The 205288-nt window shown below is 35.5% G+C and overlaps 1 protein-coding gene across 1 annotated transcript; it reads right to left on the bottom strand.

Annotated features, from left to right (window-relative positions):
- Positions 1–27597: 27597 nt before the first annotated feature.
- Positions 27598–178212, bottom strand: ADAM10 (ADAM metallopeptidase domain 10). The gene is made up of 16 exons (XM_081289709.1): positions 177895–178212; positions 141855–142005; positions 117323–117441; positions 110386–110544; positions 91787–91887; positions 79386–79535; positions 76310–76402; positions 73228–73411; positions 58969–59132; positions 55726–55909; positions 42966–43116; positions 42013–42196; positions 41104–41212; positions 40213–40433; positions 30568–30694; positions 27598–28044 (listed from the first exon to the last, which is right to left on the bottom strand). Exons 1-16 carry the CDS (start codon positions 177947–177949, stop codon positions 27950–27952), a joined length of 2247 nt encoding a protein of 748 aa, XP_081145835.1. The 5' UTR covers positions 177950–178212; the 3' UTR covers positions 27598–27949.
- Positions 178213–205288: the final 27076 nt, after the last annotated feature.

Raw genomic sequence — 205288 nt, 5'->3', positions numbered from 1 at the left:
TTAGCTAGTATTAATTGAGCTGCTACAAACATTGATGTGGCTGCATTACTGTAGTATGCTGATTTTAAGTCCTCTGGATATAAACCAAGGACTGGGATAGCTGGGTCAAATGTTGGTTTCATTCCAAGTTTTCTGAGGAATCTCCATATTGCTCTCCATAGTGGTTGCACCAATTTGCAGTCCCACCAGCAATGTATCAGTATATCTTTTCCCCCACATCCTCGCCAACATTTATTGTTGCCTATATTCTTTTTTTTAATAGTTGTTGATGGATCTTTATTTTATTCATTTTTTATATGCTGTGCTGAGAATTGAACCCAGTGCCTCACACATGATAGGCAAGCACTCTAGCCACAACCCTAGTCCTATTGCCTATATTCTTAATGATTGCCATTCTGACAGGAGTGAGATGAAATGTTGGTATAGTTTTGATTTGCATTTCTCTAATTGCTAGAGATACTGAACACTTTTTCATGTATTTGACTGATTGTATATCTTCTAAGAAGTGTTTGTTCAGTTCCTTAGACCATTTATTAATTGGGCTATTGGGGTTTTGGGGGGGTTAAGTTTTTGAGTTCTTTATATATCCTAGAGATTAATGCTTTATCGGAAGTGCATGTAGTAAAGATTCTCCCAATCCGTAGGCTCTCTCCTCACATTAATGATTGTTTCCTTTGCTGAGAAGAAGCTTTTTAATTTGAATCCATACAATTTATTGATTCTTGATTTTACTTCTTGTGCTTTAGAAGTCTTGTTAAGGAAGTCAGATCCTAGGTCAACACAGTAAAGATTTTGGGTCTACTTTTTTCTTCTATTAGGCACAGGGTCTCTGTTCTAGTGCCTAAGTCTTTGATCCACTTTGAGTTGATTTTTGTGCAGGGTGAAAGATAGAAGTTTAATTTTATTTTACTACATATGGATTTCCAGTTTTGCCAGTGCCATTTGTTGAAATGGCTATCTTTTCTCCAGTGAATGTTTTTTGACACCTACTGATCTTCCTTCTATTATTTTTTCAAAATTAGTGCACTATCATTAAATATATGAGTGGAATTTATGGTATGATATTTGTATGTCGACATAGCGTAATTTGGTAGATTCCATCCCCCCATACTTCCCCATTCCCTCTCCTCTTCCCTTTCCCTTGATCCCCTTCTTCTACTCTGTTGGTCTCCCTTCTCTTCTCATGAGATCCCCCTTTTTAAACCCCACCCCTGTTTCCCTAGTTTCTGCATATGAGAGAACACATTTGATCTTGGACTTTCCGAGTCTGACTTACTTCACGCAGCATGATGTTTTCCAGTTTCATCCATTTATCAGCAAATGAAATAACTTCAATGTTTTTTTATGGCTGAGTAAAATTCCATTGTGCATATATACTACATTTTCTTAATCCATTTGTCTGCTGATGGGCACCTGGGCTGGTTCTAAAACTTGGCCATTGTGAACAATTCTCCTTTTTTACTATTGCTTACAACAAAATCTAATGGAAAATTGGAAAGACCTCAATGGCTATGATTTGAATGCTTGTATCTCCCAAGACTCATCCATTGAAGCCTAAGTCCTTAATATGGCAGTTTTTGAAGATAGGGCCTTCAGGGTATGATTAGTCACCAGAGTGGAGCCTTCATGAATGGGATTAATGATTTGAAAAGGGACAAAGAGAAGGTGCCCATCCTCAAGCAAGTATGAGGCCTTCACCAGATATCAGATCTGCCTGCACCTTGGTCCTAGACCTCTAGTATCAAGAATTGTGAGAAGGAAATATTTAAGCTACTCTGCCTGTGATCATTTGCCACAGCAGTCTGAACTAAGCAGAGTTAAGTATCAAATCTCAAACTGTCCAACAAATGAAATGTTTTAAAAAGCAGATTCCATCACAAAGTACATGACAGAAACAGATACTAGATGTGGTTACCTGTTGGATATGTGCTTCAAGTAATTCCGAGAGGAGAGCACACTATACACATTGAACAACCTAACCTGATCTGCACAAAGGCTCAGCTCTATATGGCTCATAATTCACACTATCTTCAGAGCAAGGTAATCCAGGGCTTGTAAAAACAAAAATCCTAAAGATTTGTTTGTCTCTGACTAATCAATTTTAAATTATCCTGCATTATTTACTTTTATTTCCCTTTGAAAGACCCACAAAAGTAAAGGATATGGGGTGGGGAGGTAGGGAAGAAGAATAGTTGAGTCAATGTTTAAAATGAACCATTCTGTCTTTGAATGTCAATCTTGCCTGCAGAAGCAGTTGACCCCACTTTTGGGTAAAATGTGCATATGTGAGTGTGTGTGTTGTCTAGAATTAATAGATATTACAAATAAATAATTTTTCCATTATATCTAAAAAACTAAGATTTATAGTAAAACCAACTTGCATTGGATTGACATATTTTATCATTAACTATTTAGAAGGTATTTAAAATAACACTTTTAAAAAAACATGAAAACATTCTTCGCTATATCCTACAAAGTCAAGGCATAGGGGGACATGTATGAGAATATTTATATGATTCTCAAGACCATCACAACCAAAAAGAGATCAAAGGTTTACCAGTGTGATGCATAAATGAACTATAGTATGTTTTTATTGATAGAATGCTATGCAGCTGTGAAAGACGAGTCAAAGCTATACACACAAGCAGAAAGGGCTGGGACTCACACAAGGTGGAAAGGCAGCTAGAGTGCAGCATCGAAGGAGACATGTCTGAGTTTTGCATTTGCATAGACACAATAAATACATATAGTATGATACAAATGAAACTTTACTATTAGGGGTAGACACACAGTGGTAAAACTCTAAGCAAAAGCAATAATATCATCACCATGCAAGTGAGGCTACAACTCAAGGAAGGAGGTAGGGCACACCAGAGCTCCAGGAACCAGTGACACTCTATTTCTTACTCTGGATGGTGGTGTGTGGGTGGCCGTCATGTCATGTGACCAGGGTTTTCCTCCTGATCGGTTGAGGCACTGTCGGTCACTGGCTGCTTTTAAGTAGCTGAAGACAGTAGCCCTGATCTTGAGAGTAGTAAAAATGCAGCCAAATGTATCTTCGTGCATGGATGTGCCTTCCTGCAGCCCCATGGGTGGAGCTATGCACACCTGTTCCTTTGTGATATTACTCCTTGCCCTGTTTGGGATAGAATGTTCCATGGAAACGCCCTTTGTATGTCCCCTTCTCTTATTGTGCCCTTCCTAGATGTCAGTCAACCTGCTGACAGTGGACATCATGAAGCTAGACTCAGCCCCTTGAAACCTGACTCCTTGCCTCATTTGAATGACTCCTCCACAATAAAAGGGTCAACCCACTTGCGCTCTCTCTCTCTCTGTGGACCCTTAAGGTCAGAGGAGCCATCATAGCACCCCCAAAGAAAAAGGTATCTCTGTCTCTTGTGTGGTTATTTTGCGCAGCCTAGTCAGCCCAGTTCCCCTGGAGTGACCCCTGAGTGTTTTAGTTGTTTTAGTCGTGAGCAACGAGACAGTGGTGGTGCAGCTGTTCCTTTTTATAACCAGTCTATAAACCATACATACACACTTTATGCACTTTGGGTATAAATGTCACATTCTGTGGGAGGCCAACCTTATGGGTGACTGAGTTACACTCCCCAGCTGGGTGCTGAGGCGCTCAGTCACAGAAATGGGTGTGTCTTGCTACAGCCCCATGTGTGAAGCTATGCTCACCTGTTCCTTTGTAATATAACCCCTTGCCCTGTTTAGGATAGAATCTTCTATGGAAGTGCCTTGTGTGTGTCCCCTTCTCTTACTGTGCCCTTGGGTGTGGCCTACCCAGGTGTCAGTCAACCTGCTGACAGTGGACATCATGAAGATAGACTCAGCCCCCTGAAACCTGACCCCTTGCCTCATTTGAATGGCTTCTCCTCAATAAAAGGGGTCAGCACGTGCTCTCTCTCTCTCTCTCTTTCTGCAGACCCTTAAGGTCAGAGGAGCCGTCACAGCGACCCCAAAGAAAAAGGTATTTGTGTCTCTTGTGTGGTTATTTCGTGCAGCCCAGTTAGCCCAGTTTAACTAGAGTGACCCCTGAGCCTTTTAGTCGCGAGAACAGAAACCCGGCAACATTCCACACTATGAAAAAAAAGAAGCAAATAAAGAGCGTGGTTAAACAAACACTTTTTTTTAAATATTTATTTATTTATTTTAGTTATTGGTGGACACAACATCTTTGTTGGTATGTGGTGCTGAGAATCGAACCCGGGCCGCACGCATGCCAGGCAAGCGTGCTACCGCTTGAGCCACATCCCCAGCCCCTAAACAAACACATTTCTACAGTGTGATGTGTTGCAATATTAATACAATTTCACGGGAAATATAATTAGAAATTATTTCATGTTTAGTAAGAAATTTTTGAAGTGACACCATACATCATAACATTTGGGGCAGAGAATTCCATGAGCGACCAACATGACAAGTGGTTTTAGTGGCACATTTGAAACTCCTCTCGGCGTGTCCAAATCCAGTTGCCGGGGCTGTTGTCAGTGGATGGTTTTCACTTGGAGAAATGTGCTCATCCGCACCACATTTTCTGAAGTACATTTGAGTAGGAAAGTCAAATAGGGAAACTGAATAATGCAGTCACATCTGTTCGTTGCACAGGCAAAGCGCTGGCTCACGCACTGATTATACACACCTCTCTCCAAAGAATCTGCATTTATGAGCCCACTCGGGGAAGAGAATGCTGGCATGTTGCCTTTCAGGCAAGAGCTTGTTTGTACTTCTCCATGTCAGAGGCACAAGGAAGGAAACGGAGCGTCAGCGACACTGCAGCTGGTCTTTGAGGTGAGTAAGCAATAGAGAAGGGAACAGCCTTCCACTCCACATTTAAAGGACTGCACTTCCCTACCCCACGAAGCTGTCTTCAGGGCTCACCTGGAGTAATGCTGGCTGCAAATACTGCAAGAGCTTTGATGGCATTACTCATCTGTGGAGTGGCAAAGCAAGAAGCAAAGCCACCCCGAGCCTTGCTTGCTCTCACACAGAAGTGGATTAAAGGCAAGTCAAATAGATGAGAAATAAACAGGCAAATCAGAGGAAGACTAAGGCAATCAATTCCAAAAGCCACCATCCAGCCACCTGCTAAGCTTTTCTAATAACGCGTACTTCTACTAGAATCCCAGTGACCTGTATGTGATTAACCACCCCCAGCACCTCTTCCTTCCTATCACTGACTCTGCTCATTCTTCCTTCCTTCCCCCTCTCCTGCAGAATTCCGTCCTCACTGCCTAAGTGGATGCCATCCATCTACCCAGGCCTGGTTATTTTCACCAGTTAGTTCCTCTCCCAGTCTCAGCCCATGGGATGTTTCTCTCCTCTGAATCCCTGCTGCAACATAAATGATGGTGCCCAGGTCCTTGGGTATCAGTGACCTCTTTGCTGCTCCTGGCCCTTCTCTTGGACTTTCAATGCCAATCTCCTTCACTGCAGAGCCCAGACCTCCTTCCCTGCCCTCTCAACAGTTCCCCCGTGCTGTCCCACAAATTTAGAATGTCCAAACCTGAGCCCACAATCTCCCCTGCACCTTGTCCTCAATCTTGGTCATCCTCATTGCCATCCATCCATTTGCTGATGCTGGACACTGGGAAGCATCCATAATGTTTCCTCCCTTTTGATCCCTGATGATCAGTCACAATCTAGTGAGTTTTCTTCTATTTTTCTACCTCTGCTCCCATTATTCCAGCCTAGACCCCTCTAGTTCTTACCTGGACATTTGTAATTACTTTCCAATTCATCCTGGGAAACTGTCTTCCTTCCAATCCATTCTCATCACAATAGACAGAATGAGCTTTAAAAAAAAAATTAATTTAGGCAATTTTGCTTCAAGTTCTCCCAATGACTTCCCAATGCTCTCTGGGAAAGCCAAGGCCCCCAGTCAAGCCCTTTCCCCTCTAGTTCTATCCCAACCCACTCTCTGGTTCACTATCGACATCCATGGGTCTCCATCTAGCTTAGACTGGGGCAGAACCCAGGCACTGAGCCTTTAAAAGCTTGCAGTTGATTCTAAGAGGCACCAAGTTTGAGAACTGTAGGTTTAGAGACGTTGGCCAGATTCAGTTCCTTTCACAGTGCGTAGCCTCTCCTGCTCCGGCTTTTGCCCCCTGAGCTCCTTACCCCACCCTCTTCCCCCTGCTGCCCTGCAGGCTACCTGTCCAAATCGAGGTGTTCCTGCATGAGGGGTCATCTAACAATCATCCCCTCTTATCCAGGCTGACATCGCACCCCCCTCCCCACAGTCTACTGGTAAAATGATCTGTGACCGCACCATGCAGAGCTGTATTAGACCCTGAGGCAAAAAGAAAAACCAGTAATACTGATCCCATCTTTATACAAAATGTTGGTATTTTATTCATCATGTATTTTTGCATTCCTTTGCTTTTTAAAATACTAAATTGAAATATTATTTATCTTGAAAACTGAGTTTTTAGAGCCCCCTTCCCAAATTATGTGCCCAAGGCAAGTGCTTCACTACCTGTACCCTTTTCCAAGGCCTGATTTCGGGGACTTGTTCATCAAATGCCAACTCCTTCACTAGGCTTGAGGCTTGGTGAAGTTGCAAGGGTCTCTGGTTGTTCAGTATTCTGTCTTGAGCTCTCAACTGGCACACAGTTGGCCTCCTATAAATGCATGTTGAGTTAATAAGTCACAGTTACTTCTTTATAGATATGTTTTGCCTCTCAATTAAGTTGCTGAGGTTGGTCTCAAACTTGCAATCCTCCTGCCTCAGCCTCCAAGTCCCTGGGATGATTACAGTGTGAGCTACCACTACCTGCTTCTCTTGTGGTTCTCAATTAAACCACAAGTTCCAACTACCGTACCTGTGCAAGATGGAGTCCCCTGAATCCTTATGTAGTTCAGACTGGAAGCCTGGTGTAGGGTTGGTGTAGGGGTTGTCATCCTCCTAACTCAAGGACATCCTCATTCTTCCTCCCTGCTAGCCTCCTCCTATCCTGCATCTCTCTTGGCCAGTTCATCAAAACTCCTTCATGTTCCTTGATTACATATTTAGTTTGCAAATACATCTATTACAAAAGAATTTTCTAGAGGCTCCCAGCTTTCTTCCTGCCAAATAAGTCAGTATCAGAATAACCACAGGGCCTCTCAAATAGTGCCTCTCCAACTGTGTGGGGACCTTGTTCAATGACATTTCTGACTTTTTAGGTCTGGGGTGGGGCCCAAGGTCCTGCATTTCTAACAAGCCCCCAGGCAAGGACATTGCTTTTGGTCACCATGGCACACTGCATAGCAGGAATGTAGACCAGTGTTTCCAAGCCTTCCCTGAAAATGTGCACCAATTGGGCACTGATGAAAATACAGCTTTCCAGACCCCTCCCTTGGAGATTCTAATTCACTGGGTCCAGGAAAGATTTCAGGAATTATTATTTCTAACAAATATCCAGTGTAATTATCATCAAAAAAATTGCGGGTAAGGTCAAGGGAATACAACACCTGTGCCTAAGCACCTCCTTGAAGGGAGGGCTCCCTTTTCCATACCTCCCCTGCTGGCTTTCTTCCCTGGAAGTCACAGGGGGCAAATCAAATGCTTCGAACATCTAAAGATGGTCTGCATCCGAAATCAAGCTCCTTAAGGGAAGAAGCGGTAACGCATTCTTGGGTTTCCTTTATGTGATTGTTTGAATTTCTCATTTTGAAGATGTTTTACAAAAGCATAAAAGCAACCTGCAGAACAAGGCAGAGATATCTATGGAGGAAGGTGGTCATCTCCCTGCATCTACCCGGTCCTCACACCAGGTCTCAAGTAGGGAGCAATAACGGCCTGCTGATGTTACCCCTTTAAACACCTGCACACACTTAGAAGTACTTGAGGCTTTCGTCACCAAAGTTGAAGACTAGAATATAGATTATTCTGCAACTTGTGCTTTTCTTAAGTTAGCAATAAATTATCAGTATTCCCTCGAGTCAGGAGCTATGGATCCTTTTTCTAATTTCCTTTTGCTCGTAAATAGATTATTTCTATATAAATAGAATTGTACACTCCACAGGCATTAGTGTAATCTTCTTTCTACTCTTATTTGCTTGGGTCAGTGTCCTCTGCCCTCCCATGCTGACAACATGCAACTCTGAAATGTTTCTATGTTCACATATATGAACATAATACATATTTGCATAGAGAAGAGAGTTGTCATTGTTTTGCAAACAGAGAATTTCATTATATGGTCATGCATCGCTCTACAACAGAGACATGTTCTAAGAAATGCATTATTAGCCTGCCTCACCATCATGTGAACATCCTAGACTGTACCACAAATAGTGAGATCACTCCACTAACATAGCAAACTGTTTTACAGTAATTTTTTTAATAAGTAGTAGTAAATTCTAAAATAATGATAAAAGCAGTGTATTAAATACATAAACCAGCAACTAGTCATTTATTATCATTGTCAAGTATTTTAAACTGCCCACAATTGTATATGCTATACTTTTACATGACTGGCAGTACAGTAGGTTTGTTTACACCAACATTGCTGAAAACACAGGAGTAAAGTGTTGCACTACAAAGCTACAACATCTCTAGGTTACAGAGGTTTTTCAGTTCCATTATAACCTTATGGAACCAATGTTATATATCATTGATGAACTGTTATATGGCACGTGACTATATGTTCTTTTCAGCAAACTGACTTTCTAACTCAACAATACTTCCTGAAATCTATCCCCTGAGCAGACTTTGTAGGTTAACTGGTGTAGCTCTCATTGTTCTTCGTGACTGCATAATATTCCACATTATGGAGGTTATCTTAATGCTTGCCATTACTCTCAGACTGTTGTGCCTTCACTTGGCTCCAGATTTTCACCCCTCTGAAAAATGCTAAATTTAACAACTTTATACATATATCCTTTGATATACCAATTTGTGAGAAAATTTCAGTAGAATTACTAGGTCAAATTATATGTATGTTTATATTAAATGGATGTTGCCACATTGCTTTCCTAAAACACTGAAACAATTTGCAGTTCCACCAGCAATACGTGAGCACCTATTCCACACTCCCTTCCTTCCTTCCAAGGAAGAAATAATTATTGCTTATTTTAGTTTTTGCCAGACCAATGGGTGTGAGTAAGGACCTCATTGTTAAGTTTCATTTCCCTACCTGCTGAGTTTGAATCTTCCCAGATGTTTATTGGCTTTGCTTTTATTGTAAGTTACTTATTCACACCCCATTTTCTTTTTAATACTTGTCTTTTCTTTGTTGATTTGTAACAAGTACATGTTTTCTGAAATACATAAATCTTTTATCTTCCAGCTTCTTTGTAAATATCTTTCCAAATTGATTCCTCTATTGATTTTAATTATAGTATTCTTTGCTGTCCAGTAGTTGGAATGTTTTGAGGTCAAAAAAGTCTAACATCTCTACTATGTGGATTTCCTGATTTGGTTGAAGTCTCTCTCAGACTGAATCAAAAATTCAGATCTTCCTGTGAGATTATTTTTGCTTTGTCTCTTCCAGGCTTTTGCCATCTGAAAATTGTTTTTGTGTATGTTATGAGATAGAATGCCAACTTCATATATGGATAAAAATGGAACTAAGATCACTTGGGAATTAATTTTTCCATGTTAAACTGAGATACTTTGATCATGAATTTAATGTACACATGGGGAATTAGTTCTTAATTCATCATTTTGCTCCACTGATCTCTTTATTCTAGTCACACAATTGATTTAAAAATCTTTACTTTCTTAAAGAGGCCTTATTTAAAGTACAGTCAGTGTGTCTAGTCTTTCATATGGACGTTAAGGTCATTTAACACAATGCCCCTGTAATCTCTATTAATATTCTAATCGGGAGTCACATGAAATACAGAGATAAGTTCCAAGAGAACTGGCCTTTTAATTACATGAGGTCTTCTCATCTGAGAGCATTATGTTTTCCATTTGTACAGAACCTGTTTCATGTCCTTCAATAAAATTTTATACTTTTAAACATATTTTTCACTTATTCTTAAGTATTTTAATCTTTTGTCATTATTGTGAGTGAAATCATTCACTCCATTTATATTTCATGGGGCTTATTATTAGTATATAGAACAGTTTTTTTTTTTTACAAGACAGTCTGTTTTTTATTGGTTGTTCACAACATTACAAAGCTCTTGACATATCATATTTCATACATTAGATTGAAGTGGGTTATGAACTCCCAATTTTACCCCAAATGCAGATTGCAGAATCACGTCGGTTACACATCCACAATTCAGTTTTGTTTTTTCTATATTTACCCACCTTATCAAATTATGTTATCAATTCTATTTGCTTTATTAAACACTAGAATCTCATGGAATATAATCACTTCATCACCCAAATCCACAATATATTCTGATTATTTCGTTATTCTGAACCTTACTGAGTTTGCCAGACACTCCAAGACAATGCTAACTAGTAATGCCAATAGTGGACATTACTGTTTCATTTTTTATAACAACTAAAAGCTTTAACGATTGGCCTTTTATTATACTTCATTTTTGTTTTGGGCTTTGGGGCTTGGGGGTTCTTTGCTGCTTTTATTTTGTTTCAGCAAGTAAACTATTGTATTTAAGTGGTTTTCTATTTTTATTAGAAATGCCTGCTGAAACTTAGGAAAGGCCTTCCTAATATGTTATTTTCCTTCTTTATGTTATTCATAATATAAGTTATATTTATAGATTTCCTGATAATGATCCACTTGCATTCTTGGAATAAAACCTTCTTGGGTTACAATGCATTTATCAGATCACTAGACTTTACTGAGAGTTTACTTATTTTGCCTTTACTTACCTAAGTGAACTTGGTGCACATTTTTCTTGGGGATTATCATTTTCATACTTTGACTCTATAGGTTTTATTTATAGCCTTGAATAAACTAGATAATATTGTGACAATCCTATATTTAATTACAAAAATATTCAGCTCTAGAACCACCTAATTTTTGTGTTTTTGCATGTACTAGTCTCAGAATTTCAGCTTTTACTTGTTTATTACACATACTACTTATTAAAATTTTTTTGTGAAATATCTTCAAGCAAGATAGGTGCAAAGTTATATACGATCTTAATGATCAGCAAAATGAAGGCATAACATTAAAGCACTGGAAAATCCAAAACTAACTCTGAAATTTTAATTCTTTCTGAAGTAGTTGAAGCAAATGCACACATTTATCATGGAAAATAAGATTAAGCTACAGAAATGCTAATCGGTGCTCTGTCCAACGTTGAATTTAGATGCAATCCACAAATGGGAAAAATGAAAATAAAGTTAAATAGTTCAGTTAACTGTAACAGCAACCAAGTTGGAGATTGATAATATTCCTTTCAATTCCTAAAGATACTCTTCCTAGGAATATATTTAAATGCTATCCTTTTAGAAAATCCATTTGGAGCAATTCTAAACCACTCTCATTCCCAGTTGGGTGGTGATGGTTCATTCCTTGTATAGTTGATGATCACTGACCAGCCCTTGAGTTTGTTTTCGGTCTCAAACCCTAAAATTCTAAATGGAATCTGAAGCACAAATAATCTTAGCACTGTTTGTTTAACAATGATGTACAGTGACATGTGAAGACCCATAAAATAGGTCCATGAATTTAGGAATATAAAGCAAAGTAATGGGGTCCAATGCACTAAACAACAACAAAAAAAAATTTCTAAAAACAAACATTTAACAGAATGTAATAAGTTATTTTGGTAAGATCTCTTTTGACTCTACTCCCTTTTAGGCTGGAATGCAACCATAAAATTAAAAGGATCATAATAATAAGTATAAATTATATTGAGGTTATTCTGAGTTTAAGTAAATTTTTTTAAAGTACAAGGCAATGTTTTTTCTAAGCAGAAGCCTTAACTTTTCTAGTCAGGGCCATAACTAGGGTGAGGCAAGCAAAATACATAGGTCATAAGTTCTAAGGAGGTGCTGAGGTGCTTGCTTACCATGCATAAGGCCCTCGCTTTGATTTCCAGAAATGATTTTTTTAAAAAAAGGAGGTGACGTTGTGCAAGCATCTGCCCATTTAGGCAGTGGGGAGAGTAAGTGCCTCCCCGAAGAGCTGCCAGGCTGGCACTTGCACAACACTGTCCTCTTGAATTTTGTGCCCTACACACCTTGCTTGCCTCTCTCTGTAGTCCCAGTTTACATTCATTCCTTCATCCTGTTTTCTTTTGCTTTATTTTGTTCTTCCCATAATACTAGATCCATAGAACCAGATATAGTGCTGCATGCCTGTAATCTCAGCAGCTCAGGAGGCTGAGGCAGAAGGATTGAGAGTTTAAAGCCAGCCTCAGCAATTTAACGAGTCCTTAAGCAACTCAGTGAGACTCTGTCTCTAGATAAAATATAAAAAAGGGGTAGGGATATGGCTCAGTGGTTATGCACCCCTGGGTTTAATTCCCAGTACAAAAAAAAAATGTTCCACAGAAAAGCAGTTTTATCTTCAGTCATTTTTTGATGCATTCTTTAATGATAATGGTATCCAACTCTATGAATTAAAGTTTCCTCTGAGAATAGATTTTGATATAAAGCATTCTCCTTTTCAGTACTTTCTAGCTTGCAGCTTCAGGTTTATGTTCTTCTGTGCTCCAAAGGTTACTCAGAAAGAATTCCTCAACTTATGAATAGGATATTCTGGTCACTTTTAAATTATTTGTTTATATTTTTCTTGAATGTGGCTACAAAAATATATCATTTCTAAATTTCCTAAAGCTATATTTGTAATTAAGCAAATAGTCAATTTTAATAATATTCTGTCAGATAAATAAAAAAATTATGTTCTTTACATAAGGGACTTAAGATTATCTACTAATCAATGAAAGTGAATTTGTTGATTGTGTTATTCTTCTACATTCTTATTTTTTCTATTTGGATCTGATTCTGAAAAAAGCTTGAAAACCTATTTTTATCAAGTTGTAATTGCATTACATTGTTTGATACTCATAATTTTATTAAATATTAATTCCAATCCATAAATGGAGCATGTGGTATTATATAATATTCTTTTATCATAATTTTAATTTTAAATGCCTCTTTGACATCCAGTTTGCTTTTCTTAATTTTTCATTGTACTTTCTTAGTATCTATGTTCATCATTTTATGGTCAAAATTTCTTCATATTTAAGTTTCTTTAAAACTTTGCTTTAAATATTTTTCTTCTAGATAGAGTATATCTGGCTTATTTAAATTTTTAACTCAATCTCATTTTTTTTTTAACTTTTAGTAGGAAAATCTAGCCCATTCACATTTAGTGCAATGATTAGACTTGGACTTTCTTAATTGACTTTTCCCCTATTTCTTCCTTTTACTGGTGTTTATTTTTGCAACAATCAATATTATTTCCCCCTTTGCAATTTTGTTAATAATTTCTCAGAGATTTTCATCATATTTCTAGCTACTTTCCCTTTCTCGTTGCTCCTAAGCAATGGTTTTATTTATCATCAAATGAAACCAGACACTATTTTCTGGTATTCTCTGCTTCTTTATTCCTTATAACAAATCTTAGAATACTTTTTTCCCACCCCTAGATGCACAGCCACTCCCAAGATGGGAACTTTGGACTACTACTCTCCTTCCCACCTGCCCTGATGCCCAGCTTTGCTGAGTTACTTATTATTTTTAGTAATAGTTCTTAGAAAAGATGGTGATATGATCTACTCAAGAAACAGAATAGACTATTGCATAGTTGGAGGCCCAGCACAATTCATAGACTGACCAATGAGCTTCTCCAGCCTTCAAGTATCCAGGTGCTAGAATGCATTTTGATTTGGATGTAATCTTCTTTCCTATTTATTTCTTCACTATTCTTCTAAGCTCTCATATCCTCTGACCCTTCCCAACTCTTTTGGAGACTGAATTTCTGTAGTCACCAAGTAAAAGGAACTGGGAGCATATCCTTCTGTGCTTTTCTAGGTCATAGTAAACCAAAGAAATTTCCACACCATCCTTTTCTCTGAGCTAGCAGTTTTTCATCATGAAGCTTCCAGTGTGAACAATCCAATACCAGTATAATACTTTCTCCTTTGGGAGTAACTTTATCTTCTCTGGAGAAACTTGATGATTTCTGTTCTTTTAGCTGAAGCATTCTATGCCTAGGAGAGTGTCTTTCTGTCATTCATCCTTCCTGGAACTCCTTGAGATGCAAGTCCCTCTTCATTTCAGAAAATTTCTTATGAGACCCTCCTTAGGGCTCTCTTCTAACATCCTTCATGGCCACCCTCCCCACCTTGGCCCCCACCTCTGGATTTCTAATATCGCCTGATTTTTTCTTTGTGATGTTTCTCCAAGACTAATTCAGGCATCGACCACTTTCTCCTTCAATTTATCTCCTGTAATTTTAGTTCGAAATCGTACTTTTTTGGTCTTAGAAAATCAATTTGTTTGCATTGCATTTAAATATTTTCTTATTTTTTGGCTCAAAGTTATCTGTGGCAGCAACTATTTCTATACTGAGAGTTCTGTTTGTAATTCTCCCTGGCTGCTGGGCCTCAATAGGAATCCTCTTTTCCTTTGTTTGCTTCTTGGGACACTGGGGTATCTTTGGTGGCAGCACTCCCAAAATGGTAGACGGAAGAGTCATCTCAGCCTCCCTGGGCCCAAATCTAGCAGCAGATGGGTAGCTTATTCTCTGGGAAGGAACTGGGAGGAGGCCTCTCTCTTCCTTCCTGGTCTTCTCTCTGCTTTTCTCTTCAGGTGGAGGCAACTGGACCCATCTGGTCAGTTCTTCAGGAGCCAGAGGTCAATATTCTCAAAAGGAACCTCCCTCTGGCCTCCTTAGGACTCTCTGACATGTTTCCCAGGCAGGGAGGCAGGCTTGCCCCAGTCCTCTGTCAGGATTCTGCCATGGCATGAAGCATTGCCCACATCCCTGCCTCTTGGAGGGTTTGTCTGCCTCCTGGAGAACCTGCAGCTGCTTTCCTTAGGAGAGGCAGATGGGTTCAATTGTAGTGGTAAAGAGGCAGGATGTGTTCATCTTTCCAGAAGCCCCTTTACCTCAGGACTTCTTGACTTCTTTATTTTTTAATTTAAAAGTGCTCAATGAATATGACTGAATAAGTACCACACACCCGTACCTCAAATTTTCTCTGTACAGATTTGATCAATTATGATACTATTAGAAGCTAATTCAATTTTGCTTAAATAATGTTTTTTTTTAATCTCACAAAAGAAGTTCAAAGGTAGGGTGGGCTTCAGGAATGGTCAATTCAGCAGTTCAGTGATGTTGTCAGGATGCAGTATTTTCCCTTTGCTCTGCTGTCCTTCATATTGCCCTCATATTCATGTTAGGCCAGGTTTGCTGCTGTAATTCCAAATAGCACACTTAAGACATGACAACACCCAGAGAAAGAAAAGCAGAATTCAATAGACAACCCCTTATAGCTTGCTGACCAGAATTAGGTTATATGATGCTACAGTTTGGATCTGCAGTGTCTCCCAAAGGCCCATCTGTTAAAGGCTTGGAACGTTTATGAGATGGAGCTTGGTGGAAAGTCTGAGGTCACTAAGAACATGCCCTCTGAGGGGATAATGGGACCTCTGCCCTTCCCTTTTCTTCTTTGTTATTTGTTTGTTTGTTACATATGGACACAAGACCTTTATTTTATTTATTTATTTATTTTTATGTGGTGCTGAGGATCAAACCCAGTGCCTCACACATGCTAAGCAAGTGCTCTACCACTAAGCCACAACCTCAGGCCCCACTTCTTCTTATTCTGTGTGTGTGTGTGTGTGTGTGTGTGTGTGTGTGTTTTCTGACCATGAGGTGAGCAGGCTTTGCTATACCACGTATTCCTGCCATGAGGCCTAAAAGAAATGGGTCCTCCTGATCATGGACTAAAACCTCCAAAACTATGAGCCAAAATAAACCTTTCCTCTTGTTATGGTTTGGATCTGAAATGTCCCCTGAAAAGCTCCTGTGTGGAAAGCATGATCCCCAATGCAGCAAGGTACAGAGATGGGAGTTTTAAGCTATGACTGAAGCTCTGACCTCATAGGTGAATTAATCCATTTGCTGGATTAATTAATTGATAGTTGAATGGACTACTAGGTGATAATTGTAGGCAGGTGGGGCATGGCTGGACGAAATAGGTCACTGAGGGTATGGCCTTGGGCTATAATCTGTCCCTGGACCCTTTCTCTGTCTCTGCTTCCCAGATAGCATGAAATGAGCAGCTTTTCTCCATCATGCTTTTCCATCATAAAATTCTGCCTCACTCAGGCCCAGAGCAATGGAATCAGCCAACCATGGACTGTATCTCTGAAACCATGTTTCCCAACTATACTTTTCATTTTCTAAGTTGTTCTTGTCAGATATTTTGGTCACAGCAATAGAAAACTAATACATCTCTTTATAAGTTGATTATCTCAGGTGTTTTGTTACAGTAACGGAAGGCTAACACATAAGATCAATCCTAAACTTGGCAAAAGCAAAAGTATTAGCCAATAATTCATGAACATGGCTGTCTGAGGAGAATATACTGAAAATCAGGGAACAGCAGATCACAAGCTAAATGTCCTCAGCTTTATAAGCAGTTTTTCACATAAAAACAAACTGGCATTTGAGTGTTCACAATATGGAAGGTGCCTTTCATACATTCTCATTTAATCCACATCACAGTCCCCCTCAGTTGGCTATGAATATTATCTTTGTTTCACAGATGAAGTACTCAGAACTTAACTTCTACTAGATAACACAGTCAATGAGCCATCATTTAATTCCTCATAGAGTCTGTATGTTTATGATACAGCCTAGCATTGCCCTTCCCAACAGAAAATATCCTTTGCATAGTAACTCCCTTGGACCCCATGTGAGAGCCAGCAATACTTATGTACATTAAATGCCATCCTTTCACAGAATGAAGCCTGGTAACCAACTAAGAGTGACAGTCATGAGTGGCAGGCACTAGGTGTGCCCACCCTGCTGCTGATGAAATGTGTGGAGGCACTTGGCTATGCCTCACAGTTTTACCTTTGTTTTATTATAAAACAACCTCAAGAATCCTTACATTAAAAACAAGTCTCAAGATCTTAATATGGAACAGCTGAGCCCTATGCATTCAGTACTTGGCTTGAATATTCGTTCTGTACAGTCCCTCAGGAACTAACAAGTATCTGGAAAGTCAAACAAGCACTTCCTACTCCCATCTACACGTGAAACTCTTTGCACTTGGGGCTCTGCAACATGTGTGTGCTTGTGTGTTTCCGTGGTCTTTCATTGTAAAAGCCAGGCATACTCATGTTGGGGAAAAGGTGTCTGAAGTTCTCCTTCCCTCTTCCCACTCCTGAGATAATCACTGTTTGTGTGGGAAACTTCTACAGACTTTTTGCAATGCACTTATTTTAACTTTTTATTTTGGAAATACTGAAATACACATTAGAGAACAGAATAATGAAACCCAACACACCCATGCCCAACTTCAACAATTAACATTGGTAATGCATTGGAGCATAGTTGACATCGTAATGTTTAGTGATCTTAAAAATATTATAAAAATCCAGTTTGTAAAAAATTCAAGCTGTGTAGAAAGGCATAAAATAAAAAAGAAAACATCATGTTTCCTTCTCAAGACCTTTAATCCCTGTACTTAGAAATAACATAACAGCTTTTATGTGTCAATGTAGACACTATGAATATGTATTTTCACAAATGAAAAATAAAGAAAAGCCATGCCATACCTATGTATTAATACTTGTTTTGTTTTGTTTTTTTCTACTTACTGAATGTTGGACTTCTTCAAAAGTAAATACTGGGAGGAGGCTTGCATTCTTCTCCAGCAACAGGGTATTCTACCGAAAACCATCCTTAATCCAGGAAAGTGGAGACAGCTAGTTGACTTGGAAGTTAAGATTTCTGTCTCTAAAGCCTAAAAGGTTTACAAAGTGGATTGTGTGCAAAATGATCTATTGGAATGTGGAAAGAGACACTGTAATATCCATTAAATTTTATCTCATCTCTTAATTTTTTTTGCATATTTTAAGACATACATGGTCCTAGTGCAATAATTATTTATAAATAAACATTTTGAAATTAGACGAGTGTACTGAAGATTTTTAAGTATGGGATGTAAGAAGAGAACATTGGAGACCACTGCCGCAAACAGTTTTAATGAGCACACAGAAAGTAGAGATCTTTTAGGATGAAGGAGTAGGCTAAAGGCCTGTCTTGGAATCTCTGTGAACCATCTGAGGCCGACAAATGTTGTAACAGACGTGAAACTCTAAGCCCACTGAGAATTCCTTAGGTAAAGAGAACCCATCCATAACTGGGAACACTACAAAGTACCAGCCATCAAAGTGGTACTACCTAACGTGTTCTGTAAAACTCAGTCTCTTCAGGGGGAAAAGCAGATGAAGAGTTGGGGACACTGCATACTATCTATAATCAGTGTGAGGCTCACAGAAATCAGTCAGTGGAAGTTGATAAAAATTTCAAGTAGTGTGGAAGGGTGTAAAATAAAAATTTAAAGTCCTTTCCTCTCCCCAAATCCTTAATCCCAGGACTCAGAAGTAACTGCTTTCAATATATCAATCTAGACATTTTTTTTAATGATGTGTGAAGTAAGTAGTAAAGGCTCTCAGAAGTACCTAATTAAAAAATAAATAAATAAAATACCTGGGCACAGTGATGAATGTCTGTAGTCTCAGTTACTCCAGAGTCTGAGCCAGGGGCATCACTTGAGCCTGGGAGTTCAAGACTGGGTAACATTTCCAGACCCTGTCTCAAAACAAAACAACCAACCAATAAAAATACACAAAAACTAGTTCATGTTTAACTCAGCATTTCCATTTGACCCTAGCATCTACAACCTAACTTTTCTTTTCTGAATATTTGTTCAAAAAGCCTAAGTGGAGAGTGGGAATTCCATACATGATTTAGCTAAAGAAAACATTGATCCACAAATAAAAAGAAGCCAGGGCTTCTCCATAAAATTTCTAATCTACATACTCTGTCTTCTTCTCAAAGAAGACAAACTCAACTGTGCTTTTTCCACTCATGCAAACCATGGTGGGTATGTTTTATATTCTATAAACATGGTGCACATTAAATTTCAAAGAATATTTCTCTTCAGGGGGTTGGGAAGGAGGGAGACATAGAATCAGAGATATCAGAAATATGGTCATCTGTTCCATTCTGTGAGATTAGTTTCATTGCCTATTTACAAAGCTCACATTCTTTATTGAAACACAAATGTTTATTGAACATCTACTATAGTCAGTTTAAGGAAATGGAAATTAATAAAGTAGTCCTATATTAGAACTAAGTGGAAAGGGACAAGCCAGGCAGAGGGAACATCATACTGAGACCAAGTATGACCAAGCATGAAACAGTTAAGGCCTACAAATACAAAATTTCTAAAAGCTTGTTGACAGCGTGGCTGGACTAGAGTAAACTTTTACTGAAACTCCAAAACCCAGTTCTAGCATATCTTCTCTAGGTCAAGGTCTTGGCTCTTCCCACTATCCAGCATGCTCAGAATGCTCAGCACCCTGAGTTTGAATGGTTTCTAACACAGATTTCTCTATTTTCCAACTGTTATTTTCTTACCTTCCATTGGTCTGTGAGCTTCCTGAGAGCATGAACCGCAGTTCCCAGAGGGCTGTGAGAACACATTATAGTAGGTTGTTAAGTGACTGAGAGTTGAAGTAGATACTAAGTATAGAAGATTCTCTTAAAAGTTTGACCTAAAACAAGGCAGGACTACATAGCAATGTGGCATGTGTTAGGACAGAAGAATGGATAGAATTTCAAGTAGCAGATCAGCAGGACACCACCTCAGTCAGCCTGGTAGGCTACATGTCCTGATCCCAAGTTAACAGCAGTCATGATACAGAAGTCAGGTCTAAGAAGCTAAGAGCCTTTCACAACCTCCACTGCTGGGCCAAAACCGTCAGAAGAAATACCAACTCTGGCATCTGCCAACATACATGCTAGTTTCTTCAGCAAATGAATATGATGCTGGGGGAAAATCATTTAAAAAAATAAACAAAGGAATTTGAATGGCTAGGCTTATATATAATACAACCAAGAGCAGAACAGAGTTCCTTCATCCAAAGAAAAATTAGCCATTGGTGCCCAATATATAACCAATCTGGTACCATTAAAAACCCCACATATTCTATTTAGGCCTCTCTTCATCCTTCAGATTTGGGAGTAAGTATCACTTTCACAAGGATGCATTCATTCCCTCACCCTTCTTACCATTCTTACCAGGTCCTACCTTCTCCCTGGGTCCTACCTCTGTTATATCAGCTCTTGGATCACTGAAGACCTTCCCCTCAGCACTTATGATGGTTGGAATTGCACATTTATTCAAACGATTATTTGATTAATGCATATTTCACCTCCAGACCTTAAGCTTCACTGGGGCAGGGCAGTGTTAAGTTCACTACTTTATTTTTGTCTTCTAGCAAAGGCTTTGGCACAACCAAATGCTTAAGAAAAACCTGTCCAATGAATGACAGGTAACTGGCCATGCACACTGGCATCTGCATTAAATCTCAAACATGTTCTTATATTATTTCATATGAGAAGGGAAAAATTGTTAATAGGCCAGTTCACTCTATCAAAGATGCTGCCCATAGGTATTTATGAAAAATGAAAATTAACCACAATCACAAAACTAAATAATGACACGTTAATCACAACTTATTGAAACTTTAATTTACGAAGACTGGAACTGTGTTTAGAAATAAAAAGGTTAACTATCACACCCAAAAGGCTGTGGGATAAAAGAGGATTGTAAAACATACACTTTAAAAGATGAAATTATTAGAGAGGGAGAGAGAGAATTTTAATATTTTATTATTATTATTATTTTAATTATCGGCGGATATAACATCTTTGTTTGTATGTGGTGCTGAGGATCGACCCGGGCCGCACGCATGCCAGGCGAGCGTGCTACCGCTTGAGCCACATCCCCACCCTAAAAGATGAAATTATTTCCAACCAGCCTTCATTCTTCCCAAATGACTTCTAAAATGCATGTGATGGCCCAACTGCTCGGGAGGCAGAGGTGGGAAGCTCGTGAGTTCAAAGCCAGCCTCAGCAAAGGTGAGGTGCTGAGCAATTCAGTGAGACTGTCTCTAAATAAAATGCAAAATAGGGATGGGGATGTGGCTCAGAGGTCAAGTATCCCCGGTACCCCTCTCCCTCAAAACCAAAACAACAACAAAAACCTCATGTGATTAAGAGCACTTTTATATAAGACAACCTACACTATTTTATTCTAAATTTCTTTACACTGACTCAAAGAAATAATTCCAAAGTATCTTTTTTTAAAGACACAGTTCCACCTCCATAGATCATTATTATTTAAACAAGAAAGGGTAGAAGAATCAAGTTTACTGAACTGAATTATTTCACATATATTCCAATGTACTCCCTGACATGGTAAGCAGAAAATATTTTCCTTAAATAGTTAGCAAATCTCACAAAAAAATTAAGGGAGCAAGGAGGAACCTAATGGTCCTCTTACTAAGATTGCTGAATGACTGATAGCTTCAAAAGTTCGCCCTAGCAGTCAAAGTCAATTAATCATTTATTGTAACTGGAGCAGAATATAATTATGTTAGCTTGACTAGTTCAATTTCACTAAATAAAATCCTTATAAAATCATTATGAATATGTAATTATCATGAATTATGGCTACAATAAACAATAATGAATAAAGGCTATGAATTCAATTAACATTTAAAAGATTTTTATGGAAAATTTCAAATATAAATACAGATAGAGAAAATCCTTTAATAAGTTCCCAAGTACCTATTGTCCAGTTTCACAAGCTATCAACTCACAACCAATCTTGTTTCAATCGTATCTTGACACATTAGCCAACTGCAACACTTTAATTATTTTAAAACAAATCTTAGATATCATTTCACTTTTAAATATTTCAATTTGCATCTCTAAGATATGGGCTTTTTCTAAAAATATAACCACAATACCATTAAATTAGTTATAAAACTCCTATCAATTTTCATATTTCTAATGATCTCTTATTTTTTAAGTTTGTTGAAATGAGGATCCAAATGAGTCTGTAAATTTTCTAGGTATGGTTATCTCTTAAGTCTCTTAATTCATGTTTTCTTTTTTACTTGCATTTTGTGCTAAAGAAACAGGGTTATTTGTTCTTTGGTTTTCCAGTGCCTAGGTTTTGCTGACTGAGCGCCCTCTGTCCCTGTATTCCTATTAAAGTGGTCTAGAAGCTTGATTATGATCAAGATTTGACTTTTGGCAAGACTGCTTCGTAAATGTTATGTGCCATGTAACTTCTATTACACAAAAGTCCAATTACTCTCTGTGAGGTTAGCAGTCACTGGGTGATCACTGTCTAGATTATCCATCATTGGGGATAAAATGATAATAACCTATCATTTTTCATCAATTTGTTAGCTAGAATATGTCTTTAAAAGAATATTCCAAAGGCTACATTTTGTAAAACATATTCAATGTGTTTTACTCTCCTGCAGATGTTATCCTTACTGATGCTAAAATTAACTTCAACATCCTTCCTGAATCTTTTTGACAGACCTCTGGTATGGCAAGTTTTCTAGGCTCTTGTATCAACCTTTAACTACACCAAGAATTAGTCACTTATCCCAGAGAGTTTGATTCCTTTGAAAAAAATGTTATTTTAAGACCACAACTAGGATACTAAATTTGACCTTCATATGAATTATATACAGAACTAGTACAGTCAATTAAATAGAAATCTTCCACTATTGTTTCTAATAAATTTGAGTTGCTGCATACACACAGATTTTTAAGCATGGGGCTCTAAATTTTTTTACTTTTTAAAAAAATTATATGCTAACAGTGAAAGACAATATCATATTTTTTATTACCAATGACTTTTTAAAAAACCTGTAACCCCAAAATTCCATTTTTAGGAATTTATTTTATTAGGCTTAGGATTTTCACATAGGATTGTTTAAAATAATGAACACTTTGGAATGTAAATATCCAAACAATGGGGACATGGTTAATGTTAAAATGTACAGTACATCCATAGAATGACGTGTTTACAGTCATTAAGATAATGTAGATACAATATCAATGTATCCTTAAATAAGAAAGATGGGTTACAAAAGTGTATATTATGCTTTTAGTAATGAATATTAAAAGTGTCTCAATGGCTATGTCCCCAAATGGTAGTACAAACAAGATCATTCTCTATGTTTCCAGCTGGTTTAGGATTTGGCTTCCCTGGGTCAGTTGGCCAAGCCAGACAGGACTAGTCCACCTGTTTCTCAGCTTCCAGAATTTTGTTCTTGTTATCTTCTCTTCAATTCACCTTGTCCTTGCAGGATTATTCCTGTCACTGTAGCAGGGACTTCAGGAAAGAGCAGAAGCTTACAGATATTGTGCTCAACCCTCTATTTTTACCTAGCTTTCTTCTGCTTTTTGTAGAACAGATATTCTGAAAACCTTATCAATTACAGAGTACATGAATTTCTAAAGAAAATAATACACATATCTACAAGCAATATAGCAATGTACAACAAAAGGACTCAATTTGCATCCTAATAATAGAAAGAGTTGGATCCGGAAATAGTAATTGAAAAATTTAACTATTAATGGGTAAAGTCAATCAAATCTATGTTTTTGATTTGATACCAGGAATTGAACCCAAGGGGCACTTAGCCACTGAGCTACATTCCTCGTCCTTTATTTTTGAGATAGGGTCTTGCTTACTTGCTTAGGGCCATGCTAAGCTGTTAAGGCTGGCTTTGTACTTGAGATCCTGCTGTCTTGGCCTCCTGAGTTGCTGGTAGTCACTGGGATTAGAGGCGTGTGCTACCATGCCTGGCTTTATTTTGACCTTCATATGTTGTGTTGCCTAGGCTGGTCTTGAACTCCTGGGCTCAAGTGATCCCCCTGCTTCACTTTCTGGAGCAGCTAGGAGGGTCTACACATATATACCATCATGCTGGGCTTGAAAATGCTGAAACCAAAGCTGTGCTCTGTGGGACAAACTGATGATCCTTAGTTTGTTTTTTTTTTTGTTTTTTTCTTTTTTTGTACCAGGGATTGAACTGAGGGGATCTCAACCACTGAGCCACATTCCCAAGTCCCTTTTTTTTTTTTTTAAGGGCCTCACTATGTTGCTGAGGCTGGCTTTGAACTCACTATCTTCCTGCCTCAGCCTCCCAAGCCACTGGGGTTACAAGTGTGCGCCACTGTGCCTGGCATCCTTTTAGTTTCTTAGAAGTCAAAAATAGTTTTGGAAACTAAAACTCTTCAAACTTTAGTGATTTCTCTAACAATGAACCATCCCTGGCAGCTGCTTTAAAACTACAGCCAGCTTGCTCCTTGTTTGTGGGAAAACTTGAGCCTTTAAATAAATGTGGATAGTGGTATCTTCCTTGTGCCCATGAAGATGGGCAATCCAGGTTTATAAGCTGATATCTCTCATTAGAAATATTTAATGAGAAATTAAAGGTTTTTCAAGCACAAGCACCCACAATTTCACAGCTGTGCCAATCCCATCTTTTGAGAAATAATATTAGGCTACAGGGAAAGAGATTAGACTTTAGTTTGTTTAGTTTGGATAAATCCTCATTTTTCACTAGTCTGTAAATATGACAAAAATGAAGTATCCAGAATAATATGCTAAAGAATAATTCCTTTCATTTAGTCAGGAAAAGTTGCCTGTGAGAAGCTTTTTTGATAGTTCTCAAAAAAACACAAAACCAAAAGAAAAAGGAAAAAAAAGGAAGGAGGAAAGGGAATTATAAGACTAGAATAGGGCCCTGCAAGAAGTAGTCTGCCAATATATTTTTTTTAAATTGAAGCTAGCTACAAATGAGTAATGTTAAATAGGTAAATAGGCACTACTTATATAGTAGTTACTTTGTTAGTTTGGGACAATCAAAATTAGTATTAGTTATTTATGAAACTATCAACATTAATTATTTCAGATAACTGCAAATTTGCTATTTTTACTTATTTATATTCTGCTTCAAGTTTTATGTATATATTTATTTTGGAGCAGTTTCCTAAATTCCAATACCAATTTACAAATAGAATCAACAATAAAATTAGTACAGTTTTTGGGCATAGTATTCTTTGTGTGTCAGGAGAAGGACTTATTAAAGGAAAAGACAGCTTTATATGGTCAGTATTGCTTTTTGAGGTGTCTTCAACATTTATGTTCTAGACACCTCATTTTTGTCAAATTCACAGACTTACTTTTGCGGGGGTGTACTGGGAATTGAAACCAGGGGTACTCTACTACTGAGCTACATCCCCAGTCCTTTTTATTTTGAGACAGAGTCTTGCTAAGTTGTGAGGTTGGCCTCTAACTTGTGATACTCCTGTCTCAGTCCTTCTTCGCTCGGATCACAGATGGGCACCACCACATCCAGTCAAAATTTCTTTTCTAGAAAACATGAAAATGTCAATTCTTTATTTGTGATGAACCTGACAACAGGAAAATGTTGGCTAAAGTTTCAGATATATTTATCATTAAACTAGACTTTTAAAATAAGTGAATTACTTAGCATTCAGAACTTTGAAAAACACAAATAAATAAGACCACAACACTCAGCTCTTCCTCCAAGATAAGCACTGAATATTGATTAGAAACAGTGAAAAGTAGTTGAGATTAGGTGTCTTTAAAATGTTCATTATGTGTAAATAGAAAGATATCTAATTGGATATTTTCTACATGGACTCCAAACTAGGAATAAAGATAACTTCTGCTTATATGGAAAGAAATTAACTTCTTTCTGCTTAACAATTCCTTTCATTTAGTAAGGAAAAACTGCCTGTGAAAAGCTTTTTTGATAGTTCTCAGTATTCAAAGAGTATAGAACCTTCAAGCTGATTTCATCAAGTCTATTTATTAATGCATTTCAAGTTTCAAAAAACCTTACATCTTTGCACAATACTTTATTTTTTGCAATTTTTAGTAAAAATTTCCAAAGTGAACAAAAAAGATACTGTATAAAACACAGTGGACATTAAACTGACAGTAGTATTAGATCTCATTTTCTTGATCTTTTCATTTTTACCACATCTTGATTTGCAGTGGAAAGAGTTCAGTGCACGTATCTTTTCAGAAAACATTTTAACTTAAGACTCAAAATACGGCAGTGTGAACCTGCCAAAACCCTACCACAGGATAACATTACAAGCAAAAAATTTACATGTTCCAAAGTCTACCACACTCAAGAAGTTACTAAGAACTCTTGCAGAAAAAAAGTCACCATTTTAGAAATGCAAACCCACTTCCAACCTTTGCACAGTTCAAAAAACAAAGGCATTTAAATGATTTAAAAGCAATTTCTTACATATCTACCTACTTGTTTGCTTAGAATTATTTATAGTCTATCTGGGGTTTCATGTACAAAATTTGTCTCTAAATCATGTACAAAAAGCTGTATTTTGAAAAAAGTCACCACATACTGTACAAGTTTACAAGGAAGAGATCCCATTATTTTCTCTAGCATTTTTGGCCTTGCTGGCTTGCGTCACATTATGAGAATGATTGTGTAAACCTTATACTCTTAAGAAAAAAGGAAAAAAAAAAAGCCAAACCACAGAAATCTGTTCAACCTTCCCTAAAGTTGCCTCTATGTGAAGCCAGGAAAATCATAGATATTTACTTCTAATTGAAGTGATGTAGTTGGGAAACAGAAGCAATAAATATGTCACAAGCTTAAACTTTTTTGTAATGCCCCTTTCCATTTTCTGCATAGCAATAAGCCTGTTAATACATTAAATGTTTTTGTTTTCTCTTTCTTTAAAAACGCCAATTATTTACATCTGCTTAAAAAATAAATTTGGAACGGGACATTGTGCTGTTTCACCTTCACTGTTAAAATATTTTAGGGAAAAAAAATGTCAGAAGGCCTATCTACAATTTTAACTACTAGCTGAGCAAATTACTCATCTTTAGTGGTTATCTATGATCAGTGATGATATGCTGAAAAAAACTTCAAATATTTCAATAAAGACAGCTTTTCTTTTTCATATCAGACAAAAACATAATTAGCATACTTAAAATATATGAAAAACACAAAAGTAGGCTACAAATAAAAAGAATCATTTCACTGACATAATTCCTACCAAAGTATGAATCAAATTTTACCTATCAATTAAAAATTGGAATTGAATTAGAAAATTTAAAATATGTAAGCAGAAACTAGACACACAAAGAACTCTAAAGTAGTATGCTGCTTATGTCCAGTTTGCACAACACTTAAACTGTGTTCCTCAGCATAGTCACTCATGCTCATAGCAGCCATTTGATAAAGAAAAAATGAATCTAAGAACCAACTCTATCATAATAAAAGAGTAAATGGATTCTTGTTTCAAAACTGCCTATGTAAAGCATTACAGAATCCTGGACCACTGAATACCACCATTCTCTGTTATCCTGAGTATGTCAATTAAACAGTAATTTTTCATTAAGAGCGGAAAAATTTTATAATACAAAGAAACATCCATATTGCAATTTCTGTTTACAATTGCACACAGAAGTACAGTGTACGTAAGAAATACATGTCTGCATATAACAAGGTATATACATTGGCAAGTGATGTCTCCAATGTTGAGGTGGTCGAGCCTCTAAGCCTTGATTGGCAGTTGAAAAAAATATCTATGTCAATTTGTGAAGTTTATTGAGAGCCAAGTTTGACTGCAAGTGAAGAAAATGCAGCAACGAAGAACAGGGAACACGGGGCACATAATAATTTTCTAAGACTTTGTGCCATTAGGTTAAAAATATCTGTCCATAAGAAAATTGGGTTTCTTTTCCACCCCACCCCCCCAAATTGGTATTTTCAGGCTTTAAATTTTAAGTAGTTCCACCTGGTCTGAGGACATGATCTCTTGCCATTTTTCTTCTACTATTATTTGAGGGTTTAGTCTGGAGATGATGACTTAATAGGTTTCTCTTTGGAGTGAAGTTTTCCCATTGTAGGCACTAGGAAGAACCAAGGCAAAAGCTGCAATTAACGTCTCATGTGTCCCATTTGATAACTCTCCCGGGGCCTCTGACGCTGGGGTTGCTGAATGGGCTGTGGAGGTCTCCTCCTCTTTAAAGTGCCTGTGAATTATAAACAAAAGCAAAATAGTTCTCTGTGAGCTTTCAAATCTTTAAAAACAACGTTGCTATTTCAGTAAGAAAGGTTAGAGAGAAGCACTATTCAACAGAAATATGAGCCACATAAATAATTTTACATTCTGGTAGCCACAGGAAAGAAACAAGATTTAAAAACAAATTGAAGATGTACTCAATATGAAAAATTATTAATAAAACATTTCATTTTTATACTATCTTCAAAGTCTAGTATTTTATACTTAATAGCACATATCAGTTAAAACTAGTCACTTTTCAAGTGTTCAATAGCCACAAGTATTAGTCAGATTAATCTAGATTAATGTCACAGATTCTGAAAAAAAAAAAAAACATGCATGATAAAATGACCATATGTATGAGCAAATAACTAAACCTCTCTGACACTTGGAAACCCAGTCTGTACAAAAGGAATAACAACTAAACCATACAGTATGTTTGAAGATTTTATAATTCCTGCAAAAGTGCTTGGCATTTTTTATGAAAGTTCAATAAATGACAGCCAGTTTCTTTTTTAATCTTTATTTTAGTTGTCAATGGACTTTTAGGTATTTTTTTGTTTATTTATATGTGGTGCTGAGAATTGAACCCAATGCCTCACACATGCTAGGCAAGCATTCTTCAACTGAGCCACAACCCCAGCCCCAACAGCCAGTTTTTAAAGGTGCTATTTCTTTAAAATGAAATCAATATACAAGTAAAATATTTGTTTTACTTGAACAGGACCACAATTTATGATAACTAAATTGCTAACATGTGGCCTTTAGAAATTCTTTAAAGCTAACATTGTGAATTTAAGAAAAGCAATAATATCAAAATCAAATTTCCAAGTCAGGAGCAGTGGTGCATACCCCAAATCCCAGTGACTTGGGAGGCTGAGGTAGGAAGATCTCAAGTTCACCAGCCTCAGCAACTTAGTGAGACTCTATCTCAAAATACAAAATAAAAAGGGCTGGGGATGTGGTTTAATAGTTAATTGACCCTGGGTTCAACTGCCAGTACCAAATACACACACACACACTCACACGTATGTATGTGTATGTGTGTATTTTTTTTTTTTTTTTTTTGTAATTGGAAAGAAAAAAATTCCTAGTTTTGAACTACTTTGTGTAGGGTAATGCATAGTAAAAGAGGGAATATTATCCCTCAGCTCAGACTCTCCCCCTGCAATTGCTTTGGGCAATGTCTGCCCCCATACCTGTAATGAACAAATGTCCTAAAAGTGGCATAAAAGCCACAACTACATCGGAGAAGGGGAAGGATAAATAAGGTGAGGACTAAATCTGGAGCAGTGGCTTCTTCCCTTTTTTGCTCCAATGCTCAGAACAAATCTAAAGAGAATCTCTCCCAAAAGCTGTGTCTTCCTGAGAGGCAAATAGTAGAAAACAGAATCAAGGAGTTGTTTTCAGGGATACTTGACAGTGGTTCTTTAATGACTGAAGCCACTGCCCTAGGACTCTGGCTCAGACTGGCATCTATATATACTCCCCAAAAACTTCACCCCTGGGAAAAAGGAGTATCATGCTAGAAAATATTTCTATTATTAAAACAATATTTTAATAGCACAACTATTTTAAAATATAAACACTAATAATTTAAACTTAGCTTAACTACTGTAACCAAAAGACCTGACAAGAACAATTCTAGAGGTGGAAAAAGGTATTTGGTGCTTATAGTTTGAAAGGTCTCGGTGCACAGACAGCCAACTCCATCGCTCTGGGCCCAAAGTGAGGCAGAATATCATGGCAGAAGGGCATGGAGGAGGAAAGCAGTGACCCACCCGGGCCTGCAACTTTCTACCTGCCCACGGTTACTGCCTAGTTAATTCATATTAGCGGATTAATGCATTCATTAGGGTAAGGCTCTCATAACCAAATCATTTCACTTTCTTGCACTGTATTACACTTGAGCTTTTGGGGGACATCTCACATCTAAACCATAACAACTACCACAATAGAAACAAAGAAAAATATCAGTATATGAAAGAAAAACAATGTCAAGCCAGAATAAGAATTTTTAGTTTTAAACATTTTTAGATACTCAAGATATATTAGCAATAAACTGGCAGTCATTAGCTAGACTAGGTTGATAAAAAGCACACTTAAGCAACCCGGCGCATTGATACACGCCTGTAATCCCAGTAGCTCAGGAGGCTGATAGAGCAGGATTGAGAGTTCAAAGCCAGCCTCCACAAAAGCAAGGTAATAAGCAACTCAGTGAGACCTTGACTCTAAATAAAAACAAAATAGGACTGGGCATGTGGCTCAGTGGTCGAGTGCCCCCAAGTTCAACCCCCAGTACCAAAAAAAAAAAAAAAAACCCAAAACAAACAAACAAAAAAACCTCACAATTAAACATCAACTAAATCATTCATCCAGTAATTTCACTGTCAAAGGAAAGTTCTGTAATGTTATTTACTAACGACTCATTAATTCAATTCACCTGCTATGGCTCTGAGTTATATAAACACACACTTTGTTCAACTGTACTTACCTGGTAGTGGTTTAGGAGGAGGCAACTTTGGATTACTACTTGGAGTATGAACACTGCATATCTTGATAAATCCAGCCATTAACATAATCAAGGCAATTCCCATGAGTAATACTGCCCACCAATGAGCCTAAAAATAAACAGATTTTCCACTGAAAGAACTCTCAAATGTTTTAGAATATAAAATGTAGAACAATTTAATTTTTAAAGAACACTTATTGGAATATGCACATCTATCATATCTATGCACATTTATTAAGTATTTAAAAAGTTTAAAGGAAAAAAATAGATATTACCCAGACTTTCACCTCCTAGAGGAAGCCACTCATCCTATTTTCCTTTCATTCTTCTATATACAACTATGTCATACATAACAAACACACATGCAAAATTAAGGTCATCTTGTGCATGGTTTATACCACATTTTCCCATATTACTAAGTATATTCTGATTTAAATATTTCCTTTGTGTTTTGACTTTTTAATCTTATAAACTGCATTTTGTTTGCTTTTATATTTTCACAGCTCAGAAGGTATATAACTTGCATTAAACTAGTAAGCAGATTTTTAAAATACTATTTAGCTTATATTGTTTTCTAATTATCAAAGACTAGAAATTCTCTTTTTAAGTTCCTTTTCCTTTATTTTAATTTTACTTATTTGTTTGTTTTGCAGTACTGAGGATTGAACCTAGGGCCTCATCCATGCTAGCTAGGCAAGCATTCTACCACTGACCTATACCTCCAGCCCCCCTTTCTTTCCCTATGACACTTGGAATTTGAGACCCAGACTATTCTCATGATATGTATCTTAGTTTTGTATATATTTTCTTCTTCCTTATAATTCATTCATTCATTCATTGATTTAGGGGTTAACTATCTTTCTATTTTTAAAATATTTATTTTTAGTTGTAATTGGACATAATATATTTTATTTATTTATTTTTATATGGTGCTGAGGATCGAACTCAGGGCCTCACACGTGCTAGGCAAGTGCTCTACTGCTGAGCCACAATCCTAACCCCAATATCTTTCAGTATGAAAAATGGAAGGACATATACATAATACAGCAAACAAGTGAAATTTACCTAATCTGAGAAGGAGTCAAAAACTTCACATAAGTCACATTAAAAAAATAAATTAGCTAAAAATAAATAAAACCTTTAAAAATTATTATTAGTATAATCTTATTTATAGAAAAATTACATATAGTCAAACAATAAAAAACCCAAAAATATAGAAAAATTACTACTTCCATTCTTAAGAAATTCTATTTTATAATTAAGTATCAAACTATTTTAAGAAAGCATATATTAATAAATATCATATAAAATATTTACAATTTTAAAATTAAATCTTTACATTGGTTTATTATAGACTAGTATAATATATATAGTTACTGTTAGATATTTCCAGCAAAACTCATATTTAAAAAGATTTTCTACAATCTGGGGTCTTGTAATAAACAGCCTACTGCTACTCTGCACCATTTATTTTAACCAGCAATAATGAAGTAATTAAAGTAATAGATGCTTAAATTAAAATGCATGTTGTGGCAAAATATACCCAGGCACTTTTTCTGTGTGCATAAATACTTATATAAATTTTTCAATAATTTGTTTCATTTTGAAAAAAAATATTAAATTTACAAAAAAGTTCCAAGAAAAGTATAACAAGCCTTATAAAATCTGGAAACACCTGGGATTAAGTTGCATATACCCTGCTGTTACTCCTGAACATATTAACATATAATTCCTACATCACAAGGGTGTTTCCAAGGTAACTAGAATACAATCAACAAAATCAGAAAATTAGTGTTAATTCACCATTAACATTTAATCCTCAGACCCCATTCATTTGTCATCTGGTTCAGAATCATGGGCGATATATTTTGCTATCATGTTTCTTTAGTATCCTTCAGTCTGGAGATTTCAGTCTTCCTTTGACTTTTAAGACCTTGACACTTTTGAATATCACAGGGCAGTTATTTTATATGCAAATATCCCTCAATTTGGGTTTCTCTGATATTTATGATTAGATTCAGGCCATGCATCTTTGGTAAGAACATCACAGAAGTTATGCTGTTCTTCCACAGCATCTTATCAAGTAACACAATTCTGATTTTATTACTAGTGATGTTAACTTGGTCACTTCATTAAGTTGCTATCTGCCAAACTTTGTCATAGATTTTTTTTAATCTTTTATAACCAATAATTACCTTGTAGGGATGTAATTTGGAACTATGTAAATGTTCTGTTCTTCACCAAACTTTCAATTTATTATTTCCTCATGGTTTCCTATTTTATATGAGTTATAATATGTTATGATCATTAATGTGTTTTTGGATATGTCCCCATCATTCCTAGAACATTTTCTTGCTTTATGGCATAAGTCCCAGATTTATCTTTTTTTTTTTGGGGGGGGGGGTACTAGGGATTGAACACAGGAGCACTCAACCACTGTGCCACATCCCCAGCCTTATTTTGTATTGTATTTAGAGATAGGGTCTCACTGAGTTGCTTAGTACCTCACTTTTACTGAGGCTGGCTTTGAACTCACAATCCTCCTGTCTGTCTCAGCCTCTCAGGTTATCTTGTTTTTAACTACCACAATCCTCGGATCAATCATTTCTTTAAAGAACCCTGATTCCTTTTAGTCCTACTCCTCACATGTAGACATTCTCCTCAACCCACTTCCAAATTGACATCCCATTACAGCTGTCCCTCTGTTGGGGAGGCCTCTTGCCTGACTTCCCATTCAGATGGTCTTCCCCATCTCACACCCTACCAACCTTCAAGCTCCAACATCCTGTTCTGTAGCACTGAAGCTCTTCCCTCCTGGCATGGATGCCTATCTTGTGTATGTGTGTGTGCTTGTGTGTGTAATCTTAAAAGTAACCTTGGAATGATTTATACTTAAATGTGGTTTCTCCAAAGTCAGATATAATTCTCAGATTACATCTCTGCACAGGAGAGCTCCATAGCCATCTTCCTTCTTTTCATTTTTATTTTGATTCTGCAAGCTGTCAAAAGTGTCTCAGGTTTGTCCCTATTATCACACATTATTGAAGGGACTACAAACCCAAACATCTAAAAGGGAGAAAAGGTGTAATGCAATTCAACCTTTCTGCTAAAAGATCTGATTTTTCAAGAGAAGCTACAGATCTGAATTTTTACATGATATTTATTTTTAAATGGTGGCAAATCATCCAAATTTTCTAAAAACAATATGTAGACTACACAAAACATGTTGTTGACAGGGCTGGATCTGGCCTGAAAACTACTTTTTGTATTCTGAGACTGACAAACTTTTCTAAAATTTTCTTTTGTTTCCTATAGAAAATAATTTTCAGAGCTCTGTTCTCCTTATTAATCTTTAGGATGATATTCCCTTTTTATATTTCCTGTGGACTCCTATTGTTTTTTTCTGTTTTCAATCACTCTCAAGTAGTAAACCCTCAAAAGGCAGGATATAGGACTACCTTTCAGTGTCAAAACAGTACAGGACAATTTTGAGCAATGAAGGACATTTAGCATCCTTGGCCCCATCGATCAAATGCCAGTAGAGCCCCTCAGATACTCTAATAACTACTGTACATTTCCAAATATTGTCTGGGGAGGTAGACCTGCAACGTGATCTAATACTGGAGAGCAAAGGGACAAGGATCTTGCTACTACTTTCAGGTTGATGGCAACTTGTGTCATAAAGAGATGCTTCTATCCTTAATGTTCATCATTCTAACACAGGTCCTCCTAGTCTTCACTGATCACAACCATTCTCCACATGGCCATCAGTGCTAAGACTACAGAAAATATGGAATTGACTATGTAACTCCTTTATGTAACATTCTTCTCCAAAAGCTTCCTACCAAAGATTTTCAAGATACACCACTGAGAAAGAAAAAAAAAGTAAAAACTTGACTACACAATAAAGTATAGCAAAGTATGATATGATTCTACTTACTTTTTCTTGAGTATATATGCTTATGGCAATACAGACTAATTATGAAGAACATACAAGAAATTCATCCTGGGAAGACGGGGGTGGGGGGTTTCAGAATAAAAAGAATACCTACTTTTGCTTGTTTTTTTTTTTTTTTTTTTGGGGGGGTGGTACTAGGAATTGAACTCAGGAGCACTCAAAACACTGAGCCACATTCCCAGCCCTATTTTGTATTTTATTTAGAGACAGGGTCTCACTGAGTTGCTTAGTGCTTTGCTTTTGCAGAGGCTGGCTTTGAATTTGCAATCTTCCTGCCTCAGCCTCTTGAGCCACTGGGATTACAGGTGTATGACATCACACCTGGAAAAAAATGCCTACTTATAAACATATTACTTTGTCAATTAAAAAAGAATAATTAAACTTTTTGAAATTACAAAAAAAAACTTTTAAACTGGAAAATTCACATTTCTATGATTCTGCCATGTTCTTTCTCTCCATAAAATATCTCTATACCCTCTGCTGCTATGGTCCTTAAGAACTTAGCTCTGGCCTCACCTTCTTAAAAAGAGGGCTTCCTCAGGGAAGGGGCTGGAATTCAGTAGAAGAGCATTTGCCTAGTATGCTTGAGGCCCTGTGTTCTATCCCTAGCACCTCCTACCCCCACAGTGCAAGACTTCCCTAGTAGGGCTTCCTATTTTCCGTGAAAACAGCATACAGAAACTGAAAATGTGTTTCTAAGGACTTATCTTCTCTATCCCAAACTGAATTATGTGTTTCTTAAATTTTTATTCTTCCACCTCAGTACCTAGCCCACAACAAACAAACAAAAAACACCACCTGTTGTACTAGTTATTATAGGCAAATCATTATTCCAAATACTGACCTCAAAATACACCTAAGAGCCCATTTATTATTTCTAGTTTGCCCAAAACAGACAAATAATATGATAATAAGATCTTATACAGAGACCACACATAATTTTTTTTTTTTAACTTCAAACGATAGTTTTTCAGTACTTACACAGTCTGAAATAGCAAAGCAAGAAGTGTAGTAGTGAGAGAAGCAGACTGGAGGAAAAAAGGGCTGGATTTAATGGTGGTTAAAACTTTGTAGAAAACAAAGGTCAAAGGACCTAGTTCCAGTTCAGATTAACAGATATTTACTAAAACATGGCACTTGAGAACTTCTAGTTCCCTCAAGCAAATGTTCCTGGCCTTCCTCCAAATTTTTCTAGGTAGCTACATATTTCAGAAGTCCAAAGTTTGAGATTATTTCAGTGGCAATAACAGCAGCTTTTTAAAATTTATAGTTTCTAGGGAAATGAAACATGGCAATGCATAGAAAGTAGCAAGAAAAATTAAATAAACAATGATGCATTTGAGAGCATAGTAACCATGGCCACCTTTGATAAAGTTTTTTTGTTTGTTTAAGGCTCCTTTTAAAAGAGAAGTGTCAGAGTGAGTAAAATTACATGTTTTTATCTTTTACACACTACAAAGTGGTATGGGGGGATAGTACATCAACTAGACTACTAAATGCAAATATGTATATTATTTCAAAAGAAAGCATCACAATTTGTCTACTTATTAGTCTGAATAAAAGCAGAATTATCATTTTCTCAGTAAATATTTGATAAACACTAATTGTGTGCCAGGCTCTCATCTGTCACAGATACAGGGGTGTTAAGGAAAACTTAAAAGAAAAAGAGAAGGCATTCAAAAGTTTTAAAAATGACCTGGAAGTTAACAAGTATGAGAAAATAAGAACCAGCAGACAGACGGTATTCAATATAGTTATTTCTATAAAGCTAATGATAAGTAAAAGATCAAAATTTACTGGTCTAATTTATCATGCACTAATTAGAATAGTATTTAATTTAATAATCTAAATAAATAAAGAACCTATAAAGTAATAAATAACTAAACTGGTCATCAGCTCAAAAAAATGTGTGGGGAGAGTGATGGAGAGCTTCTTTTCTATCTTTCAGGAGATACTATAATCTGAACTTTCACCAAAGGTTCTTCTGCTGTCCTTCAAACCCTCCATTCCCAACCACCAGCAATACACCAAGCAGAATGTAAGTGGTTACTAAACTTTTGGTTACTTTGGCTTAGCCAGGGAAAGCAGGATAAAAATATCACAAAGGGAAACATGAAAACATTGCAGATTCAAAGCTAAGACCACATGTACACCTTTTTTTCCACATAAATTATGACATTTGAGAAAGCTAATTCATTCATCTACCAAATGTACAATGCATCCTTACCATTTGCTAAGCCCAATGATCACATTACATCTTTACTGTTAAAGCTTCAGAAGTATGTGTCCTCTTTCACCAGGACATGAAGGACTCTAGAGGACTATGATCACCTCCCATTTTCTTAAATTAAGGGTTCTCCAAATGACTTCTAAGGATACTAAGGGTTCTGAAAGCCTTAAGGGTTTCTAGAATTTGTAAGTTTGGATGAAGTTAAAAAGATGAATATATGATACAACTTCTCCCAATTCTCCTAGATGACGAGAGGATGCAATATTTTCTAGACACATTTGAAAATCCACACAGGATCTTGTGCTCTGTGAAGAATTTGGGAAACAGTGTTCACTCATAAAGAATATTAGATGTATGGGTTGGGGTTGTAGCTTAGTTGTAGAGTGCTTGCCTCACATGTGTGAAGCACTGGGTTCAATCCTCAGCACCATGTAAAAATAAATAAATAAAAAGAAGGTATTGTGTCCATCTACAACTAAAATATATATATTAAAGAGAATATCAGGGCTGAGGCTATAGCTCAGTGGTAGAGCACTTGCCTTGCATGTGTGAGGCATGGGGCTTTTGATCCTCAGAACCACATAAAAATAAGTAAATAAATAAATAAAGATACTGTGTTTTAAAAAAAGAATATCAGATACTTCATCATAAAATTAGAGTACAGTATGAGAAGTTAATTCAAAAATGAAAAAACGCTGATTCTTGACCAAATAATGACTTTAAAAAATGAGTTCCTGATAAATCTGAATCCATAAAAGAAAAAACACACATAAGTAGCAGGTGATAAAAGAAGGGACACACAATGATAAATTTGGAAGGGAAAACAAGTAAAAGATGGTTTTCTAGAATGTCATACCTAACACAAAAGATAGAGAAAATGAGAACACACATCGACTGTGGAAGAAATTGAAAAAGAATTATTAATGCCCTCAAATCCCACTTAAAGATAAGGAGATAATGATTCTGAATCTCAATAGATTTACTGCAGAATACTCTCAAATTTTAAGACCTAGATGACTGACTTCTTGATAATCTACAGGATGTTTATCATTATCTCCTAGTCAGTCTCACAGTAGACACTCAACAAATACACGGAATGCAGTTTTGAAAAATTTAAATGTAGTTATAAACAACTCCTCCTCAGGAAAGAAAGTATCAGTTACATGGCATGCCAAGAAGTACTGAACTATTAAGGTTCTTCCCACTCTATGCTTCATGGAGAAAAAAGTTGTCATAGAGTACCACAGAAAGGAGATAAAAGGCCACCAGGCATCCTAACAGCCTACACTATTCACTACAAACACCCTGCCCTGATATGATGAAAGGTCAAAACATGAGCTTAACCAGGTCAAGCAAAAAAATAATAAAATTCCAGTTCTTTTTGATTATGTGCACTTGACCTAGTAATATCCACAAATGCATCAGCAGCCTAAGGTTACTCCTCATGCATTATGGGCCATGCTATTTGAAAGAGTGGCACTTAACAATATAAAATTAAATCATGTGCTATTCCAAACTCATTTAAGACAAACCTGTATAAACCTAGAAGTGTTTATTAATCAGTTCCAGAACATGAGAAAAGGTTTCATTAAATCCACCAATTTAAAATAAGAAAAAAGGTTTTTAAATGGTTAAAAGATCCTATCTATTACATTTTTAAAAAGTGGGAACAAATGAGTTTTTAAATTCTAAATAATTCAATGAATCAAAATTAGAGATAATGGAGAGAAGTAAAAAACTATTGGCTTAAGCCAGGTGCAATGGTGTATGCTTGTAGTCCCAGTAGCTCAGGAGATTGAAGCAGGAGAATCTCTTGAGCCCAAGACTGTGAGACATCCCTGGGTAACATAGTAAGAGATCCCCATCTCAAAGAGAGGAGGGGGGAAATACAGATGATATGAATTTAAATTGTACCTAGATAATTTAAAATATCTAGCATAACATATACTCAGTAGAATGTAATTTTGAGATTCCAATTAATAAATTTCTTTTTCTGTGTACATTGTCCTCTAAAGAAGACAAATATACTAAATTTCAAGTTACTAGAGATAATCAGAAAGGAGAAAAATATCACTGGATCTGAGCTGAAAAAAATAATGGAAGAAAAAGCTAATAAAATTAAGTTGCTTGAAGGCATAGCATTGATAAATGCCAGAAAGATGATCTGAATCCTTATGTGATTCCCAAAGCCTGTGTTCCACTGATCTATGGTACCAGGAGGAACCTCTGGCTTAACAGATATTTATGGAACATCTATTATGCAACAAGCACAAGAATACAAAAATAAGTAATATTATGTTTTAAGGAGACTTAAAGTAACTGTCCAATTATTTGATTTGAAACTTGGCCCCCTAAATTCAGTTTAAATGACACTCCCATTACACAGCCATTACATATCTAAAAGTCACATATTCTAACATACAAGGTATTATTTTCTTATGGGTAATAAGTACCCTTTTAATGTTGAAAGTAATTATAATTTTTTTATTGTAGAACATTATTATAAGAGTAACAAAAGGGACTAACATCCCACACAGACTTTTATGCTTTTAAGGTATCCTTAGTCTTATGCATTCTCAAAAGTGTGTGCATGCGTGTGTGTGCGCGCGCGCACACACACACACACACACACACAATTTAAAAAGTAATCTGAGAAAGGGAGACATAAGTTCTAAGTCCAAGTTCATTCAGGCACAGTACATTCTCAAATACAGAGAAAGTTTCCTACAGAAATTTAAATCACTTAGAATGTATGAACATTTAAGTGAGTTGATCTAGTCATTCTCAGCAATCTTTTAAGAAAATTCTAAGTAATTCAATATTGCACAATTTGGAGATGTGTGGACTTAAAAATTAAATGTAGTTCAGTGGAGTAATGCTGGATGAACATCCATAATCATTAATAGATCTGCAAAAGGCTGTGTATCTGATCTTATACTGTTCAATATTTCCTATCATGGATCACATAAAGACACAGAAACTATACTGAAACTTCAGAAAATCACCAATTTCTTTCTCATCTCTCCTGTTCAGCAAATCGGAACCCACAGCTGGCTATCTATCATACTGAGACAAGGGAGAAGTATAAAAAGCAAGCAGGGCTTTCCAAAACAACTTGAAGGAAAGTCCCATGAAAATGCTCTAATCACATGGACCACAAGAGGAAGTAACACATTCCAGAGATAAGGAACACAGTAAAACTGAATAATTCTCATCATTTACTAACCAATCTATGAATGAAACACAGGTGGAGATTTTGATCACTTTGAAAGAAATAATAACCAAGAATATTCAAACTTCAAAACCCTTCAGATAAAGCAAATCCAGTATAAATAGGAAAGAAGTGATTTTCCCATAACACCGCCGACCTCTGACCAAGTAAAATTAAGATCAAACCATTTTAAGTTAAGATTTCTCTATAGATAAAAACTCTACTTACCACAATCCACTCAGCAATGTTTTCATAAAGCTCTGGACTAAAAATTGCTTTTTTAAGCCTAGCTAGAGGACCATCAGCATCTACTAATCTGCACCGCATGAAAACATCACAGTAGCCTCTAAAATCATTGCAAGGGGATCCAGGTTGCAGAGTGATGGTTCGACCATTGAACTGCTTGCTCCACTGTATAGAACCTGTGCTGGCACAAGTTGATGGATCCACTGGAAAAAAGTTAAAGAATAATTTCTTAACGGACCAGTTAAGGAAAAGGGAAAGAAGAAACAGCCTAAAATCATTACTATGACACGATAAATAGACCTTTCTAGTTCAGCTGAGTAATGTCATTAATAATTCACCTTAATGTTTCAATATAAACAACCAACCAGCAAGTCTTATGTCTATAATGAATTTAAAACTTTCTAACCATATTTGTATAAATTACTGCCATAATGCTAGCCGTGTTTTGTCTAGTGTATTATTAAAATAGTACATTTTAGGCAAGATGGGTGCAGTGGTGCACACCTGTGATCCTAGCAACTTGGGAGTCTGAGGCAGGAGAATCACAAGTTCAAGACCATCCTCAGCAATTTAGTCAGATCTTCAGAACTTAGCAAGACCATCTCAAAAACCAAAAAGTGCTGGGGATGGAGCTCAAGGTGTAAAGGTGCCCCTGGGTTCAGTTCCTAGTACCAAATAAATGAATAAGAAAATAAGTATAAAAACACTGTAGGGATTCTAATGCTAGAGACACAATGCTATGTTATATTTAAAATCTTCTCAAAAGAATAGAGTTAGCTAGGAACTATTATGTCAAAGTTTAGAACTTAATATTTAGGACAAAATAATGGTTTTTAAAGCAGATTTTATACTCTTAGATCTTAAAAGCCTTACTTTTCTTCATACAGCAGACATGACATAATTCCTTATCATCTTTGCCATCAGAACTGGCACAAGTACATTCCTCCAAGCCATATTTCTCACAGATAGAACCTGCACATTGCTGGAACAAAAGACAAATTATTTAAAACCTTTATATAGTCAAATGTGCCTATAGTAACAGGCAGGTATAAGCTTCTATGTCAAAATAATTAAGTGCAAATATAACTGAAAAACAAACATAGAGCTAGGAATGTGGCTCAGTAGTACAGCAATTACCTAGAACGTACAAAACCCTAGGTTCAATCCCCAGCATCCCTGAACCCCAGCCATGGGGACTCACATAGATGGGTATCAGAACTGAATAATACAAACACATTTGAAAAAGAGTAAATCCAAGTAAGATAATAACTCTTCTAAAGTGATGTCAACAACAACAAAACCCCAACTAAACAAATGCAGAGAAAGATTAGATGAGCATTAATTTTATGTTGGTTATTATGACTCCTCTATATGCAGAGAAAAATGAAATTTTCTATGTGTAGAGGAATAAGATATTTAGCAATGAAAGCTTTAAAGACTCACATTTAAGGACAATGACCAGAAAAGTTCTTTTATTTAGGCTGTTAAAATATTAATTTATAAAACTTAAAAGCAGCATAGACAGTCATATGCCTAGCTGTACTATACATTTCTCCAGGGAATACCAAACACATGTCATTGGAAAGATAAAAGACAAATCAGTAGTTAATTGGATGCCAGTAGGCACTCATCCCACATAATACATTCATAACTTCATCTGGGAAGAAATGCGGATGTTACTGAGAGTCCAAGATTAATTACTTTACATAGCTTTAAGTGTCAACAAATACTCTGAAAAAGTAGTCTCTATAAATATAAAAACATATAAAATCAAATGCTTACCCCATTAATACACACTTGTGTATGCCTATTACAGTCTGTGAAGTTTGGTTTAGGATCAGATGCTGGGCAGAGAGCTGTGCCACCATTACATATCCCTTCTTTCGCACAGTCTGAATCATCACGACACTTCTCAGACTTTGACTTAAATGTACACTGTGCTGTACAACAAGGACCTTGACTTGGACTAGATTAAAAAGTGAATTAAAACAGTGAATCACTAGGTATTTTCTGTATACTCAGAAATGCTTCTGATTTTTAAATCATTAATTTCATCATTTAAATGGTAAAAGTGTTACTGCTACTAGTATTTAAATATTAATAAAACTTGGAAGCTACTGTATTTGAACATTTTAGTAAGTGAGGAAAATTAAGCATCTGCTTTTTAGCCCAAATATGCTATATTCAGTATTCTTACTCTATTTTCCTTTTGTAAAATATTATAATAGAAAATGGATTTAATATTAAGGAAGTTACCAGTGTTTTAATAGTTATATTATACATTAATCAATTTATCAACTTTTCCATTTTTATGCTAAAATCAAACTAAAATACATATACCAGTCATTTAAAAAATATTATACAAACTATATTCCATTGCATATAATCTGTCACTACTGAAGTAATCTGATAAGGCACTAAAGTACTCCATACTAACTAATATCTGAAGTTAAAATTCTAAAAATATGGAAGATAGTCACATTTTTAATGTTAGCAATTAAATAATATGTATTTTATTAAGCAATTATAATTATTTGTTCTTTTTTAACAACCACCACAAAAATTATAAGTAATTCAAACTGCCAACTGGATATTAAATGCCATTCCAGAAAAAGTAAAATGCAACAACAAAGACAAAGTTTCAAAACTATAAGCATCTCTTAATCTCAGTTTTAAATCTATCAAAACTGCTTTTAGGTAACTTTACAGGAACATTACTAGAATTAGTAAGGTACCTGCAGTGTTTTCCGGGTTTTAGTTTGCATTTTTTCCCCTCTGGCTGGTTTGCATCAAAGCAACACTCATCTTTACACTGATCACTATAGCCACAATCGCATTCTTCACCTTGCTCTACCATTCCATTTCCACATATAGGTTGGCCAGATTCTGAGGAAAATAAAAGAAAAGGTAAGCAGTGTTTGCAAACATTAAATTTACTTAAAAGTCACAAACTTACTAGAGCTTTGTAACAAAGGGAGAAAGGAAAACTTTGGTGAATTAGTAAAGAAAAATAAACGAGGAATCCGGAAATCAGGAAACCTAGTTTTAACAATTTAAGAAGCAATGTAACCTCAAGCAAGCAAGTCCCTTCCCTTTTGGCAGCCTCTGTTTCTTAATCTGCATAGTGAAAGGGTTTGAGTTAATGGCCCTTCTAAGGCCCCTTAACCTGTTATTTAGTTTAGGCCACATTGTGTTTTATTGAATAATGACTACTATTTTTAATGTTAGCAACTAAATACCATACCAATGCAAATTAAGATAGTGCTTCATCAACCAGGAAACAAAAAAAAGAAAAAAATCATTTTCTTACAGAAAATTTCAAACACATATAAAAGTAGTAAAATAAAAAGCACAATGAACGCTCATGAATGCTGTACTTGTCTCAGTTATTTCCAACATTTTTTTTTTCTGTAGTATTTTAAAACAACCCCACCTAACATAGCATGGTTCCTATAAATACTTCAGGAGGCACTTTTAAAAGATAAGGATAAAGGATAAGAAGATTTTTCTTTTTTAAACCTAATCATAATAACATTACCACATCTAAGAAAATTAACAGGATGTTTAATAGCACCTAATAGCCAATACACATTCAATTTCCCTCAACTCTCTCTTTACAACTGATTTTAAATCACATTTCCAAACAAGGTTTTCCCAACCCCAATTCCCCACCTCATGGTTTTGCTTTTGGTTGACACATCTCTTAAGATATTTAATATAACAACTTACTCTTTTCATTTTTACATCATTTATTTGTTAAAGAAGTTGGGTAACTTTGCCCTATTAAATGTCTCACATTTTATTGGGCTGACTATAATATAAGCCTCACACATTTAAGGCAAGTGCTCTGCCACAGAGCCACAATCCAAGCCTGCAAATAACTAATTTGAAGTAATAATTCTATGTGAGATGAATATTAATGCATAATAAATATTGTGTCCATTTTCTGACTATCATTTTCCCTTTTCTCCCAAATTATAAAATTTATAGGAACCATAAAACTACTATTGGACTTAAAAAACATTATTACTAAGTAATTTCTAAAAGATGTACATTAGTTTTGCTTCTCAGCTAAACCAGGCATCTAGGGAAGAAACATATTATTTATATTTTTTGTATTCCTATACAGCCTAACAATAGTGATCTAGAACTTGGTTAGTTAAGGATAGACAGTATGATCTAAGTACAGTGAATAATTTTAGAAAATTTCTTCAACTCTATTTTAAAGTACAAATTTTTGTTGATGGAGTTTAAAATTGTAATAATGGGTTTGATTCCCACTAGTTGCTAGTATGCTAGAGCAAAAAGAATAAACCCAGCATATCCTAGGTATAAATATGAACAAAAAGAATAAACCCAGCATATCCTAGGTATAAAATCTTGTACTCTTTTCTTTCAACTAGACCAAAATCAAAGTGGAAAATAATCAGAGTACAGACTTTAAATGAAAATTAAATGAAGAGAAGGGAACACATCTCAAATACAAGAACCCTACATATAGTACATCTGAATAAAAACATTCTAGAGAGATTGGCTTTACATTTAGAAAGTTCATTCTTATCCACAACCACACCAACCATTAAAGGAAATTGTAGAGGTTATTGAAATTCCATCCCTCTGTATAATTTTGTATCATCTCTTTTGTTCTCTAAAATTAGAAGAATGCATGTGTACCCATACGCAAAGCAATAATGGTTTTTTCAAGTCCAGTAATAGTTTTATAATTCCTATGAATTTTATAATTTGTGAGAAAAGGAAAAAGTGATAGTCAGAAAATGAACACAATATTTATTATCCATTAATATTCATCTCGCATAGAATTATTACTTCAAATTAGTTAGTTGCAGGCTTGGATTGGGGCTTGGTGGCAGAGCACTTGCCTCACATGTGTGAGGCACTGGGTTTGATCCTCAGCACCACATACATACATACGTACATAAATGTATTGTGTCCATTTACAAGTAAAAAATATTTTAAAAAATTAGCTATTTGCTAACAGCTTAAATACACAGATACTATATAAAATGCAAAAATTAGCTGAGTATGATGGTATACTCCTGTAATTCCAGCAACTTTCGAGGCTGAGACAAGAGGATCCCAAGTTCAAGGACAGCCTCAGCAACTTAGTGAGACCCTGCCTCAAAACCTACAAAAAAATAAGAGAGATGTAGCTCGGTGCTACAGCACCCTTGGGTTCAAGGGTTTAAAATAAAATTATAGTAGGTACACATTTTATTGTAATTTAAAGAACTAATTTCCTATAATACCTAAAAAGCAACATGCTTACTTGTTAAAATCAACTTCAATCAAAAAGTTTACTATGAAGACTCAATTTATAAAGTAAAGACCCTAACATCTATAAGTACTTCTATATTAAAAATCAACATAAAAACATCCCTGATTACAGTAACAAAAATGGTAACATTAATGTGATTTCAACCTACCATTTTATTATTTATTTATTTATTTATTGGGGGTGGGGGTACTGGGGATTGAACTCAGGGGCACAACTGAACCACATCCCCAGCCCTATTTTTTGTATTTTATTTAGAGACAGGGTCTCACTGAGTTGTTTAGTGCCTCGCTTTTTGCTAAGGCTGGCTTTGAATTTGTGATCCTCCTGCCTCAGCCTCCCAAGCTGCTGGGATTACAGGTGTGCACCACCACACCCAGCTCAATCTACCCTCTAAAAAGAAGCCTTTAAAGGAAAAGGCCAAAGATTCTGAAATAAAGGATGAAAAGACAAACTACAGGGGCTGGGGAAGTGGCTCAAGCAGTAGCGCGCTCGCCTGGCATGCGTGTGGCCTGGGTTCGATCCTCAGCACCACATACAAACAAAGATGTTGTGTCCACCGAAAACTGAAAAATAAATATTAAAAAATTCTCTATCTCTCTTCTCTCTTTAAAAAAAAAAAGAAAAAGAAAAGTCAAACTACACTTTTGGAGAAAATATTTATAAACAATTATCTGATAAATAATTAGTACCTAAATTATATAAAGAAATCTCAAAGTTCAGACTGGGGATGTAGCTTAGTGATAGAGTGTTTGCTTCGAATGTGCAAGGTCCTGTGTTCAATCCTTAATATCAAAGAGAAAGAAAGAGACAGAGAAAGAGAGAAAGAGAGAGAGAGAGAGAGAGAGAGAGAGAAGGAAATCTCAAAATTTAACAGGAAAAATATCCCATTAGAAATGACAAAAGAAAAAAATCAATAGGTATTTCACCAAAGAAGACGTATAGATGGCAGATAAGCTCATGAAAAGATGTTCAACATCTTTAGTCATCAGAGAATTACAAGTTAAAAGCATGAATATCACTACACTCCTATCAGAAGGGTTCAAATAAAAAAAGTGAAAACATTACACTAGTGAAATGAAGAGAAACTGAATTCAGCCACGCGACCAGCACTATTCATACTAGAGGTTCGAAACATAGAAATTAACTAGTGAGTTCAAATTAAAGACACATAACTCTTAATTTACCTTTTTCTTGCCCAGCTCAGAGACAGCTTCTCCCAGCTCTTGCCTCTAGCCACCTGATGCAGTAGCAAGGTTTACACAAGAGGCCAGAAAGAGAGAGAGAAACACGCCAGGGAGTGAGCTTTTATTGGGGAACAAAAAATTCAGGGGAAAATTCCATCCAATGAGGGTCGAGGGGGGAAGCATTCCAAGGTCAGGGTCAGTGATTGGTTTTCAGGTCAGTGGTCAGTCACAACCCCACACGGACAAGCCCTCACACCTGGGGAAGGGTGGGGAAGGCTCTGACACAGCTTGTCTAAGCACCTCACACCCAGCCAGGGAGGTAGCTCAAATCACGTGCAAGAACGGCTTCCCACACTGAATCATTCATACATTGCTGATGAGAATGTAAAATACTGCAGTCACCCTAGAAAATATGTAGTTATATACAAAACAAAACAAGCAATTAACTATATGGACTTAAAGCATTTACCCCAAAGGAAAATAAAAACTTATGTTCACACTAAAAACTTACACATGAACGTTTATAGCTAATTTATTCATAACAGCCAAACTCTGGAAATAGCCTGGATATCTTAACAGGTGAATGGTTAAACAAACTTAAATAGTATCATGGAATACTACTTAAAATAGAAAAGAATAAACAATTGCTACAAAGTACTTAGTTATTTATTTTACTGGGGATTGAATCTAGGTGTGCTTTACCACTAAGCTAACTCCCCAGCATTTTTTTTTTAATTTATTTTGAGACAGGGTCTCTCTAAATTGTTAATGAATTTGCAATCCTTTTGAATTGCTGGGATCACAGCACTTGGTTACAAACAAGTTACACAAATCTCCAGGGAATTGTGCTCAGTGGAAAAAAAAAATAGACAATCCCAAAAAGTTATATGCTGTATGATTCCATTTATATAATAATTTGAAGAGACAAAATTACAGAAATGGAGGTTAGTGGAATAGGAGAGTGAATAAAAGAGTGAACAGTAGGCCATGTGCTTATTAATGGGCAACATCCTTTTGCTGATGAAATTGTTATGAATCTTGACTACGATATTGGGATACTTAAATCTATAAATGTGATAGAATTGTGACAGAATTGTATGGAACTAAATAAAGACAGAAATGAGAGCAAAAGAAATTGGGAAAATCAGAATAAGATCTATGGACTGCATATATCAATAAAAGTCTTGTGGTTCTGATATTGTACTACAGTTTTACAAGATATTACCAGTAGGCAAACTAGGTGGAGAATACAGAAAATCTAACTTCTCATAACCTTATGTGATTTTATAATCATCTCAAGGACATTTTCCATTACAAACAAAAGGCTAGGCTTATCTGAGAATCTGCCTCAGTTCTTATTTAACACCTCTTTGAGTGCTCTTTATGTACACTCAGTGTTTGCTCTGAAGTAACTTATAATCTTGTGAAAAACAACAAGGACACACAAATAAACTTTAGGACAAAGTAGAATATTTAGAATTCATTAAATGCCTCAAGAGAGGCATAATAGATTAATGAAAAAAAATTGATATGTACACACAATGAAATATTCACTAACAAATAGGAATGGACTTCTGATATATACTATAAAATGAGCAAACCCTGCAAATATTGTGTCAGAGGAAATAAGAGATATAAAAGAATAAATATTGTATGATTCCACTTGTATAAGGTACCCAGAATAGGCTAATTCATAAAGACAGAAAGTAGATTAGAGGTTACCAGGAGCTGAATGGAAAAGGAAGCAGGAGCTACTGCTTAATGGATAAGGAATTCTGTTGATAAAAACAATTCAGAGGCTGGATGTGGTAGCACATGCCTGCAATCCCAGCAACTCAAGAAGCTGAGACAGGAGGACTGAAACTTCTAAGCCAGACTGAGCAACTTAGTGAGGCGTTAACCAACTCAGAAAGAGCCTGTCTCAAAATAAAAATAAAAAGAACTGAGGATGTAAAAAAGCACTTTGTCATTGTCAATCACCTGAACCAAAAAAAAGAAACAACTTGGAAAGATAATGGTGATGACTGCACAACATTGTGAATATAATGTCCCTAAACTGTACTAAACTGGTTAAAATATAGCAAATTTTATTTAATATATATTTTACTATAATAACAGAATTTCATAGCAGTTTAATTCATATTAGCCCAAACTCATCCAGCACATGTGTTCATCAATAGAAAATGGCTGAACAAACTCGGATACATTCATGTAAGGCAACACTACAAAGGAACAAAAGAAAAATACTAGTGATGAATCTCAAAATATTATACTAAGTTGGACCAATGAACTATGGCAGGAGCCAAAATCCAGCCCAGACCACCCACACCAGCCCACGCAGGTTTTAGGCTGTCAGCAGGCCTGGTTCACTCCTTCCCCAGCGGGGCAGACATGGCCAGAGCATAGCTTTTGGAGCAGGACTGTCCCTTCCAACCAGCAGACTACCACAGGAGGTCAAGCCCACTGGCTGAGTCCACCTACTTCAACTTACACAGGGCCCAGATCCAGGATGCAGTAGCATCCATTGAGGGACACCAGTAGGGTCTGGAAGCCCAACATCAAGGTGAGGTACAGACAATCTGTACGGGTACTACAAGAATATAGGGTAGAAATTGTAATACTTCAGATCCATACTGCAAGAAAGGAAGATATAGACAACATGAGAAAACAAGGGAGGAAAGTGCCCCAAACAAACCAGGACACTATTATAACAGAACCCATGGACAGTGAAGTTGATGAAATGTCAGAGAAGGAGTTCAGAAAGTTCATAATTAAAATGATCTGTGAATTAAAGAATGATGTAAATGAGCAAACACAGGCAAAAATTGATCACTTCAGTAATGAGATAAGAGAATAAATACAGATAGCAAAAGATTACTGAGAGAGACAGAGAGAGAGAGAGAGAGAGAGAGAGAGAGAGAGAGAGACAGACAGACTCTGAAAAAAAAAAAACAGCCAGAAATCCTTGAAATGAAGGATGCAATAAATCAAATAAAAAACTCAATAGAAAGCATAACCAACAGACTAGATCACTTGGAAGAAAGAAAGTATAATCTGGAAAATAAATTTGATCAAACTGTGAAGAAAGTTAGAAACCATAAACAAAACATCCAAGAATTATGGGACAGCATCAAAAGGCCAAATCTAAGAGTTATTGGGATAGAGGAAAGCACAGAGCTTCAAACCAAAAGAATGTACAATCTCTTCAATGAAATAATATCAGAAAATTTCCTAAGCATCAAGAATGAACCGGAAAATTAAATACAAGAGACTTATAGGACACCAAATGAACAAATCTACACCAAGGCATATTATAATGAAAATGCCTAGCATACAGAATAAGGACAGACTCTTTTTTTTTTTTTTAAGAGAGAGAGAGAGAATTTTTAACATTTATTTTTTAGTTCTCGGCAGACACAACATCTTTGTTGGTATGTGGTGCTGAGGATCGAACCCGGGCCGCACGCATGCCAGGCGAGCGTGCTACCACTTGAGCCACATCCCCAGCCCAAGGATAGACTCTTAAAAGCTGCAAGAGAGAGGAATCAGATCACATATGGGGGGACCAATTTGTATCTCAGCAGATTTTTTTCAACCCAGACCCTCAAAGCCAGGAGATCATGGAACAATATATACCAACCTCTGAAAGAAAATGGATGCCAACCAAGAATCTTTTTTTTTTTTTTAAGAGAGAGAGAGAAGAAGAATTTTTTAATATTTATTTTTCAGTTTTCGGTGGACAACATCTTTATTTTATTTTTATGTGGTGCTGAAGATTGAACCCAGCACCCCGAGCATGCCAGGCGAGCACGTTACTGCTTGAGCCACATTCCCAGCCCCCAATCAAGAATCTTATACCAAGCAAAACTAAGTTGTAGATTTGATGATGAAATAAAAACCTTCCATGATAATCAAAAGTTAAAAGAATTTACAACTAGAAAGCCTGCACTACAGAACATCTTCAACAACATATTCCAAGAAGAGGAAATGAAAAATAATGATGAAAATCAGCAGAGGGAGGGATTACACTAAAGGAAAATTTAATCAGAGGAGAAACCAAGTCATATTTAAATACCAAAAATAAACAAAAATGGCTGGGAATACAAATCATGTCTCAATAATAAGCCTGAATGTTAATGGCCTAAACTCACCTATCAAAAGACACAGACTAGCAGATTGGATTAAAAAAAAAAAAAGACCCAACAAAATGCTGCCTCCAAGAGACTCATCTCATAGAAAAAGACATTAACAAACTGAACGTAAAGGGTTGGGAAAAATCATACCACTCACGTGGACCTTGGAAACAAGCAGGGATTTCCATCCTTATATCATAAAGTAGAAATTTATTTAAATTAAAGTTAATCAAAAAGGATAAAGAAGGACACTTATAAATATATATGCCCCAAACAACGGAGCAGCTATGTTCATCAAACAAACTCAAGTTCAAGAGTCAAACAGACCACAATACAATAATTTTGGGTGACTTTAACACACCTCTTTCATCATTAGGTAGATCTTCCAAACAAAAGCTTTTAACAAAGAAACTATAGAACTCAATAATACAATGAATAACTGTGACTTAACTGACCATATATAGAATATTCCATTCTTCAATGAGAGAATATACTTTCTCCTCAGCAGCACATGGATCCTTCTCTAAGAGACCATATACTATGCCACAAAGCAACTCTTAGCAAATACAAAAAAGTAGAGATACTACCCTGCATTCTATCAGATCATAATGGAATGAAATTAGAAATCAATGATAAAATAAGAAATAAAATCCACTCCAACACCTGAAGACTAAATAATATGCTACTGAATGAACAATGGGTTACAGAAGACATCAAGGAGGAGATTAAAAAGTTTTTAAACGTGAATGAGATCATAGATACAAGATATCAAAATCTCTGGGCACTATGAAAGCAGTTCTAAGAGCAAAGTTCATTGCATGGAGTTCATTCCTTAAAAGAAGAAAAAGTCAACAAATAAATGACTTAACACAATATCTCAAAGCCCTAGAAAAAGAAGAACAAATCAACACCAAAAGCAGAAGACAGGAAATAATTAAAATCAGAGCTGAAATTAATGAAACTGAAACAAAAGAAACAACTGAAAAATTTGACAGAACAAAAAGTTGGTTATTTGAAACAATAAATAAAATTGACAGACCCTTAGCCATGCTAACAAAGAGAAGGAGAGAGAAAACTCAAATCACTAACATACATGATGAAAAAGGAAATATCACAACAAATACTACAGAAATACAGAAGATAATTAGAAATTATTTTGCAAACCTGTACTCCAATAAAATAGAAAATATCGACGGCATCGACAAATTTCTAGAGTCATATAATTTGCCCAAATTGAATCAGGATGATATACACAATTTAAACAGATCAATTTCAAGTGACGAAATAACAGATGCCATCAAAAGTCTACCAACCAAGAAAAGCCCAGGACCAGATGAAAACACAGCCCAGTTCTACAAGGCCTTTAAAAAAGAACTAATACTAAAACCTATACTCTCCAAAATATTTCAGGAAGTAGAAAAAGAGGTAGCACTTCCAAACTCATTCTATGAGGCCAATATCACTCTTGATTCCAAAACCAGGCAAAGACATATCAAAAAAAGAGAACTTCAGACCATCTCTCTAATGAACATAGATGCAAAAATTCTCAATAAAATTCTGGCAAATCGAATACAAAAACATATCAAAAAGATCATGTATCATGATCAAGTGGGATTCATCCAAGGGATGCAAGATTGGTTCAACATACGGAAATCAATAAATATAATTCATCACATCAATAGACTCAAAGATAAGAATTATATGATCATCTCAATAGATGCACAAAAAGCATTTGACAAAATATTGCACCTTTACACGTTCAAAACACTAGAAAAACTAGGGATAACAGGAACATATCTCAACATCGTAAATGCTATCTACAATAAGCCCCAGGACAACATCATTCTAAATGGAGAAAAACTAAAAGCATTCCCTCTAAAAACTGGAACAAGACAGGGATGCCCTCTTTCACCACTTCTATTTAACATAGTTCTTGAAACACTGGCCAGAGCAATTAGACAGATGAAAGAAATTAAAGGGATACACATAGGAAAAGAAAAACTCAAATTGGCATTATTTGCTGATAATATGATTCTATACCTGGAAGAACCTAAAAGTTCCACCAGAAAACTTCTAGAATAAATGAATTCAGCAAAGTAGCAGGATATAAAATCAACACCCATAAATCAAAGGCATTTCTGTATATCAGTGACAAATCCTCAGAAAGGGAAATGAGAAAAACTACCCCATTCTCAATAGCCTCAAAAAAAAAAAAAAAACTTGGCTATCAACTTAATGGAAGAGGTGAAAGATCTATATAATGAAAATTACAGAACCCTAAAGAAAAAAATCAAGGAAGACCTTAGAAGATGGAAAGATATACCTTGCTCTTGGATAGGCAGAATTAATATTATCAAAATGACCGTAAAAAGCACTATGTAGATTTAATGAAATTCCTCAAAGAAATAGAAAAAGTAATCATGAAATTCATCTGCAAAAATAAGAGACCCAGAATAGCTAAAGCAATCCTTAGCAGGAAGAGTGAAGCAGGTGGCATCACTATACCAGACCTTAAACTATACTGCAGAGCAACAGTAATAAAAACAGCATGATACTGGCACCAAAACGGACTGGTACACCAATGGTACAGAATAGAGAACACAGAGGCTAACCCACAAAACTACAATTACCTCATATTAGACAAAGGTACAAGAATATGCACTGGAGAAAAGATAGCCTCTTCAACAAATGGTACTGGGAAAACTGGAAATCCATATGCAACAAAATGAAATTAAACCCCTATCTCTCACCGTGCACAAAACTCAACTCAAAATGGATCAAGGACTTAGGAATATAACCAGAGACCTTGCGTCTAATAGAAGAAAAAGTAGGCCCTAATCTCCATCATGTGGGATTAGGCCCCAACTTCCTTAATAAGACTTCTGTGGCACAAGAATTAAAATCAAGAATTAATAAATGGGATGGACTAAACTAAAAAGTTTCTTCTCTGCAAAAGATACAATCTGTGAGGTGAATAGAGAGCCTATATCTTGGGAGCAAATCTTTACCCCTCACACATCAGATAGAGCACTAATCACTGAGGTATATAAAAAACTCAAAGAGCTAAACACTCCCCCCAAAAAATCCAATCAATAAATGGGCCAAGAAACTGAACAGACACTTCTCAGAAGATGATGTACAATCAACAAATACATGGAAAAATGTTCATCATCACTAGCAATTAGAGAAATGCAAATCAAAACCACTCTTAGATTTCATCTCACTCCAGTCAGAATGGCAGCTATTATGCATACAAACAACAATAAGTGTTGGCGAAGATGTGGGGGAAAAAGCTACACTCATACACTGCTGGTGGAACTGTAAATCGGTACAGCCAATATGGAAAGCAGTATGGAGATTTCTTGGAAAATTGGGAATGGAACCACCATTTGACCCAGCTATCCCTCTCCTTGGTCTATACCCAAAGGACTTAAAAACAGCATATTACAGGGACATAGCCACATCAATGTTTATAGCAGTACAATTTGCAATAGCTAAACTGTGGAACCAACCTAGATGCCCTTCAATAGATGAATGGATAAAAAAAATGTGGCATATATACACAATGGAATATTACACAGCAATAAGAGAGAATAAAATCGTGGCGTTTGCAGGTAAATGGATGGAGTTAGAGAAGATAATGCTAAATGAAGTTAGCCAATTCCTAAAAACCAAATACCAAATATTTTCTTTGATATAAGGAGGCTGATTCGGGCTGGGATGTGGCTCAAGTGGTAGCGCACTGGCATGAGTGCAGCCCAGGTTCGATCCTCAGCACCACATACAAACAAAGATGTTGTGTCCGCCAAAAACTAAAAAAAATAAATATTAAAAAAAATTCTCTCTCTCTTTGAAAAACAAAAAAAGGAGGTTGATTCATAGTGGGATAGGGAGAAGGAGCACGGGAGGAATAGAAGAACTCTTGATAGAACAGAGGGATTAAAAGGTAAGGGAGGGGGTATGGGGTTATTAATGATGGAGGAATGTGATGGTCATTATTATCCAAAGTATAGGTATGAAGACACGAATTGATATGAATATACTATGTATACAACCAGAGATATGAAAAATTGTGCTCTATACATGTAATAAGAATTGTAATGCATTCCACTGTCATATAAATTTAAATAAAGAAAAAAAATATCATACTAAGTTAAAATTAGTCTTCCACAAAGGGGTACAAACTATTATGATTCCTCTTATATGAAATATTAAGAGGCAAAACCAATCTATGGTGAAATAAGTCTTCTAGTATTTGCCTTTGGGAATGTGCTGAGGACAGGGATTGATTAGGACAGGGAATAAAAGAGCTTTCTTAGGTGACAGAAATGTTTTATATCTTTTTTTTTTTTTTTTTTGAGCGAGTGAGCGAGAGAGAGAGAGAGAGAGAGAGAGAGAGAGAGAGAGTTAGTTTTTAATATTCATTTTTTTAGTTTCGGTGGACACATCTTTACCCTATTTGTATGTGGTGCTGAGGATCGAACTCAGCCCCCCGCCATGCCAGGAGAGCGCGCCACTGCTTGAGTCACATCCCCAGCCCCATGTTTTATATCTTGATGGTTGCTTAGTTATATAGATAAATGCATTTGCCAATTTTATCAAATGCTGCACTTAAGATTTGTGTGTTTCACTTGTATTAAAAAAAAAAAAAACTACAAACAATATTGAACTAATGATAGACAGGCTTAAGTGTTTGCAGTCAAGTACTCTGAAGTCTTCAAACTATTTTAAATTGCCAAAAAAGTATGAGATGCAGGATAACTAATAAGGAATGAATAATAGCTACATGATAACACAAATATAACCAAGTGCTCACTGTAATTTTTTCATTTTCTGAATGTTTGAAAATGTTCATAATAAAATGTTAGGAAAATATACATACCAACAAAACAGTTGTTTCTCTTCTTCTCAAGAACTTGGCTTATATTTCTAATGCTACAGAGTGAGAATTTATTGTTGTTAAGTTTGTCCCCAGATGTTGCTCTTGCATACATGATGTAATTGCCATTTTCTTTTTGTCCTAAATTCTTAGATTCTCCTGGTGTGCACTCTGTTCCAGAATCATGCTGTCAAACAGAATATAGAGTTATATAAACAGGAAGTAAAATAAGGTTTTCAGGTCATCTGATTAAATGTAATTTTCTGATCAGAGAAAAAAATGGAAGCCGAGGACTCTCCTTTAGGAAGGATCTTACAATTGTTCGAAACTAAGCAGAAAAATAATTTGCTCTGTTAGGGGTCATTGTCTTTTTTCAAAGAGAAGGAATCTCAGAAGGCTAGCCACAATAACTGATAGGAACTAGAATTGAGGACAAACTGTCATAAAATCCTATAAAAAATAAACTCATCTACTTTTAAAACTAGTAACAGTACTAATAAACTACTATAAAATTGCTATATATTAAAATATATGGTAAAATAATATGCTATGACTAGTTCAGAGAGAAGTGGGGGAAGAGAGAGAAGGGGAAAGGAAACAAAAGAGACTAGCATGGAACTAAGTATATAGAGAATAGGAATCAAAGACAGCTAACTCATTAAACAGTACCTAAGAAAGATGAGTAAAAATGCTAAAGATAAAAACACAATAATCCATTTTACAATGAAATTAGGAAAACTCAAGACATAAAGTCAAAATACTGCTTTGCAGAATAAACAGGAAACAGAAATATGTGTATGTGTGTGTGTTTCCTAGGATTGGTAAATTCTGTCAAAGTATCAGTTATACACAAAAGCACCAAAGCACAACTCCCTGAATTTTCTCAAAGTAAACACAGTTATGTGACCAGAACTGAGACTAAGCAAAAAAACACTACCAGATCCCAGCAGCCCCTACCCTCCTGGGGATATGCATTAAAACAAGAAAACCTCACAATGCTCCTTAAATAATTTAGAACATATGAGAAAAGGCAAAAAAATATTAGTACTAGAATCACAGTTCGATTTAATTAAAACCTTCTTTTGAATACCAACAACTCCATTCTCTAAAAAGAAACAGACCACTCAAGGGAGCCCATTTAAGTTACTTTCATTTTTAGCTCCCAGTCTGAGGTCAGAATAAAAAATATGACCTCTACTTTCATCTTTATCTTTCCTGATATCTCCTGCTTTTCTCCTAAACCAATATTCAGCATTTAACAACTCTTTACTATTCTCCAATATTATCTTGCTTAAAGTTTTCATTCTGTAGAATTCAATTTGGTTTCTGTAAGGTATCGCACTAGCACTATTCTCACCATTAGAATTTTAGAAAGAGAAAAATTCCAATACTGTATAATTCTTAATGTCACTGCAATCTATAGTAAAATCAACAATATACACAAAAGACTAGGGTGTGATTAATCATGGTAAAATCATTAACAGTCTGGTATAAGAGGAAAAGACACCAAGGGAGGCAAAGAATGAGAACCAATTTATCCATTAAACAATAAACAATACATAATATAATGTTAATGTACTAAAAACAACTCACTGGCAGCTAGGCAAGGGAAAGATTAGATGAGAAGTGAAAAGGGAATGGTCTAGATTCCCTATTCCAGGTGTGGTCCTCAAACTAGCAGCAGCAGCATTACCTGGCAATGTGTTAGAAATACAGAAACTCAGGTCCCACCAAAGACATACTGAAATAAATCTGTATTTTGAGATCCTCAGATGATTTATATACACATCAAAATCTGAGCGTTCCTGAACTAGAGGACAAAAAAGGAGTTGAAAAGGTACTGCAATTCCTTCATAAGGCCTGGAACCAAGGAGGCTAGTGGAGAAGAAAGGACATTCATGTATCTGTACTTGAAAATGCAAATTAACCATAAATTTCTTTGTTCATCAAGTACTCTTTTTATAATAATCTCTCAATTTCCGACTGGGATTAAAAAAAGAAAAACAAGTTAGTAAAATAGCACTTACATATTACAATCTTAAAGAAATTAGAGAATTGCATTTTGGTCTACAAATATAATATTTACTTATTTATTCATTTATTTTGATATTGGAGATTCAACCCAGGGCCTCATGCACACTAAGCATGTGCTTTACCACTGAGCTACCCACTGCCAGTCTCAACAAATTATTTTTTAAATAATAAAAATTTCCATTTTTACAAGTGATAAGGCATAAGGAAAACGAATTTACATATAATTTTCAAGTGAAATTTTCCCAAACATTTAATAAACTCTACCAAAATCACAAAATATAATACTTTCAGTATTTCTATTCCTTTGTTGTAATGATCTTTAGATCACTTAAAATTCAGTATAATGAAAAAGTAAGTATTAGATGATACCAAAGATTGCTGTTAATTTTGCTAAAAGGACAATCAATTATGGTTGTATAAGGAAATCTCTTTTTTTCAGAAACTTACAATAAAATACATGAGGATAGATAAATTTGCTTTAAACATTCTTAATAAAGAATATAGAAAGTAGATATGGTGAAATCTTGACAATTGCTAACTCTTAACTCAGGGGTTGGAAAACTATAGCTCATAGACTGTTCCTGTATGGCTTATACTAACAAAGAATATGTAGCAGAGGCCAAATGTTACCCTCACTGCCTAAAAATATTTACTAGCAGGGCCTTTACAGAAAAGGTTTACAGATCTGTATTCTGGATCATGGTCATATAAGTTTGTGCTTTTTCTTGGGGTGGGGGTTCTATGTGGGTTAGAAATTTATCATAATAAAAAGATCTTAAGATAACAATCTTTTTCCACAGCAAAGATAGGCAAATCCAAGTAAATCCCAATAATGCTTTAATAAAAACAAAGCAGAAAGCCACTACACAATTTGTTAAAGATTCTGAACATACTTTAAACAATAAAAAGGGATTTCTCATTCAAAAAGATATTTAGAGTGAATTATGTTCTAAACTCTGTTCTAGGGCTAAGAGATATGAACAGATATTATTCTGTCTGAATAAATAAGACAAAATTCTAGTACTGCTATGCTTACATTTCTTGTTTTAATCACAAATATTCTATCTTCCTCCCTTTCAGTATGATCAAGTATCTTACTGCATATAAAAACTAAACATTCAGATGTATATTTGTTTTTACCTCAAATAAGCAAACAAAAATACTCAAAAGGCTAATCGCTTTTTAAAAATCTAATAATGAAGCAATACTTACTGGGGATCCAAAGTTATGTCCAACTTCATGAGCAAAAGTAATATGAGAGACTTTGGGAGGTACATGGGACCCATAGTTTTGAACAGTAATAATTCCAGTGTTTAAGGATTTCTTCTTACCATCTGAATACAGCTTACTTTTTTCACATATTCCTCCAGAGCTTCCTAATTCAGAACATCACCACCAAAAACAAAAACCAAATTAAATCAGTTATCTATTCCATTTCTTCCCCAAAAGAGCTAATATTAAACAGCTATATAAACCTAAAATACAGTTGGTATCCAAATGTATCAAACACTCGAAAGTTCTTTTAGTCTAAGATTAAAAACTATTTCAAATAAGGTTTTAATAGCACCCATAAACAAATTCCCAGGATTGTGTACATAACTCTTTTTTTCATCTAAATAAAAACTGCTTTACTTCTTTTAACAACATTAACATTTTTAAATAAAAATGTATTGTTTATTGATTAATCCGTGTATTTTTTAAAAACACTGAAAGGCTAACTGGAAACTGTTGTGTAAGCCTTCACATACTATATACTATATAGTCGTTAGCTGTTATATTTTGACAGATTGTAAAATTTTGAAAACTGGGGTCCAAGTCATGTTCACCTATATATTTCCAACATCTACTACAGTGCCTGTTACTTAAATGATGTTCAAATGTGTGTTGAATTTAATTTTTAAAAGAAGTGTTCCTACTTGGTCCCACAAAGCCACAGGCACCTGCTCCACTACAAAACCCAGTTCTCAGTATTCTCCAGAGTACCAGATATATGCACAGATGCACAAGGTGATTAGGGACCGTCCCATTACATTGCACTGACTTGCTATGATGTCCAAACCAATGGTATACATAACCCTTATACAATGTTTTTTAGCATCAGAAATCCTCAAATTTTTGTTCTCATTAATTTAGCAAAAACAATATTTATATTTCCTTTAAATCTGAATATGTAAGTATTTACACTGAGTCAAAACCTAATACCTTTTCATCTTTATAAAGAAAATTTATAGGGCTGGGGTTATGGTTTAGTGGTGGAGCACTCGCTTAGGTTCAATCCTCAGCACCACATAAAAATAAATAAATAAAATAAAGGTATTGTGTTCGACTAAAAAAATAAACACTTAAAAAGAAGAAGAAGAAGAAAAATTTATAGCCTGGCATGATGCCAAATGCCTATAATCCCAGCGATTCTGCAGGCTGAGGCGGGGCAAGTTCAAGGCCAGCCCCAGCAAATTAGACCCTGTCTCAAAAAATAAAAAAGGGTGGGGAAGCAGTTCTGTTGTAAAGTATCCCAAAGTTCAATACCCAGTTTTTAAAAAATTAATTTAAGGTAAATGAAAGTTGAACAAAACATTCTCCAGTAGATTCTGAGAAAATCACTTTACCAATAATAGCAATGGCTGGGCACAAGGGGACATGCCTGTAATTCCAGCTACTCAGAAGGATTCCAAATTCAAGGCCAACCTGGGCAATTTAGTGAGACCCTATCTCAAAATAAAAAGGACTAGGGTATGAAGAGCTCAGTGATAGAGTGTTCCTGGGCTCAATCCCTAGTACCTCCCAAAAAATTAATATTGTACCTTAGTATGTGACTCACTGTCCTGAGATGGAACATATATTCTATTTGTGAAAAAGAAAGAAAAGAGGAGAGAGGAGAGAAGAAAGGAGAGAGAGAGAGAGAGAGAGAGAGAGAGAGAGAGAGAGAGAGAGAGAGATGAAGAAAGAAGGAGAGAAAGCCTAGTGTGGGAAGAAATAGAAATAAAAACATTAATAACTGATTAATCAGGAATTCACTGAACTCTGAATTTTCAGTTTTTAAAATTTTTTAAAAATGAATTATGATTTTTCAATTCTTCCTGATAACACTTTCAAATTTTAAGAGAAAAATCATACTTCTACTGTATTAATTCAATTTGTAATTCATCTGTTCACTAATAATACCTTAGAATTTAATATCAAATTGTTTTCACATCTAAACACAGTTAAAAAATATGAAATTAGGAAAATCAGAAACTGGTTGATCAATCCATGACTTCATACTCAATACACTGAGAAGACTAACTTTCTTTTAATTAACTTTATTTAGTAAAGAGTTTTAGAAAGAGGTTCTTTAGTTTACATTCACATTTTTTTCAGGCTAAGGATACTCCTCAATAGTAGAGTACTTGCATAGCATGCTCAGGGTCCTGGATTTGATCTCTAGCACCATATCAATCCATCAAACAATCAATAAATGGTTTCCTTATTTGATTTTTTTAAAAAACTCCAATGGACTAGATACTCAGATAACTCATCAACTTACTTAAAATTAACTTTCCACATACAAAGTCATTACCATTTTGCTAAACCACTTTAAAAGTCTAATATAAATTTGGATTACTGATACTATGATTTAGAAAGATAAAATGATAACTGTGCTTCACAGAAAAGTAAACTAAAAAAGACTGAGCCATATAAAGGTTGAGAAGGCTTTATGATGTTCCAAATTTACTATGTTATGTTTTTTTATACAGAAAACTTAATAGAGAGAAATTCCAAATGACTTATGAATATTTAGCTTATTTTCTTAAGTTATTCCTTTTCTATTTCTGGAGATAAGTCCTAAGAACTAAATCATTCAAGGAACTCATAATTATTCAATAGTACTCCATATGTAAAACTTATAATCCATGTGTTATAGTTTAAAAATAAATAGTAAATTACTATCCTGCCTTAGTGAAGAATTGTCATTATGCAAATTTGTCCAATATAGTACTGTCAAACTTGAACGAAGCACAGAAGACTCCATGCTGCAAATCTTCATGGTTTAAAAAAGAAAATAAATAGGCACATTTTAAAAATTCTGATAATAAATACTTTCCTGAATTTTTAAGGTCTAGATAATTTAAGGGAAGATAATATATAAATTTGAGTGTATTCTTCTGAAATATAGTCTTTGTAATTTATATCTTGTTTAGTTCTTAAATGAGTGCTTTTTATCTTAATGATTATTCCTTAAATCAAAGTCTAATATTTACTAAAACTAATAACATGTTGGATTAAATCAAATTATACAGGCAAAAATAAAATGTGTATCTAATTTTCTAAGTAATAGTTTAGATTTTTAAAAGTACTGCAACTAGTTTTGGTATGCCAGAACCTTAGTGATGAGATACCATATACATCCACAGCTAAACCATGACTCAAACTCAATAACTGCTTTATATTATAAAAAAATTTATTCCAGAAACATCATAAAAATAAAAATTGTAAATTAAAATGAGAAGAGGAAAATATTTTAAATTTAATCCAAAGTATTCAATACTAACTTGCTCATTCAGTTACCTGAAAACATTAAAATGAATAATACAGGAGCAGAATATACCTTAAGAAGCCAAAGAAATGGTCCCTTAAGAGCTGTGTTAGAAAGGGTCAGCAAATGAAATAGAAAAAAGGGGCTATCTATTTAAATAACTTTTTTTTTTAAAAGGAACCATTAGTCTCTAAATGAAATAAGAGGTTACCTACTAAACACATTATTGTTCTTGTTAAGACATTATAATCATTCTAGTTTCATATGTAGGCACTGCATAATTTTAAGTGGGAACCTACTAGTCAGCCCAGTCCACTGACTATTTTCATTTTTTATGGAGTTGAATAGGAAATACTGTTTTCTTGATTAGAGAAACCTACAGGAAATTCAAGATGGCAGATCCGAGGAAGGCTGCAGTTACTCCATGACTCTAGATTCAAGCAGTGGGAATACTGCTTCTCATTTAGGTGGGTGAAAGAGGGAATACACTAAAATTCAATATCAGACAGAGTGTCTTAGAGATTCATAAATTTGGGTGCATTGAATAAAGAACAAGAAAGAGTACACTGGAGCCAAGCTGGTTGCTGAAGCATCAGTAGCAATCGTTCACCACAGAGAGGAGGGATAACACAGAGAAGCACAAAAGTCTGATTTGGGATGGAAAAACTTATGGATCAGAAAAGCAACCTGAACTTAACTTATTCACATGCTGCAGAATGACCGGTGTTTATAAGTGCTATATATTTCTCAACTGGCAAGCAGAGATCAAATGGAAGCCATCTTAAGAAGGCCATGCTGTAGCTTGCTGCTACAGGAGCTGGGAGATCAGAGCAAACATTGCCATACTGTCTGGACAAGCATCTAACATGTAGCCTAGGGTGTACCTAGCAGAATGCCAGTGAAACAGATAGAGAGAAGACTGTACCCAGGGGATTCAAGTCAAAAAACAAAGGGGAGTGCAACTCACTTTCCATTGAGTCTGGCAGCTCATGTGACCAGCTGAAGAGGGTGGAGAAATCGAAGAGGCAAGTGTGAATACCCTCAGGGACTAAGCCTGGGAAGACTGTTACTGGGCACCAGAGAGTGTGGAGGACTGGTTCCCCTGCCCAGTGAATAATGAGATCCAGACTCCTAGAAGATTAGATCTGCCTGGCCCTAGAGGTGTGTTGATCTATTCTTTCCAAAGCAAATACCACTGAACAAGGTTCCTAGGCCTGATTAGACCTAAGTCCCAGAAGCCAGAACTCCCTTCATAGGACTCTGCAGCAACTCTACCCTGGGAGTACATAGATCTCATCTGTGCAGACAACACTCCAATCAATAGTACTTCCCATTCCATCCTACTTTATATGGTGAAGAGGGAAGCTGAGAACTATTTCCACCAAATTTAGTTTTAGATCACTATAGCAGGCATCATGGTGAGCAACACAAAGAGAGGAAGGGGTTAACAACCGCAGCCCTTGCTCTCTCTCTCTGGGTTTCAATATATAGTCTAAGAAGAAACAGAAAGGAGAACAGTTGGGCATAGCACTTACCATCCATTTGTATCAACTATTTTAACCACCTCAGAAGAGATAATTCTTTCATCTTTCATTAAAAATCTTGTGTGTGTGTGTGTGTGTTCTTGCTATGCTGATTGGTTTGTGCATTATGTACACATTTCTTTCTTTTTTTTTTTTTAGCATTTTTAAACAATTGTTATTTCTCCTTACTTTTTCTTTTGAGGGTTAGGGTTTTTGACTTGTTTATTTTGGTTTTGCTTTCTCTTTATTTCTCTTGTTTCTTACCTTTCTTATCCTACTAACAGCTAAGTTCAATTATTCTCTTTCCCATTATTTTTTTTCTATTTTTCTCTCCTTCTTTTTTAATACATTTTTTAGTTTTAGATAGAAACAATACCTTTATTTTTTTACTTTTATGTGTGCTGAGGATCGAACCCAGTGCCTTCTACATACAAGGTGAGCACTCTACCACTGAGCTACAATCCCAGCCCTCTCCTGCTTCTTTATAAACATCATTTGCTACATCTCTCCTGCATTATCTCCACTTGAAAATTCAAAACTTTCATCTACCTTTCTATCACATTCTCTTTTCTCTTGATGGTATTTTTAATAATCTTTTAGAAATGTTTGGTTTATATAACTCCTGCCACCGCCATTCATGTTGTTGCAGTTATTAATACTATGAATGACGTAGTTGACACCCGTCTTTAATGCTAGAACTAGTTCACTGTTATTTATTGTTTTTGCTGGTGGTAACTGCTGACTCCACTATTCCTGTTTTCATTGTAATCAGTGTTCTAGATGTCATATTAGCCACCAGGTATTTACTTCAATGCTGCATACCATTTCATTTGGTTGGTTCTATTTGTTTCCCCTTTTTCTGTGAATTGCTGACAATATAGAGAGATACTACTAGTTCAAAGTGTAGAGATGTTACTGCTGAACTAAATTGATTCAAAAGAAAGCACACCCTGCTCCACAGGCAAATTAACAACACTCACAGTTCAGCCATATTTTAATATAAAGAATAGAGGAGACCAAAAAAAAACTAATGACATGGCCCCAAGTAGAAACAGCTAGGTGTGGCCCTCGGGTCCCACTCATGGACATCCATACCTACAGCAAAAACAAAATTAACACAAAGGCAGAGGGTACCACACCTACAAGGGGTCTCAATCTAGATCACTCAAAGGACACTCTTGGAAGAGAAGGTCGTGCCCTAAAAAGGCCACACAAAAGATTAGAAGAGAAAGTCATCCTAACAAATATAGAAAACACAGAAATACAAGAAATAAGAAAAAATAAGGTAACATGGTGCCTCTAACTTTCAAAATTCCCCAGCAACTAACCCCTAAAATACTGAAGTGGACAAAATATCAGATAAATAATTCAAAAGAATGATTATAAAAATGATCAATGAATTCCAAGAGAATACAGAAAACTACCGAATGCACTGAAGAAGTCAGTACAGGATATTAATGAAAAATTTAATATGGAGATGGCATAATTTTAAAAGAACAAAATAGAAATCTTGGAAATAAATGATACAATAAATCAAATAAAATGTTCAGCTGAGAGTCTCACTAATATAGTAGACCATGCTAAAGACAGAATCTCAGAGCTGGAAGACAAAGTAACTGGCCTTGAACACTCACACAGTATTAAAGAAAAGAAAACAAGTAATCATGAACAGAATATGCAAGAACTCTGGGACAACATTAAGAGACCAATTTGAAAATCACTGGAATTGAAGAGGGTTGTGAAATGTAGGATAATGGAATGAGTGGATAACCTCTTCAGGGAAATAAGAACAGAAAGTTTTCCAAACCTTGAGAATGAGATGGATATCCAGATATAGGCTGCATAAAGAACTTCAAATAGGGGCTGGGGATGTGGCTCAAGCGGTAGCGCGCTCGCCTGGCTTGCGTGCAACCCGGGTTCGATCCTCAGCACCACATACCAACAAAGATGTTGTGTCCACCGAGAACTAAAAAATAAATATCAAAAATTCTCTCTCTCTCTCTCTCTCTCTCTCTCTCTCCCCCCCCACTCTCTCTTTAAAAAAAAAAAAAAAGAACTTCAAATAGACCAGATCAAAAAAGAACCTCTCCATGACACATTAAAATTAAAATGCCTAACATATAGAACAAGTATAGATTTTTTAAAGTGTCAAGAGAAAAATATCATCACATGTGGAAGCAAGTCGATCAAAATTATTTCCAATTTCTTAGCACAAACTCTAAAAGCCAGGAGGGTTTAGAATGTGTTCTAAGTCCTGAAAGAAAATAACTATTAACCAAGACTGCTTTATGCAGCAAGCTATCCTTAAGAATCAAAGAAGAAATAAAAACCTCTCAAGAAAAGCAAAAACTAAAAAAAAAATCATGATTATTAAGCCAGCACTACAAAAAACTCTGAAAGAAATACTCCACACAGAAGAAATCAAAAACAAAATAAACGCCTAAGCTCACACAAAAAAAGTAAGATCTCATTTGAAGAGCAGCTAAGTAAATGAGAAAAAGAACCAAGTTAAATATTATAAATAAATCAAAATGGCAAGAATTAATAACACAAAATAGAAATGTTCTCAACACTCTAATTAAAAGACAGGCTGGCAGAAGTGATTAAAAAACAAGACCCAACTAGATGTTATTTTCAAGAGACTCACTTTATACGCAAAGGCTGTAAGTGAAAAGATGGAAATTGATATACCATACAAATAGAACCCCAAAACAAGCAGGAGTACTACTCTGAATATCTGATACAGTAGATTTCAAACCAAAATTAATCTGAAGAGACAAAAATGATCAGTTCACACTGGTAAAGGGAACAATCCAAGAAGATATAACAATAGTAAACATTTATGCCACAACTGTGGGTGCATTCAATCACAGAAATCAGACACTACTCAAAGACTCATATAGACCCCAGCACAATAATACTAGATAATTTCAACACAACTCCCTCACCAATGATAAGTTATCCAAATCAAATTGACTCAACAGACATGTATAGAATATTTCATCCAACAAAAAGTGAATACACTTTCTTCTCAGAAGCTCATGGAACCTTCTCCAAAATAGAACATATTTTAGGCCACAAAGCAACTCTTAACAAATACAAAAAGGGGGTGGGGGAGATAAAAATTCCTTATCTTTTCAAATCATAATAGAATAAAATTAGAAATCAATGCCAAAAACCATAGAGATTATATAAAACCATGGAGATTAAACAATGCACTACTGAATGATCAATGGGTGATAGAAGAAATCATATGAGAAGTTTTTGAATTCTTTGAATCAAATGAGAATAGTGATACAACCTACCAGAATCTCTAGGACACTGTGAAGGTGGGTCTAAGAAGAAAGTTTATAAATATGAATGTCTACACAAGAAAATCGAAAGATCCCAAATAAAAAACCTAATGATGCATCTCAAAGCCCTTGAAAAACAAGAACAAATCAATCCTAAAAGCAGTAGAAGGAAATAAATAAAATCAGAGACAAAATCAACAAAATTGAGAATAAGTAAAGAATATAAAACAGGCTAGGGTTGTAGCTCAATAGTAGAGTACTTGCCTAGAATGTATGAGGCATTGGGTTCAATTCTTAGCACCACATAAAAATAAATACATAAATTAAAGGTATTGTGTCTATATTTGTATTAAAAAAATACAAAACAGAGAATGAAACAGTTCTTCTTTGCCAAGATAAACAAAATTGATAAACCCTTAGCCAAATTAATTAAAAGAAAAAGAGAGAAAATCCCAATTAATAAAATTAGAGATGAAAAGGAAAAATCACCACAGACATCACAGAAATCCAGTGGATCATTAGGGACAATTTGGAAAACTTATACTAAAAAAAAAAAAAAAAAAAAATTGAAATCTCAGAAGAAATGGTTACATTTCTTCAAAATTAAATCAAGAGGACATAGAAAACTCAGATGAACTAGCAATGAGATAAAAGCAGTAATAAAAAGCTTTCCAATAAAGAAAAGCCCAGGAACAGATGGATTTTCAGCTGAATTCTTTAAAGAAGAAGTAACAAGTTACCTCAAATTAGTCCATGCCATCGAAAGGTGTTCCACCAAATTCATTCTATGAAGTCAGTATCACCCCGATACCAGAGCCAAATAAAAACACATCAACAAAAGAAATCTACAGACCAATATCCCTGATGAACTTAGATGCAAAAATCCTTAGTAAAATATTAGCAAACTGTACTCAATAACATATTAAGAAGATTGTACATCATGACCAAGCGGGTTTTATTCCAAGGTTGCAAGTATCGTTTAACTTATGGATAAATCAACAAATATAATTTAACATAGAAACAGAATTAAGCACAAAAATTACTTACTCATTGCAACAGAAAAAGTCTAAAAAAATTCAACAACCATTGATGATTAAATAACACTAAAAAAATAAGGGATAGAAGGACTTAATTTCAACATCTTAAAGACAATATATGACAAACCCTAAGCCAACATCACAGCAAATGGGAAAAAAAAATAAAAGCATTTCCTTTAAAATCTGGAACAAGACAAGGATGTCCATTCTCACCACTCCTATTCAAGATAATACTAGAAATTCTAGCCAGAGCAATTAAGCAACAGAAGGAAATAAATGGGATAAAAAAGGAAGAAGTCAAATTATCACTGTTTACAGACAATATGATCTCATATTAAAACTCCACCAGAAGATAATAATAAACCAATTCAGCAAAGTAGCAGGTTACAAAATCAACATTCAAAAATCAATAACTTTCCTATACATAAATAATTAATTTGCTGAGAAATAAATCAGGAAAACAATCCCATTCACAATGGGCTTAAAAAAAAACTGAGGAATCAATCTAACCAAGGAAATAAAAATCTCTACAATAAAAACTATGTAGTACTAAAGAGATAAACTGAAAGACACAAGAAGATGGAAAGACTTCCCAGGTACCCAGGTAGGCAGAATTAATATTGTTAAAATGGCCATACTGCAAAGAGCAATATACAGATTAAGTGCAATCCCCATCAAAACACCAATGACATTCTTCATAGAACTATTAAAAAAAAAAAAAAAGTCTTACAATTCATTTGGAAGAAAAGAAGACCCAGAACAAAGTAATTCAAAAAAGCAATACCTGGTTTCAAATTATACTACGAAACTATGATTTAAAACAAACACCACACTCACACTTAGTACTGTCATAAAAACATACACATAGATAGAACAATGAATAGAATAAAAGACACAGAGAAAACTCCACACCAATACAGTCATCTGATCCTTAACAAAGATGCCAAAAACATACACTGGAGAAAAGAGCCTTTTTAACAAATAGGGCAGGGAAAACGTAGAAGAATGAGACTAGACCCTATCTCTTCTCCTGCACTAAAGTCAACTCAAAATGGATCAAAGACCTAGGAATTAGATCAGGAACTATGCAACTCCTTGAAGAAACTGTAAGGTCACTCTCCAACAGATAGGTACAAGCAATGACTTTTTTAATAGGACCCTTATAGGCTCAGGAAATAATGCCAACAGTTAATAAATGAGATGGTATCAAATTTAAAAGCTTCTATACAGCGAATGAAACAATTCAAAATTGAAGAGAGAACCTACAGAAGAGGAGAAAATCTTTCTAGCTACTCTTCTGACATAATATTAAAGCTGGGTGCAGTGGCACACACCTGTAATTCCAGTGATTCAGGAGACTAAGCAGTAGGATCACAAGTTCAAAGCCATCCTCAGCAACTTATTAAGGCCCTAAGCAACTTAGTGAAACCCTGTCTCAAAATAAACAATGGAAAGGGCTGGGGATGTGGTTCAATGGTTAAGAACCTCTGCGTTCAATATTCAGTAAAAAAACAACAAAAACAAAAAGATTAATATCCAGAATATATACAGACAAAAAACTTAACAACAAAAAAATTAATAAATTGGCAAATGAACTAAAATGACATTTCTCAAAAGAAGAAATACAAATGGTCAACAAATATATGAAAAAATATTCAGTAGCAATCAGGGAAATACAAATCAAAACCACAAGGAGATTTAAATCTCACTCCAGTCAGAATGTTATTAAAAATGCAAACAATAATAAAGGCTGGAAAAGATAATGAAAAAAAAAAAAAAGAACACTTTTACACTGTTGATGGGATTGTACATTAGTATAACCACCATGGAAATCAGTATGGCAGTTCCTCAAAAGGCTAGGCATGGAACCACAATATAAACCAGCTATACCAATCCTCAGTATTTATCCTAAAGAATCAATAAGTCATCATACTATAAGGTTCGTGCGTACCCATGTTTATAGCAGCACAATTCACAATAGCCCAACTATGGAATCCAGTGTAGGTGCCCATCAATGGATGAATGGATAAAGAAATGTAATATATATACGTATATATGTATATATGTGCATATACATATATATATAGATAGATAGATAGATAGATAGATACACACACACACACACACAGAGAATGGAGTTTTATTCAGCTATAAAAAAGAATGAAATTATGTCACTGTAAGAAAATGGATGGAACTTGAGACCACTGTGTTTAAGAAAAATAAGGCAAACTTAGAATGTCAAGGGTCACATGTTTTCTTTCATAGGTAGAAGCCAGAAAGGAGAAAAGAAAGGAAAAGAAACTAGGGGAGGATCTCTCATGAAAATCTCAGAGAGATCAGCACAGTAGAGGAAAGGGACTAAGGAGGCGAGAAAAAGGGAGAAATACTGGGAAATGATAATGACCAAATTATACTGTTATATTGTGTGCATGTACAAATACGTAACAATAAAGCCTACCATTATACACAATTATAATGCACCAAAAAGAAAAGGAAAAAAATTTAAAAATATATAGCAGCATGCCCAGCATGCACAAGACCCTGGGGTTTGATTCTTAGTACCACAAAAGAAAACTACAAATACAGAAAATGAGAAAAACTATAAAAAAACAGATTCAAACACAAAAAACTTACTATTCAAATGTTTTAACACTCAATGTTTTTCCTAGCTCAAATAAATCAGTTAAGAGAACTGAAGTTCATAATCTCTGAGTAACTACTCTGTAAGAACTAACATGCCAATAAAACAATAAAATCCATTCTACCACCATATTTTTGAATAACGAACTATCTGTAGAACTAAATGAAATTAAGCCAAATTATACAATAGAATAAGGATGTTAAAAAAAATTAGGCCAACTAATAGAAAAATAAGAGACCCAGAATAGCCAAAGCAATCCTCAGCAAAAATAGTGAAAGAGGAGGCATCACAATACCAAACCTTAAACTATACTACAAAGCAATAGTAACAAAAAAATGGCATGGTATGGGTACCAAAATAAACATGTAGAAAAATAGAAGACACACAGACAAACCCACATAAATACACACTAAACAAAAGCACCAAAAACATACATCAGAGAAAAGATAGCCTCTTCATCAAATGGTGCTGGGAAAAATGGAAATCCACATGTAGCAAAATGAAATTAAACCTCTGTCTCTCGCCCTGCACAAAAATCAACTCAAAGTAGATTAAAGACTTAGACAATAGAACAGAGACCCTGTGCCTAATAGAAGAAATGTTTGTTCATCATGTTGGCTTAGGACCTGACTTCCTTAGCAAGACTCCTAAAGAACAAGAAGTAAAATAAAGAATCAATAAATAGGATGGATTCAAACTAAAAGGCTTCTTTTCAGCAAAGGAAACAATCAATAACGTGACGAGAGCACCCATAGAATAGGAAAAAAACCTTTACCACACGCAACTCAGATAGAGCACTAATCTCCAGAATATGTAAAGAACTTAAAAAACTTAACACTAAAAAAAAAATAATAACTCAATCAATAAATGGGCTAAGGAACTGAACAGTCACTTCACAGAAGAAAAAATACAGTCAATCAACAAACATACGAAAACATGTTCATCAGTACTCTTAAGATTTCATCTCACTTTAATCAGAATGGCAATTATCATGAATACAAGCAGGGCTGGGGTAGCGCGCTCGCCTGGCATGCGTGCGGCCTGGGTTCGATCCTCAGCACCACATACCAACAAAGATGTTGTGTCCGCCGAGAACTAAAAAATAAATATTAAAAATTCTCTCTCTCTCTCTCCTCTCTCTCCTCTCTCATTCTCTCTTTAAAAAAAAAAAGAATACAAGCAATAATAAGTGTTGGAGAGGATGTGAGGGAAAAGGTATACTCATACATTGTTGGTGAGACTGCAAACTGGTGCAATCACTCTAGAAAGCACTAAGGAGATTCCTCAGAAAACTTGGAATGGAACCACCATTTGACCCAGCTATCCCACTCCTCGGTTTATACCTAAAGGACTTAAAAATCGCATACTACATAGAGTGACACAGCCACGTCAATGTTTACAGAAGCTCAATTCACAATAGCTAAACTATGGACCCAACCTAGAAGCCCTTCAACAGATGAATGGATAAACGCAATGGAATATTACTCATCCTTAAAGAAGAATGAAATTATGGCATTTGCAGGTAAATGGATGAAGCTAGAAAATATCATGCTAAGTGAAATAAGCCAATATCAAAAAACCAAAAGCCAAATGCTTTCTCTGTAAGTGGATGCTGATCCATAGTGGGGTGGAGGGATAGAAAGAATGAAGGAACTTGGGTTTGTGTAGAGAGGAGTGAGAGGAGGGGTGGGGCTGTGGGGATGGGAAGGAAGGTAGAATGAGACATAGACATTACTACCCTATATACATGTACAATTACACTACTGGAGTGATTCTGCACATTGTACTCCCAGAGGAATGAGAAGTTATGCTCTATTTGTGTACAATGTTTCTAAATGCATTCTACTGTCATATATTTTTTTTAAATTAGGCCAAATAAAAATGAAAGACTAGGTCAATAATTTATTACAAACTGAATAATCAGCTATGAAGCGTTATCTAGAAAGAATAAGATAACAGCAAGCATGCTAAAACTAACAGGGAGAAAAATGAGGTCTAAAAGAAGAGTAAAGAGAAGAAATTATATGTAAATTAAACAAGTTGAAGCCAAGTGTTTTACTTAAATTTTTGAAGAGAGCAGATAAAACCTCAGACTCCTAGCCCCTAGTCCATTGCTAATCCTATTGTCATAACAATTACCCAAAGTGATACTGAAATATTATAGCTTATCTCTTTAAAGGAAAAAGGAAATTTAACTTCTGTGGAAAAAAAATTTCCCCTAAAATTATTTCATCCACTGAATATACCAAATGTCAGGACATTTCCTTACGATCACTTAAAAATGATAAAGCACTTCATCTATTTTGCTGTTTACATCATATTCATCAATCTTGCCTAACCTTGAGCAGCATAAATTAAGATATTGTATAGACATCACTTTCTCTGACATTTTGTAAAATTCAGTCTTCTCTGAAAATCACTCTGTGTTTCAAGTATTAAGTTATGAAATAATTAGATAACCTACCTGAAGGTGCTCCAACCCAAGCTAGACCAAGAACACCATCATCAAAATCTCGGTCTGTGAAGACATAGGCTAAACAGTAGTCATCATGATTCTGCTCAGAATTCAATTCCAGAAACTTCTCTACACCAATATTTGGAAAACGGAAAGGATTTGTAGAGTCCTTTTCATCAGCGGTTGTATTGATCTAAAATCCAAAATAATAACTTAAATAACACAATAAATGTTGATTGTTTCTCTCCTTCCATACTCACATGGACAATATACTCAGAGTCTAAGGGTAATCAGTACTTAATTAAGGCTACTAGGAATGTTTCCCCAACCCAGATCCCTTATCTGATCATAGAAGTCAAATAAAAAAATAAATGAGAAAAAAATAAAAATGAAAGAGAGAACCAAATAAAGCAAAGTAGGAGAATTAAATTGAAGATGTTAAATTTCTGAGCAAGTAGTCACCAGATTCCTGAACACTGAGCATTTGAATAGAACACATTTGCTTCCAAAATTGGAATAAAAGTAGGATTTCTCAAATTCAATAATCTAAACAAGTCTCATTTAGTGTTACTCTCCTACATAGTGACAAGTATAATAAAACCCTATATGTTTGCTAATTAAACACAAAAGTGATATTAAACCCAAGACTGCCAGTACAGCAGGTGAATCATTTTTTTTGGTTCTCCTTAACTAGAGTCACAGGAGTTAAGCCCACCTAACCAAAAGTTCATTTTTGTTTCCCTGAATATGAGAGAATTTTGTTTTCTTTCTGCTTTTAAATTTGTTTCTCTTACTATTTCAAGCTAAGTTCCTACAAATTTTTCTTTTCAAACTTAGCTACTATATTCCTGGTGCACGTACCTCTTTCACAATCTGAAGAATAATCTGTTCTAATACTAAACTTCTACAAAATAAAAGCTTTAATTTATTAACCCCTGCCTCCTTTAAAAGACCCCTGACTCTTCTCTGGTGAGAACAGTCACCAGGTGACTTTCTCCAGGTGAGCCAGAAATTACATACAAAATAGAACTGGGTGGGAATGGTAGTATATATACTCAGAATTCCAAGTACTTGTGAGGCTGAGGAAGGAGGATCACAAAGCTGCCTGGGCAACCTGGTGAGACCCTGTCTCAAAAGAAAAAAATAAAAAGGGCTGGGGATGTAGCTCAGTAGTAGAGAGACCCTGGGTTCAACTCAATACCCAGTGAGGGGAAGGTTTAAAGAATTGATTTTAAAAGGGTACATGTTTAAAATGGAATAAAATTAATTTAAAATAAGTATATATGAAAGTAAATGTTTTTCTAGAAGGGAAACCTCAGTCTGTTTTAAAAAATTGGTAGTGAGGGGATGGTATGATGGATACAACAAGAACTATAGGTCTTTTCATGATGCATATGCTCCAGTAAAAACAAGAGGTTCAGAAGCAGGATGATAAAAACACTACTGAGGGCAATAGCCTAAGGATGGATTTCATTCAAAACATTCGATTTATCCATTAACAATTAACCAAAACTATTCAGTTATAAGTCATTTACTACAAAACAATTCAAATAAAGCAACAATATATTATAAATAACCATGCTTAAAGCCATGATATATGTGGCCTTCTCCTACTAAATATAGAAATAACTATGAAATTCCCTGACACTTCTATAACACTGGCTACAAGTAAAATTTGCATTTGAATTTTAGTTACCTATATTAAAGACAGATAATCAAAATTTAAATATTTACTGACAGAATATAAATTTTAAATTATTTAATGAGTTATATACAGTCTTCATCAGATGAGATTTAAACTCAAGTTTTCATCTCAATTAAGGTTAGAAAACAACCAACTGCCACATAATTTATCTCTAAACATCTATTTCTTCATAAAATCACTTTACTCAAAAAATAGATATATATACTTTACCAAATATATATACTTCACCAAAAAACGGATATATATATATACTTCACAAGTGTTCTTGCCGCTGCTTTACATTTTACTGCTGTCTATTAAACAGCAATACTAAACCACTTATCACTTTTACTTTCTCATTTAAAGATTTTATTTCCCTCAGAATATATGAAAGCAATGATTATGAATATTTTTATAATGTAAATCTACAAACTGTATTTCCACCTTAATATAATGCAATTTAACGATTATATACTACCCTTAAAAGTAAGAGCCATCTACAACTATTATTAAATATATCATGTATATGTGCTAAAATTTTTATAATATATACATTTTTTTAATCTAGTCAACCATGTTTTAAGAGAAATAGGAAAGCAAAAATATAAAGAAACCCTGGGGCAAATACTTTTGTAAGAGGCTGACTTAAAAAAAAAGAAAACAGTCAGAATGTAGATCTAGTTTATAAATTCAGATCCTTACAAGCTATGTACATATATTTATAAAATTTTTGAAACAGCCCGATTTTGTCAGTAATTTAATATTTGTTTATAATTTATAACAGCAGAAGTAATAATCTATGGCCCTATGGCTTTGGATGACCATTTCTTAACATGTGTTTTCTAGTGTTTTTTTTGGAGATCCAGGTGATATTAATTTAAAGTTTCCATGCTCAAATTAATTTAGATAAATATGGTTTTCCTTCCCTAAAGACTGCTCAAAACTTGACACAAGTTCATGTAAACTGTGAATTTTCAAGATTATAACATTAAGTGTTTTTCCAAGTTCCAATTTTATTTAAACATTCTATTTTCCCTTTCTCCTGGAACACCAAATGGGACACACTATGAAAAACACTGCACAAGGCAAATCTTAAGAAACTAGGAAATGACATAACAGGATTAAAGTCAAGTACTGTACCTGTAAGTTACTGAGAGGTTAGGGCTTTCTTAACTGTAAATTAATCCAATAAAAAACTGTACAGCTTTATTTCTACGGATTTAACTCTTAAATGATAAACCCAAGTATCCCACTGTGTATAAAGGACAAGAGTACAGATAAACGGCATCAGTAGATATAAATTATTTAATGCATAAAGATGAAGAAAAAAGCAAGCATTTTTCATTTTATAAACAAAGTCCTTTTTGTTCCACTTTTTTAATGTCTTCAATTATTGAAGTTCCTTACTCTTATGCGTTTCACCATGAAACTGATGTTACGGATCCCAGAGAAGTCTGTGGTCTGGTAAATTGTATCAATCGCTTTAACATGACTGGATATCTATCAGTTAAAAAAGAAAAAAAAAAAAAAACATTTTAGAAGCAATGATGAAATATTAAGAAAATTATTAATTTCCATTTCAAAAATCAAGCATTACTTATATTCAAAAGCATTTAAATTTTAATGTTTATATTATATATTGAACAGTAGAAAAATAAAGATTAGTGAGCCAGGGCTGAGAGAAGAAAGAAAAAGGTTAGTGAGCTAGGGCTGAGAGGAAAGAGACTGTGTCTTTCTAGACTCTTTTGTAGCCAAAAGAAAGGCATTATTCTTGCTTTAAGTCATATAAAAACTGTTTCATATGCCCATCATTCAATGTCATATGCCTATTTTTTTCATGCCTAGAATATCTTTATTTATCCTTAAGACTCAGCTCAAATATTTTCTGTAATAACTTCCCTGAAAATAATCAGAACACTCAGTATTCCCAGCCTTTAGTCCTTCTATTGCTGGACTAATGCATGTTCTTTAAGCTTTGTTAACCACTTTCCATATACTAAAACTGTTTTAGGCCCTGCAGACATACTGGTGAGCAAAACAGGAAAGGTTTTTCTTGGGAGTGGAAGAAGAAGATAATATGAAAATAAAAAAGACACAGTCACAGGGCTGGGGTTATGGCTCAGAGGTAAAGCGCTCGCCTAGCATGCATGAGGCACTGGGTTCGATCCTCAGCATCACAAAAAAAAAAAATTATATGTATGTATGTGTGTGTGTGTATGTGCGTGTGTGTGTGTATATATGCATATAGTATCCATCTACAACTAAAAAATAAATTTAAAAAAAAGACAGTCAGATTTTACTAAATTCTAAAAGAGATAAACACAGCAACAGGACACAAAAGGCTTCTGTTTATCTAGTTGACTCCCAACTCAACTCTATCTTCTATATACATATACACATATATACATACACACACACACACACACCACTCTGTATACAATCTTCCCAACTTCATTTACAAAAAGCAATCTTGCTACCATTTTATGTGGCAACACATATATACTGTGTGTGTGTGTCTGTGTGTCTGTGTGTGTGTGTGTTTGTGTGTGTGTGTCTGTGTGGGTGTGTGTCTGTGTGTGTGTATGGTGCCAGGGATGGAATCCAGGGCCCCATGCCCGGCAGATGCTCTACCTCTAAGCCACATCCCAAGCTGTCAAAATTATTTTTGAAGAAACATAATACAAGATGATCAAGGAAAAGCACTCATAATAAAAATTTCAAAAGTGGCCCCAACTGCCCAACATTGCTAATAAAAGGTATAACAGTGCTGATAGGACCCATTATAAATTCATGCTAATTGCAGCTGCCTACCAATCAATGCTATAGTCAATTTTCATTATTTCTACTCCATTCCCAACAATGGTGGTTCAAATATTTCTCAAGAGAAATGCTCGTGGTTCACTTGACTTCCCCTTGTCTTTACCTTTAAACTTCCCTATTTTTATCCACCTCTACATTCTTCAGAGTAACTCTTTCTTAAAGGGTAATTTTTCTTTATTCTTGATCTCAATTCTTACTGGACATTCAAGAACACTATTTTTCTTCAAAGGCATTGTACATATTTAAGAACATCAATGCCTTTCTTTTATATTATTTCCACACTGAATAATTTTCCTCTTACTACCAACTAACTTGTGTGTTACATATTCCCCTTAACCCCCCAAATTCCATCTCATTTCTAAGCCACCATATTTTTCTTTAATTTTTTACATTTCTTGAAACTCAGTGTCTCTGCCAACTCACAATTCATCAGTAATCTTCTAGCAACTAAAAACCAACTTTTGAAATCATTCTCTTTTTGATTTCTTGACAATGATACAATTAGCTATACATCTTGCTTTGAAGGTGTTGTTTGTTGCTTGTCTAATTCTACTTAATCTCCTAACTCCTTTTTGTGTTTTTCCTTACTAATTTTTCTTTCTCATCCTATTCACTATATCCCCTACTTCTTCAATTTCACTTTCCTCACATTTCAACTGTATCTTTTGTACTCTTCAATTCCATGCAGAAAGCTCAAGGTTAACATTCTCCAAGCTCCAGTACCACATTTTCAATATTCTAAGGGAATATTACCTGGCTTTAACACATGTCTAAAATTAAGCTCAATTCTATCACCATAATGAATTCATCATTTACATTAGTGGTAGCTCCATACTGTCAGTCTCAAACTCTTTGAGTCAAAAACATGTTCAGACTCTCACTGGATACCTTCAACATGAAGAACATTTTGATAGATACCCTCAAAAAATTTATACTTTCACACTGAGAAGGTCTGAGAAGACACAAGTGCAAATAATAATTTGATTTAAATAATGCTAAGTACAATGAGAATATAGAGAGAAATTATATATATATACTTTTTGATGGGTGGGGGGTTTACCAGGAATTGAACTCAGGGGTACTCAACCACAAGCCACATCCCCAGCCCTATTTTGTATTTTATGTAGAGACAGGGTCTTATTGAGTAGCTTAGCACCTCACTTTTGCTGAAGCCGGCTTTGAACTCATGATTCTCCTGTCTCATCCTACCGAGCCACTGGGATTACAGGCATGCACCATTAAACTGGGCAAGAAATTTCTCTCCTTTTTCTCCTTTAAGACCACAAATGAAAACTGAACTCTGTTTTTAAAGGTAAGCTTTATGTTTATCTAACATAAAGGAGGCTGGCTTTAGATTTAATCCTTAATAGTACCCCACCTCCAACTGGAGGGGGAAAGAAAAAAACACCAAAGCTTCAGGGTCATTATCTCCTTTAGGAAATCTTATATCTCTCCCTCCCAAATGACTGTAAAATATCCTCACTGGGCTTTCAATTATCTCTGCTTTTATCTTACATATTTCATCACATCACAATGAAAATACATACTCTTTTTTTTTCCCCAAAAAAAGATATATACTCATTAACTTTAGTTTCTAAAAGGAAATACAGCTATAATTTTTAAAAAAAAGAGAAATCCTAAGATAGTACATAATAATAAATACCTGGGCAATCACAGCTTCTCGTGTTCCATAATATTTAAAGAAAAGATGATCAGTTTGAATATAAAGCTGACAAGTATTTCTTTCAGCTGAAGTTGTACGTTTTTTCCTCAGGAGTTCTGGACCATTAGCAGCATGTTCTTCTTGAGGCGTCTATATGTCAAAAACAGTCATTTCTGATCATCAGCATGCTTCCCTACTATAACATTATAGTTAAGAATACATATACTAAACAATTTCTTCATAGTATGTGTCATATATAACACCAAAGGTATTTCCAATGCCATTACAAACAGAGGCCACTAGAGGCTAGGAAGGGAAGAGGAGTGTGAGAGGGTAGCTAATTGGGTACCAAAACACAGAGGAGAGGGAAGTAGTTCAAGTGTTATATGGCATGGTAGAGCAATGAAAGTCTACAACAAATATTATACATTTCAAAATAACTACAGAGATGAGCCTGAGGGTCCCCAAAACCCAGAAATGATAATATCTGAAGAGATGGAAAAGCTAATAAGTACTTTAATTTGATCATTACATATATCAAATTATAAACCTGTACCTCAAACATAACTTCAAATATTATGTCAGTATCTTTAAAAATTGATCGTTAGAATCACTTTTGATTGTACAATATTTTCTACATACATGATCTATTATTTATTCAAGAAATTTCTTCACCTTTTTTGAAAGAGTACCGGGGATTGAACTATCGGGGACTGAACTCAGGGGTACTACCGAGCTACATCCCCAGCCCTGGCCCAAAATAGTAGACAGTATTTTTTTAAACAATTATCTCTACTATTGAATTCAAACACTCAAATATGTGTCATCTAAAAACATAATTTCAAGTGAATTTTTATAATAAAGTCAGATAGGACCTGAATTAAATTCTAAGCCAAAATTCCAAATTTACATTCACATTTTATACCTTTCTTCTCCCTTGACAATTCCCTGTTTAACAAAGTTAAAATTTTGTATTATACAAAAAGGGGAATAACTATGTAAGATGATGAACATATTAATTTGCTTTACGATAATAACTATTATGTTTATCCCATAACATTGTGCTATGTCTATACAATACACACAATAAATATACACAATAATTGTTTTAAATTCACATTATACATGAGTACCAAAACTCAGAAAAAGCTAGTTATACAGGTCTAAATAATAATGCATTTGTGGAAAATGCCTCTAAGCATATTTTTCATACTATTTTGCTCAAGATTTTCATTTAGGTATGTCAACATTCCAGTCTGTACAGTTTGGTCACTTATTAAATTATTAAGAAAAATTTCAAGTACATATATATGTGTATGCAGTTCATATTTACAATCATGTTAGTCTATAAAAAAGGAGTTATATGTTAAACTTAGCTACTGCTGAAGTGGCAAATTTTTTTACTCCATAAAAATAATCCTGATTGCTTTAATATGAAAATATTTTTTAAAGAAAAGATTTAAATTAAGAAGTCAGTTTTAAATGTAAAATAGACTTCTAAGCAGAGAAATTAATAGAAAGGTGGTCAAGTTGCTTAATCAAGTGGTTCAGATCTCTCACACCTTTACTGGGTTTTATTTGTCTGACTTCTCTCTTCATTAACGAGAGGATATATTAAAGTTTCCCATCATGTAGTTTTTCTAATGTTTTTCAGTTTTGTCATTTTTGCTTTCTATACTTTGAAATTATGGTATAATGTACAAATTTAAGAGTGTTATAACATCATGGGGAACTGAACCTTTTATCATTACAACATACCTATGTTAGTAATTAATATATTTTTGCCCAAAATCTACTTTGACACAATTTTCATTAGAGTCACCAAATTTTATATCTTGTATAGTTTTACTTTCAACCTTTCTGGATTCTTACATTTTAGGGAAAGGATCTGTAAAAATCATTTATATAGTTTGTGTTTGTGTTTTGTGTTTGCTTTTTTTATACAGGGAATTAAATCCAAGGGCACTTTACCAGTGAGCTACGTACCTAGCTCTTTTTTTCTTATTTTTTATTTTGAGGCAGGATCCTTCCTGCTAAATTGCTTAGGGCCTCATGAAGTTGCCTAGAGCTTCACTAAATTACTGAGGCTGGCCTCAAATCTGTAATCTCCTGCCTCAGCCTCCCAATTTATTGGGATTACAGGCATGCACTCCCATTCCCTGCTGTTGTTTTTTGTGTTACATGAAGTTGACAATCATTATATTTTGGGGGTGGGCACATTACCAGGGATTAAACTCAGGGGTACTCAACCAATGAACCGCATCGCCAGCCCTATTTTATATTTTATTTAGAGACAGAGTCTTACTGAGTTGCTTAACACTTCACTTTTGCTGAGGCTGGCTTTGAACTCGTGATTCTCCTGCCTCAGCCTCCCAAGCCACTGGGATTATAGGCGTGCACCACTGTGCTCATTTGATCATTATCTTTTAATTTGTACATTTAATTCAATTATCTTTTAATATAATTACTGATATCACTGGGTATAAAACAATTTTATTATTTATTTCGTATTTGTCTTGTCTATCTCATGTATTCTTCTTTCTTTCCCATGTCCTCTTCTGGATTTTTGGTTTTTATTATTATAGCCATTTCCCTTTATTAGTTTTTCATTTTGAAACAGACTTGCTCTGTTGACCAGGTTGATCTTGAACTTATGGGTTCAAATGCTCCTCCTGACTGAGCCTCCAGAACAATTGGGACTACAGGTGCACTGTTGGGGTTCAAGTGTGCAGAGTTTAGCTCCTACAGGCCTGATAGGTTGCAAGAGCTGTGGCTGTGATTTAGGTCAGCTGAGGCAAACCTCAGTTAGGAGGAGAAAAAGTTCTCTTCCCCTTATCGCAAGTCACAAGTTCTGCATGGTTTGGCCAAGAGGAAGAAGCTTCCTGCATACTTGTCCTGGGAATAGTACATTCTAAAGAAACAAATGCATCTTCAGGGGATTAGATAATGTCTACAAAGAACTTTGGGAGGGTACTTATCAAATGAACAGGAACAATCTGAATTTAGCTCTGTGTACCTGCTGAGGCATGATTTTTGGGCAATGCAGGTAAAGTGTTACTAAAGAATTGCTTGCTTTGTTAGAAGAAGAATATAAAAGGAACTTGCAAATAAACCTCAGCATGCAGTTGCAATTGCTGCCTTTGCTCTGCATCCCATGTGTCCCGGTTATTTCGCGACCCTTACCCAGGGACCCGAACGCTCTAGACGTTCACAGTGCACATTACAAAATCCAGCTTTTTTTTAAAATAGATTTTTTGTTTTTGTTTGTTTTTAGTTGTATATAAACACAGTGCCTTACAAGTGCTAGGCAAGCACTCTGCCACTGAGCTACAACCCCAGCCTCAAATTCAGCCTTTTTATTTATTAGCCTTTTAGTTATATATTTTACTAACATCTTTAGAAGTTATCAAAAAGATAACAATATAGTCCTTGACTTATCAAAATCAAATGAATTAGAACATTTGCCTATTCACAGAAAATGCAACAATTTCAGAATATGTTAATTACATTTTCCTATTTGTCTTCCTCTATACACCCATATACAAAATGTATGGGCATATACAGTCCTATAAACCTTTTTATTAATTCTTCGAAATATACAATAAATATTCACTTAGAATTATCCACCGTGTTGTTCTTTATTCACTCCTACATCTTTAAGTTATCATCTGAGCCTATAATCTTTTCACTGGAAAAGAACAATTCAGTGTGTTCTGGTGTTTATGCTCTCAATTTAGAATGTCTTTATTTTATTTACCCATTTTCAGTGTTTATAGCATTCTAGGATGGCAGCTACTCTACTTCTGCACATTTCATTGTCTTCAGATTCCAAGTGTTTCCAACAGAAATGAACTGCCATTTTTACTGTTGTGTCTTTGAAGATGAACAGACGTTTTTCCACTGGTTATTTTTAAGAGTATATCTTTGGACTTCAGACTTTTCTAATAATGTGCTACAGTGGTGTTTAGTAATGTAAAGTAGTTATCCTGCCATAACTACAGGGCTTACTAAATTTATTTCTTGATGTCCCTCTGTCACATTTTGGATATTCTCAGCCATTAGCTGTCCTTATTTGACTCTCCTTTCTAGGTATACACTTTTTCAAAATCTAGGTTTCACAATTCTTCACAACCCTTTTATCTTTCCAATGCCTTCAAATAGATACATCCACATACACATACATGCAGAAACACATATAAATATAAAAATCATACAAAAACATACTTTTTGAATATTTGTATTTGTACTTTGAAGCCAAATTGATCTTTATTAGCTGTTCTAAGCAGAAGGAGTACTACTTTAAAAAAAAAACAAGTCTTTATTAACTTTATGCTTTATGAATATTTCTCAAAGTTCAAAACTTCTTTTCATTTTAAGATGTTTTTAGATTTTTACATAATGAAATATATCTTTTTATAGTCAAAGATTTTGTCTTATTCAAAGTGTTTCTTTACCTCAAAATTCAAAATAATTTTTTAAAATATTTATTTTTTTTGTTTTAGGTGGATACAATGTCTTTATTTTATTTTTATGTGGTGCTGAGGATTGAACCCAGTGCTTCATACATGCTAAGCAAGCACTCTACCACTGAGCCACCACCCTAGCCATGTCTAACTTTGTGAGGTTATCTTTCCAAATGCTTTATCTACTTTTTAACTGTGTATTTTTGACAATTATAAGGGTTTGTTACACATTCTGATGAGAAGCCATATATCAGGTACATGTATTGTGAACATTTTATCACAGTCTGTGGTTTGTTTTTACATTTTCTTAACAGTGTCTTTTGAAATGCAAGTTTTTAATCTTGATTAGGTCCACTTCACACATTTTTGGTAGGGCACTGTGCCATAAGAAATTATCTATCCCAAAGTCACAAAAATGTCTCCTGTGCTTTTCCCTATATGTTTTAGTTTTAACATGTAGGTCTATTAATCATTTTGAGTTCATTTTTTATATAAGGTGTACAGTGTAGGTGAGGCTCAAATTTTGTTTTATATGGATATCCAATTTTCCAGTACCATTTGTTTTAAAGACCATTCTTTCTTCCAATCACCTTGGGACCTTTGCAAAAATCAACTGACCAGACACATGACCAGACACGCAGCAAGGTGCTTTCTTAAAAAGAGCTGGGGGTGTAGTTCAGAGGTTGGGTACCCCTGTGTTCAATCAACAGCACCACCACTAACACCACCCCCACCACCACCCCCAAAAAGCAGCTAACCATATGAAGACTCTATTCTGTTCCACTGATCTACATATTTACTCTTAGATCAATGACACTATTTTGATTACTGTCACTTTGTATTAAGTCTTATAATCAGGTAGTATCAGTAAGTGTAAGAATTTGTTTTGTTTTTTCCTTAATTATTATGGCTATTCTAGGTTCTGTACATTACAAAATAATTTTTAAAATCAGTTTGTCAATTATTAGAGAAATCATTGCTGGAATTTTTTTATAGGGAGTACACCAAATCTACATAACAATTTGGGGAAAAGTGGCATATAAATATTGAGCCTTCCAGCTATGAATACATGTATTTATCATATTTCTCCATTTATTTAGATCTTTACTTTTTCTTGGTATGATGCCTGTAGTTCTTTCTCATGTACACTTATTGTACATATTTTGTTAATTTTATTCTAAGTATTTTATATTTTAGATGTCATTTTAGATTTTTAATTTTTTATTTTCTAGAGACTAGGGTTGTAGCTCAGTGGTAGAGTGCTTGCATGGCATTTATAAGGCACTGGGTTTGATCCTCAGTACCACATAAAAATAAATATATAAAATAAGGGATTGTGTCCATCTACAACTAAAAAACTATTTAAAATTTTTTTTCATTTTCTAAATGTTCACTGTAAGTATATATAATGCACTTGATTTTTGCATATTGACTTTATAGCCTATGTACTTGGTAAATTTCATATTCATTCCAGTATCTTTTCCAAGATTCCTTTGGATTTTCTAGGTATACCTGTCACCTGTGAATAAAGGCAGTTTTACTTCTGAATGTCCCTTCCCATCCCCTTTATTACACTGACTCAGACTTGGCATACAATGTTGGAAAACGTGAAAATGGCATCCTTTCTTTGTTCCTGATCCCAGAAAAAATAATTTGGTCAATTCACTATTAAATATTGTATCATCTATAAGGTTTTTATAGAAGTTCTTAACAGTCTGAGGAAATTTCCTTCCATTCTAAATTTGTCAAGTGGTGGTTGATTGTTGAAACTTTAAAAATACTTTGTTATTAGTCTATTTAGATAATTATAGGAGTTTCTTCCTCTATTATGTTCATACAATAGGCTTGCATTGATTGCTTTTCTAATATTCATCAATCTTGCATTTCTGGTTTAAACCTCATTTAACCATAATGCGTTACACCACTGGATCTCACTTGCTAATATTTTTTAAAGATATTTTACATCCATATTAATGAGGGATATTAGACTATAGTTTTCTTGTAATATCTTTGTCTATTATTAGAATTAAACTAATGTTGTTGGCCTCATAAAATATGTTGTTTCCCCTTCTTTATTTTCTTAAGGACTTACGTAAGACAGCAATTATTTCTTTTTAAATATTTGAAATTCAACAGTAATACATGGGTTTTAAGTTTTTCTTTATGGAAAATTATTAAGTATCAACTTAATTTTAGTCATACATACAAATATTCTACTATTGTTTGTGCTGTTTTCTGAAATTGTAACTTTAAGCTTTGTAATGTTTTGAACAACCAATAATAAAAAAAAAGTAAAAAGCTGGAATGTCAGAGACAAGCTCATAAAGAGCTTCTTTTCCTTTGATATTTGCCCATGTAACTAGGTAAGAAGTTCACAAAGCAATAGCAACCACTTTCCCCATACATGGGAAGTACAAATTAATTATCATGTAACTTTATTTTGTATGTTTTTTTAAGTTGAATTTATTTTAAAATTAAATTTAATTTTTTGCAGTGAAAAAAAAAGATACTACTGAATTTATTGGCTCAAGATATTCAAAATATACACTAAAACTATTAATTTCTACTGTATTATACAATCTTTCAGCCCAGATAATTTCTGTGTTCTCTTTATTTTTTTTAACCACATCCACAGTCCTATCTTCTCTTCATTTCTTGATTAAATTAGAAGTTTACCAATTATATTAATCTTTTCCATTGGCTTTTCTCTGCTTGTCTTGTATCTCATTGATAAATTTTTTTCTGTTGTTTTCTTCCTTCTACTTAATTAGGGTTTAATTTGTACTTCCATATCTAACTCTTAAAGATGAATGTTTATATAACTGATTTCTAAATCTTCTAACATGATCATTTAAAGCTTGTATTTCTTTTAAGCACTATGTTGGTTAAATCTCACAAATATTATTATTTTGTGATTTATATTATTTAGAAGTGTGTGATCTAATTTCCAAACATTTGGGGACTTTCCAGACTTTTTGTTGCAGATTTCTAATTTAATTCCCTTGAGACCTAAGGTACTATTTTACATTATTTCAATCCTTTCAAATTTATCAATATTTACTTTATGACCTAGTATAATTCAGCAAATACATTTTTCCATGTACATTTTAAAAGAATGTGTATTCTGTGCTACTGTACAAGAATTCTATAAGTGATAGTTAAACTGGTTTGACAGGGATGTTCAAGTGTTCTTATATTCTTATAAGTTTTCTGTTTACTTGTTCTATAAATCTGTTTATTCAGAAATGAGTGTGATCTTAACAATTTGTGGGATTTTCCATTTCTCCTTTCAGTTTTGTCAGCTTTTCCTTCATATGTTTTATAGCTCTATCATTAACTGCTGTATTAACTAACATTTAGAACTGTTATTTCTTCCTGGTAAACTGACACTCTTATCATTAGGAATTTCTTTTCTCTGTCTCTAATGATAGTGAATTCAAATAACATTTATGATTAGTGCTTATGTGGTGTGTTTTGCCATCCTTTTACTTTCCAACTCTGTGCCTTTATATTTTTATTAGATTTGAGCTTACTTTTTTAAGTCCTCTAACCATCTTACCTTTTAATTAATATACTTAGTCCATTTATATTTAATGATATCATTGATATGGTGATATTTAAACTCACCAAGTTGGTATTCATGTTCTATTTGTCTTATCTGTTCTTTGTTCCTCTGTGTCTCTTTTCCTACCTTCTTTTGGATTAACTGAGCATTTTTAATTACATTTGATTTTGTTGTTGTGCTATACACCCCTGCTCTTTTTTTTTCCAGTGGCTGCTGGAGGGCAGGCAATATTTCTGCAAATATTTTATTAAATATTTGACAGCAAATACTTAGATGATCACATCATATGGTCTCTGTCACAACTATTGAATTCTGCCACTGCAGTCCAAAAGCAGCCACAGATAATGCATTGAAGAAATGGATATAGTTGTGTTCCAATAAAATTTTATTTACAAAAGCAAATTCCAAGCCCACAGGCTAGAGTTTGCTGAGCCCTACTTACTTATATTCTAAGAAAGATACAACAATTTACTTCCATTTTTCTTTCTCTTGTCTTCTGTGCTATTACAATAAAGTCTAATTCTTAAGATTTTAGTCGTTATTTTAAGTTATAATAACTTGAAGAAATTTTCAAATGAGGAAAAAAGGCTTTTATATTTACCTACATATTTATTATTTTATGCTCTTTGCTCTTTTGTTTAGGACTGAATTTCCATCTGGTATCCTTTTTCTACCTGAAAAATATCCTTTAAGATTTCTTAAGGTACAGATTTCTTTAAAAAAAAAAAAAACCCTGGGAGGATTCTTTTTTTTTTTTTTAACTTTTTTTGTAGTTGTAGATGGAGAGAATGCCTTTATTTTATTTATTTTTATGTGGTGCTAAGGATCAAACTCAGTACCTCACCCATGCTAGGCAAGCGTTCTGCCACTGAGCTATAGCCCCAGCCCCTCTCCCAGGTTTTGTTTGTCTAAAAAGTGTTTTGGGCTGGGGATATAGCTCAGTTGGTAGAGTGCTTGCCTTGCATGCAGAAGGCCCTGGGTTCAACCCCCAGCACCACAAAAACAATAAATAAATAAATAAATAAATAAATAAATAAATAAATAAATAAATAAATTTTAAAAATGAAAAGTTTGATATTATTGTTACATAGGCCTTGGACTGCTGAACTCAAAGGAGCCTCCTTTCTCAGCCTCCTGAGTAGACAGGACTAAAGACTGGCAACACTGTTCCCAGCCTAAAAAGATCTTTAATTTGCCCTCACTTCTGAAATTTATTTTCATAGACTATACAATAAGGGATTTTCTTTCAACACTCTATGTCTTCTGACTTGCACTGTGTGGAGAAGTCCATAATTATACTTATTTATTTCCCACACGTAAATGCATTTTCTTTTCTCTAGCTACTTTACTGAATTTTCTCATTTTCAGATGTTTCCAATAATTTAATTGTTATATAACCTAGCATGTCTTTGTGTTTATCTTGCTTGAGTTTCATTGAGCTTCTTGGACCATGGGTTGAAATTTTTCTTCATATATGAAAAGTTTGAAGACTATTAATTTTTATATATTCTTTCTGCATCTTGGATTCCAATTATTTACTCTCTATGCTTAGATCAGAATAATTTCTATTGTTCTATTGTCCTCCCATCAAGTGTACTCTTATTGACTTCTATGCTAATTAATTTGCTCTTAACCTATCCATTAAAATTTTCACTTCAGATAATGTACTTTTAGTTTTAAAAGTTCCTTTTGGTTCTTTATATAACTTATAAAGGCTAGGGATGTAGCTCAGTGGTAAGGTGCTTGACTAGTATGTATAAAGCTCTGGGTTCAGTCCCCCAGCACTACGAAAAGGAGAAAAAAAAAATCATAATTTCTGTTCTCTCCTTTTTGTGCTCACAGCTTTAATTCTTTGAACATATTAACAGTAGTTGTTGCAAAGTCCTTCTCTGCTAATTCCTATAATTTTTGGTTCTGTTTCTATCTGAGTGGTTTTTCTCCTTTTTATGGATCACATTTTTTTAGTTTCTTGTCAACTGACAATGTTCTTTGAATGCTGGGATGTTGTGAATGATGCATCATTGAGTATCTGGATTTACTGTGTTCCTATAACAAGTTTACTGAGCTTTTTCTTCCCCTTGACAGACAGCTAATTAATTTGAAAATAACCTTGACTTTTTTTTTAGGCTTATTTTTCTGTTCAGTTAAGGCAAGTTTGAAATAGCCTTTACTTTAGGATTAGATTAGCCCTATTCCTTTCATGGCTTAGTTTCTCTTCCAAGTGTAATTTTTGATAATGGTTCGATTAGATTCCCCCCCAGTCCTTTTTTTTTTTAGTAGTTTCCTCACAGAATCTCACCCTGTGCAGGAACAGTTTAGTATTCAGTTAGATTCTCAAAGATCTCAATCCTGCATTGCCTATTCTCCAGTGTTTGAAAACAACCATTTCACATACTGTATTTTGTTCAGTTTTCTAGTAGTAATATCACAGGAGGCCCAGTTGGACACCAGATATTCTATCACAGCTGGAAAGGGAAATCTGTACTCTTAAAGAGTTTCAAAGTTTTCATGTTAGATATGCAATGCTTTGATCCCTCTGGACTTTTGTTTTTAAATATAACATGAGATAGAGATCCAACTTCACCTTTTTCCAAAAGAATATACATATTTTCTGGCTTCACTCAAATTGCTTACTACATTTCTTAATTTGATACAGATCAACAACATAACAAAGTTTAATAAATGTATGGGTTTGTTTCTAAGCCCTCAATTCTGTTCTAGCCACTTTGTTAATCTCTTCTAATATCACACACTTTAATTACCATAATAAGCCTTAATACCTGCCAGAGTAAATTCCTCTTTCCTGCTCACCACCTTTACATAGGTTCCTACTTCTTCTCAGTACTTACTTTTCCATGTAATGTTTTAGATTCACAAATTGTAATGTATATCACACTTGCATTTTCCATTAACATGGTACATTCCTCCATTTATTTAAAACTAATCTTCTTTTAATATTTCTTTATAAAGTTTTATGATTTTTATTATATACACCTTATAATTTTTTACATTTATTCAGCAATACATGATATTACTATTAACATGTCCCTTCTTTCATTGTATTCCTGGTAGTCTACTGCTAATATAAATAAATGTGACCTACTTTTGTATATGAATGTTATATCAAGCCATTCTGCTAAATTCTTCTGAGTCTTATCTTCTCTTTCCATATTGCTGATACCTTAGCACAAGTCACTATCAACTGAATAACTTAAACAATTTCTAATTAATTTCTTAAACTCTAGACTTGGATTCTCCCCTTAAATTAAAGATTCTTTACTGATCTTCCTGCCTTTCTGGCCTTTTTAATGTACTGTTCCTTCTGCCTGAAATATTCTTTCTATCTCCCCATGACTAAACCAACCCCTGCTTATTCTATTAGTTTCTGATTAATGCCCTCAAATATACCCCAAAATAAGTTACCTATTCTCTTGTGTGTGGAGCATTATCTTGTACTTAATCCTCTTCTGTCTCTTACACCCCTCAAGTGTTTCTCTGTATCTCTAAACTTTAAGCTTTCTGGAGAACAGGCCTTTATCTTACTTTCCTCATATTCCTAGAATTTACTACACTCTATGATATATAGTATATCTGTTCAGTGAATACAGAATAAAATCTCATGTAATATTCTTTCACCTGAAACAGAAATGCATATGCCATTGCAGATCAAGTAATAGATCTGAATATAAATCCACATAGCTCAAGAAACATTATTATATGCTACCACTTTTAGAAAATATGTCCAAATCATGTTTTATCACAAAATAAAACGTTTTTTACATTTTTCAACTTGTTTTGACAACTATAAATTTGTCACTATTACTAAAGAAAAAGGCCAAAAATAAAAATAAAAAAACAACACCCAAATGGCAAAAAATAAATAAATAAACAAAAACCTTACAATTAAAATATCAAAAGCATTGAGATTTTTATAAGGGTGAACAAGCATCATGTTTTGTCTAGGAACACAGGACTTTCAATGATAAAACTGGGGGACACGTAGGCAAATCAGGGCAAATAAAGGGAAAATCTGTACTCTTAAAGTACATATTTTAACCCAAATACAAATGCTTACATTTATATAAAATACAAGTTCAGATTCAACTTTAAAAAAAATATGATGAAACATGTAAAACAATATATTTTGGACACAGACTATAATGTTTTTTGAGTCATAGAGAATTGTTCTCAAATCTTAGCACTACCTCTTTAAGTTACCTGACCTCTTCAAACAAAAAATATCAATGTTTTGCCAATTATATGGTGAAGACCGGGATCTTTCAGAAATTCTAAAAAATACATTCTTAAATGAAGAAACAAGGGTCCAAGTTCACTTTTATTTCTTAAATGCAAACTAATGTTAAAATCCTTACCTGTGTTACTTCCTCTACGCCAGTCATCTGATACTTCTTCATCCTTTCAAATACTGAATGATCTGCACAGCCCCCCTGTGGACCATACTTATGGGGATAATCTAAAATGCAAAAAAGAAATATTGTTACTATTAAATGTTTAAATATATCCAATTATCTAGAAGTGAAAAACTATCATAATAAAAGTCATAAGTGCTAACTGAGCACCTATGAGAAAGACATTCTACTGGAAAACCTGGAAGATTCCTCCCTTAATAAAAACCACTGGTCTCCAGCTTTTTGTCATATGGGTAATTTATTAATTCTAAAACAGGATGACAACTACTTTTTATTCTAGATTTAACTTTCCTAACCTTTCCCATTTTAAATATATAGAGAGAGCATCTAAAAAATGGAATTTACTACTGGTGCATTCCAGTAATCCCAGCAGCTCAGGAGGCTGACGCTGAAGGATCCTGAGTTCAAAGCCAGCCTCAGCCAAAGCAAGGAACTACGCAACTTACTGAGACCCTATCTCTAAATAAAAAAGAGTTGGGGATGTGGCTCAGTGGTCGAGTGCCACTGAGTTCAATCCTCAGTACCAAAAAAAAATAAAGAAAGAATAAAATTTACCCATTTTGTGTAACATTCTTTTCAGATACATTAAATTCCCTATACTACAAATGCACAAAACTTCTCCAGGCTAATATATCATTTTGCTAGGCTAATATATTATTTTTGGCTTGAACTTCTGTGAACAACAAAGAGCCTCAAGGTAACATTACCTAAAAACATGTTCTGTGGGATGGTAAAAGTAGATTGAGTTGAAAAAAAAAAAAAAAAGATTTAAGTTTGAATTTACACAATGTATAATCCAAGTGAATGCTTTACAAACTAACGACTACTCTATCACTTGTCTTCCCTTCATAATTAGATTGATAAATTTATCCTTTAACTGAATGGTTACTGTTTTCAACTAACTATTCAACTTAAGTCACTTAAATGTTTATTCCACTCTCTCAAAATTCTATATACTTTTTTCTTGTTAAGGTTATCCTAGGGTTGGGGTTGTGGCTCAGCGGTAGAGCGCTAGCCTCACACGTGCAAGACCCTGGGTTCGATCCTCAGCACCACATAAAGGTAAATAAGTGAAATAAAGGTATTATGTCCAACTACAACTAAAAAATAAATATTAAAAAAAAGATCATCCTAGGTTCATGAACATAATTTATAATCCAATCTGGTAACAAAAACTAAGAGAGCTAACAAAAAAAAAAAAAAAAAAAAAAAAAAACACCAAAATGTGTATGAGAGAATGCATTGAAAAGTCCCTAAGTAATAATAGACTGGGCAATGCAATACACTGAAATATATAAAAACACTATGGGTAGTTTCTTAAGAAAATCCAAAACTTAAATTAGGCAATAGTTTTAACTATTTCATTGGAAATACTAGTTAAATAGTAAAACAGAAATATAAACTGGGAGGTAGGACAGGTAAGGACAACCTACCTAGACTGACATAATAGTTCTGATTTCAACTTTAATTAGTTTTTACCTTAAGTCAGGAATTTTAACAGCTATAAAAAAATCAGTCAATAAATGTGAAAGGTTGACATAATTAAAATTTTCATTTTACAACCCCCATATATACAAACTAATTTAAGCAAAGATCATCAATGAGTGCTGAAACCATCAGGTAAAAGTCATGAGGGAACACGATATTCATAGTACCATCCTACAGATTACTTACTAATTATAAAGGAAAAGATACTGTCAGACCAAAGAGATATAGTGATTGTCACTTCATTGACCAAGTGATCAAATTCTGCACTTGTTTTAAGGCAGCCTGATTTATATGCCTCCTGGTGTAGTACAGAAAGAAATGTCCAGTTTCACCTATGTAATATTCTTGCCAAATATAATAACTGAATTTAACCATGAGTAAACACTCAGACATACTGAGAATGAGGAACATTCTATAGATAACTGACCTAAACACAAGAAAGAAAAAAAAAAAAAAAAGCATGTCATTAAAAAATAGAAAAAGTCAGTAGTGGGCATGCAGGAGCCTGTTATAAATTAAGACACTAAAAGACATACAACAAACAAATAAAAAAAATAAGCTTTTACAAATGGAGAAAATTTATAGATTTCACTAAATTTTTATAGACTACATTAAATTATATTATGAATTAATGATAATTTCTACAACTAAAACATTATTACAGATATTTAGAAAAATGTACTTTGGAGAGACAAATTCATATATTCTTAAAATTTAGCAGTGAAGGGCTGGGGATGTGGCTCAAGCGGTAACGCGCTAGCCTGGCATGCGCGGGGCGCTGGGTTCGATCCTCAGCACCACATAAAAATAAAGATGTTGTGTCCGTCGAAAACTGAAAAATAAATATTAATAAAATTCTCTCTCTCTCTCTTTAAAAAAAAATTAGCAGTTAAGTTTATGATGTCTGCAACCTACTTTCAAAGATGTTTCCCCAAAAAATTATATGGGGGGAATGCAATGTGCTAAAAATTGGCAAATAGAGGAAAATAAACATGTTCATTGTATAATAACTCTAATTTTTTTGTAGGTTCAAAATTTGCAAAATGGACTTACATTTAAAAGATTGTAATATCTGAAACAAGTGAAAAACTAATCCTAATAAAGTCCTGGGCAAAAAAAACCCTGATATATTTATTGCTTTTTTTCAAGGGCTGGCCTTGGGAAGCTGAAAATACATACCATCCAGTATATGTTTAACAAGATTTTACCTCAAAGGCTAGCAAAGTCTTATAGTGTACTATACCAAGATTTTCAACTGGGGGTAGATTTAAGGTGTTGTTACCACAATGCCTTCTTCTGCTACTAGTCCCAGTTAGGCTTGCCCAGATTCTAACAGGATCCTGTTCGCCTGAACCACCAGCTAAAGTTCTTCCATATCAAGGATACTCAATTCAATCAACAAAACATGTATAGGCATACTCTTAGACACACACACACAAGTTCCACATTCCGTTGACAGACTTGATCCCTTAGAATTTTGCTAGTTGTTTGAACTATTATATAATGCCAAATTTATAGAAGGATATTAGTAATTTTGTGCTACTTTGCCCCAGTACTGGGATAGTCCAGTCTCTAGTAACTAAAAATACAGCATGATGCTTTCACTAGTTTTTCCTTAAGGCAAGGATAAGAAATCGTACTGTCTATTTTTTACACACACACCAAAAAAAAAATATGTATGATGATGAAAAAGCTGCTGACTGAGGCAGTGGCTAAGTTAAAAAAAAAAAAAATGCTCTCAGAATACTGACAAAAATTTTTTATCACAGAAAATGGATGACACTAATGCATATATTTTCAAAAATTTATTTTCATTTGTTTCAGTTTGATAAACAAGTAAATTATGATTCATTAGTACTTTATATTTGTTCTTAAAAAGTCAGTGTGCAGTGTGTTAATTTAGATTTGTTAAAATAAAGCTAATACTTAATAAAAACACATTTTAACATATACTTTAGGCTAATCTAACTTTAATGAAAAAAATATTTAACAACATTTGATAAAACTCTTACAGAATTAAATTAGACACCCTTCTCCAAGAGCTACATTTAACTACAGTTCTAAGATATCATGTCTCATACATAAATAAAAGTACAAAAAAATGCATGTAGATGATCCTACTCTCAAATGATTGAACAACTATTTAACTTAGACTTTCAAATAAAAAGCCCTGTGACTAAATTATTTATAGGCAGTTTTCAGATGAGCTTTTCCTAAATATCCACCGTACCTAGTTTCCTTACAATTCAACCACCACCAAACATTGGGGAGAAGGAGTGAATACTAGGGTGGGGTGGGTAGGAATTAGCAAGATACATACCATTTCAATCACTTAACCAATTCTTTTTTAAAGTTTTTAAATGTTCAAAGATTTGTTTGAAAAAAAATAATTTTAACCTTGGCACAGTTTGGTAGTCCCTGTCCAATCAGGTTCCTCATTATAATGGGCAAAATTCTAGACTAAATTTCCTAGCCTCGCTTCCAAGTTATATATAACACATAACCAAGTTCTAGCTGAAGGAATGTGAGCAAAAGAGAAGTAATTAATCAGGATCCAACAAGGTTTTTCCTTTGGAATGGCCAAGAGAAGATAACCTGGGGAAAGCAAAATAGTATAGGCACAAAATAAAGGAGCTTGGATTTCTGAATCATTTCTTGAAGAAGAGATGACTCAAAAGGAATACCTGCATTAGATTGTTCTACTGAGAAATTAGCTTTAAATGTGCTTTGCCAATGAATTTCAGGCCTATTTGATATTACAGTTCATAAACAATACAAAAGTATTTAGTAGCCTAGCATATCAGAAATACTTTTGCAATATTGATATGTATTTATTATTTTATTTTAAAATGTTTTTATTTATGGTTTTCACCATCCAAAGATACATTTGTCTAAAAGCTCATTGATCATATAGTTAAGATGAGGAATGAAACTCACAATATAGTAATTTTGTTCTCTTTTTGGGGGAAAGGGTTTTACTAAAGTGCTTTACCACTGAGCTACATCCCCAGCTCTTTTTCTTTTCTTTTTTTTATTTGTTTTATTTTATTTTTCCCCCAATGGACCTTTATTTTATTTATATGTGGTGCTGAAAATCGAACCCAGTGACTCACACATGCTAGGCAAGCACTCTACCACTGAGCCATGGCCCCAGACCCATTTGTTTTAATTAGTTACATGACAGTAGAATGAACTTTGATACATCATGTATAATGGAGTATAATTTCTCATTCTTCTGGTTGTACATGATGTTTACTTTTCATTTTTGAGGCAGAATCTCACTAAGTTGCTGAGGCTGGCCGGAAACTTTCAATTCTCCTACCTCAGCCTGCCAAGAAGCTGGATTTATAGGCCGGTACCACCATGCCCAGCAAGAGTATAGTAATAATTTCTAAAGACAGATACTTAAGACACTCTACAACACCCAGATTCAGTATTGTGTATACTTCAAGAAATACTTCAAATACTTTTTGGTCTCTGATTGCCTTGTGGCTGCATTGCTCTGGGAACTTCCCGAGCAAAGGTGCAGATCTAGATGGCCCAGTTGCTTTGGTTCTTACCAGCCCAAGGAGGTTCGGTGCAAAGGCACATACTTGTATGGGTCTAGACCTTGAGCTCAGGCACGAACTCTCGAGGATAGAAAATTCTGGGCATAACAAGATAATCTCGATGTCTCACAAGTTCCACTGTGATCTTCAAAGACTTGTCTGCTTTGCTGAAACTTTCTTACAAATAATATTTTAATGACAAAAAAACTATATAATAAACGTGCTGAGCTAGCTCTGGGTCATTCATCCCCCATCAAGGGATGATGAACCACTTTGCCTCAGCTTTTTCTCTATGTGTGTCTATCTCTCTTTTCTTCATCCTCATCATCCCTTGCCGGTTTTCTAAATTAATAGCCATGTTGGTCAGTTTTTTATTTTTTGAGACAGGGTTTCTGAGGGTCTTACTAAATTGTTGAAGCTGCCCAGCAATTTTCAATCCTCCTACCTCAGCCTCCCAATTCATTGCACCTAGCAAAAAAATCTTTAAAAGATATATGTTTACATTTTTAAAGGGTGATTTATTTGAAAAACATGAAAATACAACAGAATATTTAACAGGCCACTTTACACAATAAAATAGGCAATAAAATTTTTATTTCTGCAAGTATAAATATTCTTTATGCTTATGCTTTATTTAGCTCATCCTTCTGCAGAATTTCTCAAACATAGTTATCTATCACTTTCTGTACTGGGACTATTAGAACTATTTGTATAGTGGCAGGGCATGCAACTATACCACTGATCAACCCAACTTACTATAGGCATTTACTGCCCTTCAATCACTACTTCCCTATTTCTTATTTTTAGATCTTGACTGTCACTCTGGCATCACCCATAATTCTTAATGATTCCAACATCCATGCTGATAATCCTTCCAATATACTCAAGATTTTTTTTTAACCTCAGCTTCTCATTTCTATGGTTATATTTTGAACTTAATTTACTGATAATTCCATTATAATCTCAACTTCCAGTAAATGCCAGCATCCTACCTTCTATCTACTCTATCTTTTCAGCACATTCCCTCTAGACCCCAATAATCTTTCAACATCAGTAAGACCCTTCAATTTAACAACACTACCACCTTGTTCACTATCACTGGTTATTCTTTCTCCTCCTAAATCACTTCAAAATTTCATGGTCAATTATTATAATAATTGACCCACTGCATTCACCTTCAACTCCCTTATCCCTACACAACTCCCCTGGCTCTCAACCAAATATTGCTTAAATTCAAATCTCTACCTATACCCTTGGCAGGTGAATGGGGCTAAAGAAAAACTAGTAAGTATGACTATTCTCACTCAAAAGTCATGATCTATAATGTAAGGAGTTCTTAACGCTGCCTGGCAATTCCAGACCCATTAAAAAATCTTCTTCACCTATTTTAGCTTTGCCAAAATAGTACAGGCCATAAAACTGGCAAACTGAAACTATACCAAGTGATCTCAATAATCAGTAGGAAAAATTACAATTGTTCTGTGACTTTTAAAATATATTTTTGTTAAAATATTAAACTCTGTTATGGTTAAATAATGTACAAGGAAATGAAAAATAATGAAATTAATGTTTATTTATTACACTAATTTTAAATATTACCAACATCAATATTAGTGTTTAAAAAGATTGTGTTTTCTGCGGGGCTGGGGATGTGGCTCAAGTGACAGCGCGCTCGCTTGGCATGTGTGAGACACTGGGTTTGATTCTCAGCACCACATAAAAATAAAATAAAGATACTGTGTCCACCTAAAACTAAAAAATAAATATTAAAAAAAAGATTTAGTGTTTTCTTGGTAAACTATATTTTATATCAGAAATGAAAGCTACAAATTCCTTGTAAAGCCTGATATTTAAAGTTAAAAAAAATTCCAAAGCAACAAAACACTATTTATAATGTGCTTCAAATTCTGTCCATATAAAATTCTCTTAATTTAAAACGGGGGGGGGGGGGATCAAGTATAAAATTTTCCCATATACTTCAAAAACTTCTAAAAGAGCCCATTTTTCCTGGTCACCACATTAACTATAAAAATGGACAATGACATTTTCTCTCTAAAATTACTGACAATATAATCCCCATTTCTAGAAAAAGCTTTTGTTCACTAATGAATAAGCCCTCATTGAGATGCACAATCATAGGATACACTGTGGTTCCCCTGAAAAGGCCAAACAGCATATTCTTTCACAAAGAATGAGTCATGGGTGCAGAATATTCAGCCTCTTTAAAACAAAGATCAACTTTAGATCCATTGCCTTTCTTCCAGTTCCTTTGCATGCAAACCTCTTCCTTTTGTTACAGGAAACACAAATATAAATAATACATATATTGTGATACCTATCATCTCAAAGAGGAAATAACTCATTAACTCTTAATCATCCATTCCATGGGGGGCAGGTATTTACAATAGATTCTGTTCCTGGAACCATGTATAAAACACCCACTTCTTGCATCCTCACTACTCCAAGCAAGGTACCCCTCCCTCCATGTGACAGGCAGGTTAACAACTTGACTACAAGGTCCAAGGCCTTGACTATGAGATGACTCTGTAATAGTGAAAAGTAGGAGTGGGGATATAGCTCAGTTGGTAGAGTGCTTGTCTCACATTCACAAGGCCCTGGGTTCAATCCCCAACACTACAAAAACAAGAAAGAAAAAAAGTCAAAAATGGTTGTAATCTCTCCAATAACATGTTATAAAACAACAAATCCAATCAAACATCCAACTTTTATTATATTATCTGAGTTTAAAGTAGAATGATTCCATAGATAGATAATGCATAAAACTGTTAAGATCATATCTGAAGAATATCATGGGTTACAGTCTGCCTAAAACTGCTATTCATTTCCAAAGTTGCCAAAAATAACAAGAATGAAAATTTTTTATTTTTTTAAGCAGAGACGAAGTGTCTAGGGGAGAGAAGAACTTGAAGTGTTTATCTCTCTTCAAATCCAGTGGACAGGAGTCCTTTTCTTCCCATACTGTCAAACCCCCAGTTTCAGATTCTGCTTTGGGAGGGCAGGAGAGCATGAAAAATAGGAACACAGTGTGTCTAGAAGAAATTGAAGATAAATAGTTTCCTTTTCCACAAATACTCATACACTGATCTTCCAGGAAATAATGATGGGGAAGAGGGCCATACACTCCCCATCCAGTTTTTAGAAAGGGTTAGTCTGGCATTCAAGAGGATTGTGGGAGTCAGATCAAAAAGAATAATATTGTTTTATTATTCTGATCAATTACAAATAGAATTACTAGAATCTGAAGTACTAAAGGACAGAATCTTTGCCCTATTCACAGTAGCAAAAGAGTCTTGTCCTGATTACTCATTTAAATAATTAATTAAGAAATATATCAGCCAACGCCAGGTGCAGCAGTGCACATCTACAACCCCAGTGACTCGGGAAGCTGAGGCAGGAAGATTGCAGGTTCAAGACCATCCTGGGCAACCTAGTGAAAAACCATATAAAAGGGCTGGGAATGTAGTTTAGTGTATAATGCTCTGGGTTCAATCAAAGGGAGGGAGAGATGGAGGCAGAATGCTTGCCTAGTATGCATAAGGCCCTGGGTTCAACCCTCAGCACTGCAAGAAGAAAAGAAAGGAAAAAAAAAATCAGTCATTAAACCTGTTATATTTATATGGTAAAAAGATCTGTGATGCTAACAGAAGTGGTGGAACCTTTAGAAGCTAGAATCTAGTGGAAGGAGATCAGGTCACTAGGGTCATGCCATTGAAGGAGTTCCTGGGATTCCAGCCCCTTCCTGTCACTCTCAATTTGCTTCACAGCCACCATGAGGTAAACAGGTCTTTTTTTTTTTTTGAGAGAGAGAAAACTTCCCAATATTCATTTTTTAGTTTCCAGCAGACACAACATCCTTATCTATATGTGGTGCTGAGGATCGAACCCTGCCACGCATGCCAGGCGAGCGTGCTACCGCTTGAGCCACATCCCCAGCCCCAAACAGGTCTTCTTTACCATGTGCTCCGGCCACAATGTACTGTGCTTCCACAGGCCTAAAGCAACAGAACCAACAAGCCATGGACTCAAACCACGAGCCAAAATAAACTTTTCCTTTTTATAAGTTGATTATCTCAGGCATTTTGTCACAGCAGTAGAAAGTTAACACAAAATCTGTAAAACTTATAACTGAAATATGTAATATACTGATTATTTCTATTTGTTCAATTTGGGAATAAATGTACACCTATCCATTGCAGTAAATTGGTGGCACCATAACAAAGAAGATGCCAGTTTCTTTTCTTTTTTGAAATTCCCGAGTAGTGGCAGATAAAAGGAAATGTTGTTGCAGCCAGAGTAGTAGTTCCTGTCATTGCAGATTTTTTTCTCAGGCAGTCAAAAGCCTACCCACTTATCTTCCAGATTCAAATCAAATGCCAACAGCTCAGAAAGCCTAAATCTCCTTGAGGCTTCCAGGGTGTATATGACCCTAGTGCTTTAATGACATTTTTTGTTATGGCATTTATCACATTCTGACTCTCTATTACTGACTATTTGCACTCAAGGTATTTTTTAAAAACTCTTTTAATTTTTCCTGCACATTCATAAACCAATGAATTCTTATTGAATTTAATTTTTAGCCAACAACTGGCTTCATGCTTATTTTCAAAGGTCATCCATTAGCCAAATATTTGTAAAATGCTGGCTTACATAACCTCCTTTTACCCTTCATTGTATCATGAAAAACTAAAAATTGTCTACGAGTTTAAGTCGTTTGTGTAAGGAAGTGTGTTCTTAATCCTTACAGATTGACTATTACAGGGGTCATATTCAAAACTAAGGCCTGAATGCACGTAGATATCCTAATGGTACATCAATGTTATAATTGCATTTATTTACCAAACAATAAAAGGAAAAACTATCATTTAACAAATCCCAGGGATATAAAAATATATGACACAGAACATGCACCCTTGAAGAGCTTACAGTCTGAGGTATAAGACTTGTAAACAAGTATTAGATACAAGTATTAACTTGCTAAGTGATAAGATCTCTCTGCAATCATCCACAAGTTATTAAATGCTGGTTGAATTAATGCTTCCAACCAACAGCTGGTTTTTCTCCATGCACGTTCTATAAGGTCAATCACGACCAAAGACACATAAAGTACTAACTAGATTCAAAAATAAGGAGGACACACCAATATATATCATCAGTAAAGAAGGGATACCCGGAACTGTGAAGTGAGAAAAGGCTTTGAACAGATTATACCTGAGCTACACTTTAAATGATAAGTATATGAGTTTGGAGGAGAAAGAATCCATATGCAACTAAAATAAAATGAGCATTCTTTGGCTCGTTTGCTTCTACAAGCTTGTCTTAATTTTCCAAAAAAATCTCGTTAGAGCTTGGGCACCAAAGCTAGACCTTCTGTTATAGTTATGAGGTATCCCCCAGAAACTCATTTGTAAGACAATGAAAGAAGATTTGGAGATGAAGTAGTAAGATTATGAGGGCTGTAACCTAGTCAGTTACACTGATATGGATTAACCGGTGGTAACTACAGACAGGTGGGTTGTGGCTGGAAGAAGTGGGTCACTGGGGACATGCCTTCAGTTTTATATTTTGTTACTGGTGAGTAGGGCTCTCTCTGCTTCCTAGTTTCCATGTCGTAAGCAGCTTTCCTCTGCCATGCCCTCCCACCAGGATGTTCTTTGTGCCTCACCTTGGGCCCAGAGTCATAACCATACACTAAACCTCTGAAACTGTGAGCCACGATTAGTTTACCTCCTCTAAATTGTTCTTGCCAGATATTTTAGTGACAGCAAAAGAAAAGCTAATTAAAATCTTATTAATTCTTAGATTAACTCTTTGATTTATCTATTAATTCTTAGGTTTACCCATCCTTTTGCCTGTTTTCAAAGGTCATCTTCTCACACCTGTAATCCTATCAGCTCAGGAGGCTGAGACAGGAGGATCACAAGTTCAAGGCAGCCTCAGCAAAAGAAAGGTGCTAAACAACTCAGTGAGACCCTGTCTCTAAATAAAAGTACAAAATAGGGATGGTGATGTGGTTGAGTGCTCCTAGTTCAATAACCAGTACAAAAAAAAAAAAAAAAAAAAAAACACCTCAAAGGTCATCTTCTCTTGAACAAAACAATATTTGATGGGTTAATATCAAAAACATTACAATCTCGGGCTGGGGTTGTGGCTGAGCAGTAGAGTGCTTGCCTAGTACATGCGAGGCCCTGAGATCCTCAGCATCACATAAAAATAAATAAATAAATAGATAAAAGTATTGTGTCCAACTACAACTAAAAAATAAATATTAAATTTATTTTTTTAATTTAAAAAAATAAATTTAATATTTATAAAAACCAGACTATATTAAAAAAATACAGTCTGGTTTTTATTAACCAAGACCTAGAAACAACCTACATGTCCAACAGGTAAATATATAAACAGATTATGGTATCTATACAACAGAATAATACTCACCAATGAAAACAAATGAACTACTAATATACATGACATTAATATGAATCTCAAAATAATTATGCTAAGAAGCCAGATTTTTTATGATTACACAATGTAAAACTACATTTACATACAATTAAAAAAATACAAACTATCATTGCCTGATTAAAAACAGAAGGTAAAAGAGGGTAGGCAGGAAAAAAAGGATTACACTAAGAAGGAAGGTCTTGGGGATAATGAATATGTTCACCACATTGATTAAGGTAATAGTTTCACAGATTTATACATATGCCAACAGTTACTAAATGTTTACTTTATATATGAGCAGTTTGTTTGATGTTAATTTTTCCTCTGTAAAACTGTTTAAAAGTGGTACAATTAGGGGCTGGAGTTGTAATTCAGGGGTACAGTGCTTGCCTTGCACGTGTGAGGCCTGGGTTTGATCCTCAGCACCACATAAAAAAAAAAAACAAATAAACAAATAAAAATAAAGATATTGTGCCTATCTACAACTAAAAAAAAAATTTTTTAAGTAGCAGACTTAGAAATGTTGACAATCAAATGCGGTGTGTGAACCTAGTTTAAGTTTTGAATTTTTAAAAATTATGAAATATTTTTGTGGAGCAATTGAAGAAACACTCCTACAAACAATATATTAAGATACTATTGCCAAGTGCAGTGGGGCATGCCTGTAATCTCAGCAACTCAGGAGGCTGAGGCAGGAGGATCACAAGTTCAAACCAGCATCAGCAACATAGTGAGGCCCTAAGCAACTTAGTGAGACCCTGTCTCAAAATAAAAAATTGTTCAAAAGGGCTGGGGAATGTGACTCAGTGGTTAAGTACCCCTGGGTTTAATCCCCAGTACCAAAAAAAAAAAAAAAAAAAAAAAAAGATCATTGCTGGGCCAGTGGCACACACCTGTAATTCCAGCAACTTCAAGTTTCAGGCCAGCCTGGGCAACTCTGCAAGACCCTATCTCAAAATAAGGAATGTAGCTAAGTGGTAGAACACTGAACACTGAATTTTATATTTCTTTCAAATACTATCACTGTGCTTAAATAAGTTTAGTATTTAAGATAAATGCTAGGTTAAGCATGTAAATTAAATAATATAGTAGCAAGAATAACTACACTTATATACACTGTGAGAGTTCTGAAGTCATAGGTTCTTATAATCATCTCATTAAACACATTCAGTTTCGAACTAATTGTCAAACAGAGCACTCCATGCCTCAACCTTCCCAATTCTCCCATAGTTTGTCATAACTCAAAAGGTATAAGCAGATTTCCAAGCTCCAGAATGCACCTAGATATGACAAGGAGACTATTTTTTAAAGAATTTCATGTTATAAATTACATGCTTAATCTGATAATATTAGATATGAACTATGCTAGCTATTATCAATACTTTCTAATTCAATCCTTTCTTCAATCTATTCCTACTTCCCTTTGTCCCTCCTCCCCACAAAAAGAGTTGGAAGCCTCAGTATGTATGAAAAAACTCATTATGTCAACAACTCAAAAGCACAATACAGAGGTGGGCATGTTATTGCACACCTAGAAGCCAGCTATTTGGGAGACTGAGGCAAGAGGCCAGCCTGGGGAACTCAGTTAAAAAAAATAAAAGTACTTCTCTCAAAGTAAAAAACAAGAGAGAGCTGGCGATAAACCTCAGTTGGAGAGTGCCACTGGGTTTGCCACAGTACAGGGGGAGGAAAAGTGGCACAATATGAAATTAATTGATTTTTTTTAAAGATTTTAGAAGCAGCCGGGCATGATGGCACACACCTGTAATCCCAGTGACTCAGGAGGCTGAGCCAGAAGGATCAAAAGTTTGAGACCAGCCTCAGTAACTTAGCAAGGTCCTAAGCAACTTAGCAAGACCCTGTCTCAAAATTAAAAATAAATGTGGGTGAGGAATATAGTTTAGTGATTAAGAACCCATGGGTTCAATCCCAGGTACAAAAAAAGAAAAAATTAAAGCAATATCCTGAAATTTCCACTAATGAGTACATTTCTACAAGATTAAGGTCTCCATGTTGAAATGGTAAAATAACAAAATTAAATTAAGTACAGAAATTAGGGGTCTTTCCACTGAAGCACAAGATAAAGGAGAAACAAGTATAGCTATAAATAATACACATGTTAAAAAGTAAAAGTGTCCTACTATCGTGGGGCAAATTCAAGCTCCCTGGGCTTTCCTATACCAAATACAAAAAAATAAATAATAAATGTGAAACAAATCAGAATAAACCCAAATATTCAGCAGCTTTATGTATTTACCTTTGCCTCTTAGGTAGTAAACAAAAGGATGCAAGGGTGCATGCACTAACTACACAACTAATGACTTCAAGCTATCACAGTTCTATGACCTTAAAAGTGGTCCAACTTAAGATTATTATTATTATAGTTTACTGAACAGTGTTTTTCTGTTTCTTCAAAATAACCATGCTCAGAGACAGAGGATTAAGTGGTATTCTTACCTTGTCATAACTGTTCGCACTTCTATGTCCTAGAGAGTTCTTTTTATTACCTCAATACAGAATAGAACAAGTGTGAATTTTAAGCTGGTAACTATACATAGTTATCACCATCACATCTAACTCGGTATCATAGCATCTGGAACATGTTATTAAATATTTTTGCTAAAAACTGTCTCTGTGTTCTGGTACAGCTTCAGAAGCATTCCCTAAGGCTCTCCAGAATAGCAATATCATTTTCACTGAGGTTTTATACATTTATATGTACAGCTGCAAAAACAGTATTAAGAGGAGAGCAGTCAAATCCTCATCAGAATCCCTACCCAAGGTTGGTATATTTCCCCTACCACGTGTTTCTGAGAGTAACACATACAGAGATACCAAATCCATTTAGGCATATACAATGATATAAACAATCAAATAGTACTTCCATCATGAAAATAAATTACTGTCACTTATGTAAATTATATGAAAATAATAATATGTTAAAGGACAGCCTCTTTCTTTTAATTAGGTATAAAACAAAAACACCCATTACAAAACATATTTAGGAGAGAATTTGGCCTATAGCAGCACAAGATACAAATGTATGATTTGAGGGAGACTTACAAATTTCAGTAAAGCCCCAGAAATCCCTGGAATAAAGGACAATGAGACTTCACATTTTTTTCCCATGGGTGAAACAAAAGAGCATGAAAGAGCATGAAGTCCACAATCAAGTGACCTAAGTCTTCGAAGTATTCTTTTCCTCACCTATCAAGAAGGAATAATATGCATGTCTATATTTTGTAAAGATATGGTGAGGATGAAGTTAAATAATGCAAGTAAAGAACTTTATATCATACTAGGTACATATTAAGCAAACAACTCTCTTACTGCTAGTTTTAAAACCTTTAATATTCTAACACAGAGAGGCTAAAAGGGTCAATTAAAAGTAAATTGAGCTCTTCACCCCTAGAACAGTGGTACATAAAAACAATGTGCAAATAAGTGCTACTACCTGTTTTTGTTTAGCATGCAAGCTAGGATGGTATTTACAATTATAAACAGTAGAAAAAAATCAAAAGAATATTTTGCATCTTATGGAAATTGTATAACAATCAAATTTAAAATGTCCATAAAATTTTATTAGAAAATAGCCATACTCATTTTACATGTTCCTTTGGCTGTTTTTACACTATAATGGCAGGTCACTGCAACAGAATTCACATGGTCCTCAAAGCCAAAAATATTACTATTTATGGGCTATCTATATTATAGAATAAGTTTGCTAATATTGGTCTAGAATCAATTACTTCTGAAAAACTATCTGAAAATCTTGATGCATATCTATAATTCCTGCTACTTAGGAGGCTGAGGCAGGAGGATCACAAGTTTAAGGCCAGCCTAAGCAGCATACGAAGACCACACGTGTCTCAAAAAAAAGAAAGAAAAAACAAAATTATCATTATTACTTTTCTGTAAACATCGTAATTTCAAAACTATTCAAGGAAATTCTTTCCTGTGCTTTCACCGTCATATCACTACATTTCATTTACCAGGTAAGTGGCAAACAAAATCACTTTAAACATTCCTACTTGTTATGACCTGAATATGAGATGCCCCACCACCAACCAAAGCTACTGTGTTAATGCAGGAATTCAGAAGTGATATGAATGGATTATAAGAGCTGTTACCTGATCAGTCCATCCTACTTTAACTAGGCTGACTGGGAGGTAATTATAAACAGGTGGGGTGTGGCAGGAAGACCTGAGTGGCCCCTTTCCCCTTGATCCACTGCCTAAGGCCCACAGCAACGGAGTCGGTAATCTGTGGCCTAAGACCTCTAAAACCATGAGCCCCAAATAAACTTTCCCTCCTCTAAGTTAATTCTTGCCAAGTATTTTGGTCACAGCAACAAAAAGCTGACTTTAGTAGTTTAACACTACTTTTAAGTGTTAATACCACTACTGATATTTAATACTGAAAAGAACATCAAAAGGCCTTCTTACTGAACTTATAATATATATTATGTTATAAATACATAATGAACATATATTTACCTGAATGAGTATAAAAATAAGAACCAAAATTAATAATAAAGTTAAATAGCAAAAAGAAAAGAAAACTAATTTGTATCCAATGTCACTGATCCTCCAAGCTAACCCATCAACTTTGGGGAAAAAGAAATGTTAGCATAAATTAAGATATTTGAAAATTACTGTAGCATGAAAAATGGGGAGAATGTAATTACAAGAAATAAATGAAAGTGAAGAAAAAACAATGTGTTTGAACTCTGTACAAGTAGATAATAAGGAGGAAAACGAGAGAGAGAAGGCACAGTAATAAAAATCATAAGAGGCAGAACAAATAGAAGTACTAAAAAGTACTAAAGGGAAGTGTAAAACAAAGTAAAAGTATGATTATAGCACAATGGGAAGGAAAAAATAATCTGTCAAATTACTCTTCCTCTTAGACCTTTCCCTAAAAGGTCTTAATTTTGGAAAAAAAGCATTCCAGGGATAGTATTTCAATATTTCACTAAGCATTTATGAATAATCCACTGCACAGATAAATGGTATTTGGAATTTAAAGGAGCAAAAGAATTGGAGAAACTTACATACCTTGATAGTAGAGGTAAATTTACAAAAAGATTAAAATTAAGAAAATTACCAAGCAAGGCACATACCATGTGGATGAAAATTCTATTAACAGAAAGAAAGAAAATCCACAGAATACATATTCCTACTAATGCAAGAGGATTGTAGTTTGGAGGTTGAAGAGATACGCAGAGTTTGAAATACCAGGAGATAAAGCTGGAAGAGGACTCGAATATGGATGAGTGAAAATGCAGGCAAGCAGTGTTAATGAATTTATGGGTTAGTAAGTTGTTATGCTGTTTTCAATAGTAATTCAGCATCGGCAATAACAAGCAGTTGAACAGATGGAAGTACAGAAACTGTCAGAACTGATGGAGCAAAAAAAATTAAAATGGTTGAGGTTTACCAGTATTTTACTAGGAGTGAGAATGCAATTATTGATAATATATTCATGTCTGTAAGGGAAAAAAATAAAGCCAGAAGGAAGCTACCAAGTTAGAAAAACAGGCAAAAACTCAGAGATGAGCCTAATAACAATAATAAATAAATAAAATAAAGAGTATTATTTTATTTATATGAGAAACTTATATTCTTAGAGGAATATACATACGTGTGGGGATTATTTTGGTTTGGTTTTGGTTTTGTTTTTTTTTTTGGAACCCAGGATTGAACTCAAAGGTACTTACCCACTGAGCAACATCCCAGCCCCTTTTTATTTTTTATTTTGAGACACAGTCTCCCTAAATTGCTTAGGGCTCACTACTAAGTTACTGAGGCTGGCTTTGAATTTGCCATCCTGCCTCAACCTCCCTGTATCACTGGGATTACCAGCATGTGCCACTGTACCTGGCATGTTTTCTATTCTTAAAATACAGAAAAAGAATTCTCCAAATAAATTATCATTATATAAAGACCACAGAAGAGGACAAAATCCACGATTAACCTGGAATCTAACCAAATGTTATGGTTTGGATATGAGATGTCACCAAAAGTTCATATATAAGACAATGAAAGAGGGCTGGGGATGTGGTTCAAGCGGTATCGCGCTCGCCTGGCATGCATGCGGACCGGGTTCAATCCTCAGCACCACATACAAACAAAGATGTTGTGTCCGCCAAATACTAAAAAATAAATATTAAAAAAAAATTCTCTCTCTCACTCTCTCTTTAAAAAAAAAAAAAGACAATGAAAGAAAGTTAAGAAATGACAGGGGTTACGAGAGCCTTAACCCAATCAGTGAATTAATCACCTGATGGGATTAAGCTGTGACTGAAGGCAAGTGAGGTATGGCTGGAGGTGTGGGGGCATAGCTTTAGGGTGTACATTTGTAGCTGGTGAGTGGAGTTTCTCTCTGCTTTCTGATGGTTATGTGAGCTGCTTCCCTCAGCCACACTCTTCAGTAATGATGCCCTGCCTAATCTTGAACCCAAAAAAATGGAGCCAGCCACTTATGGACTGAGACCTCTGAAACCATGAGCCCCTAAAGAAACTTTTTCTCCTCCTCTACAGTTTTTCTGGTCAGGTCTTTCAGTCACAGCAGTGGGGGGGGGGGGGGGACATCAAACTGAGATCAAGTCATTATTTCAATATTCCAGAAAGACTCAAAGGATTTAGAAATCACAAAAATACCTAAAATGTTCCATAAATATTATACACACATGATAACTTATATAAGAAGATAATAATGTTATACCCTCAGTAGGCCATAAAAACACAAGTGTAGGCATTAGCCTGGCTGATATCAGAATATAGCATTCCCGATTCAACTGGATCTGACTGACTGACAGTTCACACAGAACTGGTTTTAAGCAGGAGTGATGTGGATTGACAAGAAAACTGACCCACTATATAGATGCATTATTCATTTAATTGAGACTTCGTAAAACTGTTTTCTAGCCTGATAAATGTTTTAGGAAAGAAAATAGCTCAGGCTTCATTTGTCTTCACATAGTTTTAACTATTCTTATGCCTTTTTGCAAAAAGTTACTACTGATAAAATTTAAGTACTTACTAATATCATCTTCATGATAAATGACAGAGTGAAATGGGAGAACTCGGTCTTTAATATATCTCTCTGCTGGCTCAACATAAAATGTTCCACCACGAGTCTGGATGAATCCTTCAAATCTTCCATCAATAACAGACCCATGGCTAAAACTTCCTTCTTCACCTATTAATAAAAACAACAAATTCCTCAAATTTTAATTTGCAAATGAAGAGTAAATTCATTATCCTTTAAAAATCAATTCTTACACATTTTTTTCAAAAATACTGAGTACAAATTTACTGGGGAAATTAATTTCCACATAAAAATATCAAGTTGAATTTGAGATATGAACAACAACTAGCATTTAGCTGAAACATATAATCACTAACAATAAAAAATAGAACATCAGTCTTTTTATTGGTTCTTTTTAGTTATACATGACAAGTGAATTTTTTTGGACACAATTATAGATGCAGGACTATAATTTGTTCTAATTCAATCCCGAGTATGTCTCCTTCCTCTTCATTACTCCTACCACCATTCCCTTCCCTCCACTCCACTGATCTTTCTGCTATTACTTATAGTTTGTTTTTTTCGATTTGTATCTTGTTATAAATATATAACTGTGGTATATTCATACATGTACATAGGAATATTAGGTCAGATTCATTCCATTGTCTTTCTTTATCCCATCTCTCCCCCACTTCCCTTCAATCCCCTCCTTTGTCTACTCCACTGATCTTACTTCTTTTTTTTAATTCTTCCTACTTTATTTTAGATTGCTTCCACATATAAGAAATAATATATGACCTTTGACTTTGCGGATTGGCTTATTTCACTTAGCATGAGCGCCTTCAGTTTCATTCATTTACCAGCAAATGCCACAGTCATTCTTCTTTATGGCTGAGTAATACTCCATTGTTTATATATACCACATTTTCTTTATCCATTCTTCTATTGAAGGGAATCTAGGTTGGTTCTATTGTTTAGCTATTGAGAATTGTGCATTATAAACGTTGATGTGGTGGCATCACTATGGTATGCTGATTTTAAATGCTTTGAAATATATACTGTGATATGGGGTAGCTGAGTCAAATCCATTCCTAGATTTTTCAGGAATCTCCCAACTGCTTTCCAGAGTGGTTGCACCAATTTACAGTCCCACCAACAATGTATGAGTGTACCCTTTTCCTCACATCCTCACCAATATTTACTATTACCTATATTCTTTTTTTTTTTAAAGAGAGAGAGAAGAGAGAGAGAGAGAGAGAGAGAGAGATAATTTTTAATATTTATTTTTTAGTTCTCGGCGGACACAACATCTTTGTTGGTATGTGGTGCTGAGGATCGAACCCGGGCCGCACGCATGCCAGGCGAGCGTGCTACCGCTTGAGCCACATCCCCAGCCCACCTATATTCTTGATAATTGTCATTCTTAGATGAAATCTCAGTGTTAGTTTTAATTTGCATTTCTCTAATTGCTAGAGATGTTGACAATTTTTTTTTTCATTTTTGTTGACCATTTGTATTTTTTCTGTGAAGTGCCTGTTCAGTTCCTGTATTTATTGACTGGGTTATTTGTTTTTTCTCCCATTCTATAGGCTTTCTCTTCACACTCCTGTTTCCTTTGCCATGAAGAAGCTTTTTAATTTGATGCCATCCCATTTACTGATGCTTTTATTTTACTTCTTGCACTTTAGGAATCTTGCTAAGGAAGTCTGTTCCTGAGCTGCTATGTTGAAGACTTGGGCCTACATTTTCTTCTAGCTGGGGTAGGGTTTCTGGTCTAATACCTAGGCCTTGATCCACTTTGAGTTGACTTTTGTGCAGGGTGAGAGATAGAGGTTAAATTTCATTCTAGTACATATGGAATTTCCCAGCACGATTTATTAAAAAGGCTATCTTTTCTCCAATGTATGTTTTTGGCACCTTTGTCTAGATAACTATATTTATGTGGGTTTGTCTTTGTGTCTTACATTCTATTCCATTGGTCTTCATGCCTGTTTTGGTGCCAGTACCATGCTGTTTCTGTTGCTATAGCTCTGTAGTATAATTTGAGGTGTGGTATTGTGATGCCTCCTGCTTCACATTTCTTGCTAATGTTAAGGATTGCTTTGGCTATTCTGGGTTTCTCATTTTTCCAAATGAATTTCATGACTGCTTTTTCTATTTCTGTGAAGAACATCACTGGAATTTTAGTGGGAACTGCATTGAATCTGTAGAGTGTGTTTGGTAATATGAACATTTTAACAACATTAATTCTGCTTATCAAAGAAAATGGGTAGTCTTTCTAATCTTCTAAGGTTTTTTTCAATTTCTTTCTTTAGTGTTCTATAGTTTTCATTACAGAAATCCTTCACCTCTTGTGATAAACTGATTCCCAAGTTTGTTCAGGTGGTTTTTTGGTTTGTTTGCTTGTTTTCCCTTTTCATTTTGAAGCTATTGTGAATGGGATAGTTTTCCTAATTTCTTTTCAGCAGATTCACCATTGTAGTGTAGGAGTGAAATTCATTTATGGGTGTTGATGTCATATCCTGCTACTTTGTTGAATTCATCTATGAGCTCTAAAAGACTTCTGATAGAGTTTTTTGGATTATCGCATTGGCAAGCAGATATAATTTGAGATCTTCTTTTACTATTCATAACCTTTAATTTCCTTCAATTGCCTAATTGATCTGGCTAGAGTTTCAAGGACTATGTTGAATAGGAGTGGTAAAAGTGGGCATTCTTGTCTTAGTTTTGTTTTTAGAGGAAATGCTTCCAGTTTTTCTCCATTCAGAATAAAGCCAGCCTTGGGTTTGTCATATATAGCCTTTACAATGTTGAGGTAAGTTCCTTCTATCCCTAGTTTTTCTAATGTTTTAAACAAGAATGGATGCTGTACTTTGTCAAATGCTTTTTCTGCACCTACTGAGATAATCATGTTATTTTTGTCTTTAAGTCTATTTAAAACATCACAGGCTTTTTTTCCCACTTTTTTTTTATTTGTTCCTTTAGATACACATGATAGTAGAATTTATTTTGACATGTTATACATACATGGAGTATAACTTATTCTAATTAGGATTTCGTTCTTGTGGTTGTACATGATGTTGAGTTTTGCAGATCATATATTTATATATGAGCATAGGAAAGTTATGTTCAATTCATTCTACTGCCTTTTCTATTCCCATCCTTTCTCCTTTCCATTCATTCCCTATTGTCTAATCCAATGAATTTCTATTCTCCCCTCCCCACCATACACACTTTAATGTTGTTAGCATCCATATATCGGAGAGAAAAATTCAGCCTTTTGTTTGGGGACTGGCTTATTTTACTTAGCATGATAGTCTCCAGTTACATCCATTTTCTGGTAAATGCCATAATTCCATGCTTCTTTATGACTCAGTAATATTTCATTGTGTACATATACCACTTTTTTTTTACCCATTCATCTATTGAAGGTCACCTAAGTTGGTTCCATAGCTTAGCTATTATGAAATGAGCTGCTATAAACACTGACGTGGCTGTGTCACTGTAGTGTGCTGACTTTAAGTCCTTAGGGTATATCCAAGGAGTAGAATAACAGGGTCAAATGGTATAGAACATCAATCTTTATGGCAATCATTCCTAGCATCTAGTCCAATACCTGGCATCCACATAGTAAATCATCTAATAAGTAACTGTTAAACTTAGAAGCAAGGAGACCCACTAGTAAAGTATACACCTTCAGAATAAATATACTCAAAGAATCTTTTGAAAATTTTGCTTTAAATATTGTGAGAAAAAAAAAAAAAGCTCTTTCCCACCTGACATACTAAACGTAAGTCTTTTGACTTCCTTGACACCTTGAGGTTTTTATAAAAGCATTTTAAAATGGAAACACGTTAAGTATTTCAAAAGCAATTTGAACAAAGGTATATCAACAATCCCTTTTAAGATATTGGACAAAGATTTATAATACTTTTCCATCAATTATAGTTTTATAGTGAAAGAAAATACTGGAAGGAGGGCTGGGGCTGTAGCTCAGTAACAGAGAACTTGCCTAGCATGTGTGAGGCACTGGGTTGATCCTCAGCACCACATAAATAAATAAATAAAATAAAGGCATGCTGTCCAACTACAAATATAAAAAAATAAAACACTGGAAGGATACTTTGAGATTTTAATAAAGTCACAAAATCTGAGCACCAAAATCAAATGATATAAAGGGGTGAGAAATAGAGAAAGAGGCTTTTACTTAATTTTTTCCATGCTGGGGATGGTACCCAGGACCTCAAGCATGCTATACCAGTATTTTACCACTGAGCAACACTCCCCAGTCCCCCTATTCTTTTTGGTTTTGTTATTGTTTAGAGTTAACTTCTAGCTATGTTGCCCAGATTGGCCTCAAACTCCTGGGCTCACTTTCCTTTGGGCTCAAGGTATCCTCTTATCTCAGCCTTCCTAGTAACTGGGATTACAAATGCACACCTTCTACCCTTAAGGAAGTTTTAAAAGTCATATTTACTGAAGCCAGGTGTGGTAGTATAAGTCCTTAAACACAGCTACTCAAGAGGCTGAAGAAGAAGGAGCAAAATCCCTTGAGACCAGGAGTTGAAAGCAAGACTGGGCAACATAGCAAAACCTAAAAAAAAAAAAAAGTCTAACTCTCATTAAACAGGCTTCCATGGGCCCTATCCCCAGTATCACAAAAAGAAAAGAATCAAAGAAAAAAACAGGCTTTCCCCATAATTTCTTTTTAGTTTTGTTTTATCCCATGCTGGGGATAAAACCCAAGGCCTCACACATGCTAAATACATGCTCTACCATTAAAGCTATATCTCCAGCCCCAGGCTTTCCATACTTTCTTGTTAGGGATAATTAGTTGACTTTGAATTAATTATACACTGAAATATAATTAGTTGACTTTGAATTAATTATATACTGATAGTAAGAGCCCAAGACACATATTTTAAATTATATCATTTTTATCTGCAAATTCATTTATACACTTTTACTTTTCTTGAACATCACACAGCAAAAAAGGGCAGAGACTACTAAGTTATTTGCTCACCAAGATAAATGATCAAGAAAGTAACAGTACACTAGATTGATATAAAAATACTTTCCTTTGGTTACAAAATTATAAGAGCACAAAAAACATTTAAAAACTAGCATTAGTCTATAAATAAGAAAGTTTACGTATAGAAACACCTCATTTACTTGGCATAATCAAAAATCTAAAACAGTTCTAAAAGCATTTATGTTCTCATAATTTATGATTGAGTGAAAATCTAATATATAGAAATAAATTTCAATTTCTCTTAAAAACTGGGGATCATCTTGAGTATTTATTAACGTACAGTTACAACACAATGACATTTTGCCCTCCCCTCCAGTACCCTAGAAGACTCCAACTGTTTTCAAAGTTATTTTATGACTTTTATAATTGTTCTGTTCTTCCCACACTATTTGTCATATGTAATTTTTAAGGTTAAGTGTGCCACTCATGCCTCCGAACAACTTTTGTTGTTGTTGTTGTTGTTGTTTGGTTGGTTTGGTTTTTGGTTCTGGGGATTTAACCCAGCCAGGGGCAGTTTACTACTGAGTTATATCCCTTTATGTATTTATTTATTTAATTAATTTCTTATTTTATTTTGAGACAGAGTCTTGCTTAACTGCTGAGGTTGGCCTTGCTAAACTACTGAGGTTGGCCTCAACCTTGCAATCCTCCTGCCTCAGCCTCCCAAGTCACTAGGATTACAGGCATGTACCACTGCACCCAGCTCCTAACAACTTTTTAAACTGATGTCATGAGAGAAATTTGTTAGAACTGAAGAAAATCAAACAGAATCTCATGAAGGAAGGACCTGGAAAGATTTTCAAATGAATGTCTTCATCACATTATTTTTAGCTAATATAATCTTTGTTCTGTTTTTGTTTTTTGGGGGGTTTTTCCCCCCTGTGTTCTTACAAAACACAATTAAGTTACTGTTAATTTCTTCCTTGGAAGATCAGAAAATCAAAAGTCATCAAAAAAAAATTTTTTTAAATACTAACAGTTTGTAACTATTAATAATGTCAAAATTTTATACATTTCAAAAAAATTTATACCTTTCAGAAGCTAGTTATCTCATAATTCACATAAACATATATGTAAAGACAAGTCCAAAGATTACTTCATTTTTCAAAAAACACCTACCCTTCACAACTCACTCATTCTCATCAGAATTTTTTTTTTTTAAACAGGATAAAGAACTCATAAAATTTACTACAGGTCTAAGGTATTAGCATATATTATGCTCAAAGAGGATCAAGGTAGATCACTCTTATTTAGGGATTATTTTTATAGGGGCTTGGTTTGGACTTCTAGGGCAAAGGCAAGTGCTTGCTCATTGTGTGGAAGGCTGGGAAGAAGAATGTGCAAAACTAGCAGGATTGTCTTGTGATACAGAAGAAATCTCCTAAGTAAGAATCACCTGTGATCATCTTTGTCTGAATCAGTTGTCAACACCTCCCAGCCCCACCATCTCTTCTTCCCTGATGTGAAGCCATGATTCCATCTAACATCCATCCCCAGGAATCATCCAAATCTGAACCAAAGATCCATAGCACAGGCAATGTAGCTGCTTTTTGAGTGTGGACTTCCAAGAGCAAGGGCCCCAGATGACAAACTGGCAGGGTTGATTCTTAAAGAGAATCTGAGCATCTGCTAGTACTTTGGGAAGCTAAATGGAAAGGTATTCTGTCTTTTTCACTGCCTCCAATAGTTTGAATTCTCAAGATTTGTATCAACTTTTCTGAAATATCTGCTATGCTTTGCTTTTCCTTTTTTGTTAACTGGAGAAAAAACCCAGGACCTCAAGCATGCTAGGTAAGCACTGTACCACTGAGCTACCTCCCTGCCCCTTATACTTTTCTTATGCTTTTTTTTTTTAAAATATATACTTCCTTGTGTTAAAAAAAAATAAAGAAAGGGATTATGTAAGGTTGAACTTACCATAAATATGTCCAGTGTAAATATGAGAGGTATCATAATCAAGTACTTTATTTGATGTTTCTACTTTAAATTCATCACTAAAAAGGGAAGTATCCCTCTTCATTCGTAGGTTGAAATGTCTGCAAATGGGATGGGAAGGGGAAAAAAACTGAAATTAAAAGAATCCAAAATGTAAACAATTATTTGTTATTTAAAAAAAAAATAAGTCTGGAAAATGTGAGCTGTGTCACACAATTTGTCAACTTGGGAAAGATACGGACCAAAATTTTCTTACAAAAGCACTGTCAACTTAGTGGTTGTGGTAGACTCTAAATCAAATATAATTAAAACAATATCTAGGATATATTTTAAAATAATGCTGATAGGCCAAATCTTACATAGTAAAACAAGACCATTCAAACAACAACTAAGTTACTGGTAGATAAAAATCAAGCATCATGACCCAATTACTATTATTCACCACTACTTGTACCCATCTTCTCTCTCCAGTAATCTGCAGTTTTAACATTTTTCCATAATTTTCAAAACTCAAATAAGTTAGCGTACAGCAAAGAGGCATCTATTTAAAATAATTAACATCTCTTCTCAGAAAAGCAAGTGTGCATGCTTTCTTTTACACAGACATCTCACACACACACACACACACACACACACACACACACACACTTTCAACTCCTTAGCCTTGGAGCTTCTAAATTCTTACAAGTTATAATTAGGCCTTCTTTAATTTGAAAACTAGAACTTCAAAAGACCAAGACATTGCCTGAAATCACAGCATTCTAATTGTCCACAATAAGGAGAGAGAAAGACTGAAATACCAAAGTGAACTAAATGACATTAGTCACTAATCTTTAAAATATGATAAGAACATAGGGGGCAGAATCAAACTTGAAATCAAATCTTAAGCCTGAAATTTATTAGCCTAAGATTCCTATGAAGACAATAAATTCTATCATCTTATGAAATTATTTTAAGGTTTAGAGATTATAATATATATAAAGTCAATATAATGGTTGGCACATAGGAGATGCACAATAAAAGGCAAAAAAAATGGCTATCATTGCTCTTTAAAGTATCATGTACTCTTTGAAGTATAACATGTCTTTTGTAATTGCTATAATAATCTACACATGGAAAATTTCTACTCAATGTTTATTGTGACAAATAAAAAAGAAGCATGAGGGTATACTATTTTATCTTACAAATATGTTCTGAAGAGTACCATAGAACCATTGTTTAAAACAACATAGATTTGCAACATATTGAGTGATATGAATAATAAACCAAGTCACTGCATATGTACACTTTTGAGATGAATAAACTGATACAAAATCTGTAGCAGGAAAACTGTTAAAAAATTAATTACAAAAGCACATAGCTGTTAATACACAAATTCCACGTCTAGAATTTTATCTTATGCATACCTGCACATAAGTTAAATTACTTTCATAATACAAGACTGTGATATAGGCCAGGCACAGTGGCACAACCTGTAATCCTAGCAGCTCAGGCAGCTGGGCGTTCAAAGCCTGCCTCACCAAAAATGAGGCACTTGGCAACTCAGTGAGACCCTGTCTCTAAATAAAATACAAAATAAAGCTGGTGATGTAGCTCAGTGAGTGCCCCTGAGTTCAATTCCTGGTACTCTTCAAAAAATAAATAAATATGTTTTAAAAAGATTATGATATAGTAAGAAATATATTGGCTTTTGCCCCCAGGTCCTGGCAAAAAGTTCCTAAAACCCTTGAATTACCCTGAAAGACAGGAATATCTTTCAGTCCTATTCAAAAGTCTGTTTCAAGCACATCTGAATTTATAATAATGAAGTGACAGAGGGTGGAACTCCTAAACAGTCCAAGAATGGAGCTGTTCATCTGAAAGACCAAGTGATTAGAGTGTTGGAATATCAGTCCCAGCCAAATCAATGCCTAGGGCTACAGGGAGAGTCACTATAAAGATCTACAACTGTTGGGGCTGGGGATGTGGCTCAAGCGGTAGCGCGCTCGCCTGGCATGCGTGCGGCCCGGGTTCGATCCTCGGCACTACATACAAAGATGTTGTGTCCGCTGAGAACTAAAAAATAAATATTAAAAATTCTCTCTCTCCCTCTCTCTCTCTCTCTTTAAAAAAAAAAAAGATCTACAACTGTTAAAAAATAAAATAAAATAAAATAAAATCTGATTAGATTCCAAAATGGAAAACACACAGAGATGCTGCAAAGATGATGCATGGAGAGGCATGGAAGCTCTGTGCCCTTTCCCACATACCTTATCCTTGGCATCTCTTCCATTTGGCTATGGTTATTCCTGAGTTGTGTCCTTTATAATAAACTGGAATTAGTAAGTAAATTATTTTCTTGAGTTCCATGAACAATTTTAGCAAATTAACTTTAGGAAGAAATGGTGGAACTCCTGATTTACAGCAGGTTGGTCAAAAGTATAGGACCTAAGACTGGTGTCTAAGGTCACAAAGCATTCTTGTGGAACTGAGCCCTTAAGTTATAGAGTCTGAGCTAAATCCAGGTAGTTATTGTTGGAACTGAATTAAACTGAATTGTAGAACACCCAGTTGGTGTCTGGAGAATCAAGAGAACTGGTTATTGGTGTTAGAAAACATCACATAAAGAATATTCATCTTACCACTGTGATTGGGAACTGAATACAGTGGTACACACCTATAATCCCAGCTACTCAGGAGACTGAGGTAGGAAAATCAGAAGTTGTAGACCAGCCTCTGCATCTTAATGAGATCCTGTCTCAAGACAGATAATAAAAAGGGCTGGGCATGTAGCTTAGTGATAGAGTGCTCCTGGGTTAATCCCCTGAGTTGGCCCCCGTATCACACACAAACAAAGGTTAAGATTGGGAACAATCAGGTTGGGATTATACCTCAGCAGTAGAGTGCTCTCCTAGCATGTACGAGGCCCTGGGTTCGATCCTCAGCACTATATAAAATTAAATAAATAAATGCATTGTGTCCAACTACAACTAAAAAATAAATATTTTTTAAAAGATTGGGAACAATCAAGCTATTTTGTGGTATTTCTATATAAGTATAAATCACAAAGCTGAAAAAAGAATATAAAATTTTACATGTAATGAAATCAAAGCTCCATAATTATAGTAAGATTTAAAGGGGGGAGAGAAGTACAGAAAAGGGACTAAGCCATTTCTTTGAAATGATCATAAGGGAAAGAATGAATATACCCACATTTTCTAACGAGACTATCTGTATGAGATACAGATTGTCAGAATGTGCATCCAATCTCCTGAAGGATGCCCAAGATAATTAATAAGAATGGCCATCTCTAGGAATGGGAAATGGTTACTGGGAAACAAGAGGGAAGGAGATTTTACTGTATACCTGTTTGTAACTTTTGAATTTTATATATGAATATATATGAATCTATTTCTTATTCAAAAAACATTCAACTTGAGATAACATCTTGATATATAAAAGGAAAAATTCTGCTTTTTATACAAAAAAAATCTATTTCAACTTCCAAATAACTGTGTTAGAAATAAACAGCAGAGAAGCTTTTACTGAACATGCCTTCTCATTTAAAAATACTGTTTTTGAGTGATACATGTGAAACAACTATTTTCAGACAATAGGCAATAAGCACTGAAGGCTGTGATCTCTGAACAAGGAAAAATAAACAGGATGAGCCATGTGATTGTTCCAGCTTTCTGCTTGGAAGAACTTTAGAGATGGAGTCTCGCTTTGTTGACCAGGCTGGCCTCCAACTCCTGGGTTTAAGGGATTCTCCTATCTCAGCCTTCTGAATAACTGGGATCACAAGTACCTGCCACTATGCCTCATTTGCCTGGAGGAACTTTCTGGACCATGACTTAAGAAAGAAGAAACTCCCTGGAGAGCACAGTGTCTTGCTAAGTCTCAGAGACAGAGGAGGCACCTAGATTTTGCAGGCAAAATAGGTGAAAGGAAGATGCAACATTGAAAAAGAGCTACAGAAATCTGCAAAGACATTCACCGTTTAGTCTTTAGCTGAATAATAAAAAGGATACATAAAGGGAGATTCCACATAAGCAGGCCAAAAAACAATTACTGGAAGCCATTAGTTGACCAATTGCTAGATTTTTTAAGGGATAGAGATAACTTTCAAGTTCTGATCAAGCACAGAAAGAACTGTTGTCATTTAGTAGACAACTAAGAAAGGCTATTTCTTAAAAAAATAGGGGCATGCTGGGGATATAGCTCAGTGGTAAAACACTTGTCTCGCATAAGTGAGGCCCTGGGTTCAATCCCCAGCACCACAAAAAAAAAAGAAAGGAAAAAAAAAAAAATTGGAGCAAACTAGGTCTAGAGTAAGGGCTACTTTTGATTTACCCTAACTTTAAAAAAAAAAAAAGCTTAAAAACAAGTCTCAAAGAGGGGCAAGCTGATTCACAAGTTACTATACTATTCAGCAAAACAAACCACACTTTAAAAAAAATCCAAACCCAGTTAAACTAAGGTACATCTTTATCAAGGAATAGAATTTAGTAAAAAGGAACAAACTACTGACAAACAAAACTACTTGTACAAACCTCAAAAAATTTATGCTGAGTGAAAAAGCCAATCTAAAGAAATGTGCATTGCATGATACCATTTATGTAACATTCCTGAATAATATAATTATGGAGATGTAGAACCAATTAATGGTTGTTAGCCAATTAACGATTGTGGCTATAAAAGGATAAAAGATTCTGTGGTGATAACAAAGCTGAGTATTTGAATTGTGGTGATATTTACACAAGGTTATATGTGATAAAACTACACTGAATTGCACACAAACACATGGAACTGGTAAAATCTGAAAAAGCTGTATACATCATACCGATATCAATCTTAGTTTTAAAACTCTATATTTGTGGGCTGGGGCTGTAGCTCAGTGGTAGAGCGCTTGCCTAACTTGCACAAGACACTGGGTTCGATCCTCAGCACCACAATAAAGACATTGTGTCCACCTAAAACTTAAAAATAAAATTTAAAAAAAAACTATATATTTGTATAAAGTTGTTAAAATTGGGGGAAACTTGGGAAAGGTGCCCAAGAACTTCCTATATATTTCTTTGAAACCTTCTGTGAATTAACAGTTGTTTTAAAAGAAAGAAGTTGTTTTAGGCCAGCTGCAGTGAGTGGCATATGCCTGTACATCCAGCAACCCACCCAGATACTCGGGAGGCTGAGGCAGGGGATCACAAGTTCAAAGTCAGTCTGGGAAATTTAACAAGACCCTATCTCAAAATAAAAAAGGGCTGGGGATGTAACCACCTAGTAGAGCAATTGCTTAGCAACTGGGTTCAAAAAGGCCCTGGGTTCAATACCTGGTACCACAAACACACAAGAGGGAAAAAAATCATCAGATATAAAAAGGAAAGAAATAAAAACCAAATAAGAGCAGGGGAAAAAAAAAAAAAAAAACACCACTCAGTTAAGTGCTGAGGATGTCTACATGCCTGAGGCCCTGGTTTGATCCCCCACACAGTCCAAAAAGAAAAAGAAAAAAACAAAAACAAAAAAATACCCTGATGATAGAATAAGCAGACAAGGATTTTATTGTCTATATATTGTAAATATGATTAAGAACATAAGGGTAAAACTTGAAAAACATGAGCATAATGAGGGGCGGGGGAAAGCTACAAGAAGAGAAGGGCAGAAATGGGGGGGGGGGGGAATGTATCATGATCAGGTGAGTTTATTCCAGGAATGAGAGGTAGGTTTAACATTCTAAAATCAATCAATATAACTCACCAATTTGAAGGGAAGAAAAACTACAAAATGGTCTCATTAGTTGTAGAAAAAGCAACTGATAAATTCTAGCACTCACTCAGAATAAAAAGTTCTCAGCAAACTAGGAAGACAAGAATTTCCTCAGCCTGATAAAATATACTTACAGAACACCAACCTCTAATATCATATTTAAGGACAAAGATTGAACAATTCCCCCTTAAGGATGGGAATAAGGCAAAGATGTTCACACTTGCCACTTCTCTTCAACACTGTATGAAATGTCCCAGTTAGTTCAATAAGCCCAATTTGGAAATGAAGGGATAAAACTGCTTTTAGTTTAAGACAACATAATCATCTATGTTGAAAATCCTAAAAGATCTATTGAAAAACTACCAGAAATACTAGGAAAAACTACTAGAAATAATTAGTTTAAAACAAAGTCACAGGAATAAGACTAACACGACAAAAATACAATATTTTATGTACTAACAACAAACAACAAAAATGAAATTTAAAAAGCAAACCCTACTAACAATAGCATTTTTTAAAAGTACTTACTAACATATTTAACAAAAGATGTACAATGCCTTTACACTGAAAATTATGAAACAATGTTGAAAGACACTAAAGAAGAAAGAAACTAAAGAATCTGAAGATTCAATAGTATTAAGATGTCAGGGTGGGGGTGGGACACAGTATAATATGCATTTAGCATTCATGAGGCACTAGGTTCAATTTCCATTCGTGGTGGGGGGGAGGTAAGAATGTAAACTATCTCCAAATTATCTATAGATTCAAAAAATTCCAGATTTTACTATAGACATTCACAAGGTAGCTCTAATATTTACACCCCACCCCACCCTGACATCTTATATACTATTGAATCTTTTAACTTACTGTGGGCTGGGATCATGGCTCAGTGGCAGTGTGCTTGCCTCACACATGTGAGGTACTAGGTTCAATCCTCAGCACCGCATAAAAATAAATAAATAAATAAAATAAGAGTATTGTGTCCATCTATAATATATATATATATATATTTAAAAAAGACTTACTGTAATAGTTATCAGTTCACTACCTCTGGGATCCTAATCTACACTACACTGCCTTCTTGGAACCTATAATCACTTCTCCTTTCCCAGTGGTAATAAGTTTTGTCAGCAGAGGGCTCTGAAGTAGCACTGCAGGGGCAAAATACCTTTCTTGCGGGTTCCAGCGTACTTTCTTTCTTGGCATGCACCTGGGACACCTGTGGCATTCACACCCAAGCAAAATTTGTTATCAGTTTTGATTGGTAACCTACATAACATCTGCCAATATTTGCCTACCATCCATGGACCAACTCTGACTCAAGGAAGAAGTTTCTCTGATGGGCTCCATATCCTTGCCATTACAGCTGAATCCCAATGGAAGAGACTCAACCTCTTAGTTAATCTCCCTCAGCTCCAGTTTTGTTTTCTTTTCTTTCTTTCATCCCTTTTTAGTAGCTAATTATTAGATAGTAATTCTTTATATTAAACTTTAATTCTTCAAAATATTCTATTGGTTTCTGTCTCCTAACTGGACTCTGTGGAGTATATTTAGCTACAATAATCAAAACGGTGACATAAAGATATGCACAGATCAACCAAATCAAAGACATAACAACAATACAGAAACAAGACCTCAACATGGAAATCAAGGCAATTAAATGGAGAATGGATAGGCTTTTCAAAGACTGCTAGTAGAACTAATCTCCATACCAAAAATATTAGTTGGTTCTTAATTTCTATCATACATAAAAATCAAACTGAACTGGATCACAGACTTCCATGAAAAAACTATAATAAAACTATCTAGGAGAAAAAGATCATGGCCTGAAGAGTCAAAGTATCTTAATATACAAAAGCACAATCATAAAATGGACAATACAAATTCAAAACTTCTGCTCCGTGAGAGGTAATAACAAAATGAAAAGACAAGCTACTGTCTGGGAGAAAACATGTAATTAATTTTATATATATCTGACTGTGAATTTATATCCAAAATAAATAAAAACATTTTACAGCTCAATTTGAACAAACCCTTCACAAAAGAAGAAAATTCTAACTAACAAGCACATGGTAACCTACATAACATCATTAATCAACATGGAAAAACATATTTGAACCAGAGTCACACACTACCATTCACCTCCCTAGAGTAACACTTCCAAATGCTTGTAGGATGTTGAGCACCTGGAACTCTCTCACACACCGCCAATGGAAATGCAAAATAGTACAACCACTACAGAAAACTGTTTGGCAGTTTCTTATAGTTATGCACAAAAACCCTATGACCCTACCATTCCACTCTAAGAGAAATGAAAACATAAAACATATGTCTACACAAACAATTGGACACAAATGTCCATAGCAACTTTACTTCCAGCAGCCAAAATCAGTAAATAACCTAAATGTCTATCAACAAGTAAAGAGACTGTGGCTTATTCATAGAATAGCAAACTACTTAGTATTAAAAAGTTCAAACACTTGAAAATAGGCACTTTTGTGAAGACACAAAAGAATACACAAAGTCAAAACCTATCTATAGTGACAGAAAGCAGGTCAGTTGTTGTGTGGGGTGGGGAGAAAGTAAGAGTAAATGATAATAAGTAGACTTTTTGGTATGATGGAAACATTCTGTATCTTGATTTGAAAGTTTCATAAGTGAAACTTACCCCACACTATATACTTAAGATGAGTATGTATTATTTTATGTAAATAGGGCTCAGTAGGGCATACTTACTAGCTTCCAAAATTGTGGCCCTTTTCGAACATTGTCTATTTCCTCTTGTCCTTAATTTCATGTCAATCTTGTCACCCTTTTAAGGGTCTACTCACTTTCCATTTGCCAAAAACTATCATCAAAAAAACTCCTAAGGCTTTCCAAGTGCCCAAGGACTGTCATGAAGATATACAAGAGCCTTAAGTTTCCAACCTACTGAAGGAAATCATCAACAAAACCAAACGCATCTAAGTGGGAATTCTATAAACAAAGTTTAAAATAGACTGTCCTGAATAAATAGGAATCTTGTCTGAACTCTTGTTGCATACAGGTCTCTTCATAAAATTACTTTGCCAACTGATAGACAACAAATTCTTGACCATATATAAGTACATGTATGGTTTTTTATAAAGGATCACAGTATTTTTTTAAAAAATCATTGATTTATCATTACATAAATACTTTTCTTTCAACTTACTACAAAAGTACTACCTCTAAAAAGATCCTCTAAAAGAGCATCCTTGTTAAATAGACTGAACATCCAGGGACTATACTGTTAGGAATTTATTATTCAGCCAGTTATTGTACCAGAAAAACATTGTGAGCAACAGTATTCCATATGGTTTCTGGGGGGTTTTTTGTTTTTGTTTTTTATTATTTTTTAGTAGTTGATGGACCTTTATTTATTTGTATGTGGTGCTGAGAATCGAACCCAGTGCGTCATACATGCTAGACAAGGGCGCTACCACTAAGCCACAACCCCAGCCCTCCATATGGTTTAAAAAAAAAAAAAAAAAAAAAAGAATAAAAGCTTCAGGAAGACATTTAAATTCAATTTCAATATAAGAAATCTATGCTAAACTTCCACCCCCCAAAATAATTATACATCACTTCCGTATCTAAGCACAAGATGGATAAACATCCTAGAAGGATAATAGAATTTAAGAACACTTAAAGTAGGGTCTTTCAATCTTCATATTGATTTCATAAGAAAATAATTTTATACATACAAAATATATTCCCACTGTTGATTTAAATTGGATTAAAACCATAGTCAAGCAGTAGTACAGATAATAAAATAATTAAGTTTACATCATGTCCCAAAATTCACTGCTTTTATTAATATAAAAATTAATTTGCATTAATAAAAAAAATAAAGGAAAGCCTGGAAGGTTGGTAAATGATAGAAATAAGACAGACAGAGCTGGGGTTGTGGCTCAGCAGTAGAGTGCTCGCCTAACACCTGCGAGGCCCTGAGTTCCATACTCAGCACCACATAAAAATGAAACAGTGAGGATACTGTGTCCAACTACAACTTAAAAATAAATATTAAAGGGCTGGGGATGTGGCTCAAGCGGTAGTGTGCTCCCCTGGCATGTGCAGGGCGCTGGGTTTGATCCTCAGCACCACATAAAAATAAAATAAGATGTTGTGTCCACCGAAAACTAAAAAATAAATACTAAAAAAAGATTCTCTCTCTCTCTTTAATAAATAAATAAATATTTTTTAAAAAAGAAGTCAGACAATTAAGTGTGTCACTATAAAATAAACTACAAATGAATTATCAGGAGTTGAACATAAATTTAACTAAGCCACTGGATTCCAATTTTCTAATTTTAATTCTTCTACCATCTGTTTGATAGTTCAAATCTTTATGCTATTTTATAGTTTATAAAATGCAAATTATTTACAGTATTCCTGTTGGAGTATATATTATAAAATAATAATAAAAGTGGCTGAGAGACAAACCACATACTACCTTCTTAATTTTTCAAAAAGTTCTCAATAAAAAACACTGCAAAACAGAACCTGATTTTTGTTTAAAGCTCTGGAAAAAGGATCAGAAAAACTACAGTGAACATTGTTGTATAAAAATCAACGTACTACAAGGGCTGGGGTTGTGGCTTAGTGGTAGAGCATTTGCCTAGCACATGTGAGGCCCTGGGTTCAATCCTCAGCACCACATATAAATAAATAAATAAAATATTGTGTCCAACTAAAAAAAAAAATCACTATGTTACAGAAAAAGAATTTGGTGGCTCCTCAAAAAGTTAAAACAAAGAATTACTATGATCCAGCAATTCCACTTTTAAGCATATACTTAAGAACATATCCTTTTTTTTTAAGTATATGCTTAAAAGTAGAATTAAAATTTTATGCTATTTTTCAAACAAATTGAAGCAGAAACTCAGATACTTGTATACCAGTATTCATAGCAATATCATTCATAATAGCCAAAAGATGGAAAAAAATAATGTCCATTTAAAGAAACATTTTAAAAGTATGTATGAGTGAGATATACACATATTATTATTCAGTCTTAAAAACTAATGAAATTCTGAAACTTGCTACAACATGGAGTAGGAGCCTTGAAAACCTGACCTAAGTTAGTGAAATAAGCCAAAACATTTTGGTAAATAAAATTAAATCATAAATATTCTGGTGCCACTTACATGTGGTACCTCAAATAATCAAATTCATTAAGACAAAAAGACGGATTGGAGTGTGCAGGGTGGCATATGTTTGGAGCCCCAACTACCCAGGAGGTTGAGAAGGGAGGATCACTTAGAGCTCAGGAGTTCAAGGACAGGTAGGAAACAAAACAAAACAAAACAACCATTTCAGGGTAAAAAAAAAAAGAAAAAAAAAAAGCCAGTTGAATGGTTGGTTGCTAAGGGCTGGAGGAAGAGAAAACGGGATCTGCTATTTAATAGGTATACAATTTCTGTTTGGGACAATGAAAAAGCTTTGGAAATAGTGGCGATGGTTGCATAAAACTGAATACACAAAATGTCACTGAATTAACTGTACACTTAAAATTCATTAAAATGGTAAATTTTTTGCTATTTTACTACAATGAAAAAAATTCTTAATGTTTAAAAAATCATTATATTCTGGGGCTGGAGTTATGGCTCAGCGGTAGAGCACTCACCTCATACATGCAAGGCCCTGGGTTCAATCTTCAGTACCATAATAAAAATAATTTTTTAAGACGGAGAGTCAGGGGTCCTCACTAAATTGCCCAGGCTGACCTCAAATGATCCTCCTGCCTCAGCCTCCCAAATCACTGAAATTATAGGTGGGCATCACTGTGCCCACTTCTGGTTGGCCACAATTCTTAATGGTAAAAGGTTTGAGAGATTTGGCTGAGATAATGGTACTATAAGAATGGTGAAATTATAACATTCTTATGGAATTTATCTAGAGCTCAGAACACTTTTACATATGCTACTTCATCTTATCCTCACAGTAACAGTGCAAAGGAGGCATGATACATATTTTTATCAAAGGGTCTGACTCAAGGTCATGAGATAAGAATTAGCACTAGAACTCCAGTATTTGGTTGCTTCATCTTACTCTTTCTACTATACTAAAAATGCTTCTTAAGCATACAATGAAAAAAGTCAAGCTAAGAAATGCTGAGTATTGCAGTAGTCTTAACATGATCACACTCCATCAAGCAGTCACATTTTAAAATCTAAACAAATGCAAATAAAATATATAGATGAAAATAATATATAAAATCCTTTGACTTTCACTGAAAATATGCATTACAACACAAGAAGTTCTGATTATTAATGCTAAAGCCATTTTCAAACACTATCACTAAACTGTCCCCTTTCATAATGTTTCTTTCAGTAAATTTTGTTCTTTTTATTGCTATTATATATGACACTATCATTAAAGATAGACCTTCAAGGAGGTGAATGACTCACATAAAGAACATTATTTGCAACTGGGAATATTCTTCTAACCGTACATGTATTTATTTACTTATTTATGTATTTTTGGTACTGGGATTAAGCCCAGGGGCACTTCACCATTGAGCCACATCCTTAACCCTTTTTATTTTTTATTTTTATTTTTTTTTTAAATTAGTTGCTCAAAACATTATTTATTTTTTATTTTGATGCAGTACATTAAGTTGCTAAGGCTGGCCTCAAACTTGCAATCTTCCTGTCTTAGCCTCCCAAGTCACTAGGATTATAGGCATGTGCCACCATGCTCAGCTACTCTCACATTTAATCACTGTACTGGATTTTATGGACCAATAGCATTTTGTCTCTCATCTTGATTACAGTAGTTCTATTATAATTTTTGTTGGCTTTCCTCAGTGACATTAAAGTAAAGAGTAAGGTGAAGTTATTAAAGGCAAAATCAGTTAAAAAAAAAAACAACAACAGCAATTTGGGGGAAAAAAAGTGATAATGATTTGCCAGTCTCAGTACTCTGAATATGCAATTGCACCATGTAGTAATAATAGCTGGCTTTCCTTTCTCAAAACTTTAGGAAAGTATTCTGTATCATAAGATAAGTAACAGAGGTAGTAGAACACTAATACACAACAATAAAAAAAAGTTAGGATATGATTCTGTAAGTTCTCTGGAGCATGATGTGCCTTCTATATCTTTATACAAAAAGGTACCTTTCTCAGTTGGGCATGGTGGCATACACCTGTAATCCTGGCTACTTGGGAGTCTGATGCAGGAGGATGGCAAACTTAAGGCTAGCCTTGACAACTTAGCAAGACTCTATCTCAAAATAAGAAATAAAAAGCTAGGTGAGGGGCTATCGCTGTGTCTCAGTGGTAGAGCACTCGCCTAGTATATGTGAGGCACTGGTTCAATCCTCAGCACCACATATAATATAAAGGTATTGAGTCCACCTATAACTAAAAAAAGTGAATATTTAAAACAAAAATCTGAGGGATATAGTTCAGTGGTATAGTGTCCCTATGGTTCAATCCCCAGTATTGCAAAAGAAAAATAAACAGGGGTACCGTTTTATAAGTCAGAACACATTGAATACAGAGTAAAAAGCAGTTGCCTTTTCCCACGAGACTATTATTTTAGCTCAAGATAGTGTGGCTTTAATTCTCAGACAAAAACAGCAGCAGATAAAGGGTGCATCCTTGTGCTGAAAATGATAGAATGAAAAGCCTCAACTACATGAAAGCCTCAACTACATCAAGTACCTTGGCAACAAAAGAGGAAGCTTAAGAGTAAATCTTGTTTTAAGTTCTACTGGAATAATCCAAGAGTCCTAGACACCAGGACTTTCTTGATAAATAGAGGTCTATCTTATCCAAATGGAGCAGGCTTATAGTAGGACTGGGTTAGCAACTAGTAGAATTAACTACTTCAGTAAGGTATCCCTGATGTCTCCAAATATTCATTTGCTCTCAACATTCACCTTCTTCTTAACAAAGATGCTTGAAAGAGTCTCACCATTCAATACTATTTTTCCCCCTCTGGTACTGAAATGAAACCCAGGGCCTAGTATATGCTAGGCAAGTGCTCTACTCTGGAACCACATCCCCATTTTGAAACAGGGTCTCACTAAAATCGCCCAGGCTGGCCTCAAATTCGTGATCCTCCTGCTCAGCTCCCAAGTGCAACTATTATAGGTATGTGCTACTAGACCTGGCCCAAATCCTTTCTGATGACAAGTTGCCAACATTAACACTAAGTATTATTATGAGTCCATTATTAAATTTACCTCCACTAGTACACTTTTTAAAATAGAAAAGCCCTTTTTTTCAAATTATGGTCCAGAAGTCCAATATTGGGGTGGGGGGGAGGTGGACAGCTCACGTGCATCCCACTGAGCCATACCTGAGGGTATCCTCCACAGAAATTCTAGGACTTCATAGTTTGAAAACTATAGATCCAAACTAAGCTAATAGGCTTGAGGCAGGTAAATTACCTCAAATAAGCAGAAATACATAAATAAGAAGATAAAAGAATTACCAAAGAAGATAAAAATGAAACTAAAACTTGAGCTAAAATTAATAACTTTATCCTAAGTAAGAAGACAAACAGAACAATGTTAGTCTTTCTCATATAAAAGAGATTCCACAGGGGGAAAAAAAATGCTATGAAAGCATGATTACACATGATTGAATGTATTATACATGATTGAAGATTAAAATTTATCGATTGAAGAGGAAAAAAAGATTTCCATAAGTATTTTCCAACTTCATGCAACTATCTAATTAAATAACTGACAAGCAAACTACTGTACATAAAGCACTGAAGCAATTACAGAATTTAAGAATAGGGGGACACTTCAATTATTCAGATACCCAATATAGAACAAATGAAAAAAATTAGAAAGATAAATCACCTAAATTTACTAATTTCACAAATCAGGAAGAAGGGTAACTTGACCAAGATCACACAAATAAAATCATAGTTTGAATTTGAACCAGTCTTCAACTAGCTAACCAAGGACCTTTCCACATCAAAGTATGGTTCCCTTCTTAGGACATATAAGAGAGTTTCAGGATAAAATTCAGGTCTTCTTGGTGCAAGACAAAAACAAAGGGATGACTTATAAATCATCATCAATAGGAATAAAACTAAAAGAAGCATGTGTCAACAGCATGTATCAACAGAAAGGAATTAATAAGAAGATAATCAAGTAAAACTGACAATGGAAAATGCCATCTAGTATTATTTGGACAAAGTGACCTATAAGATTTCTCAAGATAAAGAATATGAAAGATTCACTTGTTTGACAGATGAAAGTAAGCTATTTATTTAAAAAAAAACATTAAATTTTTGGGAAGTCACATATATAGGCAAGAAAATTTTACTATGAATGATTAGAATACATTTGTGCTTCATACAGCTAGGAAGAAATTAATCAAACCGTACTTAAAAAACAACTGGGTGCTTGAATCACCAGAGAATTAGTAAAGACAGTGTATTACACTCTAATAACCAAAAATGAATTTAACTTGTTTCCAAATTCAAATAATAACCAAACACCCCAAAATATACTGGCTGTTATAAAGCATTAAGAGACTCAAATAAAAAATTATTTCTTTACCTTTATATATAACTATAATATATCCAAGTCTGGACTATTCTTTGAAATTAGATCTAGTAAGAGCAAACAGAATTAAAGAAATTCAAAGAAGAATAAGTTACATGCACTAAGACATTAGGAATGTGGGGCTTGGGTTATAGCTCAGCAGTAGAGCACTTGCCTAGCACATGTGAAGCGTTGGGTTCAATCCTCAGCACCACATAAAAATAAATAAAATAAATATATATTTTTTTAAAAAAAGATATTAGGACTGTTAGGCACAGTGGCACACATCTATAATCCCAATGACTCTGGAGGCTGAGGAAGGAGGATCATAAATTTGAGGTCAGCCTGTGTAAAACTAAAAAATAAAAAGGGTTGGTGATGGGAATATAGCTCAGTGATAACATACCCTGGGTTCAATCCCCAGTACCAAAAAAAAAAAAAAAAAAAGATACTGGGACTGTTCAGTAGGATAGAAGCAAGAAGCAACAAATGACCATTCACCTCCTTGAAACACTTTTTTTTCTTGGCTTCAACGAAATCATGCTCTCAAATTTTCTTTTATTTTTCTTACCACTCTTCAGTCTCCGCATCCTCTCCACCATGAAACCCTTCAACTAAAATGCTGACATTTAGTGGAGCTTTCTCCTAGGCCCTCTTCATAAATTTCAAGTTACATGCAAAATTAAACTTATGATCTCTCCTTATATTTATAACTGTTCCAGTAAAAATAACTAATTATACCTGAACATTCCTTAAAGTAATTGTGTTCAATGAATGTTTAGTTTATTGGTCTTATTATAATATGCTTGTTTGGATTTATATCAAGTCCAAAAACTAAAAGAAGCATCAATGAAAGCTTGATACTAGTGTGATATTTTTTAAATGATGTTCTAGCTCAGAAAATGGACTCAGTAGTTACCTATTTGTTTAAACCAGAAAACAGTCTTAACTCCTCTTTATACCTTAGTACATATTAACAAGTCCTATTAATTCTCCCCTCAAAATATCACTCAAATCCATTCACCCTCTGTCATAATCTCTAGTTTATCTTTTTTTTAACAGTATATGAATTTAATTTGTTTCCAAATTCAAATAAGCAAGTTAGTTTACATTTAAAGGAGAATTTCATCATGATCTTGGTCTGTGGCTATGTGAATTTCATTTATTGTATCATCTTAATCTAAACCCCAACCTCCCACGAGGACTAGTGCCTCCTGACCTGCTTCAATGCATCTAGTCTTACAACATTTTTTTTTTCATACTGGGAATTGAACCCAGGGCTACTTTTATCACTGAGCTACATCCTCAGCCCTTTTTATTTTTTATTTGGAGACAAGGTCTCACTAAATTGCCTCAAATTTGTGATCCTTCTGCCTCAGCCTCTTAAATTGCTGAGATTACAAGTGTGCACCACCACATTGGCTATTCTTTCTACCTTCTAAAGTATTCTTCATTCTCAGCCAGAGTAGACTTTTTAAACCTCTTAAAGTTATAATTAATAATCTTCCATGGCTAATTCACCATGACTGACTTCCAAAGACCTGATTCATGTATACATCTCAAGCCTCAACTAAATATGCTCCCTTATATTTTAAACACCAGTCTACTGAAATTCCTTCAATTCCAAGAACAATCCACTTTTCATCTCAGTATCTTTGTCCAAAGCACACTTCCTCCCCTTTTTTGGTCAAAAACTCCTTCTTATCTAGTCATTATTCTGGTATCAGTTAAATGCCATTTCCTAAAGTAGCCTTCCCTGTCCCCTAAATGAGATGTTATCCCTCGCCTGCCATAGCAATCTTCTGAACATTCCTCTCTTAACCTTTTTCACAGGTATCATTGCTAAACCAATACTTATCTGTCTTTCCCATGAACCCAAAACCTCCACAATAGCAAGGACTTGTCTTGTTCGGCTACTCTATTCCTAATGACTACTAAATGCCTGAAATATAATAAATATTTAATAAAAACATAAAACAATGAATAGGTTAAAATAAAACATGCAAGTTGACTTAGTAAATTGTGACATAATAAAACTACAGAGGGGCTGGGGATGTGGCTCAAGCGGTAGCGCGCTCGCCTGGCATGCGTGCGGCCCGGGTTCGATCCTCAGCACCACATACCAACAAAGATGTTGTGTCCGCCGAGAACTAAAAAATAAATATTAAAAAATTCTCTCTCTCTTTCTCTCTCTCTCTCTCCCCTCTCACACTCTCTCTTTAAAAAAAAATAAATAAATAAAACTACAGAACATCTCTTAGAGCTCAAACTTAAAATTAATGGAAATATACAAAGTACTTGTTCATTCAATCCAGAGATTCTGTTTAATTTAATTTGTGGTTGAAAGCTTCTTTAAAAAAAAATAACTGACAACTCCTGCCACATAATACAAATACTGGTCCCACATCATTATTACTAAAATTCTTGATTTGTTGGTTCAGTACAGACTGTTTTGGAAATTTGCTAGCATAAAGTGATTGTGTCTTCAGATTTCAGAGATGCACACAAAATACAAATATCAAAAATAATTGTCAGGACTGGTGTTGTTGTGGCTCAGTAGTAGAGCGCTCACGTAGCATGCATGAGGCACCGAGTTTGATCCTCAGCACCACATAAAAAAATAAATTAAAAAAAAATAAAGGTATTGTATCCATCTACAACTAAAAATGAAATTCTTTAGAAAACATTTCAAAATTTTGTCACAGAAGTAGAAAAGTAATCAGTATTCAGTAATGATTTTAAAAAGGAACTATATGTGGGGGCTGGGATTGTGGCTCAGCAGTACAGCGCTCGCCTAGCACGTGCGAGGCCCTGGGTTCGATCCTCAGCACCACATATAAATAAACAAAGTTATTATGTCCAACTACAAGAAAAAATAAATATTTAGAAAAAAAAAAGGAACTATATGTGATTACCTAAGAAATGAAACAGGGCTGGGGTTGTGGCTCAGCCATAGAGCGCTCACTCACCTAGCACATGCGAGACGCTGACTTGGATCCTCAGCATCACATAAAAATAAATAAATAAAATAAAGGTATTGTGTCGATCTACAACTTATAAAAAAAAGATATAAAAAAGAAATTAAACATATTGCAGTTTGAAAATATCACACTACTACACAATTTTATTATACTATGCTTGTTTGAGTTATTTAACTAAACAACCCAAACAAGCATAGTATAATAAAAACAATAAATAAAACATACTCATTCAATATAGTTTCTATAAAGAATGTTCAGATGTAATGAAACAGGATAAATATTTAAAGAAATTTTAGATAAAATCCTTGCTATTTTAAGAAGTAGCACAACAACCTGACAAGGGGCTTAATCACTTAAAGAACAGGGAAAAGGGAAAGTTAGCTATAAACTTGGATTAAATCTGAGCTAGTTGAGTCTCACAAGACTCAACTGCAAGCACAACAGTTTAGTATGAAATATAATTTATAATTAAGGAAAATAATAGATAGGCTTTTCTACTATACATATGCCTTATTTTTGACATTCACTATCTAAGCTAACAACCCCAGAAACTCTGGAGTTAATAGCATACTGCTAATTAAGCTACTGAGTCAAGCCTGTTTGAAATTATCTTATAGAGGAAAGGATTATCCAAAGAACATCAGAAAAAAAAATGCTTTTATATTCTTTACTTCAATTCCTTTTGCAAAGAAGGAAGAAGAAAATTCAGTTGAATTTTTTTTTAATTATTTCCCTTCTTTTTCCAGGCAAGCCCTGGTTAGTGCTATCAAAACATGTACAAGAAAAATATTTCACATTAAAGTCATATCTAAGAAGCTAAACTCAAAGCAATGATCAGTTCCCAGTAACCAATAGTCATATAAAATTCATATAACCTTTAATCATACAAAATTTACATGAACACAGCTCAACTCTGGCTTTTTCTTATGCTTTGGAAATTCAAGCAGCCAGCCACCCTTCAGATATCTTTAAAAACATATTTACTAGAATTTCAATTTCTATATAAAGAGGAATCAGGAAAGAACAAAATATACTACATACATCCTAAAATATCCACTAAGACATCATTGTAAAATGTACTTAAACAAACAACATCTGCTATATAGTACCTGACACAAAGTAAGTACTAAAAAAATATTATTTTTTCTTTGGAGATTTTTGCTGATATTTGCTTAAATTGTGTTGGGATAAATATAATTAACCAAGTCAGTGTTTTACAGATTTTGTTTTTCCACATCCACAATAGCATTTTTACACAATTCAAGTTTATTCTCTACCCCTTTTTTAAAAGCAGGCATCCACCAATTGTGCTTTCTGGATTCTCATCTCTAGTTCTTCAAATGTGCTAGCTTGCCTTAAGAGGCAAAAGTTTCTGCTCATGGTACGACAGAAATAATGACCAAGATACCTCCAAACTAACTCACAGAAATATTGTATCATACTATTTTGAACTAAGACCTAAACAATATTAAACCTGGATTTTACAAAAATCACATAGGCAAAATTCCTCAAGCAATTATAGTTCACTGGTATTACAGCAAAGCTCAAATACATGATAGTCAAGCCAGGAATATACAATAGTTAAGCCAAGATATATGATAATTAAGGCAGGATACAACATGTATTTAAGAAGAATAAAGAAATACTAGTATTTAAGAAGACTAAAGGAAATATGGCTCCTACTAACATGTTCATAATACACTTTCTGCATGAAACAAGGACTGAGAGAAAACAAATTTTCTGAAATTATTACTAAAATTCTGACATAATATGATAAATCTGCCTACTACTTAGCAACTAAGAACAACTGCTGTGGAGCTGGGCATGTAGCTCAGGGATACAGTGCTTGCCTAGGATGTATAAGACCCCAGATTCAATCCCCAGCATGGGGCAGGGAGAGAAAGTAATGAAGAACACCAACTGCTGAAGAGGATGAGATATTACAGAGCATACAATACGCCAGTAGAAAACCTATCTCAGTGTACTTTATTATCTGCCAAATTAAATATGCCATGAGCAATGGATGGTTTACTTTTATTTCTGATTAAACTCTGTGATTAGGGCCAAACCTAAACAAAAATATTGGTTTTATACTTCCCCATCAGCAATTTATGCTTATAACTGTTATACCCTCTTCATCTTCCTTCCTCCTTCCCTCCTTCCTTACTTCCCTCAATATAATTTAAATGATTCTCATATACATAATAAAAAAGGTGAATAAGGGGCTAGGGCTGTAGCTCAGTGGCAGAGCGCTTGCCTAGCTGTGTAAGGCACTGGGTTTGATTCATAGCACCACATAAAAATAAACACATAAAATAAAGTCATGCTGTCCATCTACAACTACAAAAAAAAAAAAAACAGTTAATAAAACTCGGGCTTTGCATTTAAAGTTCATAATGAACAAAGGACACTGCTAATAAACAGTTATTATAAAATGTGATAAATGCTATAACTGACATACATACAACATTGCAGTGAGCAATATCATTTATCAGAGCTCATCCAAATGAAACCATTTCAGAAATCTAGAAAATTGATTCTTTATTTCTAAGCATAGGTAAGAGATCTGCTTTATTCTAGTACCTATTTTCAAAATATTTTGTTTTAAAATACCTTTCCTCAACAACTGTATCAGTAGCTCAAATAGAACTTTAATTTTCAAAAACTTTATTTCAAAAGCAATAACTTTTCATGGAATTCTTAAGACCTTGGGTTTGGAAGAATCTAAACATTTATTTAACATCTGTAAACCTGCAATATAATACATACTTTGTTATTTAAGAAATTTAAAAGCAAAGTTGAAAGACATCTGTTGGTTCATGTGCTTAGGTATAAAATAAACACAAAGAATTAGTTTAGTACTGGAACATACACAGTCTGGGCTAGAACTCAGAAATATAAGTCATAATTGTCTCAGCAGAACCTTTTTCAAGTACATTTGTCTTTGTATATCTAAGTTAACTGCACAATATTTAACATATACTGTAACTGATTAAATTGATTATCTGATTTTGGAGTACTAAGCCCTCCTGTGTGAATAGGGGAAACAAACTCTTTATATTTTTAAAAGGATGAAAAATAGATAACAAGTCTAGCCACAATACATAAGATAGAATGTATTTTATAGGTCAGGCTACAGCAGCTAACTACAGTCTTCCCTACACTACATTCATAAGAAATACAAATAAAATACAAAGCCAAGCACAGTGGCGCACACCTGTAATCCCAGGAATTCAGAAGGCTGAGCCAAGAGGATTGTGAGTTCAAAGCCAGCCTTGGCTACGCTGAAGCACTAAGCAACTCAGTGAGATCCTGTCTCTAAATAAAATACAAACAGGGCTGGGGATGTGGCTCAGTGGTTGAGTGTCCTTGAATATATCTGTTAAGTAAACAGATTTCTGTTAAAAGTACCCTAAGATGATCAATGCACATGAGACCAATTTACATGAGATTTTCTAGTTTCAGACTCTGCTTAGAGCCTCAGCCAGAAATTAGAACCTCCTTTAAATATCTATAATATTTTATCTCTAAAGCACCATATCACATTTTTCTCATCCAATGACTTGAGCACACTTATTGTACCTATCAGTTCTACATTTATCTGGCCATCATTCCCAGCCTAGACCAAGTAACTTTTAACTAGCAGTCAAAGATGTTTTAGATGACTAAGTAACAGCACACTTACTCTTTCTCTCTCTCTCATTTGCTTACACATATACAAAGAAGCTAGGTATATGATTTTGCAAAATATGAAATACGTGATAGATCTAATAAAAATCTAATGTTATAATAGGAATGTGATATCCAAATCAAAGGCAACTAGAAGTTTCTTTTAGTAATCAGATGACACGGGAATATAATATTAAGTATATTTTGAGAGATCACTAAAAACTTATGAAGGCTAATGACTACTTATTATTTCGTAGTACTAATAAAGAAAGGGTCATTTTAAAATATCTGAAGTGAAGTCATTAAATTTACATGAATTGCTATTGAAATATGGAAGATATGTTAAATTAAGTAATAAGCATTTCTATAGGCGAATACTTTGTTTCACAGCATTTCTAATTATCTGATTTTTTTTTAATCCACTAAAACCTTTTCTGGGCTGGGGTTGTGGCTCAGTAGAGTGCTCACCTAGCATGTGCAAGGCCCTGGGTTTGGTCCTCAGCACCACATAAAAATAAAATAAATAAAATAAAGGTATTGTATCCAACTACAACTAAAAAAATAAAATATTTTTTTAAAAAACTTTTCTGGGTATGGTGGTACATACTTATAATCCCTATAACTCAGGAGGCTGAGTCAGGAGAATTGCAAGTTCAGGGCCAGGCTCAACAACTCAGTAAGATCCTGTTTCAAAATACAATTAAAAAAAAAAAAAAAAAAAAAGGAAAGGAAAACAGAGTAGAGAGCACTGGGAATGGAGCTCAAAGGTTCAATCCCCAATAATGAAAAATTTTAAAAATTTAAAAACAAGAAAGAAAAATAAAAGAAAATCTTTCCTAAGCACCTGTATAACATATATGCAATATAACAGACAATAATAAATGGTAACCAGGGTACTTTCATATCAGAAACAAAAAACACAACTGTAGAAAAATAAATAATACACAAATGGAAAGGAAGAAAACAAATCAAATACCAATGGTACAGATAAGGAATTTTTTTTTTTAAAGAGAGAGAGAGAGAATTTTAATATTTATTTTTTTTAGTTTTTATTGGCAGACATAACATCTTTGTTTGTATGTGGTGCTGAGGATCGAACCCCAGCAGCACGCATGCCAGGCGAGCGCGCAACCACTTGAGCCACAACCCCAGCCCCAGATAAGGAATTTTAAAGTTCAGAGGAAGGGGTAAAATGTCTAAAAGGCAGAAGTTGAATTGTATGTTAAAATATAATCAGGATTTTTAGGTAAATGCCAGAGAAAAAACTGTACATATATAGCAAACACTAAGAAAATTCTGGGTAAAAAAGACATTTAATGTTAAGAAATGGAATAGAGTTTAGAATAATTGACTCTGATTAATTTCAGAGAAACCTTAAAGACAAATTAGGGAACCTGGCTAATAATCATTAATGGAAGACTGCAGCTCAATAAGCTGACATGAAAAAGGAAGCATGTAGGGAAGAGTCCATCTTGTAGCAGTATGCAGAATAGCTTTAACGATATAGTGGAAACTCTGAAAACTATTGGGAAGTAAATAATATAGCTCTCAATCCAGGTTACATCAATATAAAAAGAATATATTTGATAAAAAGAATAGATTTGATAATTAATGCAGGCAAGAGAGGGACCAACAAAGAGCTCAAGGATTTAATATCTAAGTATGCCAACAGAAAAAAGGGGAGGGAATTTTTTTAAAAAAAGCAGGGTTTTGAATATGCACTGTGTAAGTTAAATCATTTAAATTCTCTGGACCTTAGCTTCCTCAGATACAAAGAGACATTTACCTTCCTTAGTGTTGAGAAGATTAATAAGAGAAGGCATATAAAGCATTAAGAACACAAAAGGCACTCAACGATTTTTTAACTCTCTTCCCTAGCTGTCCTTTATCCCTTAAAAATTCTGTTTCAGGGGGCTGGGGATGTGGCTCAAGTGGTAGCGCGCTCGCCTGGCATGCGTGCGGCCCGGGTTCAATCCTCAGCACCACATACCAACAAAGATGTTGTGTCCGCTGAGAACTAAAAAATAAATATTAAAAAATTCTCTCTCTCTCTCTCTCTCTCTCTCTCTCTCTCTCTCTCCTCTCTCACTCTCTCTTTAAAAAAAAAAGTTTAAAAAAAAAATAATAAAAAAATAAAAATTCTGTTTCAGACTAAAGCCAGGTTAGCAAGTAATACCAGGAATTATTTTAGAACCTGATAAAATCGAATCAATGAGCAATTAAATGACTTATTCAATAGCATAGTTATCTTTTCTGTTGGCACAAGAAGATATGTATATTGACCATAAAACGTAAGGAGTGGTAGGAAACTGTGAACACAGTATCCTCTTTAAAGGTACATATCTTCTATAACATATAGAAAATCTGATTCATAATTAAAAAACATTTACAATTGGTTGTTTCCTTAAATGTATAAAAGGGCAGTCCATTTGAAGACATTTTTTAATATATATACCAAATTCCAAAGGTGGCTAAATTTCCATGTGGGGACCTTTTCTTTAAAGAAAAAAAAAAAAGAATATAAATTTCTTCTTTTAGATTGAATAAAGGGAAACTTCAGACACAGCAACAAACTTACTCACCTTCCATGGGCATGGAAATCTAGACGTAAAAACTGGTCCTCATGTGAGACTGCTCTTTTGGCACGCTGGTGTTTTTGGTGTAATGAATCCACGTTGTAAGATAATCCTTCATAATGTCTAATATATTTATTTAGAGGATTTCCATACTGACCTATACAAAAAAGACAACAATTTGAATTAGCATCATTCTGAAGGACCCTTCTAGTTCTAACACAATTACTAAAATATCTATGAATATGTATGAAACAATTAATTGTCTCACTAATTCCAGTACTAATATTATGAATCTTCTGCTAATATTATTCCACATTTTTAAAACTTACTGTAGTGTAATTTCAACTATACACAAGTTTGGGCTTTAGATGTAGGCTTGTCTTAGATGTCCTGTATTAAATGAAGAAAGTTCACTTTCAGACTTTGCAGATCAAAACTGTAAGATGCGGGGCTAGGGTTGTGGCTCAGAGGTAGAGAGCTCACCTTGCACACGCTAGGCCCTGGGTTCAATCCTCAGCACCACATAAAAATAAATAAGTGAAATAAAGATATTGTGTCTGACTACAACTAAAAAATTTAAAAAATTTTTAAAAAAACTGTAAGATGCTGGTTTATCACCTCTCTTTCTGCATCTATTTAGGATAATCTTACAGTTTCTTTTTAATTTGCTAATGTGGTGAATTAACTTTTTTAATGTTAAACCAACCTTGCATTCCTGAGATAAACCACACTTAGTCATATTTTTTTATTCAATTTGCTATAATTTTGTTTAGAAATTTTATTTTCCATGTTCATGAGAGATAATAATTTTTAGTTTTCTTTCAACTAAGTTTTAAAAAAAAACAAAAACAAAAAGAGTTGCAAATTATTCTTTCTTCTTCAATTTTTGGAACAAATTTATGCAAAATTTGTAATATGTCTTCCTTGAATATTTCTTAAAATTAACAAATGAAGCCATCCTGGCCTGGAGTTTTCTTCATGGAAATATTTTTAAATAATTTCAATTTATAAGTAGAAAAAAAGCTACTCAGACTACCCATTTCTTTGAGTGGACTCTGGTAAGAATTTCTCCATTTTATCCACACTGTTGAATTTATGGAAATAAAGTTATTCATAATATTATTTTTTATATCTTTTGAATCTATAGCAATGTTACCTCTCTCATTCCTGATATAAACTATTTCTATCTTTTGTTTCTGGATCAGAATAGCTAGAAACTTGTCAATTATATTGATCTTCTCAAAGAATGCCTTTAATTCCATCGATTTTTCTTATTTTTGTTTGTATTTTGTTTTCACTTCAATCTTTATTAATCCTTCTGCTTACAGTGAATTTAATTTGCCCTTCTTTTTTTACTTTCATAAGGTAAGTCAGCCAATTTAAGACTTTTTTCCTAACAGGTGTTTAGTGCTATAAACGTGTGTTCTTTATATACCGCATTAGGAGCAACTCAAGAATTCTATTATGTTGTATTTTCATTTTCATTCTGTCCAGCATATTTTCTAATTTCCCTTTTTTTGAGGGGGAAAGGGTACCATCGATTAAACCCAGGGGCACTCTGTTACTGAGCCACAACTCCAGCCTTTTTTGTGTTTTATTTAGAGACAGGGTTTTACTGAGTTGTTTAGCACCTCACTATTACTGAGGCTGGCTTTGAACTCTCAATCCTCCTGCCTCAGCCTCCTAAACTGCTGGGATTACAGGCATGCACCACCGTACCCAGCTTTACCCTTTTACTTTTAATTTATCTTTTCTTTATATTTAAAATGAGTTCCTGTAGGCAGCATATAGTTGGGTCTTGCTTCTTACTAAATCTGGCGTGTTTAGATGATTTATGTTTAAAGTGGTTCTGGCTGGGAGTGTTTTTCACTAGCAATTGTGAGGATTCCCAGAACCACCAAAACTAAAATGAAATGAAAAATAAAGTGGTTACTATATGATATAGGTTTAAGTCTATCATTCTTGCTATTTATTTTCTTTTGTGTCATCTGTTCTTTGTTCCCTTTTGTGCTTTTTTACCTTTTTTAGACTAATTATTGTTTTATTCCATTTTATCTTTCGTCAGCTTATTAACAACAAATTTTTGGCAATTTTAGCAGTTCTTTTAGAGTTCACAGTACAGATCTTTAACTTATCCCAAGTTCAATTCAGTTATAATACATGTGAGCATCCCCAATCCAACAATCCAAAACTTTGGAAGACATTAGGATAATATATTAAATCTGTTTCACAATTTTTGTACCTCAATCTTTGAGGGGGTGCTGTAAATTGAACCGGGGCTTTGCACATAAACTCTAAAACTTTCTGAACTCCAATGTAACAAGTGAAAAATTCCACATCTGACCTCACATGATGGGGTCACACTTAAAACATGAGAGCACTAAAAATACAGAATAAAATTACCAAGTTTTTGGTTTTTTGTTTGTGCTTTGGGTTTTGTTTGTTTGTTTTCTGATGTTGAAGACTGAACCCAGGACCACAGGCATGCTAGGAAAATGCTCTACCAGTAAGCATCCAGCCAAAAAAGTTTCAATGTACAATTCAGATAAAATATTCTGCCACTTCTGATAACTTAAAACAATAACTGTTTCTGTTCTAGTGAAAGACTTGTGATACAAGCTCAACTATTTACATGGATAGAACACTGCTAGAAAAGTTATTAAACAAAGTCATCTTTGTCCCACAGAAAATAATTTTATAAAGTACCTAATGTTCACTTTCACAGGCAAAGGTAAAAATGACAGTGCAGCTCTATGTAAGTCAAAGATTTTTTCTCAATCTTTACAATTGGGATAGGATATAATTAATGAAATTTAATTGAGAAAGTTAAAAATGCTATGTAAGAACACATGGCTACGAAGGACAGACACATCATTATCATCTTCTATAAGACTAATGAAAGTTTCTGTTAATTATATCTCAATATCAGTATTTAGATGATCTCAATAATGTGAAGAAAATGATGATAACATGTGACAACTGTTATTTTTATAATTTCTCCATCTCAATATTAATGACATGAAGAAGAGAAGGAGGAAATTATATAAAAAGCATTTCCCCTCCCCTCATACACACACCAAAAACAACCCTCAAGAAATGAAATCAAAGAAAATAACTAGTGTATGCTTGAGCTAGGTGACACAGGTAGGTCATAAGTACCAATTCCCTTCCCAAATCCATGCTTGATGATACTATGTTGATAACTTAAAATCAGCTACCAATCAGAAGGAGCATTTATAATACTAAAATTAGGAAAGGCTATAAATCAGAGAAATTTTCTTCTTTTTTCCAGAAGAACCAATATACTACTAATACAACACTGGACATAACCTAATGATATCATCTTTCAAACAAGGAGCCAAAAATACAGAACATTATAATGTAAATCTGAGAAAGCATAGCACACTGAACTTCTGACAATGCCCCTAACCTTCAGAAGCCATGCAATTCACATTTTTAAATATCTCAAAAGAGAACAGAACACTGGAATTCTCAAAAAGATTGTATATGATCATGATAAGTGCTGTGATGCATACTTGTAATTCTGGATACTGGGGAGACTAAGGCAAAAGGGTTGCAAGTTCAAGGCTAACATCAGCAACTTAGTGAGGCCCTAAGCAATTTAGCAAGACTCTGCCTCAAACTTTAAAAATTTTTTAAAGGGCTGGGGATATAAGCTCAGTGGCAGAGTGCTTACCTAGCATGTACAAGGACCTGGGTTTAATACCCAGAACCACAATTCATTCATTCATTCATTCATTCATTTAAATAAATATGTTTCACAGGCTAAGGAGCATACTGGAAAATAAACATGATGAGGGGAAGTGAAAAATATAACTAAACTTAAGCTAGTCAACACAATACAATAAGAATATAAAATCACACAAAAGTAAACCAAAGGGGGCTGTGATTATGGCTCAATGGTAGAGCATTTGCCTAGCATGTGTGAAGCACTGGGTTTGAGCCTCAGCATCACATAAAAATAAAGGTATTGTGTTCATCTACAACTAAAAAATTGTTTTAAAAAAGTAAATCACAGGCTAATGGCTGAAACCAGAAGACAAAAATGTGTATATTAATAAAATAATAATAAATTTAAATACATACATTAAAATGAACTATGGGTGGGAAATACAAAGGAAGCCAGAGAAAAAGATGTATAACATACAGAAAAAGAAGGGTAAAAATGACAGTGAAGCCCTATGTAAGTCAAAAGATGTTAAAGTGCTACAAAACTTTCTCAGCCAAAGAGTCTATAACCAGTGAAATTATCTTTCACAAATGAAGGATGGAGGAGGATGAAATGAAGCCTTTTTTGGACTTTAAATTAATTAATACTTAATCATTACTAGAAATGTTAAAGGAAATTCTCCAGTCAGAAAACACACTACATGGAAATCTGTACTGGCACAAAGAATAATGATAGAAATGATGTATGTATGAGAAAATAAAAAAAGATTTTTTCTTTTTTAATCTATTTAAAAGTGACCACATTTTTTTTTAAAAATGATGTACTGTGGCATTTATGACATATAGTATAAAAATATATAACAACACAATGGAGAAGAGAAATTAAACTGTACTTATATTGTATACGAAGTAGAATAATACTAAAGCTGGGGCCAGGTGCGGTGGCGCACACCTGTAATCCCAGCAATATAGGAGAATGGTAAATTCAAAGCCAGCCTCAGCAACTTAGCAAGGTTCTAAGTAACTTAGTGAGACCTGATCTTAAAATAAAAAATAAAAAGGACCTGGGAATGTGGGTCTGTGGTTAAGTGTCCCTGGGTTCAATCCCTAGTATGTGTTTGTACACACACACACACACACACACACACACACACACACACATATAAAAATACACACATACATGCTTTTTTTTTTTTTTAAGCTGGGGATGTACTCAGTAGTAGAATGTCGCTTAGCATGCATGAGGCCTTCGGTTCAATTCCCAGTACCCACACACACACAAAGTGAATAATATTACCTGAAAGTCTACAGTGATAAGTTTTAGAAGTTTTAGATTTATATTGTATACTCTAGGAACAACCACTTTAAAAAATGACAAATAGTTACATTACATAAATCTATAACATAAAGAGAGAATTTTTAAAGTAAGTCCCAAAGAATTCAGGAAAAGAGCAGGGGAAAGTAACTTATGAACAGATGAAAATAGGATGATGGTTTTAAACTCAGCCCCATATCAACAATTAAAAGTAAACATAACAAAGCCAGAACTATTGTTATTTGTCTTAAGAGGAAATATAAATGTATAGTGTCTAACAGACACTTTAAACACAAACTCAAAGTAGGTCAAAGTATAAAGAATGAAAAAAATTATCCAAACACTAACTGGAAAAAAGCTGGAGTGGCTACAGTAATATCAAAGTAAACTTCAAAATAAGCAAACAAAAAAACTGTGAGGAACAAAGAGGGACATTTCTTAATTTAACAAGCAAATCCACAGCCCTTCATGGTAGCAGTAAAGGACTGATGCCACAGACTCATCCCTATGACGACGATGTCAAAGCCCACCAAACTTGGGAAGGGAAAGGCAGAATTGGAAGATCACGTGATACTGGAGTAGAAAGAGTTTATCTTGGTGATATTTGGATATTGGTTCTATTGTATATGCAAAGCAAAGCAAAGAATCCAGGGGAAAATTTGTGGAAAAAATTAAAAATAAGATTTATATAAATGCACAAACTGTGATCCTGAAAGAAAACAAACCAACAGCAATCACAGCAACTAAGCAAACTTGAGCACAGAAATCCAAAACAAAACCCCGCTGAAATCAGTGTGAACAAAGTTGAGATAAAATATAGCCTGGTATGATGGTGCACTCCTGTAATCCCAGCAGCTCAGAAGCCTGAGGCAGAAGGATCACAGGTTCAAAGCCAGCCTCAACAATTTAGCAAAGCCCTAAGCAATATAGTGAAACCCTGTCTCAAAATAAAATATAAAAAAGGCTAGGGATGTGGCTCAGTGCTTAAGCAACCCTGGGTTCAATCTGCAATATCAAAAAAAAAAAAAAAAGTTGAGGTGAAACACAATATGTACAATAAGAAAGCTCTACAATATGTACAATAAGAAAGCTCTCAATTGAGTGAATAAAGCATGAATAAACTGCAAAGTAAAAAATAAGAGAACAAGGGTTGGGGTTGTGGCTCAGCGGTAGAGCGCTTGCCTCACATGTGCGAGACCCTGGGTTCGATCCTCAGCACCACATAAAAATAAATAAGTGAAATAAAGGTGTTGTGTCCAACTACAAATAAAAAATAAAAATATTTTAAAAAATAAGAGAACAAGATAATCCTACATCTGTATGTGCATAATAGAACTTTGAAGTATATGAAGAAAAACTTGATAGAACTAAAGAACTAAGCTAGGTGTGGTGGTACAAGCATGTAATCCCAGGTACTCAAAAATAAGGCAGGAGGATCACAAGTTCAAGGATAGCCTGAGCAATTTAGTGAGATCCTCTTTGTTATGATTTGGATATGAGTTATCCCCAAAAGCTCATGTGTGAGACAATGCAAAAAGGTTTAGAGGAGAAATGATTGGGTTATGAGAGCCTTGACCCAATCAATTAATTAATCCCCTGATAAGAGATTAACTGAGTGGTAACTGAAGGTAGGTAGGATGTGGCAGGAGGAGCTGGGTCATTGGGGGCATGCTTTGGGGGTACATATTTTTGTATCTGGCAAGTTGTGTGTGTGTGTGTCTCTCTCTATCTCTCCCCACCCACCCTGCTTCCTGACCATCATATGAGCTGCTTCCCTCTGCAACACTTTTCCACCATGAAGTTTTGCCACAACTTGAGCTTCAAGGAATGGAGCTTGCTGTCTATGGACTGAGACATCTGAAACCATGAGCCACCAAATAAACTTTCTCCTCTAAAATTGTTCTTGTCAGGTCTTTTAGTCATTGCAGCAAAAAAGCTAACTAAGGGGCTGGGGATGTGGCTCAAGTGGTAGCGCGCTTGCCTGGCATGCGTGCGGCCCGGGTTCGATCCTCAGCACCACATACAAAGATGCTGTGTCCGCCGAAAACTAAAAAAAAAATAAAAATATTAAAAAAAAAAAAAAGCTAACTAAAACACTTCTCAAAATAAAATCAAAGGGTTGGGGATGTGGCTCAGTGGTAGAGTGCCTCAGAATTCAATTCCCAGTCTCATCAAAAAAAAGAACTGAAAGAAATAAACAAATTTTTTTAGAGTTAGCCATTGCAACAATCTTTTCTGAACAACAACAACAAAAAAAGCTAAAAATCAGTAAGGATACACAAAATTTGAATACTATCAGCATCAATATAAATAAACTGACCTGACCAATAATTTACAGATCCAACAAAAGAATACATATTTTTCTCAAGGTGACACAGACACTCACCAAGACAGACCTTAATTCTAGGCTATAACACGTTTCCATAAATTTTAAAAGAAATCTTTGTCTCTGACTATAGTAGAATTAAACCAATTTAACAGATTTCCAGAAAAATTCCCCAATATTAGGAACTTAACACTTTCTAAATATCCCATTGGTCAAGGAATAAATCAAAGAAGAAACCAGAAAGTATTTTCATTGACTGTAAAGAGCACAGGTAACATTTTGGATATAGAAATATTCTGTCATGATTATATAGTAGTTATGACTATATACAGTTCTCAAAATTCACAGATTTGTACACCTAAAACTATTTTTTGAGCCAGGTGTAGTGGCACACTCCTGTAATCCCAGAGGCTCAGGAGGCTGAGTAGGATCACCATTTCAAAGCCAGCTTCAGCAATGGTGAAGCGCTAAGTAACTCAGTGAGACACCACATCTCTAAATTAAAAAAAAAAAAAATACAAAACAACACTAATTTTGAATTTTATCATATGTAAATTATACCTCAATAAAGCTGAATAACTTTTTTTTTAAATGTTGAAATAAGGTAGTAGGTATATGGGTTGGCCTTTCTTTCTACTTTTCCCTAATTGATAAAATCTTTTGTAATAAAAAAAAAAAAAATTCCAGAAGCCAGGCATTGGTGATTCACAACACATATAATCCCAGAGACTTAGGAGACTGAGGCAGGAGGATCACAAGTTCAAAACCAGCCTCAGTTATTGCCCTTCTCGGACTATTCCCTGAAGACCTTAAAAGAGCATGCTACAGGGATACTGCCACATCGATGTTCATAGCAGCACAATTCACAATAGCCAGACTGTGGAACCAACCCAGATGCCCTTCAATAGATGAATGGATAAAAAAAAAAATGTGGCATTTATACACCATGGAATATTATGCAGCACTAAAAAATGACAAAATCATGGAATTTGCAGGGAAATGGATGGCACTAAGCAGATTATGCTTAGTGAAGCTAGCCAATCCCTAAAAAACAAATACCAAATGTCTTCTTTGATATAATGAGCAACTATGAACAGAGTAGGAGGAAGAGCAGGAAGAAAAGATTAACTTTAAACAGAGACATGAGATGGGAGGGAAAGAGAGAGAAAAGGGAAATTGCATGGAAATGAAGGGAGACCCTCATTGCTATACAAAATTACATATAAGAGGTTGTGAGGGGAATGGGAAAATTAACAAGGTGAGAAATGAATTACAGTAGATGGGGTAGAGAGAGAAGATGTGAGGGAAGGGGAGGGGGGATAGGAAGGGATAGGAAAGGTAGCAGAATACAACAATTACTAATAGGGCATTATGTAAAATTGTGGATGTGTAACCAACGTGATTCTGCAATCTGCATTTGGGGTAAAATTGGGAGTTCATAACCCACTTCAATCTAATGTATGAAATATGATATGTCAAGAGCTTTGTAATGTTGTGAACAACCAATAAAAAAAAAACAGCCTCAGTAACTTAATGAGATCCTATCTCAAAATAAATTTTTTTTTAAAAAGCCTTGGGATATAGGTCAGTGGTACAGTGCTTTTGGGTTCAATCACCAGAATGAATGAATGAATGAGTAAATAAATAAATAGATATCTTGCACAAATAAGGGCCTGGGTTCCATCCCCAGCATCATAACAAAGAAAACAAAGACAATTCAAAATATTCCCACTTGTTCACTCCATAAAATAAATGAAATCAACATCACATTCACCTCCAATAAACTACCAGCCATCCTTTAATGACTCATTATTTCTAAATACTATATTGTGCTAACAGGATACAAGCAACAAAAGACAGGAAATAAAAGAATAAATGCTAACTACAGATTGCAGGTACCAAAAGAATAGCAAAGGAAACAAACATCAAGGGGGGGTGGGGGTGGCAAGGGGATCAGTTGGGAAAGTAGCAACTATTCCATTTTAAAGAAGTTCTTGGAAGATTGGAAGGTCCAACTCAACATTTAGGCTAAAAAACTAAAACAAATCTAGAAACCTACTATTCACCATGTGTTCAAATAACAAGACATTCATTAAATATTATCACAGACACTGGAAATTTGGATTTCTGGATGTTTCAGTCCTCACCCAATTAAATCTTTTAACATGTATACCATTTTCCATTTTCCTAACACAGAGACATTGCTGTTCAAACTGTTTCAGAGCCTAGCAGCATGAGTACCTCTGGGAAAATTCTTCACATAATAATATTGGGCTCCTACCCCATAAATCTATTGATCCTCCAAGTGACCCAGGCTCTACCCCCAGACTACCTAAGAGGAATATGGATACATATTAAAGTTTGAAAAGCACTGCAACTTTTCTTCATACAGAAATTCCCTTACTTCTACCAGTAGTTGTATTTTTTTTTCTACATCATGTTCAGCATTTAACAGTACATTACTAGGGCTAGGTACCACACCACAGGTGCTACCATTTAACAGCAATTAAAGTAGGGCAGTGACACACTGAGCCAGCAGCTTAGGAAGTTGAGGCAGGAGGATTCCAAGTTCAAAGCCAGCCTCAGCAACTTAGCAAGGTCTGAAGCAACTAAGTGAGACCCTGTCTCAAAAAATTTTTAAAAAGGGATGGGGATGTGCCTCAGTGGTTAGGCAACCCAGAGTTCAACCCCCAGTACAAAAAAAAAAAGATGCCTCAAATGATGTCTCAGGTAATGTACTGATTAGAGAAAGTATCCTATAATATAAGAGCACCGTCTCCAAACTATAACCCAAAGGATAGTTGTCAATCACCTGTTTTTACCACAGAGCAAAGCTCATTCATTTACACATTTTCTATCATTGCTTTCACAATAAAGTTGAATAAACATTTGATATCTGTTATCTAACTTTACAAAATATTAAATAACAGGTATCAAATCTTTGGGAAGTCACTTAACATTTGGTTTCATTAGTATTGACTGTTTATTATAACCCACCCTTTTATTTTCCTCTGTAATAGGAGTACTAACCCGAAATCAATAGACCTCTGTGATGGTTAATTTTAGGTGTCAACTTGACTGTATTAATGAATATCTAGAGAACTGGTTTGTTTCTAGGTGTGTTTCTAGGTGTGTCTGTGAGGGTACTTCCAAGAAAACTGCCATGTTAAGTCAGTGGACTGAGTGGGGAAGATGTGCACACTGATCTGATCAGTGCAGGTAAGCACCATCCAATCATACAAAAACATACAGAACAAAAAGGAAGAGGAAAAGCAAATCTATTCTCATTCTTTCATTCATTCATTCATTCTTTCTCTCCCTACTAAAACTAGGACACTTATTCTCCAGCCTCTGGACATGAGAACACCAGGTTTTCCAGCCTTTGGACTCCAGAACACACACCAATACTGTCCCCATCTCACACACCAATACTGTCCCCATCTCTAAATTCTCAGGCCTTTGGCTTCAGACTGAGTTATACCATGAACTTCACCAGATCTGAGACTTTGACTTGGACAGAGGCATACTACCAGCATCCCAGGGCCAAACAAATAGATCCTTGAATAAATATCCTCTATTGGTTCTGTCCCTCTGAAAAACCACAATACAACCTCTAAAGGGAGATCATGAACCTCTTTATTTTTATATTCAGAATTCTAAAAATATTCCTTATTTTGCTTCTAGGCATTTTGTTTCTTCTTCTTCTATTTAAATCTTTTACTTATTTATTTATAATTTTACCTCTCCATGCTAGGGATCAAACCCAGGGCAAGCATCTATCACTGAACTACATACACCCCTAGTGCTCTTTTCTTAACTTACTACACAACTAGGACTACCCCCAAATCATGCTGAATAACAGTAAATGAAGGCATTTTTAGTTTGCTCTCAACTTTAATAAGAATACCTTTAGTTTTTCATTGTTGTATTTCATATATTTATAAAATCATGCTAAGTCCAATTTTCCCATTTCTTTTTTAAAAATCTAGTATTCAAAAATTCAAATGAAAATTTGGCTAAAAAACACTAAAAAACATTTTCCAAAACAGTTTCATATTTCACATCTCCAAAGAGAAAAATTAAAATTCCAAACTGTTTTTTATTTGTAAAATTATTCTATTTTTTTTAAATGTACACTAATAGCTTACTATCTACAGAAAATACTATAATTGGATAAACATCTTATTTTTTTAATTAAATAATGCTTATTAATTAGATATAATAACTAAAATTTATCAACCACCTGCAAACTCCCAAACTTTGTACTGCTTACATTTTTTTCACTTTATCTACTCAATAAACCTATAGTAAGAACTATTAGCCAATTTTAAAGAAAATCAAGGCTGCCAAGCAAATAGGAGACAGTGCCAAGGAGATAATCTTGGTTACAGGGATTTCAAGACAGTTGGGCATGGTGGTACACACCTAAAATATCAGCTACTTGGGAAGCAGAGGCAGAAGGATCACAAGTTCAAGGTCAGCCTTGCCCAATTTAATAAGATCCCATCTCAAAAAACACTCTTGAGAGGATAGGCACCAAGATGCACACCTGTAATCCTGGTGACTCAGGAGGCGAAGGCAGTAGGATTACAAATTTGAGGCCAGCCTGGGCAATTTAGTGAGGGCCCTGTCTCAGAATAAAAAAGGTGGGATGGGGAAGGGCAGATACTGCTAAATTATATAGAATCCCTGGGTTTAATCCCCAGTACTGAAGGAGGTTGGAGGGGGAGGAAATGAAAGAAAGAGAAATAGCTGGGAATAGCTCAATGGTACAGCATCTGTGGGTTCAATCGCCAATACAGGGGGGAAAATATTTCAAGATAAACTAAAGCAATTCTATTATCTTCATCATAAATAAAGTCAGGGGGACTGGGGATGTAGCTTAGTTGATTAAGTGCTTGCCCAATGCACAAGGCCCTGGGTTCAATCCTGGCATGGATGGATGGATAGATAGATAGATGATTGATAGATAGATAGATAGATAGATAGATAGATAGATAAAGGTCAGGGGCTGGGGTTGTAATTCAGTGGAAGAGCACTTGCCTAGCATGTGTGAGGCACTGGGTTTGATCCTCAGCACCACATACAAATAAATAAAATAAAGGTCCATTGACAACTAAAAACTATTCAGTAAATAAATAAATAAAATCACCATTCATGTTTCTGAAGTAACTACAAAAAACTAAAAAGAAAAAAACATCAAAATACTTCACATGGCACAGACCTTTCAAAAACTAAACTGACATCTACGTTTAAGATGTAGAAAAACATGATGAAATACTAAAGAAGAATATACTTTTTATAAACCAAAAAATATATATGTATACCCTTGATTTCCACAGCTGGTAATTGAAATTGGCATGGTTCACTCCACAGGAGTCTGGGCCAATCCCCAACTCTTGTACTATTTACCTCAGTCAGACACCACAAAATTGCCTGTTCCCACATGCAGAGTCTGGACCTACTAAACTGAGGTCTATTCCTACATTTTAGCTACCAGTCAAGAGCTCAAAAGTAGAGACGGAACACAGTTCTGTCATCAAATTTCACTGAGAAATGTTACAAATTCACCCATCTCTATCTAAACAGGGCTTAGCCTCTGCTCCACTCACTTTGGAATAAGATCTCTCCTTATTACAGATCTTCCTGATTTCCCAACTGTCAAGTTGCTTAATTGTCTACTCCATTTCCTTATCATCTACTCTAGTCCAATCCTGGTTATATGCTAGATTTCTCTCTCAGTTCAGGTTCTATCAATTTATAAATATACATGCTCTGGTACTTACATTATCACTGCTTCTATAATATCAAGCAAATCAAGAGAAATCACAAATCTGAGGTGGGCATAGTGAAGCACACCTATAGTTTCAGCTATGCAAGAGGTAGAGAAAGGAGGATCATTTAAGCCCACCAGTTGGAGATCAGCCTGATCTTAATTGATTCCTACATCTCTCATGCAATAGTCTCTTCCTTGAAGTAACTGCTGACTGCTATTCCAATTCATTATTTATTTGAATACTGGAACCCTCCCCACTTGTATGTTCCTTTACACGACCCAGGTATCCATAGAAGCCAGTATATATCATAATTCTCCTTCAAAATATGAAAAAATATTAAAACTGTTCAGCGCCACTTTTATACCAGAAACACAACCTAAAAATAATTGGGGGCATGGGGGAAGTGTCATAAATGCCTAAAGGATGCATACTACTGCTAAAATTTCAGCAAGCAAACATGTCTGTTCACTTCAGAATCCATGCCTCCAGGGCTGATTCTGATCAGAAGTCCCCAGATCAGAAAAATAGGTTACATGCTTGTTTCTTAGGTGCAAATAGAAGTCTTAAGAATTGAATTAGGTTGATGAAACTCATAAGGCTGAAAATGTGCCAATCACAGCAATGTTCCAAAGTATCTAGACAGTCAAAGACCATAAAAAATGACTAGTCTCCTTTTAGCTTCCATTCCTGCCTCCTGATGGCTGTTCAAGAAAAGACATGTCACTCCTCTGCTCAAAACATTCCAAAGGCTTCCCAATTCAAAGTCCTAACTATGGCTTAAAGCTTAACATGCTCCTTATAAGGGTCTGCATTCTCCCACCCAACTTCCATACCTCTCTTATCTTATACCACTTTTCCCTTACTGTGTTATAGCCACATTAGTCTCCTTTTTTCCTCTTTATCTGGAATATCTTCCCACAAAGCAGAATTGACTGCTTCACTTCATTCAGTTATCTACTCAATTTCTCCTCCAAAAGTTTCTCTGATCATCCTATCTAAATGAGCATATCCCTGTCATCCTCATCCTAATATCCTGCTTTATTTTTCTTCATATCAACCCTAATTAACATATACTCCCAATACCATCACTAGAACATAAATTGAAAGTGAAGACTTTATTTTGTTCACTAATATGCACTCTCAGCACCTACACCAGTTAGGATGCAAAATAGATGCTCAAAAATATTAATATAATTAATGAATTCTCTCAACATTCTATGGTACATTTCCATTTTCATTTATACAGAAAGCAGCCTACACCTTGTTGATGGAGAGTCCTAACCCAATCATTAGAAAACGTGGTACTACGATTACTCAGCCAAGAATTATAATTTCAAAGAGACCTAACATTTACAATATGCAATTGAACATGGCACATGTCCGTAATCCCAAAGACTCAAGAGGCTGAGGTGGGAGGATCACAAATTCATCTCCAGCCTCAAAAATAAGCAAGGACCTAGGCAACTTAGTGAAATCCTGGCTCAAAGTAAAATAATCAAAAGGTCTGGGGATGTACCTCAGTGGTAAAGTACCCCTGGGTTCAATCCTCAATACACCCCCAAAAAATTACAGATCTATTCACCACATAAGGAAAATTAAATATTCTTTTACTGATGAAATAAATGCAGTTGGGCATTTGTCTCTGTAATTATCCATACAGTTTTCAACATTAGCATTTTTGGACAGACTTGCTACCTACTCCTCTGTGCCTGTTTTCCCATCTATAAAAATAGGTGAAAGTAGTACTTTGTGCCTAAGAGTGTTGTTATATGGATGGTTTATACATAAAATGCTTACAAGAGCGTATAACACATACTATGAAAGAATGCAATAAATTATGGCTACATTAACTAATGAATGCATTATCTAATTAAACTTTAAAAACAATCAGGTAAGAAAAGATAAATCTTAAGATGAGGTACAGAGGGTTTGTGGATATAACTCAGCAGTAAAAACACTTGCCTAGCATGAGGAAGGCCCTAGGTTCAATTCCGGGGGGAGGTGGGGAGGGGAGAATGAGGCACAGAGAAGTTAGTAGCCTGCCAAAGACTAGATCTAATTAAACAAAAATTGGGGGGTGGCTTTTAAAATTTGAATAATAATAACAGCAAAATTTGCAAGTTTCATGGGGTATAATCACATAATCATGGAGATACTCTGTATACTCATCCTTTATTTCCCTTTTCAGGCTAATTATTGCAGTGAATGACAATTTTTTTTCTTGTAGTTGTGTATGGACTGAATGCCTTTATTTTATTTATTTATTTGTACGTGGTGCTAAAGATCCAACCCAGCGCTAGGCAAGGGCTCTGCCACTGAGCTACAGCCTCTGCCCACAACCAATGTTTTCTAAAATAACATTTACAAAAAAAAAAAACAGGAACACAGAACTGAGGTTGTGGCTCAACTGTAGAGAGCTTGCTAGCATGTGTGAGGCACGGGGTTCAATTCTTAGCACCACATGTAAATAAATAAAGTAAAGGTCCATTAACATCTAAAAGAAAAAAAATTTTTTAAATAAATAAATTCAGCAAACTAGCTGGATATAAAATCAACACCCATAAATCAAAGGCATTTCTGTATATCAGTGACAAATCCGCTGAAAGTGAAACTAGGAAAACCACACCATACAATAGCCTAAAAATAAATAAATAAATAAAATACTTGGGAATAAACTTAATGAAAGAGGTGAAAGACCTATAAAATGAAAACTAAACACGCTAAAGAAAAAAATTAAAGAAGAACTTAGAAGATGGAAAGATCTACCTTGTTCTTGGATAGCCAGAATTAATATTGTCAAAATGACCATACTACCAAAATCACTGTACAGATTCTATGCAGTCCCAATCAACATACGAATGACATTATTCATAGAAATAGGAAAAGCAAATTTAAAATTCATCTGGAAAAAAATAAGAGAACCAGAATAGCCAAAGCAATCCTTAGCAAGACTGAAGCTGGTGGCATTACTATTCCTGACCTAAAACTATACTACAGAGCAACAGTAACTAAAACAGCATGGTATTGGCACCAAAATAGAATAGTAGACCAAGGATACAGAATAGAGGGCTCAGAGTCTAACCCACATAACTTAACTTATATTAGACAAAGGCAACAAAAACATACATTGGAGAAAAGATAGTCTCGTCAACAAATGGTGCTGGGAAAACTGGAAATCCACAAGTATCTCTCACCATCCACAAAACTCAACTCAAAGTGGATCAAGGACACAGGAATTAAACCAGAGACCTTGCACATAATGGAAGAAAAAGTAGGCCCAAATATCCTTCGTGTCAGTATAGGCCTCAACTTTCTTAATAAAACTCCTGTAGTGCAAGAATTAAAACCAAGAAAATGTGGTTTTAATTCAAACTAAAAAGCTTCTTCTCAGCAACAGAAACAAATCAGTGAGGTGAATAGAGAACCTACAAAATGGGAGCAAACCTTTACCACAAGCACATAAGATAGATCACTAATCTCTAGGATATATAAAGCGCTCAAAAACCTTAACACCAAAAAAAAAAAAAAAACCCAATCAATAAATGAGCCAAGGAACTGAACACACACTTCTCAAAAGAGGACATACAATCAATCAATCAAACATATGAAAAAAGTTCAACATCTTCTAGCAATTAGAGAAATGCAAATCGAAACTAAGATTTCATTTCACTCTAGTCAGAATGGCAGCTATTAAAAATACAAACAACAATAAGTGTTGGCGAGGATGTGGGGGAAAATGCACACTTATACACTGCTGGTGGGACTGCAAATTGGTGCAGCCAATCTGGTAAGCAGTATGGAGATTCCTTGAAAAACTGGGAATGGAACCACCATTTGACCCAGCTATACCACTCCCCAGTTTATACCCAAAGGACTTAATAAGAGCATACTACAGGGACACAGCCACTTCAACGTTTATAGCAGCACAATTTACAATAGGTAAATTGTGGAACCAACCAGATGCCCTTAAGTAGATGAATGGATAGGAAAACTTTGGTATATATACACAATGGAACATTACTCAGCATTAAAAGAGAATAAAACCATGGCATTTGCAGGTAAATGGATGGAGGTGGAGGATATAATGCTAAGTGAAGTAAGCCAATCCCAAAAACCAAATGTTTTCTATGATATGAGGACGCTGACTCATAATGGCGATGGATGGGGAGCATGGGAGGAATGGAGGAACTTTAGATAGGGCAAAGGGGAGGGAGGGGAAGGGACAGGGCAAGGGGTAGGAATGACCATGGAATGAGTTAGACATCACTACTCTAAGTACATGTATGAAGACACGAATGGTGTGAAAATACGTTGTGTACAACCAATGACTTGAAAATTTGTGGTATATATCTGTATTATGAAATGAATGGCATTCTGCTGTCATTTGTAACAAATTAGAATAAATAATTTAAAATTAAAAAAACAGGAACATACAGTAGTTAGAAAGCAACTTAGTTCCATTTATTCATTTATTTATTGGTACTGAGGATTAAACTCAGCATGCTCTATCACTGAGCTACAACCATAACACTTTTTATTTTATTTTGAGACAAAATCTCCCAATCTTCCTGCCTCCGTCTCCAGGGTCTCTGGGATTGGGATTACAGGAGTGTGCCACCGTGCCCCGTGAAACTTAGTTCTTGTAGAGAAAGTTCTAAATCAATAAACCTACCAGTACTGATTAAGTCATTAATCAGTACTGGGGATTGGACCCAGGGACACTCCACCATTGGGCTACATTTCCGGCCCTTTTAAAGTGTTCAATTTACCTCTGGTTTGTTCTGAACAAGCTTTTAAACAGATGAGACTGAAAGGGTAGACAAGAGAAGCAGGGAAAACAGCAGATTTGTAGATAACTGAAGATAGGGATGTTGACTTGTATCAAAAGAATAGTAGCAGTGGAGCTGATGATAAACAGTCAAAATCTGCATACACTTTGAAGGAGGAGTTGACACAATTTGTTATGCAGGATTTCTTGTGCACAAGGTATTAAGAAAGGAATAGAAGATAACTCAAAAGTTTCAACAGAAACTCAACTGAGCTTTCCTTTACTAAGATGGGAAAGACTATAAATAAAAAGGTGCCAGGTGATGTTATCAGAGGTTTCTGATTCTTTAAGTCTGAAATTCCTTTTACACATTTTAACTGGATATTTGGTCAAGCCAGGCAGCTGGGATACAGGGGTCTGGAATTCAAGGGAGAGGTCTGGAGTATAGATAAAAAATATGGGTGTCATCACAATACTAGTGGTTATTGAAAGCAAATAATAAGTACAAGCATAGAAACTACTTCCAAGTTTGTTGCCATTTTAATTAACATGTGATTTGTGGCCCATACAGTTTTCTTTTTTAAATCCTTTGTATACAAGATTTGTACCAAAGGAAATACAGCCTACAAAACAGGAGTAAAAACTAAACAACAAAAACAAACTAGTGTCAGCTCTAAATATAGATCTGAAGCTCCTCTGATACTATCTGATGCCTCACTCATGCAAAGGCAAAATGTTAAAACAGGAAGGACTCAAGGGAATGCCAATTTTTTGTTTTGTTTTGTTTTGTCTTGTCCTGGGAATTGAACAGGATTAAAAGTACTGTTTAGTAAACTATACTAAAAAACTGCATTCATGTAAAAGTAGGAAAAAAATGACCAGTTCCGGATGCAGAGCCAAACCGCCCGCAAGCCACCCACCATTGCGGCCCGGAGTTCTGGGGCAGAGTCACCCAACACCAGCACACAGAGCCACTCTGCGCTGGGGTTTCTTAATCACTAAAGCATGGCTGCACAGCCCAACATAAAGAAACATACAGGCTTGAGGCTGCCACCTCCACGAAACTGGAATATCACCACTTCCATCATGAGGCAACAGTAAGGACCTGGGAGGTATTGGTAACCTGTAGGCACACTATAAGACAATGGGGCAAAAACAGTAATACCTCAGGTCTACACAGAAAGAGAGGAAGACACACAGACATCATAAAAAAACAAGGGAGGAACGTGCCCCAAACAACAAAGACACTACAACAACAGAATCCATAGATAGTGAAGTAGATGAAATGTTAGAGAAGGAGTTCAGAATATACATAACTAACATGATTTGGGAATTATAGAACAACCTAAGTGAGGAGATACAGGCAAAAATCGATCACTCCAACAAAGAGATAAGAGAACAAATTCAGGCAATCATCAATCACACCAACACAGAATTAAGAGAGCAAATACAGGTTGAAAGAGATTACTTCAAGAGAGATTCTGGAAAAAAAAAAAGAAAGAAAGAAAGAAATCCTAAAAAATGAAAGAAACAATAAGCCAATTAAAAAACTCAATAGATAGCATCACCAACAGACTAGATCACTTGGAAGACAGGACCTCAGACAATGAAGACAAAATATACAATCTTGAAAATAAAGTTGACCTCACAGTGAAGATGGTATAAAATCATGAACAGAATATCCAAGAATTATGAGATACCATCAAAAGACTAAATTTAAGATTTATTGGGACAGAGGAAGGTTCAGATATTCAAACCAAAGAAATGCACAATCTCTTCAATGAAATATATCGGAAAATTTCCCACGCATGAAGAATGAATTGGAAAATCAAATACAAGAAGTCTGTGGGATACCAAATGTACAAAATTACAACAGATCTACACCAAAACACATTACAATGAAAATGCCTAGCATACAGAATATAAATAGAATTTTAAAGGCTGCAAGACAGAAAAATCAGATTACCTATAAGGGAAGACCAATTAGGATCTCAGAAGTTTTTTCAACCCAGACTCTCAATGCTAGGAGATCCTGGAACAACATATACCAAGCTCTAAAAGATAATGGATGCCAACCAAGAGTCTTATACCCAGCAAAATTAAGCTTCAAATTTAACAATGAAATAAAAACCTTCCATGATAAACAAAAACTAAAAGAATTTACAGCAAAAAAAGCCTACACTACAGAACATTCTTGGCAAAATATTCCACAAGGAGGAAATTAAAAACAACAATGAAAATCTGCAAAGGGAAAAACTACAATAAAAGAAAAGCTAACCAAAGGAGAAACCAAGTCAAGCTAAATACCAAAAATTTTAAAAAATGACCAGTAATACAAATCATATCTCAATAATAACCCTAAATGGTAAATGTTTAAATTCACCAATCAAAAGACAGACTGGAAGATAGGGTTTTTTAAAAAAGACCCAACAATATGCTTGCTGCCTTCGGGGCTGGGGATGTGGCTCAAGCGGTAGCGCACTCGCCTGGCATGCGTGCGTCCCGGGTTCGATCCTCAGCACCACGTACAAACAAAGATGTTGTGTCCGCCGATAATTAAAAAATAAATATTAAAATTCTTTCTCTCTCTCTCTCTCTCTCTTTAAAAAAAAAAAATATGCTGCCTTCAAGAGACTCATCTCATAGAAAAAGACACCCACAGACTGAAAATGAAAGGTTGGGATAAAATATATCATTCATGGGGCTGTGTCTGTAGTTCAGTGGTAGAGCGCCTGTCTTGCAAGTGTGAGGGACTGAGTTAGATCCTCAGCATCACATAAAAATAAATAAGGATATTAAAAAAAAAATATATATATATATATATATACACATATATACATACATACACACACACACACACACACACACACACACACACACCATTCATTGGGACTGGGATTGTGGCTCAGCAGTAGTGTGCTCACCTAGCACAGGCGGGACCGGGTTCAATCCTCAGCACCACATAAAAATAAAGGCAATGTGTTGTGCTCATCTACATCTAAAAAATGAATTTAAAAAAAAAATAAAAAGCTTCTTCTCAGCAAAAGAAACAATCAGTGAGGTGAATAGAGAACCTACAGAATGGGAGCAAACCTTTACCACAAGCACTTCAGATAGAGCACTAATCTCTAGGATATATAAAGCGCTCAAAAACCTTCACACACACACACACACAAAAAAATAACCCAATCAATAAATGGGCCAAGGAACTGAACAGACACTTCTCAGAAGAGGATAATCTGGAAAGCAATATGGAGATTCCTTGGAAAACTGGGAATGGAACCACCATTTGACCCAGTTATCCCACTCTCCGGTGTATACCCAAAGGACTTAAAAACAGCATACTATAGGGACACAGTCATATCAATGTTTATAGCAACACAATTCACAATAACTAAACTATGGAACCAACCTAAATGCCCTTCCGTAGATGAAACTATCCATTCATCTACAATGTTCCATTGTGTGTGTGTGTGTGTGTGTGTGTGTGTGTGTGTGTATCCATTGGTATATATATACACAATGGAACATTACTCAGCATTAAAAGAGAATACAATCATGGCATTTTCAGGCAAATGGATGGAACTGGAGAATATAATGCTAAGTGAAGCAAGCCAATCCCAAGAAACCATAAGACAAATGTTTTCTTTGATATGAGGACACAGATGCATAATGTCCTTTGGGGGAAGAACATGGGAAAAATGGAGGAACTTTAGATAGGACAAAGTGGAGGGAGGTGAAAGCAAGGGGTAAGGGGGTACAAATGATGGTGGAATGAGTGAGACATCATTATCCTAAGTGCATGTATAAGATAGGAATGGTGTGAAAATATTCTGTGTATAATCAGTGTCTTAAAAAATTATGTTCTATATGTGGAATATGAAATAAACTGCATTCTGCCATCATGTATAACAAATCAGAATAATTTTTTTTAAAATAATGACCAGCAGGTTCTAAGTAGAAAAAAACATAACTTAGACTCTTGCCACCAGAGAGGTTTATAATTTAAGAACAATATTTTTATTTCCTGCAATTTTTCTTTGTTATTATTACTCCTCCAGATTGAACCCAGGGGTGCTTAACAACAGATCTACATCCCCAGTCCTTAATTTTTATTTTTTTGAGACAGGGTCGTAAATTGCTGAGGCTGGCTTTGAACGTGCATTCCTCCTCAGCCTCTCAAATCGCTGGGATTACAGGCATGCACTACCATGCTCAGCCCTGCAAGCAAGGCCCTAAGCAACTTAGTGAGATCCTCTCTCAAGATAAAAAAGGGCTGGGGATATGGCTCAGTGGCTAAGTACTACTGGGTTCAATCTCTGGTACCAAAAAAAAAGAAGAAATTGTAGCCAGGTACAGGGGTGCATGCCTGTAATCCCAATGACTCAGGAGGCTGAAGCAGAAGGATCACAAGTTCAAAGCCAGCCTCAGTGATTTAGCAAGGCCCTAAGCAACTTAATGAGATGCTGTCTTAAAATAAAATAAAAAGGACTAGGTATGTAGTTCAATGATAAAGTGATCCCTGGGTTCAAGTTTTAATATGAAAGAAAGAAAAAAAGAATTTCACTGATGGGCTGGGATTGTAGCTCACTGGTAAAACATCTTCCTAGCATGTACCAAACCGTGGTTTAATTCCACAACACTGTAAAAAATATAAAATTTGTTCAGGATACAATTCATTAAAGTGTATATATACATATTTATGTATATACATACATCGTGTGTGTGTGTGTGTGTGTATAAAACTCCAATCAGTACCTGATATGTTATAAGTACTCCATAAATGCTAACCTTTATAATTATTTTTCATTATTTTATGAGAAATAAAAGATTCCTTCCCATGCCCTTGATTCTAAAACTTACAATCTTCTATTTCAATCTAAATTAAATACAGGAGAAGGGAAAAAAACAGAGTGAAAATGTCATTAACGTCAGGGGGAAAATACAAATCAGTTTACTGATGGTTGGTCAATATTATCATCTGTATGTGGTATAACAACATCACTTAACAAATAAACAATTCTTTTCCCATCTATATCCAAAAAAGTTGATTCTACAATCTTAAGAATGGGAGAAAAAATCTGTAAAACTGTTTTGGCATTACAAATCTTCCTATTTACAGAAAAACTCAATTACAATAAAGAAGAGGATGTGTAAGGAATAAGCTAGGTGTTATGGCACACACCTGTAATCCCAACAACTCAGGAGGCCGAGACAGGAGGATTATAAATTCAAAGTCAGCCTGGGTAACAGCAAAACCCTGTCTCAAAATAAAATATTAAAAGAGCTAAGGATGTAACTCAATGGTAGAGTTAACTCAATGCACCCCTGGGTTCAATCCCTGGAACCAAAAATAAATAAATAAATAAACTATGGCTTCTACTTTGCTATATTTCTATTCCTCAAAAAAATCACGTTGCCAGACACAGTGGTGCATGCCTATTATCCCAACAGCTCAGGAGGCTGAGACAGGAAGATCTCGAGTTCAAAGCCAGCCTCAACAACATCAAGGCACTAAGCAAATCAGTGAGAGACGCTGTCCATAAATAAAATACAAAATAGGGTTGGGGATGTGGCTCAGTGGTCGAGTGCCCCTGAGTTCAATCCCCAGTACACACTCCATTAAAATTACTTGTCATCAAGTTGTTACCAACAGACTTTTCACTTGTATAATTTGAAAATTAGGTACCAAGAACCTTTTTCCCAACATAAAACATAACTTAGACTCCTATTTGAGTCATCAACTGTACCTCAAGCATCATGTTTTAACCAATACTTCTTATATTTGACATATATTCACTCTGATCTTGAAGTACTGAATACCATAAAACTCTTCTCCCGTATAACAAATGTTAGCTTCCATAAATTATTTTGTCCTATATTTCAGAAATATACTTAAGTGACTTTAATGCACTCTTGGATAAGCTAATTCTACAGTGTGACTTCTAACTTAAGCCTATATACATTTCATTAGAAACCAAATAATCTTCTAGAAACAAATATCTACACCAAACAGTTACAAGTGAGAGTTCAAGATAGGAGGGTGTGCCTACAATTAAAAGCATATTTCAACACATCTAATTTTTGAAATAAACTAGTCTCTAAGAAATAATAAAGCTAGCTGGCTCAGAAGTGAAAGCAGCTCTTCTATAAATTACAAACTAAATCAATCACATAGGGACAAAACATGAATGATTAAAATATATTGAATGTGTTAAATTTCTACACTCACTTATGAAATAAAATTTTAAAATCCAAAACTGGAACTGTGTTCATTAATTTAGATTTGAAACTCTTTCATATGATTTCAAATAAGTATAGGCCCAAGAACAAATAATAATCCACATAAGGAAATATAATTTCCAACCTACCTACATTGCTCTCCTAAGTTACACACAAAAACTCCAGTCACAACTTCAAAATCTGCCTAGCCCACACCCTGCATTTCATCCTAAACCCACTCTATCTCACCATGCTCCCACATCACATTCCAAAACATCTGTGTCTACTTCCCTGTTGTACCACTACAGTTTGCTCTATACCTAAAAATGGGGGGGGGTCCCCCTACTCAATGGTCTACGGTTCCTAGGGATGCTAGGATTACTAAGAGATTCTTGCTATTTTTGTTGGTAAAACCGAATTATGTGGGTTCCCAGTAAAATTGTTATTTTATAACATTTCAACCAAACTTAAGTTCTTACTTCCTAACCAATTTATAAATTCAAATGACAACCTAGCTCCAAAGGTGGCACAAAAACTGTCCTCTACACTATGCTGGATTAGAATACCTAACCCTTATTATTACACACTTGGAATTCTGATAAAATACTATAATAATGGGAGGAGTCACTTTTTAATTTAGTATTAAATATTCAGAATATTCAGTTTTAACAAAAGTCATCATGACATTTTAGTTTCATATTATAAAGCTATCTCCATAAAATACCTGACAACCAGTACTTTAAAGGCTGCTTCACTTGACAACCTCTACTGAATGAAAATGGCTATATAATATGTAATTCAGAAGTCTAGCCAACTTCACAGGCAATGTATTTAACAATTCTGTGGTTTTAATAAACTTTGGGCCTTGTGCATGCTAAGCAAGCACTCTATCAATGAGCTACAATCCCCAATCCCTTTTTGCATATTTTGAGACAAGATCTCTCTAAGTTATTAAGACTGGCCTCAAACTTCAATCCTCTTTCCTCAGGAGGACTGCATGTAGCTGGGATTACAGACATGCACCACCATGCCTGACAATTAATGAGAACTGGGTGCCATGCCAGGTTCTAAAACACAAACAGTAAAGTTGTTTCCTTCATAAAATTCCCATTCTAGCAAAGATACAGATCATTATAAATATTTTTCTGCTTTTACATGCACATTTTAATAACATTAATTTTTAAAGGAAACAAAACTATACAAACATTATAATATAAATCCATAATAGCATTTTAAAAGACTGGATGATATAAATTGGGTTGGAGGAAAGAAATCTTCTTAAATTCTACTTTCTAATGTTTAGTAATGACATTATAGTATTTCAACTATTAAAAATGGATTCTATTTGTATTTGTTTAAAAGTTAAATCCAAAGTTCAAATGTTTGTGTCTATCTTTTGTCATCAACAATGCAAACAAAGTTAAATGGAAAAAAAATTTGTTACACAAGTTATATATGCCCATTTATAAATGCAAAGATTATTATTTTCCCTGATTTTTCTTTAAAACAGGAAGTTCAAGATTCACACAGAATCAAGAGTACCTGGGGCTGGGATTGTGGCTCAGGGATAGAGCGCTCCCCTAGCTCAGGCAGGACCCAGGTTGGATCCTTAGCACCACATAAAAATAAAGCATTGTGTTGTGTCCACCTACACCTAAAAAATAAATATTTTTTTAAAAAAGAGTACCATTTTTGAACTAAAGAGCCTAATTCCAACTTTAAAAAATCTTCAAACCAAATTTCTCCCTTCCACTCCAAATTCACGGAACTTCTATTATCCAGCTGTCTAGAGCAGTGCTTCTCAAAAAAACTAGCCACAGATTATTCAAGTTCTGTACAAAGTTTTAAACAGACCCCAATTATGAGCATGCAAATAGAATAAAATCCCAGGCTTTAATACCTATTCCAACATATAACCTTCTATCTAAACTCAAAATCCTAGACATATTCTCTCCAATGAAAAAGCCCCTAAGATCCAAATTCAACACAGAATAAGCCCTCAATAAATTTTGTTAGCATCACATTTAAACATGTGCCACGTTTTACCAGATTTTCTTCCAAGTCATTTCTTTTTATATGTTTATTTCTACAATAACTACTCTAAACCAATCCTCAATCACCTAATTCATCAAGCACCTAATTTACTTCTTATTGTATCATATCCCAACTCCTCAACATGGGCACCAATGAACATTCCACAATATTCTACCACATAGTTATCATAGCCAAAACCATGAATAATGAGACTCCAGGTTATCATGGCCCAACTAGCACTTACTAGCATCTTACTAGAGTACATGCCATTCTTTTTTACTTCTAAAAACCTTCCCTATTGGTTGATGTCTCTCCAGATTAACAAATTTCAGTACATAATTGGAACTATATATTTTGGCATTGCATCTGCTCTAACAAAGTATGTTTTTTACTTTTCTTCTCATTCAACACCGTGGCTTCATGAGTCCTACCAGTCACAGACACACAGGAAACCCCAGTGTTTTAACAACTGTGCACCTCTCAGACTTTTTGGTTGGAACTGTAACTTCAGAACAAATTTACCCAGTAGCAAAGGGGAAGGAACTACAAGACCTGTTCTCCAGTATTGAACTATAAAATAAATTTTAAAAAAGAACCCTGAAGTGTTTTACCCAAGCTAATCACACAGAATTGTCAGTCTGAAAAGCAGACCAAATTCAAAGTTGCTAATCAATTCTAAAATTTGGAATATATACATACCCCTATGATTTTTTTTAAGAGAGAAAGAGAGAAAGAGAGAGGGGGGGGGAATATTTTTTAATATTTATTTTTCAGTTTTCAGTGGACACATCTTTATTTTATTTTATGTGGTGCTGAGGATCGAACCCAGCACCCCGCGCATGCCAGGCGAGCGTGTTACAGTTTGAGCCACATCTCTAGCCCCACCCCTATGATTTTTGAGCTTGAGGGTTCAGATTTGAAAACAAGGTGTTCCTCTGTCCACAGCTTTCCTATTTAGATTCTTCTCCCCAATTAGTGTTTACACACGCCTCTCACAGAAACTTGGCGTCAGCAGCAACAGCCAATGCCTGCTTCACATATACAAAGTACAATGTTGGTACTCCATCTAGAATATATTTTAAACTAGTCCATTCCAAATATATATCCCCATGCAATGGTAAACACATGTACTTCCAGCTACTTGGGAGGTTGAGGCAAGAGGACCATTCCAGCCCATAAATTCAAGAATAGTCTGGGCATGGGACTGGGGTTGTAGTTCAGTGGTACAGTGCTTGCCTAGCACAAGTGAGGCACTGGGTTTGATCCTCAGCACCACATTAAATAAATAAATAAATAAATAAAATTAAAGGTATCATGTCCATCTACAACTAGAAAAAAAAAATCTTTTTTTAAAAAGGAGTAGCCTGGACAACAGAGTAAAATCCATCTCAAAAAAAAAATTACCACCAACTTTAGCAAAATTTTTCTAATCATTATAATGTAACACAATTAAAAGACAAGGGTAGTCAGGCACAGTGATGCACACCTGTAATCCCAGGTACTTGGGAGGTAAGACAAGAGGACTGCAAGTTTGAGACCCACCTAGGCAACTTAACAAGACCCTGTATCAACATAAAATAAAAAGGGCTAGAAGTATAGCTCAGAGGTAGAACACTCCCAGATTCAATTCCTAGCATCACAAAAAAAAAAAAAGAAAAGAAAGAAAGAAAAAGACAAAGGCGAATAGGTGTGGTAGTACATACCTACCTACTTGGGAGACTGAGGCAGTATAAGGCCAGCCTGGGCAACTTAGACACTGTCTCAAAAAATAAATACATAAAAATGGCAGGATGTAAAGTGGTAGAATACGTGCCTAACACTTACAAGGCCCTGAGTTCCATGCCTATTATCATCAAAAAAAAAAAACAAAAAAAAAACAAAGACAAGGGGTGGTAGCCCAGGGGATAGAGCACATGTTAAGCATATGTAAGACCACAGTTTCAATCTCCAGCGCCAACAAGAAACTGAACTTTAGCACAATTTTTTAAAAAATCACCCAAATTTTCCTAATCACCCAAAATATCACTAGTTACTGTAAACAAACAATAAAACAGTATCAAAAACCTGTTATCCTCTGTTACCTTTCACTTGAGACAATACTTTTTCTTAATTTACAGTTTATATTCCAGTAGAGAATATAATTGGTCATTTTACAGTATGTTTAGTACCAATAATCTAATACATTAGTTTGAAACTAGAGTGCTCATGATTCAGATCTAGGACATGATCCACTTGCAACTAAATGAGTGTACATTTGCTATGTCTTCCAGGTTACTCATCAGTTTCTTTCTCTTCAGTCTACCCTGCCTCACTTTAAGTAGCAAAACACATTAGTACAACATCATTCCACTTAATAAGTATAAGCAACTTCAAAATTAAACTCTACAAAAAAAAAAAAAAAGACAAAACTACCTAAACCCTGTGTACTTTATCTCATATAAGACTCAGAACTTATTTATTCCATGCAAATGTATCAACTATTGAGTTTCCCCAAAGTAGGAGGGGGGGGGGATAAAAACACCAAATTAGAAGGTGAAATCCTCAAGTTCTGCAAGAAAACCAAAACAAAACAAAACAAAAAAAAAAAACTAATCAAAAAGTTCAAATGCTGCTAAAACTAATTATTAGAACAGCTGGACATAGTAGCACACACTTATAAACCCAGCTACTCTAGAGGATAAGGCAGGATGGTCACCAGTCTAAACAACCTAAGGAGACTCTCTCAAAAAAGTTTTTAAGGAAATTGTTTTAAAGGTTGAGGATGTAGCTCTGTAATAGAGTACTCCCAGGTTCAATTCCCAGTAATGGGGGTGGGGGTAAGTACACTCCATTAGAAAAAACTTAGAACAACAATAAACTACCAAGCTATTTCAACAGCTTCTGGAAAATAAACTACAAAAGAGCTCAGAAAAATAGCAGTTGTTCTCATTTACTAAACCATAATCATTTAAGAAAAGGTTAAATTCAGTGTTTTAAAAAAACAGCAAACAGAAGGGGGATAGTAGAGGTTAGGAAAGGTAGCAGAATACAACAGTCACTAATATGGCAGTATGTAAAAATGTGATGTGCAACCGATGTGATTCTGCAATCTGTATTTGGGGTAAAAATGGGAGTTCATAACCCACTTGATTCTAATGTATGAAATATGATATGTCAAGAGCTTTGTAATGTTGTGAACAACCAATAAAAAAAATTAAAAAAAAAAAAAAACAAAAAACACGTAATAATACATTTTAGTAAAACTGCCAATAAAAACAGCCAAGGACTGGGGATGTATAGCTCAGAGGTAGAGCACTTATCTACAATGCACAGGCCCTGGGTTCAATCCCAAGTTTGGGGAGGAAGGGCAGGAGGAAGTGAAGGAACGAAGAAAGGAAAGAAGGCAGGAAGGCAGGCAGGCAATGATGAGTTCAAAGCTAGCCTCAGCAATTTAACAATACAGCAAGACCCTGTCTCTAAAAAAATATAAAAAATGGCTGGGGATGTAGCTCAGTGGTTAAGCACCCCTGGGTTCAATTCCTGCTACCAAAAGAGAGAGAGAGAGAGAATGAATTATAGGCTATTTTTATTTGCAGTGATGGGGATTGAACCCAGGGACTCATGCATGTTAAGCAAGTGCTTTACCAGAGTTACATCCTCAAACCCCAGCCAAAAATTTAAGTCTGTTCCCAATGACTTGTTATACAGTACTTTTCTCAACCTAACCCTTCTGAATCTGAACCTGTCTTCTCCCCAACAATATTAGAAAAATATGGCTTATTATTGAATTTATTGTTCTATTTTATTTCCTGAATTTCAAAAGAGTTGACACTTGTATCCCAAAAGAGAAAAGGCTAAGTTGGTTTTTATTTACTCAACTAATTTTTTTCAGTGGTTCTCATCCCAGAAGAAAAAAAAATGGTTTCTTATTTCTCTTTAAGATAAAGAGGTATGGGCTGGGGCTATGGCTCAGTGGCATGTGAGGCATTGGGTTCAATCCTTAGCACCACACAGAAATAAACAAATAAAGGCATTATGTCCATCTACAACTACAATTAAAAAAAAAAAGATAGAGATATGATGTGGGCTGGGGTTGTGGCTCAGCGGTAGAGTGTTTGTTTGCCTTGCACGTGTGAGGCCTGGGTTCAATTCTCGGCACCATATAAAACAAAATAAATGAATAAAACTATAACAAAAAAAAATAAAATATTAAAAAAAGAGATATGATGTGATTACAGTCATCATTTTTGGTTTTACTTAAAGAATCTCAAATTTTTACTACATGTTGAATATCCCTTATCTGCACTCCCTGAAACCAGAAGTGGTTCACATTTTGCCCAGGGGCAATGGCACACACCTGTAATCCCAGCAAGTCAGGAGGCTGAGGCAAGAGGATCAGAAGTTTGAGGCCAGCCTCTGCAACTTATTGAGACCCATCTCAATAAAAATGACTCAGGATGTAGCTTCCATGGTAAAGCACCCCTGGGTTCAATTTCCAGTATGAAAAAATGGGGAGGGAGTTCTTAATATGTGCAGAAGTCTAAAATCCAAAATGCTTCAATTTTCAGATTAGGGTAGTTCAACCTGTATTATGGAAACATGTATTTTAAAAATATCTAAAAGGGCTGGAGCGTAGCTCAGTGACAGAGCACAAGGCCCTGGGTTCAATCTCCAACACTGCCCCCCCCCAAAAAAAAAACAGAAAAACTAATAACCTAGTGCTGTATAAAAAGTACTATAGGTGTCATGATGTTTATTAATACATTTTAAGAATACAGAAAAATGAAAAATACAAAAAGTATTAAAAGTTGGATAAGAAGTCACAGTAAAAAGGACATTTTAAAATAATGCCATCTATGCAAAAATGAAGCTGAAGCAGATATGAACATGCCCACAGGACCCAAGCAGGTAACAAAAATGAGTAAAGTAGGCCAGGTATATCGTAAGCAGCAATGATGGGAACTACAATGACTGGTACATATATGCCCAGTTCAAAGAGGGCAGCTCTGGCCCTACTACTTAGCCCCAGACAATCGAAATATATAGTTCAGTAGAGTCAGGATTTCCAAAGGCTTCTCCAACAAATTCACAAATCCACAAATTTCACTGAGAAACTTTCTGATTTTTCAATGCTGATCACTAGTTGAAACTTAAAGACATGCAAAAAAATAATAAAAAAATCTCTAAGGCAGTTTAGTCCAGAGGTCACCTTTGAGCTTGTGTGAAACTACTATCAAGAAGGCATGAGGAAAAGATTAAGATGACATAAAGAATCAATCAAATACAAATTAATAGATGAGCAAAAGAAAGTCTAGTAGAGAAAGAAGAATAGGAGAGAGGAGGAAGGGGAGGAAGGGGAGGAAGAGAATGGGAGAGGGGAGGGGGGAAGAAAATAAGGGTAGGAGGATCATGAACTGAAAGAGATTTCCATGCATGTATGAGTTTTTTGGGGTGAACACAACTACTATGTATAATTACAAAACTTTAATAATAAAAAATAAATAAATAAATTATTTTTAAAAAGGCATGAAGGGGGGCTAGGGTTATGGCTCAGCGGTAGAGCGCTCTCCTCACACATGCAAGGCCCTGGGTTTAATCCTCAGTACCACATAAAAATAAACAAATAAAGTTATATTATTAAAAAAAAAAAAAAAAAAAAAAGGTGTGAGTGGCCAGGCATGGTGATGCTTGCCTAGAATCCCAGCGGCTCCAGAGACTGAGGCAGGAGAATCGCAAGTTCAAAGCCAGCCAGCCCCACTATGGCAAGGTGCTAAACAACTCAGTGAGATCCTATCCCCAAATATAATACAAAATAGGGCTGGGAATGTGATTCAGTGGTCAAGTGCCCCTGGATTCAATCCCCAGTAACAACAACAACAACAAAAAAAAGAGCATGAGGGAGCAATATATAAAAAAAAATTTTAAAAAGCTAGGCTTTAGCTGGGTGTGTGATATGCACACATAATTTCGACTCTCAGTAAGCTGAGGCAAGAAGACCTGGAGTTTGAGGCCAGCCTGAGCAACTAAGTGAGACCCTGTCTCAAAATAAATTTTTTTAAAAAATTGTGCTATAGAGCTGGGGCTGTTGCTCAGTGGCAGAGCACTTGCCTAGCACTTGTGAGGCACTGGGTTCAATTATTAGCACCACTTAAAAACAAACAAAATAAAGGCATGCTGTTCATCTACAACTACAAAAAAAGTATTTAAAAAAAAAAAACTGTGATATAGCTCAGTGGCAGAATGATTGTCTATTATGTGTGAGGCCCTGGGTTCAATCCCCAGTACCACAAAAACAAATAAATAAATAAGCAAGCTTAGGCTTTGAGGTCCCACTGGCTTGGGTATGAATGTCTTATTTCCACCACTTAGTGGCAGATGATGCTAAATGAACAATCTCTTCAAGCCTTTTTTTTTTCTATTGTAAAATATCACCTCCCCTAACTATTGAAAAATGAAAATACTAATAATTTCAGGCACATAATACAAAACAGACATCATAGAAACGTCCCTTATACCCTCTGCCCAACCCTCTTTAGGAAAATTTTAAAGAGTTAAGTTAATACACACCATTGAATGGCTTAAGTTATTAAAAGTACATCAGAAAACTGAAGTGTCTGTCATGCCTATCTCCCCTCAACCCCTAACAGAGGTCTTGTACTTACAGAACATACTCTTAATGTAGGACACATTGAAATGGGTTTTGTTAAGATGACAGAGCTAACTGGATTCTCAAACTCTAGTTTAAAATATAGAGTCAGAGCGCCTTAAAGACAAACACCTGTCTCTTTTATTAATCCCATAGACTCATTTGCTGGCAGAAGTCAGAAAACTAGCTTAAGCTTAAACTTTAATGCTTTTAATTCTTTTGCCCAAACTTCCAGAAAGCTTATTTTTATAAACTGTATAGTATAGAGCAAAGCACTTACACCAGATTTTTAAATATAAAAACATGTCACACTCCAAAATTCATTTCATGGATCACTTAATCAAGCCAAAACATTATGGGATTAATTTACTATTACAACTAAAATACCTTTTGACTTCTCAAACACACCATGAAATTTTTAAAGAAAGATGTTAACTCCCTGTATATCTGTGTTAAAAAAGTAACATGCAGCCTGATACAGAAGCACACGCCTTTAACCCCAGCAACTCTGGAAGCTGAGACAGGATTGAAAATTTGAGATCAGCCTAAGTAATTTAGCAAGACCTGTCTCAAAATTAAAAGGGCTGGAAATGTAACTCAATGGTAGAGCATGTGCAAGACTTGGGTTTGGGTTGTGGGGGCAGGTAAAAGGCTCCAACCTGCATTCCCTGCTACTGAGAAGGCTGAAGCAAGAGGAACAAAAGTCTAGGAATTCAAAGCCAATCTGGCACACACAGGCTCAAAAAAAAGTAATATTCACACATACATAAAAATTATTTGAGCTATAGCTAAACAGTTCCAATGAATTTCTAATGTGGTTACAAATAATTTAAAAAAGCATTTTTATGTATACATTTGAGTGCATGTCTACATATTTTGTGAACTCTAGAAATGTTACTTTATGGTCCTACAAATACAACACAGGATGAGATATGCAAGAATGGACAACATCAGGAAAGTTTAGGATTCTAAACACTTTTAATTCTCACTTTCAGCTTCCCACTTCTCACTTTCAGTCATATGTAGAAGAAAAATTTCACACATAACAGAGATTGACATACTGTAAAGGGGAAAGCAACTAGCAAGAGTTTATTAAGTACCTGGAAATGATTTATACTTTAAAGTTAAATCTGTATTTCCACTAACACTTCTAATTTTATACAAACTTATTTCTCCCCTATACTAAATCAAATATATATTCAATTTAAATGTAGTCTACAAATCAGATAAATATCTAACAAACTTGACCATATATAGCTCAGATCAATAGATAAAACTTGGTACAATAAAATCAAAAATATATCCATGTTCTCAAAAGTTACAATTTTGAAATTTTCAAAATAAAAATTTTCTTAGTTTTTTGAAAAAATTCTTAACAACATCAAAATTTAACATTTTAGCTAGGCACAGTGATAACTGTAATTACCTGTAATTCCAGCTACTCTGGAGGCTGAGGTAAGAGGATTACAAATTTAAAAGTTTAGCCTGGACAATTTAGTGGAACCCTCTCTCAAAATTTTAAAAAAAAAAAAAAAGGACTGGAGATACAGCTCAGTGGTAGAGCACTTGCAAAGCAAGGCCCTGCGTTTGGCATGGAAACACGCCTGTAATCCCAGCAACTTGGGAGGTTGAGGCAGGATGGAAAGTTACAGGCCAGCCTTGGCAACTCAGCAAGACCCAATCTCAAAAAATAAAATAAAAAAGGCTGGGCATGTAGCTCAGTGGTAAAGCATCCCATCAATCCAGAGTACCAAAAAATAAAGTGTCTCCCGTTTTGTGTTTATTAGCTCATAGAGAAGTGTCTTAACTCCTGACTACAATCACAAAAAGTGAGAACAGCCAGTCAAGTGATTTTTGTTGGAAGTCACATTTAGAACAGAAATACAAACGTTAAATGAAAACGCCCTTACAAAGGGTTTCCAGATTGAATCCTTTTAAAAGGTACACGTCTATTAGCAACTTTTAACCTAAAATGTACACCTAATAAACTACAACAGACGGCTGCCTACACAGCACCACTCTCAGACTAAGCAGAATATATGACAAATAAACTTATCCCTGCAGTCATTAGTGAAAGGGACAAAGAAAAGAAACAATTCGCTACAAAAAAAATATTAAGCTACAGATAGACACTAATCTAAAGCACTCATGAAAAGTTTTCATGCTTTTAAACATACTTTAAGGCTTTTAAGTATACTTTGGGACAAGTCAAAAAGCATACTAAAGTAAAGCGTTTTAAACAACAGAATAATGCCACTGGTCCTAGGAAATACTGGAAATAAAAATCATTGTCTTCAAAAACTCGAGTCATCAGGAAAGAGTACAGACTTTCAGCGAAATGTAACTCCAATTTGTACGGGGGAGGGGGCACTGTTTTGACAATCCACAGACTAAACAGTAAGTCTACTCCACAGGAGAGTTGAAGAAAACTCTTGGAGTTGGGTCACCCAGGATCTTCCTTGCATTCTAAGACACCCAATCCAGCCCACAGATCCAAGAACATCCCGAAACATACTACCCCTACCAAACCCTTTCCCTTGGGCGACAGAATGTTTTCACTGAAGCAAACACACCCTCCTGCGCTCTCTTCAAACACTAGGGCACTCAGTGCAGGGCAGTAGGGACAACCCAAATCACTCTTGCCGGACAAGCGGAAGATGACTGCTACACTCCACGGGCGGCCCCACTGCAGAACGGGGTCGGTCTGGATCGCCGCGCTGGGTTAAGAACAATACAAGAGCCCGACCGCAAACATCGCCAACTTCCCCGAGTCTGCGCGGCGGTGCTCCTCCGCGGAGCGGACTCCGGAACCGGCCACCCGGCAGGGGCTGGGGGCTGGGGAGGAAGGTGAGGAGGGTAGCGTTGAGCGAGGGCGGCGAGGACCGCCAGCCCACGGCAGCTGCCAGCGCCGGCGCCCGCCCGCAAGCAGGTTAGAAGGATGCAGCGCCGGCCTGGGCTCCGCAGCTCTCGCCTGGCGACCCGAATCTCCCGACTTCGCTTCTCTGGGAGGAGGAGACTGCCACCTCCCGCAACGCCGGGGCGGTGGGGGCGGGGAAGGCCTCGCCGGAGGCACCGAACCTCCTCGGCCCGCCACTGAAGGGAACGCGGTCGGGGCGCGGGGGACAATAGGGAGCCGGGAGAGCGGCGCGCCCGAGTGGCGCCGCCGGCCGGCCGGGCTGACTGACGCGCCCGCCGCACGGCGCGACTGGGCTCCGCTCAACCTGGCCGCCGCTCCGCCTCGCGGTCCGCTGTGGTCGCGGCGCCCCCGGCGCTCGGGGTCGTGCCTCACCTCCCAGCCCCGCCACCCAAGAGAGGAGCAGAATTGACACTCTCAGCAACACCATCTTCCGCTGCCGCCGCCGCCTCCTCACGGGTTAACAGCAGCACATCGATCCGGAGGGAGAAGCTGAAGGGGCTTGGTCCGGAGCCTCCACGGGAAGCAGGGACCTCCCCCGGCAGGAGAAACGGCGAAGCACCTCCCTCTCGCTCCACTTCTGGGGCCGGCAACGCTCCCAGCTCCACCAAAACAGGGACCTCCCTCCCCTCGCTTGCTTCCTTCCTCCCTTCCCCGCTTTCCTTCCCTCGCTCCTTCCCTCTTCTCTACCCCCCTCCCCCGAGTCACGGATCTCCGCCTCCTTCCTCACCACGTGACGCGCGGGCACCCAACAGGCTCGCGGGGCCGCGCCCCTACCTCCCGTCCCTCCCCCTCCCGCAGGCGCCCCAGGGGCGCGCGCATGCGCGTGCTGCCGGTTCCCGGGCTGCTAGGCCCGCCGCCGCTTCCTGTCCGCCGGCAGACAGCTGGGATTGGTCTTGGAAGGCGGGGCTTCCTCTGGTCCCGCCCCAAGACGAGAGCGCTCTCGCACGACTGGGCTCGGCTCTAACAGCTTCTGGGAAATGTTCCTTGGACTAAAACCCGAGAGTGAAAGGTGTAAAAGCGACAGCTTTGCCCTTAACTTCGCTAGTGACGGAGGTTTTTGTTTCCTCTTTTTCTGTCTCTCGTGATGCTTCAACAACTACCAAATAAATAAAAGTAGTCCCAATAAGCAGTAATCACAGGTGCGACAGCCACCAGTGATGAGAACGTAAATGTAAAGATACTTCAAACAGCAAGAAGACACGACACCATGCTAAGACAGTTTCCTGAGCTCTTTACAAATTTGTCACACTCTAGGACTTAGCCATTGCAAAAGATAGCAAGTTCTAAATATCCACCCCGTTGCCACTCTGTCCCATCTCTGAAATGAACTCTCCTCATATATCGTTACTCCAAATTCGATGAAGCTCACATTTGGTTTCTCGGTAATTCACTCTGATTCTTTACACTCGTATTTCATGAAATAGAATTTCTTGATGTCATTTAATTAGAGTTTCATATATTTGGCATCCTGTTTGAGTTGACTGAGTTAGAGGGTATATTACTGAAAATAAATTGAAATTCCTATAGTAAGCTCAAAAATACAAATTCCAAAACTATCATTAGAAATTATAGTGTCCATTAATTTCTAATATGATGCATAGACTCAACAGAACATGTTAGAAAATAGCGTGAATTTTTTTTTTCTTGAAAGATCCAATCTTAGGAAACAGTTACCTGCAGACATCACATTGCAAATCATAAGTTTTCTTGTGGATGTGCTGTCACGATGAGGTTTTTATTTCCTAGTTATTAGACTATCTTGTGGCATGTTTAGTGTTGTACAGTATTTTTTTATAATTAATTCCAGATATTAGAGGCAATGGGACTTTCTCTTTAAGTCAACTGGCATTCACCTGTAAATATAGCAACTCAGGAAGCTGAGGCAGGAGAATTCCAAGTTTGAGGCCAGCCTCAGCAATATATTGAGGCCCTAAGCAACTTAGTGAGAACCTGTATCAAAATAAAAAATAAAAAAGGCTAGGAATGTGGCTCAGTGGTTAAACACTCCTGAGTTCAATCCTCAATACCATATAATATAAATAAATAAATTCTGGAAAAATTCAAAAACTATATTTTATGTTAACAAAGTGATCACCACAAATTTGTTTCCCTCCAATGCACAGGCCGCACCACACACACACACACACACACACACACACACACACACAAAAAGATAGTATTTCTTTTATTTTTAAATCATAAATAGTATTACATACCAGCTCATAATGAATGGCTTTCTAATATTATAAGTTTGAACCACTATTTTGTTAGAAGTCATGGATAGTGGGCTGGGGTTGTGGCTCAGTGGTAGAATGCTTTCCTAGCACGTGTGAGGCGCTGAGTTCAATTCTCAGCATCACATATAAATAAATGAATGAAATAAAGGTCCAAAACAGATATTTTAAAAAGAAAAAGGAAGTCATGGATAGTTTGCAAATGAATAAAAAACTGAAGAAATTTGAGAATATAAAGTCCACATCTACACTAGCACAGACTGCTTGGGCTTGACACCTAGTTGTAGTTTTTATAAGCTGTGAATATAGCCAGGCTATTTTGCCATTCCAACTTCAACATTCTTTTGTAAAAATAAGAATATTTGTTTCCTGGTATTGTTTTATTTTGTTACTGGGGATTGAACCCAGAGACAGTTAACCACTGAGCTACATCCCCAGCCCTTTTTATTTTTAGACAGGGTCTCACTATATTGTTCAGGGCCTTGCTAAATTGCTGAGGCTGGCTTTGAACTTGTGATCCTCCTGCCTCAGCCTCCAGAGTCACTGCAATTGTACAGGTATGTGCCACCATGCCTGACTCCTGGGCTTGTTTGATAATTAAATTCAAATTACATAACATATGTAAAGCAATTATAAAAGTAACCATCAGATAATAATTACTATCCCAGTATTTGTTAAGTAAAAATAAATACTGCTGTCCTTCCATCATGAACACACAAACATCCATTCAAAAGCAGTAATTTTTTTTTTAAAGAGAGAGTGAGAGAGGAGAGAGAGAGAGAGAGAGAGAGAGAGAGAGAGAGAGAGAGAGAATTTTTAATATTTATTTTTTAGTTTTCGGCGGACACAACATCTTTGTTTGTATGTGGTGCTGAGGATCGAACCTGGGCCGCACGCATGCCAGGCAGTGCGCTACCGCTTGAGCCACATCCCCCGCCCCCAGTAATTATTTTAATAGCATTATTTCCTCAGCAATAATATACACAGTTTTTGATGGGAGGAATTTTTTTCAGTGCTGGGGATTGAACCAAGGACCACATACATGCTTGGAGGATTTCAAGTTCAAGGCCAGCCTCAACAATTCAGTGAGGCCCTAAGGAACTTAGTGAGACCCTGTCTCAAAACAAAAAACAAAAGGGCTAGAGATGTAGCTCGGTGGTTAAGCATCTTGAGTACTAAAAGTCTCCAGAAGTTAAAAAAAAAAAAAAAATAGAATAGAATCACCTTTGATGCTTCTTCCTCTTGTTTCTACCCTTAACTAGTCAGCGAGTCATTTTAATTCTTCCCTAGAAATATCTTCTTGTGCCTTTCATCATTCCCTTCACACTGATGTCACTCCAGTTCACACAATTATTTTCAGCTACTTCACCTCCCCTGCTCTGGTCTCCCTTACTTCTGGTCCTGCCCCGAACCCTTGCAACCCCAATACTAGGTTAGAACCCAGAGCCCTGCACATAATAGGCAAGTACTCTATTACATCCTGCAATTATTCTTATATTTTATTTTGAGATAGGGTCTCACCAAACTGTCCAGGCTGGCCTCAAAGTTGTGATCCTCCTGTCTCAGCCTGAGAACACAAGCATGTTGCTGTTCCAGCCAACTTCAGGTCCTGCTTTTAAATTTCACTTCACTCACTGAAATTTGATTCCTCCTCATCAGGACAAGAAAGCTACTCTTTCTAAAACCATTAAAGATCTGCTAGTTATCAATGGCACTAACACCTTCATTCCTTATCTTACTGGACCTCTCAGACAGCTAATATTCTCCTTAAATTTTTTTTCCCCTGCTGGGAATGTAGCTCAGTGTTAGAGCAGTTGCCTAGCATGTACAATCCACAGTAACACACACTTACACACACAATAAAAAATAACAGCCAGATAAGTGGTGCATTCTTGTAATGCCACCAATTTGGGAGACTGAGGGGAAAGGATTGCAAATCCAAAGCCATCCTCAGCAACTTAGTGAGGACCTAACCAACTTAGTGAGGCCCTGTCCCAAAATAAAAAATAAAAAGGAGTGGGGATATGGGGATATAAAGTGGTAAAGTGTCCCGGAGTTCAAATAATAATTAATTAATTATAATTAAAACAAAACTCACTCCTTCATTGTTTTTCAAGACTTTGCTCTCTCCAGATTTTCCTCTTACTTTAACTGTGCCTTCATCTATATTTCTTCCTTGGGGCTTTTTCTTCTTTACTGCTTAAATATTATTGCTCCTCAGGATTTTATCCTTGGTTTTTTATCTTCTCATTCTTCACTTGCATGATTATTTCTTACTACTCTCAGATGTGTATGATTTACTCAGCTATAAACTCCATGAAAACAAAGCCTGGATCTGCCTTGTTTTTAATTCTACACCAATGTCTACATTGACTGCAAAGTCAGTGCTTTTCCTGGATCCAAGCCCTGAACCTATATCCTCATTGAACCTCTTCCTAACTATATGACCTGGGTAAAGTAAGGCATCTATGCATTAGTTTCCAAATCTTTGCAATGTAGTACCTACGCCAGAGGGTTGCTGTGAGAGTTAAGTAAGTTAACAGATATAAAGCACTGAAACAAATGCATAGCACATAAAATTTTAGATATTGCTCTAATTATATATCTAACACTTACCAGCCATATTGTCCCTGGAGTTACACAACCATATCAAATTTAACATACCCCACTGTATGCAGTGTTACACACCTGTAATCCCATATACTGTGGAATCAGAGAGGAGGATGGCAAATTCTAGGCCAGCGTGAGCAATTTAGCAAGACTCTGTCACAAAGCAAAAACTTAAAAAGACTGGGGATATGGCTTAGTGGTAGAGTGTTCCTGGGTTCAATCTCTAACACTGTGAAAAATAATAATAATACATCCCCAACTGAACAAAACCCTACATCAACTTTCTCAAAACTTCTTTTCCTCTTAAATTTCCTTTTTGGGTTAATGTTACAGCACAAAGGCTTGGTCTGCTCACCACAAGGCAGAAGACAATTTGTGAATAGGCAAGGCAATGGTAAAGAACTTTATGGTGATGAACTGCCTGATTGAACATGGCTGAACTAATGTCCTAAGGACCATCTAAGCTGGGTATAGTGGTGCATACCTATGATCCCAGTGACTCAGGAGGCTGAGGCAAAAGGATTGCAAGTTTGAGACCAGTCTGGGCCACTTGGCAAGATCCTGTCTCAAAATTTTAAAAAATTTTAAAAAGGGCTGGGCATGCAGCTCAGTGGTAGATGCCTCTGGGTTGAACCCCTACTGAAACAAACAACGAAACAAAAAAACAAAAACAAGTCCTTGGTAATCTGGTCATTGCTTTCCTTCACAACTTCATCTTCACTACTTTCTTGTTTGTTTGGTTTTAGTTTTGCTTACTGTCTAGATTTGGTATTGGAGATTGAACCCAGGGTCTCACCCATAATAAACAAGCAGCTCTACCACTGATCTACATCCCCAACCCACCACTTCCTTTTCAATTAGAGTAACAAGACCCGGGGAGATATCACAGGTGAGATGACTTGCTTGATGTGCACAAGGTCTTGGTTCAGACCCAACATCTCAAAACAAAACAAAAAATTTTAAAAAGGAAGAAAAATAGCAATAGTAGCACACAGTAAGGAAATAGAAGTTTAAAGAATTTAAATAATTTGCCAAAAGTCAGAAAGCTCAAGAACCACAAATTCAACAACCAAAGTTAGATCTGTCCCCAGAGCATGTTGGCTTTAATCACTGCTAATTGTTCTTATTGTTTGTTTGTTTGTTTGTTTTGCTTGGATTTGTTGTTGTTGTTGTTGTTTTGCTTGGGGTCTTTCTGGTACTGGGAATTGAACCCAGGGGCACTTAACCACTGAGCCACATCTCCAGCCCTATTTATCTATTTATTTATTTATTTTTACTTTATTTATGTATTTATTTATTTTATATGGTGCTGAGAATTGAACCCAGTGCCTCACACATGCTCTACCCCTGAGCCACAAATCACGCCCTTTATTTTTTATTTTGACACAGGGTCTTACTAAGTTGCTTAGAGTCTCTCTAAATTGCTGAGACTGGCTTTAAACTTGTGATCCTCCTGCCTCAGCTTCCCCAGCAGCTGCACAACCACACTCGGCTTTTTTTAAAAAAAACCACTAAAACAAATCCCCAGCCTGTTTCATTTTTTATTTCAAGTAGCTGGGATTATAGGCATGCACCACCACACCTTGCTCAACCGAAGTTAGCTTCCCAAACATGTATCACTTCCTATTTCAATACCTTTGCCCATCTTATTCCTTCCGGAAGGAATGTCTCTACCATATATCCTACATATATATCCTACAAATATATATGCTACATATATATCCTCTGGGCTCAGAGGGTTGCTTCCCTCATTAACTTTAATGAAATTTTGGTTAGGATTTTGCTTTCGATTTAAAGAGGAATAAGAAAAGAAAGTATTTAAAATTCCATTTCCAGGGAAAAGAGAATAAGGACATATGATGTGTATAACTTAAAGCATTTAAAGTGCATGTAAAGAGTGTCAATTTCCTTTAAAAAGTAAAGAAATACATGTTGTTTCATAGATGGCTAAGGCTTCTTCCTTCTGAAATCTTTACTAACTTGTCCACCAGACAAAATTTAATATCCACCATTTCCATGCTTCTAATATAGCTTCATCAAATTGGATAATATTTATTTATTTAAAATATCTTACCTAATTCTTCTCTGTGTGGGGGGGGTGGGGGGGTGCGTGCGTGCGTGTACATGCACGCGCATGTGTTTTATTGGGATTGGAAATCAGGACGTTGGGCATATAAAATAAGTACTCTACCAATAAATAGATCCTCTGATTCTCTCTCTTATTTATTTATTTATTTATTGGTACCTGCGATTGCACCCAGGGGTGCTTAACCACTGAGACATATCCCTAGCCTTTTACTTTGAGATCTGTCTCACTAAGTTGCTGAGGTTGACTTTGAACTTGCAGTCCTCTTGCCTCAGCCTCCCAAGTCGCTGAGATTAAAGGCTTGTGCCACCACAACTGGCTGAGAACCCCTAATTCTTGTAAACAGGTGTGAGTCAGGTGTTATAAGAGTTTTAAAAACAGACACTCACAGTTTAGTAACTATGTATCCAACACGTGTTCATTGAACCTCAGTATTAACTTAGGCTCTATTTCAGTAGTTTGTTCAAAAACTAGGAATGACCTCTCAGTGCCTAAAACCCTGATAGCATCATTCAAAATGTTCCACAGAAACTCATTTGTCTAAACTTTTCTTTGCTTTCCTACTCCATTCAGTCAAACTGGTATATACTTGGTAACCTCAAAAGCAACTTTAATTTTTCTTCCTTCATGTGTTGTCCCCCTCATTCTTCCTTTTTATGCACTATTAATCTAGCCTTTAAAGCACAGGTCACAATCTGGTAACTCCTAAATGAAATTAGACTCACAAACATGTTTTCTTTAACCTGTAGTTAATTTTTTTTCATAATTATTCGCCAACAATCAACAATTGGGAGTGTTCATGGTGCAAATAAGATTCTAGATTTTCAGTGAAAACTGAAAGGTCAAGCAGACCTACATTCTTGCACAACATCAATTGCCAGGAATTGAGTAGAGACTGCCCTCTTTGGACTGGGCTTGTCTAATGTCACTCCAGCCAGCATTATCCCCGTCAGTATTTGAGTCTGTGACCACTGTTTTAAGAACTAGACCAAGTTCCAAATAGTCCTTAAAATTTTTTTCTACACTCCACTTGCTAGAGTAATCTCAATCATATTTTAGTAGAAAACACCTGTTATTTACATCCTTCATCTACGATGAATCATGGGTTAGCTTGTGGAAATGCTCATGATTATCTGACATCAAAGACAGCAGAGAGAGACTTTGAGGCAAAGCAAAGTACTAAAAACCTTACAAAGTGGCCATTATAATCATTGTTTATCAATTCAAGAAATATTTATTCTGTTCCTGCTGGAATTCCTAGTTTAACAAAACAATATTTCTGACATGCTGATGGGCATCTTGATTAGCACTTTATAAACATGATCCCATTTACTCTTTGCAACAATTCTAATAAGTAAACATACTGTATTTCTTTCTATAGATGAGGAAACTGAGGTATGCTAGGCTTCTAACCCAACTCTCTTTGACTCTGAATCTTTTAGTCTAGTCTTTTGAATTACTGGGTAAATCCATCCTTATTATTATTATTATTGTCATGGTCAAAAATCTGCTTTTTGTTTTTGGTGCTGAGAATTGAACTCAGACATTTGTGGGTGCTAAGTACATCCTCAATTACTGAGCTATGCTCACTCCCTTAATTCTTAGCTTTGAAAGTCCAGAGCTTGATTTTTCTCAATGCAATCTGAATTGATCAACTGACAAGGACTAATTCATGGAAATTCTCAAGGTAGTTACACTTTAAATGTCACTTTGAAATTTTACAGATTTTATGTTTATGTTACCAAATCAATATATTTTGAAAATGGCAACTAGGTGTAGTGGCACATACCTATAATCCCAGCTACTCGGAAGGCCAAGACTGGAGGATCACAAGTTGGAGGCCAGACTGGGCAATTTAGTGAGAAATTGGGTCAGAATAAAATAAGAAGGGCTAAGGCTGTACCTTGGTGGCAGAGCACCCCTGGTTTCAATCCCCAGTACCAAAAAAAAAAAAAAAAGGTAGGAAAAATTAAAGAAGTACCTGGTCATTGTCCTGCCTCCATTTTTCTAATGTACTATCTTTGGATTTTGTTGGTGGTGTTTTTTTCCCCTCTCCATCTTCATCTCATACTGAGAGTATAAACAGCCTTGGCACCAGTGTGACCTGCAAAGCCAGACTTGCAACATATGTATGCATATCTCCAGGCTCTACAGTTTTGTTCACCCCCTTTATAATCCTCCTACCTCACTTTCCTGAATTGCTGAGACTACATGCCTGTGCCACACAACCCAGCATCTTTTTTTGTTTGGTTGGTTTTTGGTTTTGAGTGCTGGGTATTGAATCCAGGTCCTTTATAATCCTGTTGGCAGTACAGGTAAGACAGTTTTCTAGACTAGCTATCTTCTTGGTTTGACCATACAAAAAAATTCCTTCCTTGGGCTGGGGATACAGCTCAGTTGGTAGAGTGCTTGCCTCAAATGCACAAAGCCCTAGGTTCAATCCCTAGCACCACCACCACCACCACCCCCCCCCAAAAAAAAAAAGAAAGAAAGAAAATTCCTTCCTTTCATCACCATTCTATCTCTCTTTGTTATTTTGACTCTAGAGGTAACAGATGACCAGACCTGATATCCCGATTCAGGCCTCTGGCCTACGTCTATCTTTATATATATATACTCTCCTCATGAGAAAGTGTATAGGAAAAAATGAACAAAACACTAATTCTAGAGGATTTCTGGGTTCCAAGATTGTGACAGAAAACATTGAATAAAGAAGGTTAGTGCAGAGCTGTTTATTATCTCTTGCTAAGGTTTATGTATTTGCAATAGAGGTGAGGAGGGATTGCTTCCCCTAATACTAGAGTAGTGATTCTCAAGCTCATTCATGTATCAGAATCATGGAGAAGATATGTTAAAAGACTGCTGTTTTGTTAAAATACAGGGTTCCTAATTCTGGAAGTCTACAATTAGACTAGAGGTCCCCCCCCCCCCCCCCCCCGCTCCAGGGATGGAGATAGAACCCAGGGCCTCGAGAATGCTACACAAGCACTCTTTTCCATGATTTACAATCCCTGCCCCAGGTATTTTCATTTTTAACAAGATCCCATATCATAGGTGATGGGACTATGCTTTGAGAAAATTGCACTAGAATTGACAGATATCTGGTCAACTGGTAGGTTGGCAGGACATAATAATTTTCCCCAGGACTATATAAATGTGAGCTATATCCACATTTTTAGTTTTTATTTTGAGACAGGGTCTCACTAAGTCTCCTAGGCTGGCCTCAAACTTGCAATTCTCCTGCCTCACCTTACCAAATTGCTGTGATTACAAGCTTGTCCAAAGCACCCAGCATGTTTTTGTTTGTTTGTTGTTTTTATTTTATTTTATTTTAAAGAGAGAGTGAGAGAGGACAGAGAGAGAGAGAGAGAGAGAGAGAGAGAGAGAGAGAGAGAATTTTTAATATTTATTTTTTTAGTTCTCGGCGGACACAACATCTTTGTTGGTATGTGGTGCTGAGGATCAAACCCGGGCCGCACGCATGCCAGGCGAGCGCGCTACCGCTTGAGCCACATCCCCAGCCCCTGTTGTTTTTATTTTTGAGTGCTGGGTGTTGAATCCAAGTCCTTACATATGCTAAGTAAATACTCTACCTCAGAGCACTGAGTTACATCTCAGTCCCTAGCAGAATAATTTTAATTTTTAAGGAGGGATATCTTAAGAAGGAAGCCGGCATGATATAATTGACCCAATGAAAAATGGGCATAAGATTAGGGGAGCAGGGATTATGAGTTGAAGATAATATATTCTTTAACTCATTCCTGGTACAATCTACGTCATAACATATTTAGGTCCAAATTTTAAAGTTGGAGAGAACTGTTGCACTAATACTAGAGAATATTAAGGCTAAATTAAAAGGGGAAAAGTTTATTTTCCCCCATTCACCATCATCATATATCTTTGACATCACCAGGACAGACAAACATCTGCTAAAGCAACATGGAGTAGAGGCAGCACTTGGTGGAATATTATTGGATTGGATTTGTTTCTGATTAGGTGTGAGACTCCTCTTGGGGTTTCAAGGAAATAACTGAGTCAGGGATGTGCTATGCAGGATGCTGGAGATTCTGCAAACAGTTAAAGGCCAAAGCCAGGACAAATTGAATTGCATGGAAAAACTTGATTTTAACTCAGAATTTTCTCATGTGTTGGATGCAAAGCTGAGTTGGAATAAAGGTATACATGCCCTGTACCCTTGCAATTTTCTGCTCAGAGTTGATATTGATGCAGCTAACAATAAAGAACTATCAATTCAATTTTAATAGTCCATTAAAATGATAAGAACAAGATTTTAAAATTATAGCCTTTATAGGTTTATGCTGAATAAGCTGAAGAAGAGAACATAAGCTGGGTAATAATTACAAATTACAGATATTATGTAAAGTGGTATAGAGAAAGGACTAGGAGTGGCCACAGAGGAGATAACAAAATCAAAGGGATGTGCCATATCAGCAACACTTGACAGATGAGCTAAAAATCAGCAAACTGGGGAAAAGTCAAAGATGATACCAAATTTTCTGTCACATCAGCTAAAAGTCATGATTCAACTAAGAAAAACAAATTTTTTTGGTGGGGTACTAGGGATTAAACCCAGGGGGTCACTATCACAGAGCTACATCCCCAGTTCTTTTTGTTTTATTCAAAACAGTGTCTCACTAATTTGCTGAGGCTATCTTTGAACTTGCAATCCTCCTGCGTCAGTCTCCTGAGTCTCTGGGATTAGATGTATATACTACCATGCTAGGACTAGAAAAGCAGAATTTTGAAAGAATAATCAGATCTGTGAATGAATCTCAGAAGTACAGCCCACGCTTAACATACACAAAGCTCTAAATTCAATCCCTAGTATCATAAAAATAAATAAGAGAGTAATCATTTTGATACTGGAAAATTTCTTTCTTTATTTCATTTTTAAAAAATTTTTAAGGGGCTGGGGATGTGGCTCAAGCGGTAGTGCGCTCACCTGGCATGCGTGCGGCCTGGGTTCGAACCTCAGCACCACATACAAACAAAGATGTTGTGTCCGCCGAAAACTAAAAAATAAATATTAAAAAAAAATTTTAAGCATAAGGCAATAGTCAGTCCATGACTTTATTTTTTTATTAAATTACTTATTATTCTAATTTGTTATATATGACAGCAGATTGCCATTCATTTCATATTACATATATAGACCGCAATTTTTCAAGTCACTAGTTGTACAAAAGTATTTTCACACCATTCGTGTCTTCATACATATACTTAGAGTAATGATGTCTAACTCATTCCATGGTCATTCCTACCCCTTGCCCTGTCCCTACCCCTCCCTCCCCTTTGCCCTATCTAAAGTTCCTCCATTCCTCCCATGCTTCCCATCCATCGCCATTATGAGTCAGCGTCCTCATATCACAGAAAACATTTGGCCTTTGGTTTTTGGGATTGGCTTACTTCACTTAGCATTATATCCCCCACCTCCATCCATTTACCTGCAAATGCTATGGTTTTATTCTCTTTTAATGCTGAGTAATGTTCCATTGTGTATATATACCAAAGTTTCCCTATCCATTCATCTACTTAAGGGCATCTGGTTGGTTCCACAATTTACCTATTGTGGAATTGTGCTGCTATAAACATTGAGGTGGCTGTGTCCCTGTAGTATACTCTTATTAAGTCCTTTGGGTATAAACTGGGGAGTGGGATAGCTGAGCCAAATGGTGGTTCCATTCCCAGGTTTTCAAGGAATCTCCATACTGCTTTCCAGATTAGCTGTACCAATTTGCAGTCCCACCAGCAATATATGAGTATGCCTTTTCCCCAACATCCTTGCCTACACTTATTGTAGTTTGTTTTCATAATAGCTGCCATTCTGACTGGAGTGAGATGAAATCTTAGAGTAGTTTTGGTTTGCATTTCTCTAATTGCTAGAAGATGTTGAACTTCTTTTCATATGTTTGTTGATTGATTATATATCCTCTTCTGAGAAGTGTCTGTTCAGTTCCTTGGCCCATTTATTGATTGGGTTATTTGTTTTTTTGGTGTTAAGGTTTTTGAGTGCTTTATATATCCTAGAGATTAGTGATCTATCTTATGTGCTTGTGGTAAAGGTTTGCTCCCATTCTGTAGGCTCTCTATTCACCTCACTGATTGTTTCTTTTGCTGAGAAGAAGCTTTTTAGTTTGAATCCATCTCATTTATTGATTCTTGGTTTTAATTCTTGCACTACAGGAGTTTTATTAAGCAAGTTGGGGCCTATACCAACATGATGGAGATTTGGGCCTACTTTTTCTTCCATTAGGTGCAAGGTCTCATAAGTGGATATGTCCTTGATCTACTTTGAGTTAAATTTTGTGGATAGTGAGAGATAGAGTTTTAATTTCATTTTGATACTTGTGGATTTCCAGTTTTCCCAGCACAAATTGTTGAAGAGGCTATCTTTTCGCCAATGTACATTTTTGGTGCCTTTGTCAAATATAAGATAACAGAAGTTATGTGGGTTAGACTCTGAGACCTCTATTCTGTACCATTGGTCTAAAGGTCTATTTTGGTGCCAATACCATGCTTTTTTTTTTTCAATTTGTTTTTATTGACAAATAGAAATTATATGTATGTGTGGTATAAAGCATGTTTTTTTTTATTTATTGTTGGTCGTTCAAAACATTACATAGTTCTTAATATATCATATTTCACAGTTTGATTCAAGTGGGTTATGAACTCCCATTTTTACCCCGTATACAGATTGCTGTATCACATCAGTTACACTTCCATTGATTTACATATTGCCATTCTAGTGTCTGATGTATTCTGCTGTCTATCCTATTCTCTACTATCCCCCCTCCCCTCCCCTCCCCACCCCTCCCCTTTTCTCTCTCTACCCCCTCTACTGTAAATCATTTCTTCCACTTGTATTATTATTCTCTTACCCCTCATTTCCTCTTATATGTAATTTTGTAAAACCCTGAGGATCACCTTCCATTTCCATGCTATTTCCCTTCTCACTCCCTTTCCCTCCCACCTCTCATCCCTATTTAATGTTAATCTTCTTCTCAAGCTCTTCTTCCCTACCCTGTCCTTGGTTACTCCCCTTATATCAAAGCAGTCATTTGGCATTTGTTTTTTAAGGATTGGCTAGCTTCACTTAGCATAATCTGCTCTAATGCCATCCATTTCCCTCCAAATTCTATGATTTTGTCATTTTTTAATGCAGAGTAATACTCCATTGTGTATAAATGCCACATTTTTTTTTATTGGTTGTTCACAACATTACAAAGCTCTTGACATATCATATTTCATACATTAGATTGAAGTGGGTTATGAACCCCCAATTTTACCCCAAATGCAGATTGCAGAATCACGTCGGTTACACATCCACAATTTTACATAATGCCCTATTAGTAATTGTTGTATTCTGCTACCTTTCCTATCCCCTACTATCCCCCCTCCCCTCCCCTCCCATCTTCTCTCTCTACCCCATCTACTGTAATTCATTTCTCTCCTTCTTTATTTTCCCATTCCCCTCACAATCTCTTATATGTAATTTTGTATAGCAATGAGGGTCTCCCTTCATTTCCATGCAATTTCCCTTTTCTCTCCCTTTCCCTCCCATCTCATATCTCTGTTTAATGTTACTCTTTTCTTCCTATTCTTCCTCCCTGCTCTGTTCATAGTTGCTCTCATTATATCAAAGAAGACATTTGGTATTTGTTTTTTAGGGATTCGCTAGCTTCACTAAGCATAATCTGCTCTAGTGCCATCCATTTCCCTGCAAATTCTATGATTTTGTCATTTTTTATTGCTGCATAGTACTCCATTGTGTATAGATGCCACATTTTTTTATCCATTCATCCATTGAAGGGCATCTAGGTTGGTTCCACAGTCTAGCTATTGTGAATTGTGCTGCTATGAACATCGATGTGGCAGTATCCCCGTAGCATGCTCTTTTAAGGTCTTCAGGGAATAGTCCGAGAAGGGCAATAGCAGGGTCAAATGGTGGTTCCATTCCCAGCTTTCCCAGGAATCTCCAAACTGCTTTCCAAATTGGCCGCTCCAATTTGCAGTCCCACCAGCAATGTACAAGTGTACCCTTTTCTCCACATCCTCCCCAGCACTTGTTGTTGTTTGACTTCATAGTGGCTGCCAATCTTACTGGAGCGAGATGGTATCTTAGGGTGGTTTTGATTTGCATTTCTCTGACTGCTAGAGATGGTGAGCATTTTTTCATGTACTTGTTGATTGATTGTATGTCCTCCTCTGAGAAGTGTCTGTTCAGGTCCTTGGCCCATTTGTTGATTGGGTTATTTGTTATCTTATTGTCTAATTTTTTGAGTTCTTTGTATACTCTGGATATTAGGGCTCTATCTGAAGTGTGAGGAGTAAAAATTTGTTCCCAGGATGTAGGCTCCCTATTTACCTCTCTTATTGTTTCTCTTGCTGACAAAAACTTTTAAGTTTCATTAAGTCCCATTTGTTGATTCTTGTTATTAACTCTTGTGCTATGGGTGTCCTATTAAGGAATTTGGAGCCCGACCCCACAATATGTAGATCGGAGCCAACTTTTTCTTCTATCAGACACAGAGTCTCTGATTTGATATCAAGCTCCTTGATCCATTTTGAGTTAACTTTTGTGCATGGCGAGAGAAAGGGATTCAGTTTCATTTTGTTGCATATGGATTTCCAGTTTTCCCAACACCATTTGTTGAAGATGCTATCCTTCCTCCATGGCATGCTTTTAGCCCCTTTATCAAATATAAGATAGTTGTAACTTTGTGGATTAGTCTCTGTGTCCTCTATTCTATACCATTGGTCCACCCGCCTGTTTTGGTACCAGTACCATGCTGTTTTTGTCACTATTGCTCTGTAATATAGTTTGAAATCTGGTATCGCTATACCGCCTGATTCACACTTCCTGCTTAGAATTGCTTTTGCTATTCTGGGTCTTTTATTTTTCCATATGAATTTCATGATTGCTTTATCTATTTCTACAAGAAATGCCGTTGGGATTTTGATTGGCATTGCATTCAACCTATAGAGAACTTTTGGTAATATCGCCATTTTGATGATGTTAGTTCTGCCTATCCATGAACAGGGTATATTTTTCCATCTTCTAAGATCTTCTTCTACTTCTCTCTTTAGGGTTCTGTAGTTTTTATTGTATAAATCTTTCACCTCTTTTGTTAGGTTGATTCCCAAGTTTTTTATTTTTTTTGAGGATATTGTGAATGGAGTGTTTTTCCTCATTTCCGTTTCAGAAGTTTTGTCGCTGATATACAGAAATTCCTTTGATTTATGCGTGTTGATTTTATATCCTGCCACTTTGCTGAATTAATTTATTAGTTCTAGTAGTTTCTTTGTAGACCCTTTTGGGTCTTCTAGGTATAGAATCATGTCATCTGCAAATAGTGATAATTTAAGTTCTTCTTTTCCAATTTTTATGCCTTTAATTTCTTTCGTCTGTCTAATTGCTCTGGCCAGTGTTTCGAGAACTATATTGAATAGAAGTGGTGATAGAGGGCATCCCTGTCTTGTTCCGGATTTTAGAGGGAATGCCTTCAACTTTTGTCCATTCAGAATGATGCTAGCCTGAGGCTTAGCATAGATAGCTTTTACAATGTCAAGGTAAGTTCCTGTTATCCCTAGTTTTTCTAATGTTTTGAACATAAAGGGATGCTGTACTTTGTCGAATGCTTTCTCTGCATCTATCGAGATGATCATATGGTTCTTATCTTTAAGTCTATTGATGTGGTGAATAACATTTATTGATTTCTGTATGTTGAACCATCCTTGCATCCCAGGGATGAATCCTACTTGATCATGGTGCACAATTTTTTTGATGTGTTTTTGTATTCGATTCGCCAGAATTTTATTGAGGATTTTTGCATCTAGGTTCATTAGAGATATTGGTCTGTAGTTTTCTTTCTTTGAGGTGTCTTTGTCTGGTTTCGCAATCAGGGTGATGTTGGCCCACATTTTTTTTTATCCATTCATCTATTGAAGGGCATCTAGGTTGGTTCCACAATCTTGCTATTGTGAATTGTGCTGCTATGAACATCGATGTAGCAGTGTCCCTGTAGCATGCTCTTATTAGGTCTTTAGGGAATAGACCGAGAAGGGGAATAGCTGGGTCAAATGGTGGTTCCATTCCCAGCTTTCCAAGAAATCTCCATACTGCTTTCCAAATTGGCTGCACCAATTTGCAGTCCCACCAACAATGAACAAGTGTACCCTTTTCCCCACATCCTCTCCAGCACTTGCTGTTGTTGGACTTCATAATGGCTGCCAATCTTACTGGAGTGAGATGGTATCTTAGGGTGGTTTTGATTTGCATTTCTCTGACTGCTAGCGATGGTAAGCATTTTTTCATGTACTTATTGATTGATTGTATGTCCTCCTCTGAGAAGTGTCTGTTCAGGTCCTTGGCCCATTTGTTGATTGGGTTATTTGTTATCTTATTGTCTAATTTTTTGAGTTCTTTGTATACTCTGGATATTAGGGCTCTATCTGATGTGTGTGGAGTAAAGATTTGTTCCTAGGATGTAGGCTCCCTATTTACCTCTCTTATTGTTTCTTTTGCTGAGAAAAAAACTTTTTAGTTTGAGTAAGTCCCATTTGTTGATTCTAGTTGTTAACTCTTGCGCTATGGGTGTCCTATTGAGGAATTTGGAGCCCGACCCCACAGTATGTAGATCATAGCCAACTTTTTCTTTTATCAGACGCCGTGTCTCTCATTTAATATCAAGCTCCTTGATCCATTTTGAGTTAACTTTTGTCCATGGCAAGAGAAAGGGATTCAGTTTCATTTTGATGCAAATGGATTTCCAGTTTTCCCAGCACCATTTGTTGAAGATGCTATCCTTCCTCCATTGCATGCTTTTAGCCCCTTTATCAAATATAAGATAGTTGTAACTTTGTGGATTAGTCTCTGTGTCCTCTATTCTGTACCATTGGTCCACCGCCTGTTTTGGTACCAGTGCCATGCTGTTTTTGTTACTATTGCTTTGTAGTATAGTTTGAAGTCTGGTATCGCTATACCGCCTGATTCACACTTCCTGCTTAGCATTGTTTTTGCTATTCTGGGTCTTTATTATTCCATATGAATTTCATGATTGTTTTATCTATAATACCATGCTTTTTTAGTTACTATTGCTCTGTAGTATAGTTTTAGGTCTGGAATAGTAATGCCACCAGCTTCACTCTTCTTGGTAAGGATTGCTTTGGCTATTCTGGGTCTCTTATGTTTCCAGATGAATTTCATGATTGCTTTTTCTGTTTCTGAGGACTATCATTGTTACTTTGATTGGGTCTGCGTTTGAATCTGAATAGTACTTTTGGTAGTATAGTTATTTTGACAATATTAATTCTGACTACCCAAGAACAAGGTAGATATTTCCATCTTCTAAATTATTCTTTAATATTTTTTCTTTAGCGTGTTGTAGTTTTAATTGTATAGGTCTTTCACCTCTTTCATTAAATTTATTCCCAAGTATTTTATTTATTTATTTATTTTTAGACTATTGTAAATGGTGTGGTTTTCCTAGTTTCACTTTCATCAGATTTGTCACTGATGTACAGAAATGCCTTTGATTTATGGGTGTTGATTTATATCCAGCTACTTTGCTGAATTCATTTTTTAGTTCTAGAAGATTTCAGGTGAATGTTTTGGTTCTTCTAGATATAGAATCATATCGTCTGCAAATAGTGATAATTTGAATTCTTTTCCTATATGTATCTCTTTAATTTCTGTGGTCTGTCTGATTGCTCTGGCTAGATTTTTTTTAAAGAAGAATTTTTAAATTTTAAATTGAGATGAACACAATATCTTCATTTTTATTTATTTCTATGTAGTGCTGGGGATAGAACCCAGGGCCTCACTCGTGCAAGGCAAGTGTTCTGCCACTGAGCTACAGCCCCAGCCCCTGGCTAGAGTTTTAAGAACTATGTTAGATAGAAGTGGTGACAGAGGGCATCCCTGTCTTGTTCCAGTTTTTAGAGGGAATGCTTTCAATTTTTGTCCATTTAGAATGATGTTGGCCTGGGGCTTAGCATAGATAGCTTTTACAATGTTGAAGCATGTTCCTGATATTTCTAGTTTTTCTAGCGTTTTGAACATGAAGGGGTGCTGTATTTTATCAGATGCTTTCTCTGGATCTGCTGAGGTGATCATATGATTTTTATCTTTGAGTCTATCGATGTGATGAATTACATTTATTGATTTCCATATGTTGAACCAACCTTGCATTTCTGGGATGAACCCTACTTGATTGTGGTGCACTATCTTTTTGATATGTTTTTGTATTTGATTTTTCAGAATTTTATTGAGATTTTTTGCATCTATATTCATTAGAGATATTGGTCTGAAGTTTTCTTTCTTTGATGTGTCTTTGTCTGGTTTTGGAATCAGGGTGATATTGGTCTTATAGAATGTGTTTGGAAGTGTTCTCTCTTTTTCTATTTCATGAAATATTTTGAGAAGTACTGGTGTTAGCTCTTCTTAGAGGTCTTGCAGAGCTCAGCTGTGTATCCATCAGGTCCTGGTCTTTTCTTGATTGGTAGACTTCTGATGGTATCCTGTATTTCCTTGCTTGAAATTGATCTGTTTAAATTGTGTATATCATCCTGATTTAGTTTAGGCATATCATATGCCTCTAGAAATTTGTTGATGCCTTCAATATTTTCTATTTTATTGGAGTACAGATTTTCAAAATAATTTTCAATTATCTTCTGTATTTCTGTAGTGTCTGTCATGATATTTCCTTTTTCATCATGGATGTTATTAATTTGAGTTTTCTCTCTTTTTCTCTTCATTAGCATGGCTAATGGTTTATCAATTTTATTTATTTTTTCAAAGAATCAACTTTTTGTTTTGTCAATTATTTCAATTGTTTCTTTTGTTTCAATTTCATTGATTTCAGCTCTAATTTTAATTATTTTCTGTCTCCTACTGCCTTTGGCATTGATTCGTTCTTTTTCTAGGGCTTTGAGATGTAATGTCATTTATTTGTGAAGTTTTTCTTATTTGACGGAATGAATTCCATGCAATGAACTGTCCTCTAGTACAGCCTTCATAGTGTCCAAGTGACTTCAATATGTTGTATCGGTGTTCTCATTTATCTCCAAGAATTTTTTAATCTCCCCCTTGATATCTTTTAAAAAAAATATTTATTTTTTAAATTGTAGGTAGACACAATATCTTTATTTTATTTTATGTGGTGCTGAGGATTGAACCCAGTGCCTCATGCATGCTAGGTGAGCACTCTACCTCTGAGCCACAACTCCAGCCTGTCTTCCTTGATATCTTTTGCAACCAAACGTTCGTTCAATAGCATATTATTTAGTCTCCAGGTGTTGGAGTAGTTTTATTTTTTATTTTATCATTGATTTCTAATGTCATTCCATTGTGGTCTGATAGAACACAGGGTAGCATCTCTACTTTTTTTGTATTTACTAAGTGATGCTTTGTGGCATAATATATGGTCTATTTTAGAGAAGGATTCATGTTCTGCTGAGAAGAAAGTGCATTCACTCATTGATGGATCAAATATTCTATATATGTCAGTTAAGTCTAAGTTATTGATTGTATTATTGAATTCTATAGTTTCTTTGGTTAGCTTTTGTTTGGAAGATCTATCCACTGGTGAAAGAAGTGTGTTAAAGTCACTCAGAATTATTGTGTTGTGATCTATTTGACTCTTGAACTTGAGAAGTGTTTGATTGATGAATGCAAATGCTCCATTTTGGGGGGCATATATATTTATAACTGTTATGTCTTATTGAAGTATGGTTCCCTTAAGCAGTATGAGATGTCCATCTTTATCCCTTTTGATTAACTTTGACTTGAAGCCTACTTTATTTGATATGAGGATGGAAACCCCTATTTGTTTATGTAGCCCATGTGAATGGCATATTTTTTTCTTTTTAATTTTATATATTTAGGCCATTAACATTCAGGGTTATTATTGAGATATGATTTGTAATTCCAGTCATTTTTGTTTATTTTATTTTTGTTATTTAGTTTGACTTGGTTTCTCCTTTGTTTGACTTTTCTTTTATTGTAGTTCTTTGATTTGCAGATTTTCATTGTTGTTTTTCATTTCCTCCTCGTGGAATAGTTTGCCAAGAATGTTCTGTAGTGCACATTATTTCATTGTCAAATTTGAAGCTTAATTTTGCTGGATATATGATTCTTGGTTGGCATCTATTATCTTTCAGAGCTTGGTATATGTTGTTCCAGGATCTCCTTACTTTGAGAGTTTTGGTTGAAAAACCTTCTGACATCCAAATTGGTCGTCCCTAATATGTAATTTGATTTTCCTCTCTTGTTGCCTTTAAAATTCTATCCTTATTCTGTATGCTAGGCATTTTCATTATAATGTGTCTTGGTGTAGATCTGTTGTAATTTTGTACATTTGGTGTCCTATAGGCCTCTCGCATTTGATTTTCCAATTCATTCTTCATGCTTGGGAAATTTTCTGATATTATTTCATTGAAGAGATTGTGCATTCCTTTGGTTTGAATCTCTAAACCTTCCTTTATCCCAATAAATCTTAAATTTGGTCTTTTGATGGTACCTCATAGTTCTTGGATATTCTGTTCATGTTTCGTACCATCTTTACTGTGAGATCAACTTTATCTTCAAGATTGTATATTTTGCCTTCATTGTCTGAGGTCCTGTCTTCCAAGTGATCTAGTCTGTTGGTGATGCTTTCTATTGAGGTTTTTATTTGGCTTATTATTTCTTTCATTTCAAGGACTACTGGGTTTTTTGTTTTTTGTTTCAGAATCTCTCTCTTTCTTGAAGTAATCTCTTTCTACCTGTATTTGTTCTCTTATCTCTTTGTTGAAGTGATGGATTTTTGCCTGTGTCTGCTCACTTAGATAATTCTTCAATTCCCAGATCATTTTAGCTATGTATATTTTGAACTCTTTCTCTGACATTTCATCTACTTTGCTATCTATAGATTCTATTGTTGTAGTGTCTTGGTTTATTTGGGGCACCTTCCTCCCTTGTTTTTTCATGATGTCTATGTGTCTTCCTCTCTTGCAGTATAGATCCGAGATATTATAGCTTCTGCCCCATTGTCTTATAGTGTCCCTGCAAGTTACCAATATCTCACCTTTAAGGGGGAAATCAATATTACAGCACTCAATGTACCCAATAAGCAGCCATAGATCAGCTTCTATTTTTACATTTATAGTTTTGTCACTATAGTAAAAAATGATGAGTTTGGTTATCTTTTACTATACAGTCAATAGATTTGTGTAATGGTTTATAGTTTCTTGCCGCAGCCCGGCTGGCTGGGCAAAATAACCAGGGGGTGACGAGCAACTTGTGTAGATTGATACAGCAGGAGTGGGAGCCATTTATTGTAGGACAGGAGAGGTATATATACATTCCACACAGCTTATCTTAATTAGCATAAACTAGATACAGCAGTCAACCAATAAGGAATCTCCACACTTAATGGCTCGCTGGCATTACTTCACAAACCACTCCCTCTGGCAAAATGCCAGGTGCCATCCTGACTTGTTTACAGACTCTAATAGTTTCTAATGGTAGAAGGGGGGCTGGAGGGTTGGCTGAGATGTTTATGAGCTAGGATGTAAGAATATAGAAGTATTAGATTATATGACTAGTGAACAGGTAATCATAAGAAGTTGGCTGTTTGTAGGAGAAACAAAAGTGATGCAACACCATGCAAGACTCTCTGTTACCTCAGCAACAGTATATCTGTTAGCACCCCTAGTAGAGATATCTCTGGTGCAGCTAGGTCCACAGAGTCCTTGGTGACTTTTTACCAGGTCCTTATTGTTGTCCCTTGATAGAAGCAGCACATATCCCAGTTTCGTGGCAGCCACAGTCTCAAGCCTATATGTACCCTGATGTTGGGTTGTAGAGCCATACTTTGGTGAATAAGGAATCCTGGTGCAGGACGGGCCTCTCTCTGGGTCATCAAGCTGATGACTTTATTTTTTTTCCTTTTTTTGTAATAAGGATTGAACCCAGGTGTTCTATACTCTGTATCAGCCCTTTTAATTTTGTAACAGGGTCTCAATAAGTTGCTGAGACTGGCCTCAAACTTGTAATTTTCCTGCCACAGCATCCCATATTGCTAGGATTACCAACATATGTCAGCACACCTGGCTCAGCCTATGATTTAAATTAGGAGACGATAGCTTAATTTGTACACTAAAAGATTTTTTTCCTCATTTAAATTGTTGTAATATTTACTGCTTTTACTGCTTGTTTACTTTTAACATTAAGAGACTTATTTTCTCAGTGATCACATTATGTGAATGTGTTATTTCTTTTTTTTAATATTTATTTTTTAGTTGTAGTTGGACACAATACCTTTATTTTTATGTGGCGCTGAGGATTGAACCCAGGGCCTCACGTGTGCCAGGCAAGTGCTCTACCTCTGAGCCCCAGCCCGTGAATATCTTATTTCTAAAAATAATATTTTCAATCCCAAAGACCAATGTTTTATATGTGTTGGATCCATATATACTCTCATACTATCAATAACTATATGTGAACTAAGCATACTTTACTGATGCATATGGTTTTCAGATATCCTTTGAGAAATATAAAGGAGATATTAAAAATTATATTCTATCACAGGAGATATTGAAAATGTTGTACGACAGAATGCCACTGAACAACAAAAATGAACTAAAAGGAACACTTGGAAATTAAACACATAAAGAACAAAAAGTGGCAGGCACCATGGCACATGTTTGTAATCACAGCTACTCAGGAGGCTGAGGTAGGAAGATGAAAAGTTCAAGGCCAGTCTGGGCAACTTGGTGAGATCCTGCCTCAAATAAAATAAAGGGTTGTGAGTGTACCTCAGTGGTACAGCATTTTCCTTGCTACATGCAAGACCCTGGGTTCAAGTCCCAATATTGGGGGGAAAAAGGAAGAAGAGTGCAATAGAGAAGAAATAAGAATTACCAAATGAACAAAACCAGAAAATTTTCCAGAACTGAAACTCATAAATTTTTGCATTGAGAGTGGTGATCAAATACTCAGTCTAATGAATATAGCAAAAACCACACAAGGAAATTTTTTTTTTTTTTTTTGGTAACTCAGAAACTGATGTGACTCCATTTAAAAAAAATAAATAAATAACAGCAGCTTCTACCTCAAGGCCTGTCCTAAGGAAGGCATGACCCTTGTCCTTGGAAAAACCCAGAGCACTCCTAAGCACATACCCACCCTGCTGAGTTGTTTCTCTGTAAATAACAGGAGAGGTCTGTGGTGCCAGGTGTCCCTGACTCAGGCTAGGTGAGGACCCATAGCAACCCCCCTAGCAACCTCCAATCAGCATGAGACAGGGAAAATACCTGGAATGCCAGATGACCCCCAAGTAGTTTAGAGTGGTTGATAACATGTTGGGAAACCATGTAATTTTAGCATGTACACCCCTCGTGGCCTAAACCAATCAGTTCAAACGAATCCCCCTCTTGCACTAACCAATCATCCCTACCCAACTTGTTCCCACCATTGAATGTGCTAATCAATGTTAAGAGTTGTTGTTTAATTTTCCCAAGGTATGGAATGATTTGCTGTGTGATGTTCTGACGCATAGAGTATCCCCCCAAAACCTATAAAATCTCACTGAACAAAGGACCGGGACTCATTCCCTGGGACCACTGCATTGGGAACAGTTGTGAGTCCAGGCTCGAGCTTGCAATAAAGACTCTTGTGTGATTGCATTGGATTCGGCTCCTGGAGGTCTATTGGGGTCCCACGAATCTGTCATAACAGTAACACCTTTATTAAATGCATCTTAAATTTTTATTATAGTTTTATAGTTACACATAGTAGCTGAGTTTATCTCCACAATATTATACATGCATGGAATCTGACCCATTCCATTTCAGTCCTTGTCTGCCCCCGTAACCCTTCACTCCATTGATCCTCCCCCTTGCTCAACCATTATCTAACCTTGACTGGTGCTTTCCACACACATATAAAGGTGTAATTCCCTGTGGTGCAGAATTTCTGTTTGCGACTAAAAGGCTCAGGGGTTACTCCAGTTGAACTGGGCTAACTGGGCTGCGGAAAATAATCACACAAGAGACACAAATACCTTTTTCTTTGGGGTCGCTGTGACAGCTCCTCTGACCTTAAGGGTCCGCAGGAAGAGAGAGAGCAAGAGCACTGCTGACCCCTTTTATTGAGGAGAAGCCATTCAAATGAGGCAAGGGGTCAGGTTTCAGGGAGCTGAGTCTATCTTCCTGTTGTCCACTGTCAGCAGGTTGACTGACACCTGGGTAGGCCACACCCAGGGGCACAATAAGAGAAGGGGGAACACACACAAGGCACTTCCATGGAAGATTCTATCCTAAACAAGGCAATACAAAGGAACAGGTATGTATAGCTCCACCCATGGGGCTGTAGGAAGAGGTGCCTAGGCAGGAAGACACAAGTCACTGGAATGCTAGAAGAGCAGGGCAGTCTAGCAGCATGGGTGCCTGACGCCACATCACCCAGCAGGGGAGTTAACTTAGTCACCTGTGAGATTGGTCTCCCACACTGTGGTATATTTATATATGTACATATCATGATTTTGTTAAATTCATTCCACATTTCCTCTTCTTTCTAATCTCTTTTCCTTCCCTATCTCCTTTTTCTACTCCACTGATATTCCTTATATCTTTATGATATGATGCCCCCAATTTCTTTTCCTTATTTTGTTTTATCTTCCACATATGAGAGAAAACAATTGTTTTACTCAGATTTTTCATTACTATGACCAAAGACCTGACAAGAATAATGTAGAGGAGGAAAGATTAATTTGAGGCTCACAGTTTCAGAGGTCTCAGTCCATAGACAGTTGGCTCCTATGGTCATGGGCTCAAGATGAGGCAGAATATCTTGGTAGAAGAGTGTGGTAGAGGAAAACAGTTCAGGACATGGCCACCAGAAAGTAGAGAAAAACTGCAGACTAGGGACAAAATAAAAACCCCAAAGGCATTCCCCAATGACCCACCTCCTCCAGCCATACCCTATATACCTATAGTTACAACCCAGTTAATCCGTTCAAATGGATTAATGCACCGATTAGGTTAAGGTTCTCATTACCCAATCATTTCATTTCTGAACTTTCTTGTATTGTCTCACATGTGAACTTTTGGGGGACTTTGTATCTAGGTCATCACAACATTCAACCTTTGATTTCTGACTTATTTCACTTAGCATGATATTTTGTATTTCCATTCATTTACTTGAAAATGCCATAGTTTTATTTTTTTATAACAGAGTAAAACTCCATTGTATATATTTTTCATCTATTGGGAGACATTTTCTTAATCCATAAATCTATTGAGAGACATCTGGGCTGATTCCATAATTTGGCTATTGTGAATTGTGCTTCCATAAACATGTAAGTGGATATTTCACTACAGTATGCTTATTTTAGCTATTTGGGGTAAATTCTGATGTGTGGGATAGCTGGGTCCTGAGGTAGTTCCATTCCTAGTTTTCTGAGGAATCTCCATACTGCTTTCCAGAGTGGTTGTAATAATTTGCAGTCCCACCAACAATATGTTAGTGTACATTTTCCTCCACATCCTCACCAGCATTTTCTATTATTTGTATTCTCGATAATTGCCATTTTGACTGAAGTGAGATAAAATATTAGTATAGTTTTGATTTGCATTTCTCTAATTGTTAGAAATATTGAACACTTTTTCATATATTTGTTGCTCATTTGTTTCTTCTTTTGAAAACTGTTTAGTTCTTTTGCTCATTTATTATTTGTGTTTGTGTGTATGTGTGTTAAGTTTTTTGAGTGTTTTTTAATACATAATGGATATTAATACCCTGTCAGAGGAGCAGCTGGAAAAGGTTTTCTCCCATTCTTTAGGCTCTTTGTTCACATCTGATTTCCTTTGCTGTGCAGAAGCTTTCTAATGTGATGGTATCTCATTTTTTGATTCTTGTTTTTATTTCTTGAGATTTAGGGTTCTTATTAAGGTGCCTACACCAATTTGATAGAGTGCTGACCCTATATTTTCTTCTAGCAGTTGCGAAGTTTCTGGTCTAATTTCATAAGTCTTTCATCCATTTTGATTTTACTTTCACAGAAAGAAATATTAACTACTGGGCATTGGGCTATAGCCCAGTGGCAAAGCGCTTGCTTAGAATGTGTGAGGAACTGGGTTTGATCCTTAGCACCACATAAAAATAAACAAATAAAATAAAGGCATGCTGTCCTCTACAACTACAAAAAAAAAAAAAAAAGAAAGAAAAGAAATATTAACTACTGAAATTTCAGAACATCAAGAATAAGAGGAAACTTTAGATAAAAGACATTTAGATACAGATAATGTAGAGGAGGAAAGGTTATCAGACTTGTCAATAATCTCTTAGAAGCTAGATTATAACCAATGACTTCAAAATGAAGAAAACATATTTGCAACCTTGAATTTTATACCCAAACTATAAACGTCTATTTTAAAAAATATCTTTAGTTGTAAATGGACACCACACCTTTATTTCATTTATTTATTTTTATTGGGTGCTAAGGATCAAACCCAGTGCCTCACACATGCTAGGCAAGCCCTTTACCATTGAGCTACAAACCAAGCCCACAGGGTGTATCTTTTTTCGAACATACAAGGTCTACAAAAATTTACCCATGCACTCTTTTCTCAGGAAGCTAATTAAGAATATGTTTCACCAAATCCAAGAAAGAAGATGACAGGAGATTCAAAAAGTAAAGGAATTAACATAGAAGAGAAAATGAAGGAATCTCTAAAAAAATTGTGAAGACATCCCAGAATGGTAGTTGTGCAGCAGGCCTATAAGATAAACAGTGGTAGGCTGCTTGTGATAGGCTGAGGCAGGAGAATCAAG

This window comes from Spermophilus citellus (genome assembly GCF_964194105.1).
Source record: "Spermophilus citellus genome assembly, chromosome: 4".
NCBI classification, from domain to species: domain Eukaryota; kingdom Metazoa; phylum Chordata; class Mammalia; order Rodentia; family Sciuridae; genus Spermophilus; species Spermophilus citellus.
Note: the sequence above shows the minus strand (reverse complement) of the source record. Positions and strands in the feature narration are given on the sequence as shown.

Excerpts from the sequence above, each read along its gene's own strand:
- ADAM10 (XM_081289709.1), bottom strand. The coding sequence starts at position 177,949 with ATGGTGTTGCTGAGAGTGTCAATTCTGCTCCTCTCTTGGGTGGCGGGG. Across the intron at positions 73,412-76,309 it reads TCATGGTGAAACGCATAAGA|ATCAATACAACCGCTGATGA; the intron begins GTAAGGAACTTC and ends TTTGGATTTTAG. Across the intron at positions 41,213-42,012 it reads CACAAGTGTGTATTAATGGG|CAATGTGCAGGTTCTATCTG; the intron begins GTAAGCATTTGA and ends CTTTTGTTCCAG.